The sequence below is a fragment of the Typha angustifolia genome, chromosome 10 (assembly GCF_048772165.1).
Source record: "Typha angustifolia cultivar Huaian chromosome 10, ASM4877216v1, whole genome shotgun sequence".
In the NCBI taxonomy this organism is placed as follows: domain Eukaryota; kingdom Viridiplantae; phylum Streptophyta; class Magnoliopsida; order Poales; family Typhaceae; genus Typha; species Typha angustifolia.
The window spans coordinates 2023751-2259108 of record NC_133248.1 but is presented as its reverse complement, the minus strand read 5'-3'; the positions used below and the strand labels follow the sequence as shown (position 1 = coordinate 2259108).

At 34.9% G+C, this 235358-nt stretch overlaps 24 protein-coding genes across 44 annotated transcripts; 14 read left to right on the top strand and 10 right to left on the bottom strand.

The window, feature by feature from the left end:
• Positions 1-16371: 16371 nt before the first annotated feature.
• Positions 16372-24315, top strand: LOC140768242 (uncharacterized). Its single transcript, XM_073108449.1, has 3 exons — positions 16372-16551; positions 17175-19855; positions 23802-24315. The coding sequence occupies exon 2, from the start codon at positions 17305-17307 to the stop codon at positions 19618-19620; it is 2316 nt and encodes a 771-aa protein (XP_072964550.1). The 5' UTR covers positions 16372-16551; positions 17175-17304; the 3' UTR covers positions 19621-19855; positions 23802-24315.
• Positions 24316-25490: 1175 nt separating this feature from the next.
• Positions 25491-27578, top strand: LOC140768245 (large ribosomal subunit protein bL27c). Its single transcript, XM_073108451.1, has 3 exons — positions 25491-25845; positions 27096-27197; positions 27293-27578. Exons 1-3 carry the CDS (start codon positions 25564-25566, stop codon positions 27467-27469), a joined length of 561 nt encoding a protein of 186 aa, XP_072964552.1. The 5' UTR covers positions 25491-25563; the 3' UTR covers positions 27470-27578.
• Positions 27579-27728: 150 nt separating this feature from the next.
• LOC140768244 (heavy metal-associated isoprenylated plant protein 7-like) lies at positions 27729-30390 on the top strand. Its single transcript, XM_073108450.1, has 5 exons — positions 27729-28843; positions 28932-29079; positions 29205-29428; positions 29554-29641; positions 29781-30390. The coding sequence occupies exons 1-5, from the start codon at positions 28808-28810 to the stop codon at positions 30260-30262; spliced, it is 978 nt and encodes a 325-aa protein (XP_072964551.1). The 5' UTR covers positions 27729-28807; the 3' UTR covers positions 30263-30390.
• Positions 30391-31450: 1060 nt separating this feature from the next.
• LOC140769055 (protein HVA22-like) lies at positions 31451-32481 on the top strand. The gene is made up of 5 exons (XM_073109595.1): positions 31451-31634; positions 31723-31749; positions 31858-31980; positions 32086-32224; positions 32308-32481. Exons 1-5 carry the CDS (start codon positions 31588-31590, stop codon positions 32320-32322), a joined length of 351 nt encoding a protein of 116 aa, XP_072965696.1. The 5' UTR covers positions 31451-31587; the 3' UTR covers positions 32323-32481.
• Positions 32482-35698: 3217 nt separating this feature from the next.
• Positions 35699-36513, top strand: LOC140769101 (protein HVA22-like). Its single transcript, XM_073109665.1, has 5 exons — positions 35699-35750; positions 35825-35851; positions 35940-36062; positions 36168-36303; positions 36443-36513. The coding sequence occupies exons 1-4, from the start codon at positions 35704-35706 to the stop codon at positions 36289-36291; spliced, it is 321 nt and encodes a 106-aa protein (XP_072965766.1). The 5' UTR covers positions 35699-35703; the 3' UTR covers positions 36292-36303; positions 36443-36513.
• Positions 36514-44499: 7986 nt separating this feature from the next.
• On the top strand, positions 44500-45299 carry LOC140768350 (uncharacterized). Its single transcript, XM_073108603.1, has one exon. The coding sequence runs from the start codon at positions 44549-44551 to the stop codon at positions 45080-45082; it is 534 nt and encodes a 177-aa protein (XP_072964704.1). The 5' UTR covers positions 44500-44548; the 3' UTR covers positions 45083-45299.
• A 2379-nt stretch (positions 45300-47678) lies between these two features.
• Positions 47679-55127, top strand: LOC140768349 (glucose-6-phosphate 1-dehydrogenase, chloroplastic-like). The gene is made up of 10 exons (XM_073108602.1): positions 47679-48000; positions 50882-51117; positions 51227-51321; positions 51426-51540; positions 52981-53186; positions 53275-53424; positions 53511-53631; positions 53738-53967; positions 54055-54255; positions 54625-55127. The coding sequence occupies exons 1-10, from the start codon at positions 47808-47810 to the stop codon at positions 54881-54883; spliced, it is 1806 nt and encodes a 601-aa protein (XP_072964703.1). The 5' UTR covers positions 47679-47807; the 3' UTR covers positions 54884-55127.
• A 638-nt stretch (positions 55128-55765) lies between these two features.
• LOC140769180 (uncharacterized) lies at positions 55766-66982 on the bottom strand. 4 transcript variants are annotated; one of them, XM_073109787.1, is made up of 11 exons: positions 66677-66982; positions 66154-66216; positions 65219-65289; positions 63037-63909; positions 62614-62671; positions 62436-62510; positions 61506-62333; positions 59075-61402; positions 58914-58986; positions 56969-57120; positions 55766-56472 (listed from the first exon to the last, which is right to left on the bottom strand). In XM_073109787.1, the coding sequence occupies exons 1-11, from the start codon at positions 66753-66755 to the stop codon at positions 56159-56161; spliced, it is 4914 nt and encodes a 1637-aa protein (XP_072965888.1). In that variant the 5' UTR covers positions 66756-66982; the 3' UTR covers positions 55766-56158. The 4 variants fall into 4 exon arrangements, with proteins under 4 accessions (XP_072965888.1, XP_072965890.1, XP_072965891.1 ...); XM_073109789.1 differs by having other exon boundaries at positions 58914-58983; XM_073109790.1 differs by lacking the exons at positions 55766-56472; positions 56969-57120 and adding an exon at positions 57128-58787 and having other exon boundaries at positions 58879-58986.
• Positions 66983-75348: 8366 nt separating this feature from the next.
• On the bottom strand, positions 75349-78171 carry LOC140768090 (large ribosomal subunit protein eL8y). The gene is made up of 7 exons (XM_073108182.1): positions 78061-78171; positions 77774-77821; positions 77504-77705; positions 76224-76393; positions 75927-76055; positions 75743-75835; positions 75349-75658 (listed from the first exon to the last, which is right to left on the bottom strand). Exons 1-7 carry the CDS (start codon positions 78061-78063, stop codon positions 75527-75529), a joined length of 777 nt encoding a protein of 258 aa, XP_072964283.1. The 5' UTR covers positions 78064-78171; the 3' UTR covers positions 75349-75526.
• Positions 78172-78877: 706 nt separating this feature from the next.
• On the bottom strand, positions 78878-92442 carry LOC140768089 (uridine kinase-like protein 3). The gene is made up of 16 exons (XM_073108180.1): positions 92249-92442; positions 90707-90871; positions 90218-90309; positions 89125-89194; positions 88159-88274; positions 87440-87536; positions 86570-86649; positions 83865-84059; positions 83612-83695; positions 83470-83530; positions 83084-83144; positions 82178-82271; positions 82022-82094; positions 81043-81125; positions 79264-79459; positions 78878-79108 (listed from the first exon to the last, which is right to left on the bottom strand). Exons 2-15 carry the CDS (start codon positions 90855-90857, stop codon positions 79310-79312), a joined length of 1407 nt encoding a protein of 468 aa, XP_072964281.1. The 5' UTR covers positions 90858-90871; positions 92249-92442; the 3' UTR covers positions 78878-79108; positions 79264-79309.
• A 5087-nt stretch (positions 92443-97529) lies between these two features.
• LOC140768724 (uncharacterized) lies at positions 97530-103185 on the bottom strand. Of its 9 annotated transcripts, none has more exons than XM_073109102.1 (8): positions 103050-103173; positions 102841-102926; positions 101113-101295; positions 99709-99984; positions 99459-99565; positions 99180-99312; positions 98840-99034; positions 97530-98055 (listed from the first exon to the last, which is right to left on the bottom strand). In XM_073109102.1, the coding sequence occupies exons 4-8, from the start codon at positions 99967-99969 to the stop codon at positions 97774-97776; spliced, it is 978 nt and encodes a 325-aa protein (XP_072965203.1). In that variant the 5' UTR covers positions 99970-99984; positions 101113-101295; positions 102841-102926; positions 103050-103173; the 3' UTR covers positions 97530-97773. The 9 variants fall into 9 exon arrangements, with proteins under 9 accessions (XP_072965203.1, XP_072965210.1, XP_072965205.1 ...); XM_073109109.1 differs by having other exon boundaries at positions 99709-99979; positions 103050-103168; XM_073109104.1 differs by lacking the exon at positions 102841-102926 and having other exon boundaries at positions 103050-103182.
• Positions 103186-110256: 7071 nt separating this feature from the next.
• LOC140768752 (omega-hydroxypalmitate O-feruloyl transferase-like) lies at positions 110257-112454 on the top strand. 2 transcript variants are annotated; one of them, XM_073109146.1, is made up of 3 exons: positions 110257-110409; positions 110478-110912; positions 111444-112454. In XM_073109146.1, exons 1-3 carry the CDS (start codon positions 110407-110409, stop codon positions 112299-112301), a joined length of 1296 nt encoding a protein of 431 aa, XP_072965247.1. In that variant the 5' UTR covers positions 110257-110406; the 3' UTR covers positions 112302-112454. The 2 variants fall into 2 exon arrangements, with proteins under 2 accessions (XP_072965247.1, XP_072965246.1); XM_073109145.1 differs by lacking the exon at positions 110257-110409 and having other exon boundaries at positions 110469-110912.
• Positions 112455-112826: 372 nt separating this feature from the next.
• LOC140768897 (uncharacterized) lies at positions 112827-114042 on the bottom strand. Its single transcript, XM_073109355.1, has 2 exons — positions 113807-114042; positions 112827-113725 (listed from the first exon to the last, which is right to left on the bottom strand). Exons 1-2 carry the CDS (start codon positions 113967-113969, stop codon positions 113094-113096), a joined length of 795 nt encoding a protein of 264 aa, XP_072965456.1. The 5' UTR covers positions 113970-114042; the 3' UTR covers positions 112827-113093.
• Positions 114043-115516: 1474 nt separating this feature from the next.
• Positions 115517-124403, top strand: LOC140768454 (uncharacterized). 4 transcript variants are annotated; one of them, XM_073108726.1, is made up of 9 exons: positions 115517-115690; positions 116319-116410; positions 118098-118162; positions 120544-120616; positions 121695-121804; positions 121910-122014; positions 122862-122961; positions 123553-123646; positions 123843-123981. In XM_073108726.1, the coding sequence occupies exons 1-8, from the start codon at positions 115519-115521 to the stop codon at positions 123613-123615; spliced, it is 780 nt and encodes a 259-aa protein (XP_072964827.1). In that variant the 5' UTR covers positions 115517-115518; the 3' UTR covers positions 123616-123646; positions 123843-123981. The 4 variants fall into 4 exon arrangements, with proteins under 4 accessions (XP_072964827.1, XP_072964826.1, XP_072964828.1 ...); XM_073108725.1 differs by lacking the exon at positions 123553-123646 and having other exon boundaries at positions 115520-115690; positions 123843-124402; XM_073108727.1 differs by lacking the exons at positions 115517-115690; positions 123553-123646 and adding an exon at positions 115770-115951 and having other exon boundaries at positions 123843-124403.
• Positions 124404-126034: 1631 nt separating this feature from the next.
• LOC140768447 (uncharacterized) lies at positions 126035-138215 on the bottom strand. Of its 2 annotated transcripts, XM_073108715.1 has the most exons (9): positions 137939-138215; positions 137370-137526; positions 136260-136376; positions 135853-136100; positions 130113-130232; positions 129837-129990; positions 128025-128164; positions 127873-127908; positions 126035-127186 (listed from the first exon to the last, which is right to left on the bottom strand). In XM_073108715.1, the coding sequence occupies exons 3-9, from the start codon at positions 136333-136335 to the stop codon at positions 126377-126379; spliced, it is 1584 nt and encodes a 527-aa protein (XP_072964816.1). In that variant the 5' UTR covers positions 136336-136376; positions 137370-137526; positions 137939-138215; the 3' UTR covers positions 126035-126376. The 2 variants fall into 2 exon arrangements, with proteins under 2 accessions (XP_072964816.1, XP_072964815.1); XM_073108714.1 differs by lacking the exon at positions 137370-137526.
• Positions 138216-143002: 4787 nt separating this feature from the next.
• On the top strand, positions 143003-149520 carry LOC140769384 (uncharacterized). 2 transcript variants are annotated; one of them, XM_073110082.1, is made up of 5 exons: positions 143003-143525; positions 147050-147123; positions 148541-148613; positions 148746-148801; positions 149244-149520. In XM_073110082.1, exons 2-5 carry the CDS (start codon positions 147065-147067, stop codon positions 149371-149373), a joined length of 318 nt encoding a protein of 105 aa, XP_072966183.1. In that variant the 5' UTR covers positions 143003-143525; positions 147050-147064; the 3' UTR covers positions 149374-149520. The 2 variants fall into 2 exon arrangements, with proteins under 2 accessions (XP_072966183.1, XP_072966184.1); XM_073110083.1 differs by having other exon boundaries at positions 148527-148613.
• Positions 149521-158535: 9015 nt separating this feature from the next.
• On the top strand, positions 158536-164588 carry LOC140769100 (serine/threonine-protein kinase PBS1-like). The gene is made up of 5 exons (XM_073109664.1): positions 158536-158901; positions 159351-159553; positions 159817-160006; positions 162732-163123; positions 163860-164588. Exons 1-5 carry the CDS (start codon positions 158781-158783, stop codon positions 164313-164315), a joined length of 1362 nt encoding a protein of 453 aa, XP_072965765.1. The 5' UTR covers positions 158536-158780; the 3' UTR covers positions 164316-164588.
• A 1209-nt stretch (positions 164589-165797) lies between these two features.
• On the bottom strand, positions 165798-167423 carry LOC140768365 (bidirectional sugar transporter SWEET14-like). Its single transcript, XM_073108618.1, has 6 exons — positions 167372-167423; positions 166907-166943; positions 166596-166806; positions 166347-166508; positions 166142-166261; positions 165798-166034 (listed from the first exon to the last, which is right to left on the bottom strand). Exons 1-6 carry the CDS (start codon positions 167421-167423, stop codon positions 165798-165800), a joined length of 819 nt encoding a protein of 272 aa, XP_072964719.1.
• A 4584-nt stretch (positions 167424-172007) lies between these two features.
• LOC140768364 (bidirectional sugar transporter SWEET14-like) lies at positions 172008-173584 on the bottom strand. Its single transcript, XM_073108617.1, has 6 exons — positions 173533-173584; positions 173122-173158; positions 172814-173024; positions 172564-172725; positions 172360-172479; positions 172008-172244 (listed from the first exon to the last, which is right to left on the bottom strand). Exons 1-6 carry the CDS (start codon positions 173582-173584, stop codon positions 172008-172010), a joined length of 819 nt encoding a protein of 272 aa, XP_072964718.1.
• An 8915-nt stretch (positions 173585-182499) lies between these two features.
• LOC140768591 (NAC domain-containing protein 83-like) lies at positions 182500-183703 on the top strand. The gene is made up of 3 exons (XM_073108923.1): positions 182500-182868; positions 182968-183251; positions 183363-183703. Exons 1-3 carry the CDS (start codon positions 182685-182687, stop codon positions 183630-183632), a joined length of 738 nt encoding a protein of 245 aa, XP_072965024.1. The 5' UTR covers positions 182500-182684; the 3' UTR covers positions 183633-183703.
• Positions 183704-191451: 7748 nt separating this feature from the next.
• Positions 191452-198754, top strand: LOC140769191 (pyruvate dehydrogenase E1 component subunit beta-1, mitochondrial-like). The gene is made up of 15 exons (XM_073109811.1): positions 191452-191586; positions 191822-191876; positions 191970-192047; positions 192447-192527; positions 192605-192631; positions 192757-192819; positions 193026-193112; positions 193766-193891; positions 195394-195527; positions 195624-195696; positions 195783-195848; positions 197662-197700; positions 197812-197936; positions 198073-198187; positions 198314-198754. Exons 2-15 carry the CDS (start codon positions 191826-191828, stop codon positions 198380-198382), a joined length of 1134 nt encoding a protein of 377 aa, XP_072965912.1. The 5' UTR covers positions 191452-191586; positions 191822-191825; the 3' UTR covers positions 198383-198754.
• Positions 198755-200989: 2235 nt separating this feature from the next.
• Positions 200990-217940, top strand: LOC140768528 (uncharacterized protein At2g33490-like). Of its 3 annotated transcripts, none has more exons than XM_073108838.1 (12): positions 200990-201318; positions 204306-204378; positions 205343-205417; positions 206002-206063; positions 206162-206230; positions 208833-208861; positions 208943-209150; positions 209241-209492; positions 212676-213702; positions 214851-214930; positions 216802-216889; positions 217581-217940. In XM_073108838.1, exons 1-9 carry the CDS (start codon positions 201205-201207, stop codon positions 213699-213701), a joined length of 1908 nt encoding a protein of 635 aa, XP_072964939.1. In that variant the 5' UTR covers positions 200990-201204; the 3' UTR covers position 213702; positions 214851-214930; positions 216802-216889; positions 217581-217940. The 3 variants fall into 3 exon arrangements, with proteins under 3 accessions (XP_072964939.1, XP_072964940.1, XP_072964938.1); XM_073108839.1 differs by lacking the exon at positions 217581-217940 and adding an exon at positions 217022-217535; XM_073108837.1 differs by lacking the exon at positions 216802-216889.
• A 678-nt stretch (positions 217941-218618) lies between these two features.
• LOC140768529 (probable serine/threonine-protein kinase At1g54610) lies at positions 218619-223739 on the bottom strand. Its single transcript, XM_073108840.1, has 7 exons — positions 223342-223739; positions 222957-223256; positions 221354-221671; positions 220462-220677; positions 219935-220035; positions 219730-219850; positions 218619-219250 (listed from the first exon to the last, which is right to left on the bottom strand). The coding sequence occupies exons 1-7, from the start codon at positions 223600-223602 to the stop codon at positions 218873-218875; spliced, it is 1695 nt and encodes a 564-aa protein (XP_072964941.1). The 5' UTR covers positions 223603-223739; the 3' UTR covers positions 218619-218872.
• A 4486-nt stretch (positions 223740-228225) lies between these two features.
• On the bottom strand, positions 228226-232721 carry LOC140768580 (ubiquitin-conjugating enzyme E2 27). 2 transcript variants are annotated; one of them, XM_073108909.1, is made up of 6 exons: positions 232050-232721; positions 231467-231799; positions 231017-231065; positions 228828-228987; positions 228641-228730; positions 228226-228530 (listed from the first exon to the last, which is right to left on the bottom strand). In XM_073108909.1, the coding sequence occupies exons 2-6, from the start codon at positions 231648-231650 to the stop codon at positions 228423-228425; spliced, it is 591 nt and encodes a 196-aa protein (XP_072965010.1). In that variant the 5' UTR covers positions 231651-231799; positions 232050-232721; the 3' UTR covers positions 228226-228422. The 2 variants fall into 2 exon arrangements, with proteins under 2 accessions (XP_072965010.1, XP_072965009.1); XM_073108908.1 differs by lacking the exon at positions 232050-232721 and having other exon boundaries at positions 231467-231925.
• Between the last annotated feature and the right edge of the window lie 2637 nt (positions 232722-235358).

Here is a 235358-nt window from a genome sequence, read left to right as displayed (position 1 = left end):
TAATCCTTAATTTGTTTTATTCTTACTCATGGGTAAAAGAAGAAAGACAAAATGAACATAACTGAAATGATCCCACTACAATCTATATTAGCAAATAGTGTTTATTAATAAAGATAAATGATAATGTGGCTGCTGATTGTATTAGATTAAGTAGAGGACCTAAGGAATACAAAGTTCTTCGTGTAAGTCGAGAGTATAACAAGGTGGCCAATTGGGCGGCTCATTAGGGGAGGAAATCTTTGGCCACCTATTCAGTAGGTTCGAATGATAACAGTTCTTCTGATTTCTGTAATCTTTTAAGATCTGAGACTGCTCCGAATTTGGTGGGCATATTAGTTTAGCTGAAATACAGTTTGTTTGTTAAAAAAAATATAATACATTAGAAAATAGTGCTTATTAATTAAATAGCATTTAAAGGGATATTTTAACTATAGTTGCTGTTATTACAACCTCCTCATGTTATGTTATATATTTTTCCTCTTTCTCACAAATAATATCCCTAAAGAAGTAATAGTACTAATAATAAAAATCATAGTAATTTTTTGGGTCAACGGATTATTTAACATGATATTAAAGTTTTTTTTTTAAATTATAAGTTTAAGTCTTATTAGCTCATTTTTATTTTCTATTTTTTTTAACTATGGTTTGACAGGTGAGACATCATATTATTTGTTATTTGTCTGTGTGTGAAGTTAAAAGCCACGCATGAAGAGTGTATTAAAGATATGATATATATTATTGAGTTATTGTGTAATCGCTTTAGTTTTCTATTTTGATAAAAAATAATCTTTAAAATAAGTTTGTGAATAAGTTATGACTGATCTTGTCAATATTTAGAATTAGACATTTTGATTTGTTGCATTATATCCAACATTTTCAATTTAATCTCTATTTTAAGCCACTTGATTTGCCTCACTAGAAAAGCTTATGAAATGTCATATTTTGACTTAGGCTACTATACTGCCTCTCAAATTTAATATTATTATAATCACTTTTGTCACATTATATGTCAGTTTGTTTATAATATAAAGTTTTTCGATAGACGAATTAAAGCATTTGATATACGTTAATCATATCAACAATTTACTTATGTAGCATTTGATCATATTAATAGAACTATTTAAACTCTCACTTATATATATTTTGATTAAATATATTTATCTCTTTATATATCCAACATTTATCAGTATAATATACTTGGAGTTTTTTTTTAAGAAAAAATATTAAATATATTTTACCATTCCGTACTTATGCCCAAAATCACTTTACTCTCCTCCATTTTAAAAAGTATAAAACTAGTCAATATGCTTATGATTAAAGTGAAGCCATTAATTTTTTTATTAAACTTAAACAATACGTCATATATTGTTTGTGAGAGAAGACACGAATGTAATTTAGATAATATCACTGAATGACCAAAATAAATATGGTGCTTAATTAAATTTGATAGAAAAACTAACTGTTACATTTTAATCATAAATATATTAACTAGTTTTAAGACTTTTTAAAATATAAAAAAAAATAATTTTAAACATAAGTGTTGGATAATAAATTATATTTAAGTTTAATCACTATCACCTGGAAGTGCATGAGATGGAAGTGATGTGATCCATATCTATCATCCATGTGTTCCATCATTTTGGACACTAACTACACAAGAGAGAGAGGGAGAAAGTGCTTCTTTTGACACTGTGATCATCCATAATCTTTGCCTCCTCATTGGACTTTGATAGAGAGAGCTTTGTCTGCTCCTTTTTGGGTGGGCCCTGGCTGTTTGCTGACTGGGACCCAAATGCTAGGAAAAGAGTGTGGAACTTCTCCTTTAGATAGGTTGGGTTTTAATGATGCTTGACTAATATGGGGCTTTTTTTTAAAAATAAAAAATAAAAAAATCAAGGGTCCCTTTTAGTAGTTTACTACTCTTCCACCACTCACAAGGCACAATGCCTAAGATGGGCCCTTCTTCCAATAAGGACCTTCTCCAAATCCTAATAAATAAAACACTTTTGTTTTTAAGTTTTCTAAAATTTATTAAAAACACTATATATATATATATATATATTTCTAATATTATCTTTCACACTTTATTATAGGAGTATTTATCACATAGTTACTATGTAAATGAGTTCAATTAACTATATATATGTTAAATGACTTTAATACTTTGAGAAAGTTTGGTAAGATTAAGTTTAATTAACTATTGTTAGGTTAAATTAATATTTTCTAGAAATAAAAACCTATACATATTGTCTGGTGTGAATGATAATAAAAATAAAATATAGAGCGCAATTTTTCTTTATCCTTTTTTTTTCTGAGAATTGATTGAAAATGGTTTATGTTTTATTTTGATTATAATTTACACGCTACCTTATAGATATTTATTTTTTATCCTTATATTATGAGTTTAATCCTTAAAAATACTCAGAGTAAAATTTAACCGGTAGTTCTGATGGAATAAAAAGTATTCTATTAATTTCAAAATTAGAAAAAAAATTAAATATCTAAATTACACCTTATAGAAAACACTATGATTCATCCCTCATTTGTTTTTCTTTTTTTGACTTGGTATCGAGGTTTTTTAGTTATTTTATATATACGATTAAGTTAACTAATATACATGATTATCTACAGCGGAAAAAACTAAGTTGAAGTGTTTTTTAATGATTAAACTTAAAATGCAATGAAAGAATGATAAATACTCACAAGGTAAGTTATAAATGAAGTATAGCATTAGCATATCCTTTAATTTAATAAATACCCACTTCAAGCCTATTCTTCTTTTGTGTACATACCCCACATTTTAATAAGAACCATTAATTTAATCAAGTTTTGAAGAGAGATAACACTAAGTTCTAAGAACCACTAATTTAATCAAGTTTTGAAGAGAGATAACACAAAGTTCTAAGAACCATTAATTTAAATAAGTTTTGAAGAGAGATAACACAAAGTTAATCATATTTAATTAATTGAGTTGTGACTGATGTCATCTGAATCATCTATTAACTTAATGTCTGCCTTGTAGTTCATCCACCACATTGTAAGATGGAAGTACAAAATTATAATCTAGTCAGCTTCAAATATTAATAAGATAATTAATAATTAAAGCTCAAGTTTTAGAACACATAATTAAACAAAAAGGCTAAAGCAAATTAACATAAGTAAATGATTCTCTTCCTTTTGGAGCATAAATTAACTTATATATCTTAACCTAACTTTTTTGCATGATATAATAATAAGCTTAAATGAAAGAGAATGTGCAAGGAATATATAGGAAAATTTGTGGTAACATCCTATGACCTTTTACTTCATTATCATTCACACTCTACTGTATGTATCATTCAACCTCATTGTATTTTTGCTGTTAGTTTTTCAGAAACACCATGATAAAAAGTTTCTTTAGCATTACTGTAAAGATGAGTTAACTACTATTGTATAAGTTGTAAAAGGAAAACTATATATTTAATGTGAAATAAGGGTATTTTAGGTTTTTATTGGGTTAATTTTCTTTTACCTCCTAAATTATTACTCATTTCCATAATGACTTCAAACTTTTTTTGATACACACTGACTATATGAACTATTAGAAATATTTCATGTGATCCTTTATGTTAAGGTTTTGTTACTTTTTTTTTAATCTGTAAGATGTCACGTGGTAATCACATGATAGATATATGATAATTTTACCCATCATATGCATGTGCAAATCATATACAAGTCAAGAAAATTTTAGGTGGACAAAAATAACCCTCCTCCTCTCCTTGCCCATTGTCAAGAAAATTTTAGGTCGGCACCATCATTGTCTCTAGGAAGTGCAACGTCTGCTCCTCCGAGATGGTCCCCCTCTCCTCTCTAAACCCTCATGACTAGATCTACTTTCGCGACCTCGTTTGTCGCGCTCACATCAGCTATGAGTGCTTCCGAACCTTATTGATAAAGGAGAAAGATACAAATGAGACCTTGGGTCTCCTCACCCGTCGGACACGTGTTGACCTCCATGCCACCGCACTCATGGTGATCGATGAAGACCATACTGTCGACTAATCGACTGCCCAGGCCATCATCTAGATCTTCTCCAGCTACATCGACCAGTTCTTGAAAGACGCGGCCTTCCGGCGTAACCTTCGAGAGAAATTCGTGGCATGCCTAGCAATGGTGAGGAAGGGCTCGGCCCACGCCGTGCTCACCAACCTCAAGCTTGAGATCGAGAGCATCGAGCACCTCGTCGAGGAGGGCAGCATTGCGACTACTAAAGATACGATGCCCAACTCACACCTCTCGCCGAGATGGAGCTATTTGAGGTGGGCTGGTGATGGCGACAGTCAGCACGGCAAGTGGATGGTAATCAGGCTCGATCAACCATTGAGGAGGAGACAGTGTATTGGCGTTGGTGAACAAGGAGACAAAGATGGGCATGAGGGCAACGAAGGAATTTTAAAAAATATTTAATATTAGCTAAGCCACTTAATTTTAGGGGGAAAAAAAGAATTATCCCTTTTATTTTTTATCTTTAAAATTAATAGAGTATTTTCGATCTTGAAGCACTAAAAATAAAATATACGAATTGAACGATAAATATACATATAATAGGATATAAATAAGAATAAGAATATTAATTTTAGATAATATTTTAATTACTTAATATTCAGATAGCTTAATTGATTCCTCCTTTAGAATTTGTTACTTTGTCTACAAAATTAAAACAACATTCTACAATCACTTAAAAAAGAACATTTAGAAACTTTATCAACCTAGTTGTGGTCAAAGGATTTTTTGCAAAAATTAAAACTAAAGAACAAAAGTAGCTGCCATGGATATAGTACACTTGACAACTGATGATTCTTTTTTTGAAAGAACAAAATCAAAAGGAGGAAAAACTGGATCATGTCGGATTAATTCATGAAACATGAAACAAATAAATAAGAGATTTGATTAAAGAAGCATTAATTATATTTAGACTCTCTAAATTATCATTATTTTTTATATACCTTAGTTTTTCTTCTTTTTTTTCTGTGACACATCAATCTCGTGTTCATTATCTTTTACTTCTATAAATTATCAACTGCAAGTTCGCATGAGTAGAGAATAAAAGAGAAATTTTAATTTATCAAAAGACTCTTATCTTCTCATATGGTATTTTCATTATTTTCTTAGCTTTTTTTATCTATGGCATCAGAAGTGAGACATTTTTAATAGTTCAAAGAATCTATATGTAATAAAAAAAAGTTCAGAAGTGTATGGTAAGAGCCGATCCATTTTTACACCTTTTACTTTGTTATGCACAATTTTTAGCACCAATTGTCAAAAGAGTTTTTGCACTTTATGTTATGTGTGATCTAATTTCATCAAATAGAAGATAGAGATGAAACATCAATAATAAATCAAGACACAAAGATTTATATAAAAAATTATCTTAATAAAAAAATGGGTTAACAATAGATCCATTACATAAGATACAAAGAGTACAAAGACTCTAAACCATCCCAAACACCCACTTGTACAAACTATTACAAAACTCATATACGACATGCCACTTGAGAGACTCTCTCTTATTGTATTTTACTATTGCCATATATCAACTCCTTATGGGTCTTATATAAGACAACCCTCCATTGTTCCAAGCTTATCTTGCACTATCTATCTCTGCCCTTCTAATCTCATCAAGAGGTTTCTCATAATTAATTTTCTACATTAACTAGATAACTTAAGCTATGTCCTACTTGATGATCTAGAAGACTAAAAACATAGATGAACTCATATTCTTGGTCAATATAGGACTTCTCCTAAGGAGACATAATTCAATGTATTTTAAACTTCAACACTTAGCCCCTTTACGCTCCATATTAAATTACAATTATTAGATTTTTCATTTGAAACTCGCGATGCAAACATTAGAATCAATGTGGTTCATTGGAGTAATATTTTTTCGTTACAAGTAAGTTATTAAATAATCAAACTACCTTACTATCCTTAAATTAGACTGTATTTTATATCCATGCTAATGACTGATTATTGCTGGCGGCTTAGTATAGACTACAAAAAGATTAAATGCTTAAGTTAAAAATCAAGTCAAATCATAACTGGGTAAACTATAATTTACCTTTAGAATTAGTTGTGTTTATTGAGCTTTTTCTCCTTTCTTCCTCTTTTGCAAGATTTGTTTAAAGTTGGTAGTTAGTATAATTTCAAGATGAACACCATCTTAAAGCAAAACATTTCATCTAACAACCGACATTCTTTTCTAATTAAATATTCAATAAAGAAGTGAAAGGAAACATAATGATGCATTGCTAATCATGATGTGCAATGCCTAAAAGCACCAAAGGGAAAAGAAGGTTCATGCTTTGAAGGTCATTATCTAAGCATCAAGTTAAGCACATAGCAAATGATACTAGTTTTTACTACTATGATTTCAAGGTTTAGTTTTGAGCAAAAAAAAAATATAGGGATGACTATATCTAGATCTCCTAAAATATTAGTAATTTTTGTAATACCTTATCATTTATTTTTCATGCCATATTAACACAAGCAACAATGTAAAACCTTTTAATTACTCATATTGTTAACTTTTTGTGATCAATTTCAAACATTCTAAGGACTGTTTGCCTCTTATTTGAAAGAAAAGAGAGAAGCTAAGAGCAAGATGGTCATTTAATGACACAAACAATAAATAAGAGAATCTACATAATATATATATATATATATATATATATATATGTTGAAAGACTAAGTTAAAGAGATTTATGTATATAAAATATTGATTAGTTCAGTATTTTTATTAGGGCTATAATAAATTAGATTCCATTAAGTTTGAGTAGTAATCTATTTCGGTAAAAAAATATTTTAGATTGAATGTGATAACCCTTATTGGATTACACATGACTTTCAACCTGAGAGGTTTTGACCCAACTAAGCCTTCTTAAAAACTTAAACTTAATGTTTCTATGTAGGAGATGATCTTAGTTTCCTAAGCATGGAAGAACAAATTATACTAAGAATCAAAGGAGAAAGGGGGAAGACTTTCTATTTCCATTAGGGATCTATCTATCTATCTATCTATCTATCTAGTGGGAAGTAGCCAAAGAAGACATCAGGGTCAAACCCCATCCACCCAATGGATATCCTCATAGTCCTTGAGAGTGGTAACAATGGACCACATACCAACTGTACCCATGATGCTCTAATTAGGGCACATTGCATGGTACCACCACGGCCACCCCCACTTCTTTCTTTATAGCTAGCCTTCAGTTCATTTTTGTACTAGCTATGGCGGCGAGACATGCATTAGAGGCTAAGATAAAAGCGCTTTGGCTGCGCTTCCGAATAGCAAGGGCATATGAATGCTCAAAGCTGGAGGTCGAACTAGACTCTTCGGAGCTAATGCAACTCTTGCAAAGATGGAACAGCTAGCTCTGGAGCATTCAGATGCTCATGATGGGTTGCTCATGGACAAATTTTGAGAGGTAAAAGTTGGCTATATTTTCAGTAAGGCCAACCGGGTGGCTAATTGGGCAACACACTTAAGACTAGAAAGCCTCAGGGTTTTGCTGTGCAGGAGCCTGTTGAGGAGCTCCCCACCAGATTTGTAATCTCCTCACTTTTGATACTTCGACTGAGTCCATTAGCTATAGTATTTTTATTTAAGCTAAATAACTTCTTCTACTAAAAAAAAAAACTTATTTTTGTAGACAAAAATGCAATAATTTGAGTAGAGTTTTTGAGGGCCTCTTCTTCTCCATGGCTTCTTATTAGGGCTCCATTCTTTTCTTTTTGTGTGAATTATATGTACTAAAAAGAGACAAGCTACCTAAAGATGAGGACATTGGGTCATTAGGTTAGGAAGCATTCAGCCGACCCTATTATCTTATTAGGATTAATTTTTGGATGTATACCCCTTGAAAGCTTCTTATTTGTTTGTATATCCTTCTCCAAGGATTTTTGTACTTTCATATGTACCTTTCGAAACCTATTTCTTTTGCATGGATATCCTTTAATTACTCTTCAATAACTATGTAGTAAAATCCGAGTCATTTAATACATCAAAGAACAAATATGCCATTAAAAAAAAAAGAATAAGGATATTATTACATAGTTGCCATTGAAATTTTTTAAAGTAGCATAATTAGCACTACATTCTTCAAAATATTAAATTGCCAAATTATCGTTCTGTTAGTTAAATCTAATTAATTTAGATCTAAGAAAAACTATTTACTCTTGTATAAATTATCAAAAAAAAGTTTAAAGCCTACCCAATATTATACCCAACACTATAGTACAACAAAATATATCTTATTTTATATCAGACAAAAATTGCCGATAAATATGTTACACCCTAAACTTAAAAGTGGGATATTTTAGTCATTATATGTGTTCATTAATGTTAAAAATTAATCTTAATAGGAATTATGAAAGAATCAAAGTTTTAATGGTATACATGTAAAAGAAAAAAAAATCCATCTTAATTCATTATTATGAAATAAAAGAGAGAGAAAGAGACACACACAATAAAGTCTTGACCTATCTCTCATTAATTTTTAATTTGATTGGGCCAATTATATGATATAGTAGGGGGCCCATTTGCAGAAGTCATCCTAGCTAGGAGGAGCCCACCAATTCCAAAGAACATGCTATGCACTTGGCTTTTATGAACAAGAAGTCCTAAATTTACTCAAGAAGCTCATTAAATTAATAGAGGAAGAGGACAACACCAATGACACTAAACATGGCTAGCTTAGAGTTAAACATTCTTTTTAACTCATATAGAGCCACTAATGATTCCTCATCCTTAATAAGTTCTTACTTAGAAGGTACTCATGGTAGTGGTCCTAGTGGAGAGCTGAATAAAATATAAAAATTATCGTTCTTTAAGTAACTAATTTAAACCTTTTTAGAGTAGTCGGTGAGTAAATATAGTCTTGTGATTCAAATATGTAATTAGTTAATTTTTTAGGAGATAATTTATTACAATTTATGTCACTTTTTAATGCTATAAATCTTAATGTTATCTCTTGTAGATCCCTTAGAGAGAGACAAGAGAGAGAAACAGAAATACCTCATGGTATTGGCAGACAAGAAGCAATAACTAGCTGTATATAGTCTCTGTACCTCTCCCCTGCCTCCTTGGAGGGAATCCAATGCTCTCTTAATCTATTCTCTAAGAATTATTAGAAAAAATAATAATTGTTTAACCTATAATTCAGGTGAATCTTATAATATGTTCTTATAATTGCTGACTCCTTTGAAAATTTATCACCAAATAAAGAAAAGAAAGAAGAAGATAATTATGAGATTCGATATTTACTAAATAGGTGTAGCAGAATTTAAAGTTATGATCACTTACTCTGATACCATGTTAATTTACGGACTATTTTATGAGTTTAAGTTGTTAGATAATAATAATTTTTATCTTTTATAGTATACATGGATATCACCTATCTTAAGTTGTTTATCAATTTGAATATAGTTAGCATTTAAATTCGTGTGGGTATTCCTAAATTTGAATTCCAGTCGTCGACTAACTAGAACACCATTAATTTCTCATTTCTCTCTAAAAAAGAAAATAGCGAGCAATCAAAATTTCCTTACAATAATTTAGGGTGGGAAGTTAAAATTAATCTACTAAATACAAAAATTTATTGTGAATTATAAAGTTCACCAATTGGATATTTATTTATGGTTAATGCTCCAAGAATAGAGAGAGAGAGAGATGCACCAAAATTGGGCCTTCCTAGATTAATTGAAGTTGGGCCTAATTTGATATCCAAATTGGCCCAAGTAAATGGACTAGGTAGTAAGTACCATTTCTAAAATCCTTTATTATTTTCTTATATACCTCTACAAAGGAGGTGATATGCACCAAAAAAAAAAATCAATCTTCATTCAATTTTCTTTTCATGTCAGATTTGCTTTTAATTTTTCTAAATTAGCCTCAATCTATATATGAAAAGAAAAGAGAGTTATATAAATCATTTATTAGTTGTATTAAATACATCTTATGCTCTATTGGATATACTTAGATTATATAATAACATAAAACTCTCTTCTTCTTTCTCCAACCAAAGTGAATAACTTACTCTATATTATAAATTCTCTTGTTCTTCTTCTCATTAGAGAGAAAAATACATTAACTACGTAATACAATTGAAGTTACTACTCATATAGTTCACAGTTATTACTCTTTATCATTCGCAGTTACTTATTCTCACGTAGTTTTCAGTTATTAAACATAATTTACAACTATTACTTTTGTAGTTCATAAGCATTAAATGTGATTCGCAATATTTACGTATTACATGGATATATATGGGAGAAAAAATATTTATTATTGTCCACATCTTCTCGAAACAAAAGTTATAGAATAGTATATATTCTGAAAAAAAAACTGTATGACCATATTAAATGCAGAGTATTATTCACAATTATTTTTATATATATGGAAGAGAAAAAAATATTTATGATTATATGCATATTTTTGAAGCAAAAGTGATTACCTACTTAGCATTGATGGAAGGATTGGTGTCCCAATCCCAGCTTACTATGTGAAGGCCAAGAATTATATATTTCTCAAAATAGGGTTTGATCATATGAAATGCATATCAAGTTCTCTCTTTTCATCACAATAAAAGAGCAGTTCAATATATATATATATATATATATATATATATATATATATATATATATATATAGTGAAAATGGCTTACAAAGAGTATGAAAAGCAAAATAGTTACTGAATGTGAAATTACTTTTGAGCCTTATAAGTTTGCTCAGGCTTGGCTTAGCTCAACTCGAGCCAAGCTCGAGCCGGGCCAACAGCCTATCTTAAAAAAAAAATTGGTGCATGGCACGACGTGGTCGGCCATAGTGCGGCCGACTTTGTGCCATGTAGCTGTGGGTGGGCTAAAGGCGCCACACACCCCAAGCTGCTGGCCTGGCCAACCTGGCCAGGCTAGTTGGCACAGTGGACCCCGGCGCCACCGTTCCCCCTCCTCCCCATTGCCTCTCTATCTCTTTTTCTTCTCTCCTCTCTTTCTCTTTCGGTCTCACTCTCCTCTTTTCCTCAAACTCTCTCTCGCTCTCTCTCTCACTGCTACCACCGCCAACCTGCCTTTGCTGCCACCGTTGGCGCTATGCTACCAATGCCGATAAGCCTCCTCCTTCCTTCTCTTCCTTCTTCTCTCTTTCTCTATCTCTATCTAGCTTTTTCTTTCTCTGTTTCTCTCTATTTCTCTCCCCTCTCTCTCCCTTTGATCGTCGCCTTTGACCACCTGATCCGTCGCCCCCTCCCTTCTCCTCTTCCTCTCTCTCTCTCTTTCTCTCTCTTTCTCTCTCATTCTCTCACTTGGGCTTGGGCTCGTCGGAGCCGCCGACGAGAAGCTAGCCGCTGGTTGGCCAGTAGCGACCGAGCCCCTCCTCGCTGACCTAGTGCCCCTCCTTCCCTTCTTCTTCTTCTCTTCTCTTTTTCTTCTTTTTACTTCTTCCTTCTTCTTCCTCAGCTTCTTATTCCCTTCTTTTTGCAATAGTGCTAGGCTTGGCCCAGCACTGTAGTAGTGACGGCAGCTCTTTTATGTTATTTATTTCATTATTTATTTAGTTATGTATTGCTTTCTTAATTAATGTAGATAAATTATTTAGACATTAATTATTTTAATAATAATAATGTATATTCTTCAATATGATTATTATTAATTATAATTAGTATAATTAATCATTAATTAGGTTATAAACTATTACTTATAAATATAGGTAATACTTATATTTATTGATTTATTTATATTTCTATTAGATTAATAGATAGATTTGTAAATTATAATTATTAGATTTATATACTAATATTCTTATGATATATATTTTAAGTAATTTTAATAATGAATTATATATTATTATTGTTTTGTAACAAATGTAATACTAGCTTTATTTATTTATTAGTCCCTAATTAATCAAGATATAATGAGAACCACAACTTAATTGTAATTAGTTTTTTTTATCTATATTTATATTTTTTATTTATAATTATAAATCTAATTGGTTATAAAGATAAGTAGAAATTTTAAAACCTAATAAATCATCATATTTTACACAAACGGATTTTAATTAGATAAATGACTAATATTTCATATTATTTAAATATTTTCAGATTCCAAACCCCTTATGTGAGACCCTCTGGATCTGATTAGTGATGTGTTGACTCTCGATTGGCGAACATGAGATATATGTGTTTTGTATCTTTTGATCAGATGGTGAGGAGTCTTATTCCCTAGACGCCTTTCTCAAATTATGTTATATTATATATTATGTACATGCATGTTTTGGCCTCTAGTATGATTATATGAACCTATATAAAAATAATTATAATTAAGCATATTTTATCATTTATTTGATTAGACTGATTTAAGATATGAATATACTAATGATATATAGAGATGATTAGAGATGAATAGATTATATATACTTTATGTCGAGTTAATCTATAGTATGAGTGTGTATGTGATAGACTAGTATGGGTATACATGTGTTGAATACATTATTGGAGACTATATTGCATCATTTTTCTTTTGCACATAAATTCCTAATATGCATTAACTTATTATCATACTGGATATATACATATAATCTGTTATTTAGAAGAAAAGCATGAAATCTTATTGATAGGATAGTTGATAGAAAGTATAAAGATACCCAAGTGAGTGCGAGGGTTAGAACGTGCTTGGTGGATGAGTGATCGCTCGATATAATTGCGATCATATGGCTTTACGTCCAAGGTCGTTAATCTGTGTGTGTAGTAGACATTCAGACACATGTCGTTCGATAGGGCATATGTGGCGAGTTATCCTCATATTATTTCTATTAGTTAGAAGGGTGTTTGGTCTGGATGGATATTAATACCCTTAGCGGATAGTGGGATACGACTATGATTGAGATACTCTTTGCGGATGACATGGTATGCTCTAAGCTTTCGGGCTGGATTTGAGACTAGGTACTGAGTGTTGACTATTGTGGTCTAGTATGATGGTGTTATACCGAGAAGTCGATGATGATTGTGATACCGAGAATTGCATATGATTATTGAGATGTTGGTGCATGTGCTCGTGCCGGGCGGGGGCGTTACACAGACTGAGCCCGAGCTAAGCTCGAGCTTGAAATGAGCCTCTTGTCAAATCGAGCCGAATCGAGCCTGAGCTAGATTGAGGAGGACGAGGCGATGGCTTAGCGAAGGTGGAGGATGACAACGAGGCGACTTTGAGGAGGAGGATGAAGAGGAGTCAACTTGTCGAAAGAGGAGGTATGCCATGGTGGAGGAGGAGGTGAGTTAGAGGAGGAGGAGGTGAGTTAGAGGAGGAGGTGAGTTAGAGGAGGAGGAGGAGAAGTACGGTTAGAGGAGAAGGAGCAAGATTAGAGGAGGTGGGTCACGGTGGAGGAGGACACGGGTTAGAGGAGGGGAGAGAAGGGGGGGGGGGGGTGGATCCTACGGCAGAAGCAAAGCCTCGTGAGTTGTGTCCGACGCTCTCAATGCCCAAGATAGAGATTGGGGCGGGGGATAGAGACGGGCCGCGGTGGAGGAGAAGGCGGAGGTAGGCCGTGGTGGAGGAGGTGGAGGCGAGTTAGAGGTGGTGGAGGAGAGAGAGGGGGGATGGATGCCGCGATGGAGTAGCCTCGTATGTCGTGTCCAATGCTCTCGGTGCTCAATACAGAGATTGGGGCAACAGATATAGGCGAGCCGTGGTGGAGGAGGAGGCGGAGGCAAGTTACAGGTGGAGGAGGAGCTGGGTTAGAGGAGGGTAAGTTTATGGAGGAAAAGAGGAAAAGAGGAGGGTGAATCAGAAGAAGAAAGTTGAGAGAATAAAAAAAGAGAGAAGAATAAAAAATAGGCTTTACTTCTTAGTTAGCCTTCGAACCGAGCCTATCGGCTCCAACTTAGGCTTGACTCAAAAATAATTTCGAGTCGTCGAACCTGGCTCGCCTCGGCTCAGCTCTAACTGAGCCAAGCCTAATCCAAGCTTCAGTCAAGCCGAGTCCAAGCTGCTCGTTTATTTTGACAGCCCTAGATTGGATGACATGCTCTCTCCATTCCTAAATCAATGGCTTAGCTATAGAAGAAGCCACCTTCTATCTGGACTCTGACTAATAGACCTAGATTAGCTATTTCACTACTAGCTCTTGGACTATCTAAAGTGCATGTGCTCGATGACATAATCTTAGACAATTTTTTATGAACTGTGCATGCTAGTTCATTTGCCCATCTCTCCTCTCAATAAGAAAAACTGCGTGGAAGTCTGTGGACCTTTAATACCTTACCTCACTCAGGTGGAGCTAATTAGGTTAATAAGTGGGGTAGACCAATGATAGATTTCGTGCCACGGAATGAATCGAGGAACTAAGGACGTTTCCAATACCAATAGCAGCTCCCGCTAAAGTGTCAACGTCCAGAGAGTTTGACAAAAGTTGCTGCTAGTTTTTGGTTATTTGACTACTTGCTTGTAGTTAAAACTAGCTTTCTTAGCTATGCTACTTTGCTATCGATAAGACTGCTACAACGGCTATATACGTATGACATGCGGTGGCCGTTTCAGTGACTCAATTGGCTTCCCTCAACTTAGACTAGAAAGAAGATTTTATGGCAGACAAGAATGTGGTATAACTCCTAAATTGATTACTTACCTCATTTCTTGAACTTGAATAAGATAGCTTAAATGTGTGTGTGTGAGAGAGAGAATGGCCGGAATAATATTTGATTGAAGTGACATTTTTTAAGAGTAAAATAGTAATTAAATTTTATTAGTAAATATAAAATATTAAATGAAAGAGGAGAGGATGGAAAACTAATGAGTTTAAGTAGGTACCCTAAAACTAAATTACTACTCATTATAATGGTTTAAAATTATACCTAAACTACTTCAAAATAGGGCAAAATCCTTGTAAACCCTTCTCCTCTCTACATATCATTATCGTTATTAGTCATCCATCTACATTAAGATCCAAAACAATCCTCCCCTATCTAACCAGACAAGTTGGATTGGTGATAAGCAGTTTGCATAAAATATACTAAATCCTAAACCCTAAATGAGATTGCAATTTATGTTGTTATTGTATTCAAAGTATCTCACTTAGAGAATATCAACACAACGTGCTTAGTAATACTTAGACCTCAAAACATTCTTCTTTTATCACCCATTAGTATTGTAGGAAAGCAATAAAAATACATGAAGACTATCAAACAAAATACATGAAGACTATCTACTAAAAAAGTAATTAAAAGATGTAGTACAAAGATGCTAGAGGTGGAAGAAATTAATGATTTATAATGAAAGAGTTTATAGTGAAAACTATTAATTGAGGTACTTGCACCTCTCAACAAATGATTTGTATATTTTCTACAAAAATTGCTAGAAAATATGGAAGGTTCTAGAAACAAGTAAAGAGATGGAACCTCCAATGGGGTATCATTTTTTATCTACATTTTAACCCTAGTTAAGTTGACCTCAAGATAAGGTCAGTCTAACCCTAGTTAGGTTAACTTAACCACAAGAGTTAACCCACCCACCATTACATATATTCATAGAGCTTAACTTGATCTCCTTTCTACATGTGTTGAAAAAGGCCAACCTTTGACCACCTCACCTATGCAAATGGCTTTTTTTGCACAATATCAAGCATAAGAAGAAACTAGAAGACTATCTAAAATTATATTATATATAAACTATTAACATTCAACTAATGAGTTATATATAATTAGGGTTATAATTAGCCGAGCCTGATCGAACCGAGCTTTAATTAAGTTTGAATCAGATCTAATTTTAAGCTAATGATAGAATCAAGCTTGAATTAAATAGTTTTGATTAAGCGAGCTTAAGCCGAAATGAGTTGATTAATATGTAATTTCAAGCCTAAATCGTGTTTCATCAAGCTTGATTCGGCCTTATATATAATTTAATTATTTTAGGCATATAATAGTTAAAAATAGAGATAATACTTTCCAATTGTTTTTGTGTTCTAGATTAACAGTGACACTAATATTCTCAGAAGCGATTAAATAATAATATCCAAGTATAAATAAATAATAAATGCATCACTGACTTATTCTTGTAAGGGTGTTATTATTTGATACAGATGGCTTTGCACGTTTCGGATACCGCTCCGTCTTATACCGTCTACTTTCTAGATAAGTATAATCTACCAAAATAATAATAAAAAAAATAGAGAAAAGTATCTAATAAATGCTAACCTTTTTTCCACTTAAATTACTATAAATAGAGAAAAGTGGGATCCATATCTTGGGTTAAAAACTAACCCCAGTTAGGGTTTTTAAGGGGTAGGTTAGGAATAAGAAAGTATTCTAAATTGAAGGGCAAACCCCATTGTAAGTTTGCAACCCTCCACTATTCCTCTCCTCCACCCTTTGGGTATTTTGGGATTTGGGAATTTTGTTACTCTGAAAGAGTTTTTATTCCCAATTATTCCCATTTTTAGATTTGGGGGGGAAAAATTTGGGGACATTGGGCTTCTCGTCGCAGTCGAATGATTCAAATTCCTTCAATGCCCTGAAATTCCTCCAAATGGGTAATCTCTCGATCGCTTGTGCTTCCATCTAGCTTTCTTGTGAATCAAATTTTACCGCCGGCCGTGGCCGGAACCCCGAGATTGGACCATCTAGGGTTTCTAGAAATTGGAAGCCGAAGCACTGCAGTTTTGGAAGACCCTGCTACTATTTGATCGTCAAATACTAAGCTTTATAGATTGGTTTCCGCTACTAACTTTTTCTGATATGTGGAATTTTCTGAAGTTGATAGTGCTGATCCCGATTGCTCCATTTTTTTGTTCTTGAGTTGGGCTTACATTTACTCTATACTTTCATGCTTTTTGGAACTCGAATTTATTCAAGAATCGGGTTTTGGGCTTTTTATATTGCTTAGTATTTGGTAATCGTTGTCTATTCTCGTAATGCCAGTGTTCTGGAGTTAATGCATTTGTTGTAGTTGCATTTGAACGTAAAAGTTGACATCTTTGGTGCATTTTAGATCATTATTAGTATTTTTATCGCAGAACTGGAGTTCAGAGAGGAATTCTGGCTTGCATGTTGTTACTTAATTTGGTTTTGCTTCGGTTTTCTTAGTTCTGATGTAATTAAAAGTTCTTTTCGTGGTTTTAATGAGTTTAATCTGTTTTTGTTTGTTCAAAATTAGGGTATTGAAGAGGGTAATTGGATCGAATCTTTCGCGCCAGCAGAAAACGTTTGATATCTGTCGTGCCCAACTGTAGGTTGAGCCAGCTATAAGTGGTAAGTTTTTGGAAAAGAAGAAAGTTAATACTAACATGGAATGCAATAAGGATGAGGCCCTTAGGGCAAAAGAGATTGCCGAAAAGAAGTTCACAGCGAAGGACATAGCCGGTGCCAAGAAGTTTGCCATAAAAGCCCAAACTCTCTTTCCTGCGCTCGAGGGTATCAATCAGATGATAGCAACTCTAGATGTTTATCTTGCATCAGAAGTGAACGTTAGTGGAGAAAAAGATTGGTATAGAATTCTATGTTTGAGTGCTTCAGCAGATGATGATACAGTGAAAAAACAATACAGGAGGTTGGCTCTTCAGCTACATCCTGACAAGAATAAATCCATCGGCGCCGAGGGTGCCTTTCAGCTTATCTCCGAGGCATGGAATGTGCTTTCTGATAAGAGCAAAAGAATGTCATATGACCAGAAGAGAAATGCAAAGGTATTTCAAAAGAATTTTCAAGAAAAGAAAGGAAGTACCATTCCAAGTACTTCAAATGGCTTTTACAATTTTGCAGCAAATGTGTCATCTAAGCCAAGAGCGCATAGGCATACAGCTAGTGCAATTCCAGCTACCGCTGCACCTTCACCTCGTCCCCCAAAGTCGAACACATTTTGGACTTCATGCAATCAGTGCAAGATGCAATATGAGTACCTCAGAGTATACCTTAATCATAATCTTCTTTGTCCAAATTGTCATGAGCCCTTTATTGCAGCTGAGACTGGGGCTCCAACTAATGGAACAAGTTCTGCCATGCCTTGGTCAGCTACTCAGCAGTGTCAACAGAATTCTAGCCACACCTCCATGAGCAGAAAGAATACCTCTTCTGTTCCAGGAACGGGAGCCTCAGGATCCCAGAAGGGAGCGAATCTTGGTGCATGCAATAATTCAAACTTCCAGTGGGGTCCCTTTTCTAGAACAGCTGGAACAGCTAGTGCCACCGCCTCATCAGCTGCTGCTGCACAGGCTGCAAATATGGTACATCAGACATATGAGAAAGTACGAAGAAAGCGGGAGGAGGCACAAGCAGCAGCTAAAAAAGAAGAGGCTGTTCGCAGGAAACATAGTGCCTCAAAGAGAAACTTCAGTGTCTCAGAAAATATTAATCTGGGAACGAGTGACAGCATTCCTGCCAAGAGAAGGAGAGGTGTAGGTGTTGATACTGAACAAGTGCCGGTGGGCATCAGAAATTCAGTTCCTGACAGTGCGTCAGGTTTTAAGGTGCTTTCTGGAAATAAGAATAGATGCTTCAATTCTAGCACAGGAGCTTCTGAAGTTGACAATGCTAGTGGAGTTTTTGTTGATCTCTTCAAAACCAGATATAGTGCTAGACCGGCCAACTTAAGCAAGGAGCTTCCATTGGATATTCGGGGTACATTGATGGAGAAAACTAAACTTGCACTTCATAAGAAGTTAGATGGATGGAATCGTATAAAATCTGAATTTGAAGAAAAGGAGAAGGCCAAGAAGAAAGAAAAGCTGAAACAAAATGCTGAGAAGGGTAAGGATGTGCTCCATGGTAATGTCACTGCCAAAGACACGTTAGATGATGCCAGCAGTAATTTTCAAAAAGATCCTCCTAAACATGCTGATTCAAATAGTGAAGACAATGAACCTATATCAATTGATGTTCCTGATCCAGATTTTCATGATTTTGACAGTGATCGTTCTGAAAGCTCCTTTCAAAATGACCAGATATGGGCTACCTATGATGAAGAAGATGGTATGCCTCGTTATTATGCACTTGTTCAGAAAGTTATCTCTTTGACTCCTTTTAAAATCCGAATGAGTTACCTTACGTCAAAGTCCAACAGTGAATTTGGGCATTTAAATTGGATTTTGTCTGGATTTGCCAAGACATGCGGTGATTTCAGGGTGGGAAGATACGAAGTCATTGATACACTCAATATTTTCTCACACAGGGTTAGATGGGAGAAAGGCCCACGTGGCATCATAAAAATTTTGCCAAAGAAAGGTGATGTTTGGGCACTTTACCGAAATTGGTCCCAAGATTGGGATGAGCATACCCCTGATGATGTGATTTATAAGTATGACATGGTAGAGGTACTTGATGAGTACAATGAGGACCAAGGAATTTCTGTTATTCCCTTAGTGAAGGTTCCTGAATTTAAAACAGTTTTCCAGCGGCATGTGGACCCCAAGGAGGTCAAGAGGGTTCCAAGAGAAGAGATGTTCCGCTTTTCACATCAGGTGCCATCTTATTTGCTGACAGGTGAAGAAGCTCATAATGCTCCTAAAGGATGTCATGAGCTAGACCCAGCAGCAACTCCTTTGGAACTTCTTCAGGTAATCACAGAAATTGAGGATACTATGGCAGTTGACAAGAAAGAAAGTTGATTTTCCGTATAGCGTTTTAACTTTTTGCTGAAGAATGGGACTGCAATGCTGCAACTACCTCTTCATTTTGTAGTCATCTGTGATAGTTGTCAGTCATCTCAGCCTGAATTTTGTCTGCAATTACAAAGGTAGCATATATTTGTAAAGTAGGTTCCAGGTGATAGAGATTAAATACTTTCTGGAGTAGCTCATGGCGGTGCTTCCTTGGGAATTAGCGACTTCTATGATCCTTAAGGTCAGTTCTCAAGTTCTCATATACTTGTACCTCGCCAACCAACACTTAGAAGGAAACTGTACATATTCAACACGAGTTAGATTGTTTAAATTCTTATCATTATTTCCATTGGCAATTGCATTATCATTTCTTAAGAAATACTCTAAAATTCTTCATTGTGATCAACAAGACCAACAGTATTTTGTAGAATATACGGTCATGTAGATTGATTGCTGCGGTGGTATATAAATTGCCTTCCCCTAGTAGAAGAGATATTTTGCATACTTTATGTGGGTGTGATCAGTACATCTTCTGTATGTCAGTTAATAATTCTTTTTTCTTTAGTTGGTAGTGTTTCTCTCATTTGATCTTTCTTAGTTTTCTTACAAATTTTAGTATATGCTATCCTTCCCTATTTATTTGTTGATGCAGTTAGTCTCTATCTTGAATTGAATTAGAACAAATCAACCTATTTGGTGACAAAGGTGTGTCATCTCATGTTGATCCATGTTGATCTATGTTTGGTTACTGCACATTGTGTCAATCTCTTACTAATGTAAAGCATGGGGTGACCAGTCATTCCTTTGTCACATTTTTAGCCTAATTTTGATTATTCATCATTTTAGAGTTGCTTTAATTTTTTTATTGCACTATGAAACTTTAAATCCATAATTGTCGAGCATCAGTTTCTATAAAAAAACTTAGTATTTCCCCAAACAAGCTTTATAAGTTTCAGTTCTTGATTCTTATGGTGTCTTTTCTGATTATTAGTTTACTGAATTTGTCTAAGCCTCAAATATGTGCAATAGGACTGCACATCCATCAACGTATTGTCCCTACTCTGGGCATCCGCGACCACTTCTAGAACATTTTTATTTGGTCATTAGTAATTTGGTAATATGGATGGCTAAGGATTTTGATATGGAAGTGGTTGGAAACAATCTTAATTGGGCAACTCTCTTTTTGGAAGGATAAAAGATAAGGAATGGTTCTCCAATGAATGGCTAAGTGCTGGTTTTTTGGCAGATCTTTGGAAATTAACAAGTGAACATAAGGTAGGTCCCGAGGGGGTGTAACATGAGCCCAATACTGAATACTTGAGGTTTTGCAGCAATGTGAACAATCTCCTACTTGTTTTCCATCTACGAATTTGCCACTGGGTATCTATGAAGAATGACTATGGATACAAGATACATATATGATAGATATGGATAGGTCGATACAACATATTTTAAAAATAGAGATACAATATGCTTAAGATATGTATTCTTTTGTCGAAATAATATATATATATATGTTAGTGAACTTATGTGCTTGCATTTTCTTAATTGAGCAATTATATATTATTGCTCTTTTTTATAGTTTATATAAGGAGACCTCTAATTTATCCATTAAAAGAACTATCATTCATAACGAAAGTTTTGTATATTGTGTAGCATTTTACTAACTAAGATGTAAGATAAACAAGCGAATTCAATCAAAAGAAATTGATAGTTGTAACATGACTTTCTAATATAAATCATAAATAAAACAAGCGAACTTAACTTTTTCCATAAAAAGAAACCTTCCAGATTTGATGAGAACTAAAAGATAATAGTCTCATTCAATTTGACTCATATTGATTAGTAATCTCGAAAGTATCTAAGAAGAATCCAAGAAGTATCCACACATCTGGTTTACTGGTAATCTCCTATTCCCATTGTCGAGAAACTATAAAAACTATGGCATGTCAGAAACGGAGAGTTGGGGTCGTTAGACCTATACCCAAAATGAGGTACTGATCAAAGCTCAGTTTCTTTCCTCAATTCTCAAAAACAATAAAGGATTATCTCAAGGAGTACTAAAGAAGGTGCTAATGGTAGCGAGACTATTGCAGGTAATGAGAAGCTAAAGAAATCATTAATTTATTTCTAAAAATTAAATAATTTAAAGAAATATTTGATACATATCCGAAAGTGTCCGACGAGTATCATATTTGATACGCTTTCTGATACAGATACAATGAGAGTATAGAAGTATCCACATTTCCTCTGAGATCACACCATGCCTACATTCTCAATTAAATAAATTAAAGTCCACCTATTTAAGTCAAGTTCAATTCTTAGGCCTGTCAAAAATATTTCAAAATAATAATTGTGGAGGACTAAAATATAAATATAAAAGCTAATGTTCCAATGTGCTTTTATAGTAGTTGGTGAATAAATTGTTAAAGTTTGACGTTGCTCTTATGATAATTTGATGTTTTGGTTTTGTTAAACATCAGAAGCAACTAACATGTTTAACATGCATGAAGATGCCAACTACCACTACGATTGTATGGATTCTTCATAAACTTATTGCATTTGATAACTTATATGCAACTTGAAATGTGGAGCCTTTGGATGCTAATCAAAGTTTCGAAACTCGATATCTGAATCGAGATTGGCCACTAGAAAAAATGATACGAATCAACTATATCGCTCGTATTGGCTACTCATATCAGATCTAATTATTTTTTAATTACATAGAATTCTAAATAGTATTTAAAAATACAAGAAAAGTTTTAAAAACTATAGAAAAATAAGAAAACAAAAATTAGTCACATATGAAACTTGAAAACTAAAGAAAAACTCACTCAAAATCATGATAAATTTTGACCTGAATTTGCTAATTTATATGCTCATAAATTATTAATGTAGAATAATAGTAAATAGAGATTTCTCTCTTCATTGTTTTGCAGCAATAAGAAAAAGTGGATTTAAGAAGTGGATTAGAAAGAGAGACAAGAGAAACAAGAAAAAAAAACATTCACCCGAGTTCATCAGAGTGCAAGGTAGTTGTGCTTACTAGAAAAGCCGTTAAATGAGCTTGGTGAAGTGCGAGGAGTGGGATAAGAATGTATATGAGAGTTAGTGAGTTAAAAAATGAGAACTTGAAAAGAAGGCAGGTGGGATATCGATTACTGATGTCTCCTAGGTCATATCCATTTTATATTTGACCTAAATCTTAAAAGAAATTAGTTTTGGCCGATCTGGCCGATATGGTTGAAATGGATCAGCATGGATCGGCCGATTTTATTGATATGGCCAAAACTAGCTAATCCCAGACTGAAACCAGTTACTAGATTGGTTTTCGGTTAGGATCAGGATTGGTTTTGGCCGATTCATCTCGTGATTAGCCAATTTTGGGGACCATGACACCAATACTTACATGTAAGTTACACAAGAAAACCTCCCTTAGTTTTAGTGCTCAGGGTACGACAACTATCTTTTTAGGAAAGTGATTAGTACGACTACTATAATTGCAAACTCTTTGAGAAAGTTGGTTAGTAAAAAAAGTAACTTGCAAAATCAAATAATTATTAAGCAACACAATATGTTTGATTTACAGTTAGAGCAGATTCTTCTTTATGATGTGATTTGCTACATAAGATGAAAACAGAAATTAGTAGTAGTTGGTTTTGACGGTATTTATTTTGTTTATCTAGAAGATATTTCTTTGGCCATTTGTTGTTTTTATTTTAATATGAGTTTTAGGATATAGTAAGGTCACCATTCTGAATTAATTACTTGATAATACTAAATGATCTAATCCTCTTATGATTTTACCTTTATTATGCTTATATAAATATTTAGAAGGTGATTTGGAATTTTAGATGGTCTATTATAGTATATCTTCCTTAGAGTTGGTAGAATGGCGTCGCATTATGCTTTTGTCCTCCTATGCACTATTGCTTGGTAGTGATCTGGTCAAATTTAAGGCAAAAGGTTTATCTGATGTCTCTACTTCAGGTTTTCACGACACTAAATTATGTTGCCATGCAATTTTCCATCTTAGGCAGGAATTTAGTTCCACATGTTACTCTTGTTATACATATAACTAAAAGGGCAGCCCAAAAGTACAATTTTTCTAATTAAAGTTTGCTTATGAGTTTTACTTTATTGCTTCTTGTTCTGATTATTATTACATCCTTGTCTTATACAAACAGCTAAAGCTGCTGGAGATTGAAGGAAAGTTTCTGAGAACCAGTTCTGCCTGTTTCAACATTCTCAAGCGACCCAGATAGTGTTTTATCTCATTGCTTCTGGAGGCCTGATAAAATAGTTTGGTAACTTTTTTTCTGGTATCCTTTTGTCGAGGAAAAAACTTTTAAGGTAGCAACTAGCAATCTTCAGAACTTGTTAATTTGGTTTAGTGTTAGTATTGTGGAGCTGGTTGGTGGAATGTCTCTTGTCTGGGAGAATTGATGGTTGCCTTATTTGAACATGACAGAGGCATTGTTGATGTAGTTTGTTAATCTACAGCTGGTTGGTCTAATGCCTCCTTTTGCAATGGTTGAGGCAAAGGTTGTGTGACATGGAAACTATACATCTTCAATAGGAATAATATTGGATTATATTTGAAGTTCTCTGTGTTCTTTGGAACTGGATATTAAACAAAGCATCAGCATCTAAATGATTTTGTAAATTATGGGAGAGGTCTGTTGCTTTTTCGTCCTTGCAGAAATTATTAGATTTATTTGCAAATCAGGGCTCCTAAAGCATGCCCAGATGTTCATCTTAAAATTCTACTAGTATGTCAATCTTATATCACATCTGATAGGGATTTTTCTCTCATTTTGCTCAGGAAATATTCTTTATATGCCCCTGTGACTTTCATTTGTTTGCATTTTCAGAATAAAGCCCTATTATGCTATAATAAGACTCTTTATCTTACTATGATGTCAAATTAGTCCTTATGGGTTGCAATTCTTTACAGCTACTCTATTGGATTTCAAGTCAACAGCAGATTCTATTGGAAAAAGTGGAAATATGGTTATTCTAAAAGTTGCAAGACCAAGGATATCAATGATAAAAAGTAGTAATTCTGTTATATTTCTCTTAAAAAACCCACATAAGTAGTAACTTTGCAAACTGCATGAATTTTTTTATGAAAAGAATATGAAGCTTTGGAGATTGATTCATAAAACTGCAAACTTAAAATGCATCTACTCATTTCATTTCCTTTTCCCTGAAATGTACTATGAATAATAGAAAGTATACTTGTTTTTGACAATGTGCTATTCAAGTCAAAACTTATGTTCACTTTATTATAGTTTTCAAACTATTTATTAAACTACTATAGGTTTTTTTCCAAGTGAGTAGCAATGTAGATTTCTTTAAAAAAATCACTCTTAAAGAAAGGGGGTTTAAGAAGTCGCTATTTCCATACTTACTATTAATCTGGGATAATAAAACACTTTTACCAAAAGCTCTTCCCTTCTAAAATATAGTACTGTATGAATTATTATCTTAGAAACGATTTATTAAATCATTACCATAGATTAAATTATTTTTTAAGACAGTGGTTTACATAATTGAATAAATAGTTAGAAAATCATAGAAAAATCGACATTTTTTTTAATATACATTGCTCTCCTACACAGAGTTTTCCATAGATCACTTGGCTCGTCAAGCTTTATAGCCCTAATTATAGGAGATTTTCTATTCATCTTATAAAAGATAAGAGAGTGATTTGCAAAATAGTGAAAATGGCAGGGTGTGATATGCGAATTTTCCTTCTCTATATTACGTTGTTCCGATTGGGTTAACTGGGCCAAAAATGCTCAAAGCCCATTAAAAACCCCTGGTAGAGAAATCCATCTTATTCCTTATCCTCTTCTCCTTCCGTTCAGTATAAACCCCTCTCTCTCTCTCTCTCTCTCTCTCTCTCTCTCTCTCTCTCTCGTCCACACCTCCATCCTTCCACTAATGGCAACTGTGGGCTTCAACCTCGTAGGAGCCTTCAAGGGCCTCTCTCTGTCCTCCTCCTCCTCTTGTCTGAGAGGCGATCTTGGGTCCCTGCCCCTTAACCAACGGTGTTCCGTCTCCTTCCCTCTAAGGTCGCCGCTCACGATCGAGTCGGCGCACAAGAAGGGAGCGGGGAGCACCAAGAACGGTCGGGACTCGAAAGGGAAGCGCCTCGGGGTCAAGATTTATGGAGACCAGGTGGCCCAGCCCGGGGCCATTATTATACGGCAGCGCGGAACCAAGGTGAGATTGGCCTGCTTGTTGGATTCTACGATTTGGGTTTTGTTTGATTTGGGATGTTAGTGTGAGGCTTTGCTTAAAGTTTGGAACTTGGTGCATCTTTAGGTGCTTTCTGTCTGATTATAATATTGCTTTGTATCAGTCGATGCTTCAGTAAGCAACCTTGAATATTAGTATTTCTTAATCGGATAGAAATTGATTTATATTTCTGGTCGTAAGGAGGAAAAGATAAAATCTACAGGGAACATCACATTGGCTTTTAATGAAATATCAAAATTGGTCAAAGACTGCACTATTTGGAATTTTGGAAGAGCAAGCTAGATGAAGGATCATAGTTCTATACTGCAGCATCAGGTGAATCTAATGAAGTGCTTATTGAAGACGATCTTCAGATTGTGCATTATGGATGTATAATTTTATAGAAAAGCATACATTGATAAAGCTGATAAGCGATTTGGGTTACAAATTGGAGATCAATGGAAACTAAAACTTATATAGGTGAAGATGGTTTGGAGATTGTAAAAACATTAGATATTATTAAGAGCTAGTTCTGTAATCTCGAGTTGGATATGTCAGGATATTGATATTGAGGGATTTCAGAAATCTTTGGTGACAATGACATATATTAAGAAAAGATCATTTTGATTGTATAGATGATATCTAGATGATATGGTATTCCTTGTCTAAGTCTCTATCATTAGGATATGCTAGAAGCATGAATGATCTTAAAAACTCTGCGACCATTTTGTTGTCCTCATCCAATGTAAATCTGATCAGGGGTACATGGTTAGCAAATTGATATCTATTCTCTTATCATAGATAAAGTAAGTTGGGGGTGGGCTCCTCCGCGCCTATACAGAATGTTGGGATGTGAAGATTAGACATCTAATTGAGTACATTACTTTTCCAGCTGTAATGCCACATTATGAGTAAGAGGAATTTACACTGGTTATTTGAAACTTAGTCAATTTTTCCTCATTTTTTGTACTAGTTAGAGCTATAAAGATTTGGGAATCAGGTTTATCTTCAGAAATAGTTGTAACTCATATTTTCAGCTATATCAAAATAAATGTTCTATGCCTGGACATCATTGTCATGTATACAATCAAAAAAATGATTTTCTGCAGATCTTCTATCTTAGATCCTCCTTAAGATTTAAATTACTTAATTCTAATTCTTGTCATCTATGCATCATTAAGAAAACATCACCTCTGTTGTTTAAAATTTTCCTTTGTTTGTTTCTATACTTTCAGTTTCATCCTGGGAAAAATGTTGGCCTGGGCAAGGATCATACAATCTTTTCATTGATAGATGGGCTGGTCAAATTTGAGAAATTTGGACCGGACAGGAAGAAGGTAAATCTACAATCTAGATAATATATCCTTTACTTGCTTGTTTGTTTGTTAATCTAGACTATCATAAACAATGTGCGTTGGATTTTATACGGCAGGTGAGTGTTTACCCACGCGTCGAACAACCTGAGAATCCTAACAGTTACAGAGCAAGGAAAAGGGAGTACTTCCGCCTCCAACGTGAACGCAAGAAGGCAAGACAGGAAGGTGTTATTCCGCCCCAATTGGTACTGGCTTCAGCTGCCGAAGCCACCGACGCCAATCCTTCTTGCTAATGATTCTTCTGTTTCCAAAAGTACAACTCTCTAATTCTCTTTCCTAATTTTGGTGTGTAAATCATCAACTGCAAGATGAATAGAAGGTTCATTTCCTTGTGTTTTTCTCCCTTGGCTCTTCTCTCTCCTTGGTGATGAGACAATATTTTTAGACCTTTTACTAGTGATAGAGCTAGATAACAGGCTAATGTTAAACATCACTGTACTCCTGAGTAACATGTGGGAAAGAAAAATAAAACAGAGTGATTGCTTGCTTACATATCAACAGTAGCAAATAGCAACAATAAATGCAGCAATTTTATACAGCAGCAGCAGCAACAATTACAATACAACAATGGCCATAACAACTGTAGTAGGAGCAACTACAATTGTTATCTTCTAGACCTCAAACTTTGGTAACTGGATAGAAAATTGAGCTATATAATTATTAAAATTGAGGAACATAGTTTATCAGCCCTAATCAGATGTTAAATAAGCACACATCAATCCCTTCGAGGCTCAAGAAGGCCTACAAAAGAGAATTTTCGATTTCTCCCTCTCTTCTCTTAATTAATCACTTCCATTAAAATTGAAAAAAAAATGTGACCTAGGAAATTAGATGATCATAAGATTCAATTAATTATTAGGACCAAATTACCATGTAGTTAGGAGTTGGTTGGTCATCACATTCTCACATTAGCTTCCCAATAGGCATCATGCTGCATGCCTGTTAAACTAAATTCATACACATAGCATGAAGTGAATTAAGCAACTAATCAGCTACCTATCTAAGCATAAGAATGTGTAGATTAGGATGTAAACTAGATTACTACATCATATATTTTATTAAGGACAGTGATACCAATAGAGCCACAACTGGAGTTAGAAATCAGATTGAAAGAAGAATAAACTCATCATTTTCTTAAATTTACTCATAATTTCTCTCTTTCTGCCATTTTTTTAGCTCTTTTAAATACTTTAATGTTCCATTGGGACGATCAAATAGTTGTATTTATGAACAGATTATATTTGTTCTTAATATTTTATTTGATTTAATTAAATAGATCGTGTGTGTTTGCTATCGAACTAAAATGAGGAACGTTGGATAAAAGCACCGTTACGACTCTACGTAAGTTACGTGGAGCATTATAACCTTATCGTGTACCTATGAGAACACACGAGACTCGTGAGCACAGGGAGCAAAGAGACAGAGCGCTCCCGGATGGCTCACGGCCACGTGTCAGTCTCTGCGCAAGCACACGCGCCTCCTCCTGCCACGTCGTCGTTTGGTGACCAAGGGAGAAGCCACTAAAGAGTGAGGAGAGCAATCGCTCGGCCAATTCCACTACCATTTCGCTGATGTCGGAAACCTCTAAGAAATCAAAGATGGGGGAGGTAAGAAACCATCCGATTTCCTTTGCGACCAACCTCCTCTTTTGGGTTTTCCTTGCGGATTTTGGTATAAAGGTGCGATCTTGCGCAGGAGAAGGAGAAGAAGGAAGGAGAGGAGGTCGATGAGAAGTCCCCGCCTCCCCCTCCTCTGCTGCCGCCGGAGGAGGTGGTGATGAGGGTCTTCATGCATTGCGAGGGGTGCGCGAGGAAAGTGCGAAGAAGCTTAAGAGGATTCGAAGGTATTGATTTTTAATGGCTTCTTAGGAGGAAAATGCATTACGAATAGTGAGAATTCTCCTAAATATGGGGTGTGATATATAACTTTTCCCTCTCTTTTTTCTTTTTCTCAATGGGAACTGGGAAGGGGTGGAGGAGGTGAAGGCGGATTGCAAGACCCACATGGTGGTGGTGAAGGGGAAGAAGGCAGCGGAGGATCCAATGAAGGTTGTGGAGAGAATCCATAAGAAGACCGGGAGGAAGGTGGAGCTTATAAGCTCACTACCTCCGCCGCCGCCGCCGGAGCCGGAGAAGAAAGAAGAGGAGCAGAAGAAAGAGGAGGAGAATCCCAAGTTGGAAGAGAAGAAGGAGGTATGTATGTGTATATATATATTTATATATATATATATATATGCAAAGAATCATAAAGAAGAATTACTTCACTATTTATTCTCTCATCGCCATCTCTCTTCCTTGTTCATGGCGGTGTTTGATAGCAAGAGATGGTGATGGTAGTGCTCAAAGTTCACATGCATTGCGACGCCTGCGCCCAAGAGATCAAGAGGAGAATCCTAAGAATGGAAGGTCTCTTTCTCTTTCTCCATTGCCAAAACTCACATCCAAAGTTAGATCACTTACTTGTTATATGGTAAAGAATTTGAATTTTGTATGCAAATTCGTTTGACCCACATCCAAATTTGTTCTTTTCTCGAGATTGGATCAGGTGTTCAAGAAGCAGAGTCGGATCTAAAGGCTTCACAGGTAACGGTAAAGGGCTCCTTCAACCCAACGAGCTTAGTCGATTACGTCCACAAGCGCACGGGAAAGCACGCACTAATCGTAAAGCAAGAGCCAGCGCCAAAGCCAGACCCAGAGCCACCACAGAGTCCACCTCCTCCCCCTACTTCCGATACTAACGACGAGAAGAACTCCGCCGAATTAGAATCCGCCAAGGTGGCGGAGGAGGAGGAGAGCAAAGACGGCGACGGAGGCGGAGGAGGGGAGGAGAAAGAGAACAGCCAAGGCAGTGGCGATCTGCCGCCGCCTCCTCTGCCGCCAACCATCGTCGCCGTCGTGCCGGCCGGCGTCGACGGCGGAGGGAGAGAGAAGCTATACCATTACTACTACCCGAGGCATCCAGTGGAGTACGCGTATCCACCGCAGATCTTTAGCGACGAGAATCCTAATGCATGCGCTGTCATGTGATGAGACTATATATGGACCTTTTCTATTGTAGATCTTATATGGTGGTTGTACATTTCCTTTGTAATCTTTGCCATGGAAGTATTACTACTTTAAAGAAATTTTTAACACCCTATATCTTAATGATTTTGTTATCTGCATCCGAAATGTGAGAGCTATTTATAATTCTACTTCTTTTAATTTCTTTTTCTTATAATTATATATATCATACTCTAGATTGACTTAAATTTATAAAATTATCTTGTTCTAGTTTTATTTAATCTGAGCCATAATAAGTTGCCCATTTATTTGGACATCTAATGGCTAGATTCATTAAAAAGCTGGCCATATTTTAAATATTAATGAGTCTATTGCACATCATTCTTCTCTAATATATAGAAAAAAAGCTCCTACTTTCTTCTTCCTCCTTTACTTTAGGGCACAACAAGGCTTCATTCATTTTATTCCTTAGAGTGGATTCCCCTCTAACCTCCTTTCAACTTAGCTTGGGTAATATATTTTGGGTTGGGTAGAGGGTATTTTGTGTTAGGTAAATATATTCTTAGTATAATTAACTTAATCTAAAAATTTGATTAAATTAAGTAATAGAACAATAACCAAGTATTTTCTGTAAATATTTGGTAAAATATAAAGTTTAATATGTAAATATTAAAATATAAATATAAATCATGCATAGGTAAAAAGACCAAATGTAAATTTCTCTATATTTTATTCTTCTATTTGTTTTCTATTATCATTTACTCCCAGTAGTTTTTACATGCTCCATTAGGCTCACTACATTTTTCCTCTATTACTCTGAAAATATCCTCCATAATATATAGCTTAAATTCAGAATATTTTTTTTTTAAATAAAATATTAAAATATATTAGCACACAAAAGAGATATATAGGAGCACCTTCAATTCTAAAAAGAAAATAGAAGAACAATTTAATTCTCCAAAACGACCAAGATAGGAACACTAGAAAATACTAAATCATGAACATTCTCTACTAATCACAATTTTATTCTCTAATTTAGGTTCCAGAGAAGGATTGGCCTTAAAACTTGGTGATCTGATTCGGTTCTTTTCTTGGGCAGCCACGTCCAAGGGAAGTATCCGATTCTACCTCAATTGTTGCCACCTTTCCTATAATCCTCTCATATATATATACTGATTTCCACTCTATCTTCTTCTCGTATCACTCAATCAACCAAAGCCTATCAATAAAACTCTCTCTCTCTCTCTCTCTTTCTCTCAGACTCTATTGCTCTTCCATATAAGTTCATCAATTCTAGCTACTACTTCTCAGTTGCAATATCACAAAACAGAAGAGAAAGTTTAATAAAGATGGCAAACCTTTGGGCTTTACTAAGTCATCTCCATTCCCTTGCAGGGTATGTACTTCCTAAAGATATATTCTCTTATAATTCCTTTTAATATATCTTTCTAATTGCTTTCATTTTCTTTGTTCACTTTGTGCAGACCATCCATTACACTCATATATCCCTTGTAAGTCCATCCATCTATATATATATATGAGAAACTTTTTACATGCACCACTTGATTCTTTTGCATGTTTGTGTATTTGGATCTGGATAACTGAGGTTTATGTTATAGGTATGCATCAGTTAGGGCTATCGAGAGCCCCAGGAAGGACGACGACGAGCAGTGGCTAGCATATTGGATCCTCTACTCCTTACTGACTCTCATGGAGATGGTGGCTGAGCCTATCTTGTATTGGTAACCATTTTAATGAGAAATTATATATACATATAATTTTATAATTAATATAATTTTTGTTACAATTAATTCTGAGGGCTGGATTAATATTTTGGCTTGCTTTAGGGTTCCACTGTGGTATCAAATAAAGGTAGCATTTGTTGCATGGCTGGTGCTGCCGCAGTTCATGGGAGCATCATTCCTCTACGAGAAGTTTGTGAGAGAGCAACTCAAGAAGCTTAAGATAGACCAAAAAGATGCAAAGGTGATCATATCAATATTTATTCATCTATTTAGATAAAAATTCACTAGTAGTTTCTTATTCTTAATTAATTTTCAAAATGGCAGGCTAATGTGAAGTAATGAAATGGAAGACATGAAGGTGATCGAAGAAAACTATTAAACAAAAGTGCTGCAGATTCCAATCTCGTTCTCGTATTTTCTTCTTCTTTGTTTGATTGTAAAGAGAGGATAAAATTTGCATTAGTGCTACTTCTCTATACTAAAAATGTGAAAGTTCTTTACATTGATCTTATATTTATATATATATATATTCATGGATGCATCGAATATTTAACATGTGTTGCTCTGTGAGAATAGTACGCCATTGGAATAGTAGCTAAGCTTTGAAGTATTCGGCTCAGATTGGATCAAGTAGCATATCACACCTTGATATTTTCAAAATTTTCCCTTTATTTTCTTTTCCTTAACTTCTCAAAGACATTTTAGTAAATTAAATTTTGTTAGTGTATTTAATAATATCACTCATGGAAGGGGAAGGACTTCTTGGATGGCATGGGACAAGAAGTTGTCATTGCTATACAATAATCTCATGACAGTCCTTCTAGGACAAGAACTATTCCTATCCATATCCTCAATATGATCATGGACTCTGAGGTTTAGGTTGAGAGATTAATCTGGAGCTGTTGGTGAGTGGCCAGGAAGAAAGGAAGCTCGGCTTGTCTATGCCTATTAAGACATTTCATGAGATCTTGGCTAAGATGTGGTCGATCTTTGGGCCATTCTTAGCATCAGATAGGACGAGGCTTTCTGCCTGTTCCATCTGATCTTGGAGGAGAATATGATCTGAGTCCTTACAGAAAAGCCATGGACTATTGTATGTAAAAGGTTTATAACTTGATCTTAGCATTGCTATTAGGCTGGGGATGCTGCATCGGGTGGATGTGTTACGATCCGACCACGTGGGTTAGGTTAGTCGAGCGAATCAACTAGAGTTAGTTAGTTAGTTAGCTTCATTTTATTATTTTAAATTATAAATAAATCGGATAATTTGTATATGTATTCCATCTAGGAGTGGAGATGTGTTGATAATTATAATCTGAGTTTAGCTAAATTATTATTTTTATCTTTTACTGCAGCTATAGAAGTATTTTGATCTTTCAAATGCTAGCTATCTTCCTCTACCAGCAGTCACCCTACTTTACGGCCATTCACCATCACCTTTGGCTGTCTGCCACCCTCCGAAAATTGTCGTAACGTTGGATATTTACTTTTTTGACCTTGCTCTACTATTTTATTTGTATCTTTTCATCCAAACTTTCAATTTAGGTAAAACTAGAGTATTTAGAACTCTATCTCGTGAGGCTATCACCACCTAAAGTTTTATAATTTTCTTACATCTGAATCGATCCAAATCTGATACATAATAGGATGATAACATGGTATCTCATCTCGTATGTGCATTAATTTGGACCGGGCGAAGCCATGGTTGGTGTTAGGTTAAATTTAACTATGAGGAGTTGCGAGATTTTGTTTAGCATGTGGTAGGATTGGCCTGGCATAATGTGTCTAATTATTCTGACCCTCGAAGGGCAAAACACATGCTCAAGTGTCTCAGAGAAAGGACGCGATGACCTTTTATATTGGCCTTGCTTTGGGCTAGCTTTTGATCTTCTTAATCTACTTGATGGCAAAGACATGAGTGAGGCTTATGCACTCTAATAAAGTATGGGCCTCCAAACTTCTGGAAGCTCATTGTTGGCCTAGTTTTATAAGTCTATCATGCATGTACAGCCACATGTTTGATTCTCTCTCTCATATTAGACTAGGTATTCAGAAGTCTATTGGAGACGATAGTACTTCCAATGTTGTCAATGACCCTTGGATTCTCAATATTCCTTTTTCCTTAATCTCCACTTTCATCAAGGTCAAAGAAAAAGATATCTTGGCCTTATTGCTAATCATAGTTGGAATACCCGCAAAATTCTGACTGCTTTGGGCCAATCCTATGTAGTTTCATTTGTGCTCAAAACTTTATTATTTGTAAGACAAGGATCGATCGTTATGTCTCAACCCCTAGCCATATAGGATTAGGGGTGTGAACAAGCCAACTCTAGCTCAAGCTTGGTTCGAAATAAATTTCGAGCTTACTAGCTCACCTCAATTCAACTCGAGCCGAGCTCGAGCCTAAATTGAGCCTATAATCAAGTCCTATTCAAGTTGAGTTGAGCTAAGCCCGAGGTCAAGGATATTTTGGTCTTGCAAAACGACCTAGTCATCATCATACCGCTAGAGATGCTGGGTGCCTTGAGTTGGAGGTGGTCGACCTCTCAATGAATGGGTCGATCGAGCGAATATCTCAATGCCCTCTTGGAGCTCTAGCTCAATGTCAACTAGGACTTTGGCACAATCTCTCCCGAGCTCACCAGATGCAGTAACCTAACTAACCTTGAGCTCGGCAATAACTAGATCTCAACATCATCTCGGCAAAGCTCAATTAGCTCTGGAGTCTCAAAATGCTCTACCTATGGGGCAACCAATTAAAGGGGACCATCTTGTAGGATATCGATGATTTGCATTAATCTAGAGGTAGTGAACTTCTCATAGGAGAGCCTCATGGGATCCATCTCGAGGGGGATCTTTTAAATGCTGAGGCTCGCCAAGTTGTTGCTCCTGGACAACAACCTCACAGGGGAGATAGCGTCGGAGATTGGGAACTAAGCATCATTGATCCGGTATCGCGCCATATCATGGAGGTGATTCTAGTAGAGGTTTAAACACTAAGGAACCTCAACTTCCTCGACCTCGTGAAGCCAGATGGTGGTGGAGGAGGAGGCTTGTCAAGGAGGAGGAAGAAGAGTCTTACCAAACTATCTTCATCCGTAAGTTATTATGTGATAGTTACATATAAAAATATAACATACTTACCCCTCATATACATACGCAAGTCTGTGTAGAAAGAATTTTATCATAGAGGGGCAGTTTGGATATTTCTCTAATTTTATCTACGACGTTAAAAGATGAGTTATTTTTAATAGTTCAAGAGATTATTATGTACTAAAAATAGTTTATAGGGTCATTGTGAAAAATAAGAATTATCCAAAAAAAAAAAATTCCAACTCTTGAGCATAAAACTTAGACCAAAATAGAGAGAAACAATTTTATTCTCCAAAACGATCAAAGATAGAAACATATAAATACTAAATCATGCACATTGTCTAATTTAGGCTTCATAGAAGGGTTAGCCTCAAAACTTGGTGATCTCTCTGTCTTTACTTGGGTAGATGCGTCCAAGTGGGAAGTATCCGATTCTTTCTCATTAATTTGTTGCCACCTTTCCTAATCCTCTCTCTCTCTCTCTCTCTCTCTCTCTCTCTCTCTCTCTCTCTCTCTCTCTCTCTCTCTCTCTCTCTCTCTCTCTCTCTCTCTCTCTCTCTCTATATATATATATACATATACTGCTACTCATTTGCACCACAAAATAGAAGAGAAAGTTTCGTAAAGATGGGCAAACTCTGGGCTCTACTTGGTCATCTCCATTCTCTTGCAGGGTATGTATATATGTATATATGCACGCTTCCTTCTCTTCTATATTCCATCTAATATATCTTTTCACTGTGTGCAGACCTACCATTACACTCATATACCCCTTGTAAGTGCCTATATATATATATATGCATCACTTGATTCTTTCAAATGGTTGTATATTTGGATCAGAATAAGTGAGTTTTATGCAATAGGTATGCATCAGTTAGGACTATCGAGAGCGCGGCAAAGGACAACGACGAGCAGTGGCTGGCATATTGGATCCTCTACACCTTCCTAACCCTCATGGAGATGGTGGCTGGGCCTATCTTGTATTGGTAACTAATTTATATATAAAAAACAACTATATATAGTTTTATAGTTAATTTATATAACTTTTGTTTCAATTCTTGAGGGATTAATATTTGTCTTAATTTATTTAGGTTCCCATTATGGTATCCGATAAAGGTAGTATTTGCTGCATGGCTGGTTCTGCCACAGTTCATGGGAGCTTCCTTCCTCTATGAGAAGTTTGTGAGAGAGCAACTCAAGAAGATTGGAGGCTAGATGGGTAAAGAGGTGATATATCTAGGATTATTCTGTGTTGATTCTTTCTATAATGGATGAAATTATATATATATATATATTAAATACTTTTGGTAAGAGCAATGGCAGAATTAATGCTGATCTCTTTCTCTTTTAATTTCCATAATGGCAGGCTAATGAGGAGGAATCACAAAGACAAGGTGAAGGTGGAGATGAAGAAAACTAAAAGAAAAAAGTGCTGCATATTCCAATCTCTCTCTCTCTCTCTCTCCATTGTAGAAGAAGGACAAAAAATTTGAAAAATCTTGTTTTTCTTAGTAATTTCTTGATTAACACCCTATCTTTGTGTTATTTGTTTGCCTATAATTTTCGTATCACACTTGATATTTTAGATTACTTATCTCTAACAAAATGGTACCTAAGAAAGAAGTATTTCTTAGAGGATACCCTTTTGCTTATTTCCCTTGAGTTTTAAAATACTTTTCCTAAATTACCATTACAAAATCCAAACTTTTTTAAACACTTTGATATTTTAATAATTTGGTTAGTGTAAGGTTAGATTTAAAATTATGTCAAGTTAGTCTTGTAACTTCACTCTTAGAGAGTTAGATGAACTATAGTTTTAACTTTTAAGGCTAAAGGTAGTTAGCCAGAATAACAACAAAATATCATATGAAAATTATATGCAAACAAAATTATAAATAGCCCAAAGATAGGATCTTAGCCATAATCATAAAACCGCTAAAATATAAGATTTTATTTAGAAGGGATAATTATACTTAGCTTCCCTAAACTATCGCAGTTCTTTATATGCATTCCTGAATTTTTTTTATTATCCACGTAGAATTCTGAGATTTTTCATTAGTAGATACAGCATTATTGGATGCTAAAGAAGAGAATATTTATATTTATTTCCTGACATAAATGCATGGATTAATGCTGGAAATAAATCTGGGATATCAGAATCAATGTATGTTAGCATTTACTAAATATTGAATGGGTCGACGTATATTTTATACATTGATTATTGCTGGATATCAGAATTAATTGATTCAGTATCGCTAATCCAATATTAATATATATACTAGCTTATAAAACTGCATCCATTAACATGAGCTTTCTTTATATAAAAAGTCTTAACAACTAATATAAATGGCAACTTAATATAGCTTATATAATTAATATACAATTATCTCTTTATTTCTTTTTACTAAGAGAGAAGTGGCAATTTGATATAGCCGATGCCATTGAAAACTGTTGAGATTTGAACCCAAAAATACTTTAACATGAGCTTCTTCTTTTTTAAACACAATTCCATTGGCATTTGGAATTTGCTATATGGAGTTCCTTTTTTTCTTTTCTTTTTTTTTTTTCTCTTAATTTGGGTTTAGTTTTATCGTACTATTGCATCACTTCTACTATTTCCTCCAACATAGTTTTGGCAGTCACTCCACCAGTAGGCCTTGTTTTTGAAAAAAAAGAGTACTCCTCTGTACTTGTGCATTGCAACAATGTCTTTATTGAGCAACTGGCATGAAATTCTAGTCAAGAGCTTCTAAGCTTCTCCAAATAAGTCTCATTAATCTGAGCTGAAGCTCAGACTCCTTCCATTAATTTCTGCAGATTTCTACAGCTGAAAGGAGAAGAATCTGATGCACTTTCTCACTGTAGACCAGTCTTTTAGAACCACTTGGATGAGCACTTACATAGAATGTCAAGATGAAACAAGCAAAAGCCATCAAAGTTGGGAAGGAATTAGGCTAAAAGAAGAAAAGAAAAGTTGAACCTAGTAGAAGGAGGCATTATACTAAATCATCTAGATGCATCCACTCATTATCAGCACACTGGAAATCAACCACAATGCAACTTGCACACTTTTATGACTCCTACCATCTTCTCCAAAAATAAATAAAAGAAGAAAAAAATTTAAGTTCAAGCATTAGCTGAAATCAGTTTGTGTTCACTACTATTTAATTAGATAATTATCCCCTATATTTTGGCATAATTTTACTTTATCTTTAATCCTCTTGATCAACCTAATGATTTTTCATCCAAAATTAATGAATAATGATGTAAATGCTAAAACTAATGTGATTTGCACCTGTATTTATTACTATAAACAAATTGCTAAATGACTAAATTGTTTTCGATACGCTAATTCAAATAATATCACAAAATTTGACTGATAAGAACTTTTAGAACGTGGAATATTATATATGTCGAATCTAGTGTTCAACACTATGTCTTAAGCATCTTTTCTCATCAACTGCCAAACTTTAGAATTGAATTGACAAAGATTTCTTTACCCCAAAATATAGTTACTCATCGGGACCATAACCTAAGTGAAACTTAAATTTTCACCTACCAACAATTTTTTAATAGTTTTTTTTGTGTGAAAAGGAAGCTGATTAACTTAATAGGAACACTCCTCCTAATCGAGCTAGGAGCAGTATCAAAAATGAAGAGCTTACACGATTCCTGGGGGAGCTCCTTAGTAAGCCCTAGGTTGGAATGTTGCATGGCACACTTGCCCTACCACGCAGCCTAGTTTGCAACCCTATTTCCCTCCTGTAAGACGTGGGAAATCTTAACCGCTCTAAAGATCTCCATTAACCTAATGCACTCACCCACGACGTGTCGCACTCTCCATGGGTTGACGACCTCTGAGCACAGACATTGAACCAGCACGCACGAGTCAAGCTCAAGCTTGATCTCCATGTAGTCATGCTCTTTGCCATGAGGAACCCAAGCCGGACTGCGAATGCCTCCGTTAATAGGGCCGAGTCCCTCCGAGTCGGCTCCCACGCCATGGCAAGCAGAGCCCTGATATCATTTCTCAGCACCGCTCCGGCTCCACCGTGGCTGGCACCTACATTCCATGCTCCATCAATGTTGAGCTTGACCTTCCTCGACTCTGGCGGCTTCCACTTGACCTAGGCATGACTTCTACGAGGAGGCTCAACCCCATGCTCCTTATTATATTACTCCACCTGCCGCATTGCGGCCCTTGCGATTGCTCTCACTGGTTGAGCAACTCCCCCAAACCCTACCTGACACTGTTGCTTCCAGATTGCCAAGCAGTGGAGGCAATGATCGCCTTGGTATATAGATCCCTGCTATGCTTTGCATGCCACTTAACGTCCAACCAGTCCATGTTGACCTTGGCAGCTACCTGTTGGGTGTCCGATGACGTCGCCTTAACCTGTAGCTAGGTTTCCCGACTATATTGGCAAGCGAACAAGCGGTGGTCGGCCGTCTCCGAGAAGAGTCTACAAATGTGACAACAGTCAGCCACCCCCAACCTGAGGCTCCAAAGGTAAACCATCATCAGGATCCTATTCCATGCAAGTTTTCAACAGAAAGTCTGCACACGGGGCTACCCTCAACCTCCACAGCTCCTTCCAACTGTTCCACACCTCTCCATTTTGTAGAAGTAGGAAGTTGTAGATGGCCTTACATCACATCTTTCTCTTTGGGTGCAACCACCATATCCAATGATCCGAAGTGGTGGTGGTCCTTATAGGGAGTGAGTCGATTTCAAAGGCCAAATCCCACCCACTGCACTAATTAACTTTTTCGTCTGTCCATGACTTGCATTTACCAAGTCCGCCACTGTCAGCTCCTCATCCAGTAGTGCCAAGCCCGCCACTGTCAGCTCCTCATCCAGTAGTGCCGAGTGAATTATCCGCATTTGCTTGGTCCAAGAGATAGGTGAGGTCCACAGCTCAATCGCTACCTTCGTGGTCCTCTAGTTCCCTACCCACTTTTGGCACCCAAGCTGTAAGGTGTCAGCAACTCGATAAAGGGATCTCCACTCCCAGGAAACCTTGGCGTTTCCTTTAGTCTCCCATGGGTTCAAGTCACCGTACTTGTTGACGAAATCTCAACCCAACAGGAGTTGTCCGTATTCAGCACCTTAAAGACCAGCTTACCCCCACAACGTAGCCTAGGCCAGCTTCAGCTTCCTAATCCCTAGCCGACCGCAAGCCTCTTTCGGTCTAGTGACCACCTCCCAGCTAAGAAGGTGGAGCCCATGGCCCTTGCCGTTGTGCAATAGAAACTTTACTCCACTTTAGTATCTACTCTACTATTAATTTATCATAAATAATATATGGATCCCACTTAATTTTTAACTCAAAATTTCCAAAAACAAATTCATATTCAAATTATGATTTTTTCGAACACAAATTATCCCTACCATCTTCAAATTAGACTTATTTATGTGGGATTAATTAAGTCTTTTCATATTCCCGTTAATGTCTAACTAACAATTACATGATAATTAATTAAAATCAAGTTAAATCATATCGCGGCAAACTAAAATTTACCCTTAATTTTTTAATCTAAAATACATTTCAAGGGCCTTGTTGAAGGTAGTAAAGGAGAGAGCAAAGAACAAATTTTCGCCAAATAAATTCAAAAGATATTCCTAATTAACAAATGAATGAAAGTAAATATGAGGAAAATTTACACGGAGGAGAAATTTGCAACTATGTTAGAAAAGAGAAGGCTAATCTCCTAGTCCTATATCCACCAACTTAGTTCAATCTAAGTTTACCCTTGAGATTCATAAACCCTTAAAAATATTAGAAGATTTATCAAAGACAATCACATATTTTGTATTTATTACCATTCAAACCCTACTATATAAATATAAAAAATTCCTGCTGTTTGTTCTTTCAACAGTCAATTACAGGATGGACAAGGGATAAGTTAAAGTAATATTAGGTATAGAAAAACCCTTACTATCTTTGATTAATGTCAAATAGAAAATAAATTTAAAAAAACTTTAGATTTGCAAGCATGTGCCCTAAGTACTAAATAGTTGTACCACATCTGTACCTTTGAATTCAGGTGCCCTAAACCTTCTATACATTCTACAAATATCTTTTGATTCTTTTTCCCTTCTACCTTTTGAAGGAAGCTTCCTTCTAACATTTATTAGACCCAAGTGCCATACAGTGTGAACTAAACCTTTTTGCAATATTATAGTACTCCCTGAAACCTTGAATGAGACTTTCATCTATATTTTTCTTCATATCTTCCAAGTTCCAACCTTGGGATCTCATCTTTTATGAGCAAGAGCATATTTGAATCCCAATCCAACAGTAAAAGAGAGAAAAAAAAAGAAACTTATACATGCATCTAGAAAGAAATATACGAGTATTTTTAGACTAATTATATTTGACTCTCTTAACTATCACTTAGTATTATTTTTATCCGCTTAAGAAAAAAATGGATCAGGATTAGTTAAAGAGATGAATAAAATTCTTTTTCTTCTCTCCTTCGTTACATCAAACAAAACAAGCGAAGGAAATTGATGAAATATATGAATGATTATCACTGCAAGAAACTAAACAAATGGATCAGGATTCATAACTGTTCTAATTATTAACATATGCTTAAAACTATCATGCTAATTAATAATAAAAAAACTTTAAGGACATCTGATCCACAATAATTAGAGAGGTCAATCTACATGCATGTGAGAAGTTTATGGATCTTCTTGGAGGAATCTCTTGGAAGGTCTTTTCCTTCTCCAAAAGCTTTCATCCCATTAAGGCAAAGGTGCTTAAAGCTAATGGCAGAGGGGAGAATTTTGGGTGTGTGTGTGTGTGTGTGACATAGAAGAGGGCTCACCATTAACCCCTATGCTTATCCCACATCAACCCCACCCTGCATAACACCTCTATACCACATACTACCAAAGGCTTAACTCCTCCTCCACCTAATAAAGTTTTCCCACTCAAACTAGAAGAAGCCTGCTACCTTTTGAAAGGTTTCTTGGCATCAATTATTGCTCTAATCACAACCATTGATGTAGTTTTGGATGGTTAGATGTTATTGGACACCACCTGTAGTTTGGCAAAGATTGACAAGTCTACTCACCAATTGGCTCTTCTAGTTCTAGACCATGATAAGCCATTGGGGTCCATCTCTTTGGAGCCTTGGATGAGATGAGGGGGCACTAGTGAGTGATTGGTTGGACCCATTGTAATTTTTCTCATCTTTCCTTACTCCTTAAGTTTTAGGGTTTTGGAGTTTGCTCATTGGTGATTCTTTATTGAAGGAAGTAAGAAATAATTCTATGTAAATTACCCTAAGCATGGTAAGCAAGAAGGGCAATGATATATAACTATTACCATACTAATTTTTCGATGAGTTAACTCATTGACAACTTAAAAAATTTAAGTTGTTTGAGAACGATAATTTTTGTTTTTATTATATTCCACCACTATTAAGTTATGAGCTTATGACATTTAATAGGCCGAAAAATTATTGTTTTTCTTCTGTTAGTTGATAAGATAAGTCTGACAGAATTCGAATTCAAAAATTCTTTCCTTTAGTACATGCTAACTCAGTAACTACTTTAAAAAGTTTCAGACATTTTTTGAATCTTTTCTTTTAATATTCTAAAATGACAAAAGCACCTCCAGAACTCGAAAGACTATTGCCTTATATAAAAGAAGTTGATACTAGTGTAGCAATAGTGCTTTACTTTAATGCTATAATGCTATGTAGTAGTTGAAGACTGAAATCTTTTCAAAATTCAAAGATTCCTGAGCTTGCAAAATTGAAGTTCTCTGCGTGGAAAGAGATCCCCTCTGTATAGCATATGAGTCTTCTTGAAGACTTGGATTTAAATTTATAATGGGTATAACTCATTAACTTGATGCTGTAGCACTAAATGCTCTAGATGGGAATATTCCTTATGGCATATTTGGACATTCTATTTTCTTGAGATTGAATGTTTGACCCTTTTGAACTATCAAAGGCATAGAAATAACTAGTAATAAGTGTTTACTATACTTCTTACTCCACATCATGAACTTTGTTTTGCATCTACTTTTATCTTAAATTACTCCTGAACTATTGCCTATTTTTATATGCACCTCCTCGCAGCTCTCTTTTCTGGTATAACCATCTAAACTTTGAAAAACCGCTCACTCTCTGTTTGTGTCAATGAAGAAGTATCTAATCAATGGATATCGTTTAATTGTGTAATCTTGTATTGTTGTTAATTTTCTCTGTTAATCATATATGTTTATCATGGAGCACCTACTACATTATTGGAAAAGGTATGCAAGGATACCAAAAGCATGGAGCTCCAATCTCTATCAGACCTACCCTTTCTATGCTCTTTTGAGCTGCTAAAGAGAGTGCCATGTACTTCCTATAATTGCGAAAAATTTCTGGCAATTAAAAGAACAAAATTTGGATCCTCTTGATAGGGACGAGAAGTGAATTCGCCATCCATAGAATTATATATATATTTTTAAGGAAAATAATACTAGATTCGCACACAAAACTAATGTATATATTGCATGCGTGTGTGCGTGCGAGTGCATATGCTTATGCATATTCTGATACTTGGATTCTATCTTTGCTCATGCACTCCTTTCAGACCATTTCAAAAGTGCATATATGTATGACTACAATGATTCTATCTTAATAGCATGAAATAACATTACTGCCATTCTGATCAGAAAGGAAAGGTGATTTGAAAATACCATAGTTTGAAGTGTTGGTTTCAGCTTGGTTAAAAAACAAAGCATTTTGATCAGTTTCAGTCAATTTTGATTCTAGTTTCACAATATCGGTTTTAGACTTCTTTTCATATATACTCTTCATTATCTTCTTTTTTCAATGAATCACACAAAAATCCAATAACATTTAAGCAATTAAGGTTGATATTAAGCCAAATACATGTTGGATTCAACTCAAATCCAGCTTTGAATTTAAAAGACACATTAAAAAAAATAATTATACGGTTGTTTCGGTTGGATGCTAATTTTGGATTAAGAAGAAACTTCAAACAGTAGAAAACACAAAGCTATCCTAATCCCAATACCTCTTTATAGGTGTACTTCTATTTTTTGGGGCCATAAATACAATGAGATTAGATAAGCATCAGAGTTGTTGGCTATTCTGTTACTATGGTACAGAAGACCATCTCTACTCCTGACACAAAGGACTTAGTCCAATGAGATAACTTGGTTTCATCTCTTGCACCATTTGCCATTTGCCATTTGCCATTTGCTCACAAGTACAAAGGAAGAGAGAGAGAGAAGTGAGACCACCACCAATCACCTCACCATATCTTTTTTGAAAAGAACATCCCACACTCATAAAAATTCACATCCACAAGTAGGAAGGCAGCATGTGAGGTATCCACCATACTCATCTCCACTTTCCCCCCTCTCTATATATAGCCATCATGTTACATTGCTCTCTGTTCCCTTCCTCAATCCTTTGGCCTTGTTTAGTTTTTGCATCAATGGACCCTATCAAGATAGAGAAGTTCCAAGTCATGAAGAGGTACAAGAGAAGGAAGCAATTCCTCCCAACTCTTGTCAAATACTTGGTTGTAGCCATCCTTCTTGGGTTATTCCTCTCTACTCCCATATGGGTCCCTTTAGTGAGCTCCTCTCTCAAGCTCTTCTTCCTTGTATCTTTACCAAATATGGTGGCAAGTTTGTTTGAGCCCAAGTGCCTCTTCATCCTATGCAATCTCATCGTCCTCTTCCTCGTCGGCGAGTCCAAGCTCTCGAGGTCTTCTCCGGCTCCCGATATATATGAAGAATACATGAGGAGGAATAAAAGTAAGAGGGAGAGTGAGGTATTCAAGGATTTGCGTGAAGGAGGAGGAGGAGGAGGAGGAGAAGAAGAAGAAGAAGAAGAGAGAGGTGACGAGGGAGAGGAGGAGATGGACATGGTTGAGTTGAACAAGAGAGTTGAGGACTTCATTGCAAGGGTCAACAAGCAAAGGAGGAATGAAGCAAGGATGATGCTTTGCTATGGGTGTGAATAAGGAGTGGAATGAAACCAACTCAGTTGGAGAAGAAGAGGAAAAATTTCTTCTTGGAAGCATGTGAGATCTTTGTAGAAAAAGAAAAGAAAAGAGAGTGAGAGAGAGAGATCTAATCTACTTGCATAGTTCAACCAGTAGGAGGAAAACTCCTGCAAGGGTTATTGTGGTCTTGTGTGATCTTGCTTCTTCTACTGATTGCTTAAAATGCTTTTATGTATACTGTAGTAATAGTAATAATAAAAATAATAATCATAAAAAGGACAAGTTCTTGAAAATTTTATTAAGAAACATGCATGCATGGAGACCTAACTAAGTGGGCCTAGTATTATTTAATGGTATGACCTGAATCTTCATGTAAAATAGGATATTTCTATCCTTCAGGGGTTAATTGTTAGAACAACATATTGTTATCGGAAAAATGAATCGAAGAATATTTAAGAGAGTTAAATTTAGAAGAGTTAAATTACGGACTTTAGAGAGGCGTATACCTAAAAATAAAACCTAAATTGAATGTAGTAGAAGACTTGTATTTCAGTGTTTAATTACTATGATATTAGTTACACAAATAAAAAATACATATACAATATAATTATTGTGTATGGAGCTAGAAAGATCCAATGCAATCAATATATATATATGATAGAGATTAGGATACTTTACTGGATGTCTAAATGTGATCAGATGTGGATCAAGCTTGGATCCTGCTTTTGAGTTACATTTGTGTTCCAATTTATTTATTCTTATCTAGTTAATGAAAAGTTGATACAAAAGGATGCAAATACAACTTAGTGGAGAGATCTGAAAAAAGAAAAGTGAAACAGAAAGCATGATCACTAAAGAAAGGTAGTATTCAAGAGCTAATGGTGTTCTTTAGGGCGTGGAAAGTTAACAAGATCAGTAAAGGCTAATTGACACCATTAACTACGGTTGTTGCCATGTTGTTAATTATCATATTTTAACATGACCATTAGCATATCATTAATTTGATCACCCTTGCAATACTGGAGTGTGAAAAGATTACAATCTATATATCCCTGTGGTTTGGCAAGATTTCAATTTTATCCTATCAATGGAATCCAACTTATTGATATCTTATGTTGATCAACCAAGATCTTTGCCATTGTTGTTTTCAAAATGGCAACCAAATGATGAATCTATATTTGAGTTTGAATCATAGAAGAGGGTCATTATGATAAGCTCCATTCCTGATTTTAATTGGTTACAAATTTATTAATTAAAGATCTTTCAACAATCTAATTCTGATGAGTTGAATGATTTCCTCAATTTAGACCACTCTATAATATAAAGTAATTAGCGAGTTAACATAATATCAAATAAAATGTCATAAATTTGAATCCTGTTAGACATTTTGCATTAAAACATGTTAAACCTTCCCTCATCTAATCTAAAATACACGTCTTGGGCCTATGAAAATATCTCAATGTCAGACATAAGAAGTGTTAGAAATAAATAAATCTATTGTTTCATATCAGATTAAGCTTAAGATGTCTCTAATTACAGTATACAGGATGAAGAGATATCTCAAAAGGCTACTAATCTCATCTTTCAATTTCAATCCACAGTTTAGTTTATATAAGATAATAGATGGGATATCTAAATAAAATGGCATTATTATTCTTGAGTAATTGATAATTAACAACATATTATTCCTTAAAAATTCATCTTGTCTATAATTTCGTAACCTCTCCTTCTAGGAAATAAATGCTTAGAGGTGGAGAGTTTTGGTGAACATAGAGTTTATGCAAGTTGAAGCAAACAATTTGTGAAGGCATTGTTATCTAATTGGATCCATCATAAGTGATTAACCAAATTTTTGTTGTAAGTAGGCCGTCAAAATAATCGAGTTAGCTCGAGTTTGGCTCAAGTTCAGCTCGTTAAGACTCGATCAAATTCGATTAGAAAGCGAGCTAATTTATCCTTAATCTACGGAACAAGTTCTAAATCTCAAAATTAATTTCGAGTCAAACTTAATTATAAACCAAAAATAATAATATAATATTATATATTATATTATATATATATATGATTAATGTTACTATATTAGGTTTTATATCTTCACTATTGAATTAGATTTTATTTTTAAGAAGCTTGATTCAATTCAAGTATAATCAATTTGATTTACGGTCGAATTGATTCAGACTTGAAATTGTTTATTGACCGACACAGCTTAAGCGAGTTCGAGTTTAAAAATTGGCTCGAATTAAAATTATTTCAATTCAAACATGATTCTATAACTAAGTTTAAAATTAATCTTAATTCAACAGAGGCCAAATCACGTGACTAGCGCATGTCAACCCCAGGAGCCAAATTAACCCTTAACCCTCTTCAGAAGTCCAAATTAAGAAGCAATTTTAAAACACTATTAAAAAAAAAAAAAAAAGAGCATGACGACTTTCGATCTCAGGCATTCTTTAAACTTAATTGAACCCCAGTTCCTTAATGTGATAGACAACCAATAAGAATATGCCACGTCAGAAATCTCCTCAGAGTTGTCTCTGATGCTATTAAGGCCAACTTTGTGTGCTGCCCCTTCTCTTCTCCCAAAGAATGTTTATTACCAAAATAGCCCCTTCGGCGATCTCAAGAGACCACCTTCGATTTCGATACCTCCAATGTTCTCCTCGCCCTCCTCCTCCTCCCCCTTCAAATCCCTTCTCGCTCTCCTCTCTCGTGAGCGATAAGCGAGTAGAGCTTGAAGAGAGAGATGGCCCTGCCCTGCCCGAAATGCCCCTCTTCCCGTTTTGCCCCTGCTCCGTCGTCTCTTCCCAAGGGCCAGCGAAGGGTGGCGTCTCCTGCGTCGGTGTCCATTTGTTCACTCGAAAGAAGGTCTTTTTGGAAGTGGGTCTCCCCCGGATCGGCTAAAAGCCGGCACTGGAATCTTGTCTCGATGCAAGAAGGTAACTTTTGTTCATTTGGGTCGTTTCTTTTTTATTTCTGTTTTGACAGATTGTGAGTTGGGTTGGGAAAAGGATTGTTTCGATACGGTGTTTGGATGATAAGATTATAGTGGATTGCCCTATTTGATTGATGGTCAATTAGTGGATTATCTTTTTAAGAGTTCCTGAAACTTGAGTTAGTCATGTATACTTGCTTTGTTAGTTTAGATACTGCTGGAAAGATTTGACTTTTTTGCAGCTTCAGAATGATTTGTTGGCAAGGTGTTCGTAATTGATACTTGGTGATGAATCAAGTAAGGAATTGCTAGAAATGGCATTTTCCATAGACTATTTTGGGGGGCATTTGGTAGTCTGCATCAGCTTATACATGTGCCTAATGGTGTTGTATCATTTGTTTATCTGGTGTTTGGGTTGGCTGCATTGCCTCAAGCTGCATACAATCAAATTCTCTTTCATTTGGTAAATTAGTAATTACATTCACTTGTTTATGCTGTCTAATTAATATTGTAGATAAATGGGTTTAAGCATTAATAAGTGTCCATACTAAATCCATACTATATAAGATTTGTGCTACACCTAATTGTCATTTGTTAATTAATTAAACTGTCTGTTCTTTCAATATATAACATAATCTGCACTATGTTACAAGTTTTAACTCCTTTTTTTCTAGTCTGTTGAAATGTCTACAATTGTGAATTGCCCTTGTATATTCATTCAAAAGTAACAGTCAAGAGAGTTAGAACACAAATGACAGACAAACTACCAAACACCAAATATGATGTACTGAGAGTTCAGAGCACCAACAGAGATAGAAGGGGAAAAGTTGGGCTGAAATGTATTTAACTTATACTGATGTCTCAGATTGGTAGTGGTGAGGACTCTGGAGTAAAGCTGCAATTCATGAGACGATGAGCGGTAGTGTTACCTAGGTTGTCATAAAAAAACAGTTATAAACAAACTATTATGGGACAGTTGACATATATAAGAATTATTTCTTAGCTTGATTTATTGCTCTCGACCACAACAAGCATTTCAAAGTTCAAACCATCTCAAATCCAATTCAAGGACCATTACTGGTCTTCAAAGATAAGGACCAAACTCTACTCTACCACTGGACTTTCATGATCAATATTTTGAGGAGGTAATTAACTTGTGTTGTAGACTTGTAGTCACTAGACTCACTACCCCTCTAAGAGAATTTTTTTTTTTTTATCCTAAAGTGTACTATGAAATGTAGTTGATGACATGAATTTTACATGGTATGTAGTTAGGAGTAAATAGTTCTAACTACATGCCAATCTCCCTTGCGACCTATAAAAAAGGAGGGAGGTGAATCAGATTCTTTCCCGAAGTTGTACTATTCTTCTTCAATCCATAGAGTAAACAGTTGGGAATTTTATAGGGGAACTATTTATTAGTCTATATTTTTCCTAAGAGGTTTGCTTTTCTTTTACCAATATTAATTTATCTTTTCCATTACCAAATCCTTGTAAATCCCATAAGCCATTCTTATGGAACTATATCCTTTTAGGGAGTATCTTGTATGGGCCTGCGCATGAGGTTAATCTTGTCAATCACTGATGCATATGAATTAGCTATCCTAGCCCCTAGGGAAGCACTCATGCTCTGAAAATTAGATTTATTTTGAAAAAATGATGCTGTATTTTCTTAGCTTCATTTAAATATATGCTACATGTTTGATTGTGCATTAATTTGGATCAGATAATTAATATTTGATTTCAAAGTTTGGTTTAGGGCTTCAGATTTGTTTGCAATTTGCAAATTTAAATTTTGGATGGAGTCATCTAAATTAACTAACATGCAGCGTTAGATAACATAGTGCCTACCTTTACTATTTCAAACAAACTATGGTTATTTTAAAGTAAAGTTATATACCACTTGTCCTTGTAAATAATTTCATTTATTCTGGCTTTTCTTTATTCACCGAATAAATTTACCTATTGGTTTTTTTACCTCTTAAGCAACTTGGCTCCTTTTTGATATACTAATCCATCAAGATCATTTAGAATTTTAATATGTGATATGATTATTAATTTATTATGAGGTTTTCTTATTTACTGATTACCCTTTGCCAAATTGATCATTTGTCTAATTTTTGTCAGTATCGGTATTCTTTTCTTAGGTCAGATTAAAAATAGTCTGAATAAGATTTTAACACCTATATTTTGCTATACTGTATTAATAGTTGACCTCTGTATTTCCTGTAACTTCCTTTTCCAAACTTTATAATGAACAATCTGGCTTCATACTTTTAGGTTAGTATTAGAGCTTATAGATCATCATTATTGATTCTTCCCTTATCAAGTGTTATCATCTTTTGCATCTGTAGCATGATGTTCATTGTAATACTAGTGGAAAAAAGAATGCCGTCAAATAAGCACAAACCTAGAGAACTAAGGACAAGTTTCATCGGCGTTTACCCTTTAACCTACTTTGTGATTGTCATCATATTTTGCATTCATCAAGATGCTTTACGGAGTGGTGGACTATTATTGTACAATAGATCTCCCTAGTGACCACCTTACTGTAGAGCTTTAATGGTAGAGCACCATATTGATTAACTTTGCTTGGCTAGGAACTTAGCTCTACTCCTTACTGTGGTAAATTTAGGGGAAGCTAGAAAATTTTCTGGATATTTTTATGGACTCTATAGGCTATTCCTCTCTGTCTGCTTTATATTTTGCCTGCCTTGTACATTCTGGTTTAGAGGCTTCAATGATGACTTTGCAACAAATACTGTTTATTCATCGACCACCTCATATACTCACTGCTGTTTACTTGTTCTTTGACACTTTTTTATTTATCAAATGTGAGTTATTTTTGGTACTCTATCTGAAATGTCAAAATTATGCTGGTACAGCAGCTGCAACTGCACCTGCCCCTGTGGACCCTTTGAAAGAAGCCCCTCCAAAGGAATTAGAAAATGGTTCACTAAAAAATTTTTCTTCAAAGCAATATCAAAACTTGGTTGGTTTGAGTGACGGTGAGAAGGATTCTACTGTTAGTATCACTGTAGTCGGAGCTTCCGGAGACCTTGCCAAAAAGAAGATATTTCCTGCACTATTTGCACTTTACTATGAAGGCTGCCTTCCAAAGGTTCAGTTGCCCTATTTGGTTCAGTTTTTCTTTTTGCATGGGGACCACCCACCTGGGTGACTTCATTTTTAGTTTTGTTCTTATCATCATGATGTTTTACTTTCTGCAGCATTTCACCATTTTTGGTTATGCTAGGAGTAAGATGACAGATGCTGAATTAAGAAACATGGTCAGCAGAACACTAACTTGCAGAATAGATAAAAGGTAGGTTCATCTACAATATGTTTGCATTATTTCCAGAATTGATGAATTACTTATTAATTTAGCTGCTCGTTTGTCAAGTATGAATAGTTTCTGCTGTTTTACAGGGAGAATTGTAGTGAGAAAATGGATCAGTTTCTTGAAAGATGCTTTTATCATTCAGGTCAATATGACTCAGAAGAGAACTTTGCAGAGCTAGATAAGAAGCTAAAAGAACATGAGGTACTGTGATTTTTTAACAGACTATAACATAAAGAATTTGTACATGAAATGTTTTTGTGCAGTTAAATAATGTTTTACCCGTAGATGAGGAGCACTTATTCATGATTGATAAATTCTTTCTTCTAGTGTTATTAATTGTATGTTGCTACCATTTACAGAATCTGAGAATGTACATAGAAAGTTGGAATCTAGAATGTTCATAATCAATAGTATTATCTAAGAAAGTGCACCTCTCTTGTCCATTCTTTTCAGTTTAAGTCTCTCCTTTAGATTGTCACAATTGCTATGCGTCACATCAAATTCTTCTGCATGCTTTTGTTAGATTAAGAAAATTTTTTGCTGATGTCCATTGTTAAAGTTGTAGAACTATGTTGGTTTTGAAGAAGAAATAAGTTGCATCACCAAGTGGAAGTCCCTGAGCTGAAAAATTATTTCAAGCAAAGTACTTATTCATTTCCACAATTTATGTATATTACTATCGTAACTTAAAATAACCTGATTAGATTTGCATTTTGATTTATAGAGCTAGTGACAGATGTAGTGAGACTGCTAGCTCATATGAAAGGTCATCCACATAGTACTCGTATAACATGATGGGCCCTTCAGGATCTAGGGACTTTACTTGGATTACTAATATCCAGGTTTTATCTTCCTGGGTCTACAAGTATTGGAAACTTTACTCTCGTGTAATCCTTACTAAAAGAAAGTTCTGATTGAATTTTGGATGGAATTTCTCCTGCTGTTAGTAAGAGTGTAAAATGGTAGGTTCATGACAAATGAAATAGTAAGATACCAACTGAATGCCATTTCATTATTTCCAATTGTCCCTTTTGTTCTTACCACTAATGACCTCTCCTTGATGGCATTGAAACAATTCAAGTGTTTCTTGTTGCCTCTTTGCTATTTGCATTACATTTACAGTTTTATTTGAACTCAAAGGAGCCCAATTTAGTACTCATTTATTTGAACTCAAAGGAGCCCAATTTAGTACTCAAAGGTATAGTGCCTCCAGAGTCCAGCTTCACCGTAGCCTGCGAAAATGCCCTGTTATTTGAAATGATTAAGCATATGGAGAGGCATGAGATACAGTTTCTGAGAGCGTACGAATTGAGCCCCACTTTGTATTTACCAGCCTCATTCTTCATGTATGTGCCTTTATTTTTATCTCCTTCACTGACTTGTAAGTTATAATAAAGTCACAAATGTTTCCCTTCAACATGTAATTTTGTCTTGCAAATTTTCGTTTTCTGTGGATATCGTCATGGTATTATTAGTTGCCTTTATTTATATGTGCTTGGTCATCTTACTTGATATTCTGTACTCATGCCTCCTCTTTTATAATTTGAGAAAGTTTTATTTCTATTCAACACAGTTCCACCACTTCACATCCTGAATTATTTGGCAAAGAAAAGAAAATTTAAGCTCTGTGACCTTTTTCAGGGTGCAAGGCTTTCAAATCGCCTTTTCTATCTATCAATACCTCCAAATATATTTATAGATGTGGTCAAATGTGCAAGCCAGTCAGCTTCATCTGCAAATGGCTGGACAAGGGTGATAGTTGAAAAACCTTTTGGTCGGGACTCTGAATCTTCTGCTGCATTGACAAGAGGGCTGAAACAGTACCTAGTGGAGGATCAAATATTTAGGTAACATTATTAGAGGAAACTACATATCCAATGAGGACCATCATGTCATTGTTGATAATGGTGTTTTTTTTTTTCTTTCTTTATACAGGATTGACCACTATTTGGGCAAGGAATTGGTCGAGAACCTGTCTGTTCTTCGCTTCTCAAATCTTGTCTTTGAACCTTTGTGGTCAAGGCAGTACATAAGGAATGTCCAATTGATATTTTCTGAAGACTTCGGTACTGAAGGACGAGGAGGGTAAGGATTATTTGCAAGCATCCTTATGCTGGTGTTACACTGATGCAATCCAAGTGGCTCATGTGTTCCACTGTTTGTCTTCTCAGGTACTTTGATAACTATGGTATTATCAGAGATATTATGCAGAATCATCTGCTTCAAATATTAGCGTTATTTGCCATGGAAACTCCTGTAAGCTTAGATGCAGAGGACATCAGGAATGAGAAGGTAGGAGGACAGCTTTATATTAATTCTTTGCAAAGTCATTTGTTATGCGCAACCCTTTTAACACCTAGATTGACTGCTTTTCAATAAATTGTTGCCTGTATTTCAGGTTAAAGTCTTGCGCTCCATGAGGCCATTGCAACTCGATAATGTTGTAATAGGACAGTATAAAAGCCACACAAAGGGTGGCGTTACATATCCTGCATATATTGATGATAAGACTGTACCTAGTGGCAGTATAACTCCAACATTTGCTGCAGCTGCACTTTTTATCGACAACGCCAGATGGGATGGAGTGCCATTTCTGATGAAGGCTGGAAAAGCGCTACATACAAAAAGGTGTGGTCCTCAATTGTTCATTGTGTTTTAACTTTATTGCATATTTCCTAGCAGCAACTTGATTGCATAAAATTCTTGTGGATTCAGGGCAGAAATTCGAGTTCAATTTAGGCATGTTCCTGGTAATTTATATAAGAGGAGCTTTGGAACAGATCTTGATCGAGCTACAAATGAGCTTGTGATTCGGGTGCAACCTGATGAGGCTATTTATTTGAAGATCAACAACAAGATCCCTGGTCTGGGAATGAGATTGGATAGAAGTAATCTGAATCTTCATTATGCTGCAAGGTAGGATGATTCACTATAAGGAGATGTGCAATTAACTACGAAATTATCTTCTCCTTTTACAGTTTAATTTCTTCAAAACTTCTTTGTCGAGAAAGTTATATGGGGCAGAAAAGGCTAAATTCTTGAAATTCTACCTTATATAGTGTTACTTACCTGCTATTGTGTTACTTTGTCTTGGCTTATAGCGATTGTGCTAAGAACCAAGTGAATAATTATACAATATTCCAAGTCCATCTGATGAAAATATCTTATGTTTGTCTTAGGAAATTTTTAAATGCCATTTCTTCATGCATTTATCGCCATTGAACTATTCTTAATGAAGTATGGTTGACCTTTCTTATGAAATGGGTTTCAAATTTTTTGCTGTAGGTATTCAAAAGAGATCCCAGATGCATATGAGAGGCTCCTGCTCGACGCCATCGAGGGGGAAAGAAGGCTTTTTATTCGTTCCGACGAGTTGGATGCTGCATGGTCGCTCTTCACTCCTCTTCTAAAAGAGTTGGAGGAGAAGAGGATTGCTCCTGAGTTATATCCTTATGGCAGCCGCGGACCGGTTGGAGCCCATTATCTTGCAGCGAAGTACAAAGTTAGATGGGGTGATCTAAGTGCAGAGCACTACAAGGGTTAAATTCTTCAGTAGGATAATATTGTAGTAGAGGGAGATTGCATAAGAATAAGGTAAGAGGTTCCTTCTGCAGTGAGAGACAATTGGGTTTATCAGTGTAATGAATGTTCACTATCTATTGAATTTTGTTCCTCAGTTTTCAATGTCCAACCAGACATTTTAGAGAATCGCTGAAAGTGGATTGATATTTGTCCTTGTGACGTTGTAGATATTCTTATTGTTATTTAGTCCCATTTCTACTCGTGAAGGTGGATTGTATTCACTAGCAAGTATAAGATATAGTTCATCATGAATAGAATTTCCAAGTTGCGATTTACCCTTATCAAGATTCACTGATTAATATGGTTGTTCGTGTTCTGCACGAGGTTGTAGATAAACGCAACTCTCTTTTTGTGAACAGAACAATGTTTCACTTTCTTTCCTTTTACTTCCTATGTAGCATCTAAGCAATGTGAATATCTGCAAGGGCATACCAACGAGTATATTACGCTAATATTATTTGCTGCAGTAAATGAATACCAGAAAGATAGAACTTCAATATTCCATAAATATATCCTCCTATTTTTGCCAACAAATGAATAATTTTATTATTCCGAGATTAAAATAGAGGAGCACCTGCCACCTAACACAATTACGAATAAAGATGAGTTCTGACTTATTTGTTGTTCCTAGAGAAGGAAATTACTGAGGATCAGTTTTTGCTATACCTTTCAGATTATTTACCAAAGTATTATGATTGCTGCTACTGTAAATGCTATATCAGCAGAATGAATCAATAACATTTTATTGTCCTAAAGAACTCAAAATAAGTTGCACTTTACAAAAAAAACTGTAGTAAATTAATAAAAATAGTTTGAAATTATCGGTGGAACAGATTTAACATCCTGACCAGAACGATATAGATTTGTTTAAAAACTCAGGAAAAAGATAGCATGATCTCAAGAACCAAGAATCCTGGATCAGATCCAACAAAAAGAAGCAGACCGTGAGACATCATCACCTAAAACAGGACATATCGGCACAAGATACCATGGCCCTTATTTGCCAAACGAATGTGAATGAAGAACAAAATTGCCAAAATCGATACAGAATCTGTACAGATGTTTATTGCCACATATCTTGCACCTTCTCTCGCACAGTGAGGGCTCCGCTAAATTTTAAAACCTTGTGAAGGAAAAGGAAGATGATTTCTGAAGAAAGGAAAAGACCTCCGAACTTTACAAAACCTGTACAGCCTTACAATGGATACTTTACATACGTTACAAGACTGGTGTGTACTCAAATATCGGGGCGCTGGATCTCGCCCATCATGATGCGGTTGCTATGAACCTTAAAACCAAGGAGAGAGGGGTCAATCTGCCGTCCTTTCTTCCCTTTCTTCTTGCTGCTCTTGCCACCTGCACCACCTTCTGCAGACTCCACGCCACTGGCTGAAGCATCAGACTCTGAAGTGGGTTTTTTTGTGCTTTTCAGCATGTCAATGAAAGATGGTTCTGTTGCATCTGCGTTACTGCTCGAGGATATGCGGCGGAATCTAGAGATGAACTCTGAAGAGTGGGCAACTGATGTACCTCCATGTTCTTGCTTACTCTCTGCATTTTGATACACACATAGAGTTATATTTAGTTCAGAAAAGAAGAAAGAAATATAGATGCCCTATGCTGCACCAATAGTCCAAATTAGTTCATATGTTGAGTTGGGCCCTGCCCCACTTTAACAGAGCTAAGCCTGTTCTCTCAGGGTCCACTCATTTGAGTTATGCTGCTTTATGAGGTAAGAATATAGTACAGACGTAACCTCATCAACACGTGATCTCATCAACATCCCCACCTGTTTTGAGTTTAATACAGTTGAGCCAAGAAATCAAGAATAGTATTGGAAGTTGAGCTCTCCTTCAGTTTAGAATCACACCAGTTAAGTACAATTTTTAGCATCCGAGCGAAAGAAATGCATAGATCATTTCCACACCTAACTAGCCCCGGTTAAACAAATTCTAACTTTTAAAGTTCCAAGAAGGTAGGTGGTAGGTTGGGGTTAGGAGGGGGGGGGGGGGGGGGGGGGGGGGAGGGGAAGAGATGCAAAGCGTACCTTCGAATGATGTAACAATTGTCAAATTTTTTCCCTTGGTGGATGGAGCAGAGGCTAGATCTGACAATGCAGCCTGAGATGAAATGGCATGCTGGTCTTGTGGCCGCTTTAGTAAGGAATTAGCAAATCCCTTCGACAGAAGAGCAGGAGTCCTACAAACAAAAGGAGCAAGAGCATAACCATAAAACCCTAAAGTTCAGCATCGCAAGCTCTCTGCTAGCCAAAGTAAGTGAATATCCACTCAAGAAATCATTTACATCTCCACCCAAGTAGATTCAAAGAAAAGTAAAATTTACAAATTCTATTTTTGCCGGACTTCGAACGTCACTATATATATATATATATATATATATATATATATATATATATATTCTTACAAAATTTCTAACAGGTATTTTTCATTTTTCATATTGAAACTAGCCATAAACAAGAGTAAACTGAAAACTGCAAAATAAAGTTTACCTATACCTGTTCTTAGTTGTATTAACATTTTCTAAAAACTTTAGACATGGCAAGTGGTCATGGTAATTCATTAAGCAGCATATATGTACAACATAAGTTGGTTCATATGATGCATTTTCCCAACAAAAGAAAAAAAATTATTGCATGCCACGAAGCATAACACTGGAATTATACCATCCCCATGCATAATCAGTGATAAGAATGACTATAAATTGTCTGAACCCAACCATAATTAATGATTCCTAAGTAACAGATGTCTATAACCTCCCTTAAGAAAAATTCTGCATCTTCATACCTCATTGTCATATAATAGAACTACAGGACAGTAAAGAAGGTTAGCTCAAAATCAATGTGTGAAATCTGTTTTCATGCATTGAATTGGAAAGGCAGTAACGAACAGAACCCAATACAGTAGAGTCAAAGTTCTTTTCATAATTCATATTGTGGACAGACTATTTTCAATTTTAAAGAATTTTTGTTCGGCATCTCAAAGCTGTACATTTTTCCAAGCTCCAAAATCCCAATCTTCACGAAGATCCTCCTCTGGAATGTCAAAAATTCAAGACATTCCAAACAAAATCTTAGTTTGTTTTACAGACACAAAAGCAGGATTAATTTATTCTTTCTTGATTGCTAACTATCCTAGGATAGATAACCAAGAAACATACCCAACATTAGGTTAATGACTTCTTATTCCACATAACAATTAAAGAAATAACATTAAGATTGTTCATTTTTTCAATTGGGACAAAGATAAGTGGGTGAAAAACAGCTCAGAGTATCAAGATTTCACTTCAATAATAGTTCAGAAATATCGGCTAAATATAATATGAGTAGTTGATGATACTTGGTACTTGATATATGCCTAAATGGAGATGAATGAGTGAAGTTATATTTAAATAGTTATCCTACCTTGGAATTTTTTTACATGTCATATATATGAATAATATATGTATTCCAATTGTTCTAGCATTTGGAACTAGTAGATAAAGAAAAAAGTTGAATTATTCATATTAGAAATTGGTTACAGCAAAGCAATTGCACGATTCAATTTGTAAATAAGAAAAGACTTAATAGGATATCCTTTTTTCTGTTTTTAAAGAGAAAATTATAAACCAAAACTTCTGTAAATTTGTGTTGTTGAGTGAAACAACACATAAAGAAATAGTTGATAAATAGTAAGTCCCAACTGGACGTTCAAAGTCAGAATGACTTTACTTCTCAACTAAGATATAATAAACAGAGAATGCCACCAAGAAGAAAAAGAATCACCTAAAGCGTCCACCTTTTAGAAGTAAAGATACTCTTAAAAGAAATGGAACATTTTCACTAAATTCATTATCAAAATTCAGGAAGTTCTTTAAAAATAATTTAAGAAGCTCGCCGTCCCAAGTTTCAAGTGGGGGGGGGGGGGGGGGGGGGGGGGGAAGACACAACTTTACTAGTTAAATCTAAAGTTATAGCATTTTCAAAGAATAGATACCTGCTATTAGCCATATCTTCACCAAAAGCAGTATCATCCCCCACCTCATAATTATAAAACAGATCTCCACCTGCTTAATATATCACAGTTCCCAATCATGTGAATACAAGAAAAGGTTAAAAATCAGATAATCCATAGATAATATTATTCAATAAGATTACCTGTGCTGCCTGTAGAGGCATGCCTAACTGGTGCAACAATTTTCGACTCTTTATCTCTGCCTTCTAGTTGCCCAACCCCACCTTCGTGACTATCTAGAATTGATCTGCCTGTCCCCTTACCTTTAGTAGAATGCTTAGTCCCCCTCTTACCCTCATTCACATCAAAGGTATCTAATCTGTTCATAGATACATCATGACTCATATTATCCACAAGTTGTTCTTTCTGAATTTCATCCATATTTGAATGGAAGTGTTGTTCAAGTGATGTTCCAGAGCTAGACCGAAAAGGTAAGCTTCCACTGCTCTCAAAGCTATTAACTTGACTTTCTGAGTTAAGATTCAATAATCCCTCCTGCCCTACTTTAGCAAAGAGAGAACTCTCTGTCAAAGAATCACTAAAGCCCATTCTATCTGTGTTCAGCTTAAAGGAACTATCGGCTACAGGATTTGAAAAGAGCCAAGAAGGGTCCTTCTGTCGATGAGATGATGTAGGAGCACCATCTGTAAATCCTAGTGATTGTTGAGTTTGAGGAAGCATCTTTGGATGGATCACATTTTCTAAGCCATGTTCTACGTTTCCATCATTTCCAACGAGTGATGGCCATGCATTTGGGTTCTCAATAGTGAGATTCATTTTCATGTTCCTCTGCTTCTCCACTTCTATCTGTAACTGACTGAGATGTGATTCTATCAAGCTATTTGACAGCGGCCCATTGGATTCAGACCAGTGCCTCTCCATTGGGTTCATGTGTGAACGGCCATATTGTTCCGGAATCCCAAGTTGGTTAGGATGAACTCCAGAAGCAAATGGCGCCACCTGACCAGAAGAATGTATATGACCATGCTGTTCAACTGGATCTAAACCTTGGAACCCTGCCAGAGCATTTAGAAGGTCCAAATTTTGAGGAGCATCTGCAGGTATAGAGCTCGATCTATTAAGAGAATGGATCCCCTGAACCCCTCTCTGTAGACGCTCAAGCATTGCAAAATTTCTCTCAAGTTGGCTGGGTTGCTCAAAGGATGACGGCATGTTAGGCGACTGCATAAAATCCAACTGGTTTAATCTAGAAGGATGAATGTGGTGCGGAGTAGCCGCTGCCCTGATGAATTGGCCAGATTCATCAACCGACCATACCCCACCAACATGTCTGTCTTCTTCCATGCCTGCCTGCCTCGAAGCGATCGCAAATTGTCTCGCTTGAAGCTGCTCCTGCTGAAGACCTAAAAGAATTTGTTGTTCAGCAGGAAGCATTTGCCTATGCTTGGAATGAGGCAGAATGTCCAACATATTCATGTGATGTTCATGATGACGGCTGTGCCCAAATTTTGCTTGAATAAGCTGCTCGATAGCTGCATCATGATGCTGTTGAATATTGTGGGGCTGTTGCTGTGAGTCATTTAACAGGTGCTGCCTAAGTAAAACCTGATCAAGCATGTTATTTGCCTGGCGAGGATCAACATGCAAGGCTCTAGCACTGGGTTCCCGTAACTGCTGATGCAGCATTTGTTCCAGAAGCAACTGCTGCTGCTGCTGCTGTTGCTGTTGCTGCTGCTGCTGCTGCTGTTGTCGTTGCTGCTGCAGCAATTGCATCTGATGACGGTGAAGCTGCTGTTGCTGTTGCTGTTGTAGTTGATGTTGTTGCTGTTGCAGTTGATGTTGTTGCTGCAGCTGCTGAAGATGCCGCTGCTGCTCCAATTGAAGCTCAAGTTTCAAAAGATGCTCCAAGTCTGGCACTTGTTGATTCATCGACTGTTGGTGGTGCAGAGAATCCAGCACCTGCTCTGCAAATGGTCCTGAAAAATCCATATTTTGATGAGCCAGCAACTGTTGTTGCTGAAGTTGCTGCCTGCGCAATTGTTGAGCTACCAGCTGCTCTTCTAAATTGAAATGAGATTCAGCTTCAAAAGGAGAAATTCTACTAGCATTGATGGCACCATGGACTACATTTGAACTGTCATTCCTTCCATCATTATTGGACCATTCATTATGCATAGAGGGGAACTCACCCATCATATTATACTGTTCCTGTTTGTTACTAAAAATAGATAAATCCTTTCTAGATGCAGGGTTGATAATCTGTTGATCAGAAATACTGACAATATTTGATGAAAGAGGGTGCTTTGGTTGCATTCCTTCCAGCTCAGACCACAGTAACCCTAGCGGGTTCAAATCATTGTCTCTTGCAGCTTTGGGAACAGGTAAACTTGCTTCTCTCACTTCAGACACAACATGGCGACCACTAGAAGTCCGTGACAAGTCAATGCGATCACTAGAAAGATTTAAAATTCTGTCCATGCTACTCTTGGACCTCCCTGTGTACAACACTTCTGCAGCAAACAAAGAAATCATGACTAACCGGCCAAAAAAACTAGACAGATATTACAACAGTACATAGAAAAGCATGGAAACACCTCTTTACTAGGAACTAACCTTCAGTGTCTTGACCGATAAAATCTTGCATATGTTGACCTTCAGAAATTACTAGTGACTTTGCTGAGTTAGATGATGGAACCCTGCCAGATGGTTGAAGCCTACCACTCTGAGAATCTAAGGGAGCTTCAAACTCATTAGAAGTAGGCTTAGGTGGATGATCCAAAGCATCCACTAAAACAGGTGTCCAGAACGGATCATTTGTGGCAAAAGAACGTGTATCAGATGCTGGATTTAGGTCCTCCAATTTGCCTCTTACAGAATCCAAAGGCTCTGAATTTTCAATGGCAGAGATAACAGGGAGACCCTGGGGTTTAAGATTCAACTGTGGCATAACTTCACCGAGTGGCCTGAAGGGAGTACCTTCTGGAGCATCAGAAAGACGTACAGGTAAATCTGTACCAAAATATCCTTCTTCGAACCACGAGATGATGTCAACACCTAGAAATGGACCTTGTATCCCTCCTTGGGGATCTTGGTAGAACATGCTAAACTCATCAGGAGCAGCCTGTTCTAAAAGTTTCACTTTGGCATCAGCATTCTGATATAGTTCAGTGGTATTAGGAATATACTGGGCTAATGCTGGATCATACAGATAACTTGAATCTTTGGATAGCTTAGAACTGGTATCAAAATTAGCAGTTGATGACTTCTCATTCTTCACAAAAGCAGCATATTCGTCTCCATCATCATCAAGTACTGTTCCTTCACCAACTTCCCTAGTGGAATTGGCAAGAGTGTCAAATGATGCCGCGACATTGTAGAAAGCATCATTTTCTGATATCATTGGGGCCGTACCATCATGAACCAACCCATGAATTAAGGTTCCTGCAAAGAACCAGGGACATTTGTAAAGCACTCTTTTAGAAGGGAAAAAAGTTAGGATAAAGCACCGGAAAGTAGGTGAAGGAATCAGATATTAATATTAACCTGCAGATACCCCTTCAGCAGAGCAAGTAGAGCGCACACCACCATTCTTCTCTGCCAGAGTTATGCCTTGAACATCTAAAGTGAAAACAAATGAGCAAATCAAACTTGGCTATACAAAAACTACAAGAAAACCCTGTAGCTGTACCACAACTATTGACTCATATCATCACATCCCTACCTGGATAACTTGCTTCACCGCCAGTGACCTTCCCCTTCCTAATGTCTTCCAGAAGAGCCTACCGGAAACATAGTTTAAATCACCTTATGAAACATAAACTCATAATAAAAGTATTTTCTGGCAAAGCAGAATAATTATTGAGCTGTCTTGCTAACAACGAACAAGCACAACTAGAATTTCTTTACTCAATTTAAGTTGATGAAAAATGTGAGATCAAATGAAAACAAAGAGCCATATCGTTTTCAACCTCTTTTCCCTTGGACATCTACAAACAATATCAATATGATATAAGTTCTTAGTGCATATTGGCACTGTGCAGTTCAATATTCAAAAATGGCATTTGCTAGCTAATTTTAATGTTTCACATTTAAAGAGTGAGTAAAGTAAAGCACAATGCACTAATGAGCTCAAGACTGAGCATACCTCTTCCTCTGTGACAGGTGTGAGAAAAGCCAGTGGCGTTAAAGAATTAGACAGTGTAATGCAAGGAACTTCCTCAAGTCCTTCAGGAGTAGTATCCAATGATGATAGAGTTCTGTTCTTCCTGTATATATCAAGAAGCTTTCCCCTTGGATAACGGAAAGTATCAGAAGATATACCACATGGGATAGTAGGTGGAGCACCAATTGGCCCAGAGGATGATGACATGCTGAATGCTGCACTTACAGAATTTGACCTACCCCTTCCAACAGTAAACCCCACATTTGAGCCCTCCATACGTCCTCTCTCCAACCCAAATCCTGGAGCAGCACGGAATGTTGTGGATCCGCCAGAGTGAACTTCCTGACGATGGCGAGGCCTCCATTTATCACGAGAATCTGATTCAGACAACTGACGGAAACTCCCAGGAAAAGATTGTTTTTCAGCATGAGTATCATCCTTTTCCACGTCCATTTTTTTCTCTATCCGAGAGTCCTTTTCTTTATCTTCTGGACCCCATCTTGATGACCATTTGCTATCACGCCTATTTTCATTACCTGCGTTACGGTTGGGAGCCTCATTCCACCTCTCAGATGAAGGTAAAGTCCGACCATCAGCACCTTCTCTCAAAGAAACATTGTCAGAACGGCGATCACCTTTCCGATACTCGGTTTCTCGATCTCCTTCCTTTCTACGTTCTCTCCTGCCAAGCAAGCCAGTTTCCCTCTCCTCTTCACGCCAGCGGCGACCACTCTCGACCTCAGGAGCATTCCTTCTCCATTCTTTCTTATCTTGAGATCCATCCAAACGCCACACATCTTTGGAAGTAGAATCCAACAAGGTTCCATGCGGTAAAGAATTTTGAAGGCGAGTATCCTGTCACACAGCAAGAAATCATGTTAAGAGAATGGCCACCAAGAGTAGAACTATAACAGTAAGCATCTAAAGATGCCCTCTCATTCCTACAATTCTAACTATCATATTCCAAGTACTAACTTACTGAAACTAAAGAAAACACTCAATCAGAGCTATCCTTGTAGAAAAATAGATACCTAAGAGGGGGAAAGTCTTGCAAACATGCATCAAGATGATAAACATAAAGGTTTATATCAGAGTGTTTTAGACTAACCATCAAAAATCAAGGATAGCATTTAGCTTATACAGTAAGGATACAAGACAGGGAGACAAAAATCAAGACAAAGGCATGCAAACAAAGGGAAAACTGTAATCCATGAAGCATGGGAAGCATATAAGGAGCAGATACGACAGTCCCAAGATCCTGTAAGTATTCTCACTACATTCCTCCTTCAGTTGTGTCAGTTCCCATTCTGCCTCTAATATGGGTTATCATGCAACCAGATTATCAGAAGCAATCATGACAGCTCTTTCCTCTCGTTACCATCGCTTCCTGTCTAGTTTCTACATTATGTCCCAGGTCATTTAATACAATGGAACTTAGGATGGAAAGATAATTACTCCTATATATGAAGAACAAGGAATTTCAATGGCAATACAATTCCTATATAGATCGAAGTAATTCTGAGTGGTCCACTAGAATCAAACCACCCTATATCGTAATTGAACTAATACGAATATGGATGAGTAATCAAGGATTAGCACATTACAAGAGAGGGGAGGAGAGAACAGAAATGCTTGATGTTGAATTCTGTACTGGATATATAAACTCAAAATTCCATTCACATTTCTTATCAGGAACTCTCTAAACAGGATCTGGATGGAGAAAACTGTCCAAAAGATTTTTATACAGCACACGGAGTTCTGACACATTCACTACTAATCAGAAACTTGAACAAAATAGGGCACAGAAGAAATAAAATAACAATATTTGGTGTTGCAACTTCAGCATAGTTGATGCTTCCATGCACAAGATCAACTTACTTTGCTAGGTCTGCACAATGGTGGCCCAATGGATCCAGACGTGTTTCATTTTAAAATATTATATACCAACATCATTGAAAATCTAAAGCCAAATGTATGACAAACCACAAGGAAAGAAGCACTACATAACAAAGCATGCCAATCTAGTATAAGGAGATTACATATTTACATGTATATTATATATATTTGATTCTCCTCATAATCAAGTTTAGTGTAACATGATAATAGAGACTGTATAAATATAAAAAGCACTAGCTCGTCCAATATATGTGGAAGAAACACCAACCTTGCTTTCAATAGGTTTAGCATAAAGCCATTGCGGAGACAAAGGAATACTATTCTCAGAAGACTGCTGATCTGCAGCATGCAAAAACATATACAAAATTTAAGAGAAAAGGCACAAACATGTGACAGATGGATAGTAGATCTAATCCATTACAAAAATGAGCTACTTATAAGCAGTTAGAAATGATCTGTAGACAAAAATTTACCCAGATTATGTGATGTAAGGCAATCAAAATTTATTACCAACTTACCACTAATACGCAAAATTACAAATAAGAATATCACATCCATGCAAATTTAGGAGATAAGGCACAACATGCAATAGTCAACTAGTAGATCTGATATGCTAACAATGATTAGATAATTATGCATGCAGACTGAAATGATCTGTAGAGAAAAGTACCCAGATTATTCACTGTGGGGCAACTAAAAGAAGTAATTCATGTGAAAAATTGCAAATAAATAAGCATGTTTTTCTCGTCTGAGGAATTCTAGTAAAGGAAAAATACACTGTAACAACAACCCAAAACATCCTTTTGCCAGTTAGTAACGAGACGTATACAAAAATGACCAATGGCAATTATTGCATATGCCACCGCAGAAAGTGTCATCTATAACTCCTGCATCTAGCCTCCACACTGAGGGCATTGTAGGTGCAACTGTCATATGTCAAAAATCATTGAAGTTGGAAAATAATAAACCACAACAGTAAGGCAAGGGCCACATCTGCAGTCACTAGTCCACACGCTCATTCAAGTGAACAAGCAAAAAGTGGTTAATTGCCTTTCTCAACGTCTGTGAACCTAGTTATAAACGTCCAGCCTCACATACAAAGATGTTACTGACAGCCATATGATTTGTACGCATAGATTGGTTACAGATCCTTAACCTGATATTCCAAGAACATTTCAGAAAATAAATATAAGCAAAAATCACCTTTCGATTCATCAAGAAAACCCAGAGGGACCTTCTCCTCCTCGTGTCCAACGGAAAGTACATCTGGTGCAAAAGTAATAGAAGAAAAAATCTCAATCACCAATTTTGCACAAATGGTTGCCACAGGATGCGACGAGATAAAGCTTATGTTAAATCTTTTCTTAGAACAATAAAAGTAAAACCAAGCCCTAGATCTTAAATACAACACAATCACTTGGAACAGCAGCAAAAGTGGGCCAGATCTTTAAAAGGAAAAAAAAATCATTTCATTCCAAAAAAAAAACGGATAAGATCTTTCTAATTACCAAGAGAAGAAATTCTATCACATGCATTAATGCAAGAACAATTACCAGACCACGCAAATCAAAATTATCCTAAAAATCGAAATTATCCGAGATCCACTAATCTAAAAGAACCCGAAGATTCCAGCACTATGTACGTTTCTTCCCCTTCCAAAAGAACCCTAAAACAGCAAACTAGACAAATCCAACACAGATCGATCAGGTGCGCGGGCTGCTCTCACCTTTGCCCGACCACGCCTCATCCGCGGAAACCTTCCGGGCTATGAGCTCTCCAGGCCGATCCATCTTCCCTTCCGCCATCCCAACGGCCGACGCGCGAGATCCGAGGAACCGCGAGAGAGAGAGAGAGAGAAAAATTAGGGTTTCCCGACCAGAGGAAACGTCACGATCCGATGAGATCAAGCGGATGAAGGTTCGATCGAGCTCTAGGGTTTCGAGGATTAGGGTTTTGAGAGACAGAGAAGGTAACGAGATCGATGAGAGAGATAGAGAGAGATGAAGGCGTTGCGTGTTTAGAGAGAGATAGAGAGTGTGTGATAATAGTTGGAAATTAGTAAACCATTTTATATTTTAATGGCAAACTTTTCACTTTACTACCACATAAATCTAAATATGTGTTTCTCGTATACGCATGCGCTAGTACGCTTTTTACACCGGGACGAAATTGTTATTTCTAATACTTTATCTCGCCGAATAGATAATTTCGAACCTCCTTATTGACATAGAGAATGAAGTGTTTCTTAGACGGCCACGGTTCGCTTGATCCGGCTAATCGGATCCCTTTTTTTGTCGAATTACCCTTTAAAGATTGCAGACCCGATAAGCCAGAACTAGGTTGAGATCTTAAGGGCATCGGTTTCTATAGGTAGGGTCCACCCCACAAAGAGGCGACCTTCTTTAATTAAAATTAGTAGCATGGCTCGTTAATTAAACATGTCAAAATATAAATACGACATATTTATAAAACGGGTTACATGAGTTATTAACGAATTATTAGACGACGCAAGCTATTTGAATTTATATAAATTATTCGGATTACAAACGGTTTTATTTAGATTATAAAAGATTTTTTGTGTTATTAATAGTTTTTTTGGTGTTTATAAATGGGTTGTTAGGGTCATAATTAGGTTTTTTTTAATTATACATGAGGTATTATGCCATAAATGAGTTGTGTGACAATTTGCTCTCTTAAGAGTTTATTGGTCTTAGTTTCCTTTTCCTTTCTTATGGTGAGGTTTCTGTTTCACATCTCCCTTCCTCCTAGGTCACTTGATCTAGTATATAAGGTCATTTCCCTTTTTTTAGAAGAGCATGGCGGAGTCACTAAGACTCTAAATGCTTCTATTCTTGGTATTTGGGCTCAAGTTGCTAATGGAAATGATTAATCCTATAAATATGAAGTTCAAGATGAAAAGATTGAGTACTATCCTGAGCCACATCCAAAAAATTATTGTTGTCGAATAGGAGGATTGGGTTGAAATAGACCTAAATTTACTCCAAAGCAATAGAGAAGAATGGAGGTATGGACTCTACAATAAGTTACTAGATAAGCCTATTTCTATTGAGGTTCTGCATCTGATTTTGTCTAAGATATGGCCAATGACTAAGTCTTTCTTGGTTTCAAACATGGAAGCGGGCTTTTACCTCTACCTCTTTAGGTTAGTCAAAGGGATGACATGATCTGGTTCTTATCAAGGAACCTTGGACGATCAAGGGTCAAGTTCTTATCCTAATCCCTTGAGGGGTGGATTTCCAAGCTTCAAAAGAGATGATCAAATATGTTCTTACATGGGCCATGGTTGCAGCCTTCGCCCTACAACCCATAGAGGCAACTCTAAGATGACACATGCTAAGTCAAACAAGGTTGCCCACTCTATAGTCCCAACTCAATTGGGAAAACTTGTTCAAACCAACTAACCCTTAATGTGGGTTTGGTGAGGATGCTGGGCTCATGCAAGCTAACCCTAAAGAATCCTAACAAGATGAAATAGATACAGTTTCTCCTTAGGAACTAAAGAATAAACAATTTTTTCTACTAAGAGATTTTGTGAATATTCTCTCAGAACTATGCAGCTTCAGATTTCTGTAGCAAACTCACCTATTCCAATCACCCTACCTTCCGAGATCAAGTCCATATCGTTGTATTAGAATATTATGAGTAAAATTGTGGTTGATATTATTTTACAATTTCAGATATCAAGTATGCTCCCTCGTACTTGGGCTCGATGCATGTTGCCCTTATTCCTAAAATCCCTAACCCTTCGCAGATTAGTGAGTTTATGTCTATTTCCTTGTGTAATATTTTGTATAAGCTCATTTCAAACTTTTGGTTAGCTAGATAAATGTTGTTTTGCTAGGTTTAGTGAAATTTAAACAGTTTGCATTCATGATATATACGTATATAAATGACAATATTATCTTGCTTAAGAGACTGTGTAATCGATGCAATAGGGTGGTCATTCTTATTCTCATGTAGTTATTAAACTTAATACAGAAAAAGCCTATGATATGCTTAGTTAGAAAACCATCCATGAGATTATGAAAATGATGGGTTTTTTGATAAAATTTTTGTCTTGGATTATAACTTGCATTGAATCGGGTTCATACATATTGTGATTTGTGGCAAGGAGATCCCATGTTGCCTTATTTATTTATGTATTCTCTCAAGAATAAATGATGATTGCTTGATAGGTTTAAAATTGCTGAAAATGATTGCATTTGTTATCTTATGTTTTCTAATGAGATTTTAATTTTTATGTAGGCAATTACTATTAAATGTGATGTATTAAATTCTGTTTTGAATAAATATTGGTTTGTTACTAGTTAATGTCAACAAAATTAAGTTTGCTTTTTTATCTTCTTCTTGAGCTAAATCCAACTTACGGATCTTTAGTGAGTAACCTTAAAATCGTTAGGAATTTAACTACTTACCTCTCTGGATAATTAAATTAAACATTTTAAACCTAAGGTTACACATTTTGATTTTCTCGTAGTGAGAGTCAAAGGGAAGTTAGATGGATGGACAAGGACCACTCTATCTCAGGCTGAGAAAACTACTTTTATTAAGTCTACGCTCTCGCCTCTTATATATTGGGTTGTTCCTCAATTTCTTTGTCTACTTTTAATTGAGTTGATAAGTATTTCCATTCCTTCTTGTGAGGCAAGGGTGATAGTAATTCAAAGCTCCATTTGAATAATTAGATACCTACCGTATGCATCCTAATAAGGGTGGCTTAGGTATTACAAATTTATGGGACTCTCGTATTGGGCTGATTGGCTTCAAATATATAAATTTGTTTACTTCTCCTAACAGGTTGTTATAGATTAAACTCATGATGTATAAGTATGATAATTGTAATATGTAACTCGTCTCTTAGAGTTAGAGCTAAAAAATCTATTTTTTGTCTTATCTATGATTCCTTAACTATCATTAAAATAGGTATTCTCAAATTAAAAGTCTATTTTTTTGTCTTATCTATGATTCTGTAGCTATCATTAAAACATGTATCCTTAAACTAGTTAAGGTTTCTCCCAATTTACATACTAAAAAAGTGTTCAAGTTCATCACTAATTAAGCTTAGAGACCCAACCATATATGGTCTATACCTACTTTGACAGAGTCTTGGAAAATGTTATAAGCTTTATACCTCTAACTTTTTGTTTAGTTGAGGACTTTTAGATTAGGTCTCATAAACCGCTCATATTTCTATTGCCTCTCTATTACTAATTTTCTAACGGATTTGAAGTGTCCTAATTATGATTCCTGAGATAGGTGGTTAGTGTTATGAAAATTGTCACTTGCTTCTAAAATAAAAATGTTCATTTGAAAAACTATTTGGAGTTGTCTCCCTACTAATGCCTAATTACATAGTATATCCTTGTCTCCTTCTGCATCCTACTCGATATGCAATATGGAGTTTGAATCTACGTGCCACCTATTGATCACATGCCAAAATGCTAAAGATTTATGGAGGGCTATGTTATAATATTTAGGTTTTAAAGTCTCCTACATCGACATATGGAATTGAGAAAGCTAAATTAAAGAGAGGCATACTGATAATAAGACGGTGGCTACCTTGATTTGATGCTTAATTAGCCTAGGGATGTGGCATCTCTAGAAAAGCATAAACAAATTGGTTCTCTAGTGCAAAACGATGACCCTTAAGCTGGATACAAACTCGTATGTCAAGATTGATAGGCAAATCTAGACTTATATTCAAAATGGATAATGATCAATATGGAATATATTTTGATATATTAGCTACTTAGCGCATCTTTGATAGTAGACAAGATTGACTTGTGTGGACATCGTTTGGACTGAATCATATTGGATTTCAGAACCTCGATAATCCATTGACTATTCTCAAGCTAAACTAAACTTAATAAAATAGTTAGGCCTGGTTTGTTTAGTGCATAAGCTTCCTTTATTTGTGAATTAGCTTTCATTTATTTGCAAATAACACATAAATACCACTCTTTCTCTAGAAATTAGTTATGCACAAATTTCTATCTCAAATGAAGGAATGTGATAAAGTTAGACCATTTTCCTTACTAAAATTATACATAAACATCTTATTCTTGTTTAAGATTTATAAGTTAACCAAACAATACCTTAGATAGTTAAGAATATACATAAAAATATTATTAATGTGTAAGATTTCTTACATGATAGTGTATTTGTGACATACTAATATCTTACACATCAACTACATTTTCAGATAAATTCTTAAGCACCACTTTGTACTCTTGGGTTTGGATTTGCCTTTTAATCAAATATGCGTAATAATATAGTTCTTATTAAAAAGATAAGTAAGGACTTTAAATAAGGACAATTTTCCAATGGATCTTAGGGTTTTATACAATACTAAGCATTTGAATATTGTTGGTTTGGCATTTGAACTCCTCGACGAAGACTACTACTCTCAGATTGGGACATCTGAACGTTGTTCATCAGGCATTCAAACATCTCGATATTCTATAGCTCTCAAATTGGAGCATTCAAAACTTGGCCAGGTATTTGAATGCCTTGATATAATGTTGCTCTAGGATTAGGGCGTTCATACGTCTCAAAGATTTTTTATTTCTTAAAATCCTTCATTACTTGCTTGGGTGAAGGCCAGTGTGGATCGACGACCATCTCAAAATGCCATGTTGTTTGAGTGGCTAGCAGTGATTCTCGTGGTGGTGGAGTACGCATTGATAATCCTCCACGTGATAGAAGAGGTAGGAGGTCTCATTGTGAGGAGAGCTTCACTACTGTCAGGTGTCGCTGCAAGTCAATAATGGCTTGAGTCAACACCTCGACAAAGGTTTGCATGACCTTCTAAAATTCTAGAAATGTGGCTTGTATCGCGCTATTATATGGACTAAATATGTGTGTCCAAGCATTATAAAGGGTGAGATGGCCGTCAATGAGTTGGAAATCGGATTGTTCCCCTTCAAAGTTGTCACTTCTGCTTTCACATAGGCACCTTGTGTGGATACGAAGTCATGAATTCAATAGTAGGCATAATGGTCCAAAGTATGATGGCTCTAATACTACTTGATGTGAACCAGTCTTAAGGGTGCATTTGTGGTAAGGTAGTGGTGCGAATGAGAGTGGTAGTAGTAGGGATGAGGAGATCTAAACAATAAAAGTGGAAAGAGATGGCGTGAGGGTAAATCTATGATTCAAAAATGAAGATGAGGGGGGAGATGGTTGGCCAAATGGGTCTAGGGGAAATAGTAATTGAAGGAGGGAGGAGGATGGTGACCTAACTTGAAAGATCAAGAAAGGGAGGAGATCGAGGGCAAAGATGGAGATGAGAGGTAGAAGAAGGTAGAAAATGATCAATATTCTTGAATGATCTAAAAGTGGCTGTTTTCCATATATTTATTTGGTGACTAACACTAATAGCTCAAAATTAATTAATCCCTAAATCAAACAAATAATTAAAATAATCCTAGTCAAACTGAGTCGATGTTCGAACATTTGAGCACTATTGATTAGGCATTTGAATGCCTCGATGAAAGCTATTCTTAGGTTTGAGTGGTTTTGGTCGTGCATTTAATAAATGTTGCTCATGGATTGTGGTGTTCGAATGCCATTGCCCTGCTATTCAAATACCATGACCAATGTTGCTATCAGATTGTAACATTCAAACACTATTTACTAAGTGTTCAAATGCCTCGAAGAAGGCTGCTCTCAAATTGGAGCATTTGAATACTATTGGTCGAGCATTCGACCGGACCATCATTAAAATGGCCTTCATCAAAGTTTTTGAAGTACCTAACCAATGGCGTTCAAATACCTGGACGCCGATTCAGTCCAACTAGTTATTTGTTTGATTAATAACTTAATTAATTTTGAGTCATTAGGGTTAGCCTCTAAATAAATATGTGGAGAATAATCGCTTTTAGATTATTAAAGAATATTGATCATTTTCTATATTTTTCTATCTCTCGTCTCCATCTCCTCTTGATATCCTCCTCATCGTCTCTCCTCCCTCGTTCAATTGCCATTCCCTCTAGACTCCTCGAGCCAATCTCTATCTCCCTCATCTTCTTTTCTAAATCATAGATATATCCAACATCATCATCATCTATATTATCCCCTTTAGTTTCTATCTTCTAAATCTTATCATCCCTACTATTATCACCACCACCTGCCCCACTATTTTACCATAAATACACCCTTAAGGCCGGTTTGCATCTCCTTTGTAGCTGTAGCCAAATTCCCTCAAACCCTAGTTATCACCACCATTATCATCGGCTAGCCCTTTTACCCATTTTGTCCATCGATCTCCCTCATCCCTTAGGGCTGACCAACTCTTTCTTTTCTCTTCAATCTCTCAGATATACCAGCTATCATTACCCAATACCATCATCCCTACCATGCATCTGTCAAACATTACCATCGTCCATATCCACCCGTCGCCAACATCGCTGTTAGGCCCTTATCCAAATTTGACCTATATAGAATGAGAATTCGATGATGGACTGAACAAAAACCATATATTGCGAAGTTACAAAGCCAATACATCTAGTTCAATAATTTTCTGGCACTATCAGAATATTTGACAAATATGATTCTCAAACTGTGTTGATCATATTTCTGCATTCATACTCGAATGGCAAATATGATTATCAAACTGCGCAGATTATATTTCTGCAACCATACTCGACCCACCCTTCGAGATAAGTTCACATCAAAACTTATATGTCAAATCAAAAGCATTTGAGTCGATTATCACTTCTATTTATACTTTATCTTAATTTTTTATATTACATCAAAAATACTTATTATACAACTATTTTATATTATAAGTAAATATTAGACTACTTACTCTAGATTAGAAATATAATTCTCCAGTTAAGAACCTAAACTAGTTATTCTAGATTTTCCTTTAATCTCATATCAAATGAGAAAAAAATTATCATTGAAAGGGAGGCTCTGCTGGAACTTAATGCAGCCAGAAATTATGGTGCCAAAGATCTATCACCCAAAAATCTTAATATAATCTACCAGAGCTGTCTCATGTACCAATACAATATGATTAAAAGCCGGCATTAAATTCTTTCAATTTTCTTTGTGGTTGTTGCATATGAACTTAATTAGACGGCTATGAGTTGTGTGACATGTCAAAGCTTAAGCAAGAGAATAATTCACATATTTCTTATTCATGACAACTGCACTTGCTCTTATTCTGGTCCAACTATTTGAGATATAACCTATTAAACATGAGGAAATTATGAATTTGATTATTTGCAATTGATGGCAGATGGAAAGAGACTCTTGGCTTAATTAGAACATAACCCAATTGATAAAAAAGAATGTTATGAAGTATTTTTGCAGATTTGATCAAAGCTCTGGATTGCTACATTATATATTAGTTTTATTTTTTAACATGGTATTGTAGTGGAGCTTTATTCATGCACAATCCAATTTATTTCTCTGATAAAAATCTGATCATCCACTATTTTTTATTCAGATAAAAAATCCATTGTTCTAATTTTCTATTTCTTTGTAAAGTAAAGTTAATTATATATAGACCCTCTAAATTATCATCGTTCTTCTTTATTATATTTGCTTGTTTAGTTCTGGGGAGGAAATAATTTATTCATAAAGTAATTGTTTTGGCATTTTTAATCTATATTATAGTTTGAGAGAAGAAATATAGGGTCCCTCTCTCAATATATAAGCAATTAAAATGTGTGTGTGTGAGAGAGAGAGGAGAAAAATAACATGCCATTCATACCAGATCCTTTTCTTCTTGAAAATTAGGTTAAAAAAGATGCATAATTGAATCCAAATCCACATCAACTAAAATTATCAACAAAGGATTTACATGCTAAATTTATTTATAGGTTACTGAGGAATTATACATAGAGATTAATTTCAGTTTTTGCTCAATACTTGATCAGGATTTACATAATTTCCACAAATATGTTAGATACATAAGATCACAAAAGGATGCTCTACCAACTAATGTTTTTAGATCCAACAACCCAACAATAAAGGAAAGAATAAGTACAACACCAGAGAGGGAAAATGATCCTTATCTTCCTTTCATTATCCTCTGAGAGGTGGGAGACAAGAGATGGGAGAATAGGAAAAGAGAACATTACCAGACATTATCAGCAGGTTAAGCCCCACATTTTTGTGGTCATCAATTCATGGTTATTCATAGATAAACAGTGACAGCAACGTTTAATTGTTTGGTGCTAAATTCTAAAGTAGTTGGTCAATTATTCCCAACTACAATACTATTTGGGACACCAAACATACAGTTAAAAGATCCCCCATGCTATGGGTAACAATAGAATACCTACAGGATTCTGGGGGTCCCTTCATCTTTCTAAGGCAATTGGTGATTGGATTGATAACATTTGTCAAGTTGGCAAGACAGTTCAGTAGATTTAAGAGCACATGGTATTACTTCAAAGTCTAAAAGAAAGAAAGCAAATACTCTGAGTTTCTAAATATTCCGAAGACAAAACATACTGTCTGAATCTGACAAATTGGAATACGATTGCAGGTGAAAAGTTAAGAACTCTAAGGCAAACCATGAACCAAAATTTAAGAGATGAATCTAGGTCATCCTCTGTGCAGCTTCCTTTGCGAGCATCCTTTCCTTTGCCTTGGTCTTGGCCTGTGATTTGGAGCCCATTATCCCGCCACCCCATTTCTTTCTGATCTCATCAAACTTGTCATTGAAGTTTGCCTGAAGAAAAGGTATTAGTACGAAAAAAAATGTAAATATACACAAGCAGCAGAATAGTAAGAGCACATTATTTTGCTTCCCCACCTTAATTGCCTCCAGGATTTTGCTGAATTCAAGTTTATCCTCATTCTTCACTGTCGTCAAGCACAAAACAGATGCAGTCTTCTTGTGTACGATCTACAATAAATGAGAGATAAAAACAAACAGGTATCAGCAAGCATGAACTAATAAAAGTATCAGCAATAAGAAAAGACAATATATAACATACCGCTCCAAGCCGGGCTTTTCCTTTCACAATGCAGTAAGGGATTTCCATCTTCCTACACAAGGCTGGAAGCCAAACCACCAGCTCGATTGGGTCAACATCATGGGCAATGACTACAAGTTGTGCCTTGTTCTACAGATAAGAATATAAGACAGAAAACAATAAAATGCTCAATTATTTCCAACTTCACAACTTTTAATTGCTGACTTCATCTGTCAACCAATATCAATATAGGACTGTATCCAGCAGGAATCACAACATGTGCAATATAACCAAAATCAAATAAAACATCAATTATACCTGTTCGATGAGGTAAGTGACATGATTAAGACCATACTTCACAACAATTGGTTTCTTAGCTTCAACAGTTTTGCCTTCAGCTTGTGCTTGTGCCATCTTCAGAAGCCGTTCCTTCTTAGCAGCTTTGTCTTCAGGCCGATACTTCAGAAGCATTTTGAATAGGTTGGTTGCTGCAGGAAAAGAACCGAGTTATAGTTGGATTAACTCCCAAAATAACTTCCCTGTCTCTCACCAATACAAAATGAAAATCCAGTAAATTTTACTAATTATCGGACTCTATCTCTTGTTTACAGGAGTTGCTTGGAATTCATACTACTACTCTTCAAATATTATACTCTTCTAAAAAAGAAAGAGCCTGATGAGAGACGTTGACAAGACAGAAATTATTATAGTTCCAACTGGACATGGTTTGGACACTAAAAAAAGACATGCAACATTCGGCTCATTTTTTGCTGCTATCACTTTTTTTTTGTACCCAATGACTAAATCACCAAACCACTCCAATATGTAGGATGGTGGCAATAACCACAGAAATCATGAATAAGCAAATAATTTGTGTCCAAGGATGTGTACCTAGTTATTAAGGACACAAACACACTTGGCTTCTCCAAAACCAGAAAATTCAAGAACATAGGGAAAAACATGTACTATAATATGATAAGACCTTTTTCTTAACTTACAACTTCTCTAACAACAAAAAATATCAACAAAGCTGAGTTTTGGTCAAAGAATTAGATATTCACAAAATTCTTTCTTATGTTAAACTAATCTACCAAAAGCCTAATTAAGAAAATCCAAAGAAACAGACAGCACAACATCCTGGAAAATCTCACCTAAAGCCCAGCTATAAAAAACACCAAACATATCTAAAATCCACTTCATGTAAATGGAGCGTACTCCTGGGATGTATGCTTAATTCCGATGCAGCAATCAACCATTCACACCTGATGGATTTTGCCGCAGCTACAAAACCTTATATACATCCTAACAAACCCTATCATCTTCACAAACATCCTAACAAACATAACATCTAGAAGAAATGTAGAAGTAACCATGTTTCACATAATACAAACCAACTTCTCACTGCCAAAATTTAACCCACAAGGCATTCATAGTAACAGTTTAATAGCACCAAACATACAACCACTTGAAAAGCGAAGAACCAAGCTCTAACATTAATCAATAGAACAAAACTTATTCATGAATCAAAACTAACCAAGTCAAAAACAGACTAGACAACAATTGAATGAAGTAAATAAATATAACAAGGATAGATTTACCGAGATTCTTATCCAGGGTCCTAGTGAACTGATTCAAAGCCGGCGGCACCTTCAACCTCTGCTTGAGAATCCTGCGCTGCCTCTGGATTCTCACAACCTTCGGCCACTTCACGAATCGATGGAGATCCTTCTTTGGTGGCAGAGCCCCTCCGATTCCAAACTGCTTCGGCCTTTTCTCGAACAGCGGATTCACAACCTTCTCCTATGGATTTAAAACAAATTAAACAAAGTAATCTTCTTAAACAAAGAAAAGAGTATAAAACTCCATACCGTCTTCTTCTTCGCCGGGACCGGTGCTTTCCCACCTCTTTTAGGAGCCTACAAGATTTAAACCAAAATTAGCAGAAAAGTAACCAAATTGAAAAGAAACCCAAGTCATCAACGAGCAAGATATTCAATAAAGATGGTACATTTAAGGAGTTATCAACGCTGGGGCGGAGAAACGCGAGAAACCAAGTAAAAATCGGATTTTGACCACCGGGAAAGGATTCATAGAGATCAAAGGAGAAGAACCCATGAAAGAATCAGCGAATTAGAGAAGAGGAATTCATACGTACCATCTCGAAGGTTGATTAGGGTTAGGGCTTTTTCGGGGTGGCAAGGAGAGGCGGAAACCCTTAGAAGAGGAGAGGCGGCAGAAAGCCGAAGGGTTTATAAAAGGCTATGAGAGGAGAGGATTTACGTGATCTCAACCGTTGAATGCTTTGTGATTGAGATGATCGGACGTTTCTAGCCGTCTGATTAGTTTCTTTTGTTGTTTATTTTACGATATCGAAGGAGATGAAAGAAACCCTAGCAAAGTGGGCAGGAAGTGTTGTAAGCTTTTCGAATGGCAGAAATGGCCCGAGAAATCCGATTTAGTCTTATATTTGATAATTTGCCAAATAGGAGACAATGGGAAGAAAAAGACTATAAATTTTTTAAAGAGTTTTTAACTATTTTAAATCTGTCGTAAATTTTCTTTTATACATAACTTAAATACAAGACTAAATGATTCAGACTAGATGGTTCAATGACTACAGTGGATAAGTGTTAGACTCTTAGTTGGTGAACTTTTCATATAAGTTGTTTGGTTTTGCGACCTTTATGAAAATCATTGCTTGGTTCTAACATCTTTCACTAATAAGGCAGCTTTAAATTTCTATATAAGTTTACAACAGTTCTATAGTTTTCTAACTCACATAATCTTATATTTAAATTTGAAATATATTATGTGCATAATTTTTTTTAATATTTTGAGAGAACTAGTTTAGGCAAAAAATATTTAATTTCTTATAGAAATATTATATGGGTATGGTTTCGGACTCATATTTGTGTATAAAGGATATTGACAAGAATAAAGTAATTGCATCATTCGGTTACATAGGATACATCTTCGAAAAGAATAATTCGATTGATGAGTATTACAGTATTTCTGATAGACAACAATGAATGCAAGAACATGGATAATTGATGTTTTGTCTGGATAGACAACAATGAATACAAGCACATCAGTATTGATGAGTTCAGAAGAAGAAAAAGTAAGCTCGAAAAATGCCGAAAAGCTGCCGCCAAATAACTTGCTACCTATCTTTATCTCAATTCTCTCATTTCAGAAAAGAATGCCTGCAGCCAACCAAAGAATTTATCACTTAAGAATATCTCTATTAGTTATTGCATGTGTAACTCAACGATATCACCAGCTCGCACTCTGTGCTTTCTCAAGAAGACTATGCTCGAATTGCATGAACCAACGATGCATTGTGGCAGTGAAAACTTACTGGATTAAATAGTCTCTTCCCAATTTCTGGTTAAAAGCACCATAGCCTAATCATCATCTGTTCCAAAATACCTATCACCAAACTCGCCCATGCCAGGAATGACACGAAAATCTTCATTTAGCCCAAACTCAATCTCGGATGTCACAATCTTAATTCTTGGGAATCTTTTGCAAACTACATGCACCCCTTGAGGAGCCTAGTTATGAGAACGATACCAACTTCAGTAGTGTCAGCATAAAAAAATAGAACAGCTGATAAGTTTCTATGCAACTAATTTACTTGCGAACAGCTTAATAGGGGACAAAAAAAAACAAGTTTTGTATCAAAGCCAGTAATCCAATAGTATCATACATCTGTCATCTAATACAGCAACCAAAAAACAAAAAACAAAAAACAAAAAATAAAAGATGATACGCCTGCACTGTCATCTCCTTCCAGATTGGAACTAATTTTAAGAAGGAAATTAAAGAAATTTGCAACTTGCTATTAACTACAAACTACAGAGGAAGGTTCACAGACTGAATGAATTATATCACATATCACACTTATGACTACGATGCTCTTGATGAGCATATCACACTTATGGCTTATATGTAATCAAATGACTTGTCATAAGGATGAAAAATAACAGTTAGAAGAAAGAAGTCTAGAGAAAGAGATACAGCAAGATGTAGTCAAACATAAACGATTAAAGAAAAGAAAATTCACAAAGCACCCTTCTAATTGGAACAAAGCTCAAGTTCTTAATAATGACATCTAGGAGGAATCACGTGATAAATTGGCAATGTGGCAATAGTAGTATATCACATTATGGATGTTTAGAATTAAAATCATGATCATCTTAGGCAGCATGGGGTAGCGTGTTTTTACTTTTTGATAAAGTCTTATGAATTCATTTCTATATTCAAATTGCCATATCTTAAGAAAGAGGCACTGTATGAAGCAATTATCTAAGTGGGTAGATAAAACATATAATATTGCTGTAGAATCCTTACTATAACTTAAGCTAGTAATATATATATATATGTACAGTAGCATGATCAAAGAGTACTTATCACATGATACAAGGATCTTGAGATCATCTAAAGACAGGTCATTGCAGTCAGATATGGATACAAGCCAGTAATTTAAATATTAGCCTTACAATAAACTCTAAATGCCCTTAACTACAACAGAAAAACAAGAAGGAACCAGGGACTTCTGAACTCATATAGGTTTTCTCTATGACTTCTCTTCTACTAGCAACACCAAATTATGTCCTGTTTCAAAATGGTACTTCTTAATTAATATACACCATTTTATGTCGGTTATTTGCTAAATAGAATCACACAAGCATGTTTGCATCCTTTTTTTTCCTTGATATCTGAAGTTACTTGGATGGTGTAGTAAGAACTGAAGAAAGTTGGATGTCATAAAATATAAGATAGGAACTGATCTCAATGCCTGATCATATAATAACTAAACAATACAAAAAAATATGTGAGTCATCTGACATGGATTGCTGTAGGGTCAAAGACCAGAAGTTAGCCCTACTGCGGCAAGGAGCTGTGCCACAGGCATCACAATCTTTGTTAGGTTGCAGATCTTGAATTCTACTTTTCTTACCAACATAAGTTAAGGTAAAATTCATGTGATATCAATGATGGGACTGAAAAGCATTGTATAGTCACTACATATTTGAAGAATTTATCAAATATACAATACATTAGGGAGAAAAACATTGACCATGAAAGAAGAGAGAAAGAAAAGGAAAAGTACAGCTTTGCTATTCAAACTTACAGATATGAGATTAAGAAATATAATGTTGGCTTCCTGTACACCCTTCTGCAAGAGCAAAGATATAGCCTGAACAGCTGAATTGCCTATAATGAGATATCGAAAAAGGGAGGCATCAGTGGGCTTCAACGAGAAAAAAGACAAGTGAGCAGTAAAATCAAGTTAAACGGATCAATCAAAACTTTCCTTCGATGTAAGGTCACAGATAGGTTAAAATTTCTTTGGAGGTATTAAAAGTTTAAATAATATTTTTGATTGCCTGCAGAATTAATTATTGAACATATTCAAATTTATTTTCAAAAACTGCTAGCCCTCTAGAGAGTTAAATGAACACATGCCAAAATTAATTGCCACCAATGATCTTAGGAAACCAGTAGTTCAACAATGGCTAAAGAGAAAGCCACATTAAGGCCAATGGATGAAGGTGGTACAACAAACTAATAAAGTATATGCATATTACATTAACGGAAAGTGCAACTTGATTAGCATGACAACTTTTTGGAAAAAGAGTAACATCGAATTTAAAAAACAAATGGAAGCCATTGAGCAACAGAAGATGTAATTAAGGATATGACAAAAAAAAGACAGAAAGTACTGCACCTAATGACAATAATATTGATATGAAAACTCTGGTTTGAACAAGTTGCAAATGGCTGTTATGTGAAAACTAGCAGAACCGCAGAAGGATGTTAACATTAATTGACAACAGCATTGAAACTATTAGTTCCTATAGCATGCTTCAGTAAAGTTGATAAAATTAAATGCTATAGCTGAACATATATGCTACTAACAGTTTACCTGAAACATCCATGCAATTCAGATAAATAATACCTATTCATGAACTGTTAATCTATAAATAAGAAGACCAGTAAAAGTACAGGGACAGGGATAAGAAATTAATTCCACTAGCAATTGGGAAGAACAGAAAACCTTTTTACATTATCAATACAAAGTACAGATGTAAAATCTTCCGTGAACCAACCTGTGCCTAGTATAGGATCCAACAGCAGAACATGTCTATCTGAGATATCTTTTGGCAAATTTTGATAGATTAGCTACAAGACAATTGATCTGTCAGAAAAAAGAATCAATAGAAGCAGAACTGCCACAGACTCGGGAGATAGCGCAAAGTGCAAACCTGCTGGCCATTATCTCCTTCCCTGTGAATAAGGATCTTCCCAATCTTGATACCTTTGCAACATGCCCGTAGTGCATTCTCCATACTCTCCCCACTGGTAACCATAATAAGTAGTTATATACAACCATCAGTATTGCAAAAAACAACATGTAATAGAGAGACAAAGAAATGACCAATGACAGATTGAGAGGCGCAAATATTCTTGAATGCTCATGCATGGCCTACTTCTTACATACCTTTGACGTTTGCACTAAAAAGGAGGTTTGAGCCTTTGAGGTACATAAGGGTTTTAAGAAACTAAGAAAGAAATATTAAACTGCCACGAATGACTATGATCATATGAACCATTTGTTTCTTTTCTTCATGCTTCAATTTTACCATCTCTCTGAATTTCTATACTTATGTGGCCATTTCTCTCCTGCTTCATTTCCAGAGAGAATTTTCTCAAATATTGGATACATTTTCAAGGAAAGATTGAAATAAGAAACACTGATGTCTCGTATATGCAACACTGTCCTTAATAATAGAAACCTCAAATGAGATTGAACAGCTTAGTTTCCTTGTTAATTATTATCTAAGACCAGAGATTACTAGCTTCCAGAACTTGCAGATAGTATACTTGTTCATTACGAGGACAAGAATGGAATAAATGCCTTAAGACCCTTAACCCCATTATCCCTGCAAGATACACAATCCTTATCTAGAGTAAGTATCACAAAATGAAAAGGGGCCTCAATACTCTGTTAAGTCAAGTATACATCCATAATTTCATTTACAAAATTATTTGGCCGGGGTATAATCCCCATTTCCTTTAAAACAAAATTCATCCACAAAATGGTGGAGGGCCTTATGAAAGCTCAGCAGGAAAATAGAGAATGTAATACTGCAAAAGGTTGAAATTGGTACCTTCTAATCACGGAAATACCGCATAATCTTTTACAGAAGTCCACCCCAGTATATACAGATCCTGCACTTTGTAAACCATATACATAAGCAAGGACCCCACAGACCCCACAATGAACAAATTAGTAAGTACATTGGAATCAGAAAGTAAACTTCGTAAGAATGCATCAATTATGGACATCTTTTAGGCATGATTGAAATTAATACGTAAGGTTGCCAAACCAAAGAAGCATGAATGCATGAGAGGGACAACATATTCCACTTAGATAAGAATATCTAATGTGGAATGCAAGACCCATAATATTTTAGTAAAAGGGAAGTGCATTTCTCCAACTAATACCTTCATGATCACAAAACGATTGATCACAGATTCACAGCAACTTACTTACCTGTTGGAGTTATCACCTGCTTTTCTTTAAATGGAAGATGACCTAGACCATACTCGACAACCTACCAATTTGAAAGTATTTGCAATCAGATATATTATCCAGGAAGTCATAAGACTCAAAACTACCAAAATCATTGTCTTACCAAGCGAATCAACCGATCAGCATAAAATATGAAATCATGGTTTGTAGTATTGGCATCACGTATTATAGTATGCATGCCACGTATCTGAACAAGTGTATAGGAATAGTAACATGTCAGAAGACAAGTAAAGGTATGAAATATTTCTAATGACAAGCCAAGAATTTAAGCTTTTACTCAAGAATTCACATTCTACAAAAAAATGTAGTATGATGATGACTGAAAATTTGATGCATCATATATGTGTACAGAGTACCTGAAAAGTTGAATGAATAACAAATAGATTTGGATATATTTTACAAAGATCATGTTGACCAAGTTTAGTGTGGATGTGCTGCACAATCAAGTCAATTGCTACATGATTGTCTCCGCCACGAGGAATGATAATATCAGCATACTTCTTGGTTGAAAGTATGAAGTCTTCAAAGGCAGGTTTCACATATTTTGAGTACTGCAGAACATAAAACTAAGTACATTTAGTTCAGAAGTAAAATGGAAAGAAAGTTATGCATGTGAAAGTGAAAGCAAGTCATCATAGCCAAATTGACAACTGATTAGCCCTGGTTTCATCAATTTATGGTCATCTTACTCTACCATTCACTCTTTGTTAATTCCACAACTCACACCCTTCAACTACATAAACATTTCCATAATGTACACTACATCTTCCATCATTTGTCTTAGTTCATTCAAATCAACCTGAAGCCCAAATCTTTTACCTAACCGACACCTGCAATTTACTGTGAACTACCAGACCACATAAGTTCGAAAAGAATACAAAGACACACAAAAATATACGACACTTAACTGTATTTTTATAGAATCCCAAACAAATTCTTTGTGGTCCTCTTATCTGCTATCATTTTCTAGTAAAATTCAATTAGAAAGCCTATTAGCATTTACTTGATGACTTACGTGCATGTTTGACCCAATCATTAAGAATAGAAGTATGTTGGATAAACACAGTAGTCTGTAAGAAACTATGAGATATGAACCCATGAAAGAGGACGTAATGAAAGAGAAAAGTGATGCGATCCGGGTCAGGTCAAGTCAAATCACATCACATCATAGGAACATTGGACTTGATGGAGCAAGTCTATTGATTTTATCTGCTTTTATAGTTTAATGAGAGTCTAGATAGATTAGAAATTGTTAGTTAGCTAAATCTAATCTACGCAATTATGAAAAAATATTTGCAGAATATTCATCAGATATCCAAATAAAACAAAACCACTTGGATAGGATCGGAGACATCCTGATCTAAAACTTTCATATTCGAAGTTTCTTCATATTCAGACTCTATCGATGGCAAAACGAAGAACTATTCCGAGTTAGATAAGAAAGACCGATTTAGCTAAATCATATTTATCTCTAATTTATGTTTATCTCTAATATAAGCCCTTAAAGGCAAATCCTAGTTTAAATTAACTTAGGACTAGCATCTATATATATGTGAAGTACAGCCCTAATTTATGAAGGAAATTAAGAATTATTTGGCTAAGACTTGTCACCCCCTGTCTCCTCTCTTCTTCTCTTGGCTATCGGCACAACTCTCCCCACCTCCAACCGAGCCATCTTCTTCCATTAGCAAGGTTCTCGACCAGCTTCTAACCACTTTCTTTCCTCCTTAATCTCCTCCTCAATCTCTATTCCCTACTCTCACATCAACTTCTACACTAATCTAGCCATTAAGGGCAGCAAGCGTGCAATCCGAACCAAGTAGATCTAATTCGGATCTTGATCCCGCAGGTCTCTCTCCGACCTTCGTCCACTAATTCAAAGATATCTCTAGATCTAGCAACCCAAATCTCAATATATTGGATTCGTTGGAAAGCCATTTTCCAAAGCTACAACATATTAAAATTTTACGTTAATCCAATAGCTAGATCCACCAAAAAAATTCTTAAAAGTTTCATACAAATCTGTTCAGGACTGCACCTTATTACGAATTCATCTCCCTCGAGGGTGATCGTAATAAAAAGGAAGCCAGTAGAATAATCCATATGAACTAAGATATGATCTTCTGGTGGTGGTGGTTGAGGGGACGGGGGGTCGTGCTGGTGATATCATCGCTTCTTCTTTCTGGACAAATGATCATCTTAACTTATGTACCTATATGACACTAGCATACTATGTAAGAAAGGTGGAAAAGGGCCTTAATGTTATCATTCTACAATAAAATAGAGTACCTGATCTGATGCTAGCTAACTCTGTATATGTGGAAAAGGGCTTTATGTCAATAGCTAGATCTAGACTGGCCTACATGGATCCAAAGTAGGCAATTATTCATTATAGAGAGGAAGGAATAACAGAAGCAATGTAGTTGAACAAAAAAGGCACTTCCAAAGCATAAAGATCATATTGTAGCTTTGCTTGAGGCACTAGTGGAGTAGAACTGAAATTGATAGTATATCTCACTTGAACAAAACAAACATCAATAGAGTTATCATTCAGGTTTCAATATCATAACTGTTTCAAAACCAAGTAGCCAAAGTTTAAAAACATATGTTTACCATTAATTAATAAATATTATTAATTAACTAATAACTGATGCCAAACAAGAAGTGTACTTTTAACTTATCATTGAATTGTTAATTGAGTAACTTCAAAGCAAATAATGAGGTTACAGGTTTAGTTACCAAGTCTTTGATTTTTATCATCGAGTTAGATAAAAGTATCTCACAAATTAAACATTGAAATATTAACTGAAGCATTTTTGAACCGTATAAGTAACTTGGAGAGTGAAGCAAGAATATATTAGTGCTTGCATTGACACCTGACCTTAACCTATGCACTCCAAGGCACTTTCCATAGCCTTATTCAAGTATCACTCATTTGGGAGCAATGAATTCATATACATACTGTCTTGCCTCACCCAAGCGCTTAGTAAGCGCATCAGTGCTTTTGAGTTTTGACAACTTTGAGAAAAATTTATTGTAGAGAAGATATCAGTAATATAACCTGATCTAATACTGCTCCAATATCTCTACCCTTCTCAACAGTATCACGACGAATCCTCCTTGCTAGCCGTGTATCAGCATCTGCATAGAATAATATCAACATAAGTAACATCTTAACAGTAGAAGTAAATCCAGTGTTAGTGAACTCAACAAATAACTTGTTATAATTTTTAAAGAAACTATATATTTAATATCACAGTATGAAGTTTCAGAATCAGTTTTTGTGGGCTTCAGTTTCAAAACCTGAAAAAGAATGAAAAATTCCAGTGAAAATGAATCAATTTTGGCCAAGAACGGTCCAAAAACAATGCCAAATCTCGCATGTTTCGGCCTTGGACAATGAGTTGCAGCCTTTGTTTTGGAACAACCTCTGCCATTTTTCATTTATCATTTATCTTCTTTTATTTTATTTAAGTACTAAATGACAATCAAAGAGAGGATAGAGGTAGGTAGGATCGGACTTTTTTCTCTTTGTTTCTGATAAAATATCATTATACTCTAGTGACTCCAATTCTTCACATTGAAAAATGATTTCTCTTCAGTATATACACTTGCACACATGACTCAATAGTCAACAGTAGTAGCATTAGAAACTTCTAGAGTTTCACTTCCTAGTACAGCTATAGTTTTACCCATAGCATTCACAATTTTACATTAAAATGTTGAAAAAGAAAAGATTGGACACCTTTATGTTTGTCTCTGTGTGTGTGTGTCTGTGTGTATAAAGAGGTTAAATGACAGAAGTAGCTTTAAAGCTCCACTCCACATGAAAACATATAGAGGATCAATGGACACATTAGGTTAGCCTATGCATGTCATTCTTTAATGTATCTAACAACATATCAACATAATAGAAAATGAGAAATATGACCTGTATCAACAAAGATCTTCATGTTCATTAGTTCCCGAACACGTGGATCATGGAATACTAAAATTCCTTCCAAAATAATGACATCAGAAGGATTGACCTGACAAAAGAATAATGATAAATGGAGGCACTTTCAGTGAAAGAGAAGCAAATTAAAACAGCACTGAAACCAGATAGATGAAGGAATACAGAAGAAATGGAAAAGATGCTAGCTTTGATATTACTTGAGCTGTATTGCAAAGGAAAACATACCAAAGCAGATTCCAACCATTTCATAGCAAGAATTTACCAGATTGGTAAAATTCATTTTAAAACCATCAAGCCTTTCTGTACAGAATTGACAACAGTGAATACCAAGAACTAAGTGAAGAAACATCTAGAATCTAGTAAATCAATTCTTTCTGCGCATGACAAGGACAGTAGGAATATATGGTCCATTATTTTGGAGTACATAATAGTGGAAGCAAGAGATTTGGTTGTATTTCATTATAGGTAAGAAGGGATCATGCAGTATTTAACTAAATATAGAATAAAGAAGTACAAAATAATCAAGGAGTGGCAAATCTTGTAATAAAATCCATCTTAAAACCGCACTGAAATCTTATGCAAGATACGTAGGTCTATGGAAAACAGGACAACCATAATCAGCATTATTTAGACTTTAGACAACCTCAGTTTCTTATGTGTTTTTCAGAAGAATATGAACCACAACTTTTATGTACCTTTCGGGCGGGCAATATATTCTTATAGGTTTTGAAGTCATAATTAGGGATATCAACAGCTTGGCCATGCCTCAATTTCTCCATACAAGAAAGTAAGTATTTCGTATCGAAGGCATCTGAAATTAGGAAGAGGGTTTCTCGTAAGATATAGCATAAAATCCATCACAGAACTAGAACAAATGGAAAACAGTAAATTTCTCCATTATGACACTGGATATTTCAAAAATTAACTATTAAGGACAGCAATTATGAGAAATTATACATAACAACCTTGCAAGTTGATAATCACTAAAATCATGTCACTAGGCATGTAAGGTTTTTATCTATGTTACATGTGTGTACCATAACATGTAAAAGCCAGAAAGGTTATGATGTCTCAAACATGAGTTGCACTTAACCATCCTAGGAGATTGTTTTGTTACATCAGATCCGGACACTCCATTCAGGATAAAAGGGCCCTATTATCTAGTGTGACTATTCACCAAAAGTAAATGAAACAATTGACAAATAAGCTAATGATATTTTTATAGAAAAATGTGAGGCATACACTAGCTCTAAACCACATAATTCCCAGCAGAAATGTAGCTCAGCTTGTTTAATAATGCCCCCAATGAGTTAAGGAACTTAGCTATTTTCATTTTTCATAAAATTGCAAAGCAGTTTTCCCTACAGGAACATGGACATGCAGCATCCTCCTTTCTTAATCTACGTCCACATTGATGCACAAATTTGTTTAAGAACTACTCAAGGTGGTTGTTCTTCTCTTATATACATGAGTAAAGTTCAACTAGATCATACGGCCTAGCAACACTCAAAAGATATTCTCAGTAATATTTTGACTAAAAGAAAAGATCTAAACACAACTGATCAAATAATTAGCCATAGAAAAGGGAAGAACTTTCAAATATTGGTATAACCATTCTCAAGATTTAAACTTTCAGAAAATATATCAATATAACATAGTACCTGGATGATCAAAATTATATTCATGAACATGAGTCAGTTGCTCTTCAGACAAATTAAAATAAAATGATTCCTGCAAATATCGTAGGCATGCAAAAATCAAGTTTCCATTTGAATAAATAGTGCTATTAGTCCTGTTGTTTTTATCTATATTAAGGAAGAAACATCAATAACTGCATGCAAATTATATACATAACATGAAATGCACCTACTTCATTTTGAGCCTTGAAAAATTTAAAAAAAAAATTCATGAAAGCCTTTTTCCAAGAATAAATGGCTTCAGGTTTCAAAAGTTGAGAACTTCCATAAAAAATTTAGCATATCTTCACAGTCCATTAACATAACTGCAACCCTCTAAATCTTATTATCCTTGCCAAAGGATTTTTAAAAAAAATAGAGAACGGCTTGCCAGGGAACTTATAGGACTAGTTAGCTGGTACAGTTGACTAATTCAGTCTCATGAAACAAACAAGCAGCCATCACAGTCATCGCTCCTTGCTAGGGCATGAGGAAGAATTCTTCAACCATGTTGCAAAGGTAAAGCCATGACAAATTTATCAGGCAAGAAAATCTCAAGAAACAATGACTGGTTTTGCCGTTTATAGTCAATGGTATAGGGATTTCATATAAAAGATATATCAGAGTTTAATCTTTTGCTGGATTATAATTCATCCAATTATCAATGGTTTCTCAGTTCTCACCATGTTTATATTGTAACATCATTATTTGGAGTCATGAAGATAAAATTGTACCAAGTTATCATAAAAGAAATAAATCAATGTCATTCAAATAGTCTAATCATTTTTTATAACAAGATGAGAAATAACCAACACTCAATACATGTGTCACTTTAGAAGATGATACATTTGATATATAGCTTTTGGTATCAAGGCATGACTTGAAAGATGACAAGTCAATACTTGATATGACCATAAGATGTGTTGTTACAACAAGAAAGCAAGTGAGAAATCCATGCGTGGCTGATTAGAACTATATGACTGAAAACAGTAATACATCATGCAAATTTTCTGCTTTCCTTGGTGAAAAATATCAATTAAAAGAATGAAACATAAACACTGGTGGCTGTTAGGATCACCTGGTTCACAAGTACAACACGTTGATCATGTAACTGCTCGATGATCATATCACATACAGTTGTCTTTCCTGAAGCTGCACCACCAGCAACACCTACAAATAGCACAAAAGTCAGTTGTTTCTGAGTCACAGTAAATTCCTAAGTCTTAACCATTCACCTATTTCCCTTGGCATAGTTGGCAAAGTCAAAAAAGAATAGGTGAAGCACTCTATGCGACATAATGATGATAATATTCTAAAATCTTTGACTAATATAAAATTATGATACATGACATATGCAGCACTTTAGTTGTCCAATTACTGCAACCAACTAAGGTAGAGTTGTCAATTTGGCATAAAATTTAAGTTCCATGTTTCAAATTATCATTGTTAACCATTGAATGAGAATTACTTTAAAGTGAATGACCTAATTATCAAAACTATCAAACTCCACTCAAGTAACAGCTAAGCAGTCAACAAATAAAAGAGACAAGACATCATGTTTACAAACCGATGACAAAGGGTTCTCTGTGGCCATTATCTGTTGCTGAAGTTGTTGGTTGATCCTCTTCAGAATTGGACTTCAGGTCATCCAGATGAAGACCAGAGAAATGAATTCCAGTAGAAGTCTCCAGCAAATTGTCAATAGAATTAGAACCCATATAGAGTATCTGACCTTTGGAAAGTAAACAAAAAGAGAGAATAAAATCATAAACATCTAGAGCGAGAAGAATCATTAACAGGACTTCAATAATTGCAAAAGAATCATGGATACTGTATCTCCTCAATAAGCACAATTTATGTTTAACTAATATGGAGTGGCAAGTCCAAAAGTACCATGAGGAAAACAAAGGCGAACTCTATTAAAACTTTAGTCAACACAATTAAAGAATAGAAACTGGACGTGGTGAATTTTTGTTTTTCAGTTGTTTCATTATACAAAATCTTGCTATAATCAGCAAAAGTGATGTTGCTAAACATGGACTCATTTGATGTAATGTTGCATGTTCTTGCTGGTCTGGAAACATATTAGCCGTAGGAAGTATGGTTTCAAGAGTGATTTAGATTTGCCGACTCAGGGCCTTTAGCTTTAGGGATTTGGTTCACATTTGTGGACCTACAGGTCAAGCCAGGGCTCCCCATTCTTTCTTTCTGTGTGGAAAGATGCCAGGGACCGGCCTGGGAAAAGCCACACACTAGTTATGCTAAGGGCTTGTTTTTACCTTGTTATCTATCAGCTGGAACCTGCCTCAGAGCTTGAACGTCGAATTAGAGTTTCTTTTTTTCCAAGTCACTGGAACTTGATAAAGAAGTGGACAAAAAATTGGACTTTTGTCATGTTCTAGTTGAATGTATTGATATCAGGTGACTAGCTTTACACAAGCACGCTGTGCCGTCCAAAAATTACTGCTTTGGCCAATATTTGAGCGGCATCAGATCTCCCCATTTCTAGAAAAGTTGTCATGTTTAAACTCGAAGAAGTTATCGTTACAGATGAAACACTTACGTTTCCCGAAATGATAAATTAAGATTTATTATATCATAAAGAAGTTAGAGTTAGTAGTAATGTATGACGACGTACGAGCCTGAGTGGTTTCATGTGAAAAAATCATGACAGGAATGGAAGGCCAAGACTATTTGAGGAAGAATATATAAGAAAAGAAAACACAGCACTTGATTTGATGCAGATTCTTTCACTAAATAGAGATGAACACAGGAAAAGGGTCATATCTAGCATTCCAAAACCATCAAATAGCCTACATCCATTCGCAAAGCTATTATCAACTAGAATCAGATATTCAACTGCGGGTAAATGATCAGAGAACAATACAAAACGTGCATCTCCGATTTCTCCGACAAGATCAAATTAGAAGCAAATTTCCATAGCTACAAGCGAGATTCCAGAAAAAAGCGCGTGCTTCAATCAGATCTCGAAACAGAGATAGATTAAAAGCAAATTTTCGTGCAATGCCACCGATATCTGTTCGCTTTGACGCAAATAGATCTCAGATCCAAGCGAGAAGAGGAAAGGAGTAGGAGTTCCAGGAGATACCAGGATCGATCGACAGCTCCGGAGCCGGCGAACTTGGCGGATGCGTCTGCGACAGAGATCCTACGGAGCAATAGGAGGAAGACGACGATCGAAGAGGAAACCCTAAGGGGAGATGGGAGAAGAGCTAAGTTTCCTCGAAGGTGAGATGGCAATGGAGAAAGAAATAGCGAGTAGGAAGCCTTCGAGTACCTAAAGAAGCGGGGGCGAGGAGACTATATATACAGGGAAAATTATATTTAGCTCCTTGTACATTGAGTTAATTATGCTTTACATACTACATTCTCGGAATCATTACACTAAGAGACCTAAACTATTTCTTATTTCCACCTCAACCCCTTCATTTTTTTATTACTCATTGACCCCTAAAGTTTTGGAAAATCTCTCCACTACGACGGTGACTATTTTATCCTCAATTTTTATTTTCTTCTTTCTCTAAAATAAGGTATAATATTACCATATTATTTTTAAAATATATATATAATTAATAGAAGGTAAGGTGTTTTATAGTTACAGTAATTAATATGTCACAAAAAATAAACAAAATGTCTATATATAAATTGGCAACAATGCAGGGATCCAAATGTAATTAATCATCCACAACAGTACAAGGGTCTAATCACTAGCAGCGTCCTACTAACTCTCCGATTGAACGTTGCCCGTTTTATTTTTTATAATTGGCTCCAAAATTATTAAAAAGGTCAGTTACCTATAATTATTAAAGTGCGAAACGTAATTAAGTAAAACTATAGGGTGCTAAAGATAAATAATTTTTGATGTCATGGATGAATAACATATAATTTATATAAAAGACAATGCTTTTCGGTCATTCGGTGTCGGCCAGCTGTGTTGTACCAAGTAACGAGGTTCTCTGATAGAGGTTGTATTTATATAACCGAGTTAGATGGACACGCGTCAAGCGCCGCATGGTGGTTGGAGGAAATGACGTGTGCCGTGGATTCGCTGTCGCGTGGACGAGCGCCGGACGCAGAAAGCTAAATAATAATGGGTTTAAATGCATTTTTAACCCCTAGTTAAAAGATAAATACATTTTACTCCGTGCATTTATGTCTTTTAAATTAACCCATGTACTTATGACTAATATAAAATCTTTAGTTTTTTTATTTAATTTAACTGAATAATGTTAAAATAATAAAAATGACTCTAGCGCTTTTGTTACGAAAAATATACAAATTTTGATATAATATAGTAAAATTATCAAAATAGTCTTAATACTCGATTAAATTTAATAAAAAATTAATGGTCTTAATTTAGTCATAAATATAAAGACTAATTTGACAATAAAATGTGCTTAATTATTAAGCGAGAAGGGCTCATCTGCAAAAATGCTAAATTCTCAAAAATTATATTTTAATCCCTATAGTTTTATTGAAATTTAAATTTAAAGATGTTAGAACTGAATAAGTTTTTCAACGTATCCAAAATAATCTCAATTGGATTCTAAATAATAAATATATGACAAAAATATTAAATGGGTGGAAAAGCTTATCTAATTATCTAGGATTGTCTTTAATATCTTTAAATTCAAATATAATGAAAACAATAATAATCTTAGTTTAGATATAATCATAAAGAGATTATAAAAGGGTTAAAAGTAAATTCAAGTCTAACCATAAAGAATAAAATATAAAGAATTGATGTTTTTCAATCTATCAGTCATCCATATCTAATAGTTCTAATTGAACTCGATCAAATTCTACAGTTAGTCTCATATTATTTTTTCTCTTTAAGTACGATTATAGCTGTCGAATGTGCATGATTAATATATTAGTGTGCATCTGATTAAATATAGTTAGACATCCCTTATTGGTTAGTCTTAGCTGAATCCATGATCAAAATGTTCAACAAATACACAATAGGCTTGAATGACTTAAGATTTAGTAGCTATATATTTTTTTCAATAAAAAAGGCTAAATTATATACCCTAGAAAAAAATATATCATAATTTCTATATCGTTGGAAAAGATTGTTTTTCTCTTGTGCATATTTGAGAGAGGGACTCGTAGAGATTCATAAGAAAGAATTTGGTAGAAAGAGAGAGAAATTAGGAGAGAGGGTAAGAAGCGGGATTAAAGTAACATCACCTTAGATCTTAGTGATGATCAACTGGCTCAGTCTGTCTAAGCTCAGCCGGACTTGTCTAAAATGAATCAGCCCAAGCTTGACTTAAGCTCGATTCGACCCTAGTCTACTTTAATAAAAGCAATACATGACAGACTCATCCTTCTGTTTTCTGTGATTACTTAGTCCCACGTCAAAAGTTTAGTTTATTAAATATTACTTTATTAGTATGTATTTTTTATGAAATGAAATTAAATTTTTTTGATGAGTAATATTGCTAAAAGATTTTTTATTATTCAGCACGAGCCAACCAGTGATCATCTCTAACATAACTTAAGATTGGGAGGGAAATATGGAGATGGGAAGGAAAGATAAGTTGAGATAGACCGAGGGTTTGCAAGGAAAGATTAGAATAACTATTAGGAGAGAAAAACATTAAAAAAAAAGGAGAAGGAAATAATTAAAAAGATTGAGAGGAAGAGAGTATAAGTATCTGACCATAAATTTGGAAAGAAAATTAGTACAATTTCACACAAATGAGGTAAAATATTGATTGTGTGATAATCCACATATCAATTTTGGATCAATAAACAAATGTCTTGCTAACAAAATAGTCATTTTGAACTATTTAAATTTAGAGGTCTTTATATTATATATATATATATATCTTTGTGATAATTAACTTAAAAGCTCTTAAACTATCGATCATTTTAACATATACTATTCAAATAATTCATAAAAGGAGAGTAATTTTAACATAGAATAACATTAAAAAAGTAAGAGATTTCGAATATATGTGTGAAAAAAGTTTAGAGCCTATAAAGTAAAAATAGGCAATAATTCGGGGGTTTAAATGATATTGCGTCACAAATAAGAAGGTTTACGTATAATTTAGTCTTTAAAAAAAATCTAGGTAGCGATTTGCTAAAAGAGAAAAAAGAAAAGAAAAAGAACGATCCAAATTTTTACATATTCGAAGGGGTAAACCGCAAATGCGGCCCCACGTGAATCTGATGGGGGATAGAAAGTATAATAAAGAAAAAAGGTTCGGTGGGACCCGGAGAGTATCCGAATGAGTCACCGGAGCGTGGCAGAAGCACGGAAAGGAGATTAAAACAATAAAAAATTAACGACGGGATTATCGCTGGCCGGCTCGTGATTAACGGAGAGGATGGTGTCATTAAGGCCACCATTAAAATGATCTTAACAAGATTTATCACATACTTTTTGAATCTAATACGGTAGTTAGCTAATTAGCTAATAAAAGAAATATATTACCTTAAAAATTGAAGATCTAAGAGATATAACCCTTACAAAAATAAAATAGTAAGAGAATTTGGCGAGGACATTCATTAGAGTATCTAGTTATCGACTTATATTTAAAAATTAGCTATTAGAGCATCTCCAAGGTCAATAGGGTTCCAAATTTAGAGCATACTATTTTAAAAATGTCAATTTTATCCTATAAAAACTTAATCCAAAATTTTAAATCCCTATGTATCCTTATTTAAATAATCTAATTCATTAAATTAAAATATATAATTAATTTTTAATAAAAATAATACCATCAGAATGCTCTTATAGAGATTTTTAAAATGAGTCTAATATTAGATTATTTAAGTTATTTTAAATATTTTATTTTTATTTTGTATAGTATAATTTTGATATTTTTAATTTAAAAAAATAGTAATTTAAATTATTTCTAAAACTAAATATTAGCCTTGTTATAAAAATATCAATAAGTTTTCTAACCATATAATTTTTATTAAAAATTATAATATTAGAAGACTTAAGTAATTTAAAATATAATATATAAATATATATATATTATATTAAATAAATAATAAATATAGAGCAAGTGTGAGTGCACCGAGCTCTTTGAGGGCTCCAAATATTGAGCACTCCCTTGCACTCTTAACAAGCCAATATGCATCCTATTATTTGCCCATGATACCTGGAAACCAAACCGATTTCTAGGGATAATACTACAGAAAGAACCCAAGATAATTTTAATCAACAATAATAGACAAATGGTGGTGGAAAGTCACAATCGCCTGCGTTAAGAACAAAGATGGTACCCACATACTAGTACATCAATTAATGGTACACGTTTATGTAAAGAAGAAATAAGTGGTTTATGTAGGTCAGTATCTTGTAGCTATCAGTGTCTTTTTGTTAATGGGGGGGTTGGCTTTTCATGATTAGGAATAATGTTCAAAGTGGGGTCAGAAGATAATGCTCAAATATTGTTGGTGGACTTTAATTAGATTCCCTGTGTGCCCAAGAGTAAGACTGTACATAGTAGATGTTTCATATGCATAAGTTCTAAAAATTCACTGGCTACAAAAGGAATACATAAAGCATGGAGATCCTAAGAGAAGATACCGAAACAATTGATCATTTAGTATTAGTATTATTATTATTATTATTATTTTGGGTCGCAGACCGTACTAGAATATCTTATTTGTCAGTGAGTATATGGCAAAATACATGAGTCAGAATGATAAATACTTATATAAAAAAATTGTTAATAATAATAAAAGTAAAAGTTAAGAGTGTTCTTGAGGGGTACCAATACCATTTCTAGATCTGCACACCAAATAATAATCTTCATCCATGGAAGAAGAGGAATAACTGCATTGTCTACAGGAGGGCTCTCAATTGCACAGGTTTCTTTTCAGCAATTTTCATCTCTAAGAAACATTCTTCCATGACTATAAATTTAAAACAAATAGCCCATTTCTCAGAAAGGAAGAAAAGCAATTATATATTGTATATTATCCTTACTGAAGAAAAAAGAGGGTTAAAATTTTAATGTATCCTTATGTCCTTAAGACAATCACAAGATTAAATACCTGAAGATGCGGCAGCAGTATTCATAGAATGGAAGCATGAGGATTTGGTAGACCTGCCAGTTGTTCCTCCAAACACTCTCTGTCCTAGATGTGCAATCTCTATCAACTAGATGTAAGCTTTGAGAGACATTGCTTTTTCACATCCATAAACTGTTTCTGAGAATTCTTCTTTTATATGAAATTATGAGTCTGATAATGAATTGCCTTCTAACCAGCTGTAAAGCATACTATCGCTTGGCATAATGAATTGCCTTCTTTTATATGAAATTATGAGTCTGATAATGAATTGCCTTCAAAAGGCCTGACGAGCAAGAAAAAAACGCATACTATCGCTTGGCATTCAGCAGTTTCACTAGTAGCAACATAGGATTGCAATTAATTTGAAAGTTCAAGGCAATAAAGGAATTGACTGGATAGGCTCAAGAATAAAAATTTGATATGAACACCATATGTCAAATCATAAGCTCCAAGGCTACCACAATATAAATGCCTCAAAACTCAATGTAAATGAGCCATGGCTGTAGCAACAAAATGTAAGGCAACTAGTAGGACCGGGGAAAAAAAGTGGAATCTGTACCTCTAACTTATGTGTTAGCAACCAACTACTAGACCATCTTTTGTTGTAGAGGTAACGCGAAGAATTGCCTGAGCACTTAATGGAGAAAGCTTTGCTTGGCAGAAGGCCTCCCAAGAATCGGCATCCAATTCTGCAGTGCCTTCACTTGGTGATGTTTGAGACTTCTCATAGAGGGTTTGCAATTCCAAGGCCAGGATCCGAGCTGCTTCTCTTGATTCAGGTAGCTGGTCGCTAAGCTGAGATGCTGCAATCTGAATAAGCTTGTCAATTCCATACATTTTGATTCCTTCTATGCCCTGCAAAAGATATACCACTTATTCACACCAAGAAGTAGGTAATTGTCACTATAGCAAATGGTTATGTAAGACGTGATATGAATATCACTATCAATCATGTTTTGAGGAAACATGTACTGCATAACACCTCTACTCCAACTTCAAACACAACTTTACTGTTAATTATTATGTAGAGATACTGGGTTTAAATCCTGCCAGACTATCTTACCATTTAAAATATAAAATTTTCACCTATTTAAATCAAGTCCATTTATCCTTCTCATTTGGCTTAGTGGATGCCCAAAGCTAGCCTCACTCTCATATCTCTTTACCAAAGCAGCTTAAGCTGACCTCTTTTGCCAGACCTATCAAAATGTCTAGGGCCCAAAGTGAGTGAAAGTGTTAAATACAAAATATAAAAATCACTGCTCTCCAATAGTTTAAACTTTTAAAATAATTGGTGAGTTAACATGGTTGATATTTGTGTTGGAAGTTCAATAATAACTCATTTGTCATGATACAATCAAATCAAGTCAGCCAATACACCACTTAATCCTGTTATAGGCCACTAGGCCTAACTTGATAAATTGCTTGGCTATCTCCAAACTAGCAACTTTTGTAAGTTGGGTACATGACCTGATACTTGCCTAATTAAGACCCCCCGCCCCCCCAAAAAAAAAGAAAAAAGAAGAGGAAAACAATGCATGCTTACAATGATGTTCAAACAACATCTAACAAGGAAATTATTGCAACATATATTTGCTAGCTATAATATATAATTTTGAAGAGAAAGCAGGTTACTCACCAGTCGAGGTACACTCCTGCTAAAACACATAGACGCCTTTGCTCGTATTCGAGGATTCTTATGTTTAAGATAAGGTTGCAATTTTGGTAACAGTAGAGAAGGAGAGACCCAAGTTGTCATTAATATTAAAGCTGTCTCAGCTGCTTCACAAACAAAGCGTTTGTCTTGAGAAGATTTGAGAAGCAACTGCACAAGCTGAAAAGGAGAGGGAGTACAGAGTAAACAACTGTACATACTATTGTCAGGAAGGTTATAGATAAAGCACAATTTTATTCAATGTTCTCAGTACTCAGTAGACAATAAAATTGAAACAAGAGAAGGGTAAAAGATTGAAACATACCAGAGGATCAAGTGAATCAATGATTAAATCATTGTAAACCTTAAAGATGTCAGAAGAAGTCATAATTGCTGTCTTGCATACAGCACTCCTCGGATTCTTCAGGGATTTCACAATCAGTGGAATCACAACTCCCCTGTTACAAGTGGTAATAAAATTGAACTGAAGAATTAGAAGATAAATATTACCATAAGAAGCAACAAAGTATCCATTATCCTTGCCTATAAAGGATTAGTAAACTCAAAAAAATATCTTGAAAAATGCAAGAGTTAAAAGACCTACAACATCTCCAGCAGTTTTTCCTTATGATATATTGATATTTGGCGCACATTATTCAGTGCTTCACATAACAGAACCCAATCCTTCGAGTCCAATCTTGCAACTAGTGTCTACACAAAAGCACAAAGATAGTGGAAATATTATTATATGTGGAGCCAGAAGAGGGAACCAAATGACAGAAATAGGTTTGTTATTCATGGGAATATAAAGAAGCAACCAACAGGTTGAAAACCACAAAAGGATTAAACCATACATGAAGACTTGCATCCACATCTGAAAGATCTGTCAGGTTCTCAGAGTCTATATACTCGACCTCTGAATTTCCAACCTCTGGATTAACATCATTCGGTAAAGTAGATGGCAATGATACAGGAGTGCTCTGTCGCTCAACAACAATGTTGCTACCGTTGCCAATGCAAGCTTTGGCAATATTTCCTTTACTAGCACCATCATATTTCTTCTCCAATTCTGAAGCTGGAAGTACATTATGATCTCTCAATGTGGATCCTGACATGTTTACCTTACTATTCTGGATCGAAAAGAAAAGGAAAAAGACAAACAAGATAAATGACATATCATAAATGAAAGTTTACAAGATTTACTCCTAAACCCAACACAGAGATCAAGCATAACATATATTTCGATGTATAGATGCCATAAGTTCCAAAATTCATGTTAACCAACAGTAAAAGAACATAATACATTTTCCCAGATCCTTCCATAAAACTATTCAGAGCTGCCGTCTGGAAGCAAAATCATAAAATACAAGTTAGATGCAAATATTTTTCCTGAAAAACATAAAAGACCAAAGTGCCAAAGATAAGTATGTCTCAGTATTTCAACCTTTTAACAAAAATTGTGTTCAAACATGCTCATAAGTGAATATCATTATCCTAATCCAGTTCCATGAATTCCAAAAATTGCAATTTGGTGGAGGAGAATCATGCTCTTGTAAAGGTTAGATGAATAGATTTTGGTGTTGAAGATCAGACCAGATAATTAGCATTCAAAGACAACAATTTTTTTATAGTTAATTAAGCTCTTGGTATGGGAAGAGTAAGTCAAGTCTGGATTCAATGTAGTTAAGATCTGCTTTAAGGTAACTTTTGAGGCATCCTAGACATCTTAAACTGTTTAGGAAAGTCAGACTGATACACAACAGAACTTTAGTGACATAGTGCCTTAAGAAGTAAATATGAGCCAGCCCTATTTGTTCTGAAATTTTATCGTCATGCTTATTTGGCCTATGCAAGTAAATTTGTAGTGAATAAGTCTCATTTGTGGTGGATTCGATTTAATCCTATCTCTCTACCTTTTCTTCTTTATCATACTAATAAACAATGACAATAGGGCTTTCAAAAATTGTCATCATCTTTCAACTATCATTGCCACAGAGTACATGCTTACTTATCAAATATGAAAAATATGCCATCAGTAAAGCATGCAAAACGATATCCGTAGTACTTCGACAAGCCAATACCTCAAATAAAAGATCAGCAAAGATATATGCCACTCAGGATAATCAACCAAGATATATCATAGTTGTATTATAGTTCATGAATTGGCATCATAAAAGATTGACAAGAGGGTTTCCCGTAGGTGACTCTTGCATCGAAATAATAGGCATAAAATCAGTTAGTACAGTTAACGATTCAACCTTTGATGACTAAATCATTCTTTGCCTTGAAAGCCAGTTCTTCCAAAAGGCTGTCTTATATCAGTTGACCCTATAATGGTGGTTAGTTCACGAGGCTGACTTCCTTGTAGAGAAGCAATTTTCGGCTATTTGAAATTTACATAACTCCAGATTCGATGTACTTACGCAATCAACATTAATCATCTGTATAAAAAAGGGGAAAAAAGGAGGAACCGTGAAGACATAAAAAAAAAAATAACGATTGCAGCAATCAATCAGTAACGGAGTAGACGAGAATCAGACCTCGTGTCATTCTTAGGGGACCAGAGAGAGATTATCAAAGAACTAAAGCCTGGCCTTGGGGTAAGTGAAGAGGAAAATGTTGAGAGTTGTCCTCTAAGCATACTCACTTGATGAGATTACTATTAAACAACATATGTGGTTGTTGACATGTAAAATCCTTGGAAAGAATTTAACAGGTGATTTATCCTTATATTTAAAATGTCTATGCATAGTTACACTCTAAATGGATATAACTTGCATGAATACCTTTATAATAAATCTTTAAATTCGTTTGCATATAAAGGAGATATATAATAAAATAAACATAAAAAGAACCAATGCTAGAGATAAAACAGTAGGTGGACCAAATTGTTGACTTAACAGTTCACCACTTAGCCTAAATGGCCAGCTCCAGTGATCACTCTAAAAAGAAATGTCCTAAGCAAGTGAGTCAAAATTTTTAGAGATGTAGAGAGATGAGTGAGATTCTATAAGAAGAAAGACAACTTGGAAATGAAAATAAAGAAAAAATAGTAAGTGATAAGTATCAATATGAAAAAAAAAAGTATTGATGTATTTGGGTCTGATATTTTGGAATTTCTAAGGGATATCACATAACATATAATGCGACAGTATGCTATTGCCATGGTAGAGTATGTAAGTGTAGTGAATTACAATAGGATTTTCAGCAACAAGAGGCTCCTAATTCATAATGACCTTAGCCTTGCTTCTTGAAAAATTAACCTAAATGATTACATAATAAAATAAAATTGACACTACATAAAAGGGGCAAAAAATCCTTGACATCTATTGAAAAAATATATAGATGAGGCTAACCTCAGTTGCCTAAAGAGGGAGGAGAAGTGCCTAAAGAGGCATTGTGTCTAAAATTGGTGACTTTCATAGTTCTAATAAAGGGATGCCAAGATAGATATGATATTGGGAATTCGTCAAGTTTTGAACCCATATTCTAGGGACTAAGGGTCAAAGATGCAGTTAAACATTTGGATCTCTCAATTACCACAACACATCATTTTAATTCCAACGATAATTTCGTAAACTCAAAAAAAAAAAAAAAATGCAAATCGTCCATCAAACTAAGCAATTATACAGTAAAATGAACACCAGATTCTCAAGTGATACTATCTTCTATCTTAGTTAACTATTACATAATTCAACAATTACCGCACGAACTTCTTCGTCCTCAATTCTAAATATGTCCACTAGCGGCAGTCACATCTCGTGTCAAAAGATAGTCAACCTCCAACTATATCGGAAATCAGCATCTTTCAGACCAAAAGAACTACAGCAATGCAACACACTACCTAGAGTCGATCTCGAATCACTTACAACCACAAACTACACAAGATCAGCAACAGAATAAAAAAAAAAAGTAACCTAGAAATAATCACCTCCTAACCTACAACAAGATTTAAACAGGAAGAAGATTGTAAGCATTAATCATACGCCTCGATTCGAGTTGGAGATCCTACTCCAATATCCCCACGAGATCCAACAGGCCGGTAGGCGAACCGATCCAGATCGATATCTACCTTCTCAGGTCGATCCAAGAGGAATACCAAATCACGGATCAGAGAGCAGAAGAGAGAGAGAGAGAGAGAGAGAGAGAGAGAGAGAGAGAGAGAGAGAGAGAGAGAGAGAGAGAGAGAGCTCACCGAAGAGGGAAATGGCCGAGTCAGAGAAGTGCGAGGAGTTAATTTAGCATTTATGCGAGGAAATTGGTATTTAATAGAATTCCTAAGAAAAAAATGGAGGAAAAAAAAGAAAGAAAGAAAGAAGAGGAGTAGCGGTTGAGGCGGAGAGAAAGTGGACCAGGTTTGTTGACTGGTGAGGTGGGGCCGGGGAGTGTCGGGTTGATAGTGAGGGAGTATTAGTTGGTGAGTCAAGTTTACGAGTCAAGATGTGCGGTGCTCCATCTCCGCCGTTGGGCGATTGCGCGGACGGCGGATATTGAGACCTCGGAATGCTCGGCCGGCAAAATTGGATAGGAGAGAAATCGTCGCCATGTGATGCGATGCCGCAGGATACCAAAAATAAAATTCCATTTATAATATGGATTAATTACACTTCCCCCCCTTAATTTTTTCACTTTCACCCCCCTCATCTTTTTTGTCTTACATCTTAAACCCTAAACTATTTTAAATTAATCAAATCCCTTGACATCCTTAACTAAGGTTATGATTTTTAAGGTATTTTTCTTACATCTTAAAGTATTTTTCTTAATTACAGAAATTATTAATTTTTTTAAGGAGTTAAATGCTAAAATTTAAAATTAAACTAAATCACGTAAAAAGCTAAATTTTCTTTTGAATTATTTAGAGAAATAAGTTTATTATTTTTCATTTTAGTCCGCAAAGATGCATGCGAGCTTTTAAAATCGAATCGAAAGCAAATTTAAATTTTGAATTTTTATACGTTGGTTTAAATGCGAACCAGATGATCAGAATCTATTTCTTCAAATAGATTGAAAACTCAAATATTTTTGTAATAAATTTTAAAGCAAAATATGATATATATATATATATATATATATATATATTCATAAAGATTAAAAGGGGAAAAAATAAATATTCTTTATGATTCAAACATTTGCTGTCTAATAAGTACTACTTTAATGGGAGGTATTAAGTACTCTTGGCATCAGTACCTGGAAGATAGGGCTAAGATAAAAATATTTCTTCCATATAATGATATAAAAAATCTTATTAATTGGAATTGTAGCTCCCACCATATTGGACCACTCCTAAACTTCATATGAAATATTAAATTTATCTGCATTTTATCTAAGAAGAGGAAAACGCTAACACGTTCAGCATCTTCTATTTATATGTAAGACGTTGATCTGATCAGCATCTATGTGCGGTAAAAGATAAACATAAAAAGATAGGCTTCGCTTAATCTATTAGCGTTTCATCTAAAATATTTTAAATAAATCACCGATTAGTGTTATATTTTGTTAGTATTTTTATCTAAATGTTAGTTCGGGATTTTACCAATAACTACGGTTGAATAGTTCATTTTTCTTAGTAATACATCTCATAAACCAAACACAACCTTAATAGACTTTCATATAATTACCTTAATAGTAAACGACTAATGAGTCATTTTAATAGGGTATCAAGGTACGGAAGAGTCACAAATTATTATTAGTTATAGTGGTCCATTGGTATCATCATATATAGTGGTCCATCAAAAATAGGTACTATTTGTCTAAATGGATGCATTACTCTATAAAATTGGAGCATTGCAAAGCTATGGTAGAGGTGGTTGGTAAGTAACTTGTGTCAATTGGTCCTTGCTCACCGTTGCCCTAGCCGGCTTATCAATGCATTACTCTCGGTGATTATCTTTATCGTGGATCAAGTTTGTTAATAGTACATGCATTTATGTGGATTGGGCGATCCTTTTCATCGTTTAAAAATGTATTAGGTGGGTGCTCATCTATTTGTCTCTTAGGGTCGGTATTACTAGTATGTATAATGGCATTGTCGCTCATGACTTTGTCGATTTTGTTGATTGTGATTATGCTCGTAAAATCTAGATTGGTCCACCTGTTGACATATTTTGTGATCCTATAGCTTCATGAATTTTAGTCTAAGCATTTTCTTTGGAAAAAAAAAGGCCCACAATGGCCTTAGCTCACATATCTTGCCCATATTTATTATTTTATAAATTTGTCACTGCAGTATAATAGTGAGATATCATATGATAATCAGAGGTCACAAAGTTGAATTGTGCAAAGGTGTATCGATTCGCCTTATTTTCTAGAGAGACTGCCCTAAATGTCTGATTTATATATTCAAATATGTTAGCCGTTTGTCTATCGACTCTTACCTATAATTAGTCTGCATACTCATACTTTTTTTAAAAGAAATTTCATCTACAGTCTCATAATCAATTAGAATAAAAAAAAATTGGAATTATTATCTTGTACAATGTAAATCATCTAAGTTAATTTGTAAGCAAAATAATTTAAAAATTGTATTACTTTTTGAGGAACGGACAATTTTGCTGTCAAAATTTCTGACATTATAATAAGGAAAATGAAAAATATCTGACATCTACTACAAGGTGATTGTAGGGAGGATTTGTTAGTCACTTCTTTGAGTTTTTTTTAATCAAAATGGGCCTCTCTAAAAAAATTCATATTATTTTGGTACACTTAATGAAATTAGGGTTAATTACACTAACACTCTAAATTAGACTTGGTTTTCATAATGAAATTAGGGTTAATGCACCTACATTCCTAAACTATACATGGATTTTACGATCACCCCTCGAAATTTGTTTTTATTATAACATCCCGTTAAACTTTGGATCTAAGTTAACGATAGTGATAGTGAAGGAGTACACCTATTAACTATTATACCCCTATCACTCATCTTCTACCTTCGACTACGAGAAAAAAGAAAGGACTTTTCCACCGAGTTCTCACTTTTCCTTTCCACCAAGCTCTTTGTTATGCAAGATCCATTTCTCATCTTCATCTTCCACAGCTACAAGCCATCTAAAGAAAGCCAACGATTGTGATAAGAGATATGAGGAGACCTTTGAGGTCTATAGCATTAGTGAGACCCTTTCGTCTACATGACGGTGATAGAGAAGAGTGAAGGGATACAGATCTAAGGGAAGTGGAGATTAGGAGGAAAGAGACTAGGCCTCCAACCAAGATCCAGTGTAAGCGCTCATTCTCTTGTTAGCTCACTAGACGGAGGGACCACACTGTCCTTGTCTCCGATAGGAGTGCCAGAGCAGTAGATCCTTGCCTTCAATGTCAAGAAGAATAGTAGAGGATGTTGGCAAGAAGGCGTACCCTCTAGAGAGTCGATCTAGTAGGAGGTTGATGTTGACGGTGGCTAAAGGTGGCAAAAGTTGACTCGACCCAATAACATGATCGATCTGAACGTAAGAAAATTATGATATTTTCATAGGAGAAAGCTCATAAATCACGGATTTAATGGACTTAGTTTAACGTGATTTCAAGGTCAGAGTAAAAAGATAAAATTAAAATAGTGAAGTAATGTTTGAACTTGCACATATTAGTAATTATCTGACGTTACTACGGTCGTCGGAGGGTGGTAGACAGCCAAGGATAGTGGTGAATGGTCATAAGGTAGGGTGTTTCATGGAGATAATAGTGGATAGAATTTGAAGATAGAATTATGGTTCTAAGTTGATCTACTCCTAATAAAATAAACAGCTATGATTAATTTACTTCTACTCATAGATTATCTTACTCTTAATCCTAAAATAGTCTAAAGTTAAAACATAATCCTTCATTAGATGCTTGGATGCTTTAACAAAAAAGCACAACCTCTTATGTATAGAGAGGTTGAGTATAGTAAGTCATACTAGTACTAGTTCTAAATGTTTACACAATTTGAACTAAGATTTGTCTTATAGACTTACATAACTTAACTGGATTTATTAGAGATTTACATAACATAATTGGACTTATTTTTCTGGCTTATATGATTTAACTAACTTGCCTTAAGGGTTTACATGACAAAACTATACTTGTCTTAAGGGTTTATATAAAAAATAAGCATGAATCAATTAAAAAATAAATAGATTCGATCAATCGAGCCTAATATCTTCATGATGTGATTTGACCTGAACCAGTTCCCATTAGGTAACCTAGCTTTTGAATGAGTTTGAGTTTGGTCTAATTAGGTTAGGGTCAAATGTCTAACTTGATTATTAAACGAGTAATGTCCATGTTTACTACCTCAACTTAATTAACCTGTTTATGACCTGACTTACCAACCCATTTATGACACGATAACATGTTTATAATCTGACTAACCTGTTTATGACCTGAGTCACCCATTTATGACTTGATTAACTTTTTTAAACACGAATAAACTCTTTTACAACTTGAATAAACTTGTTTATAACTCGAATAACTTATAAAAATTTGAATATATTTTTGCCATCCAATAACCCATTTATGACTCATGCAACTTGTCGTATTCGTGTTTATAAATTCTGATCCGTTTAATAAATGAGTCAGTTTTGTGTTTGCGACCTGATCAAAACTTAACCCGATGTCGACGAATGGTTCCGATGTCGATGAAGGTAAGTAATCGAGCATCCCCATATCAAATTTCTAAAAACAACCCTATAGGATAACGACGTTGCCGCTCGCAACACCTACGATGACGAGAGTGACGATAATGAAGATATAGATGGGAATGAGTCACTAGAGAATCCCACGGTCGCCGACCTCTCACACTTATCTGTAGATTTAACACTACTCTCAATCCCCCTACTACCGTTTTCATCCCCTTTCAACGATGAAGTGCCTTGCTCATTCCATTGTCTATGATGTCCCTTTCAACGGATAGCTATAGAAGGACGATGAGAGGTAGCCAGCCTCCACTGGAAAGATTGGATTTAGTTCTAGATGGCAGCAACGACGAACACATGAGCAATGGCTGGGTCATCTTCGATAGTAGTAAGAAAGGAGAAAAGGGTGGAGGAGAAGGAGGCAAGAAAATAACTAATCCACTTATATTTAGAAGTCGCTGAACCGGAAAGCAACTTACTTAAAAAATACTTTCCCTCACACTTAGCAATCTTTTTAGCAGTTTTTAAATTTAGAAATTGCTATCCTGATTAGCAATTTTTCAATTCTTCTAATCTTGTATTTAAGTTTTAAACCGCAGCAAATTCGTAAAGAAAATATTTAGGAGGGTTAATTTGGTCAAACCATTCTTTCTCTACTGCCAAGAAAAAAGAAGAAGAAGAAGAAGAAAGAATTGTGATGGTCTACTGTCCTTGCAGTAACTTGCACCTACTGGTTGCAATTGGAGCCACTGTGCAAACCTTTGATTGTCTATACGGGTGGACAAACGACTCGGCAAACGCATCCTCCAATCTAGAATTTGGAGTTGGTTGGTTGGTTGGTTGGTCAGTCAGTCAGTCAGTCAATCTGTGTCTGTCCTTGGAGTGCCTCCGATGAGCAAAACTTGAAGAGTATCTCCTTCCAACCCCTCTTCTTTTCCTTGCACTCCTTGATAGCCTTTGTGCAAGTCCATGGACTGAGGCTAAGGTTGCTTTGGGAGAAGCTCTTATGATCAATGGGAAGTTTCCTCGGTGGTTTGCTTGATGGCATCCCTCTCAGTTTGGTTGGAGAAATGGGCCTTTCCTTCAAGAAGAAACATCCTACTTTTCTCCATCCAGTGGTTGTTGCCCTTTACTTTGTCACTGCACTTTGATGCAATTAACTAGTAGATAGATAGATAGATAGCTGTACGCCATAAGAATTCCTAGTGTCTCAAAATCAATTGATCGGTTTTCTAACATGGCGTTAATAATTCAGTTATTCTTATTATTATCATTTTTAATCTTACAATTGTCTATCTAATCAGATGTAGAGAATAATTAACTTTAATTGCCTCCCATTTAATCTCACTTTCTACTAAGCTCATTTTAAATGGAGAGGAAAACTAGTTTAGCTCACTTTCCAGTTCAAACAAAAAATTTCGCTTAATTTTAATTATATTGTTATTAGTCGAGAGGCGTAAAAAAATTTTAGTTAAATCAAGTGTAAAATTATAATTAGACTTATTTGTAGTATAAGATTAAGACGAGAATGAATAATATTTTTAATATAATTTAGGGATAATCTTATATATAGTTGTGAATCTGGAGTAGTGTTTTTAATAACATCCAAACGAGACATAATAGCTTAAACATTTAGATCAACCGGTTATCTAGCATAGCATTATAGATATTTATTCTCTAATTTCTATAATTGAGATGTGTTGGCCTGCCCATCTTATAATCTATATTTATTTGCATGTTGTATTAGAGTCAGATATGAGAGAGCATGTTAGAAATATAGATATCAGCTTAAGTTTTTAAAATAATTAGTTATTTAATATGATATTAGAGCTACATTTTTGTGTAGACAAATGTTTAAGTTTTGTTATCTGGGCAGTGCCCCCACATATTATCTTATCTATCATCTGTCGACACGTAGTATTAAGAGCTACACGTGAGAAGAAATGTTAAATGCATAATATATATTATTTGTCCGTCGCTTAATAACTTGTTTTGAAGTTAGTTAATTATCTAATAATATTGTGTGCGTGATAAAGAAGCAAAAAAAAAATTGAGTTAAACTTGTGATTACAACCTATCTATTAAGATAGACAATTTGAATAGGGTACGAAAGTTTTTACCTACGTATTATGAATTTTATATCCCCTCTAAAATGTCTTTGGTTACCAGAAAGTGAAAAAAAAAAGTACCCACTTTTTAAAACTTCTCTACTTTTAATATTTAGTTAAAAAATAAATTAAAAAGGACTTCTTTACTCATCAAAAATAGATGTAATTCCTCCTTTTGATTTTCTTTTATAAGAAAATGACATATTTTAGTAAACTCCACTTTCTAAATATTATATAAAATTTTAACTAGGAAGATGTAAACTTTTATAGGCAGAAATATATATCTATATATAGCGATTTGATAAAAAAAATTATTAAATATCAATTGTAACTTCAAGGAGCAGATTTAAACCCATGATCTGGATCATAAACTGAGATTTAAACCCATGATCTGGATCATAAACTGATATCTATCACTCTGTTACAAAAGTCACCCTAGACCGATCGAAAAGTTGTTCCATTTGGAGTTTGACCCATCTGAGAGGATTTGGATAATTTGGAGGCCAACTGGCCAACCAACAGTTTACCTACATCACAGGAGCAACAGCAGCTCTGACTGGTGAAATTTTGTTCAAGAACCAGTGGCCAACCCACAAATGACCCAATTAACCCATTCATTCTATATACAAGAGAGATCTAGAGAAAGAGAAAGAGAATAAAATGTATTAATTCCACTATTCTTCTTTCCCTCAATTCTACACTCCTCCCTTTCTTCTTCCTCACATCATCCCTACTACAATTCTCTATTTAACCCTCCCCTTGTCCCTCTTCCAGACCTGAAGCTAGCAGTGCTCCTCCTCACTCTACACAACTCTCATCTTTCATTCATCCAACAATGGTATGTAAATCATTCACTTGTAATGCTTCTAAAACTAGTCTCTAACTCCTTATATGCTTATGTTCCAGGTCAGTGGCAGTGTGTTTGAGCTAAGAGTGAACCCAGGAAAGCCATCACTAGTCCCTCCTGCGAACGAAACTGACAAGGGTCTGTACTACCTCTCCAACCTTGACCAAAATATTGCAGTTATAGTCCAGACTATATACTGCTTCAAAGCTGGAGACCATAGAGGGAATGAGAGAGTTGGTGATGTTATGAGAGAGTCCTTGTCGAAGGTCCTCGTCGACTACTACCCTTTGGCCGGCCGCCTGACGGTTAGCGACCAAGGGAAGCTCGTCGTGGATTGCACCGGAGAAGGGGCGGTCTTCGTCGAGGCTGAGGCCGACTGCGATTTGGAGGACATCGGAGACATTGCGAGGCCCGACCCTTGCATGCTCGGCAAGCTTGTTTACTCTGTTCCCGGGGCCAAGAGCATACTAGAGATACCTCCTCTGGCTGCTCAGGTGCACTTTTACGAATTCTCTACATATATGTCAATTAAATTCTCTATAGATTTTGAATCAATATATATATATATATATATATTTGAATCTAATCTCTTGTTGAATGATTTATCTTTTATACTGGAATGGAGAAAGATGCATGCATAATTACTTCTCAGCGACTTTCTAATTCTTAAATCCGTAATCAAAAGGTACTGAGAAATCGGTACTGAATATAAGGAATTAGAATGCTGGTTCTAGGAAACAAACATCATTATCATAGGAAATATTGCTTTCTCTGAAGGTGATTTCTGGCGATGAATAAATAACCAATGTCTGAAGAGACATCAGACATAGTGACATGACACTTGTGTGGCATGAACTCATCTATAAAATTATCTATTTTGAAACTAAATGAAAGCTAACTTTCTGTCTCCTGACATCAAGTGATGTTGTTTGGCTTTGTTAGAGTTGCAGAAACTAATCCTTTCGTTCTGTATTGTTAGTGAGTGTGAAATTTATATTCGACTTACTCTACTTTCTTACCTCCAGGTTACTAAGTTCAAATGTGGGGGATTTATCCTTGGACTAGCCATGAACCACTGCATGTTTGATGGTCTTGGAGCCATGGAGTTTGTTAACTCATGGGGTGAAACCGCAAGAGGTTTACCGATATCGGTACCGCCCTTCTTAAACCGAGCAATCCTCAAAGCCCGCGATCCTCCGGTGATCGACTTCCCCCATCATGAATTCACCGAGATAGAGGATTCATCAAACACCACCAGTCTCTATGAAGAAGAGATGCTCTACCAATCCTTCCACTTCAACCATGACAAGCTTGAACAGCTAAAGAGACTAGCCATGGAAGATGGAACTCTCAACAAATGCACCACCTTTGAAGCTCTCTCCGCCTTCGTATGGCGAGCGCGGTCCAAGGCCTTGCAGTTCGAGCGAAATCAACAGACCAAGCTTCTGTTTGCGGTCGACGGGCGATCTAGATTTAGCCCACCATTGCCAAAGGGATACTTTGGCAATGGAATAGTGTTAACCAACTCTCTCTGCAATGCAGGTGAGCTTCTCGAGAGGCCCATCTCCTTCGCGGTCGGGCTAATTCAGACGGCCATCGAGACGGTCACCGATGGATACATGAGATCTGCGATGGATTACTTCGAAGCTACAAGAGCTAGGCCTTCTCTTGCTGCAACTCTACTGATAACTACTTGGTCTAGGCTTTCTTTCCATACCACAGACTTTGGATGGGGGGAGCCATTGCAGTCTGGGCCAGTGGCTTTGCCTGAGAAGGAGGTCGTATTGTTCTTGTCTCATGGGAAGGAGAGGAAGAGCATCAATGTTCTTCTAGGGCTGCCTTGTTCAGCCATGCAAAAATTCCAGGAGCTAATGGAGATATAGGAAATTAAACTATAATTACCATGACTGGGGAAGTTTATGTCATTGTGTTGATCTGTTTACAATGTTTGGTTGCACCCTTCACTGTTGTAAGGTTAATTACTCTATTTATGTAATAGTTTCCATTAATCTATGTCTGTCTCACATCTAAATTCATTGCTATGCTCTCAGAGAAATTACTCATGTGCCTTACACTCACTCTAACATCCCTAATCTCTTTGATTTTTTTTGGGCTTTCTATCATCATCTACATTGAACATTGTTATAGCAATTGACTCCTCTCCTCACAGACATTTATAAGACATCTAGAATTAGTTTACAAGGTTTTCATCTTGAATAAGACAAAAATGTATCTACTATTACTGGCAAAATATATTACATTTTACTATAAGACTATTTACTGAGTAATATTTAAAAATTATTGTAGGATAATAATAAGTTTTGCAACCTATAGTAGTAGATCATTCAAAAACTCATGAAAAGTTGGTGGTGATGTTAAAAGAAAAAGAAAGAAAAAGTTTGTCAACTCCTTCACTTAGAACTGAAATACTCTGCTAACCAGAAGTGACCTAAAAACCCACCCATTAGCTAACAAAAACAACACCACAAGTTATTTTCTCTTCAACGCATTCACAAAATTATCCACCATGGTGGTGGTGACAATGTTCAAATCATGGCCAGATACCTTACACCCTGCTCTCCTAAATAAAAGAGCATGGTCATTATCATTAGAAATCATCTACACTACTTGTTCTACTTCAGAAAAGATAAAAACATAGGTCAAAAGAGAAATTACTAAGGGGTTGGATTAACTCCATGGAATGGAGGGGATGATGGAGTTTGAGAGTCTGGTGATGGGTATAAGGGGAAAGGGAAATATGGTGGTTTTAAGAAGGGGAGAAGCCATTGCGGGATGGGAAAAGGAAAAGATGATGGATTTGGAAGTGGTATGTGAGGGAAGGGGAAAGGAAGAGATGGTGGAAAAGAAAAGGGTGGCAAACTTGGCCATGGAAACCAATATGGTGGAAAGAATGGCCAAAAGAACAGTGAAGAGTTAATACCACTAGTACTACTACTAGACATTACTCCATTTCTAGTTCCACAAAGGGAAGTGTCTCTCTTTGCAGGCCTATAGCTCAAAGCATTCAAGTTAAAGAAGCAAATGTGAGCCTCCCTAGCTTTGATTGCCACATGCTGACTTGATCCTCTCAATCCAGGGACATTGCAGAGAGAGGATGAGCTCCTCATCAAGCTGGCTCTGCATGCAGACTTGATCTCTCTGCCTTCCCTGCACTCAAATCCATCAACAGGGGGGATGTCGAGCTTGTAGATGCCATACTTGTCAGTGGTTCTCTCTGCTTCCAGTGAGATCTCCTCTGTTGATGTGGAGCTCACCCTGAACCTGCATTGTATCAGAACTCTGGCACCTGTTGATGCCCAAGACTCAAAGCTAAGTGAAGCTAGAACCAAACTGAAAACTAATGGAGATGTGGGTCTTGGAAGTTTACCTTTGAGGAAGAAGCTATGCTTGGAGAAGGTGTTGTTTGAGCAAGCATCACAGTAGACTGCACCAATGACACTGATGTTTGAGATGGATCTTGGGAGGGCTTCAGTGAAGAGGAGATTGGTGCAGATGGATAGGATTGCAACAATGAGAACCCTTGGATTCATTATAGTGTCAGAAGAGAAGAAGTAGGAGAAACTCAAATGGAAAACTTGGTTCTTGGATTGAGATGAGAGTGGACTGGGAGAGAAGATGATGGGAAACTCAAATGAAACAAGGACATGTGAGGGGGGGTGCTTTTGGACTGATGTTGAGATGTTTGTCAGGTATTGCTTGTCTGATTCAGTCTGTTGCTCACTTGGCAGATTCAAGAGGGTGCATGTGACTAATTTGGAGCTTTTCTCCAATGCACTAGTTGCCAAATCTTTTCTATAAGATCATGGGAGTTGAGAGAGAGAGAGAGAGAGAGAGAGAGAGAGAGAGAGAGAGAGAGAGAGAGAGAGAGTATATTAATTAGAGCTCCTAAGTTTGTTATATAATTGTAGACAAATTTATGCATGAGGAGAGATGGTGGTCTTAGGCTCCATTATTCTGCTGTTCTTCCTTACATATTTGGATGTCACCTCTTCTACTCTCTAGTCTGTTCCATTTGTGGAAGCAATCTGCAGGGAAATTATGAGAAAGGTACGTGGCCACTTGTTATTATAAAATAAGTAGATTGGAGAAGAATATTTGTGGAAAATGCATCAGTTTTACTTTGTTTGTACTTGATGATGATTCATTAGTTGGCAATAAGGAAAATTAATAACAAAATTAAATACTATTGAATAATATTTTAGTAATTAGTTTATCTAAATCATTTTCTCGCTTTCTCAAATGCAAAATTACTAATATTTGAATTTTTGCATTCAAGTTTTGTAAATATATCTTTTTGGATGGATAATATTGATGGTCTGCGTTAAAAATACTATATATTTGATATAAATATTTATTAATTTTGAGCTAAGTTTTAAGTAAGGTTTAGACATTATTAATATGGATTAATGGTGGAATATAAAGAGCTCAAAAATACTTTATCCTTACATATTCGGTTATTCAAAACCATAAAAAGAAATAAAAGAAAATTGGCTCTAAAAGTGAGTATCATAAAAATAAAAAATAAAAAAAATGAGTTTAGTATATATTGGATAATTAATAAATGTTAGTACAGTATAACAAATATGCAAACTGTTGGATTTGGCTCGACAAGGAAGGGATATTCAAAAGGACACACTATTTCGGGTTCAACCAATGTGAATCAAACTAAATACGAATTTGTATTCGAAAAAAAATAAATTTGGACTTGACTCATGAGTGAACTGAACCGAACCGAGTGGGCCAACACGCGTGTGAGTTAAATTGTATAATACCACGTACAAATGATAAACACAATATATATATATATATATATATATATATATATATATATATATATATATAACTAAAATACTCTTATGTTTTTTAAAGTTAAACCGTAAAATATTTATCAGTAATTTTTTTCTTTGCAATATAGGATAAAATATGGGATAATTTTTGAACTATTTAAAATAATTTATATAAGGGTGAAATAAAATTTTTGAATTTAAATTATAGTTAGTTAATTAACGAATACAATTATGATATTTTTGAAGACTGCAGTGGTAATTATGATATTTTTGAAACATTTTGGTGGCAGCTATGTTAAAATCCCAACCAAAAAGACATCCGTACTTACCCCTCTCCTCTACATTCTCCACGTCCATCGCCCTCCGCCTCCGTCGCCGCCTCCCTCTTGCTCAAGACCCCCTTCAAGGAGATTGTGGTTTCCTCGTACAAGGCGGAGGTGTGCTCCGTCGATTTCCGGAGAAAGGTGAGATCTTTATGCAATTTGGGCCGTCCTTCGGTTTAGTGCTGATTGGAGGAGGGTGGTGGGATATAACGGGCTAGGATTTCGTAGGCCTTCCAGCCCGATGATTTGGCCTCCATCGGGTTGGGTTCAAGCGCAAGGGTTGAATTGTCTCTCCTCTCTCCTCCTCCTTTTCTTTTGGGAGAAATTTGAGAAAACTTCCTCACCATCGATCGAAGTGCGCATAGATTTGATCCACAATAGACGATCTTGATCCCTCCTCAGGTTAAGTTCCTTTTTTCCTTATTGGTGATGTGCAAGATCAAATTGCGAATTGAGATCAGAGAACATAAACATCCAGATACGGGGGGTGGGAACGATCTTTATGGATAATAAGTTGGTTAACGCCATATACAGATCGCATCGGAACTGGGAATAGTTCCTTGGTTGTGAGCATATGTAACATTATTGGATTTTATGATCTGTGTCGATCCCAGAATCCAAAACGAAGCAAGAAACCTAACTTTTCTTTTTCTTTTTGGATGCTCACAAGTGTTTATATTCTTTTTTTTTTTGTCAGAGTTATTGTTATTAGCATGTGATTGGAGGATAATGATGCTGAAGTTCTGATATTTCATTGTTCTGTCGTTAGTTTTCCTGATGGGACTCAGTAAGATTGAAGTTAATCTGAGAAGGTTGCTGGCAGCAGCTCCACAACAGCAGAATCAGGCAAAACTAATTCATGTGAGTGGAAATCTTGTTCTAAATTCTTATATTCAAAGTGCTTTTAAACTAAATCTAGTTATTTAGTAAAAGGAGGATTTCAATTAAGTTGCCGTATTATGTGCTCTCTGTTAGCAGCACCATTGGTTGATGAATTCAGCTTCTGGAGGATCTTACAGCTGGTGCTATGTGTAATTTAAAATTTTTAATTACTGTTATTGTAGAGCATTAAGTCTAATTATTGGGACTTTGGCTATATGAATTCTCTATGTGACCTATTTGATTCCATTCTGCTAATTATTCTACTGAGGAAAGCTGATGCCTGGTTGCCAAAGTTTCGTGACCATCTTTGTTTTCTTTGAGCCAGCTAGAGAAAGATAGGGTCATATCCACTTGGTAATGTACCTATAAATATGAGATACATTATAATGACACAATTAGATACAAAAAAAGAGTATAATAGAAGAATATTATTCACAATCAACAAAAATTAAGGTGGAAATAACTTGTAATGTAGGACATTAAGTCGCCTTCGAATTGGGGCATGTTGGTCATGGATCAGAAAGGTAAGTGCCATCTAGCATACTTTCTCCTTCCTTAGCATACTCTACTTGGTCGAGATCATCAATGATATGGAATGGAGGAAGAGGTACTGATAATCGAAGTTGTGAAAAGAAGAGTAGCCAGACGTTGGAGGAAGTCCTTGTCAGTTGCCACTAAGGTCTCTGTGAGAATGAAAAATAAAAAACCCTCTTTGCCTCTTCTTTCTCTAAGTAAGCAGTTCAGTCATCTAATGCCCCGCAGAAAAATCTGCCATGCAATACAATGCTTTTTTGTCGCCATAGTCTTTCCATTCTCTCTCTCTGTGCTCCCCTTAAATGTCTTGCCATTGTGGCATCAGTGTTTATGACATGTTTTGTGTCAGCATATTGTATTTTCATTGTGGTTTTGCATTCTATGCATCATAGCATCTGTTTATTTTGAGGGGTCATATTCCATATTTTAGATTCTTAATTATATCATGCAAGTTATTCTTGTGTTTCCAAGCACAGCAGGTGTTCTTGATTTGGTGTGTTTCTTAGTTTCCATGTGAAACTTTCCATGCTGGTTGGCCTTGTTGATAGTTCATGTGCGTACATTTTTCTCTTGCAAATTTTTGCATTGCACAAGATATGTTTGTGGAAAATCTCAATCTAGAATTTTTTTTTTTCACCCTTGTTATTGAAAGTTGATAAGCTAATCTTCTGGACTTGGGCATTAAATTTACTACTGGATTTGGGGTTTGATATCATAAGGTCTGGAGATCTCTATTGTCCTTCATCCTAACAAAGATGATCTTTTCCATTGTTTAAGCTATTTGATCATCCAAGAGAATGAAAAGGAGATTAATAGTTGAATAAGAAAAGAAAAGAATATCTAGAAATGCTGCTCTTAGCTGCAAAGATAACATCCAGTTATAGTCATTTGGTAGGATGAATGAATTCAGATAAGATGTTAGTCAAAATTCGGCACAGCAGAATAACTTTATGAACTTAATGTGTTTTTCTTCTTTTGGTCACTAATGTACAAGAACCAAATTCTTCATTTGCTTATTATTTTGGATATGTGTTAACTAGCTTGACTTGTCCAGCTCCAATCATTTTATTCTACTTTTATATCTTTTCAATTGGAATATAATGGGTAAAGTATGACATGATTAACTTTGCAGTATGTAACCACTTTAAGGGAACAGTTAGAGCAGCTAGGAATGGAGACTACAGCAGGAGTCTCAAGGTTTGTTCAATTTTTTAGCTTGCTCATCTTTATTATTTTTCTTTTCTTTTCTTTTCTTTTTTATTTAGAAATTTCACCTCCTGAATACTTATGCATAATATTTAGGACCTACAAACAGCTCAGTATGCTCCTCTATGTGAAGCTCTTTACAATATTTTGGCACAAGTTTTCTTGGTCCTTAGAAGGAAACAGTTTGAAAAGGTTCAATTGTACGAAATGAATTTCTTGGTCTGGGATGATATAAAGCCTAGCAGTGGAACTTGGATTGCCACAGGGAGTAAATGTAGCACTATAGAATGGTAAAGCACTAAGTAGAGAAACAATTGTAGGATAGGGATATTAACAAGTGATTGGATAAGTTGAGATTTTCTTTTAGTGAGAAATTGAGAGCGAGAGGTGAATCAGACATGATATCATAGAGAAATGGAACAAAGGGTACTAGTTGACCCAAGGAGAGATGAGGTATTGCGATAAATACAGAAAAGATACCTTAGTTTGGATAATTGTCTGTTTGTACTGTATATTAGAACTTCTAAATCTCCTGCTTTATCATACATGTATGTACTTACTGGCTATTTTTAACTCTGCACTCAATTAAGAAACTCATAATATATTGGATTAAGTTCTATTTTTTATGTAAAATTTTGTCATCTCTTCATGGGCTATTCCATTACGTACTTGCTGGTTTGCTCCATTTCTTAATCTTATCGTAGGAGTTATCACAACAGTAATTAATACAATTATAGATAGATGTTACACACTTACATACTACACACTGTGTGTCTCAGTCTCAGTTCACAATTGTCTTGTGCTTTGAACTCTTTTATTTTAACTTGATTTTGCAAAGTGTTGTACTAACTGGTCTTTTAACCAAGGTTTAAAAAATCGAGATCGGGACCAACCTTTCGAAAAAATGATACGTATTGGTCGGACCGGCCGTATTAGTCACCTAAGTCATATCAGACTTTTTAATTACGTAAAATTTTAAATATTATTTAAAAATGTAGGAAAACGTTTTAAAAATTTAGAATTTTTTTTACTAAAAATAAGAAAATAAAGAAAGAAAAACTATGGTGCAATAAAAATTAAAAGGAAGAGATTAGAAAGAGAGTGAGTGGAAGAAAATCAAACAAAAGAAGGAAAAACTATAGTGCAGTGAAGAAGAAGAAGAAAGAGGAAAGAGTGGAAAGAATAAAAAAAGAAATAAATTAAAAAATTATATACTGGAGTTTGTTAGAGTTCGCGAAAGTTAGATCTCTCCATAAGAGAAACAATAGTTATATAATAAGAAGAGAAAAAAAAAGTGAAAGAAAGAAAGAGTGTAAGAGAGAGTGAGAAGAAAGAGTGAAAGAGTAAAAGAGAAAGAAAGAGAATTTTGGGATCAGGCCTAGATCAGGATCGGCTAATCTGGTGAACTATGCTTTTAATTTGATTTTGCAAAGTGTTGTACCATTCAAAGCTGGTTTTATTTTCATTTCGGAGCAGGTTCTACAAAAAAGTTAGATCGATAGAGAAGTTAGCATTAATCATCTAAACTATTTTTAAGATGGTGCAATATACAAAAAGTATTAAATTGGGAAGATGTTGGCAATTCCACCCATCTTTCCTGACATCCTGTACATATGCATAGGATAATTTCAAGGTGAAGTAAACCCCATTCTTGCTCTCATTCTTATCATAGATCATTAGATTTTTTATGTTTTTCACCACCTGCTCATGTTCTTTTATTCTTGATACTGCAGTATGAAGATCTCTTAACCTACACTTATGAAACAGATATAGTGATGACCTGAAATTTAAGATGTTATTCCTGTTGGAACATAAGTGCTATTTCAGCAAATACACAACATTTCTTGTTCAAGTGCCCCATCTTTGCTTATTATATTAACAGTTGGAAGGCTTCCATCTTTATCGAATGATATCCTTTTTGTAGATTATAGAAGTCTAGTACAATTTGCCAATACATTTGACTTTAAAAGTTCATGAACATATAGTTATTTCAGCAGAGATTTGCCACGTTACAGTTCATGTGTGATCAATATCTTATGAAATATTGATCATTTTAATTGCATAAAGATATAAGTTGCACACAGCCATGTATGCATGCATGCATCTTTTCATATAACATTTACTCTGCTTTGTTAGGTTTACTCGTGCCTGCAATATTTAGATAGCTCTATTGATGGGGTTCAATTCCTATTCTTCACATTTCCATACCTTACAGTAAATTTTCCATGCTCAAAATTACAAAGACTCCACTTTTAATATAGAAAGCATGGATGCGTCTTGCAGATTCTGCTGCTGATGATATATTTAGCACTTATCTTTGTATTACTCTAATATTTCACATAGTAATAAAATCTCCTTTGATTGCTTCTTAGTGTCACCAAAGCAAAGTTGAATGAATATTCAGAGAAGATTGAATCCATTGCTGCAAAATTAGCTGCTCCATCTGTATGCTTCTTTCTCTCTTTTGATTCTCAAATTTTGGTTTTTTTGGTTAATCCTATCCAATTTGGACTACTCCACCCATTAGTACAAAATCTATGTTCAGTTCTCGCTGTCCATTCTGGTAGTTATCTGTTGAAGTATCTTTTCATGAATATCAAGTCAGTAGTAGTTTAATAATTAATGCTACTGCTAGTTGCAGGCTTTACATTATCATATCAGAATTTCAAATGATTAACTTTTGTTGTGATTTATTGATTCCAGCGATGGTTTACTCTCTCTAAATGACAGATAGATAGTAAAAAACAATATATATTTATGCATAGGAATGTACATATATGCATGGTAAGCAGGGCACTTGGGTGTAAATTCGAATGCTTACACCCGTCTTGAGTGGATTGGATTCCATCTGGGCCGACCCTATGCTGGTCAGTCCTAGCAGGCCGTCAGATGCGTGTCAAACGTATCAGCCACGTTTATCTAATAGCTTTGATTGCACTCACAATAACCCCTCTCTATTTGTATCCGGTCGTGATTAAAACCGTTGGATGCGCATGACTACTGCGTTAGTACACATTCAATGGCTGTCTAGATCAACCTGCACGGATCGGCCCAAACAGAAACCATGCTTGTCTTGAGTGTTCAGCTTAGAAACCATGTATTAAAAAGTGTAGTCTTATTAATCTTTAGAGAATTACTTCTGGGGTTATGTAAAGCTAGAGAAAATTGCTCCTGAACTTGTGATTTTTTTATATATAAGCTTTTTAGGACCTGCTGAACATATCAACTGTTTAGACTTCAGTGTTTAAACTTAGTGCTGGGGCCTGGGTGGATACTCCTCAATATATGTTTATGTATATTCTGTTGGGACTCAACACCGTTTTCTGTTGTAAAATTCATTTCACTTCATAAAATTCTGTGAAGTGTTTTTTCTTTAAATTAGTGATGTAGGATACTTGGTCCTTTTGTTGTCCAACACTGATATCTTGAATGGATTTGTTGAAATTATCATGGATTACCGGAACTGCAATATGTTAACTCTTCCTTCTCTTCCTTTTCTAATTGCTGTTGAGAATCTCTTCAGCCACAACCGACAGAGGAGGTTGAAGAAATTAATCAGGTGGAAAACTCTCCTAGGGCAGAGAAAATTGCAAATTATTTGACTTCTTCCGAGGGGTTAAGAAGGAGAACCATGTAAGTAAATCTGCACTTATGTCAATGATAGTATGTGGACAGTTTGTGTCCTTTTCTGCTTTCTTGTATTTGAAGGCTTGATTGACTTCTTTAAAAACTTAACAGAGCTCAGACAGAGGTTGGAGGAAGTACTCAAGAAAGTAAGGAGAGGAGTTCAGGAGAGCCTATTAGACTGGATGTGTCAACGCAGGCTCACATTGAGAAACATAGGTGCCTTACAAAATTGAACTTAACTATTGCCTAATTTATTTGCTTCATTCAGGAGAGGTCATGTTTTTCACCTACTGAGGTATGGGCATAACTTTTCACTCCATATCGTATGGTTTTCTGCCAGTCTTTTCTAACTTTACTCACTGGGATTGCCCAGAAAAATATTGTCATAAGTTGATGCTTAAAATCTGTTGGCAGCCTTTCTGCACATATTGTAATTATTAATTAGTTCTCCATCTGAACAGTGTCCTATGCAAAATCCTGAGGTTGGTTCTTTGCTTAATTACATTCAGGCTATTATGAGGGATGTAGCTATTGCTGATTGCATATGGCTTATCAGACAACTTCTTTCTAGGACCAAACTGTTCCTTTTCTATCCTTTGTTGCAATAATGGCGTCTAATATCTTGATCTGAAATACCACTTGCCTTTCTTACATGAAACAGCCTTAACTTTGAACAGGTAGGATAAAACAAATTTAGTATTAAATTATAGTATATTTTAATTATTGCATCTGGTATTGACATGAAATAGACGGTATGCAGCTTGCTGCAATTTTTTCGGCTCTGTTCATTTTTGTGGAACTTTTGTCTTGGCATCATCCACCTTTTAGTTGTCTTCCTTTCTCCTACCAGATGTGTGTTTGACACTTCTACATTTTTCGCTTTGTGAATTCAGAAACAGTATAAATTTTAAAAAATCATTTCAAGTTATTCTTTTGCAGGCATATCTTCTTATCGTTTACTAGGGATATTGAGCATCTAGATCTAAATATTATTGAAACTAATTTCCTGTCATCCTACAGAAGTTCATTCCATTTCTTATTGATTCTCTCTCTCCCTTGGTAGAAAGCTTCAAGAAGATTTGACTGATGAAATGGTTGGCTTAGCGCATCAATTAAAGGAGAGTAGTCTTATGATGAACCAATCTTTGCAAGACACTGAGACGGTAGAGATTTTTCTTCTAACCTTTTCTCTTCTTTTAGCTTTTCCCGTCTTCCATCTTTGTGTGCATTTGTGGTTTAGTGATAATCTGTCCTGATTGTTTGATGCAACAAGAAGAGGAAGCAAGAAATAGGTAACAGGCCTTTTTAGTCCTATAAATTGCTTTGGCCTTTTATCCAAATAATATATTATTTATGACATAATCTCATACATATGCAGACAATATTTTCCCCATTATAAACAATAACAATGATATGGATAATTGGATATCATGTCAATCAACTTTGTCCCTTGTGGAAACGACAACTTTTGATCTTTGTGAATCTTCCTATTAATAATATGCAATTAATGGTTCTTTTACTGCCCCCCAGGATGAAAAATAAATAGTATGCATGAACTGTTATGATACTTCAGATGAGAATCTACAGAAATATACTCTTCTATCTTGTGAGATGTAAATTGGTTTTCTTCAAGACAATTAGAGGATTTAATTTGTATTTTCCAGTTAGGATTCCTGGAATCAGCTGTTTAATAATTCTAAACCTTGAGATACATGTTGCTTCTCATCACAGAATATTTTGTTTGCCAATTTTAGGCAGATGCTAGGGATTGTTATGCCAAATTAACTGACACAAAAGAGATTAGCAAAAAGGAATGACAGACGTGACATTTCAGTATTTTGAATTGAGGTATATCAGTGTATTTCCCTGGTTGTTTCCTTTGATAATGGATCTTGTCCAGTCTCTGGTGATTTTACTCCAGAAAGTGTCATCTATGAGAAAAAAAAAAAAACAACCACTCTCTGCATGTTCTGCTTGATTCTAGAATTTTTTTTTTTTTTTGAATGAGACAACCACTGAGCTTGTACTCTTATGATCTACTCAGATTCTTGATTCAACCGAGAGGGCCGTAGAGCATAGCTTGGCGAGCACCGGCCATGCTAATGTACGAGCTGTGGAGGTATATTCAGAGACTTCCAAAACGACATGCTTCACATGGCTTTTGATGTTTGCAATGATTTGCATTTTCATCATGGTGGTTCTACTCATTCGAGTAACTTGAGACACTCCATCAAAATGAAATGTTTGTGCGGATACCATAGGAAAACATCATCAGCATTGAAGATGGCAATACTATTACAACTGCAGTAGCTTGCTTGCACCCACATTACAAGTTCTCTGCTGCTGTACTGGAGATCACAAATCAGGTGCAACAACTCTTGCTTGATCTCCATATTACAGAGTGTGGGGTATATGACAAACAGGCAGCTGAACAGTACATGGTTGTTTTTTGTAAATTCCCACAGTTAACAGAGCATATTCTTTCTTTGTCATCTTGTACTCTTTTTCTCCAACTCTTTGTAGAGTATTCATCAAGTTGCAGGATCAGTTATTTTGAAATGAATTGCCGTATGTGATTGTTGCTTTTGGTGTTACATAATGAAATCATTGTAGATAAATGGATCTCAGCGAGGGAGTTGTGCCACATATCTGCTTTAGAATGTCACACAAGATAATAGAAATGATGCAATACATATTTTCCCATTGTTGTTGCACAAAAAAAAAAAAAAAAAAAAAAAAAAAACTTAGTTTTCAAAATAATAAAAATAAAATTTTTATGGTCATTTCTAATGTAAATTGTATGTAATTTATGCATCTATTGTTAAAAAAAGAACGCATTCAGAGCTCAATCTTATTATTGTTAAAATTTTGAGAAAGAAAATTTAACAAGTAGGCCGAGGTGACCAACCTCTCCCCACTAAATTTCTACTTTCATCTTATTAAAGATGTCAAATGAGAACTCTCTGCAGTACAAAACCAAAGGGTTATCAGGTTTCATGTTTGAATCCACCTGGAATCTCTAATGAGATTTCTTTTACGAGAAGTGGAGTCCTTCAAGGATTTAGTTAGATGTTAAACACACGGGATTAGCTTGAATGATTTAACTAGGAGGTAAAAACGTCGAGAAAGAGAAAAAGAAACGCTTACAAAGCTAAAGGCAGAAACCTACCGGTGAAGAAGAGGGAGAGGTCAGAGGTAGCAATCGGCGAGGGAAGAGGAAGAGGTTGGAAGTAGCGTAGAGATCAGAACGTTGGAGAGAGTGAAGAAGTATAAGGTTTTCGTTTCGTGGCCGTTAGGGTTTGTTAATAATATTATTTTTATATATACGAGCAAATAGATATCTGATATATATATCTGTATTCCTATTTGAGTTTTTTTTTTAATTTTTTTTTAAATTCTGACCCATAAGGATATGTCTTTGGATCAGGCAAGATTTTTCCATCCAAATCTGCTCCGTGTTGGGTAGCAAGTCAAATCAAATTAAATCCCACCTGTTTGCATCCCTAATTACACTGCACAAAGAAGGGTTTTCCTTTTTACCTATCTGCTCTCACAAATGGTATTCAGTAATTTACATAGTAATATAACTTAAGAAAGTACTTATTTCCTATATTGATAGTAGTCCGCTAACTGCTTGTAATCAGTTTGAAAATTCTAGTAGAACAGTATAAAATTAAGGGATAATTTTATTTTTATCCTCTGAACTATTATATTTTTTCATAAAGGCCCCCAAATTATAATGACTCCCTACTCCCTGGGCTATCAGATATACCTCACTTAGCCCCTTCTATTATAAACCATTATATACCAAAAAAAATATTCACGAGGTTATTACGTACCGAACAAAAAGATCATAAAATTATATAGAAAAGAATGATAGTTCAAAGGATAAAAAGAGAATTATCCTTAAAATTAATTATATGTGTTATAGAGATCAAGAACTCGCACAAAGAAGATTGCAAACATTTTCTCCAAAGAGAGATGATTACAGACATATTTGGTAGGTTGAACAATATTCATGGCCCTTCTTCTACTGGTGATGAATTCATGGCTTCATAAGTCAGTAAAAATCACTAATTACCACCAAATTTTGATTGAGAATTAGTACATGAACAATGCATTCGCAAGTGAAAATAAAAAAATGAATGGAAAACAGTAAACAGTAATCATACAAGTAGGTGTATCACTCAGTAGAATTTTGAAGTCTGCTAAAAGAAACTTGTACTATTGAAGACGAGAAATCAAACAGGCAATATGTATATATGTAAATATATGTTATATTTCCAACTTAGACACAGATAAGACCTAGCAACTTACCAGCTGTGCTTGTCCTTATAAATTGCATTTCTAAATTGCTTTCCCACTCCAATCCATTGATGTTATCATAATGTATCTAACTAAACAGCAGATTAAACTTCAATGGAAGTTTGTCTGGACTAACTAAATATAAATTATAGATGGTTTAAAGAACCATACATACATGACCAGGGTCATTCCTCCAGTTAAACAAGTCTAAGGCAGACTCCCTGAAAGTTCTACACTGTAGAGTCATCAGGTCAACTTCCAAGATTTCCTTTCTTATTGCTTGGTCATTGGAGGCGGCGGCACTGGGAAGGGTGGTTGGCTAAAGAGTGCGCCCTCTGATACCGGGAAACTCTGATACGGGTTGGGTGCACCAGGGAATGGAGGCATGCCCACCATTGGAAAGTTTGGGAGAGGAAAAGGAGCCGGCACATAACCATATGGCATACCTGTCATTGCACCTGCAGCAGTCGGCATGTACTGTGCACTTGTAGGTGGTAGCAGAGGAGGCATAAGAGGCAATGAGGTTGGAGGTGGCGGTGGCGGCTGCAAGCTGGGGTTCGGATGGTCCATGGAAGGGGATGGTGGTGGTGGCTGTTGAAGTGAATCAGGATGTGGGAAAGGTGGCGGGGGTGGCTGGGACTGAGGCTGCGGGTATGGTGGCGGCACATAAGAAGGCACACTATTCTCTAGCTTGGGCCTCTTATTATTATCAGGATACTCTTCTTTCATCCTCTGGTTTATGATGCCATCGGAGGCCAAAGAGGAGAAGACATAGCTGAGCATCTCAGCTGAAGTAGTGGATGCAGTGAGCTTTGCTGCCATGGAAGCAGCTGCCATTTTCGAGGCTTCCTCCTCCGCACGGGAAGAATCGTTGTGATTAAAAGTTCCTTCCGGGTTGTACACAATTGGAGAAATTTGCGATTTCTCGCAAGTGGCAGCAGTGGGTTCTGATTTGAGATTAAGTGGAGCATCAGAAAGGGAAGAGGATGAGTCCTTGTTCTGATCAGACGGTGGCTGCCTGATATTGTAGCTCAATTGCTTCCGAAAGAGAACATCTGCTTGCTCATACCGCGATTGAGCAACCTGAAAGTTTTGATGCAGTGAATAATAAGAAAACATCAGAAAGGAATATCTGTTGAATGCTCATATCAGAAAGCAGATTAAATTTTTAAAGAAAATCTAGCAAATCTATCTGTCTGAATATACTATTTATTCATATCTTGAAGATTAAAATACAATTGCCATGAACATCAGCATGTTTCATTCATGGATAAAACATGAGTTACAAAAGGAAGATGAAACACAATAAAAGACACTTTTTATTTGTGATTCATAAATGATCAGTCCTTGATTATTTATTTCTCCCAAGGCCACAATCAAGCACAAAAAAAAAATATCGCATATTGAAATTGAAAATAAGGAATTAAAAAAGCATGAGCTGCATATTTTCACAAAATATAATTTGAAAATGACATCTGCTGGCATATATACCACATATTAACCACCAAAAATTGATATCTTTATTTAATTCACATTTGAGGACATAATAAAGTTAGCCAATCATGCCTAGTAATGTTGGGTACACCTAAAGTACTTTAACAATTCTGATATTGCTTAATAGGTCTCAACTACATTTACATAGTGCATCTGTGGAAACAAATAAATCCAGCACCTATGAACTATTCTAATAAAACACATTTATCTTACTTTTAATATGTATTTTAAGTTATCTTTAACAAAGATGCTGAAATTATGTGCATGAAAAGTACCTGAAGTTGATTATGAAATTGTTCAATCTTGAGTTCCTGAAAAATCGACCATTCCCAAACCATAAGAATATCAGAGAAAGATCTGAATATATATTGCTCCAACTAATGCAACTTTCTACTCTACTGGCCTTTAAATGAATGAGCTAACTCACCTCCTCATGAAGCACCTCTCTTAACTGGGAAACAAGAGTTTTCCTGGAAAATTCAGCTGCTTTTAATTGTTCTATACATTCTCTTAGTCTGCTGTGCTGCACCTGAAAGTCCCCCAAAATTCCAGAATCGCTATTGTTTCCTATCAATAAACAAGTGACAGGAAAAGTGGCATAAGTTCCAAGGCAGCAACATCAACAATCTCTCTCCCTCCCTCCCTCCCTCTGCCTCTCTCATTGAGACCCAACCAAAAGTATCTACATATGTGGTGATTGACAACATAGAGAAGAGAGAATCAGAGTTTTAGTAGTCTACTCTGAAGCAAGATAAAACTCTATATAAATTAAATGAAGTAGCACATTATGTAACTTAAGTGGCTGGCCATCTGGCCGCGCATCAAAGGAAGGTTTATCCAAGAGTCAGTGCTCCTTTATCTCTATTTGTCAACCAATTGCTAACAAAAGGCATCAACAAAAATAATCCAATAAAGGAACTTAAAAGGGTAATAACTCTCCCCTTATCATTGCTTTCTATCACACCCACACCTCCTATAACTTTACAATATGATAATTTATCAGAACCAAAAATGTTGATAATTTGTCAGTCCGACCAAAACAGATTCCTTACCTGAATCATCTTTATACATCTTATACTTCTCTCCCAAACCAAAATGATAAATGATAAAAGTTGCAACCTTTTATCATCCAAGGATAACTTGGTAACTGTAACAAACTAACAATCATCCATATTTTGCGTATATATGAATCAGATGAGGTTAACTTCAAAGTGGCATGTATTTCAGAAGCCAAAAAAGAAAACCAATAGATTCTCATAGGAAAAAAAATAAAGATTCAATACACATCATCAAGGATTTTCAACAGATCCAGTATGATACAGATCAATTGTGTAAATAACTGAAAGTTAGCCATACAACTCTTCCAGTCATCTGGTTATTTACTTAGCACGTATTTGACCGTCCAAATACTATAGTGCCAATGCCAAAGCAGCACTATTGTCAAATGGACTTACGATGAATTTGCATTCTGGACAACTGATAGCTATAAAGGTTATTCTGGTATAAAAAAAATTCAGCTGGAATTTGAAAAGCTTCAAGATGTTTAAAGAAGAAACGAATTATGCATTGCCAGAAATGTCTGAGCTATTGCCCCTATATATTTCCTTTTAAAAGCAGAATGGAATGAATAAAGTAGTACCAAGAGAGACACTGAAAGTTTCAGTTGTAAAAGATCATGGGGTGTCCATAGGGGAGTGGGACTGCCAAGAAAACAAAACACATGGTATATGAAAGCAAGGTTTTGAGAGCCTGTCAATCAGTTTTGAGATAGCTAACCCTATATAGTAGATCCAGAGGTAAACTTGGTAAGTCAAAATAATTTCTTATTAAATGGCATATAAAATTTGATAAAATTATTAAAAGATATGTAAGAAATGATATGCTCAGCACTGTCCTGTAAACGAGGATATTTCTCCAACAAAGTTTAGCCATGATTAAGTATCGCATATATATATATATATATATATATATATATATATATATATATATATAGAGAGAGAGAGAGAGAGAGAGAGAGAGAGAGAGAGAGAGAGAGAGAGAGAGCTCTTGCTTGCATGTAGTATACAATATGCCCAAATGTATAACCTGACTATTGGTTGCGATACAAAGGAAATTAGACATTAGAAAAGGTTAGCTTATTAACTTTAAAAAAGTCTTAAGAGGAACAATAAATAGAAAGGAAGACAAGAATTTGAAAAAATATATCCAAATTGGTAACAAGAAAGGGTGTAGCACTTACCTAAATTAGACTTATTTCCATATTCCTTTTCCATCTTGTCAACAAAGTTAATAGCATTTTGACATTTTCCAAATAAAGCATCATCATCCATGGGGGCACTCTGAATATGCTCATAACTTGAAATAAGCTTCTCCAGCAGTTGTCTGCCCGGTTTCTACAACATGCAAGTATCAATTCATTTGGAACTAAAATCATTGAAGGCACATATATGTTCTGGAACATAGATATCAGCATATGTGCTTATACTGATTTTCCAATCTGACTGAATTTTCTTACCAACTTGTAGCTAATTCCTTTCCCATCTCTATTTCTGTTTTCCAGCTTCCTCCCCAAGAGCTCTTCTTTAAGAGTTTGCCCACGAGAACCAAAAACCTTTCGTTCTTCCCATATACCAACCTAGAAGACAAATAATTATAATCATGGCATAAATGCTACCCAGAATCCAATTACTATTTTTAACTAGATGTGGAGATGCCAATCAGGGATTGAAATTCTGTCCTAACAAAAATTGCTCGCTGAAACATTTTGTGTTTTGGTCCTATCTAACCCAGAACTTTCCCCAAAATTAGCATCTGACGGAAACAACCCTAATAACAATTTATAAAGAATGTTTTAGATTTTGAGCTGGATTTGACTTGAATCCAACTTATACCTAACTAAATATCAACCTCATCACTTACATGCTATTAGATCATGTATACTGCTTTGAAAACTAAGATAAAATAGACTGTTTATCAAAAGAAGTCTGAAACCGACACAATGAAACTAAAACTGATCCCCGACTGGACTGTTTCGTTTTTTAATGAAGCAGAAACCAAAACCATAACTTTGAACCATGATTTCAATCATAATGTCAACAATGCATGACTCAATCATTTGCATTACATGGTAGAATATCATCCCAAGAACAAATTAACTGGAAAATCCAGCAGAGCATCCACCAATATAATGAAATAAATCTCTCACCATGGTAAGGAGATATTTGAGACATAAGAATGCTCATCATTAATTGCAAAGTCCTCAAGAGAATGAGCGTGAAGATATTAATGTAACTTTGCTGTATGAGAGACTAACAATCTGTGGTAAATTCTTCAGCAAAAATATTGAGGAACATAAACCAAACAAAATGTCAACACATTAGTCCATTGCAAGTCTTTCCTTCATTGATATCACAATCTTGTTTAGACTTACAAATATGTGGCTTCAGCTAGATAATACAAAATTCCAAGATTATGTTCGTAAATCAGGAAACACCTTACAATTCCTAATTATCGGTGCATGAGATAGTATCTTGCTGTTACAGAATATAAAAATACTGCCAATTATTCTTATAAGTTTTCAAATATATAGTCAAATGTCAAAACTGGGCTACACAATTAGATCAATTAATGATGTATTATGCCAAAATAAGTAAAATTTATTTGGCTTATTTCTGTTAGACAACGGCAAGATACAGCTATGTATCAGAACACATCCTATTGGTGGGCTATGACTATCAATAAAAAGAAAGTTTGGGTGGTTGAATGGCCCAATATGTAAAAAGGAGCTTTCCTTAGCCCTAAAAAATTCTATAAAGACTAATAGCCTGAGAAAAATACCGTCGCTCATCTACTACAACTATTACGCCATTAGTCATTCTTAAGTCATTAATATCCATAAGCACATCCATAAAATCAAGCATAAAAAAGGACCTTCTTAATGACATATTTCTTCTATAACTTGGGTAAAGATGCATAAGATGCTGAGTAAAAAGAGTAACAAAAGAGCTTTCGTTAGTAGTTTTAAGGGCCCTTAGTATATCCGCAAGGGTCATCAATTACATTTCATATTGTATATTGTATACGACATTGATGATAATTTAGAAAAGAAATCATCATTTATGGAGACTCTTGGGCGCCAAAGTAACTTTAACCTAGTGAATTTCAAAGTTCACTGCATAAGCAAGTAATTTTCACAACCTCACTGAAATAAAAAAAAAAAGAAGAAAAAAAGCAAGATTTCGAATCTCGATTTCGGAATCTGAATCGACCGGTAGAGAAAATGATATGTATCGATCGTATAGGTTGTATCTATTGTATCAGCCACTATTATCAAATCAAACTACTTTTCTATTACATAAAATTTTAAATATTATTTTAAAAAATGTTGGAATATTTCTAAAAAAATTAGAAAAAGTTATATAAAAATATGAAAATAAATTTACTCACGTATGAAGCCTAAAAACTAAAGAAAAAAAACTCATTCAAAATTATGTTGAATTACGAGCGAAATTTAGTAAATTTTTATACTCGTAAATTACTGTTGTGGAAGTGAAATGAAGAGAAAGATATCTCTCTTCATTATTGTTCTTACAACAATAAGAAAATAAGAATTAAATAGCGAGCAAGAAAGAGAGAACTGAGAAAAAAAATAAAGGAGAGAAAAAAGCAATCACTCAAGTTCAGTGCAGAGTAGCCAAAAGGATTCACTGGATGAGTTCGATGAAGTGTGACGAGTGGGAGAATAGTGTGCGTAAGAGATGAAGGGAAAAAACTAAAGAACTTAAAAATAAGGCAACTAGGGACATTAATATTGTTAATATCTCTTGGGTTAAATCTATTTTAGATTCAACCTGAATTTTAAAAAAAAAACTAGTTTCGGTTGATACTGCCGATTTAGTCGAGATGGATCAACTAAAACTAATGTCGGGGTCAAGATGGGGATCAACCGATTTTAAAAACCATGAAAAAAAAGGAAAAATATATCGTCCAAGCAGCACTATGATTAACAAGATAGGGAAAGTAATGAAAAGCTTTTGTTGGTCACTTTAAAAAGCCTTAGTATGGCCATACTAGAGCCAATTGTATGACTTCGAGATGCATCTACTACACGGAATTAGTAGTCATATTTAATTGGGCATCCTTATATATGGAGCTTTCTTGACTATTGAAAATGCTTATATACAGTTTGTTAGGCATATGAAGAACTTTTTTGGATACTTAAATGATTTCACTTAGTGCAACACGGAAGATGTACATTCAATGAGGCATCTGAAAAGAATCTTAGTTGGCGGTTCCCGCATTATCTTTCAAATGTTTAAAAATAATTCAACTCCTCAAATAGTCAAAATTCCAGATTAAGAATGATGATTTCATAAGGGAACATTAATTAATAGAACCTAATTATGTTCTAAAGAAGATGAGAAAAGTTTGAATGAGCCAATTTTCACATTAAAAGTCACAATTCAACCAGGTGTTAATCATATAGTTGATGCCAACTAGAGGCCATAATAGATTCATTGATAGACGACAAGTATGAAATTCCAAAGTGTTAATGTTCCTTCCTCTTCTAAGGATAAGTACATCAAAGCTACATCTTATTTTCCCTGTCTATGGTCCATCTCTTGACCCTAGTTATTCCACCCTCATACTTTTTCATTTTAACATAATTTATTGAATGGAATAACTAAATGAGTAACCCTCCCTTCATTGATGGCTGACAAGTATGAAATTCCAAAGTGTTCATGTTCCTTCCTCTTATAAGGGTAAGTACATCAAAGCTACATCTTCTTTTCCCCGTCTATGGTCCATCTCTTGACCCTAGTTATTCCACCCTCATACCTTTTCATTTGAACATAATTTATTGAATGGAATAACTAAATGAGGAATCCTCCCTTCTAATACTATTAAGAATTACTTCCTATTATTTCCTGCCCTCATTATATGACCTTTATCCTATGCTTCTTAATGCCCTCTCACTGCAACCATCACTGTTTAAAAGATTTAGCATCATGTTAGCACGACCACATGTTATATATAATAAGCAAGCTATTGGAGTATACTTACTTTTTTATGAAAGATAATAGTTTTAATGTATGCATCTCTAGTTGGATAATCGGAATAGTATGCACATAATACATTATAGAGACATTTGCTGAAAAAAATATATATGCATTAATTGGTGCGAGTTAATGCTTCTTCCATGGGTCGTGGTGAGGCAAGTACAACCTCTCCCACATTGTTTTTAATAGAACTTCCACCTTAATGCCTAGAATCACACCCTTAGATGCAATATAACTAGGCTCTGCTTGGGTCCCACCTAGGTGACCGCTTTATTATTTCATATCATGTTTTAGTATGTCCCATGTAAGTGACTGCTTTAGTATCTCATATTATGCTTTAGTATGTAGGTTGACTTTGACATTCAAAATTATTGTACATGTTGATAAATTAGTGAATTATAATTGCTTAATATGGTTCTTAACATGAATCCATTAATATATTGTTTAGATTGTACATGCTAATTTTAACTTCTTTAACTATTATTTCTTTTATTTGTTAATTTTTAAACTGTCTTGAATTCTATTGCCCACCTAGGTACTATGCCACCCGCCTAGTGCCTAGGCACTACATGATCCCTTGTTTACCTATCAACTACCTCTTTTAAAAACCTTGCTCTCTCATAAGAGGTATAATGCAATAGCGTACACATTCTAGCAGACTAAACTCTCGAATCCATGATTCACCGGATCAGGATCAGCTGAACCCGATCCCGATACAAGCCCGATCCAAACTCTCTCTCTCTCTCTCTCTCTCTCTCTCTCACTCTCCTTCTTACTCTTTTTTCTTTCTTTCACTCTTTCTTTCTTTTTTTTCTTTCCTTACATATAATTATTGTTTCTATTGGAGAGATCTAGCTCTGGTGAACAATGATGAACTCCGACGAACTCCAATATATAATGTTTTAATTTATTTTATTATTTCTCTCAAATATTTTTCATTTCTTCCACTCTCTTCCTTTTTCTTTTCTTTTCTTTTTTTTTCTTCTCTTTTCTTCTTCTTCTTCTTCTTTACTGCATCATGGTTTTTTTCTTTTGTTTGATTTTTTTTCACTCACTTTCTTTCTAATCTCTTCTTCTTTTCAATTTTATTGTACCATAGTTTTTCTTTCTTTATTTTCTTATTTTTGATAAACTTTTTTTTGAATTTTTAAAAGTTTTTTTGTATTTTTAAATAATATTTAGAATTTTATGTAATTGAAAAGTTTGATCCGATCCGGGCGACCGATACGGTCGATCCGGTTGATACATATCGTTTTTTCAGAAGGCCAATCCCGATCCCGATCTCGATTTTTCAAACCTTGTTCGAATCCGTAAGAGAAGAAAAACAAGGTTAAAAATAACCTAAAAGATTTTTATTCAGCAATCTCCCCTTGCATCATGAGATTGCTGCTATGTATTGATATCAAACTAGTCCTAGTCCAAATAAGGGAAAAAGAGAGCAAAGATGTTAAGAATCTAGAGTAATCTAATTGAAAATAATAGAGTTGGAGACAAATTGGGGGTTGGACTTCACTTCAATCTATATCCAGCTTCACATTAGCAATTTAGCAGCATCCTACATCAAGGTATAAGGCTGCACAAATCGCCTACTGGCCCAGAATTGGCTGGAGGCTCATGCAACTGGATGCATACATTCTGTATCGAAATAATCTTCAGAACATATCATTCTACTGGAGGTACCAAGTCGCAGTAAAAAATGAATTTCGCTACAAGTCAGGTTCCTCTTACCACTATTTATGCTTAAAGCAAAATAAAATATGTCAGGAGCATAAAAAGAGGTGTCCAAATGCATATACATGTAAAAGTCAACTGCTAAAACATTAGTGAGTATGAATTATGACAAATCAATCAGAGTGCTGGTAATTCATATGTTATGGACTTATCCAAGTATATGTTGCATGCACAAGTGCAGCTCACAGAGAAAAGAACTTGCATGGTATCAAGTAATTTAGAGTCTTAGACGAAAATTATACACAGAAATATACCATGCAAACAACCAGAATGACGAAGTTTTGTGCAGATAGTTAAAATACACTATGATCCAATAATGTCATGCCTCTTCTACTAAACAATCAATTGACAAAAGTCACAAAAAAGAAATACACTAGTCTTGTAATTAAACAAGATGGGTAACATTCCTGCAATAAGATAGGGTGAACCATGTAAAAACAGGAGTAATAACTACACTCCACATACCAGTCTAATTACAGCATTCCTTCCAAATTCATCCCCATTCTCAAGTACATCATTAAGTGCATCGGGAAGAACCCTCCAAAATTCAGTGATGAATTCCATACCCTTTCGCCTACTGTTTTGCAAAATATCATTTGCCAGATACAGAAATGATACTCGCCTATCTGGGGGCGAATTGTGAAATTGTCGCTCCCATGTTTCCACAACTTGCTTAGCTTTATTCCTATGGAAGATACACCAATGTGATAAAGCTTTTCCTCGTTAAGTACATCACTTCAATCAGAGAAATAATAGGATTGCTAAACATATGATAAGCAATTAGGTGTAATAAGCCCATTGCCTGATTTTTTGGGACTTTCCAACCAAAGTTGTACAAGTGTTTAGACTTATATAGTTCAATTAAAGGATACTCTCTATACTCTGCTGTGAATTGTTCAATTTAGCAAGCTTATCCACCAAAATCTGCCCATTAAATGACCCGTTCATTTCCCTAGTGTGACGATCCCCAAAGCCAAGGGGAGATTAACCTACAAAGGAGCAATAGAAAAGGAAGTCCAGAAAATTAGTGACTGCCAAACTGGTATGAAAGAAAGCAACTGATTATGGGAGAAATAACTGGAATATACTCTGCGAAAAGAACATGGCAGGAAGAAGGCTGACTATAATCAGCTTAGACCAACATAGGATAAAGTAAAGAGCTACTAAATCTCTTAAGGAGACAAATATAGCCTCCAGAAATAGGAATAACCTTCACCACTAACTACTTACACAACAAGTGGTACTTTGAAAAATAATTTAATAAAAAGGACAGTATATTAAGTTTTTCTTTTTGATCTAACTTCCTAAATGAAAGAGCATAATAGACGCAATTACATCATTTCAGATGGATAAAAACATCACTCAAGTCTAAACCTCAGATTATGGCATCAGAGAAACCCACAAGACCTTTTCAACCTACAGCTTAGACTGAAAATTGAATAGGTCTCAGAACTATATACATCACTCAATTCTCTCTCACTCAAAAAAACCATTACTCATTAGCATAGATCACTTTTTCAAACCTCAAATTCTCTACCTTTCCACCATTATTTTATGATTGCCTGCCACGGAAATAGATATATTAATAATCAATTTCCCAGACGATCTGAATTAGTAGATAGAAAGAGCAACTGCAAGTAACCTATACAGGATTAGAAGACTTAGAAATTATCAAATAGGTGGACAAAGAAAGCTTATACATTTTCATCAAAACCTTCATGTTCAAACATCGAACATCCAAAACCCAGATAGGAAATATTTGGGATTGTATTCTGAGAAAATTTTGCCATTAAAGAATAGGTCCTAATAAAGTTTAAGAACATAACAGTAATGATCTTGGAGTACCTCAAGGAGCAATAAAACAAACCAAATTTGAAAATTATAGGAAAGATGGTACCAACATTACTTCCTATTCACAGTATCCGCTACTTACAGTTAAATAAAGTATAAAAGAGATTAATCACCAGAAAAGTGAAACAAACCCAATAAATATTTCCAAACATGAAGTGTCCAAGTATGCACTGGAGTCTTAGATTCCCAAAAAGATCGACTCTACAGGTCCAATAAGTGATATCTTCTAACCATCTGGGTTTACGATTACTAGTGCATTAATCGACTGACAGATTGATCCATAGCAACCTAATAAAACGAGAAATATCAAAATCTGACACCTAATTCCAAGTAAATAAGCTCCAAAACGCAAAAGATGGAAACTTGGGCCATAAAAGACCAATCAAGTAAGATTTTACGATTTTGAGTCAGGTTTAGCTATCAAATCTAATAGCAAAATATAAACTTTTAAGCTCATATCCTACAGGTCATTTCAAGCCACACGACGAAATCAATCAAGAAAACGAAACAATGAGAGGAGAACAAAAAGGCGATCTTTTCGCTACCAAAACCTTCGGTCAGGAATTATAAAAACTAAGAAATGCTTCCTAATCCCGTTCAAGAATCAAGAATGAACAGCCTCCAACAACCTCAGAAACAAAACAAAAAAAAAACGAAAAAGAAAATACGAAAATGGAGAAAAGAAACCGACGAGCTTTACCAGGAAAGGAGAGAAAAAAGATCGAAACTTGTGGTAATCCGAGATGCTACTCTGAATCCGCAATCGAGTAGGACGAAGTCGTGTTCGATTCGCCCATTGTTACACGGAGAATTATCCCAAGATAGCTCAAGAGGAGAGAAAAAATGGAGATTTATTCGTAAAACTTGCTCTTTTTACTTCTCCTCCTTATTGAGGTCTCTACTGCAAGGAGGGAGGGGCAGAGGTTTTCAAGAGAGCGCGTGGGTTTGAGAGGAAAGGGGGAGAAGAGGGAGGAGGGTTCGAGCCTTCTATGTTAGAAAGGCTTTTCTTAGGGGTTATATAATTGCCACCGAAAGCTTTTAAAATAACATTATTACCCTTACTTTCTTTAAAATATTATAGTTGCTAAATATTTATTAAATGACTAAATTACCCTTCCTTCTTCTTGAAGTTTAAAATGTAATTATTTATAAATGATTTTTGTCTCACAATGAAATTTTTCGTTATGAAATTATTTTAATTTAAGTTAAAATTTAATTATGATAATTAACTTAACTGATACAATTATATTTTTTAGAAAGCACTGATATTTTATCGATGCCCTACAAAGCCTTTAATATGAATTTATTTATCATCTTTAAGATCATCATTTAAGTGTGGTGAACATATTTTGTCAAATAAATAAATATTTTGGGTATAAAAAAATTAAGAGAAAAGTTTGGGGGTATGAAAGTTATTTCGCAACCTTAATTAAGAATTACTTAATTAAGAGATTTGGCTATTTTAGAGAAAATAAATATATAATAATCTATAGTTGATAGGTCAACGGAAAACTAATACTAAATTTTATTAGAGAATTATACTCAAAACAAAATATTGACAAAGAACATCTTCCATGTTTTGAGAAGGCTATCTATGTAAAAACTTATTTAGTTATTATCATTAACTAATTCAGGTAAACTGTCGATAAATTTGTTTGTCTGGATTCGAATAATATCTCACAACATTAAAACTGCATTAAATGTAGGCTGATACTTTAAGAAAATACTTTCTGTTACGAGTACTGTCTAAAAAAGATAAGGAAATTATGAATGTAGAGAAAGAGACAAAAGAATACAGTACAGTAGACAGAAGGAATGGATGTATGTTGTGAGGAAACGAAACGTAAGAAATATTATGAATAAATAAATATGAATAAATGAGTGCATGTATGTGATGCAAGGAGAAGTGTAATAATTAGCAAAAAAAATATAAATAAATATAAAATAATTGGGAGAGAGTGAAGCTATCTTGTCCATAAATAGTGATCAACAAAAAAATCAAATCTATCTTACACAAAATACCAATATAGCCATATTTTTCACCATTTTATCCAAATTTTTTATTTATATAATAACACAATTGATTTTTTTTTTACCAAAGTTGTTTTTCACTTTATTTTTTATTGTAGTGAGAGAGATTAATATTCTTTTGTTTTTTATTTATAAAAAAATACATTTCTTAGAAAGATGGTATATTATTTTAATAATCTAAAGATTTTATTTTATCTTAGTAGCATTTCATTCAAATAAGTTTGTTATTATCGTCCTCACACATATGCTAAAGATTTTCCTTTTTTAATTCTGAAAAATATCATCAAAATTGTTATGATTAAATATGCTTTAACATCTTAACTATACGTTAAATTTTACTCACTCATCATCTTTTTTCGGTCTATAATTTGACCTCTTAGCTATTAAAATATCTCAGTGCCCCCACAAAGCCTTTAATATGAACTCATTTAATTATCTCTGAGATCACCATAATCTTTAATGATGGTGGACATATTGGATAAAATGAATAGATGTTTAGGGGTATAAGTTTCTTTATTGTAAAAGAAGAACCAGTATAAAAATTATTTCGTAACCTTAAATAAGAGTGCCTAAGGGTTTGGCTATTTCGAAGATTTTAAAGATTCAAATTGTATAGAAAAAAAAACATATGAGAATAGAATGTTAGTCTACAATTAAGGGGTCAAAAGTAATTAACCCCATATTTTATTAGGGTATTATCTCCCAATAAATATTGATAAAGAATATTATCCTTATTTTGAGGGTTACTATAATAAAAAAAAACTTAGTTTACTTTCCCTTTTAGATCATTATTTAATTTGAGTTATCAATATAATTTTATCTTATTTCTTATAAAATTTGAAACTATCGATAAATTTACTCATTCGGAGAATATCTCACTATATTAAATCTCATTTAAATATAAGTTTATACCGTAAGATAATAATTTTTATTATGAATATTTCGAAAGAAAGAGAAAGAAATAATAAATATATAGAAAGAGATAATAACAAAAACATAGCAAAAAGTATATAAAAAGAATATAAGAAATATTAAGAATAAATGATATAAATAGAGAAATGTAAATAAATGGGTAAGTGTATGTGGCCAAGGAGAGAAGCGTATGAAGCACCAAGAAGAAATTAGATGAATAGAATAATATGAATAAAGGAGAGAGAGCGAAACTATGTTGATCATAAATAGTGATTATTCTAAAGGAATCAGCCATAACCATAACACTTTCATATTAAGAATAATGGAGAAATCAAATCCACTTTACACAAGAAAACCAATATAGTTTTGCTTATCATAAACAAACTACATGATATTATTTAAATTTTCTTTTTTTAATTTAAAATTTTTCTTAGAATTTTTAGGATTAGTTACACTTTGATACCTCAATTATAGGTCATTTTTTTTCCCTCTACAAGTTGCCCCTCTTTGCCACTAAAATATCTCGTGATGAATGGATAATTTTGGGTAGGTTTTTTTTCTTCTTTTGAATAAAGTTCGAGGGTACAAAAGTTACCTCACAACCTTAAATAAGATTGCTTAAGAGTTTAACTATTTTGAATAGTTTAGAGATTCAAGTCATAAAACAAAGAAAATATGAGAATGAAATAATAGTTTATAGTTGAGGGGGTCAAAGTATAATTAACCGCATATGTTATTGTGAGATTATGCTCCAAATAAAATATTAATAAAGAATAGCTTCCTTATTAAACCTATTTAGATTATTACCTATTCAAGCTACCATTCTAATTTGTCCAAAAAAAAAAAAAAAGTTTGTCCAAATTCAAATAATGTCTCACTATACTAAACATACATTAAATGTAAAATGATAGCTCAAAGAATAGTATTATAAGATAAAATATAATAAAATAATGGATGTAGAGAAAGAGAAAAAAATATAACAAAAGATAGAAGATAAATGAATGTATGTGGTGAAATAAACTTCACCAACAATTACAATGAAACACAATAGCAATGTTGGTGTAGAACCTCAAGATCTTGTAGATAAGATTGGTTGGGCCTTGACTTATTACCTAACCAAATAAAAATTAAGACTACGAGGAATTGAAACGTTACACCAATAAAATATGAGGATTCCTCAATAATCCAAGTGAAAAGTTTGGTTGTTTAAACGCCACAAAATTAACTTGATAAGTTTAAATAGTTTTTTTAAAAACAAAGAGAGACACAAAAACCTCACAATGAAAATAATTTTCTGACTGCATAATCTGTTCATTCAAATTCGAAATACTCATCTATATATTTGGAACAAACCTCCAAAAATAGGGAAAATTATAATTGACGCTGTAAAACTAGCACAAATATCAACATAAACAAGTCTCTACGTTTTTAGGTCTTTTGGACTTTTAAAAACAACAAAATAAAAGTTATATATATAATATCCTTGACACTTAACAAATTCATGCCCTTTGATGGTTGGACCATGCTGGTGACGTTTTGTATGCTAATTAGCCTCTTCAAGTGCTTTGATGACGTGGACTAAGTCTTGATTATTATTTTGAGCCCATCTTGGTCTTTTTAGAATCAGCCCAATTCTATTTCATTAGCCGATTTAGTGCTTTCTTGAAATGGCTCTAAGATTTGTAATTGGACCACTTAGAAGTGACAATAGGTCTTGTGCAAATTCATCTTCATTTCTAAGTATTTGATCAATATGTTCAGCTCCTTGGTTTACATTATATGACGACGGACATAAATAAAAGAAGTATTAAGAAAAAAAATTATATAAATAAAGAGTGGTGATATATGATAGGAGGAGATAAGCGTAAAAAATAGTACGAAGAAATTAGATGAATAGAGAAATATAAATAAATGGCAGAGAATGAAGCTATGCTGACCATAAATAATAATCATCATTAAAAAATCAATCTTAACCATAATATTTCATCTTTGCAGTTTTACTCCATTTTAGTTTTAAATACTGACATTGCTCTTGTACAACTTTTGAAAATATCTTTTCATATTTATAAAACCTTCTTGGAATATGAGTTAAAAATAAATAATATTCTTTAGTGCTCTTACTGAAAATATTATAATTTTTTTACCTATCTACTCATCTTACCCAAATTGCAATCTTCATTGTTGCCATAATTCTTTTCTTTTCTTCTTATCTTAATTATCTTTTTCTATCTTCTTTGCACTCACTCTCTCCTTTCTTACTCTAAATGTCTCCTTAGTTCTTGTGTTTATTAGTGCCTCCATTTTCTTCACTATTATTGAACCCTAGTGATATGAAACCATATCATTATTTTTTGTCCATTTGGTGAACCCATATTGCTAGAGAACCAATCGAATCCTAGGTTAAATCTTCTATGCTTAGGGGGTGAAAAGAGGTCGGTTTAAGTCCAACCCGACCCTCTAGCTAATTCAGATCGGGTCAGATCGGATATGGCTAAAATTTTTTTATTCGATTTGGATCCCGATGCTGATATGAGTTTAGTACTTTCCGGATTCAGATCCAGATATGAATAGTAAACAAGAAAATATCTGGATCCAAATATGGATAGTCTGATAAGAAAATATCCAGATCCAGATATGGATAGTTTGTTAAGAAAATATTCGGATCTAGATATCGATAGCCTATTAAGAAAATATCCGGATCCGGAAACGGATATGGGTATAACTAATATTATTGGATACGGATTCAGATAACGGGTTCGGACGAAGGATATCCGTTTACTCGCTATTTAAATACCAATTCATCTAATTACACACTAGCCCTACCCTCTCCGTCACCCCCAAATCCGATTATCCGAGTGAGCCCGTAGCCAACTCTAAAGTCTCTCCTCGGCGTCCTCGCCATCACCGTTCACCCGACGCCATCATCTCTCCGGTTGCGGCGTCACCAAACTCGCCTCCTCCGGTCCCTCCTCGAGCTCGACGGCTTGCCAGCCTAAGCTCTCCGCCACCATCGCATCTCCACCGTGACCAAGCTCCGCTGCCATCACCATTTCGTCGCTTCACCAAGCTTCGCCTCCTCTCTCCTCGAGCTCGCCGTGATCAAGCTCCACCGCAGAACCACTCCGTCGCCGTCACCAAGCTCCGCCTCCTTCCTCCTCGAGTTCGCCGTTACCAAGCTCCACGCCGTTACCACTCTGTCGCCGTCACCAAGCTCCGCATCCTCCCTCCTCGAGCTCGCTGTCACCAAGCTCCGCCGACATCACCACTCCGTCACCATCACCAAGCTCTGTGGCCATCACCACTCCGTCGCCGTCGCCAAGCTCCATCACTTCACCAATTTATAGGTAATTTGAATTAAATTATCTATTTATAGGCACTTTGATTTATAGCTCAGAGTTAAATTATCTATTTTTGCTGGTTAATTAGCAATTGGTTTATTTATATCTTCCTTTTACTTCCTTAATTAGCAATAGGTTTATTTCATTGTTTTGGGTTCAATGCAATTATCTGATTCTGATTCATTTTTTACTGAACATCTAAGTCCTGTTTTACAAGTAAAATTATAAGTTTACATTCTTCTTTATTAATCTATGCGTCTGTTAGATCGTGTTTGTGTTAATTTAATTTTTCTGAAGTTAATGTTAACTTTTGTATGGGCTTTTTATTTAAATATGTGTTAATTTAATTTTCTTAAAATTAATGTGAATGAAGTGATTGTATGTTGAAGTTAATTGAAGTTTGTGAAGTTCTATATGTATTAATGGTCAATTGAAGTGATTTATTATTTTTTTGTATTAATTGTGTCTAAAAGAAAGGCCATAATCTGTTTAAGATTCGATACATATCCATTCAATCTGTATCCGAAAACTATCCGATCCGTATCCGTATCCGTATCTATTTAGTTAGGACATGGTTTTAATTTTTGCTATCCGTCAAATATTCGTATCCGAACAAAAAATATGGATTTGGATATGGATTGAGTACTATCCGATTTGTATCTAATCCGTTTTCACACCTATGCCTATCGTTTTTCCATCATTGGACAAATCTTTCAACTCTAGTGACAGTAATGACACATTTCCCACTTGATGTAGGACAATATCTCCCCTTTCCCCATTTCCATCTTTCACGGCCATAAGAACTGAATACTTGTTAATTAAATCAGATAATATCTTTATTGTAGCTAATCATTCTTTAATTAAATTGGATAATATCTTAATGTGCTCTGTCAATTTATTGTAGCTAAGCATTTGCTCTGATTGGATATTTCCTGGAATATTTGATGTTGATTAACAGAAGATACGATCATGTAGTTTGGTTGTGAAAGGCAGCTGGTGATTCAATGTCACATATTTTACTTTCATTAGATATTACTAAAATATCTTATTTTATGTGCCACTGAACACATGAAATTTATGTTCTATGGCAAAGCCATCTGGCATGAAATTTCATGTGTTTGCTGGCACACTTATCTTATTTTACTTTTTGGGATATTTCCAAAATAGTTAAGCTTTTCATTAGGAGCTTATGACTATATTTTACTTGCTTGGTAAACACATCTGTGCGAAAAAATTGCATACACCTTTCTTTGAATGATACTAGGTTGGTAAACATATCTTATTTTACTTTTTAAGATATTTCTAGAATAGCTCAACTTTTCATTAGGAGCTTATGAATATATTTTACTTGCTTGGTAAACATATTTGTGCGGTAAAATTGTATACACCTTTCTTTGAATGATACTAGGTTGGTAAACATATCTTATTTTACTTTTTGGGATGTTTCTATAATAGTTCAACTTTTCATTAGGAGCTTATGACTACATTTTACTTGGTAAACATATCTGAAATCTGTGCAGAAAAATTGCATACACCTTTCTTTGAATGATACTAGGTTGGTAAACATATCTTATTTTACCTTTTGAGATATTTCTAGAATAGTTCAACTTTTCATTAGGAGCTTATGACTATATTTTACTTGGTTGGTAAACATATCTAAAATCTGTGCGGAAAAATTGCATACACCTTTCTTTGAATGATACTAGGTTGGTAAACATATCTTGTTTTACCTTTTGAGATATTTCTAGAATAGTTCAACTTTTCATTAGGAGCTTATGACTATATTTTACTTGGTTGGTAAACATATCTAAAATCTGTGCGGAAAAATTGCATACACCTTTCTTTGAATGATACATTGAAATCCAAGGTTTAATTCATATGTAGGATATCATAGTATAAATTTAAGTACAGAACTGTGTAACAAGTAAAGTTTTGACCTTTTGTGTATGTGGCATCTTCATTGGATGCTTCATCATGAAACCTTTACCCTATCTATCTCCATCTCTCTACCTCACTCTTTCTGATGACACTTGCCGGACGCCATCTCCATCTCTCTCCAATGACTCTCCTTCTTCACCTGCCAGTCACTGCCTCCATCTCTCTCCAACGTATGTGTGCTCTCCTTCTTCAAGTTTTTCATGAAGATCTGAGTTATTAATTCTGATCTATAGAAAAAGTTTATTTTCATAGCTATGACTCTAGATTGCTTCACTTGCATATATGCTTATGGACGATCCGGTGCTGATTCGACTTTGTTATCACCACCTAAAATTTACATAAGCAAAAAAAATCATGTACCATCGTTGATAGTTCTCAAATCTTACTATTTGAGGGTGATTGGTTGGCTTAACAGGTAGGCCGGAGTAATCAACTGGAGTATATTATTTTCCTATAGAACACTAATTTTCTGTAGTGTTTGTAGTTTGCATCATGATTATCTTGTACCCACTGTTTTCTCTATTGCACAACTGTAGTTTTCTTGTTGGTCCTCATTAGATTGTGACATGTTTCCTACCCCAAGAGATTTTTTTGATCTATACTTTTGTGGATGTCATTTAATGTATCTATTATACTTATATTTCTTGGTCCAAACTTGTGTTGAAACATGGCATTTATATTTGTTCCAATGTGTGGTATATCACAGTCACTAATGTCTCATTGAACAGAAGAAAGTGATAACATTGTTAATTTTTTTGCCACTTTGTTAGCCTACTGCACTGATATCATCGCTAATGATCTTGATGTTTTCAGTGAGCTTTGAATTCAATCATCTTGATCATGTCCTTTATCAATGTTGATGGATAAAGGTTGAACACTTGATTCAATGATAGGATAAGGGTCCAAATTTGACCACAATCTTGTTCATTAAACATTTAGGTTACAAACTTGTTGGAATCTAGAAGTCATAACAGAGATGACACTTTTATTCAAACTAGCCTCTCTAGTTCATCTTTTGACTAGTGTTAAAGGCAACAGTAGTAACTCCATAAACAACCAGGTTGTGGACACTAGTGAAGAAATCCTCATATGATGCCTATATAGTTGAAAGATCTGGTTCATATTTGTATCCAGGTAAGATTTGATCCATATTCGTATCTGTTTAAGATCTGTATCCCTATCCATTTAAATAGATTTGGTTTTAAATTTTGCTACTCATTCAATATTAGTGTTTGGAGCAAAAATATAGATCCGAATATGGGTTAAACATTATTCAATCCATATCTTATTTGTTTTCACGGATATGTATTATAGTCCAAATTTCCATCACTCATATCATTACATGGAAGGATTTCCAATAAAACAATTTTCATTAATGAGGGATCCTTTTGCATTTTTCAATAGTATTATTATGCATTAGAAAACTCCCTAGTAGAAACAAACTTCTTAGTTTGTTGGCATTTGGCAATCAGGTCAGATTGTTATCAGGTGTATCATTAAAACTGGATATGAACAATTTACACATCCATCTCTCTCAAATCATATACCCTAAACTTTTTCGAAGAAAATTCTGATTGTTGCTTCAATTTCAGGATAATAAGGTCGAGATGGATGCCACTATCACCAATGCTGGATGCTTTAATTCTTCTGGGTGGGACTTTAGATGGTTAGCTCTTGATTCCTCTCCCTTATTCTCCATTTCTCTTAATTTTGATACTATCTAGTAAATGGGAGAACTTGTTGATTACTAAATTCCAAGCATATAATACATCATTTTGATTGGATTTTTCTGAAAGTTAATATTTATTGGTTTGGCATCGTGGATTATCTTATACTTAGTTATAATTTTGCTTTTCTAAGAACCTTTTGATGTTTTGGCTTAAAGATGCCATTCATTGCAATTTGATTCCAATAGTGTGACCCAATTCTCTTTGTTCCACATTTTGAGAAATTATTGCTAGTGCTTTGGAATTGTAGTATTGATAAAATTTCCATGATGCTGGCAATACAGAGAAGAGCTTGTCATGAAATTTGTTTTATTTGATTGGCATTCTTATTTTTATTTTCTCAGTTCTTAATCCCAGTTGACTGACCAGAAACGATCATATTAGAAATACTAACAGTTCCTGTTATTTATGCTTCTATGGTGACTGGAAAATTAGTACTCTGTTTCATAAATAGGGTGCTTCTTTACTTAAAATGATTTAGGTCTGAAATTAATGTGCTTGTTAGTCTCATCGACATTGGATTCTTGCAATTGATGCAGTTGACTAGTTATGACACAACAAATCTTTAGAGCGAGATTTATAGATTAATTCATGCTTAATACCCAAGCTCTTAGCAATTTGGGCTACATCAAAAGCTTGGCCATCATCCTTGATGCTTTAAAGATTTGTTGTATGATAACTACTCAACTGCATCAATTGCCAAGAATTCGGTGTCAATGTGCCTAGAAAGCACATTAATTTCAGCTCTGGCTCATTTTAAGTAAAGAGTACCCTAGAGGTAAAAATTTTAAAGCAAATAAAAGGATTTAAACTCCAGACCTAGAGGGCTGGAAGAAATTTTTAGAGACACTAGACGGGAAGAGTATAAATTTTTTTGTTTCCTTCACCAAAGGAGACCAGACTTTTACGTGAAGGAAGTCTTAGGAAACAGAATGACGACAACACCTTGATCTATAAAATAAAAGTTAAAAAATACTCTTCCAGTCTATATAAAAAATTTCTTCCAGCACTCTAGCTTTGGAGTTTAAATATTCTTATTTGTTTGCAAAAACTTTACCTTTTGTAAATTCCTAAATCCAAAAATCCTTGAATTGACATATTTATGTGTAGTGGCCAATGGCATGCAATATATGAAAAAGCTATAGTAGGTTAGTTGAGATGGTGTGGCAAACTCTATTAGCTCAATTTTAGTTTGTTATATTTTTGAGACAATTTTAAACTTGCCTATGCATCTGTCCCTTTTCTTTCTTTCTTCTTTTCTCTGTTGCAAACTATCTTTTCCATTGCATACTCTTGTATATGTATATATTACTTTAAGACTTTGTTGAACTGGTGTTTCAAGACTTATATTTGCAGCGACTTTGAAGTTGATTATGGATCAGAGGAGCATGCTTCCATTGTCTACACTGCATTGGCTGTCGACAAAGAGGTTAGGGCATCTTATGAATTGGCTTGAATTATTTTTCTTGCATTAACTTTGCATAATTTGGTGTTATTTACTGTTGATCAAAGAGAATCGAAGTTAGTATCTCACTTATTCATATATGTGTTTTAATTGCAGTTACAGCCAGACAAGGTTAAGAGGCAAATGTCTCTTTCTGATGGCAAGCTTCTAGTGTGAGTTTATCTTTGATATTGTTCCTGAGGGTTTTTTTTTGTTTTGCATGTATACTATTAAAAAACATCTTATTTGCTTAGTCCCTCAAAACATATGCTATTTGCATATATACCCTCTCGGTTACCTTTCGAGTTAATCTTGAATAAATTTATAGAAAAAGATAAAAATTCCTTTAACTAAGAGAGATACTTGAAAACTAGAATAAGAATATTTTTGTCTTTTTATATTTAAATTGTTCAAATTTTAATAGTAAACTTCACAAGATTTTCAAATTAAGAGTTTAAATATATATATATATATATATGCAATATCAACTTTAGAGGGGCATATGAGTAAATACGAGATTTTTGAAGAGTATATATGTAAAAATATCCTTGAACAGTGCGATTTTTCTTGATCTTAAAATCACTCTTGAAGCTGATTCAAACTGTTGTAATTCAGGCACTTTGAAGCAGTGGAGGCTCGATTTCTTCGTGCATCTTTCAGTGCATTTGTAGATGTCATGGTACTCGCCACAAAGCTTATTGAAGAGTTCACCACAGGCAACAAGAATATTGTGAAAAAGATATAGTGTGATATCTAATAGTAGTTACACAGTTTCGAGAACGAAACTTATTTTAACAATGGTAGAATTTTTAGACTTCTAATCTTTGATAATGCTAGCTTTATCTAGTGATATATGAATTAGTCTTGTATTAATCATGTTATTTAGACTATATATTAGAGCAAGTCTACTTCCATTTGTTATAATCTTAATGTTAGACCTTAAAAGAGTTAGCTAATGTTGGAAAGAATCCATTAAAATTGCAATGCTCCCAATAGTTTCATTTACTTATTCATTTGGTGTTGCTCCAATTAATGAAAGAAGAGATTTAAGTTTGAAATCATTATTAGACCTAAAGGAACTTATTAAGCATGACAAGAATCAAAGAATATAGTAATATTTCTTCAAGGAGATCATATTGTTGTAAATTAAATTTCTTGAGTTAGTGACTAATTTAGCTCTAATGATTTTGATTAGTGAGGTAATTAACTGGATGTTCCATAATAAAAAATAATCAACCGTGACTGTTTCATTAATATGTAACTCTATTCTTTTAGGACTCCTGTTATTCAACAAAATTAAAGTTGCTTAATTGATAATAGTTCTAGGCTACATTAATATGTGAAATAATTAACATCTCATGCTATTTTGCTTGAGAGAGGATAATAATACTTAAGCAGCCATCTATCTTCTATATTTCTCCATATAATAGAGAGAAGAAAACAGAGAAAAAAAGAGAAGAGAGGAGAGAAGAAAATAAAAGAAACAAACTCTCTTTTGAGAAATTTAGTGGCTAAATCTTATAGATTTTTCATTAAAGGTTTGAATTTTTATTTTCTCTTAATCTCTGTATGCTATTTTTAGTGATTAGGTATAGAGAAGGAGAATTTCAACTAGAATTAGGGGCTTTTCTTTTGTTAAAGCTTTATATGTAGACTTAGAACACTAAATTTTATGGTGGTCTTTCATAGATGAAAGATAGAGAAAGCCTGCTCCAATCAAAATCATTTTTAGGGCTATTTCCTAAAATATTTTATGCAGATTTTTGGTTTCTAAACACTTGCGGAGGAAGAATTTTATATCTATGATGGTTATTCTAAGATTTGTTATAGAGAAATAATATTTCAAGCCTAAGTAGGGCTGTCATGTATGGTTTCTATGCAAATTTAAAGTATTATGTCCATGAAGTTATTTCTAAGAAAAAAAACAAAGAAAAAGAGGAGCTGATCAAGAAATTTTAGGGGTTGTGTTTCACGACTGATTTATGCAGATTTTAAATTCTTACTTTGATTGTTAGAGAAATATTTTGGATATAAGGTTTTCAAAGTGAGCTATTGAAAAATACTATTACTAAGAGGTTTCTTGGAAGTTAGAAATAAGGATTATTTTTGTTTCTAATTTAGCTAGAGGTAACTGAAATTATTATGTACTTTTATTCTTCTAATTCCCTATGGTGGTATACCTATTACTAGATAAATAGAAAAAAGAATCTAATTATATTTCTGGGTTGTTTTATTAAATTGTTATGTGAAGGTTTTGGATTTTTATCATTGATAGAGGAACCATTTTAGATATGTTGCTTAAATTTCATTGTTGAGGGAAACTACCACCTAGTGTGTTTCTAGATTGTATAATCGAGTAGTATCTTGTTACAAATCCTGCTGGAGATAGTTGAAAACATTATTCTATAATATTTGTTCTTGTCCCTTGGTAGCACTTCAAAGATGAAGTTTATAGAAAGATTGATAACAAGAAATAAGTGCTGCTATTCAGGAGGTTTTCTTGCTGATTTTGGGAATTATTTCTTCCTTCTGTTGTTGTCTGGAGAAATTGAGATATGTTTATATGCTCAAGTTCTATGCAGATTGGAATAAATAGACATAAGACAATAGACATGATTTGGGTCTTTTTTTTCTTTCTGAAAAGTGGCAAAAACTCTCTTATAATTTTGGGCTTTTAAATTGAAGTTTTGTGTTTTTTACAGATCCTGGGTTTCTTATCCATGATTAGAAGATATGTTTTCAGATTTTGTGTCTCCGAAGGGGACGACAAATTTGGTGTTTTGAGCTCTTAATCCATGATAATTTGGTGTATTTTTAGATTTGAGTTGTCCCAGGGACCTAATTTTGTAAAAGCTGTTTTATATTATTGTGAGTTAGAGAGAATAATATCACATATAATTTAGTTAGAGTTAGCTAAAAGATTGTATCCAAATGATTATATATGATGAAGCTTAGAGTACAAATAGCTAACCTAATTTCTTAGTCAAATTGGATGATGCCAACTAGAAATTTGGGAGTGCAATATAAGCTTAAGTATTTTTCAGGTTAAAATTCAAATGCTCTTCCAATTAATATTTTTCGGAGGAGAAAATTGATTATCTAAATGCTGAGTAGAAATTTTTTTTTTTTGGTTCTAATCTGTTTATATAGTTGAAGTGAAATACATTTTGTAGCTTATGTAAGAGTGGATTTCATAATCAAATGATGTGTCTTGTTAGGGGTGGCAATCGGGTCGGGTTAGCCGGGTTCGGGTCGGGTCAGATTCGGGTCGGGTTAAGATAGTACTAACACGAACACGACCCGTTTAATAAACGGGTCAATTTTTCTAAACACGAACACGACCCGTTTATTAAACGGGTAACACGACACGACCCGTATAACCCATTTAATAAATAAATTATATTTTTTATATAACCCGTTTAACCCATTTAATAATATATTATATTTTTTATTCAACTCATTTAACCATCCGTTTAACCTGTAAATACAACCCATTTAAATTTACATCCATTTAACCCGTTTAGAGTTAATCGGCGTAATACATCACCCGCAGAGATAAACTATCACAAATTTACACAAATCCAGCATAATTTACAATATTGTAGGAAAATTTAGTAAAAATAAATTCAAATGTCTCAAGCTTCAACGTTGGTGTTGACAAAGCAGCAGCGGTGGAGGCAAGGCTCTAGGAGCTGGCTCCCATGGCGCGAGCTCCGGATCTGCCAAGGAAGACGAGGTGGTCGGTGCGGCTAGAGACGGAGAGGCGGTTGGAGGAGAGTGAACACATCAAAGAGAGAAGAGGAGGGCAGGCGGAGACGGGGAAGGGGATGGAGGCACCGTGGCAAGCAGATACAAGGACGGAGGCACCGCGGCAGACGGTTGCGGCAAGCGGAGAAAGAGCGGGGGCGGCAAGCGGAGATTGCAGCACGGTGGCAGGCGGAGACTGCAGCACCGCAAAAAGCGAAGACAGGGAGAGGAGGAGAGGAGACGCGGCAAGCGGAGAAAGGGAGCGGGGGCGGTAGGCGGAGACTGCAGCACCGTGAAAAGCGAAGACAGGGAGAGACTCGGTGGTGGGCGGTAGGCGGAGACAGAGAGAGGAGAAGGCAGGCGGAGATGCAGGAGATGGGGAGTGCAGATGGCAGGCGGAGACGCGGGAGGTACGGGAGACGCGGAGTGGAGACGGTAGGAGGCAGGCGGAGATGCAGGAGGCGGCAGGTGGAGACACGGTGGCAGACGATCGCCGCTAGAGAGAGAGATTAGAGATGGGGGCAAATATTTGGAAAGGCAGAGGCGGCTGGAGTGGAGAGTGGGGAGGGTTAGCCGGTTAGGTATATATATATATATGTATATATATATATTTGAGAGAGAGGGTTAGGTTATATATATATTATATATATATATATAAACGGGTTGGCGGGTTGACCCGACCCAACTAGACTCGACCCGTATAATTAAACGGGTCAAACGGGTCAAAACGGGTCAGTTGTATAAACCCGAACATGACCCGTTTATTAAACGGGTTAGGTGGGTTGACCCGTTTATGACCCGAACCCGATTATACCAAACCCAAACCCAATTAAATGCCGGGTTATCGTGTCGGGTTATCGGGTCGGGTCAAATTTTGCCACCCCTATGTCTTGTGAAACATCTTTGAGCAATGGGATTTGGATTTGGTATGAGCTCTATATGGACTTGTTTACACTTCTTTGGTAGAAATGTTGTCAAATTTTATTTATGCTAAAATTTGGTATTATAAATGACCAGTTTTGTAATGTATGAGTGAACTATCAAGGTTTATGTTTTAGGGAGAGTTACATTTGCTGATTTTGTATTCAAATACTTGAAAAAATTGTGAAGCTATATATTGAATTATAGACTTAAAAGTCATCATTTAATAGGAACCATGCATTACACTGATTGGTTAGTAGATGAATGTTAACTGTGTGATTACTCAGATAGAAATGTAAAAAACTTTAATTTTCTGGCATCCCGGTTTTGTTTGGTTTGAGGTTAAGTTCTGAATTTGATTAGTTAATTTTATTTTCTTAGCCTTGATTTTTAAAGAGTAAACTTAATAAGACATAAAAAAGATAAAAAATATTTAATTACTGAACTAGTTTAGGAGTCCTTAGATTAGTTTAAAAGGGACTCCTAAACTCAAAACAAACAAGGCAGAGCATAAATGTAATGGACCACGGTACTTCCAGGGACAATATGAGGCAAGCTCCATCAATGAGGTTAATATTACTGATACTCTAGTATTTAGGAATCAAAATAGAATGAGTGTATGAGTGGGCAATACTCACAGTGGTTTCCTTGATGCTTCGAGCCTAAACCCAAAATAAGGCTTGTTTATTAAAACTCATTTACACCCGTATGGTTGACTAAGCTAGATATATATATTTTTTGTTTTCACTATCTCGAGTCTTCTATCCTCAATTCAATTCTTCCTTACTATATTCTCTTAGTAAAGTAAAGACTTGGAGTCCATCCATCCTCTTCTTTTTGGTCTCAGTGGAGGCTCCCGTCCACCTGGTAGGAATCTATCTTCCAGTGGGCTCTTCCAGGAGTTCTAATATGCGAATTTTCCCTTCCAGAGGGGAGAAGGTTGGGTTAAAAATGTAAAATACTTAAGAGTTTAATTACAGTAAAATAGATCTTTTTGACAATAAGTTTGAGGAACAATATATTTTGGTAAAAGAAATTTAAGAACTTAGGTAGTTTGATCAAATCACTGATCCCAATCCCATGACTTCATCTTTCATTTCTTTAGCAGTTTGGTTTGGTAGCAACCATGGATGCCTCCCCCGGTTGTGCTTCTTCTCCTTTTCTTTTCTTTTGAATATGTTATTCTCTTTTCTTGTCCAAAAGAAAGGCAAGGCATCCAAAATTAATGGATGATGGATGCTCACTGACGGTTTGAAAGGAGAGGAGTTCCTGCATTATTGTACGGACATGGCAAAGTATGAATAGGAGTAGCAAGAGAAATTGAATATATATATATATATTTTCATTGTTTTTTGGAGGGGTGGGGTTGAGGTTGGGGTGGGTGGTGGGGTTGGGAGGAAGGAAGCCAATTAAATAAAGGCACAATTATGTGAGTGGATCAACTATAGACACAATGCCCTAGATCCATGGGAGTTATGGAGTTTGTCTATTTGGTCACTACCCTTAGTAGCTTAAATATGTGTCTAGAAGAAGCATATTTTTTTTTTAACTTGGAAACTATGCCTCTTCTTCTCTTATCCTGGCGCATTTTTAAATGTTTATAGTTAGGGATGGCAAAAACTAATTTAACCCCATAACTTGACATGATAATTTAATTTTTAAATATGTTTGAATTTAGTCTAATTAGGTTTGGGGTTATAAGCATGTCACTTAGTCTAACATGATTATTAAACACGTCGTGTTCATATTTATTATCTCAACCCGATTAATCGTTTACTATCTGATCCGCCAACCCGTTTAATAAACATGTCATATTTGTGCTTAGAAATTTCAAACTAATCTAACTCTACCTGATTGTCACTCCTATTTATAGTAAACTTAAGGGTAAAGACAGCAATGCTCTATCTAAATAGCAGGTCACATCCTAGAACCTTGATAGCTAGTTGGAAAGGGAAATGTTCCACTATTCCTTGGGGAAAAGAAGAACTAAGATAGCAAGTTGGAGAGGGAGATGTTTCTATGTCCCCCTAGAAAAGTCCATGGATGGTCATTGATGGGCTGAAACTTTAGTTGGCTGTTGTCAAAAAGGTAGATTTGCTGTGTGAAATGCAGTTCTACTTACCTCATTGGACTCCAGCTCATGAGCAAGGAGGGAGTGAGTGAACATTTATGGAGCATCTGAAGCACTTAGTTGGAAAACATGTGCAGTTTCACATTGTGAGATGAGAGAGAAAGAGAGTCAAAGAAGTACTCTAATAATACTATTCTTAACATGCTTGATGCTATTTAATAGCAACTCACATTCCAGAAACCTTCAAATATGGGCATCTCAAAAAATGGCATCTCTTCATCTAGGGCATACTCTTGTGTCTGAGGGAGAGAGAGAGAGAGAGAGAGAGAGAGAGAGAGAGAGAGAGAGAGAGAGAGAGAGAGAGAGAGAGAGAGTCAAAGAGGATTATACAACTCTAAGAAATTTTGATTGGTTGTGACCTATATAATTTTGTGACTATCTATTTTAATATTTTATATTTGACACCAATTTTTCAGTATTTATAATTTGAGCTCTATGTGTCGGACTTTATTCTTAGAAAACATCCTAAGTTAATCGTAGCGGGCTAACAAAAAATACCAACTTATGAATATTCCATTAAGGTTTTCCGACTACCCTATCCTAAAAGGAACTCCGTTTCGAAGGTCGCAAAAACTTGATCACTTGTTTCTATAGTTTCAATTTAAACCTTCACGAATGAGTAAATAAATACTAATCTTCAATCTATTTAGTCATTTCAACTTATAATTTTCGAGTCTTCTGTTACCTTTTTCATCAAATTTTGTTAACTAAAGATGCCTTTAGAGAATATATTCTAAAACATGGGGCTTGAAACATAAATTTAGAAAGGGTAGAGTGTAAGACTAAGAACTCATGAAAGCAAAGAATATTTATCTATATAAATAAGAATACTAGAATAAAGAGCACAAGAATGTCAAGATATCCATGATCAATGATGTCCCTTGCTCCTCTTTGTGGAAAGGAATTCATGTCTCTCTATTCTTTTATGCCAGCATTTAAAGTTAGATCCACTTTTCTAAGCTTCTTTTCTGAGGGTGAAAGAAGGTGGCAGCATCTTGTGTGATTAGGCTGCATGGCATTGGCAAGAGAGACTCTACCCTTTTGTCCTTTTAAATTTCTTTTCTTCTCTTCTCCCTTTGTGTAAATAGAGATGGAAGCTTCTGTTTAGCTTCATTGCTTGGACAGTCCAGAGCCACTTTCCATATGCTTTAGTGGCACTAGAATCCATTGGAAAGATTTTATTCCTTCACCAATTCCATTATGAGTGGCTGAAACCTCTAGAGAATGGGGGGAGAACAAAAAAGCTTCAATAACTAGAAAGATTTGAAGGAGAATATAGAGTAGACTATTGAATGGATTGTTGATTCCCTAGCACTTCCACTGACCTTATGTACTTTAATCATCTGGCTTTTGCTTTTGTTTTTAAATTTTTTGGATAAATTTATTAATCATATCCTGTCTTATTGATATTTCTTTGTCTCTCTATTTTACTTTTAATGTCTTAAAAATATCTTATCTTTAGCTACTATACAGATGAGTTAAGCTAAATATAGATGTAAAACAACCTATATACCTCTGAGTAAAAATATTTTAAGCTAAGATAATAGTAGTCAAATGTTCTTTGTTACGATAATAACTCGTTATGTTTTTAGTTAAAATACAGAGATTAAATAATGAATTCATGTTGTAAAATATTAAAGATAATTCAAACAAAACTTATGATAGTTTTAATAAAATTTTCTTATTTTTATCTTGAATAGTTATGCCAAGATTCTCTCGAATATTATCTATTTTTATATAAACTCTCTTGCTTATTTTTGTGACTTATCTAGTATCTTTTTACAATGTTCAAAATAATACTTAGTAGTAGTCAAATGTTCTTTATTACGTTAATTGATGTTTAGCGAAAATTAACTCGTTACGTTTTTAGTTAAAATACAGAGATTAAATAATGAATTCATGTCATAAAATATTAATGATATTTTTAATAAAATTTTCTTATTTTTATTTTGAATAGTTATGCCTAGAATCTCTCGAATATTATCTATTTTAATATAAACTCGGTTGCTTATTTTTGTGACCTATCTAGTATCTTTTTACAATGTTTGAAATAATACTTAGTTAGTTAAATTGGCTCACGCTGTATAAAAGTTTCTGAATTCAAAACCCGGTATTTAGTGAGACATTACTATATTCTCACTTCTCTCAGATCACGCAATAGCAGATTAATATTTTCTTAATAGAAATAAATAATAATAATAATTAAATACCTATTTTTGTTGGACTTCACTAATTATAAAAATTATATGACATATTTACCTATAGCATCATAAATTTAGCATACTTCCAACTTTAGGACCTTGTGAAACCTTTTTCTCTTTTCTCTTCTTGTATGGAGGCATCTCCATCAAGCTCTTGACCAGATAAGTAGTCTAGGCTTGTTCTTTTTCTTAATATTTTTTTCCCAAGTTTGGCACTATGAATGGATGATGGTATTGGCAATATGGCATCCTTAGCATTTGATTCTCAAGTCAAATGTTAGACTATTCTTCTTCAAAAGGAGAATATGCACATAAACCTTGTCATTTTCATCCAATTACTTTATTTTCGCCAATAATTAATGTCCTTAATTATGTGCTAAAAGATTTTAATTTTTTAAGTTCTTGTCTTAATTCATTTTTAGAGCAATTATTCTAAGACCCATAAATTTATGACTCATTTTCCCATGCATCCTCTCATCAAATATTCTTTTAATCTCAGCTTTCCTCTTTAAAATGAGAGTTTAATGGACTTTAAAGAGCTTAAAATTGATCATCTGATCAAATCGTATATATTTTTTTAAAATAAAAATCTAAAAATTAAATAAGAAGATCTATGGAAAAAAGGAATTTTTAGTAAAGAATATATTACTACTAGAAATAGTTTTTTTGAACCTAAAAGAGGAAGGGATGATTAATCTATAAAACTAATCAACTTGAAGTGGTTTCATGCAAGATACCGACAAGGCATGTGATAGATTTGCAGGAGAAATCGTATAAAAATTTGAAACTTTCTTAATTAAGTCGTAATAAATTAATAATTCCTAACAGGGAACTTTGTTTATTGGACTCTAATCTTAATAGATTTGTATAAATACATGCACATGGAGCCGTCGCATGGACCGGATCGCCTAATCTCTCACACTCCTTTTCCACATCAAACCCGAAGCCGTTTCGATGAATTATTCCTCCTCCGATACAATTGCAGCGGTCCCCTGGATTGGATTGGAGGGCGAAGAGAAGCCATGTAGAATTTGATGGCAAGAGCCGATTTGGCGCGGGGTGGGAGGGGGTGGTATGGGCTGGAATGGCAAGTTTGAGGCGGAAAGAAGCGATTTTTAGTGGTTTTCCCGCTAGTTCTGGTAGTTTTGGGATATGGGTTGTTTCCCATGCTTCGAATCGAGGGAGGCAGATGAGTTGGGCCATGGGAAAGAGAGGGAGGATAAGAAGGAGGAGCAGCCCATGGTTGCTCCGCGAGTCGATAGAGTTTCTTCTGGTTAGTTAAATATCTTTTTTTCTAAATTTTTTTGAGTATTTATTGTTTTCATTTTGGTATTTAAACTTTACTTGGTAGATTGGATCTGGATTCCTGAAGCCAAATGTTTATTTTATTTTATTTTTCAATTTCAATGTGGGAAGATCTTATTTTTATCTGGTTGAGATCACTAGAGAGATTTGGTTTCTTTTTTAGGTGAAATCCACGAGATGTTGCTTGTTCTATTGGTTCCAATGATAGAACCTGTTACTAGTGCTTGAAGTTCTGGTCATTTTCTGGTTTCTTTGGATCATGAGCTATGGCTAGTCCATTTTGCAATGATCTGAAAAATCTCTATTGATGGAGTTGTACTGTTGTGAATATATTTAATCTCTCTGTTTCCTCCTTGATCTATTATTGTACTAGATGCTTGTTTGATAAATATCTAACCCTGTAAGTTGATCAAACAGCTGATAGTTTGAGGACTAGAAGTGGCCTTGGTTTGAAAAGGGAAGGAAATAATCCAAGGGATGGTTCTGGTTCTAACATCTCTGCGCATACGTTTACCTTTCGAGAGCTCGCCGCCGCAACAAGAAACTTTAGACCTGAGTGCTTTATAGGGGAAGGAGGATTTGGGCGGGTTTATAAAGGGCGCCTTGAGAGTACCGGTCAGGTTGGTTTTAGGCTTATGCTTATATTTCTGCCACAATTTTGTTGATTTAGCATTGAAAGATTTTAGTTTTCTCTTAACCAACCAAATGTAGTTTGGCTTTGTATAAGTCTCCATAAGCTAATGCAAAATGCATTTAACATTTAGATGATTATTCTTTTTCCATGTGAAAAATATGCTACTTTATGTGGAAGCACAAGAGATAAAGAAGAAAAAGAAAAATTAGATTAATACATTTTCGAATGATTGTCTACTTGCGGTGGCAGATTGTCGCTGTGAAGCAGCTTGATCAGAATGGGCTTCAGGGAAACAGAGAATTTCTTGTGGAGGTTCTCATGCTCAGCTTATTGCATCACCCAAATCTTGTGAATTTGATCGGTTACTGTGCTGATGGAGATCAACGTCTTCTTGTATATGAGTTTATGCCTTTGGGATCTTTGGAGGATCATTTACATGGTAAAGTTTCTGTTGTTGTACTACTACATTTGATAAAATAGGAAGAGTTTGTTTCCTTCTCACATTACTTTGACATTTAAACTTCTTTTTGGAATGTTCTTTTCTTTGAGGTAAGCTTTTATAAGCAAATGAATCAGATGAGAATTTGTATAAATAAGTGGAACTGTGTTAAAGGATGCTCTTTTTGTTCCTTTTCTATTTGTTCCTATTCTTTTCATTTAGATCTAGACAAATGTTACATATGTAGATCTAAAGTTCTCTAAGAAAATTGATAAGGATGTTCCACATAGAATTTTTAGGATGGTGAAAAAGGAGAAATGTCTGTAGTTTGTTATGGAGTTCTCATGTAACCTTCATGTCAAAAGGAAATTTTCTGAGACAGTTTGAGACTAGCCATACTTTATGGGTCAGAATATTGGAAACTATGAAACAACATAAGCAAACCGAACAAGGTGAACGAATGAGGTTAAACAAAAGATAGATTAGGAAATGAGTGTATCCAAGACATGTTATGGGTAGCAGCTATGCAGGGCAAGTTACATAAACAACTAAGGTTGTCTAAAGTCTAAACAAGTGCAAAGGAGATCATGTTAGGCACTAGTAAGGAGTGTCTCTGTTAGGCACTAGTAAGGAGTGTCTCTTTGAACGAAATGGTTGCCTTGAGAGGTAGGGGAAGACTACAAGTAGCATGACGAAGTAATAAGAAAAGAGAAGATGGTACTTAGCAAATGACTTTAAATTAAATAGAACCTAGCAAAAGGAAGCGCCATATAGCTGAACAGAAATAGTTGGCTGTTTGTGTCTTTGTTGCATATAAAATATATACACATGTACATATATAATGGTTAACAGATGAGCCAAACTCAAGTTCTTTTCTCTGGCCCCAGAATTAGCACAGTTCTTATTAACATGAATAGCTAGCGGCTGGGCTTCCTTGGAATGACGAGGCAAGGAGGTCATTAATTCAAGTCTTAGAAATAGCCTTCCCAAATATTAGGGTGAGAATACATGCATCTCTCCTTTCTAGACTCCGCATAAACGGAAACCTGGTGGAACACCTTTTTCCTAACTAGCAGACTTCCTGCAGCAACTATTCACCTACTTTTGATGAGAAGCTCTTTCCTTTTTCATCCTTACTTTGAGTGCAACGCTGCATGAAAACTGATGAGACCGTTACAATTGGAGTTTATCTCTTGGCCCCTTAGTTGGAACTAAACAGAAGCTGTAGATTCCTTGTGGCTTGTCATGTATTGGATCAGATAATGAGCAATTTATACCTTTCTGTGATGATTGGCTGCAACATATTGAGGAAAATGTTGTGACATATTGACCACATGATTTAAACTACTGTATTTCCTTTTTTTCCCCTCCTTTTTAATACTAACTTGCAAGTGTCTGCATAAGCTATAAACCTTAACCTCATTTGTGAGACGAGTTGATTCATCATAGTATCATACCACAACCTAGCTATCTTATAACATAGAAATTAACATTTTTTTTCCAGAATTCTGTTTTAAGAAAATTCGGTGTAATCCTTCCACTCCATATTTCCCTTTATTGTTGTACAAGAGAGCCTAATTAAGTTCGTTGACTAAAGTTGAACTTCATTGTTGTATACCTTATTCAGTGAGATACTTCATAGTTCTTTGATACATGCAGTGAGGTTCTTCTGTTTCACTCTCTATAACATATCACTTAACATATCATAACCACTTATCTTTCAAGTCAATTCCATTTGCATTATGCTCAAGTATATGCTCTAAAAGGGTAAACTATAATTTTATTAAGAAAAGGGCATATAAAAAAATAGGAGAATGTTCCAGATGTCATTTGTGCTTGTTGCTGATTTAATTATAAACACTTCACTTTCTGTCACTCTCTAGGTTTTCTAAAGAAATGTAAAAAAATAAAAGAAATGTTCTTGATGTGTTAGTTCTACATATATTGAAAGTACTTGAATTTAAGAAACACGCAAGATTAGTAAATGAAACCGAAACAAATAAAAGATCAAAAAGAAATATTATATTTCTTTCTGCAGTGTTTCATCTTATCCAGTCACAAATTCTATGTGGTGAATAAATAGCTGCATCATGATATTATGAAGTTGAATCCATCATATTACAACTGCTCTACTTGCTTGTACCGTTACCTGCAAAAATAGATTTTCTCCTCCAAAAGTATGTAGTGCTAATACGTCAGCTTTCACTAAAGTGAAGACCCTGCAAAGTAGATATTTATTATTTATCTATTGAAAGTCCCAGATGGTCTGTAGTCATGAGAAGCCATCTGAGATTCTGGGTATGATTAACACCATGGTTAATTGTGTTTACAACAACAAGTTGCAATTGACTTTATGTGCGCTGCTGATTAAATGCACTTTGCATGACAAAACTTCTTAGTTGCACTATTTTCATGCTATAGACAACGTACTTCAGTTGCAGGCTGTTATCTATATTTACTATGTGTGTGTGCAAATCTTTGTGAATATGTAAACTTAAAAAAAAAAAGAAAAATCTTCATGGATAGGCAATGCCAAACTGTGCCAATCAAGTCTTGCCCATCCCCTCATTCTTAAATATCTTGATTCATGGTAAAGCCAATGTGCCGTTATATTTTGTTTGAACTATATTTCTTGATTCTCTCTATCATATGATACCTGAAGGTTTCAATCTCCAAGTTAAAGTGTTCCTTGTACTTTTATAACTTTGGAGATTTATGATAACAGATCTGCCACCCGACCAGGAAGCACTGGACTGGAATACAAGGATGAAAATCGCTGCTGGTGCAGCTAAAGGTTTGGAGTATCTCCATCATAAAGCCGACCCACCAGTCATTTATAGAGACTTCAAATCATCTAATATCTTATTGGGTGAGGGGTTTCACCCGAAGCTTTCAGATTTTGGGCTAGCAAAACTTGGTCCCACTGGTGACAAGTCTCATGTATCAACAAGGGTGATGGGTACCTACGGATACTGTGCCCCCGAGTATGCTATGACTGGTCAACTGACAGTAAAGTCAGATGTCTACAGCTTTGGTGTTGTATTTTTGGAGCTGATCACAGGTCGGAGGGCAATTGATAGCACCAGACCAAGTGGAGAACAGAATCTTGTTTCATGGGTAAGGTTCTTAATCTGGACATGGTAGAATTTGGAGACTTATCTTTTGCTTGTTTATATATTTGACTGAGTTTCTACTCTATGATTGCTATCTATATTTTCTAAACAATCATATGGGGTATTGTCTGCTAAATCTGGGAACTCATTTTAACAATGATAAGCAAATCTGTCAGTTCAGCTGTCCCTAATTTTTGTATCTTGTAAATGCACTAACTCTATGACCATATATTGGTAAATAGTGTCACTTGTACCAGAGAGCCTTACAATATGTTACATTTCACCTAAAAGTCTGTGTGTTAACTTTTAACCTTGCTATGTAACTAGAATAACCGTGAAAAGAAAGTCCACGAAAAGAATAGCATAGTTCACCAGGTTGGCTTTATTTGATTTCTATTGAATGAACCTAAAATAAAAGGTCAACGATTCAATATCATAATAGGAAACTGCAGGGTAATTAGTCATCATTCGGTAGATGCCGCCTCAACTATTTACAACAGTAGTTAGAGGGGCTTGGAGTTGTTTAGAAGTGAGTAAAGAGATGTAAACTAAATATTGCACAATGATTAATACCATCGGGATGAAGTTGCGATATGTTATTTGTGGTTCTGTACTGGATCATTTGTTTACACTGTTACTGTCTTTTAGTATGTTATGCAGTAACCTATATCAAATGAATTGTTAGAATTTTCATAAGCTAGCTATTTCCTATTTCACCAGAATTTGCATCATCTTACCAGGCTAGGCCCATGTTCAGTGACCGAAGGAAACTCCCAAAATTGGCTGATCCAAGGTTGCAAGGCCGCTTCCCTATGCGAGGGCTTTATCAAGCCCTTTCTGTCGCATCCATGTGTATCCAAGAACAAGCTGCCAGCCGTCCTCTTATCGCTGATGTTGTCACTGCTCTGTCCTTCTTGGCCTCCCAAACTTATGACACCAATGCTTCTCCCACCAGCAGCAACAAATCAGGTGGTGGGGGTGGAAGAGTATTAGCAAAGAATGAGGAAGGGGAACTCTCTGGACGAAAATTTGAGCTGGATGGATCAGAGAGAGATGGCTCCCCAAGAGAAGTTGTTGGTCCGATTTCAAACAAGGATTCGGATCGGGAGAAGGCAGTAGCAGAGGCAAAAATGTGGGGAGAGAATTGGCGAGAAAAGATACGTGCTAATGCACGCGATGCTGCAAATCATGGGTGAAGGTAGTAAATACTTCTCTTCCCATACATTTTTTGTCTGTATAAGAGAAGTGAATTAGTACAAGGGAGTTATCAACTTGAAGCATTTTTGCCTTATACTGAGGGAAGATGAGGGAGAGTTGAGTGTACATCATTGGAGGCAGGAAAGAATGTAGTAGTACTCATATACTGATGATGGTCTTATGGATGTAACTGAACCTCTTGCTTATTGGAAGTCCAAAAAATTTTGTGGGAGAGTTCCACATGATGTTCATCATTCAAAATTACTTCTTCCATTATAATGCTATCTACTACCATTTGGCATTTAATAATCCACTGTTGATTATGCCTAGTGTTCAAGCAGGCCAATGGGGATCCACCCGTAGACCGAGATCCGACCGACAGCCCACCGGCTCCGACCCACCACCGACATCGGTGCAGGACTGCTCACTGGTCCAATTTTTTTATGTTTTTATTTTGGTCTAAACCAGGCCCAATTGAGACGCCCTAAATTTATCACCCTAGACAAGCTAATATTTCAATAGCTATGTTATACACAGAAGAACATCCAAGCTATTGGATGAGATCTTTGATAAAGAGGAACCATCTATAATAAACAGAGTATTGTGATTAACAACTTAATTAAGATACTCCCCATGATTTCAATCAATGAGAGAGTCCTAAAAAGTTTCAAGCCAAAGTATTTTTGTTTAATGTTTTTTCCCAATGATGCATGTACATAAGAGAAAAATACATTTTGTCCTCCATAGTTGGATCAAAATTGAGAGTACCTCTCTTGACTTTTATCTAACACTTTAAATTTCTTTTTGGGACTTATATGCAACTAATTGACAGACATTACTTTCCAATGTGAAAAGACAAATGGCTTTTATATTTACGATAATTTCGAAGGAAAACGATATTTACTAGATCTTTGGACCAAAAAGTCAATAGTTGATCACAAGGGGATCTAAGTACACGAATGAAGCTAAAAAAGAAGTAAAAAAGACAACTAAGAAGGGGATTACTTAGAAGGACAAAAAGAATATTAGAGAGGTCAAAGGGTCATCTACTGTTTATTTTATAAAATAAAATATAACTGAAGTGTTAACTCGGTTGTGCTCAGATTATTAAAGGGGCTCATATAAACTATTATACTATTATTTTTAGATTGAAATCACAGCGATACAGATTTAATTGGAACACCATTAAACTAAACTGATGTTCGAGTCTCACATGGTTGATCTCGGGAGGCCTTAGAGGAGAGTTTGACTCTCCATTATTCTCACATATCTCCAAAAAGTAGTGATAGAAGAGATCACAAACATCAAGCTCATGAATATGATATCATCTATTAATTATGTGCCACATTCTTATTCCAAGATTATTCCAAGACTTTGAAGGTTACATATTACTAGTCAATGAGATAAGTATAAGACGAGATCTCTCTCTCTCTCTCTCTCATACTCTTATATGTATATCTAATATGTATGTGAATGAAGCCTCACAATGGGCTAATATCCTTCTCCTCCTCATTGCACTTATCTTTTCCCTCCTCGTTTCCATGATCATTTTTCTGGGGGCCAGCCTCCAAATCGTCGACGATCTTATTTATTTCCACGACTTCTAACTCATCTCCATGCTTCGGTTGTTCAGGTTTTATGATGTTCCTCTTCTTCCTGTAGTACCAGTAGAGGAGCATTTGGAAGACTCCAAAGCCAAACCCTACTATGTTGGGGATCTGATATTGGTATAACAAGATATTGTATAAGAAGAAGAAGAAAGAGTGTTCAAAAGGAACTGATGAAATAGAGAGAAGTATGCATGCATGGCTGGGCAATCGATCACCTGGATATATAAATCTTTGGCAAATAGACCATATGAGAACCAGACCACGGCGCTTAACGTGATGAAGAAGGATAGCGAGAATGGCATAAATTCCACGCTCTTTGTGCGGATTACAAGCCTCTGTAGATCAAATAATATTGTATGAATGTTAGATGCAATCATAAAGTATTCTCAGTGTTTGTGTTTACTTTAGTCTCTTACGTACAATGACACTCAAAGGAGCGACCGAGACGCTTATAGAGGAGGCCACGCAGATCCACCCCATAACTTTCTCCCGATTTGATCCGTTCACAAGTAGGAGAGTGAAGAGAAGGATGAAAGAGAATGCCACCACATTCAAGAGCAAGATGGCTGCTAAGGTGGTCATCTACAACGTCCAAAACCATGCATGGTATTCATTAGACCAAATCTTTATAGATATATATAGATAAGAGACATGCATTAGTCTACGTGCCTTGGACTTTCTCGGCGCATAGATGAGATAGATGATGATATAGATCGTCTCTATGAAACATCCAGCCGAGTTGTTCGTAACTAGAAGGATAGCATCAGTCTTCACAAGAGCGTAGTAGAACCATATCATTGCACTGAACAATGTAACAATATATGGCACAGGTTTGAACCCTTGCGTGGACTTCTTTTGCCATATCTGATAGAACGTAGGACTGCAGTTACGAGAAGAAACCTAGTCAGTATAACTTAGCCTTGATAATTAGATAAATAAGGAGAATAATGAGATGGTAGTCCAAGTGGATATTTACGTACATTGGTGCAAGGTACACCATGAAGGAGATGATGTTGCCTGCGTAGGTATCATCAAACTAAAGTTAAGCCTCCATCGATAGTTAAACAACGAAAGAAAGGTATCGTAGCATAAAACTCGAGCATTTGATCAACTTATTAAAGAACTTTAAACAATAAATTCTGTGGCATAAATATTTGTTTCGGAAGAAGTGCTGATCAAAGTAACTAAGAGATCTTGTAAAGTTTCTTCACAGCAAATCCTTCTACTCTTGTCCACCATACTAGTAAAAGAAACAACAAAGCAACTAAGAAAACTCGATCAGTTCCTAACGTACTCATGGAAAGAGAGATTAAACTATAAAAAGATGAAGAACATATGGAAACTATACGCACGGTTTGTTTCTTAATTATAACAACATGAAATCAAGAAGCAAGCTCTTGGGAGTACTGAAGGGACAAGGAGGAGCTCTCCAATGGCAATTATACCTAGGATGCCAAAGGTGAAGACCAAAGGTTGGTCCAATGATAGGCCTGCCATTTCTCTTCCACACTAGGAATAATTAATGGCTTGCTAAACGAAAGGTGAACGAAGAACACAAGGAAAGAAGCAAGCTTATGTGACTTCTTGTGCTGATGAGGAGGACCATTTATATAGTGGAGGTGTTGCTTGAGATGATCAAGTTATCCACGCCAACGAAATTAAACATACAAGCATGCATGAGATCATGTAAGAAGAAAATGCAGAAGGAAATAGCTAAGTACAATGTACGACGGTGTTAGAGCAACACTATGATTGACCATTGTTGTGAACATGATTTTTGTACGGAATTTTCACAATAACAAGCTAAAATCTAAACCATTTAACAAACAGAAAGATAAAGATGCTCCTAAATGAGATAAAAATATATGCAAAAAAAAGGTATATATATATATATATCAATCTTTTTACTGCTAAATAATTTTTTTTTCTAATTACTTGTTTGTTAGCTCTTAGGGTCATACATGCAAAAACCAACTGTATAAAATTAAGAGGTAGTATATATCAACTTTTGTATGGGCATACATTCAATTAAAGCCAGAATTTTAGGAGGGTATAAAATAATGTTGTCATCTACGTAACGTAATTATATTTTATTTTTTGATTGAAAATAATAGACTATAATGTATGTTGCATATGTAAATTGTGTCCACTATAATAAAATGTGAATAAGCTATAAAAAATATCTGGACTCAGTTTTTAAAAACTCAATCTTGTCAATTATAAAAACAAGTTGTTGACAAATGCTTAAACTTGCTACTATCAACTTAATCAAAAATTTCACTTTTCTCCAAATTGTCGTCCCATTATGACTGAAAAGAAGAAACAAAAAAAGAAGGGAAAAAAAGAAAAAAAAAAGTGAATTAGTGAATGGGAACACAGTTAGTGCATAGTCCTTTGAGAGACCATTCTAGGTATTAAGATCACATAAATTCAACAATACTCACTATGACTTGATGAGGATATCTCAATAGTCACTACTAGCTTCACATTGTTTTTTATTTTTGTTGCAAAATTGGAATCACATGTCACTACTTCCAGCAGTTCTCATACATTAATTTTCTTTCATCATAAAATAAAAAGTCTATATTCTAATACAGAAGATCTGCAGCTTGGACACAAGTTTGAGCACCATCATAATGTTAACACATTTCGATTTTTTATCTTGCTTCTACTTCAATCGATCAATCTTAATTGCTTCTAATAGAACTGAATGTAAAAAAAAATTGTATCCCTTCTAGAACGGTTTAGCCGAAGGATTCATAGTTAAAGGATCATTTACTTGGATAATATATCGAAAGTCAATGACGATATGCATATTCAAGAATTCATAGTTAATAGGATATAATTTACCTGAGGGTTTTAGTCTAGTAAACCTCATTCAGCAAAGAGATACTATCCATTTTTGGTGTGGATTTTTCATGCTCTTATCAAACTAAATGTGGGGCTAAAAGCAATGAACATCTTTTCCTTGTGTTCTCTGTGATCGTTAATTGGGTTGCCGTGTAAAGATCCTACGAGTTCTAATATAGGATATATTGATGGAAGGAATGAGGTGGTTGGAGATTTTTACCAAACTAGCCTTCTTTCAAATATTTTTTTTTTAACGGATCCTAAATTTAATATCAAAAGAAGTTTGTTTTACTGTAACTATTAATAAAATGCTGAACTTATTAATAATTTATCTAAAAATTAGAAATACTAATAAGTTTAGCGTCTTCATTTTATCGTAAGGTCAACATTTTATATGACAACTAAAAAAACGAAGATAGATTTAGTTGAATCTATCAACATTTTATTTAAAATATTTTAAACAAGCTTTAGATAAGTTTAGCATTATATATATAAATTGCTTATAAGATTAGTATTTTATTTTGTTAACTTATAGATAAAAACGTAGGATTTTTTGATATTTCTATCAAAAAATTAAAAACACTGATCTTATCAATATTTTATTGAAAGCTACAGTGAATTAAGTTAGAGGTGGTCTTATTTTGGTAAAAAAAAAAGTTTGAGACATGGCTAATTTGGTCAAAAACTTTGAGTTAGTGTGAAAGATTGGACTTTGAGAGTATCTTAATAGTGGATAGTGATAACCAAAGTTAAGATAATGTTAACAATGTGAGGACAAATTCGTCTGAGTGTATCTGACGTAGTTCAGTTTCAGCTTGACATCTTGGCAAAATTTAGTCACGTTGATCTCACTTCCTGCACTTTTTTAAGTTTTCTTTTCATCGATCATAACACAAAAGTTAATAATATAGTTTTGAGTTTAGTCCTATTCAGACCTGTGGTCCATATTCAAGCAGTTCTTTTAAACTCTTTTTCATCATAAAATGAAAGAAATATACATCTATATAGCTTTTGTGATGCGACTCTCAGTTCCAGCACTTCTTTTAAACTTGTTTTAATCGTAAATGGAAGTCATATATACTGTGCTCTGAAACTAATTATTATGTTAAACACCGAATTCATGGATACCAGCGAAAGCGATTTTCAATTTTCTCAAATAATATCGTTGTGATAGCAATATTAATACTAAATAAAAAAAAATTCACAATTAAGATATTAAACGTAGAGATCTTCTAAGCACCCAAGATAATCACAGATAGAAACTCCGAAATAAATGTATAGGCGAAGCAATCTTCAATCCATTAATCCAATACAAATAGATATGTAAATATAAAGGGTTTCCCCCTCTCTAATCACTCTCAAATACAGTAGATGAGTATTCTCTCATAGAGCCCTCTTCTTATGTAAAAATCTCTCATATTCTCTCTCTTATAATTTGCCCCCAACTCTTGCAAGATCCAAATACAAGTCTCTAATTTAATAGAGATGCAAATGGAGGTGTGCCCTCTCAAAGTCCCTAGCCCTCTTACAAAAGTCTTCTCGCTATGTTGTTCCACACCAAATCCTAAATTTAACATTTCTATTCATAGGGTCGACTTGAGGTTAAAGAAAACTCATGGGCTGCTTAAACTGATGGACGACATTCGAATGCCAATGCATCGCTGCAACACACCTCATAGAACTGCTCAAACGGGTGGATAGCGTTTGAACGATATTGGTAACATGTGCCTTTACTCTTGGTTATTCGAACATTCGAACGTCGTTCCAACGCTTCTATCTCGTTCGAACGGGTGGATGTCGTTTGAGCACTGGTATACAAAATTAGAACAACAACAAATTACAATTTCGAGCCAATTTTCAACAGTATATCTCTAGCAGATATAGATAAGGCTTGATATAATGTAATTCCTTATTGTATTATTGATGTTCCCTAAACATATCGCGAGCATGTTTAAACTTTCTTCTTTCTTTCTTTTTTTCGCATCTGTTAAGCACTATCCTGTTGACAATATTTCACATATGACTTTTTTTTGTCCGAGCTATCTTCCCACGAAATTGTTTGACTTTTTACTTATAAAATTTCGAGAAATTTGGGACGAAAAAGCCAGGTAGATTGTGAACCATTGAATTGTTGGAGCAACTCGTGGAACAAACATTAAAGAGAGGGAAATCTTGATATCCATAGGAGAAATTCCTGCTTAACAGTGATGGTTCTCCAACCTACATACATGGTCTTCAATCTAATTTTATTATCACTGAAGAGGCCTTGAAGCCCAATTAGAAGAGCTCTCGCCTTAACATGCGGGTGATCATTCTCGCAGCCCAGCAGCACCTCTGACTTGCCAATAAGGAATTAATCTGGGTATCGCGTGACATAGAAACCTATTCCACCATATATTTGAGCCAAATTAGAGCTTTAATTTGCATGGAAACAAGATGAGAGCTTTCCAAAGACAGCATCATGAGAAACAAATTTTGGCAGGAAGGGAGAGGGGATTAGCTTTCTAAAGACAGCATCGTTGCAAACCCTCCATAGACGTATATAGCGGAGAGCTCCAACACTGAGGAAAGGGAGGTTGAGCTCCAGCTCAAAAGTGAGGAGGAAAATATACTTATTTGTCGGTTTGAAGGAACTCCATTTCTTCCATCCTGCTCTCAGATAAGACAGCTGCAAACTTTTGCAGCAGGTCTTAGTCTATGTATAGCATAGCTATTGGAATATTAGCTTGCCTTTCGTAATAAAAGATTAAGGGCTTGCTCATGTTATAGATTTCAACTTCTCTCTCTCTCTCTCTCTATCAAAAAAAAATAAAAATAAAAATTAACGGAATACAAGTGAAGTTGGATGCTACCTAATAAGCCTCATAATTCCTAAGGCTCCACCAATTGCTACTTAGCTCCAAAGTTTGATCACTCTATTCATGCTAGAAAAACAAAGTGCATTTTCGTTGATCTTTTGAGAGGCCTTGCAGGAGTTTGACTGCATAATTTCAGATCTCTCCCAAAGTAGTGATCGAATAGATCGTAAATACCAAGCTCTGGAATTTGATATCATCTGTTAAGTGACACATTCTTATTCCAAGATTATCTCAAGACTTAGATGTTTACATATTATTATTCAATAAGATAAGTATAAGATGACCTCTCTCTCTCTCTCTCTCTCTCTCTCTCTCTCTCTCTCTCTCTCTCTCTCTCGATCTCTGTTGCTCTTATATGCATATGAATGAAGTCTCACAATGGGCTAATATCCTTCTCCTCCTCATTGCTCTTATCTTTTCCCTCCTCGTTTCCATGATCATTTTTCTGGCGGCCAGCCTCCAAATCGTCGTCGATTTTATTCATCTCCGTGGCTTCTAACTTATCTCCATGCTTGGGTTGCTCAGGTTTTATGATGTGCCTCTTCTTCCGGTAGTACCAATAGAGGAGCATTTGGAAGACTCCAAATCCAAACCCTACTATGTTTGGGAGCTGATATTGACATAAAGAGATATTGTATAAGAAGAAGAAGAAGAAGAAGAAGAAAGAGTGTTCAAAAGGAATTGATGATATAGAGAGAAGTATGCATGGCTGAGCAATCGATCACCTGGACATATAAATCTTTTGCAAATAGACCATATAAGAACCAGCAGACGGCACTTAACGTGAGGAAGAAGGATAGCGAGAATGGCATAAATTCCACGCTCTTCGTGCGAACTACAAGCCTCTGTCGATCAAATATGCGCGACTATTAACTATCAAATATATGTTCATAGTGTTCTCATGGCGTTAGTTTTAGTCTCTTACGTACCATGATACTCAAAGGGGCGACAAAGACACTCGTGGAGAAGGCCACGCAGATCCACCCCATAACTTTCTCGCGATTTGATCCGTTCACAAGTAGGAGAATGAAGAGAATGATCAGAGAGAATGCTACCACATTCAAGAGCAAGATGAATGCAAAAGTGGTGATCTGCAAACCAAAATCATATTGCATGGTATTCATTAATTAGACCAAATCTTTATTGATAGAAGATCTAGAAATGCATTAGTATATGCACCTTGGATTTTCTCGGCGCATAAATGAGATACATGATGATATAGATCGTCTCTATGAAACATCCAGCCGAGTTTATCGTAATTAGAAGGACAGCATCGGTCTTCACAAACGCGTAGTAGAACCATAGCATTGCACTGAACAGTGCAACAATATAAGGCACAGATTGGAACCCTTTCGTTGACTTCGCTTGGTATATTTGATAGAATGTAGGACTGCAGTTATGAGGAGAAACCTAGTCAGTATAAATTAGCCTTGACAAATAAATAAGGAGAAAAAAATGAGATGGCAGTCGTAGTCGTTATTACGTACATTGGTGCAAGGAACACCATGAAGGAGATGACGTTACCTGCGTAGGTATCGTCAAACTAAAGTCAAGCCTCCAACAATAGGTAATCAATGAAAGAATTAAAGTCTACATATGAAATGAAATTTTAATATCATAGCATAACAATCAAAGACCTTGAAGCAATTAGTTCTATGACGTAGTAAATATTTGTTTCGGAAGAAATGCTGAAAGTAATTAAGAACAACAAAACAACTAAAGAAAACTCGATCAGTTCCTTTTACGTACTCATGGAAAGAAAGGTTAAACTATAAATCGATGAGGAATATATGGAAAAATTCTATGCACGGTTTGTTTCTTATAACAACATGAGATCAAGAAGCAAGCTATTGGGAGTACTGAAGGGACAAGGAGGAGCTCTCCAATGGCAACTATACCTAGGATGCCAAAGGTGAAGACCAAAGGTTGGTCCAATGATAGGCCTGCCATTTCTCTTCCACACTAGGAATAATTAATGGCTTACTGAACTAAAGGTGAACGAAGAACACAAGAAAAGAAGCAAGCTTAGAGACTTCTTGTGCTTATGAGGAGGACCATTTATATAGTGGAGGTGTTGCTTGATATCAGCTAAGAATAACCAATTAAATATACAAGCATGACATATATCACCTAAGAATTAATAAAATGCTGGAGTAGTTGTACAATGAACCTCCCAACAGTGTTATAGCAATAATACTACTACAGTTGACAGCAATTAGTGCGAATGTGTTTCTCAATAAAACCATAAAAAAATACTATGATTGACTATTTTGTGAACTATTATCTACTCTAAATTAGTACGGATCGCTTCTATACTAAGATTAAATTCAAGTTCCATATGATTGGAAACGTATCCCTCGAAAAATCTAATAATTTGGTGTATGCCACTAAATGTATGGATCCCGCAAAACTCATAGTATTACCTAGTTAAGTGAATAGTATTATTCATTTTTTATTTATATTTTTTTAATATGAAATTTGATCGATGATATTTTATATGCATTAAAAAAAAGCTTATTTCATAATCTTTAATTACCTATCTGATGAGCATTAATTTAATTTAGGAAGTAGTATATATATCAACAATTATATGGGCATACATTCAATTAAAGCCAGAATTTTAGAAGGGCATAAAATAATGTTGCGTAATTATATTTTATTTTTTCAATTAATAATAATGGACTGTAAATGTGTATTATATATATAAATTATTTACACTTCACTGTACTAAAATGTGAATAAACTTATGTGGACTCAGTTTTTAAAAACTCAACCTTGTCATTTACAAAACAAGTTGCTGACTTAAAAGAAGCAAATATATATATATATATATATATATATATATATGTGTGTGTGTGTGTGTGTGTGTGTGTGTGAATTAGTGAATGGGAACACAACTAGTACATAAATTCGACAAACTTCTTCGCCAAAGAAAAAGAAGACAAGGAAAGAAGCAAGCATATGTGACATCTTGTGCTTACGAGGACAGTTTATGTAGTTGAGTTATTGCTTCAGATATGAACCCCATGCCAATTAATCAACTAAACATACAAGCATAACAACATTACCTATCAATAGAATGCTCAAGGGAGTAGTTGTTCAATGAACCTTTCAGTAGTGCTATAACAGTATTAGCGAGTACTAGGGTTCTCGCCAATGAGATAGTATTAGATAGTTAAATGGTTATAGCGTGTGAATGTACTCATACTTGAAACATAACTGGGACAACATCAAATTTTCAATTTTCTCAACAAAAACATTTAAAAGAAAAAACTATGATTGACCATTGTTGTGAACTATTATCTAGTCTAAATTAGTACACTTCCCTTCTATACTAATTATATAATTTGAAAATAGAGTTATCTTTTTCTTTGCATGCATATCCCTTGAAAAATCTATCAGTTGGGTATATGCCACTAATGTGTTGGTCCCTCAAAACTCATGTTTTTACTGGTTTTCAGTATTAAAGATTATGCTATTAGTCATCTCATGTATGTAAATGATCTGTTGCTGTGTTTTAATGCTAGTGCTTTCTTCTCCTGCACCAAATTAGCATAACAGTACAATTTATTTTAAAAAATCATACTATATTAGATGCATATGGTTGAATGGGGAAATGGCTTATGTGGTCCTTAGTAAGAACATTAGTATTAAGATCATATAAAATCAACAAAAAATACTACTCGCCGTGACATGGTAAAGACATCTCAATAGTGATTCACCAGCTTCATATTTTGACAAAATTAAACTCTCTATCATCATAAAATAATAAGAGCTTAGGCACAAGTCAATTTGAGCACCATCATTGTTGCACATTTCAATTTTTGTATCTTTTCTAGAATGGCTTAGCCGAAGAAGTTTGTTAACCAAAGTCAATGATCATATGCAATGATTCAGGAATTCGTGGGGTTTTAGTATATATATGGTAAACCTCTCATTCAGCAAAGAGATATTATCCTTTTTGGGTCTGACTTTTTTTGTACCATGCATGAAGTCTACTGCATGCTTTTTAATTTTATAAAAGCAATGGCCATATATTTCTCTAGTTGTTGTTGGAAACAAGGTTAGAGTAAGCCTTTACTGCAGGTGAGCACACATATTGCTCACCTTTCTAACTTATGTGCTTGTTGTGTGGATTTCTTTCATTCTATCTAAAGGTCTTTTTTTTAATTATACGTTGACAAAATTTCAACTACTTTAATGTAAGATGTAATCGAAAAGTCAAACATTGGCCTAAGTTGACGGTAAGGTAAGGCTATAAATTTACTCTAATTTGTTGATTTGCTCGTAATTAGTTACTAGACTAAAGACTTTCTATTCTATTGATTCTTTAAGAAAATATCAAACAAAGGACATCAATAATGGCAAACATCTTTTGAATTTGGAAAAATTGATACGACATGGGTAATAGGTTCGATGAATTAAGTCTATTTATTTTTTAATTAATTTATATATATATTTTATGTAAGCGCTTAAGACAAGTCTAGTTATGTCATATAAATTCTTAAGGTAAATCTAATTATATTATGTAAGCCACTAAGTCAAATCCTAATTTAAGTCTTATAAGTCTTTAGGGCTAGTTTGAGTATGACTCATTGTACTCGACCTTAATATACAGAGGGGTTGAGCTTTTTTTGTTTAATAATCTAAGCATTCAAGCATTAAGAAGTTTTAGTCTTAAATTTATCTTAAATATAAGAGTAAGATAATCTAGGAGTAGAAGTAAGTTAATCATATCCGTTTATTTTTTTACAAGTATATCTAACTTAGAATTTTAATTCTATCTTCAAACTCTAGTCGCCATCACCTCCACGAACCACCCTACCTTACGATTGTCCATCATCACCCTTGGTCGTCCGCCACTCTCCAACAACTACTGCAACGACGGATAATTACCGATATGTCCAATTATGATATTCCTCAACTATTTTATTTATATCTTTTTATTCCGACCTTTGATTCATATAAACTAAAATTATTAGAACTCTAACCTCCGATGCTACTATTATATAAATTTTTATAATTTTTGTATGTCCATATTGATCCTGATTTAGTTCATAATAAAAACTCTTTCATTTTCAATATCACAAAATTTATTAATTTTTAGTTATAAGCCGTAAATCCTATTTACAGCGAACCATAATAAACAGTCCTAAAATAACTCAAACTCCTGGTTGGATGAGAGTAGAATTGAAGCAGAATAAAAATTAAATATCCGAATCAATTTCAAATTCTCCTAAATACCAAAAATATAGCGCTCTATGTTACTGAATCAATCTCTTTAATTTCACACTTATATTTATAACGTCATATAAATATTTTCTAATTGTTTTCTGAGAACTATACAAATGTAAATTTGTGCAATTCGGAGTAAATTCCTTTCATTTTTTAATACAAACTTTGATCCTTTGAGGTAGAACAAAAGTATCCTTTTGTTCCCACCTACCTCCATCTATATATATATATTTAATTTCCATCGTTACTATTTGTACTACTCTTCACTAAGTGTTCATATTTTTTTAATGTACAAGGTGATAATGACAATGATATTTGGAAGAGCAAGAAGCAATATACATTTGGCTTCAGTCATCAATATAGTTTTAATATACAGCTTCATTGCATACATACATACATACATATATATATATATATCTATGGTGAGAAAATGATTTACTGAAACCAAAGTCTTCCGGCTCTTAATTTGTGGAATGTTGTGGTGCTGTGTAAGAAACTATAATCATAACATCTACTCTTAGATCTTAATAATAATAAGATTGGACTTTGAAATTAAATACATTTATTTTTTATATTAGATGTATATTTTTTTATAATAAAAAAATATATAATTTACATAAGAAATATGTACAAAGAGTATAGTTTTATTATTTTAGAAAACAAAAGGGTTATTTTTTTTACAAATGCCCCACTTCTATAAACATTATAGAGAATTTATAGAATTTGCTTTTAGCTATATCTATATATAATGCTTTAAAAGTAAAGGATTCATTAACTGGAATCACTATTAAAATCTTTTGATTATTAGAATTACTATTAGCGTTGGTTTTTAATATAATATTCTTAATATATTATTAGTATATAAATGACTATAATTCTCTCTCTTTTTTTAGTTTAGAATGTAAAATATTTATTAATAATTTTTATCTCGTAACAAGAAAATTATAATATTTTGAATAATGTAGTTACAATTATAATATTCTGAAAGTTTTTAACAATAATTATGTAAAAATTTCAATAATTAATCCATATTGCTGATCCCAATTAGCTCATTATTTTCTATACAATCTTAAAAAAATAGGTTAATCAATCGCATAGGATAAATTTTCTGAGAATAAAATTAAAGCCTTTTGCACATTGACCACTGTTTTCCTATGCAACCAGCTGACTTAAGGCATCTTCTGAAAATAGAACAAGAAATGCTTTGTGAGTTGACTATTATTCTATCCAATGAAACACTAGATCACATCCAACACACATCATATGAGCAGGATCAATAACTAAACTCAGCTAGCTCACAGATGTTATTTAATGCACATAAATAGTTTGGCAAAGTCTTTTCCCTAGTGAAATAAAAAAATATATATAAAAAAAAAGAAAAAAAAGAAAAGAAAAGGAAGTTCATGTAGATCTAGAATTTGATCTTTTAAGTTCTTAAGATCACCCAACTAGTTGTACATGCTGTCACCTTAGATACAAAATCTAAAGCTTGGACTGATTAGTTTCAATTTAAGCTTATTTCGAGCTCAAGCTCGAATTCGAGCTTATTTAAATTTTATTGAGCTAGCATGTGTTCGAGCACAGCTTAACATTAAATTTGAGTATAATTCAATTGATCAAGCTTAACTTATTTCAAATGCGAGGGAAACTTGATAAGAGATGCTTGATCAAATGGGGGGTGGGCATGGCCTATTGAAAATTATTTGTTCCTAACAGGGTTTGGGCCTTCTTTTAAAACTATGAGGCTTTTGAGACTTCTTGGATGCCCTCTTGAGCTCGTAAAATTCCTGGTAACCTTTAGGCCCATCTTAAGAAAATAATAGTTTTATAAATATATTTGAAAGAGTAGTATTTTTTGAGGTTAAATATATTTTATCGTCCCATATTTATACCCAAAACTATTTTACTAACCTTATATTTGAAAAAATTTCAAACCAATCATTGTATTTTTGATTAAAATAAAACCGTTAGTTTTTCTATTAAACTTAACCGAACAATATCAAAATAACTAAAATACCTTCGTCACATTTGTTATATAAAATATGTAGCAAAAATAGTCATACTGCTTAGTTAAATTTAACAAAAAATATTAACAGTCTTATTTTAGTCATAAATATAATAACTGATTTTGAGACTTTTTAAAATATAATAAGTTAAGATAATTTTTTAGCATAAATACACGATGATAAAATATATTTAATTTTTTTTCTTTTAAAAAACAATAAATATGTAAACAATGATATATATGCACAAACTACTAATTTATAAAGATCATTGTCAGAGTTCCTTTGATAAGGATTTATTTTCCAAGAGAGACATTAAAAAAAAAAGAAGAAGATATCTCTCTGCATTATTGGAGAAAAGTCGGGCAGCAGAAGCTTCTGCTCCAGTTGCAATAAGAAATACTGAGAACTAGTTATTGGTTCAATGCATCATGTTGTTCAACTACAAGGACCTCTTGAGTTTAATTAGCTAGTAGGTGTGATGCTATTATGAGTTCCTGTTATTAAGTAATTGAATCATTTTCCTTCCATAATGAGTTGGGCCACAATTTTATTTTTTTGCTAACTCAATCCTAATTTTTAAAAAAATTCTAGGGTTCCTTAGACTTGCATAAAATGCTTATTTTCATTTTCATTTTTCGCGATGGAGGTCCATAGTAATTTAATTGATATTAATAACTTACTTATAATATTTCTTAAAGAATTTTTCTTGGAGAGATTCATTAAGGTAGACTATTATTTTAATTATTGTTTACCATTTTTTTTAAATATATATATATATATATATAGCTACAAGCTTACAAAGATTGAAGGTCACAATCATAATAGATATCTTGAATTAATTGCTCACTTGCATAAATCCAATCTTGGAGAGATGCTGATGGAAGAGCAAAAAAATAGTAATTTAGCTCTATTCAAAGAATCCCAATTAAACTATGATCTATTAGTCTATTCAAGATATTTTGATCAGAAATCAAATGTTATAAAAATAATGGTATTAATGAAGGAAATTAAATTACATCAGACATCAGTATAGTTTTGCAAACTAATTATAAAATATTCATACAATGTCAAAGAGTCAAAGCATCACAAAAACCAAATAACAGGTTCTAGCCTTCTAGGTGTAATTAATCCTTCATTTTATAATTATATTTGCAAAGAACCAACTCTAATTAAACATCACCAGGATTAATGTTTATATATGATATAAAAATATTTATTATTTTACAAGATATGGCCTAGGTAAAGCACTAGTAAAGTGCAACTTTGTCTCACTAATTACTTAAAAGTACATATTCTTTCTCTCCTGGATTCCTAATTCAATTAAATTTTTTTAAAAAGAATGGAACAAAAGTAGAGCTTTCAAAAGCCTTATCTTCCAGGATGAGGTTTTAAGGATTCTCAAATATCATCTCTTAATGTCAACCATAGAAGTCTATTGAAGATGACCATTGGAAGCCAAATAGCAAGTGGGGTTCATGAGAGACTGTGACCTAAAAGGTAATCAATGGAACTATTCAGTATAAAATTATTCGTGTTTACCCTGATCCACGTCTTCTATCAATATTTTACTTTGCAATACTAGAATACAATAAAAGGATGTGGATAAGATGTCATATATATATCCATCTATTCATGTTTACTTCCATTCATTTATGCATCATATCTAAAAAAATAAATGAGGTTTATCCAATATTTATCCATGTGGCTGTACACATACTAAATTTATATTCATTTTATGTTCTTATTTAGTTTTCAAATTATTTTTCATTTTCATTTTCTGCAAACTATTTTAGAGGCATGCAATCTCAATTACTATTCTACACATTTGTGTCTCGGCCATTGATAGACATTCTCAACGAGTGCTCGGACTCTCGATAGATCGAAAGACTTCTTATCCTATTGTATAAATAGTATTTTGTCGAAGAATTTCTAGTTACTAAAGATTAAAAAAAAAGAGAAAATAAAAATAATTTAAACTTAGTACTCCATTAAAGGGAAAAGCTTATTGTGATTGTAACCTTCTTGGTTTGGAATCTCCATGTCAAATAAAAATGGGGACCATGGGAAAGAGAGCATATTGGTAAGTGGCTCTATAAAGAAGCATTGGAATTGAAGGGTATATTTGTCATAAAAGAGAAGATTTATAGAAGACACTATATATTGTAAGCATGAGCTCATGTTGATCTAAGGTAGCACCTTTTCTTTTTCCTTTTCTTTTTTTATTTATTTATTGATTCAATATAATATTTTTGATAAAATTTATTACTGCTATATTATAGTTTTTAAATCATTTATCAAACTAGTACAATTTTTACCAAGTAAATAACAATATATATATATAATTTTTTTAGAAATCCCTCCTAGGATGTGTTTAACTACTACGTAATGGAGTTCAATAAAATGATGGACTTCAATGAACTTAACTCTCTATAGAAGGAAGTCAAAATAAAAAAGTGGAGCTGCTTTTAATAAATAAAGAAATTATTTATTTATTTATTTATTATAACTAAATATTTAAATTAGATAAGTTTATAAAAGTGACTATTTTTCGTCTTACTTTTTAGCAATAGAACACTTCTTTAGAGAAAGCTGCTTATGAAGTATCTCTCTATTTTATTTTCAGTGTTTTACTATTAAAATAAGATGATACTTTTAGAAGAATACAATATTTTAATAAACAGTTATTACATGGCAGCAGTTATAATATTTTAATAAATAGTTTAAAAGTATAATAAAATAATAATTATTTTTGCTAGAAATAACAAATTGGTCAAAAATAAGTAAAATAATTTCTCCGGATTTGGATAGTAAATATAGCACCCATTAATCTTACAAAAAATTTAAGAAGATTTTTCCAAGTACCACAGAAAAGAAACTCAAATCACTGAAAACTTATGCCTAATTGAACTCAAGAACTAGGGCTTTACTTGTCAATTATAAATTCAACAAGTTTAAACTTTATGAAGTAGATTACTTCAATTTTCTTTCCAAGGTTGATTTTAATAGATATTTTTTCATACCAAGTTTTAAGAGTGGTCATCAGGGTACCTAACAATACCCTCTTATTTTATCAAAGCTTATAACACTAGTAACTTATTACTATTGTTATTTGTTGTTATTACCATTCATCACTAAATAAATAATTTAATACTTATCTCTAATTTATTTATTTTTATATAGTTTATAAAAAATGACTAAAACTATCGGTTACTATGATCAGAGGCATCGATTCCTTCACTCCGACCACCTGAGAGAGAAAAAAAAAAAAAAAGTATACTAGTTTACTCTTAAGAAGTTTTGTAATTATTCAATAGATATCCAAAAAAGTTACTAATTAAAATCATTTGTAGCCCTTGTAATTTTTAAATCAAAGAAGGAAATATATTGATTTCTACTAATTTAAAACAAAGTTTTGCTAAATAATAAATAAAAATTTCCAACCAAATTGGATACATCAACTACCCTTTAAAGAAGCACTTTTTCCCTTTCACCATGGTAGTTGCACTGAAAGAATCCAACACACATCACCACCTCTCAATCCCACCATTCAATGAGGACAAAAGGGAGAAATAAAAAAGAGAACTATGGAATCCTTTTCCAATGTGGTAGTTACGTTTGTAGTCTTGCTCACGCCAAACACCACTCTTGCTATAAAGAACTCCCACTTCCCCCTCCTCCTCATGAAACCCACCCACCTCTTCTTAGATTCGTTTTTCTAAACAAGGGAGTTGGGTTTTTCTTTTCTTTTTCTTTTTTTCTTTTCAAATTTATCACAAGCTCGATCTTTTCCTTCATCTTTGAGGTTGGTAATGGAGAGGTCGCCGGTAGTCATGAGACATGGAGTTTCGAGGCTTCCGCCGGGGTTTAGGTTTTGCCCGACCGATGAGGAACTGGTGGTGGAGTATCTAAAAAGGAAGGCGTTCTCATTCCCATTACCTGCGGCCGTCATTCCCGAGATCAATCTCGGGAAGTGTGATCCTTGGGACTTGCGTGGTTTGTAGTACTTATTTTCTTTCTTTATATTTCAAGGATCACTTTCTAAGCATATTGATGTGAAATATTATTGTTGTAATAACTTTTTGAGCACTTTAGGAGGCTACGGAGAAATATATTTTTTCAATCTTCAAGAAGTAAAGTACTCGAAGAGTGACCGATCTATTAGGACAACAAGATCGGGGTATTGGAAGGCCGTCGGGAAAGATAAGCCGATCATGGCTTCACGGAGCGAGAAGATGGTCGGGACGAAGAAGGTCTTCATCTTCCATGAAGGGAAGACGTCGCAGAGCCGCCGGACTGAGTGGGTAATGCATGAATTCCGCCTTGCAGCATCTGAATCCAGAGCCTTAAGCATTCCTCAAAGGAAGAATGCAAGCCATGTGAGCTTTCCAACCTTCTCTTTTTCCCTATTGTTCTAAGATATAGAAAGATTCTACAATTCATGCTTCAGAAAAAAGTAATAGAAGCCTCTCTCTTTTCCGTCATTGCAGAGCTGCATGGTACAAACTAAAGATTGGGTGGTCTGCCGCATTTTTAAGAAGAATCGACAGCCGAAAAAGCTTGACAAAGAGATGATGAACCAGCAATGCAGCAGCAGTCAAGTTCTGAAAATTTCTGATGCTAAGTTTATCAACTGCGTAAGCCACCACCAGGCCGGCGATCGACGGCCTTCATCACCATCCTCGCCGTCGTCTTCTTCTTCTTCTTCGAGCTGTGTCACCGATCTTTCGGATGACGACGCAGGGCGAGAGAATCTCTGATGTAATAAGATCTCCATTTCTGAAAGAAAGAAAACAAAAAAATGTGCAGCATCTTCTGTGACTTCTTTCTACTTTTTTTGTCCAATAATTTCAATCGAAAAGCAGCTTAAAAGCTAAGAGAAGTGGCTACCAGTGAACTGTTTGATAGACTTAAAAGAGTTGTCGTATGCCTCTCATTTCATTCTAAGAGCATAAATGCACAAGGATAAGGTATATATGCATTTGGTTGGACAAAGAGATTGCCTTCTTTAGAGGATAACAGTGGCTTTCTGGGGCCCCTGATAAATGCCCACTAAGTCAAGAAAATCTGCACAAAGATTCTGCTTTGAATTGGAAGAGCTAAGGATCACATCTGATCAAGGACTTTCTTGGCTCAGATGTGATTTAGTTTCAAGCCAGCTTTCAGCAGCTCTGACCAAGTTGTTAGTTTGGCTACCAATTAGATAATGATTAATATGTTCCTCCTCCTCAGGATTGCTTCAAAAGGAAATTAAATTCATCCATTTGAAGTTTCTTCCGAGATCTCAGACACAATTTGCCCAGAATTTTCGCCGAAAAACATTTCAACTGTTGGCTGTAAAACTGAAACCCAAACTTCGAACTATGGTAATAAAATTGCTCACTCAAACATCAAAGTTTTCCAACTGTTGGCTGTAAAACTGATCCTAGATTTGTTGGGTTAGAAGTAGATTCTCTTAGCAAATTGTACCAGATTTGAGCAATCTGAAGAGTCGTACAGGAAGAGAAATCATTGAGGAGGGGTCAGCAAGTAGCCAATTCTACAAAAGCTTTGAGGCAAAGCTGTGGGCAAATTTCCAACACGCAAGCTTTACCAAGATACTATTGCAGTTGTTCCCATGCAACTACTCTACAATCACTCTTATGTAATTGACTGATGAGAATATGCTATGAGTTGAAGTGAGAAGATATGCATCATTTGAAGCAATCAAACTCTGGATTCCATGGAAAAATCCATTGATATTTTTATATATCAGGTTAAGTCTGTCAATATCTACAAGAATAATCAACTTAATATTAACCAGACTAAACTAAGTGTAAGCTAATTCAAAATTTTCAAATAATCTATAGTTCCTTATTTGCATGTACGCCCTTCTAAATTTTATATACTCTTTCGATTACATTTTAGCATCCGTAAATTGGAATCTTAACAATGAAATAGCATAAATACTATATATTTCTATCTGTTTATAGTTAAATTGATGAAATTCTAATGGTTAATAGAAGACGAGACTAGGTTTCCATGATTTTGAGGGATATACTAATTTTTGATAAGTGATGCGTATAAATAAAAGATTTTTAAAAGGTATACATGTATTAAAAGAACCCTAGTAATTTTTGGGGTATTACAATATCATATTGATATAAAATAAATAATATATTTTAAAGGTTACCCATAATTTTTTGTATAGAAAATGCGAAATTATTCTTGTTGATCTAATTTTTTATACATTTCTCTCAGCATAATTGGCATTGTATAGTAAATTGGAGTCTAGTTTATAGATCAAAGAAACAAGGGGGTTTAGGAGTTCTAATTATGTGTGATCACAATAATGCACTTCTTGGTGGAGATTTCTTCCTTCATTGTTGGCCACTGCACTTAAAGGTGGCTAATAGTTTCTCCTCCCGGATCTAGCAGCAGTATAAATTTTTTGGGAAGACTTAATCAATCTCTTTTCTTTCAATTAATGGTTTTACTCCAAGTTCCTTAAAAGATGGAAACCAAGGAGATTTGGTATAGAAAATTAAATTAAATTTTAAAAAAAGAAGTTGATCTCTTTCAGCTTCTCAGTTCTTTATCATTACCTGGTGGACTAAACAGCATAAGCTGGAGTCTATCTTCATCAAATACTTTTTAAATTCAATTCTTTTATCAAATTTTGAATTTTGGGGGCATTATATTTGCTTCGACTAAGCCTATTTGGAGCTTAAAGATTCCATCCAATAGTTAATAAAGCTTTTCTATGGCTTGTGGTATGTTATTGGCTACGTACAAAAGATATTTTGGAAAGGAAAGGATGGAAAACCTATTTACTCTGTGTTCTTTGCGTTGAAGAGAAGGAAAGCATTTGATCACCGTTTCACTTTTTTCGCTTTCAAAAGAGGTATTGTTACGAATTAGATCTGGATTAATTTAGACGTAAGAAAATTATAAAAATTTAAATGATGGTAACCTTAGAAGTTAGGGTTCTAATGATTTTAATTTCACTTAAATCAAATATTGGAATGAAAAAATGTAAATAAAATAATAGAGAAAGGTCAGAATGAGATAGATTGATAAATATCTGACGTTTTGGTGGTGACCGTAGAGAGGTTTATTGTAGCAAAGCAGCAGTTATTAGAAATCGTGGGAATTGTTCGGTGCTTTGATTCGATCCTTCTCTTCTCTTCTCTTCTCTTTATAATTTCTAATTTATTTTATATATTCTAATAGAATCATTCCAATCTTTCTCAAAAAATTATATTTTTATCTTTTTATTTATTAAACTAGTGAGACTTAATCTTATATTTATCAAAAAGGTAATATAAAATATATGCAAAAAAAATGTTTTGAGGGGCAAATATCTACTTCAGAGAGATAGATATACATGCAAAATATCCAAACAAATATATATCAAAATCAAGGATCTCATATTAGTATTTACTATCAGTAATTTTTATATTTTGTATTTAATACTCTCACTTATTTTTAGGCTTTTTAATAAGCTCAAAAGGTGAATTTTGCTTTAAATGACTTCGCTTTAATACCAGATTAACTCACCGACGATTTTGATATTTTACATTCTAATAATGTTCATAGAAATCAACTCAAATGATGGCATTTACTTGTTATATATTTTAGAGCAAACCCAGCTCTAATGTCTCTGGCTATAGATCTTAGACAAGTCAATTATGTTCAATGGCAAGTTGCTCTAAAACATGCCAAAACAAAATATACTTCTTAAACTTGGTTTTGTAGCACTAATCCACTCACATGGAACCATCCCTTCTTCCTTTTCTATGATCAGTAACATAGAATATATATATATACAGCCAACTGCAAGCCTTTCTTTTGCCCACTTTACCTTCAAAAATCCATTGGATTATGGATTGCCGACTTAGTTTCCCATGCAATTCCAAAGGACCACCTCCAATGGCCTAGAGCTTGAAAACACTTCTGCCAACCACCACCTTGGTGAGAGGATTCTGAGCAACGTTAACACAAGGAAGCAAGGCATCACAAGGGCTTGGAATCTACATGAGAATAATTGTGTGGGAATTGGTTTTTTGTTGGATTAAAGCATCTTCTCGTGAGGAGGAGTGTGTCTTAGTCCGACTGAGAAAACTAGTTCATCTGCTAGTTTTAAATTGATGCTGTGCACCTGGCATAGTAAATCTTATTTGTTAGTCTCTTTGCCTCTTAGTGTTTCAACGAAGATCTTCAAGTAATACATAATAAATTTTGATTGCAAGTAGACTTTCGAGGATTGGAATTAAGCTGTGATCATAATAAAGAAGGGGTGGGCACTTGTGTTTTTTGGAACAAAGTGATAACACTTCATGTGCAGCACATGCAGGTTGATGACCAAGGAGTCCTTTTTTCCCCCCCTCTCTCTTGCAATGCAACAAAAGAGAGGAATTGGTTGAGTAGAAGAAGAGCCCATCCTTGGACTAATTAGGCCAAAAAAATTTATTGGAGCTAGTGGATTGTTTTCTTCTTGGAAGAAATATATGAATCGGTAGGTCGTCCGTCCGTCCGTCGGAGAGAGTAATTTGTTGCACCGGTATATTGACATATTACATATATGAATCGTTTTCTTAGATAACGACTTTTTGATTAAGAGTGCAATTTGATGAACTAAAAGAAATTATACTAGATTGAAATTAGTTTAAACAGTAACATAGTGCAGAACCCTGTAGCAGTGCTTTGATTAAAACCTCCCCCATTGAATATACTGCTGGTTGCTGCTTGTGGTTTTGTGAATAGTTGCATGACAACAGCAAGCATTAACTTTTGATAAATGATTGCATCAACTTATTGTCTCATTGTCTTTATGCTTCTAAATAGTTATTGAATATCTTTAAAGATACTCATGTATGCAATAAAGGATGAAGAGTTCAGACAGTACAAGCTACTATTGCAGCTATCACTGGTAAAGAATTCAAGAAAATTAATTAAGAGCAGTAGGAATATGAAAAAGAACTCACATTGTGATGATTTACTTGCAGGTTGTGATCTCTTCAAAGAATATTTTCCAGGATATCAGTCATAACAAAATAATTTGGGCTAATTTTAGTCACAAAGGTTTTACTGAACTTCATCACCTTGGTGGCCATAATTTTCCCCTTTTTTTGTTGTTTGTTTTTAGTACTTAACAACTAAAGTTTTTAGATTAATTGTTTACCTAACATAATATCCGAGATAATTTTCTATCATCTATTCACGCGTGTAATATTAAGGTTGTATTCTACTAATTCTTACATATATATTATAAAGTATTGGTTGAAAACAAGATACTAGTCTTAGCTTCAATGTGTTTAATCTATGGTTTTATGAGTAAGTAGATCTTCTAAGTTTTCAGAACTTCTGTGTATCTATTGTAGAAGTTTGAGGGAAAAAGAAAAAAAGAAAACCTCCCTATTCTTGAGGAAGAACTCACTGCATGGGCTTTACCTAAGGGCCCAATAAATAGTCCATGTTAACTAAGAATTGGCCCACTATTATTTTGAGCTCTCAAAGGACATTTTTGGTTTAAGTGCTAGCAATTGATTAGGAGTTTGGCCCAAATGAAATAGAGAGGATTTGGAATAAAAGCATACCCTAGGAAGTAATAAAAAGATTATTAGGCTTTATTTTTAAGTAGAAAGTGTTCAAAATTGAGACTCAATTTGGGTATATTACATTCGGGTAATTAGCGTGCATAATAAATCGATCATTATTGATAGATGCAACGGCGAAGCTAGGATTTTTCATAAATAGGGTTATTATCTATTCTCATCGCGCTACTCTATTTTTTTTTTCATAAAATAGCCTTATTTCACTTCTTTTTAAATGCCATCAATAAGAAAAAAAAAATATTCGAAGCCAAGAGTGACTAGTATTAGTTTATGAATAATAAAGTTAGGTTCAAACCGAACTTAGCTCGATTCAAGTTAAGCAGTTCTCGGGCTTTGAACGAGTCAGGGTTTTCTTTACCGGGTCTAATTATGCTTCACCACCGTCATTGTATTTACAATTATTATTATTATTTTAACTTATATAGTTGAAAATTAATACTTCTTTCTTAATTCTTTTCACAAGAGTGTTTAAGAAAAGAAAAATATCTCCTACTATTTATAAGCCAAGGAATTTGAGAGTGAGGATTTAGGTGGGCTTTGTTGCTTTGAATGGTCGCTTCCATCATGCAGTTGACTACCTAACAAGCGAGCCATCCTTTACCAGTTTGAAGAGTATTTCTTTTTCAATTTGAGTTCACTCCTACATTTTTAGCCTTGTTGCAAAAACACTTCCACATTTCGACATTTGCAGACTTGTCTTTTTTGCCGCATTTGCAAAAGACGCCGCCCCTTTGCTTGGTATTAGTTTAAAAAAAATTATTGTTTACTTTTCTTCTCCTTCCCAATTTGCAATAAAATTATCGATTAAAAATAGTTACGTGCCTTCTCTATGACTCAGGAGTTTGCAAGATTGAGTAGCTTCACTCAATACTCTTGATTGATGGGTTGACAATACATTAGCTCAGAGAAGTAGCTCGATAGCGTAACAATTTGAAATAATATATAGTTAGTGTTTAGTTTAGAGTATTAGTTCAACGACGTACAAGACTTAAAATCTAGATTAATATTGACTAAAACTTAATAGAGCCTAAATATCTCTGTATTTAGATAATGTTGGTCTTTTGTCCGACCCATATTTAGCTCTTGGGCTCTTGAATGCACAAAAAAGAAAAATTGCAGCAAAATAAAAATTTACTAAATATCAATCTGTAATATCTAACGGGTATTCAAACTCATGTCTTATTATGAGTCGACAGGATTCGACCACTGTACTAAAATGTCTACCCTCTTTCTTATATATATTTATAGATAGATAGGATTTAATAAAAATAACTTTATAATATACAACCAACCAAATAATGCTCTCTTATATGTGATTTTGATGAACATTAAGCCAAAACTGTTTGCCATCCATTTCTTCAACAGACTATGCTAACCCAAATTTAGATGCAACTATATTTTATACTCCAAAACCTACCTAAAGTCAGTGGCATATTTTTATCAAACCAAACTAATGATTGCATAGAAAAATAGGAAAAATAAAGAAGAACAAAACTCTGGGGTTGCTCAGTGCAAAATCTCTGGTCCAAGTGGCAGTTGGATTATATTTATATATTAAGAATCTATTCCTGATTGGCTTTATGCAATACTCTAATATATTTGCTGATCTCAAGTAAGTTTCACACCAAAGAATTAAAAATTAGGGGAAAAAATTTGTTCTTAATCCTCTTATTTTATCTCAACTTTGTGGTATTCTTTATTCAAATAATTTAAAATGACTGCTTTATTAAGAAATGAAAAGACTGAAATTGCAAACGAAAATAAAGAAGATCCCTTTTAGCAAAAGCATTATGGGAACTAGTTGAATATATATATATATATATATATTGGACCAAAGTAGTCATAAACTTTATTCACCAAAATGAATTCTACTCCAAATTTAATATTAAAATGGGTATTTTTCAAAAGCTCAGTATGAAAAGTTGAACTCTATATAACATCATATGTGACTTGGGGACTTTATTGCTATGCAAATTGGAATTCTTATATTACATAGTACTCATTTATTGAACAAACTCCTAAGCCTATTAGAAATTGGTACATAGTATTCATTTATTGAACAAATTGCTATAGGAAAGTGTCTGGGCAAGTAATTCCAATATGCTATGCTATGCTATGCTTTGTTATCAGATTATTGCCATAGCCATGGAGGCTGGGGTTTTTGTAATTAATTGTATTTAATGTTTTTATTTATAATAATAAACTCTAATGTGTATTGTATATGTACTCCATTATAACAAAATATGTATGGACTATAGAAAATATATGTACTCTGTTTTATATACTAATAAAATCTAAAACAATTAAATTGCAAAAGCCTTGTTGAAGCTTCTAAGATATTTTACTATTATACCATTAAAAGAACTTTTGTTTTTTCAAGTATGACTACCCGATAAATTTATATTGCATAAGATATATAAAAAAAATATAACAGTATATGTAGTCGTTTACTTACTAATAAAATCTTATGTCTTTTGAAATGCTTACTCGATACTTATCATTGAACATACTGCTCTAATTAGGAGTTTAAACTAAGACAAACACATATAAAATTTCATATTTTGCCACTGAGGTGCTCACTTGATGACCTCTTCTAATATGTTAATTTATTCTATAGTTAAAATAACTTTTATTATCGATATCACAAGTGAGGGTATCAATCTGGCTCATGAGCCACTCGAGCTTCTGAATAAATCGAGCAAGCTGAAAATTCAATAATTATTAAGCGAGCCTATTTAGAACTTGAGTCGAGTTCAAATTCAGCTTAAGCGATATCGAAGCTAAGAAGGCAGATTGACACCCACAAGTGACAACCAACCATATGAAATTGACTTATAAATTAATTGTATCTTATAATCACAAAGACTGGAATTCAAATTATTTGCAAAAAAAGACTACTTTGCTAAAATAATTATAAAGTAGAATTATCTTGCAAAGCATTCACCACCATAGTCAGTATTTATTTTTGGCAGGGGGTTAAGTGAAAAAAGCCTCCCAGAAAATAGCAATTGTCTTCTCTCTCTCTCTCCTCTCTCTCTCTCAGCGGCGTCGCTTCATCCATTCTTCTCCGTTGCAGTCTCTCTCTGTTTCTCCTTGTGCTTTTCCTCCTAAATTTAACGTAACTAATCTAAATCTTACGATTGTAATCCAATTTTATACTTGAATTCTAGAGATTAAGATCTTTTCCTTCCAGTTTCCCTTTATTTGGATTTCAACTTGCTTTTCTCGTATACTGATCGTTTCGCAGCCCAAGAACACGATTCTAGCGTAGATTTTTTTGTTGGCTTTCGTGCCCATCATTGAATTTTTCTGAATATTTCTTCTTTCCTTCTTCTTTTTTTCGAATTTGTTAGAACGATGTTGGGGCTCGCGAGGCGAAAGATCGGATCTGGGAGCTTCCCTGCTTCGGTAACAATGATTGAATATTCTTGTTTTGATTTTGGGTTTCTTGGTTAGGTGTGGTTCGTTGCTCTTATGGAGTTTAGCTTAAATTTTTGGCAGGTTTTAGGGCAAGCCTTGCATAGGATTCGGCCCGTTGGATCGGTTATGCCGAAGCATTACTCGACTGCGGTAAAGGAGGTATTTTGTCAACTGTTCTTTTCGTTAATGAAATATGACCATGAATTATGAGATTAGGCCATTCTTTGATCATGCCTTTGATAGCTTGAGGAGAGAAAACTCATATATTGATGTTATATTGATACTTGGTGATATATCTATGGTTGCGGGATTAGTTTTTGATGGTTATGATAGTTTGGTTTTAAATTCCAGTGTGAGAAACTTTATATGTGAGCACATATGGAGTGATAAGTAACAGTTGATGGAGTGATAAGTAACAGCTGCTTTTATGTGAAAGTGTGTATGCTGCAGCAGGATAATTATAGAATGTTTGTCATTTTATTTTTCTTGTTATACATGAATCTCTTGTTAACTAGTAAGGGAAGCATGGAATTTTACTTGCCGACATCTTTGTTGAAGATGACCGTGCGTGATGCTCTGAACTCAGCACTAGATGAGGAGATGTCAGCGGATCCCAAAGTTTTCTTGATGGGGGAAGAGGTATTTATTTGAGAAAAGCAAGTCTGTTGAGTTTTCTCCAGTTACCTTCTTTTCTGATAAATACCTTGGTATTATAGGTTGGAGAGTATCAAGGCGCTTATAAGGTCATAATCCATAAAGCCTCAGAAGACTAAGTCTATCTTCATTTTCTATTCTGTTATACATGATAAATTTTTCTTTTTTCAATTTCTTCTTATATTGAGCATCCCTTTATTGTAACTTGTTGCAGATTTCCAAGGGTTTACTTGACAAGTACGGCCCTGATAGAGTTCTTGATACTCCCATTACTGAGGTTGTATCTTTGTACTCTTTCACCAATGGTTGATTTCTTTGGTCACTGAATGCGGAACACTTTCTCTTTATGCTATCAGATTGTTTTTAACCTTTAAGCTAATTACTCTGTTTCACTATCTCCCTCACCCTCACCATGGACTCTTTTAAAAGATTCTCTTGCTATCTCTAATTCTGACAGCCATTCATTTTGTTCTGCTCGTCCAGGCTGGGTTTACAGGGATTGGAGTCGGTGCAGCTTATCATGGGTTACGGCCTGTAGTGGAATTTATGACGTTCAATTTCTCCATGCAGGTAGCTTGCTTTCTGATTTTTATGCTTATTTGACATATTTTCATGACTATATAAATTCACAAAAAGTCATGCTACGTGAGCCTGACTTAAGTATTTGCTTATAATTTGTTAGTTAATTACATGCTGGCTGAGCCCTGCATGAAAATCTGGAAAGGTTATGAATTTCATAGGACATTATATTGTTACTAGAGAAAGTATTACTTTATTTGATCTTAGTTGACACAATAAATTGTCTTCTTTTACAGTTTTAATGATACTTAGTTCACACAGTAGGAGTATAAGAGGTTTTAGGTAATTTCTAGTCAAAACTAGAGCTATAATAGCTCAAATTTGTTTAAGTGAACGACGTCTGCTTTGACTAAATTTTACTCGCATCAGTCACCCATATATTAAATCTGCTATGTAAGTATCTTTTGTTGGGAAAAGAATTGTTCATATAATATATGATTTGCAACTTAGTCTGAACCTAGGTTTGATCCTCTCATTCTCGTCTTTCAAAATTTTCCCCAAAACTATGTAGTATATGATCTGGTAGAATTTGCTGTACCATTGTGGTGGACACTATTAACTAGTGAATTTTTTTTTGTGTGTGTGTGGAAGAACAACCACATCGATGCTGTACTGACTAATGAGGTAACTCTGGTGTGTTGCAGGCAATTGATCATATCATTAATTCTGCTGCAAAGTCAAATTACATGTCAGCAGGTCAGATATCTGTTCCTATTGTTTTCAGAGGACCAAATGGTGCTGCTGCTGGAGTTGGTGCGCAACATTCACAGGTATTGATTTTCTGCATGGGAGTATAATAGGAAATTTATACTCTTCATCTTTGTACTCTTCTATGTTTTTTAAATGTTATATCTAGAAGGTTAGGAAATTCATATTTAAAAAATGCTCAATGGTAAAATCTTCAATTGGTTGAAACCATTATAATAATGCCGCTCTTGTTTTCTTGACAATTTCGAGTATTCACAAAACTAGCGGGATGATATATTGATCATCAATACCCAATATAAGTGCACTTTGCTGAGAAGAGTATCCATTACAATGACTAACAGGTCATTGTATATAAATTTAAGATTGATGCATGATCTAGTAAAGAGTTAAAGTTTGTTTGAAGCCAAGTACCTATCCGTTTAGTTCTCTTATTTGTCAGGTTTTCTATGTTGTATAATAATGAAGAGTCTAAAGTTCTTCAGAGCCAAGAACCTATCCATATAGTTGTCTTAGTTGTCTTCAAATTACAGGCTTTCTTGTAGCACTTTGATTGCATCTATTCACTTTTGTAGTAATTTCGGGTCTAAGTACCTATGAAGCATAGAAACAGTCATACAGATATGGGATACAAATACAACATGATACAGAATACCAATATAGCAAATCTTTGGAAAAAAGAATGATACGCTTAGGATATGTAGCTCATATATGTGTCTGTTTATGTCTACACATATATATTAGTGGACTTGTATACTTTCATTTTCTTAATTGAGGAATTATATGTTATTGTGTTTGTATAAGGAGATCTCCAATTTATCTATCAAAAGAACTATCATTTACAACAAATATTCAATATATTACATAGTTTATATTTAACTAAGATGTAAGATAAATAAGTGAATTCAATCTATAAATTTGAAGAATTTGATTATTGTAACATGATTTCCTAATATTGATCATAAAATTAATTAGCGAACTAATCTTTTCACAAAGAAAAAAACCTTCTAGATCTGATAAGAAATGAAAGGTAATAGTCTACTTCAATTTGACTCATATTGATAGGAATTTTAGATGTATCTGAAAAGTATCTACAACATTAATTTTATTTTTACTGGTATGTATCTCGAAGTATCCTATGAGTATCTTATTCGATACGGTATCCATTTGGATATGGTGATAGTATGGAAGTATCCATGTTTCCTATGATCTAACAAGTGTCCTTGGCATTGATGTGCTGCTATCGTCGACTGCTGTGCTTTACTGTCATGATAAAAAGCATGTTCTCTGTTTGCCTGAGTCAAGATCCATTATCTGAGAGACTAAACTGATGGTCTAGCACAATTAAATCTTTACATGTCTCCTTGAAGAAGTGGGAATGAGTTTGGGTTAAGAGATTTTTCTAATATAAGGAACTTGTGATTACATATCCTGCTACATCACAGTTATGTTTAGATTTTTTTATCTCCCAACCAAAGAGATGTGTGCAGCTCTATGATTGTCGTGACTTTTCTAGTGATGATAATAATTTGTTGGAGGTATTTCTTATTATGAGTTAATTTTTCAGTGCTATGCAGCTTGGTATGCACATGTTCCAGGTTTAAAGGTGCTAAGCCCTTACTCAGCTGAAGATGCTCGAGGTTTGCTAAAAGCAGCTATTAGGGATCCAGATCCTGTTGTATTCCTTGAAAATGAGCTTCTGTATGTGGTTCCTGATCTTTTGTCCTTACCTGTATAAATCCAAACCTTCAAAACAATAGTTAGCTTGAAAAATAAATATGTTTCTTTATTCTTCAGTTATGGAGAATCATTTCCTGTTTCAGCTGAAGCTCTTGATTCTAGTTTCTGTCTTCCTATTGGGAAAGCTAAGGTATGCTCTTATAAGGTCTCTTTAGAGTTTTTGAGTGTAAATTTTACTTAATGAAAGCCCTGGTGTATCTTTTCCTCTATTGACAGATTGAACGAGAAGGAAAGCATGTCACTATTACAGCATTCTCAAAGATGGTTGGATATGCCCTTCAGGTGCATAACCATTAACTGCTTGACTACTTGACATATTTTCTGAACTAAACTTGCATTTCAAATTACTTTACTCCTTTCTTGACTCCTGAATCAACATAGGTCAAGTAATTGAAACATGAGATGATAAATATCATTTTTTAAATTTTATAAATATATGTCTGAATGTCTCAGGTCTGTGGTAACTTTTAACTTTTGTTGTTAGTTACCATACAATAGTACGGTTCCCTGGATGCTCGTTTATTGTTCTTTCTTTTCCATTTCATGGTATTTCAGTAATGTCTAGAAGTTGGTATATTTATATATGTAAAGGTATATCTTATCTGATGTAATAGTATATGATTATTCTCCTTGCTCTAGGAGAAAATTAATGGCTATAAGGATGTTTATTTTGCTGAGATTGAAGGAAGTATGTATCTTCTTTGTTTTGTAACCTTTGAGCAGAAATTGGTACTTCTTAGAAATACTAATCCTTTAAATATATCTTCTTAAGATGTGCATAGTGGTTATGCACACTTGTACCTATACAATGTGAACCAAGGATGCCGGGCTACTGGCACAGGCAGTGGTTAGTTTGCTTGCCATATAATGGCACGGCCTGGTAAGGAAGATGTATTCTCTTTCTCCCTTCTAGTGAGCTGGAGACTAATAGGATGATATCTGGAATCCATTCTCCTTCCTTGCTCCACTTTGGATTGAGGCATCCCCTTGCCTACCTTCCATTCCCAGTTATTGGGCAGTGTCACAGGCACCTGCACTGTATGGTTGGAACAATTGCATATAAAATATTTTGAGCTGTCTCACTGCAAAATATTTGGAGAAATTACTGCTGGGGGTTCCAATTGAGAACTCATTTTAGGACATGTTCTATTATGAAATAATTGAAAAAAAGAACCACAATCATGTTGAAGTTTCATGCAAGAAATGAAGATAAACAAGTTTCCAATCGAAGTCTGATAAATTATCAAAATAATTTGCTGCATCTCTAATATCAGTAGCACTACATAATTGCCAGTTTATCATCTTCTCTATGAACCAAGGTCCAAATTTGTGCAAAAGTAATTAGATTTGTGACATTTGTCTATTTTCAGGAAAGCATTTGTTATTGCGGTTGACATCCTAAATGGGACTGTACCATTAATAAAATTGTGCACACACACCTCGAAGTGTATAGAGATGCATTAGCATTGTTGTGGGGTAGTAGAATGGGCAAGTTTGCATGTGCAGTACTAGTTAATAATACCTGATGGTTCTATACTTTACTTCCGGCAGCAGATGTGGAAAGGGGCACACCTTTTAGCTATTTGTTAATGTTTAAATTGGTCGATTTTGTCTTTGAGGGTTCTGGCCATAGTCTATCTGAATTTTGTGAGATTCTATGATGACTTCAAGTTATCAATATGGTCATTGTAATTTGTTGAATGTCACTTTAAGCTGCCAAATCCTCATCAATTGAGAGGTCATAGCAACAATGGTTGAAATTGAACAGTAGCTGAAAGTGTGACGCAAATTTATAGGTGGATATGCCATTACATTTTAGACTATAGACTGAATATAAATTTTCCGTTAGCACATCATCCTGATAGTTACAAAGGGGAAATGAGACAAATTTAAACAGGTTTTCTACCTAGGCGAGTTGCTCCCTCAGATTTGATGTTTGCTTGACTTCTTTGGTTTATCGGACTTAATCAAATTGATAATGGTTTTGTTTCCCGATATATCTGATAAATGTTTCTTTCACGGCTTATAATTTTTGCAATTTCTTTAGACTTTAGTTTATTCTTTATGCATCTAATTCCTTGTCATTGATGTTTAGGCTGCAGAAATATTATCCAAGGATGGAATAAGTGCTGAGGTAACTGCTTTACGGAGAACATGGGCACTTTTCTGTAGTGTTCAAAATGTTCTTTCTCATCCAGCCCAACTTTTTCTTCTCTAATTGTCAAATAAAATGCGCATCACACAGGTTATAAATCTCCGCTCAATTAGGCCACTGGACAGAGCTACCATCAATGCATCTGTCCGGAAAACTAACAGACTTGTAACTGTTGAAGAAGGTTTCCCGCAACATGGCATTGGTGCTGAAATATGGTTAATCTCTCTCTCTCTCTCTCTCTCTCTCTCTCTCTCTCTCTCTCTCTCTGTGTGTATATATGTTATGCACCTCTGTGTGTGTGTATACAAACATACAGAAATCAGGTTCTAAGGTGCAATTTTTCCTTTTCAGCACGTCAGTTGTTGAGGAAAGCTTTGGGTATCTCGATGCACCAGTGGAGAGAATTGCTGGAGCTGATGTTCCCATGCCTTACGCAGCAAACCTTGAGAGGATGGCTGTTCCACAGGTAATTACTTTGGCAACTTTATAAATGAAAGTTGAAACTATGCGATTGTTCCAAAAAAAAAGAAATTAATTCAGTTAAGCTGTCAATTATCTAATACTCTTTTTTTGTTTGAATTGCTCTACTCAGGTTGAAGACATTGTCCGCGCAGCAAAGAGAGCATGCTACAGATCAGTTCCCATGGCAGCAGCTGCATAGTTCCTGCAGCTCTACCTGAATACTCTTCTTTTTTTTGCCTTTATTATCATAGAAGATAAATCACAATGTGTCGTCGCGAACTTTGCCACCAGTGAGCTAATTTTGCAGATCTATCACAAGATTTTACAGTTCGAACTTCAAGCAGTTTGATTTTTCCCCAGTCTACTGGGTAAATCACGCGAAACTACTGAAAATTCATTACAGATTGTTCATCTGGAAGATTGAAACATGGTGTCTTGTTTAATAATGGAGATCATAAGGTCTTCAAGAAGTTCCCTTATCATGTTATGAATAGCACTTGTCTCTGACAGCATTCTGTGACGGTATTTGAACATCTTTATTGCATCTCATTTTATGAATACCATTTATGTCCATCTATAATTTCAAGTATATTTAAAAATATATATATTACTACTTTTTATCATTTGGCATAAAATATCAATTCTCGCTATAAATTTATTATATCACACAAAATGTAATTATTATTTTTTATACTAATATTGAATTTATATCTCTTTTGTCTCCTGTTATTAAAAGTTAAAATAATAGTATCTATTCTAGTTTTATTCCAAAGTATTACAGCCTTATAGATACAGATCTGATACGACTAATCAGTAATCAGTTCTACATTTTTATCGCCAGACATCTTTTTTCTTTAAACTGCTGAAAGACTAAGTTAAAATAATTTATATATATATATATAATTAGCGTTTTAAGACACGGGTTAAAAATGTTAATTAGTTCATCGTTCTTTTTGTTAGAGTTAATTGACGGATTGTCTATTTTCAGGGCTAGTTTGGTCAAAAACTCGCTTTTGCGTACCGCTGTCAGCTGTTCACGAGATGATATCGTGATAGGGACCGGGCATCTCTGACCGTTGAACGGTTGACTTCTCCCGACATACTCATTGCTTTATCTCGTAATTCTCGCCAGACCCGGTCGCCTGGAGTTCCGGAAACGGACTTTGATAATGACCCGGTTCAAATGAATCAATCCTCGTTATGTCCAAAATAATAATATTATTAATATTAATATTAATAACTTAAAAGAGAGATAATTTTATTTCTCGCCCCTAATTTATGCTCTCATCTCTCTATTCTAACATATATGTAATTACCCCACTATTAATTCTAATGTTAAGTAGATTAAATTACTCCTTTTGTTTTTATAGCAATTAATTAGAAATTCATTTTTTTGGTGAATCTTAATTTTTTTTATCTTCTCACTGAATTTTTTTTTTAAAAGTGACAATAATAATCAATAGTTTAGCAATTTTAACACAGTAATTTTAATAAAAACTAACGATTTCGTATAGATTAGAACCGATTAAATGACACAAGTGAAATTTTATAGACTTTAAATCATATATGGGCACTATTTGTCTAGGGTTTTTGAAACTTAATTATATTTAATTTGTCGATTTATAATAATAAAACTATAGCGTGTATTTTGTTGTAATAAAATTGTGCATAGATTATAAAAATATATGCACTTCATTTTATTTGCTAAATTGAAAAGATAAAAATATATATATTTATAATGATTATCTATTATATTATTTTTTGTTATATTTTCTTATTATGGTATAGATTTAAGTAATATGTCCTAATCCATGTAGACAATATATGGTCACTAAATTTTATATCTATTCACAACTATGCTATAATATGAAAAAAGAAAATATGTTTCCAATCCTAATCAAATATGCCATAATGCATTGCATTGATTAATTTTATTTAACAATTTTAATTGTACTCTAATCCTACATCTCATGTATATAATTTCAACAATTAAGTTTTTGTAAGCAAATTAATGCACTAAACTATTCGGTGCACCTGAATAAGTCTACCTACATTGAATCCCTGTATCTCATAATTTATTTATTTATTTCTAACTAATCTTAGAAAAATATATTCAATTTCTAAAGAGTAAAATAATAGTGTCTAAATGGTAATATTTTAAGGCTATATAGGTAGGATTGTCAAAAAATAATACTAGAGCTAGGCAAGCTTGAAAATAAAATATTAGATTCAGAATTAATTTCGAACCGAGCCTTAATAATAGTGAGTTTACTTAAGCTCGGCTCAATAAAGCTCAAATATATATATATATATATATATAAAATATAATATTAACTTATACTATGACTATATTTTTTTAATCATTAGATTAAGATATAATGGTTTACATTTATCTCTAACTTGATTTAACCTTGACTTCAACTAAACCTTATTCAATTTAAACTTAAATTAAATTTGATGGCCAACTTCAGAAGGCTTGAATTAGGCTTGAATTGAGCTTGCTTAAGGCTTGAGATTAAATTAAGATTGAGTGAAATAGGTTTCAATTGGTCTTATTTTTAAATCTCAAGCTCAAATTAGACTTAGCTTCAACTCAACTCCAAACAAAATTTACAATTATTATTTTTAAAATAAAATTAACATAAAATAGAAATAAAAAGTAAGAATTAAATATAGGAAATAGAAAGGAAAACTATAGTTTCTTTTTTTTTTAATTTAATTTAAAAAAGAGCTTTTTCTTTAATCTAGATCTTTGACCAGGGGAATAAAATAAAGGAAATTATTTGGGGAAAGGAAACAGAAGCAAGTTGCTTGCTATAGAGAGAGAGAGCAGCAAAGAGAGGAGAGAGAGAAAGCAAGATAGATCTTCCTCATCTTTGTCTTTCTCTCTCTCTCTCTCTCGCGCGCGCGCTCTCTCTCTCTAGGGTTTCTAATTCTTGCTGTTGGAATCTGCACATCTCTTCTCCGATTTCCTATCGTTGATTTCGAGCGACCGACTTGGTCGGGCGGGGTTTGGAGGAGATGAAGGCGTCGCTCAGGAAGCTGCAAAGGTTCGCGCTCCACCGTAACGAGCAAAAGGAGAAGAGGGGGACTCATCACGTGGCCCAAGAAGATGAGCTCCTCCATGCCACCCAGGTTTGCCTTCTCTCTCTCTCTCTCTCTCTCGATCACTTTGCCTCCAAGAAGATCACGTGGTTTTTTTGGTGGCAAAGGAGGGATTTTTAGTACAATTACATGATTTTTGGTTGGATATTTTTGTTCATAATCCAATTGGATTCGTATACTTTCAGCTCACTCTTTCTTGAAAGTGGAAAATTTGTCATTTTAGATGCTGTAGCTTTGGGCTAAATCTGCGACACCTTTGGTCTCTCATTTATTTTTCTTCTTGTGAATTTAGCAAACGAAGAGTAGAGGAGAGAGAGAGAGAGAGAGAGAGAGAGAGAGAGAGAGAGAGAGAGAGAGAGAGAGAGAGAGAGAGAGAGAGAGAGAGAGAGTTGGTACTGCGCGCATGATATATGTGTTTTGTCTAATTTTTGTTTTCATTAGTCATTAGCTTTGGGACTTTCCGTTTCATGATGCATGGTGCTCATTGACGGGCTGCGTATCTTGTTGAAAACCTCGGATTAGTGAAGCTACAGATTTTTACCACGTGTGTGTCTAAATCTAGTCGTAAGGAACTTGAATTGGTTAGAATGTTTTGAAAATAAATGCATGTTAGAGGTGTTTGTTGCCTGCTACTGCAGCTCCCTCCTGTATTAGAAATATATGCGTGAATTATACCTGACTTTTATCTCTATTTTAGAGAGAAACATATAAAAAGATTGTGAATAGGGGACTGTTAATTTTACGAATATCACTCCTTTATTCACCACAATCGTGAATAGGGGATGCTTAATTTACAAATATCACTCCCATATTCAGCAACAATATTGGACATATTCTAACCTAACAATCTCTTAGTTATTATCAAAAGATTCAAACCTAACCAGTATGCTCATCCTTAAGTCTATTGCAAGGTGCTTCTCTACCTCCAACCAAAGCATAAAAATCTCCTCTGGCAACATTTCCCATATCATCTTGAGTTATCATTGTATTGTCGTCAATTCTTGCAACATTGGTTCTTTGAAGGATCATATAGAATATCCAGAAGAAAATATCGTTCGTGACTGTAAGTTAAGATGCAGCCTAGACATCCTCATTTATTTGCAGGTGGAGACCCAATTTATGTCCTTGTCACAAAGGTTGAGGAAGGCAAGTTAGTCAGCAAGGCCTTCAACATAGTTGGGAAAATAATTGGTGATCAGCATTCTCGTTGCAATCTCATGGAGGTTGAGTCGGATCCTAGCAGTAGTACCTTTATCATGAAGCTGTACTTCATCACTAGTCGTGCTATTGAGATTCGCCCCCAATTGTCATTGTCCTCCTCACTATCGCTAACGTCTCCAATTGAATCACTACATGATGGTGTTAGATCTGCTTGTGTTGGTACTGTTTGGACACTTGATTAGGGATCAAAACTGTGCTCCAAGTAGAGCATGTAGCATTAGAGAAGGTTTATCAAATGGAATATCCCTCGTTTGATAATCGATACGTTTCCTTACTTAGTATTAAGTTAATATAATTGGGGGTGCATAGGATCATTAGGCGTGACAAAGTCAAGGCTCAATTTAGTTGTAAGATGCTAAGCTCAAGTCACAGAATTGCTGGACTGTTATTTACAATATTGCCTAGTTGAGGGTGAGTTATCTTAACTTGGACATGAACCCTGAGGATGCTTTATACTCTACTTACGTTAGCAAGTAGCTAGGCAGCATTTCCTTGGAAAGTTTATGTACCACGTGTTGATCCTTGAGGCCTATTCTTAGCTTCACTATATATGTAGGATGCAATGCTTAATCTAGGGAACAAAAAAGGCCTTAAGATCTGATGTTCTTGTTGTCTTTTGTAGACTTCCCTAAATTCTTTATGCCTCCTTTTCCCTATTTTCACTTGGGTTGAGGAAAACAGCGTAACTGTCATCACAATTGTTTCCTTGTTTACTTATGAGAGTGAAGTACATCCATTTTTCATGTGAGAGGGATCATCTCCTAGTTGCAGAAGTCCATAATTGTGTCATGGAAGACTTTCAATGTTTTCCAGTGTATTCTGAACTTTTATCATTTTCATAGTCTCTACCCTTCTCAACTATTATCTCCTTTCCATTGACCTACTTCTCTATATTATCAGTATGTATAAATTGCATAGCTGTATGTGCTCACATGCACTATTTATTAGTTTTTTTTGTTTTTTTGTTGAGGTGTAATGATATAACATCTAGGGTGTAAATGAGCCGAGATCAAGTTAGCGGAGGTAGGCTTGGCTCTGCTCGAAATAAGTCAATAACTAAAAGAGAAGGTCAAAATGAGCTGGACTCAAGTTAAACCTGCTATGGGCAAGTCCGATCTTGTCTCGCCCTAATGACAAGCTGACCTTGAGGTTGGATTGGCTTTGGAAATCCCAACACTAGGCTAGCTAAGTTACTGGGAAAATACTTAAATGACTCTTCAAGTGGGGCATAATGGTTTGAAGACATAGAATGAGAACCTATTTAACCCAAACCTCTTAGCAGTAGGACTATTTTGGAACCAAATGTTTGTATAAGTACAGTCTAAAGCTAAATATTGATGACATGATTCAAATTTTAAAAGTGAAAGGCCGTCTTACAAATTGAGACAGCAAATGGTAGGTGAAAAGCTGCAACTAAATGTATAATATATATTACTTCGTGTGTTCAAGCTAAACTGAGCCAAGGCCAGGTCAAGATCAGCTCGTTTATTAAATTTATAATATATATAAAGTTAAATGAACTTCTATAGTATAACTCATTATGTTAAACAGCTAGTTTTGATACACTGATGGTGGACTTGACTTTTTTTCCAAGGGAAGTTTATCTGAAAATTCAACCGGAGAACAATATAAACAAAGAAAAAGGGGGCCATGGCCAAATTATATTTCTGCTATGTGTAGTATCTCATTGGCATACTTTGCAAGATGATAAAATGTGAATTTTTTTTCTCAATGAGTCAACTACATTCTTCATAGGATGTATATATTCTTTGAAGTGGGTGCTTTCGCTTTTGCAGGACATGCTAGATATGAGGGATAGTTATGATAGTTTGCTTTCAGCTGCTGCTGCAACTGCAAATAGTGCATATGGTATATTCCTCTCTTAATATCTTCTGTTGTTCCAGTATTATGATATTCTCTAAAATATCTTATTTAATTAAAGTATTCCTTTACTTGTGAAATACACTTGTGGTATACTTGTAAGAAATTCTAGCACTGTCTGCATGCTATGAATTTGTATCTTTTGATGTACGATTTTTTTTACCACATCCAAAAATTTCTGTACATTTTAGAAGTGTTTGCAGAGAAATGTTAAGCTCGAAGGTGTAAGTAATGAAGAATAAAGCAATATATAACTTCCAAAAAATCCAGATGTCATGAAAAAAAAAAATAAAGAACTAAGCATTCAGATAGGCCTAGGCCACCTATTGTTCAATTGGAAGAAGGGATATAAGAAGAATATTGGAAAACACTTAGCACAGTGTGGATAAATAGAAGGGTTATGCAGTTATCTTATTCCCCTTGCTTCTGAGTGAAAAGGACAATATGCCATATGATGGCATAATTATGAGATCTATTATTGGTTAAATTGCAGATAGGTAAAATAACATGTTTCCAAACTTAAGTGGTAAGGTAAGGATGTTGAGATGAATGATAGGTTGTACTATAAGATATAATAAAAATTAATTAGTGGCAAGTTGGTCGCACCAGCAGTGTGCAAGAAAATCATTTAAGTCCGTTTGAACATGTTCTTTGAAGCCATTTAAGGTAGAAAGAAATAAGAATTTAGTTCAGGCTAAAGTTTCCTCAAAGATTGAAGATCAGAGTAATTTGAACAGTAGTAAGATAAATTTGTCATGGAAACAATTATTTAAGAAAAAGGATAAGGTGTCATACAACGTCCCTCCCTATATCCTTCGTAGGCTGGAGCATCGGCATACAACCATTATTATCTATTGTACTTTTACCTGACATTAACTTTTCTAAAGAAAGATTATACTCAAGTATTATGCTTCTATATCTTAAGATATCAGACATGTATATATTTCTACAGAATTATCGGAGGCGCTGCGTGAAATGGGTACTTGTCTGCTCGAAAAGATCACACTGAATGATAATGATGAAACCAGTAAGTGCATCAAGTACTTCTTACATATTTTGCTGCATTTTATCTAAGTTATGTCTATAGATTATATGTCATTAGGAGGGGTAACAATTCTGACTATTTGCGAGTCGTCAGGATTTTGGAATCTACATATTTCAAGGTCTACTTTCCTGGAAAGATTTGATTAACTTCGTCACTTTCTGCACTTTCATACCTTTTGTTGAAAAGACAACTGATCTTTACCTTTTTCATGCCTTCCATGAGTTTTACATCACTATGCATTCAATTATAAGGGTCAGCTGTGTGTGTCTGTTTTGCCTGTTCAGCTCTAGTTTGTACAATCTCCTCCATAACGTGAGGTCTTATCTTTTCTAGTAACTTTTATCCAATTCCTCTTTGGTCTGCCTCTCCCCTTTAGCACTTTGATACCTCCATTTTCAATGGAGCCCCTCCTCACTGATGTAGCATGTGGTTTCATTGGGTCTTACTGAACTACCTCAAATGATTTTCTTAATGCTGATCCGTAATATACACATAGTCACATAATACTATGATCTCTTATTAAGTACAAAATGCTTCTATCATTTCCATTTTATTGGTGCATGCAGGTAAGGTTTTGTTGACGCTTGGGAAAGCACAGTTTGAACTTCAGAAACTTGTCGATAGTTATGTGAGTTATTGATTCCTCTCTGAGAGAAGTCGTCTGAAATTTTCTTTTGTTAATGCTTTTCTTCATGGTTTGTTGATTTTTCTTTATTCTGTTCTCAGCGTGTCCATGTCACACAGACCATTACAACTCCATCAGAATCTCTCCTCAAAGAGCTTCAAATTGTAGAGGTCTATTCAACTTTTAAAGTTTATCCCTTATTTATGATGTGCTTAAATGTTATGGTTGAGCTACAAGTTACTAGAATGTTCAATGCATGTGTTTATAGAAGTAATTGAATCCGCTCTCTCCCTTGCTTTTGAGGTTGAGTTGTTTTGTGCTATCATTCTTGTTTCTGGGTGTTAGATTTTTCAAATTGAGATGAATGTGAAGGCTCACTTATGATCACCCTAATGGCATGGGCTAATTGACTAGGATTTTCTTGCTTGGCTTTCTAAGACAAAGTACTCTTATTATTTGGAAGCGAACTGACAGTTATAAAGGCTTTTTATTGTTATTATGTGCTCTAGAATTTAGGAATGAAACTGTAGTTACTTTTTATGCTCTTATTTCAAAGATTGTTGTGCTAGTGGCATGTCCTATGCTGACGACACCTACTTGATACATATGTTTCATGGAGTATGTCGTGCCTAAGTCAGCACGAATGGCATCCCATTGATTATATATATTTTTGACCTTTTGCACTGTCAACAAAGTCTATTTAGGCCTCAAATGAGTCAAGTCTTGTTAATCCCTATATTAATTCGTCTCTTGTTTGTTTTCCTCAAATTAATTTTAGCAATTCCCAAGTATGGTCAAAAAGCTGGAAAAAAGAAACTCTACTTTTGGTCAATAATATACACCCAAATCTGAAAATAGTGGGATTAGATCTACTCAAATGAGGTATATCTAGTTGATTCCTGTATCCTTCTGTTCCTTTTTAACTCATTTCCCCCTTATTTCAGATTTTTTAAAAGTAGGGGGAAACCCACAGTGCCTCTAATTTCACTAATTTATGGCTATTTTCCTTACATCTACATCTATAATGTTACATTAGCAGGTATTGTCAGCAAACTAGTACATAACGTATCAGTCTCCATGTTTGCTATGATTTCACTTGATTTTTGCTTCCTTTTTCTTGTCGGAAAAGACAGTGAGAGATGAAAGAAGACTCACTGTGACACCATTCTCTTGGCGATCCCACCTCCTGTTCGACATCGAAGAGCCTCACAAGCTTGACTACCCCTTCACATTTTATCTCTTCTTGAGCCCTTAAGGATGGAGAGAACTAAGATGAAAGTCTGAAAGAGATTCCTTTATTTCCACTAATCTTACTAAGTGCCGATCTGCATGAGGCATGCTAGCCAATACAACTAAGTTTGGTTATATTTCTCACTTGTCATTTCTTTAACAAGCCCCTGATTTCAGCTCTTTAGCTATATGGATCCTCTTCTTTCATTCATATCTATTTGATATAAGGTTCTTTATTAAATTAAGTGATATGATGTTCTTTTGTCCTAACTTTCTCCCATGTAATTGTGGCCTTCCCCTCCCTTCTAAGGCTGGCTCCATAGTAAAGTCACTCCCTACTACTGCTTTCTACAGTCCCCTTTTTGTGCGCCAAAACAATCTTATGTAGGCATTCCAGCTAATTTTTATTGCTTTTTTTACATCTTATATAGTAAATAGTAACCTCACTCATCGATTTTAACATCTTTATCTTTATTACATTCAACTTTTGAATAATAATTTTTGGTTGACCATTATTCTGATCGAACAAGAATGGCTTCTCTTGTACTCATCTTATGATGTTTTCCTTTTGGGTACATGGCTATTGCACAACACACTAGAGATACTTCTCCATTTTTCTATCCTATTCTAATGTTATTTGACTTATTGATCTTCCCAGCTAGCTGAGCATAGATCCATAGAAGGGAAAAATCCCTCCTAGATACTTGTCTATCAAAGATACGTATTTTGTTTTCAACATCTTGATGTCTTGAGTTACTACAATTGCATTCCATATAGTTAGTATTGGTCCTACTTGTTCTAAAACATTTAGATCTCAGTTTTCTTCATCTTTTCTATCAAGAAGTCTTCTTTCAATTGCTCAAGTCCTGTAAATAATTCTTTCAGATCTAGCTGAACTTATGTCTAGCTGTTGCTTTTCTGACTGCATTCACCACATAATTACAAAAATATTTTGTATGTTGGGGTACTATACCTAATCGTTTCATGGGCTCCATCTATATAATCATTTGGTGACCCCATAATGAAGATCAGCTGTATGCATATCTAAGAGAAGACACAAGAGGATCTTAAGATGAAGATCTTGTAGCCTCAAATATCTAATTCATATAGCAAATGTACTCAGAATTTTTGGTAGGTAGAGGGTGAGAATGGAATGGATATGGGTTTGGTATATACTATATCCATGTAAATAGCATTCAACAAATGTCATTATATATAAAACTAATACTCAGGAGGGCACCCTTAATGCAAAGGAAAAGCTTTTTCAACTGCACCTGGTTCTGACCTGTTTAAAAAACAGCTTCTCCAATATATCTTGCCCTCATGGGAGCTATGCAATGTGTGCCTCATGCACTTGTATTCTTTCCTTTTTATGTTTTCATATATAAAAAAATGCTTGCTTGTATCTTTATGCTACTAATCTTGGGGTTCTAGTCAATTGTGCCTTGCCAAGATTAGCTGTTTGTGCCTATGGTATGTGTAGTATTTTATGTACCTTTGTTGGATAAAGCACAATAACTCTTAGAATGTTTGTTTATACAGGAGATGAAACGCCAATGTGATGATAAAAGGTATTAATCTTATACGCAGCAAATTTTGATCTACGTTCTCCTGCAATGCCATGATTTCTTACTTTGCCATATTATTTTCAGAGACTTGTATAAGTTAATGTTAGCAGCACAGAGAGATAAAGGAAGGACAAGGCACAACAAAGGTGAAACTTTCTCTGTAGAACAATTACAGCAAGCTCAAGAAGATTACCAAGAGGAGGCAACTCTATTTGTGTTTCGGTTAAAATCATTAAAACAAGGACAGTTTCGAAGTATTTTGACACAGGCTGCTCGACACCATGCTGCACAGGTAGTTCCCACTTTCCTGCTACCAATGATATCTTTTATCTAACATGAGGAATTAATATGCAATATGTCATTATTTTCTTTTGTGATTTAGTTAAATTTCTTTAGAAAAGGAGTTAAGTCTCTGGAGGTGGTTGAGCCACATGTCAAAGTAGTTGCGGAGCAGCAGCATATTGATTATCAGTTTTGTGGTCTTGAGGACGAAAACTCAAACGAGGATGATGGCGATATTGAGGACGACAATTCTGGTGGTTATGATGGCAATGATTACAGGGAATTGAGTTTTGACTATTGTCAAAATGACCATCGCCAAGATGTTAGTTCTATGTCTAGAAACTCAATGGAGGTAAGAACTAAGAAGATCTATATTTTTTCCAAGGACTTGTTAAATTCTCATGTTAAAGCATCCATTTAAATTGAGCATCGATACATAATTCAGTTAGTTAGTCAGCTCATTTTAGTGTATGCATTTATTTGTGCAGTCTGTGCTCATGCATGTTGTGAACCATGTTATATTGAATGGAGTCAAACTTAAGTTGGTAATTTTTCCTCCAGTCCAATTGAGAACCACCAAAAAGGAAAATGATTCTATGTTTAAAATCCCTCAAAACCAAAGATGATGTTCTTGAAGCCTCCTAGGTATGCATCTAGTCTTAGGAATACAGAAAATCAAGAAATTCACAGAAGTGCATGACCCATGATTTGATTCGAGATGCAAACCAGATTCATTGTATACAATCCGAGTGAGTTGAGTGTTCTAAAGCAAAACTGAGATTTTTTTTAAAAAATATTTTCTTCAGATCTGTCCCATCAAAGAATATGGATTCTGATTATACATGTTTAGTCTAGGTTATTTGCAAGAAATTTATCTCAATTCAGTTAGTATATTGTGTATTTTACAATATTTGTGCTAGAATCTTTGTATGCTAGGTCAAAGCTTCACGAAATCAGAATTTAATGAAGCTAAGGAATAACATGCGCTCGTTCCCTATAACACACTTATGTTTTTTGTTAAGTTTAACTGTCAGTGCAGAGGGAAAAAAATATGATGTAAAAGAAATTATGCGAGTTTTACTGCTGAGGAACTGCTAATAACCCATAAATTGACTTCAATAGTACATATGGAAACGACACAGAAAAAACTATTTCTCATCCAGTCATTAGATGAATTCAAGCCTTTTTCCTTATTTGGAAGAGTAATGAAGAATTCATCATCCATTTTACCTTTGATGGCTTTATCAGATTCCTTTACTAATTGCATCATATAAATCTCTAGATGCAACAGTCTATAGTGCATTGACTTAAAGCTTTAAGGAAATCTACCTGTGAAATGATCATTTTTGCTGCAATGCTTGATGAAGAAGGCTGTGTGGAGTAGATTTATCACCTTCTGATTTACTAATGATTGTGAATATTTAGGGTTTGTTGGGAAATATTTGTGGAAGAGCTGCAGTCGGATTTAGCATATAATACAAATTTTAAACCTTCTGTTTTAGCGGTATTATAGTTCAAACCCTATGATCAACTTTTTGCATGTCGAGTCCTAAGTTTTTACCTACATCCTAGGTTAGATTTAACTCAGTAAGGTTTGAAGAAAGGTATCAACATTCTCTATGCTCTTTATGTTAAATTTATCTCACTTCTATTACTGAAGATACCCTCACTTTCCTTCTCTAAGAGCAAACTTCTCCTTTTCGCACCCATTTCCTGTCAATCCACTGTCCACATTGAATACCCACTCCTGCTGGCTGCGGACAGTTCGCCAAATAACCACCATTGCTGTGATTGGTCTGTTCCTCAAGAATCTGCAAATGTTGATGCAGATCAGTTTGCCTGCCTTGGTTCAGTAATCTTCATCTTAGATAGTTAGATTAGACTGAAAACTTTAGTAACTTTACATATATGGTTAAAATTAGGCCAAACATATGGCTTTGACAGACTAATGTTTAATGTGTTTATTGGGCAAAAACTAGGAAATATAGTGCTCGACTTGTAGACATTGAAAATGGACACAAATTGAATATTGTTAAAGTTTAAGTTGTGAAATGAAAATTTTCTGGTGAATTGTGTTACAACCACAAGACTGAAGGCTTTATAATAGTACTGATTGGATTTATGAAGGATATACATAGAAGATATAATTATTACTTTTGTAGGTTTGAGAAGGCAACTTGGCTAGATTTAATCTCTAGTATAAGAAAAAGTTTTGAGACAATAAGACTTGATGAAATTGACAGAGATGTTGAAAAATGAGGACAGTAAATCCTAGGCTGCACAAGCAGGAAGTACAATGAACAGGAACTAGTAGTTGTTACTGACAACTTTGTCTTTTTGGAAGAAAAGACATGTTTTACGAAGACATTTAATCTTGGGCAAATGAATTTTGATTTTGAGAAGACAATGCTGTTAAGCTCAATCATCTCTTATATTTGTGCAAACTGGTGGAAAAAGATGAAAGCATGCAATTTATTGCTGGCACTTGGTAGCAAACAATACAAGCTCAGGAGTCGGCCAACTCATTAGGCATTGCTTTAGGAATATCAATTTCTTTGCACTGTTGGTGGTACCAAACGCAAAATATAATCTAACGGTTTCTACTCCTTGAAAATTTAGAATGATGGTGGTTGTTAAGTGTTAAGGACTTTTCCAAAACCAACCATGAAAGTAATAGTTAGTAAGAAAAGGAAAGGTTGTTTGGAGAGGTTGTTTATATGGCTTAAACCCATTGTCAGTTGTGGTGCAGAGGCAACATTTAGTGTTACACTAAGTGATGCCATCTTGAAACTTAGTGGTTGTACTAGCAATCTTCAGGTTAACGATTTTGAATCATGTCCTTTGGTATGAGTTCCTTGGTCCTTGTTCTTGCAAGATCTAGGAAGCACGCATACTGCCATCCTCGCAGCATATTTGTATTAGATTCAATATCAGATATAATACTTGTTGGATACTTCAGGATATGTATCTACTTCCTTTTAGTATCTGTTTTTTTTTTCCTAAAAATAATATGAATATTGCGGAAACTTCTTTAAGACTTCCATGATTCCAATCAATATGAGTCAAGTGAAGTAGGCTATTACATTTCACTTCCTATCACATCTAGAATGCTTTATTTGTGCACAGAGGCATGGTTTGTGTATTTCCAGGAGGCTTAACTAGGAAATGGTGTTACAATGTCAATTTCTTATGATCTATAAATCAAAGTTGCTCGTTTATCTTACATCTTAGTTTGTCATATACTAAGCAATCTATAGGACCTTTTGTTATGAAAGGTAGTTATTTTTAATTGATAATTGGAGGTCTCAGTATATAAACTATCACAGACTATGATAATATATAATTCCTCAACTAAGAAAATGCAAGTAGAAGTACACTAATATATATGCGCAGACAAAAGTATATACATGTGTGAGGTACATATCACAAATGTATCATATACTTGTTGTTTGAGATATTTTGATATTGGTGCATCTGTGTCGTTTCTATATCCATGTTCCATATTGCAAGATTCATGCCATAATTTCTTTTTCAGGAATCTCTAGACAAAAACCAAGCAGATTTTCTCCCTTCTAGTAGAGGACCAAGAGATGGCATTCAGTCAGCACCGATTTTACCTGACAAGAAAATTGAGCCGTCTGAAAGGATAAAACTGATTCAACCTTCATTGTCAAAGAAGTTTCACACTTATGTTTTACCTACGCCGGGTGACATAAGTAGCTCATCTTTATCAGGCTCAAGCAAGCCCATTCCTAGATCTCAGTTAGAAAGCAAGGGCGACTTGCAAGCACAGCTGTGGCACTCATCCCCATTACAACCAAATATGAATTTGAAATATTTAAGAGATGATGACCTTCGAAGTCCCACCAGATCAACTCAAGAACAGTCAGTTCTCAAAGAGAGCAATATTAATAGTAGCTTGATGAAGATTCCCCCTCGTTTGAGTGAAGGGTCAGCTTTGCCCCGCTATAGTCCAGAAAATGCTTCTGATACCAAAAAGAGTAGGAGAGAAGCCTTTTCTGGTCCATTACCAAGTAATACATGGTCAAGCAAGCCTGTAGCAAATGATTCAGTGTCATCAGTGAAATATCCTCATGCAGCTACAAAGCCAACAATTATTTCAAGGCCCAAGCCATTGATGCCCCCAAAAGTCTCTCCTGGTGCGTCACCTCCTTTGTCATCACCAAGAATCAATGAACTTCATGAGCTTCCTCGACCACCAATCAATTCAACAAAACCTACAAGGCCTCCCAGTTTGGTTGCCCATTCAGCCCCTTTGGTGCCTAGAGGCCAAGAGTGTTGCCAAAGCAAAATGCCATCAATTGCATCACAGACAGCTTCACCTCTACCAACACCACCTGGGGTTATGGCTCGTAGTTTTTCTATACCCTCCAGTGGTCAAAGAACACCAAGAATAAGAGCTTCTAAATTGCCAAGTGTTCCTTATGATAACAACCCCACTATGGATGTATCTTCACCTCCTTTAACACCACTCTCTTTGGCAAATACCCAGGCAACACCACCAGCTTTTGAATCACATACTCAGGATACGAAAACATGAGGTGATTTTGTAAGATCTTGCATGATATATGTTTTTATGTTGATAAATTTAAGTAAGCAGAGCTGTTAGATGTCATGAATAATATTAAATTTCAATATTTTGACATTTCAATTCATTTTCTTAATTAGAGATTTTATCTAGCAGTAGGCTGCTAATTTTGGAATACCTCTTACGTTATATTATGTAGTCATTTCCATTGTAAACAGTTGCATAAATTGCAGAAGCGATGATGTCAAATGGAGGAATGGTTGGTTAGGCCACGTATTTCAAACTGTAATGACTTAGAAGTTGAAGCTTAATGGTTTGTCATTATATTATTTATGTAGTTGAGACTAGACAGCAAGATACATGAAGATTCTGAATCAATGACATTCCTTTGGAACTACCCGATTGTGAAATTAAATGTTTGGATTTCCATGTCAGGGTCTTTTCAACCCGGCTGACACCAAACCTTACCTAGTGCGACCAATAGTATACTAAACAAAGAAATCAAATGATTTGCCCAACCTTCTCTTTAGTCAAGGAATGTCATAGGAGTCCAAAGGGCACTCAGTTCATCATAAAAGTAATTCTCAGAAAATGGAAAAGTGACAATGAGATAGTAGCATGCTGTTTGGCAATATAGTCTGATTATATTAGGTTCTGGTCTCAGACATATGATTCTTTGGTGGAATGCAGGGACAATCATCCAATTCTTGTTAAGAGCAAAAATTGTCAGTGGCAACAAAGCTAGGATAGAAGGCACTAAGTCTGAAGTTTGAATGATGGATGCTAATTTTGTGATCAGTGTATTGGGTTACACCATTGGTGTTTTGATTTTGATCAGAAGTCTATCGGACCTCAGAGTGATAGGAAGAAATAGGTGGTTATGATGTTAGTCCATTATTATTTGGTTTTATTTTTATTTTCATTGGGTCCATTTAGATGTTTCATTATTATTGCTATTATTTTGTTTTCTGTGAGTTGCACCCGGGTGGTAAAGTGGTATCCAAGAAGAAAATTATCTTATTCTTTTCTATGCACATCTTCAGGACCCTTACAACATTTCTGTCTTGTGGTCAACCAGAGCGTGATTATGATTTATTCTCGTGTTAGCTGTTTTTAAGGCAGTCTAAATTACCCTATGAAAGGAGTCCTTTTTGTTTTCAGGTTGGTCTGAGGTGATTGTTGGCTGAGATTAGCATATGTATGACACTTATTTGAAGAGGAACTTGAAAAAGGAATGTTAGGTTTGTCTACTTCTTTCTTTTCTCAATTTCTCAACTTTTATCTGATTCTTCTTTTTGTCTTTAGTTTCCTTAATATCAATGTTGTCTACATTATGAATCTGTTATATTAAGTTATTGTCTTAGCTCACCTTTTAATTTGTATAGCTCTAATAGATTCTTATTACTATTTGGTCATTCAAAATGTTTGCACTAGCTTGATTACTTGGTCTAAATTCATTAGCACATGTATAGGCTTCTAAATTGCTGTAAAGAATACGCCTTGTTCTTTTGTTTCTGTCATCCTAAGTGATCAAGTGCAAGCATATAAATTTTTATAATTAAGTGTTACGAATTATATTTGGACTAATCTAGACACAAGAAAATTATGACAATTTTTATGGTGATAGCCTCATAAGTTTGTTTTAGTGGCTTTGGTTTCATGTGAATTAAAGGTCGAGATGAAAAGTTAAAAATAAAATAATAAAAGGTCAGAATAAGACAGATCAGTAAATATCCGACGTCGTGGCGGTCATCGGAGGGTGATGAATGGCTAAGGGTAGTGGTGGACGACCGTATAGTATGATGGCTTATGGTGGGGGATGATAGCTAGGATTTGAGTGCTTGAGGTGGATTTAAAGTTATGATCTCCTTCTACGAAGATGAAGAAGATTTAACGGTAATAAGAATAAATCGGCTAAACCCAAGATGCACTCAACGATTATAATCAACTTAAGACCACTCTTATTTATAGGAGTAAAGCCCTAGCGAATCAAATCCACATGTGGGTTATCCGCTTTATTTGAATTTAAAAATAATAAGCAAATCTAACTAACTCAACTTGACTGACTTAATCCACATGGTCGAATCGTAACATTAAGATATATGTCCCGAAACAATCTAAAAACATATATAGTTTCCTTTATTCTTCGCAACAAAATGCCTAAAGCACACTTTGCTTCCTGATTTTCAAAAGCTGGAGAATTTAATTCTTCTAGAATAATGATTACAAATGGTCTCCAAGTTATAATATGAGTTTTAGATTATCTGTGGGAGTCATAATAAGGGGCGAGTCTGAGCTGAAAAAAATGGTAACTATATACCATGGATGGCCATGCCGACGACGTATCGGCATGTGGCAGGAGGGGTGCTGCACAGCACCCTTCCTAGTAGTTCACTGCTCACCATCAACTTTGTTGTTGAGCTACCCATTGCTAATCGCCATCGCCGTCATCGTTGCTCAAGCTCGCGTTTGGTGCACTAGCCCGAAGGAGGAGGAAGAGAGAGAGAGAGAGAGAGGGGGAGGGAGGGAGGGAGGGAGGGAGGGGGAGGGAGAGCGAGAGAGAAGGTTATCGGTTAAAAACTTAAGTTGTGGATCTGGATCGCTCAGGCGATGGTGACGGCGAAGGCAAGCGGCGATTGGCAATGGCAACAATGAAGGCAAAGTTGAGTATCTCTTATTATTTTTTTCTCTACTTCTCTTATGGCACGGTCGGCAAGTGTCACGGCATATGCCGTGTTATGCTGTTTCGGCTGGTGGTCGGCACAATCCATGCCTGTGGCACGGCCATCGTTGCTATATACTATATCTACTTTAATTCCCTCTAACATGTTCGTCCAATCCTGTTTCTTTGAATCTATGGTAGAGATGGATTATCTTTCAGACATTTCAAACTCTGATGGAGGAAACCAGAAAAAAACTTTTTGCATCCATGAATTGGAATGTGAAATTCTTTTCCTGTCAACCAGGGAATTTCTCTTTAGAGCGCACATCTTCCTCCTATTTATTATGCAGTTTACTTGAGATTTTGAATGCACACTCGTGCACATTGATATCTGCAAACGACAGATTAGCAAACACTCAACTCTATGAAAACCACTATTTTGCAATACAGAGTTGCGGGATCTTTTTACGAAATGCGGTTAGTGGTGGTTTACGTCATATGCTTAAGAATGTCAGAAGGATGGATTTTGCAATACTAGGTGAGTTTATCTCCAAATCCTTCTCATGGCTAGATGAACATGTGGTGATGAATTTGGGTTTATGTAGTTCAATGTAGATTGTAGAGGAACAACAATCTCCCTAAATCATAGATTGAATAATTTTCTTCACAGGGTACGTGGAGAACAGTTTAGAGGATGGTGATGATGCACTCTTTCTTGTACCAAATTTAATATTGTTTCGCCAAACAGATGCTCTATTGACTTCTTGCTTGCCTTTCTACTAGTTGATATGGGTGAATGTGAGTTGAACTATTGCTAGGGAGATGGAAGAGATCAATTCTCTTTTTGAGGGATAAACTAATCATAAACATGCCATTGTAAAACTGAATGATGTGCCCTCTCTACAAAAGTTCCCAGTTCACCTGTAGAAATTTGTCAGACATCCACTCACTTGTGCAATGATGTCCAAATTGTGTAAGAAAAAAGCTGATTGTGCATAGACATATTGAATTGATAATTTTTAGAATGAAATATTCTACTGTGAGAGTTAGTATTCTAATAACTGCCTCTTTATTGAACATCCATAATCATCAGACCTTGCAGTTTGATTATTTGAATTCAACCATGAATCTAGGATTAGAGAATGTATAATAATAACAAGATTGCAAATTTGTGCCTTGTTTCAGGCTATATGTTAATTGTCTCACTGGTGCTGCTTCTTTGGCTGCAGGGTTCTTGTGACCAAATTCAGTTTAGCTGGCAAACTGATCAGCAACTTCAAAGATAGCATCTGCGTGCGGATTCTGTACATAACAATGTCTCTTCTTAAGTTTACCCCATTCGACCTAAAAGAGAAAAGAAAAAGAAAAAAAAAACAAGAGTTCTCTTTGCTAGGTAGTGTGTTATGGGAGTGATGGGAATAAGTTTTTCAAGTAGAAAGATCCTTCAGTGTACTGATTCATTAACAAGGGATTTTTACTTCCTTTTTTTTTTCTTTTCTTTTTCCTTATTAGACTGCTCTTGTCCATTATCTATTCTTGTTTCAATTAATTTCTTTGAATCCAACTGTCCTTTGGGATGTTTACAATCAGCCCCAAATTTTTCCAATGTCATGGAGTTGATGTCCTTTGCTCAACTGCATTAAATGGCAAGCGAACTTTTTCTTTGCATGAGAGAAAAATGGGTATTGAATCCAATTAAATTTCTTTTGGGAGGTGAAAACTCTACAGTGCCCAATTAATCTGGCGTCCCTAGTATTTGAATCTGAAAGTAATTATATACAGTATGTCCATCCAATCATTTTTATATGAACTCTCTGCATTTTTTTTAATCTACCTACTACGCTCCTTATATTATCTCTAAATTTATATCCTTATCCTTTGAAAGATAATTGAGTTGACCTATTACTATTGCCTCTTGTATCACTAAGACCCCTTAGGAACTTTTAATCGGACTGGAATTAGTGGAGATAATAAAGATGACCTAAATAACTTTGTATTTTGTTAAACAATTACTCATCAAGGGGGAGAAAAAAAGAAAAGAAATTAGGGCAGCTTACTGATACCTAATCCTTCCTTTTCTTCTCTTTTCTTCCTGTTTGTATAACTTTTTACCCAATTGAGACAAGTTTTCCATTACCAAAAAATTTTATGCAACATCATATAAACCAATTAGACTCGTGTAATGATAGTGCACAAGTCAATTACCAAATTTTATTGAGGTTAGACTCATTCTTAGCCCTAGATAATTCAATGAATGGAATAAAATATAAGCCAATCCGATAATCAGGTGTTCTCTTTACTGGAACAAAATCTGAGATGATATAAGTTTAGAATTTAAAGTACATTATTGAATTTGTATACAGATTGCATGCTTGACTTTTATTACACTATTGCACTTTGAATGGATTTCTAAAAGCTGTACATGTTATTTGAATTCTAAATATCTAAACTGAGGTGACTGAAGAACTCTGAGGAAAAAAAATCTGCCCTTACTTGAGATCCAACAGGAAGAAGATGCAGCTTATTTTACTGCAGCAACTACATCTAATTCTCTTGCTTTGGCCCTAATGTGCACCCTGGTTTTCCTTTTGACCTCCATGGGAGGTCCTAATGAATATGGCATGAATGCGCCAATTAGAACGGTGGAAGGAGCCATTTTGAGGCCTTGTCTAGATCTACCCTTCTTCCTGCTGGAATTCCCCTTGCCGAAGTGATTCATGGGACCAAACAATGTGTTTGCTGGAGCTTTCTGTACTTCCCCAATCGACGAAGATAAGAGCTCATCGGTGTTAGCATGCAACGTATTGAGATGAAGCCCGATTGCTGGTGCATCCAGATGTGGTGGTGGAAACCTCTCCATCTTGCCTCTGACACTTGCGCTAGTAATCAATCTTGGAAGCTGGAAATGACAGTCATACAAAGATCAGTGATAGGATGAAGTAGAAGAATTACATGAAGTAATCAGATAGAACTATTCTCAAGGTATCTACTCAATTAACATGGGTTTGTTGCATATCACTGGCCACATTTTAACCTTGTAGCATAAAACCTCATTCTTACATATTAAGAAATTGACTTATTTTTTGGTTGCAATAATTACTTCTCTTCAGTCTATAAAACATATTTTCAGTATATATCTTTTTAGTTCATTTACTCAATCATTTTTCGGGGAAAAAGACCATTTGAAGGGCATTTATATCAAAGATGGCATTTTAAGAATATTCCTCATGATTGAATAGGAGATTAATTATACTACATCAAATACTTAATCTAATCTATTATGAAATTTAAATTGTCGGGAAATTTTTTTCAGGCCAACGAGATGTGTAACTCGGTATGCGAAAAATAAACAAAAGGAAATAGAGCTGTTCAACTTACATCAGAGTTCAGATGTAGCTTAGCATTCACATCCGGAGTTATCGCACCTCTGTAGCCATGACTGCGTGCCCTTGCTTTCTTAGTTGTTTCACAGTCAAGTGTGCCATTAATCCTTCCCTTCCTGCAATGAGAGCAAAGAAATAATCTAATGTCTACATAGTAATAGCTGAATCAAGGACTACAAAGAAGATAACAAAGTACCAACCTCCTAGTTCTTTCATTCCTCAACTTTATATCCATTTCTTTGCTTGGTGGATACTGAGGTAGGCTTGACGGCTCACAGGCATAAGGCTCTGTCTTGAAAAACTGAAACCAGTGTAAGCACTAATTGTACAGGATTTTAAATATTGCTTGGATTACTTACTTCAGAATCAAACAACTAGTGCCATAATAGTTAGTATGCTGCCTCTATCTACCCTCATAGTGAATGAGTTATCATCCTCTTTGTTTGGGAATTGGTTCTCATGTGTATGATGTAATACTCCTAAAAGCAGTGTAGGACTTGACTTTGCTGCAGTGTGCTTTGAACATTTTACTTGAAACACTAAGCATGGAGGCACAGTGAGGGGAGCAGTTTGTGTATTAGTTTTAAATTCCATATAGAAAGGTTTTGCTATAGAATATTGTGGTTCTCCTGGATGAAATCTAGTAATTCATAGTAGCCCATGAGGCATGCTATTGCATGAAATATGCCATCTTGCAAAGACCATAAAACTGGATAGGGACACTCACTTCACTGTTCAGAGCAGCAGCAGCTGTGCCTCGCTCATCTGGGTCAATTGCTAGGAGCGTATCAAGTAGAGAAAGAGCTGATTGTGGTAGGTCCTTAAATTTTTCTGCTATGCAGCGATCATAACGTTTAAAAGAAGCTTGCGACAACTTTAATTTCTTCCAATAATCTTCTGATGGGGATCCACATAATTTGAAAATTTTGTGCAACTGTTCCACCTGAATAAATGACATGGAAGATCCAGGGTAATTCATAAAGATACATAAGGAACTCTAAAAATATATTTGAAACATGAAGGGAAAGTACTTGCTATTTGGAAAGCTATATTTGGCACCACCACATATTTTAAGTTCATTATGATTGACATACTACATCTTTTTACATATCTATTTCAAGACCAACATTTTCATTAGTCACCAAAAATACAATGAGTTAAAAATAACCAAATAACAAGTAACACAGTAGAGTGAAAACGAGGAACATTCCATCAGCTTTATGAGTGCAATTTTGAAGTCCTTAAAACATCCTTTCTCCAAGGATTGATGCTACAGATTTAAATCAGTTTTTAAGATGATAATATTCATATAACCTGCCTTGTATGATTAAAGTAATCGAGTCCATCTTTTGATAAAAAGAGAGTAAAAACCAACTGGGTTTATGATTAGGGTTGATGAGACCGATAACGGAGATGGTGTTTTCGATGAAAAACTTACAAGTGTAAGGGTGGAACTAGACAGGTTGAAAATTGCATGGTGGTGTAATATGTGATTTCCTACAGAATTTCATTTAAATATATAGGTATTCAAAATCTCAGTACTTTATGACATGAGAGAAGAAGTCATATAACTTGCAATTTATGATATTGGGATGCTTATGAGTGGAAAAGTGAAGTACCTCTGTCCTTCCTGGAAATATTGGCTGCCCAGTGAGCAGCTCAGCGAAAATGCATCCAACACTCCACAAGTCAACGCCAACACCATAAAGTGTGGCACCTAGTAGGAGTTCCGGTGGACGATACCAAAGAGTGACAACCTTAGAAGTCATTGGTTTCATGTTGTCAGGATCATAAGAAGTAGCAAGTCCAAAATCAGCTATCTTAAGTATTCCCTTTTCACTAAGAAGCAAATTTGAGCTCTTGATATCCCGGTGTAAGACGCGGTGATTGTGACAATGCTCAAGACCAGAGAGTAATTGTCTCATATAGCACTTGACCTGAATTCAAGTAAGAGGACATCAGAAACATGAACAAGAAACTCATTTTGCACCATAATTTGGAGAGTTGAAAATTCCGAATATTTATGACCCCAAAAATTTCCACTTTTCTTCCATTCCAAAAGACTTTTATACCATCATATGGTCTGGAAATAATGAAATCTATGACGCCTATCAACAGCAGCAAGTGGTTTCTTCACTAAAAAGAAATTATATTGTCCTATTAGGAAACATGATGTGAAGTTGCATAGGTAGTCCAAATGATTGACTAATCTCTCTGTTCCTTGGTCAAAATCATTCAATAGCTCAGAGGATAATATCAAAAAGAACAACTTTAGTGATGCTAGCAGAAAGCAGAGAAAAAGAAAACAACTTTGGTTTCCAAGGTATTAAATGTTAATTTGTCTGTTGTAAATAGTTGACTGGTAGTTGAATCACACAATGTTCCCAGGATTTCTACTCAACAAAAGTAGTGATAATAGCATCCAAAACCGATGTGCATGTCCAAAGAGATAAATTGTCTATAATAGTGGTTTACCTATGATAAAGCCATCTCATAGACGTTTTTGTTTTATTTTTTTTGTCCAAGAGAAATTGAAAGGTCCACTTCACTACAGAATTTCTACAGCAAAAATGAAAAGGGTACACCGTTAATTCATGTTATGTCTACTAACCTACTTTAGATCTTGTAGTTTAGTGAATCTATCTAGGAGTCCAAAAAGATTTAGTAAAAACCTACTTTAAGAGATTAGAACAAGAACTCACTTGAAAACGACATGACCATTATTGGTTTGGTTTGTAGTTGCAAATTATATACAGATTTTACTTCTTTTACATTTTTGGACACCTAACTGTTACTTCTAATGAAATAAATATTTATGGACCAAAAGTTATGACTCTCTTTCCTGTTTAAGTCGCACAATAATTCTCGCACATTAATAGTTCCAAACTAATTTTTCCCACGGAGCTCTTCAAAAAGAACCTGCAGATGGATTCCATTCAGTATGAACCTAAAATTTAAGAGAATAATTCTTTTCTCGAATAATTATCTCGAGTAATCGCCAGTTGATTCCTTCAACTTTCCCAAAACTTTATGATCATGAAGGACATTTCCCAGTTCCAGAATTTTGCAACAAGATTCACTCAAGTAAACCCCCAAAAAGGAATCGACCTTCCTCATATTAACACCTTCAAGTCGATGAAATCAATCAATCAAACTCGCCCAAAATTGAATATGTTTCCTACTAGATGTCAGCTTAACACCCGAAGAAGAGGAGAAGCAAACCTGCGGGAGGGAGAAGTTCACACCAGTGGCGGCGGCGAGGCCAGCGAGATCATGATCCATGTACTCGAAAACAAGGTAGAGCGACGGCGAAGCGGCGAGACGAGAAGTGACGAGGCCCTCGAGGCGGATGACGTTTGTGTGCCCATCGAGCCGCCGGAGCAATTCGATCTCCCTCGCCATAAACTTCGCCCCCTCCACCTCTCCGGCCAGCCCATCCGCCCTCACCTTCTTCAACGCCACCACCTGCCCGTTCTCCAAATCCACCGCCTTGTAAACGTTGCTGTACGTGCCCGACCCAATCTAAACACACACCAACATGAGATTTCGCGACATGGGTTATTCGAATTGGGACAGTAAGCGGCGGGAAATTGGGGAAAGCTCGCACCTTTTCGATCTTCCGGAACGAATCTGCGCGCCGTGGGGACAACCCGAGAAGGGCGCCGCCTGCGGCGGAGGAGAGCCACCGCGGCCAGCCGGAGGAGTTGGTCGACCTTGTAATGAACTCACGCGGGATAGGAGCACGGAGGGGATCGTCGACGTCTCCGGCGGCGGAGGTCGCGGTGGTCTCTGGAGCGCTGGTGATGGGGAAGAAGAGGGTGAAGCAGGAGTTATCCGGGGCGGCGAGGTTACCGAGGATGCATCCCATTACTCATAGGAGGCTGGAGGCCCGGTGAACGGACCGCCGCCGGAGACGGAGACGGAGTAGGAGCCTTCTTTGTAGTAAGAAACAAGAAAAGGAAGAGAGGAGGAAGCGGGAAGGAGAGGAACTGGAATAATAATTAACGTGATGATGGGTCGTTGCAAGGGTCTATCTTCCTTAAATCTTAAGAATTTTATCAAACAACACCCTGATATTTTCCATTATATTATCCACATCCTATTATACGGATATTTATAATTCGATCCCTATACTTTTATTTTAATGTCTTAAAACTATCCTCAATTCACTTTACCTTTAAACTTTAAACATAACAACAACCGACACAATAAACAATATTTCATTACTTTTAAAAATAACAAACTAAAATCTAATTACCTTCTTTTTGTTTTACTCTTTATCTTAGAAAATTTACTCAAGGATGATAAGATTATTTTGCATATATTTATCTAATGTTAGAATGTTTTTCGAGACATTAAAAATAAAATATAGAGACGGACGATATATATTTATACGTTAAAATGTGAAAAATAAATAAATAAATAAAAAATATATATTAATTTGGTTCATGCATGTACCTTAAATGATACACCAAACAATTAAGTGTATTAACTCAATGGCATTTTTTCACTCATCTTTTTTCTTAGAAACTTATCTATTTTATTATTAATTATAAAAATAAATTTAAAAAATAAATTTTTTTTAAGAGGAGTAACTCAGTCAATTTATTGAACTCTGCTTTCTAGCGGGTTTTAATAATTAGTGAAGAATCGAGGAATAAATAATCCAAAAATTTTGAAAAATTAAAATAAAATAAAAACTAACACATCTACTATTCCTATGTTGTCCTTCCATGTCATGGATTAGTATGGCTCTTAACCAATAAAAGGACAAGAAAGTGGCAAACAAAGAATCTAACCTAAACCAAGATATATCAAGGATAAAATAAAATAATTAAGATAACCCTATGGATCTAATTGGACATCAATTACAAATTATATAGGCCTCAACAACTCTTGGTTGAAAACTTGTGCAATGGTTGGAATCTCATGTGATAGAATCCTTTGTTTCTTCTTCCAACCTTCTTGTCAAACATTAGAAAAAAGGGGAGAAAAAAATAAGAAAGAAGAAGAGAGGAGACTTTTGGCCTTTTGGGTCTTCAACTCTTTTGACTTGTGTGTGCCTTATTTTTGGGTTAAGCATTAGGAAACATTCCTTTCAGTGTGGAATAATTTTTAAGAGTGTTTACTACGTTGTTTGTAATGAGAGAGAGAGAGAGAGAGAGAGAGAGAGAGAGAGAGAGAGAGAGAGAGAGAGAGAGAGAGTTGGGTACTAGAATTTGTTTTCTCTAAGAATTTGTCTTCTAGATGCTTAGCAAAATTTGGACCAAAGAGGAGGGACCCAATGGGATAAAGAAGTCAGGCATGGAAAATGGATATATGCTACTTTAATCATGTAATAATGTTAGTCACAATTCATGCAATTCAATGGTATTTTTATAATTTAAAACTTATATATGAAGCTATTGGCATGTGTCTGTAGTTTCTTTTTTAATAAAAAATAATTAATTGTCCTTGGACTTTTGATTCAATTTAGAATTAGATTACAACCTGTTGAAGGGTTAATCTAATCCTTACAAGTATGGTATTTAGCTGCAAAGAAAAGCAAGATTGTGAGCAATTGTGTTATTCAATGTCTAATAACACTCAGGAGTTAATCTACCTTAACAGTAGTTAATAAAACAAAGAACAAAAGACTACTTTATTAAAAAAAAAAAACTATTCAACTGTACTACGATCATTTTGCATCTACAATTATCTTAGCTCGTATCGTATGATAAATATGATATTTTTAACGTACTTCAGATAAAAATATAAGAGTCAAATGATAAATATTCATATGGTAATCCTTTTAGATGAACTTCCAGTGTAATTATTCATATATGGTTAGCATCCTCACAAGGTAATCTATGGACAAGGAATTAATTGTCAGACAGAGACAGAATAATATCTGTGAGATGAAAATGAGGGGAACTCATCATATCATCACTCCCACAGATCACATGTTGTATGGGGCCAAAGTGGGCATTTTCCAAAACACTTTTCCTTCAAAGTTTTTGGCACATCTTTGTGTTTGTAGACAACCACCAGCTTAACTTGGATTTTTGCACTAGGTGCTCATTTTTTTGCAGTACTTCTGTTTGTTTGTTGATGGAGACTGATGACAGTCAGTGGTCTTCTCCATAAATTATCTCTTATGATTTTGATCTATGTTTAACTCTTAATGTGTACTTTAAATTTAGACACTTAAATCTTTGATAAATTTATAGCACAAATTGCCAAACTGCTTGACTATTATTAGTGCTAATATTTTTTATTATAAGCAAGATGCTAAGTAAGCAAACTCATGAACTATCTATACTCTTATTAAATCAGATTTTATTTTTATTAGAGTAGTAAGTTTTTCTTTTTAATAATATCTCTGTTAATAGTTGATTAATGATTGCAACTTGGTCTAGACTAGACCAAGGAGGTGGAGTGAAGAGCTTAAATTTAAAATAGATTGAACAAATTAAAATAGAGCTAAATCACATTGGTGAACTTTATTTTAACATAAAAATAAAAATTAGAAGTGTAGATTTGGAAATTTCTTTTTGCATTAATTTTTTTCAAAAGAATTGTACGAAATCTTCTTACAATACTTTTAATTTAAGCACTTAACCTTCTCTGGAACTATTATTATTTTTTCACATATAAATATTTTTATTACTCACATACACATTCTAAACTAACAAAAATATTAATATAATATTTTTTGGATCACTTATGTATACGGTAAACAAAAGTTTAGAAAATACATACAGAAAATGGTAATAGTTCATGGGGTTATATTTGACTAAACGTTGGACAAATTTGTAGAGAATTGCAAGACAAATATATCAAAAAAAAATGATTTTGTTATATTTTAATTATCTAAAATCTAGTCGATATTATTTTAAATGTATTAAAAAAATAATCTAATCATCTGCAACTTTATTTTCTAATAAGAATATTAAAGTTAGATATTTAAATTAATTAAATATGAAAACAAGAGTAATTGTTGTATTGTAGTTCAGATCACAGGGGGGTTGGATTAAAAGTTAAATAAGTAAAGGAGTTTCATAACCTTTTTTCTTTAAAATATTTTGGTCATCCACCACTCACATCAATCAAGCATTGAGGTATCTATCCAGAGTTTGCCTTCCTTCCACTGGCTCAAGAATTCTTCTCTTCTAGAACTCCATTTTGGTCCACTTTGATGGGCATATTTATTGAATGTTTTTGGAGCCGTTAGGATTTGGTATGCTGACAAAAGCAGCACAGAGACCAAAGAGCCATTCCTGGGCCATGGCAATGTTTTCACTCAAATGATTTGAGGATAAAGAAAGAAAGAAAAAAATATTAGCCCTTTTTATAGTTCAGCTGAAGTTTAATGTGCCCATTAAATTTCTTATAGTTCTGATCTATCTGTAGTTGCCTAATAATCGTTAAATTTAATACAGAAACATTTAATTTCTGGTAATCAGTTGAAGAAATAAATTTTCTTTTTGGTGCAAATATGTGAGGTTTATATTTCTTTCACCCAAATTCTACTCACAATTCTAAATTTTGGAGACCCAAAGTTTAAAACTTGGCAGTCTTGATAGAAAAATCACCGTCACCGTCTAAGTTCATGTAACTACAGGGTTAAAATATATAATTTTCCTCCAAAAATGACACTGAAGCTTTAGACTATCATGTTCACTTGACCATCTAACTATCATGAACAATTTCTAACAACAAGAGAAAATATTTTGGATAAACTTGCAATTCATCTTTTATCCAGTAAAATATTCATCAAACTTGAAAAACAAAAGCATAAAAAGAATCATCAAACAGAGGAAGTAGTAGTAGTAGCAGCAAACTACTATGGTGTGAACTCTGGAACAAGCATGACTGACCTTTGTATCCACTCATTCATATGGGTGCCAACTGCCCTGTAAAGTCTTGGTGAGAATCCATTCAATGCAAACATACCTACCATTGACTTGTGATTCTCTGGTCCCTGGAAATGCAAGGCATCATCTGTCTGTGTGGAAACTTCTTTTGAGTTATTTTTGGGTTTGGTATGTTAACCAAATAACAAGGGACTAGTGCCAGCCACCATTTACAGCATCTATGTTCAATAAGGACTAAAATTTGAACACTTGGAATTTTGTATAAACTCGCAATCCAATTATTTTATGGCTGCATGAAATAAATATGATCAAGTTCCAGTACTTATAATGTCCAGATGAATGTAATGGATACACAAAGAATTCCGATTACATTTTACAGCATCAACAGAAAATCTTGAAAAAGAAGAGCAATCTAGTTGAATCTGAACAAACAAAAAGGAAAAAAAATAAATAAATCCATGACATTCAAAGAACAGAAAGAGGAAGAAATTTTTTCATTGCTGTTTTCATTTCTCATAGACTGTTGCAAGAATAATGAAATAGCACTTTGTGAAAGAGAATCAACCTCCAAATAAAGAATGCAAAGTCAATCTTAACTCTAGAAGTCATAGCCAAAGAGGTGAACATGAGAACAGTAAGAGAAGAAAAGAGGGGAATAATTTTATAAGGAGAATTGTAAGTCAAGAAGCATCACTGTTACATTCAGCAGACTCAGATCTATCAAACCACCTCCATGTCCAAGTATTTGAGTATAGAAACTGAGTCAGAATAAAATGGGAGAAGAAGCTGCTGCATTCTCTAAAAGGTATAACTATACACTTCACATTGATCTTTAGCAAGAGCAGAGCTTTTCAAGAGCCATGTTCTCATCACCGTTGACGCTCTTCAGTGTGCTCCTTACTAAGTCTTCAGGGAACCCCATTTCCACCAGCTTCTGCACCTGAAATTGTAAAAGATTGGGTTACTTTGATAAGATCTCTCTCATCAACCTTGTAAAAATACCAATTACCAATGATGTAGCTGTTAATTAAGAGAATGTGTAATATGTACCTTTTCCTCAATTCCAACAGAGGTCCTTTTAGCAAAGGCCTCTGTCCAGTAGCGAGCTGTAGCAATGAAGGTTGAATAATCCCGTAGGTACTGCAGTAATGAAGAATGGAGAGAGGAGTGATCAACAAAGAAAATTATGGCATATGACCACAATCATAGTAACAGGAATAAGGGGCATGGACCTAACCTGTTGAGCCACAACAGCATCTTGTGGATCATCAGGTTCAGGCGCAGAAAGAAGAGCCTGAAGGGAAAGTAATGCTGTCTTCAAAGTAAGAGCAGGGCTCCATTGATCTTTCAGAATGTCCAAGCAAATTGCTCCATTTTGACTGCTGATATTGGGGTGCCTAGAACACAGAGATGGATGGACAAATAATGGAGGCATGATTGATGGTGGAATTGAACTTAAAGTCATATGGAGGTAAAGCTATCCTTTAATTGTAAAATATACAACAATTATGCCGTTGTTGGTACCTTCCGGTTCTCATGATTCATAAGACATAAAAACTAACTTATCCAAAAACAGCTGTAACATATAAGTAGTCTCTATTCTAATTAGTAAATTTAGATCCAAGAACAAGAATTAAATAAGCCAAAGTTTTCTTAGAAAATAATAGGACAATTTGAAAGCCAAGCACTAGCCCTGTAAAAGCCACTAGTTTTCCACCAGCAAGTAAACAATAATAGCTGTCGATAGATGAAGCAGTAATAGATATCTCAGGTTTACACCAACACTGCCACCAAGTACAAAATTCAGATTAGCCACCAATCAACCAAATCATAAGGCAAACACCTGAATTCACTATAACTACGACTTTTAGGGAGTCACTGACTAAAATAGTATCTGAACTCACATCAGGAAGTTAATAAGGTTAACTCCTACTGGAGTAACACGCCAATGTTTGTTGATTCAAGCTAAGATCCTAATCCTTTTAGCCAGAATATAGAGTTGCTCAGCCGATCCACCCGGCCCAAAGTCTCCATAACTGCCCAAATTTTCCAGGCCAAAATAACTTAAAACCGAACTAGGTTTGGCCTGATCCTGACTAGAAGCGTATTCAGTTAAGATAAGGTTTTATGTTTCCTGGACCAAACTCCAACCTCGACCCAAAAACCAAAAGTGCAGCGCAACCTGCAATCTTCAATCCGCAACCAGCAATCCTTGTCCACTCCTTCAAATTGCTCATCCGTGACTTCCAACTCAACTTCTCCTTCTCCCTTCTCAGTCCTCACCCTTTCTCTCCTCATCTTCCCCTTCTCCCTCCTCACCATTGCTACCAATCTCCTCACGCTCCTTTACGGCAGCCCCCTCCACTACCTCTCTTCCTTCACCACTCCTCTTCCTCCTCTTGCCTCCAACTTGTTACCTTCGCCGCAAGCACAGCCTCCCAAAATAGGTAACTTAGAAATCAGGCTTGGGGTTTCTCAATACAAGGGCCAGCCCAAACCCGACAAGCTAAGCAAGACACGAAGTTAACCCATGAACACCCCTACCAGAATATTTAAGAAACTAGGTAGATTTACAGCATTCTCTCATGAATGTTCGAATTTACTATCTTTTTCCTTGTTACAAGGCTAAAGTAAAACGCTGACTCAGAGGAAAGTAATATTTCCCTCCCATGTAATAAAATAGTACCATCACCAACAAAATACAAGACATAAATTGAATATCATTTAGATAGCTCCAGCACTTCTATTAATCCAATCCCACTCCAATTACCTTAGACGGTTTATCTTCATGTGGAGAATGACTGATCATAGTGCTATCAAAAAATATGACGTTCTATTGCCTTCAATACTTAGCCTAATCACAGTTAACTAGATGTAAAATTTTTCGCAATTAGCTAAGGAGACGAACTAGGACAAGGCCAAAATCCACTCTCATTTGACTAGATGAAGCTCAATTACAAATTAAAAATATTCAAACTTAAAAAAATCATATATATGTACCAAAAAGTTATGCATTCTTTACAAATTTAGATATGCTATGTGTAATAACAACCTGGTTTCTACAGGAACAGGCAACTAGACAACAATATCTTTGAAAAGGAATTAAAGGAAGGAAACATAAACAATATGGTATAACAAGTTAAGAATTATCAAATGCCAGTCAAAAATATTGCAACTGTCAGTCAAAAGTATTGACAAATATCTAGCAAATAAGACAGCTAGTCCAACTCCCAATTATGCAAATTGAAATCATGATACAAAACTATCCATCAATCTGCTACAATTTCCTGAACTAGCAAGTGACTAGACTGCAAGGTCACCATAGAAAATTCTACAAAGAGAATTGAGATGCAAAAAAGATAATGATGCTTAAAGCTTTCAAATTTCAAAGAACTACTGAACTACTGAGGGTGAAAAGTTCCATACCATACTTTCGTTATGAACTGCATTTTAGGAGGCTCAAAGGGATAGCCACCTGCCAACCAATGATGCAACATCATCAATTCTAAATTCACAATTTTAGTATAATTCCACGATAGTTATAGCAACTTCCATATGTATGCACGACCATAAACATCTGAATAGAAAAGTCACGGACAAGCACTGCAAGTGAGTTGAACATAGTAGAAACTAGAAAATTCACAATTTTTTATTACAATTTGCACTTAGATGTTCTCCTTGGTGAATATATCAATAAAAAAATTCTGGATAACGATTAGGATGATTTATAAACGACCGCACATCTCAATTGAAATATTAATCTAATTAAGACACAAAAACTAAAGGAAACCCACATCAAAAAACGCAAGATTTAACCGGACTAGATCCCTAAGGAGGAAACTTTCCGACAAAATCAATAAATCTCAAGTTCCATACCGGGCAATCGGATGTCGATCTTGAAGATACCACCCTCATAAGGGGTGGCGACGGGGCCGGAGATGGTTCCCATGAGGTGGCAGAGATCGCTCCCACCTTCGCAGAGGTCGATGCTGACCCCAGAGATCGCCTTGTCACGGTTGCACTCCGCGAGCTCCTTCTGAACCCTAGACACGTCCAGCATCCTCCCGATCTCGTCAAATCCCCCCAAAGAAAGATTTCTAGATATGAACGCGATGGAAACTTAAACGAGAGGGAAGAGCAACCCTACACGCTTCGCATCTGAAGGCTTCCTTCCCCCTCCTTTGGGGAAGAGAGAGAGCGAGCGAGCGCCTGAGGCAGTGGTTGCGACGTAAATAAAGGGAATAAAATTAGAGAGGGTGGGTAGGTTTAAGATGATCCTGCGAAGCGGTTTTAGTTTAGAGAAAATTGAATCCGAATCCATTTTTTATCGGGTTCCAAATTGGGATCCAAGTTTGATGATCCCCACTGTTTTCTTCTTCTTTTTCTTTACTAATATTAATATATAAAAATAGGAGATATAGGAGATAATCCCACCATAGAATTGATAAGGACAAACCACCTTGAGAATATGAGCCAACTCCTTTAGCAGCTATAGTTGACCATTGCAGCAGAAACACTAGCGATAGGGAGGGAAAGCTCCTTTGGCCATAGGGGCAGATCCACGACCAACAACTTGTCGGGACATAGGGAAGTCGGTGAGGAGGCTAAGTAGTGGGCAATGGAGTGGGTGGTCGCTCATGGTCGCAAGCTTGAGCCTTAGGAAGACTGGAGGAGTCGACGTCCACCATAGCCAGAGGAAGCGGAGGAGGCGAAATAAGAGGCCAAGGGCCCTAGCAGTGAGGGAAGCGGAGTCAAGGGGCAACGCACAACTAGTTGCAGTGACTAGGAAAGAGGCGGGCTAGGTTGGTGGTGGCACAATTAAGAGAAAATAAAAGAGGCGAGATCCAACAAGGTGGAGACGGGTGTGGGGAAGTAAAACCTTGGCAGAGGTATAGGGGATGGGGTTTGAACTCTGGATAATGGTGGGCCTTGGCCTTGTCAGCACAAGCTCCACCATCCTAACACCCGGCTACACGAGGGGACCAGTGAGCTCCAACCACCAACTATGATAGGGAGGAAGGAGGAGAGGAAAAGAAAAGAGAAAAGACAATGGGAAGAAAGGAGGGAAAATATACTTCTAAGGGAGAAGAAACCTCTCCCCTCCCATAGCACCCGGCTAAAAGGGGGGAGGGGAAGGGAGGGAGTAATTACTGTTAGAAAACCCCTCTTACGAGAGGAGGAAGATGGCGGTGCAAAGCTAGGACCAACGCTAGGGAAAAATGACACATATGGTCTTGATCCTCACTATGTTAACTTCACGTGTAGTAACAAAATTGATGTATTTGTCGGTCAAGTTAATTAAAAAAAGTATATATATTGGAGATTCAAAATGTTGATGACAAATGCTTACCTATGCATAAGAAAATTTTCTATATACATCCAAGGAGAAGAATGAAATGAAAGATTCTATTTTCTTTTCTACTTATGCTCTTTTTGTTAAGCCACTTTTCTTTTGTTTTTTCTTTTTCTTTTGCGAGTTATAAAACTGTGTTTCAAATTATAAGATAAAACGATATCTTACTAACAATGAGATCTACAAAACAGTTTCACAAATGATCGAATAAGAAATGAACAGAACAAGGAACAGATTGAATCGACTGATCAATCCAATCTACAACAGGATGAGATCGAATGAAGAGATAGAAGAGAATACGGGAGTTACTTATTATTCGAATTCTTCCACTTTCAACCATTATATCCAAAATTCCCAGAACCTCTTTCAACTTGTTATTCTCAGCAAGAACCCAAAGCAACTTATCGCAGTTACTATACCATGGAGCATAATCATGCACCAAACAGCTTGACATGCAGCAAGATCACTAGAATTGTTTAACTTATCATAGGCTACTATGCTAGAAACAGAGCATCTTTTCTGCATCATTTGAAAAGGAGATAATGCCTCAACAAGTGTGTTATATGTGGATATATCACCACCATTCACCAAATTTTAGATGGGCATTCGTGAGTATCGTGTAAGTCAAGCATCACCATTATGAGATCATAAGCTTCTTCCACCATGTTAGCTCTACAAAGTCCACTGGGCATCCAATTATAAACATGTAGATTTCCTGCAGTATCCTCAGTTCAACATCAATTTTTTCTTCAGTAGACTTGTTACTTGACCCTGTGTTTCCTCTTTCCACGGTTAATACTTGTTTGAGTTAGTAACCTGAAAAGCATGCACCTCACTTCTTTTAAGTTTCTTAACAAACAAAGGTTGTATCCTAACTTCACGAAAAATGTTCCGAAAAATCCCAATCACCCACTGCTCCATTAGGCTTATATGTTGGTGATCTAGCACCATCCATCCATATGATTCTATTTGCAGAGGCAAACTTAGCAGACTATTGTTTATTAAGATTGAAGGTTCACATCCATAGGCAACTAATTTGTCCATCAAATAATAGGATACATCTACTCTTCCCTCTGCATACATAACCATAATCACTATATTAAGAACTACGTCAAGAACAATTACTCTGCAGTACCTCATCAAGGTGTTCAGCTACTTGTTGCAACGTTACATTTTAAAACGAAATAAACTTTTGAGAAATTGGTTAATTAATTACTTACCTTGAATTGATAAGTTGAATACATTTTATATAGATTTAAAAAAAAATTAGAAAATAAGTAAAATGACATATCTCTAAAGTTAGAAAGTTATAGCAGTGAAAATGTGTCTAATAATCAAGGCTAGAATCATGTGTTGTCATTTGATTGTCATCTAATTATGGATCTGTTGTCATTTGATTGTCCTCTGATTATGGATCTGCTGTCATTTGATTATCCTCTGATTATGAAAGATTTTGCTGGAACATATTCTTTTCATTTGAACAATCACCAAACAGCTTATAGAATGAAACATGAGGAGAAAAGCTCTCACTTGTATATATATAGATATAGATATATAGATTGCGTGTAGAGATGAGATAGGTTGTCCCTCATATATATCATAAGAACATATCTATACATTAACAACCCACCTCCGGGGGATCAAACACACATAGTTTGTCAATTAGATACTTAAGATGTGGAGTGGAATGAGACTTGGTGAAGAGATCGGTTATCTGCTTAGTGAATGATGCGTACATAGAGAAGACTGATAGTGTTAGTTAGAAATTGATGTCGAACAAAATCATAGTTTACCTCAATATGCTTTGTTTGCTCATGAAACACATGATTACTAGCCATCTATATAGAACTCTAATTATCACAATAAAGAGTAGTTGGCGTAAGGAAAGACACACCTATATCACCTAACAAACAATGAAGGTGAATAGTTTCTTTAGTAGTAATAGACATAGTCCTATACTCTATCTCACTACTAGAGCAAAAGACAACATCCTGCTTTCTTGCTCTGCTAGGAGATAAGAGAATTACTAAGAAATAAACAAAATCCATGACGAGTGATAGGATCTGTTGTCCGGTCAACATTAGAATAAGCAAGAAGCACAAGAGTGCCCTCTATCAACATATTGTAAGCATAAACACCAGGCTAAGTGGCACCCATCTCTTTCATCTTTGAACAACATTCAAAGGCATCTTCTAGATTAGAGGTGATCATTTGGGCTAACTTGTCTAAACTCGACCTGAACCCACCTGGTTTTAATCGGGCTAAGCTCGACTCGACCCAAGCTCCAGATGATAGTGGATGACATGGGCTAAGCCTTTGTCTATCCGGCCCGACCTGAAAACCCGACCCACTATACCTATCCATGGCCCCGACCCCATAATAGATATATGTTCTTATAATTCTTTTAGTCTCATA

What these genes read in the sequence shown, in the direction of transcription:
- LOC140768244 (XM_073108450.1), top strand. Translation starts at nt 28,808, where the DNA reads ATGTCGGAAACCTCTAAGAAATCAAAGATGGGGGAG. An exon ending in AGAAATCAAAGATGGGGGAG is followed by an intron (nt 28,844 to 28,931) that starts GTAAGAAACCAT and finishes GATCTTGCGCAG; the next exon opens with GAGAAGGAGAAGAAGGAAGG. An exon ending in AAGCTTAAGAGGATTCGAAG is followed by an intron (nt 29,080 to 29,204) that starts GTATTGATTTTT and finishes GGAACTGGGAAG; the next exon opens with GGGTGGAGGAGGTGAAGGCG.
- LOC140768242 (XM_073108449.1), top strand. Translation starts at nt 17,305, where the DNA reads ATGGAATGCAATAAGGATGAGGCCCTTAGGGCAAAAGAGATTGCCGAA.
- LOC140768090 (XM_073108182.1), bottom strand. An exon ending in GACCCTGGATAAGAATCTCG is followed by an intron (nt 76,394 to 77,503) that starts GTAAATCTATCC and finishes CTTTTCCTGCAG; the next exon opens with CAACCAACCTATTCAAAATG. An exon ending in TCACTTACCTCATCGAACAG is followed by an intron (nt 76,056 to 76,223) that starts GTATAATTGATG and finishes TCTTATCTGTAG; the next exon opens with AACAAGGCACAACTTGTAGT.
- LOC140768528 (XM_073108837.1), top strand. Translation starts at nt 201,205, where the DNA reads ATGAAGGCGTCGCTCAGGAAGCTGCAAAGGTTCGCGCTCCACCGTAAC. An exon ending in AACTGCAAATAGTGCATATG is followed by an intron (nt 204,379 to 205,342) that starts GTATATTCCTCT and finishes ATATTTCTACAG; the next exon opens with AATTATCGGAGGCGCTGCGT. An exon ending in CGCCAATGTGATGATAAAAG is followed by an intron (nt 208,862 to 208,942) that starts GTATTAATCTTA and finishes TATTATTTTCAG; the next exon opens with AGACTTGTATAAGTTAATGT.
- LOC140769100 (XM_073109664.1), top strand. Translation starts at nt 158,781, where the DNA reads ATGGGTTGTTTCCCATGCTTCGAATCGAGGGAGGCAGATGAGTTGGGC. An exon ending in AGTCGATAGAGTTTCTTCTG is followed by an intron (nt 158,902 to 159,350) that starts GTTAGTTAAATA and finishes TTGATCAAACAG; the next exon opens with CTGATAGTTTGAGGACTAGA. An exon ending in AACAGAATCTTGTTTCATGG is followed by an intron (nt 163,124 to 163,859) that starts GTAAGGTTCTTA and finishes TCATCTTACCAG; the next exon opens with GCTAGGCCCATGTTCAGTGA.
- LOC140768454 (XM_073108726.1), top strand. Translation starts at nt 115,519, where the DNA reads ATGTTAAAATCCCAACCAAAAAGACATCCGTACTTACCCCTCTCCTCT. An exon ending in ATCAGGCAAAACTAATTCAT is followed by an intron (nt 116,411 to 118,097) that starts GTGAGTGGAAAT and finishes TTAACTTTGCAG; the next exon opens with TATGTAACCACTTTAAGGGA. An exon ending in ACTACAGCAGGAGTCTCAAG is followed by an intron (nt 118,163 to 120,543) that starts GTTTGTTCAATT and finishes ATTGCTTCTTAG; the next exon opens with TGTCACCAAAGCAAAGTTGA.
- LOC140768897 (XM_073109355.1), bottom strand. Translation starts at nt 113,969, where the DNA reads ATGAATCCAAGGGTTCTCATTGTTGCAATCCTATCCATCTGCACCAAT. An exon ending in GCATAGCTTCTTCCTCAAAG is followed by an intron (nt 113,726 to 113,806) that starts GTAAACTTCCAA and finishes GGGCATCAACAG; the next exon opens with GTGCCAGAGTTCTGATACAA.
- LOC140768349 (XM_073108602.1), top strand. Translation starts at nt 47,808, where the DNA reads ATGGCCCTGCCCTGCCCGAAATGCCCCTCTTCCCGTTTTGCCCCTGCT. An exon ending in AGGACATCAGGAATGAGAAG is followed by an intron (nt 53,632 to 53,737) that starts GTAGGAGGACAG and finishes CCTGTATTTCAG; the next exon opens with GTTAAAGTCTTGCGCTCCAT. An exon ending in AATCTTCATTATGCTGCAAG is followed by an intron (nt 54,256 to 54,624) that starts GTAGGATGATTC and finishes TTTTTGCTGTAG; the next exon opens with GTATTCAAAAGAGATCCCAG.
- LOC140768245 (XM_073108451.1), top strand. Translation starts at nt 25,564, where the DNA reads ATGGCAACTGTGGGCTTCAACCTCGTAGGAGCCTTCAAGGGCCTCTCT. An exon ending in TACGGCAGCGCGGAACCAAG is followed by an intron (nt 25,846 to 27,095) that starts GTGAGATTGGCC and finishes CTATACTTTCAG; the next exon opens with TTTCATCCTGGGAAAAATGT. An exon ending in TTGGACCGGACAGGAAGAAG is followed by an intron (nt 27,198 to 27,292) that starts GTAAATCTACAA and finishes TTTATACGGCAG; the next exon opens with GTGAGTGTTTACCCACGCGT.
- LOC140768529 (XM_073108840.1), bottom strand. Translation starts at nt 223,602, where the DNA reads ATGGGATGCATCCTCGGTAACCTCGCCGCCCCGGATAACTCCTGCTTC. An exon ending in TGAACTTCTCCCTCCCGCAG is followed by an intron (nt 221,672 to 222,956) that starts GTTTGCTTCTCC and finishes ACTTGAATTCAG; the next exon opens with GTCAAGTGCTATATGAGACA. An exon ending in TATTTCCAGGAAGGACAGAG is followed by an intron (nt 220,678 to 221,353) that starts GTACTTCACTTT and finishes TCATTTATTCAG; the next exon opens with GTGGAACAGTTGCACAAAAT.
- LOC140768364 (XM_073108617.1), bottom strand. Translation starts at nt 173,584, where the DNA reads ATGGCAGGCCTATCATTGGACCAACCTTTGGTCTTCACCTTTGGCATC. An exon ending in ATGCGCCGAGAAAATCCAAG is followed by an intron (nt 172,726 to 172,813) that starts GTGCATATACTA and finishes TTTGGTTTGCAG; the next exon opens with ATCACCACTTTTGCATTCAT. An exon ending in CAAAAGATTTATATGTCCAG is followed by an intron (nt 172,245 to 172,359) that starts GTGATCGATTGC and finishes TGTCAATATCAG; the next exon opens with CTCCCAAACATAGTAGGGTT.
- LOC140769191 (XM_073109811.1), top strand. Translation starts at nt 191,826, where the DNA reads ATGTTGGGGCTCGCGAGGCGAAAGATCGGATCTGGGAGCTTCCCTGCT. An exon ending in CTGGGAGCTTCCCTGCTTCG is followed by an intron (nt 191,877 to 191,969) that starts GTAACAATGATT and finishes AATTTTTGGCAG; the next exon opens with GTTTTAGGGCAAGCCTTGCA. An exon ending in AGTATCAAGGCGCTTATAAG is followed by an intron (nt 192,632 to 192,756) that starts GTCATAATCCAT and finishes AACTTGTTGCAG; the next exon opens with ATTTCCAAGGGTTTACTTGA.
- LOC140768580 (XM_073108909.1), bottom strand. Translation starts at nt 231,650, where the DNA reads ATGCTGGACGTGTCTAGGGTTCAGAAGGAGCTCGCGGAGTGCAACCGT. An exon ending in GATCGACATCCGATTGCCCG is followed by an intron (nt 231,066 to 231,466) that starts GTATGGAACTTG and finishes ATTGGTTGGCAG; the next exon opens with GTGGCTATCCCTTTGAGCCT. An exon ending in CTGTTGGAATTGAGGAAAAG is followed by an intron (nt 228,531 to 228,640) that starts GTACATATTACA and finishes TTACAATTTCAG; the next exon opens with GTGCAGAAGCTGGTGGAAAT.
- LOC140769101 (XM_073109665.1), top strand. Translation starts at nt 35,704, where the DNA reads ATGGGCAAACTCTGGGCTCTACTTGGTCATCTCCATTCTCTTGCAGG. An exon ending in CATCTCCATTCTCTTGCAGG is followed by an intron (nt 35,751 to 35,824) that starts GTATGTATATAT and finishes CACTGTGTGCAG; the next exon opens with ACCTACCATTACACTCATAT. An exon ending in GCTGGGCCTATCTTGTATTG is followed by an intron (nt 36,063 to 36,167) that starts GTAACTAATTTA and finishes TAATTTATTTAG; the next exon opens with GTTCCCATTATGGTATCCGA.
- LOC140768447 (XM_073108715.1), bottom strand. Translation starts at nt 136,335, where the DNA reads ATGAACGGGTCATTTAATGGGCAGATTTTGGTGGATAAGCTTGCTAAA. An exon ending in TTCACAGCAGAGTATAGAGA is followed by an intron (nt 136,101 to 136,259) that starts GTATCCTTTAAT and finishes AACGAGGAAAAG; the next exon opens with CTTTATCACATTGGTGTATC. An exon ending in AATTTCATAATCAACTTCAG is followed by an intron (nt 127,187 to 127,872) that starts GTACTTTTCATG and finishes CAAAACTTTCAG; the next exon opens with GTTGCTCAATCGCGGTATGA.
- LOC140768350 (XM_073108603.1), top strand. Translation starts at nt 44,549, where the DNA reads ATGGACCCTATCAAGATAGAGAAGTTCCAAGTCATGAAGAGGTACAAG.
- LOC140769384 (XM_073110082.1), top strand. Translation starts at nt 147,065, where the DNA reads ATGGATGCCACTATCACCAATGCTGGATGCTTTAATTCTTCTGGGTGG. An exon ending in TCTGGGTGGGACTTTAGATG is followed by an intron (nt 147,124 to 148,540) that starts GTTAGCTCTTGA and finishes TTATATTTGCAG; the next exon opens with CGACTTTGAAGTTGATTATG. An exon ending in TCTGATGGCAAGCTTCTAGT is followed by an intron (nt 148,802 to 149,243) that starts GTGAGTTTATCT and finishes GTTGTAATTCAG; the next exon opens with GCACTTTGAAGCAGTGGAGG.
- LOC140768089 (XM_073108180.1), bottom strand. Translation starts at nt 90,857, where the DNA reads ATGGGTTCTAATTCTATTGACAATTTGCTGGAGACTTCTACTGGAATT. An exon ending in GTGTTGTACTTGTGAACCAG is followed by an intron (nt 89,195 to 90,217) that starts GTGATCCTAACA and finishes CGATATTTGCAG; the next exon opens with GAATCATTTTATTTTAATTT. An exon ending in CTGATCGGTTGATTCGCTTG is followed by an intron (nt 83,531 to 83,611) that starts GTAAGACAATGA and finishes TCAAATTGGTAG; the next exon opens with GTTGTCGAGTATGGTCTAGG.
- LOC140768365 (XM_073108618.1), bottom strand. Translation starts at nt 167,423, where the DNA reads ATGGCAGGCCTATCATTGGACCAACCTTTGGTCTTCACCTTTGGCATC. An exon ending in CTTCACCTTTGGCATCCTAG is followed by an intron (nt 166,944 to 167,371) that starts GTATAATTGCCA and finishes ATACCTACGCAG; the next exon opens with GCAACATCATCTCCTTCATG. An exon ending in ATGCGCCGAGAAAGTCCAAG is followed by an intron (nt 166,509 to 166,595) that starts GCACGTAGACTA and finishes TGGACGTTGTAG; the next exon opens with ATGACCACCTTAGCAGCCAT.
- LOC140769055 (XM_073109595.1), top strand. Translation starts at nt 31,588, where the DNA reads ATGGCAAACCTTTGGGCTTTACTAAGTCATCTCCATTCCCTTGCAGG. An exon ending in CATCTCCATTCCCTTGCAGG is followed by an intron (nt 31,635 to 31,722) that starts GTATGTACTTCC and finishes CACTTTGTGCAG; the next exon opens with ACCATCCATTACACTCATAT. An exon ending in GCTGAGCCTATCTTGTATTG is followed by an intron (nt 31,981 to 32,085) that starts GTAACCATTTTA and finishes GGCTTGCTTTAG; the next exon opens with GGTTCCACTGTGGTATCAAA.
- LOC140768724 (XM_073109108.1), bottom strand. Translation starts at nt 99,969, where the DNA reads ATGTCAGGATCCACATTGAGAGATCATAATGTACTTCCAGCTTCAGAA. An exon ending in GAAAAACTGCTGGAGATGTT is followed by an intron (nt 99,313 to 99,458) that starts GTAGGTCTTTTA and finishes CACTTGTAACAG; the next exon opens with GGGAGTTGTGATTCCACTGA. An exon ending in TTGATTCACTTGATCCTCTG is followed by an intron (nt 99,035 to 99,179) that starts GTATGTTTCAAT and finishes TCTCCTTTTCAG; the next exon opens with CTTGTGCAGTTGCTTCTCAA.
- LOC140768591 (XM_073108923.1), top strand. Translation starts at nt 182,685, where the DNA reads ATGGAGAGGTCGCCGGTAGTCATGAGACATGGAGTTTCGAGGCTTCCG. An exon ending in TGATCCTTGGGACTTGCGTG is followed by an intron (nt 182,869 to 182,967) that starts GTTTGTAGTACT and finishes TGAGCACTTTAG; the next exon opens with GAGGCTACGGAGAAATATAT. An exon ending in AAAGGAAGAATGCAAGCCAT is followed by an intron (nt 183,252 to 183,362) that starts GTGAGCTTTCCA and finishes CCGTCATTGCAG; the next exon opens with AGCTGCATGGTACAAACTAA.
- LOC140769180 (XM_073109787.1), bottom strand. Translation starts at nt 66,755, where the DNA reads ATGGCGGAAGGGAAGATGGATCGGCCTGGAGAGCTCATAGCCCGGAAG. An exon ending in TTTTCTTGATGAATCGAAAG is followed by an intron (nt 65,290 to 66,153) that starts GTGATTTTTGCT and finishes TGCATGCTGCAG; the next exon opens with ATCAGCAGTCTTCTGAGAAT. An exon ending in AATTGTTACATCATTCGAAG is followed by an intron (nt 56,473 to 56,968) that starts GTACGCTTTGCA and finishes ATCAAAATGCAG; the next exon opens with AGAGTAAGCAAGAACATGGA.
- LOC140768752 (XM_073109145.1), top strand. Translation starts at nt 110,469, where the DNA reads ATGTTCCAGGTCAGTGGCAGTGTGTTTGAGCTAAGAGTGAACCCAGGA. An exon ending in TACCTCCTCTGGCTGCTCAG is followed by an intron (nt 110,913 to 111,443) that starts GTGCACTTTTAC and finishes TCTTACCTCCAG; the next exon opens with GTTACTAAGTTCAAATGTGG.